General features: G+C 41.0%; 1 protein-coding gene across 6 annotated transcripts; it reads right to left on the minus strand.

Moving 5' to 3' along the window:
* Positions 1-271: 271 nt before the first annotated feature.
* Positions 272-138,028, minus strand: LOC140476967 (DNA topoisomerase 1-like). 6 transcript variants are annotated; one of them, XM_072570009.1, is made up of 25 exons: positions 137,884-138,027; positions 137,721-137,760; positions 110,142-110,298; positions 109,529-109,628; positions 104,939-104,985; positions 97,584-97,692; positions 93,724-93,779; positions 84,730-84,831; positions 81,734-81,823; positions 80,403-80,492; positions 63,843-63,900; positions 53,425-53,591; positions 47,005-47,120; positions 36,436-36,557; positions 32,238-32,360; positions 24,238-24,425; positions 22,689-22,833; positions 18,587-18,730; positions 12,408-12,593; positions 7,987-8,055; positions 7,777-7,891; positions 5,749-5,876; positions 3,812-3,906; positions 2,650-2,799; positions 272-2,287 (listed from the first exon to the last, which is right to left on the minus strand). In XM_072570009.1, the coding sequence occupies exons 1-25, from the start codon at positions 137,917-137,919 to the stop codon at positions 2,185-2,187; spliced, it is 2,736 nt and encodes a 911-aa protein (XP_072426110.1). In that variant the 5' UTR covers positions 137,920-138,027; the 3' UTR covers positions 272-2,184. The 6 variants fall into 6 exon arrangements, with proteins under 6 accessions (XP_072426110.1, XP_072426109.1, XP_072426111.1 ...); XM_072570008.1 differs by having other exon boundaries at positions 104,939-104,988; XM_072570010.1 differs by lacking the exon at positions 81,734-81,823 and having other exon boundaries at positions 104,939-104,988.
* Positions 138,029-288,358: the final 150,330 nt, after the last annotated feature.

Below are 288,358 nucleotides of genomic sequence, written 5' to 3' on the forward strand. Positions count from 1 at the left end.
TTCTTGTAATATATGGACTATTACACTGAACATCTAGGCTTAAGGGATTTGCTCAAGATTCATGAGGCCTTTATTAATAGGTTTTTAAAAAGGACTTGCACAGTGCTATTAAGATTTTAATTTACATAAATTCAGATTCAGAACTCAATGCAAAGGCAGAAAGCAAGCAAGTTTGGTGCAGAATTAATTGAATTAAAATTAAGTAACCAGGAAAGTGGGTGCAATTAAATGCAAGTATATCAAAAAAAAGAGCACACTTATTCTGTGAACATTGAAATAAACAAGTATAATACGGATCTTTGTTTTAGGATATACAATAAATAAACCAATGCAGAAGTCATAAATTGGATGTTGAACTATGTAGTCAAAACAATTGTCAGAGAAGATAGTAATCAAACTTTTTCATACACTTTCCAGATGACATCTCGAATATAGCATCCAGTCCCGAATGAATTAAGATGAATCGAATGGGTTTCCTCATCCAAATTATCCAATGATCATTAATCTGCATTATTTTAATATTTGTGGTGATATATTGAAAACATTTGGTTGAAGCAGAATTAAACATTCTGAATTTATTTGTAGCTGGTCTGCCCTTTCAAGTCTGCCAGAACAGATTTTGATAGTTCAATTAATAGATACTACATCTCATTGCCCTTCTTTAATTGTCTGCAATGGACCCAGGACCCAAAATCCGATTTTATCCTCCTTGGATAAACTGAGCTCATTTGTGGTATGCTGGACAGAATACACATCATTCTCTTAAAGCAAGGTTGGTCAAATCACACCTAACAAACTCTCCACACAACTATTTCTTGGAGGCTCTGTATTGGATTTTTTTTTATTAATTCCAAGGTGGAACATTTGTCGTGTAAGCAAATATTACACTGCCACATTACAAGTTAGTAAAAGTAAATTCAAATAAGGGACACAAATTACAAAAGAGAACAGATTGTAAATATTCCCTTTTTGCTTGTATAGTATTGTGACCATGATGAGAAGGTTAAGAGGTCAAGGTTTGAGATTCATTTAGCTGCTTGCTGGTTTCTTTTTCTGTGGGTCTGGTATTTTTCTAGCACTTAGTTCTTCAGATTTATTTGATACTGTTGGTGTTGGGAAGAAGAATACACTTATCAGAAAACCTTATTCTTGAAACTAGATTTAGTGTAAGGAGAGACTTTCAATATTGTCTTTAGACTGTCGCCTTTCCAGTTGGTCTTTAAACTCGTTATTTCTTCCAGTCCAGCATAGGGTAAGATTTTGAGTACATGATTTTCTTTAAAAAAGTAATTTCCTCAGATATTTTCAAGCAACGTTTCTTCTTGTTTTAAGTGACTTTATTACACATTACATATATAATGCCATATATAAGCATAATATTTTTATATTATAATCTACAATTAATTTGCTTCCCTTGGTTTTCTTTTTAGGCCTAAAAATATAGGGATTGCTTGACCCCAATCCTAGACTATACTAATCTACAAACAGGAGGGCTAGATGCTTGAGTTTTCTAACTTTCTTTCAGGGTATAGTTTCCATTCAATTGTTTTTGTTTTGTTCTACGCTTTTCTCCAGAATAGCTTGAGCTAGACTGAGATGCTACATTCTGTTTTATGTTGTGCAATATTCATACACAATTGCGATGGTTGTGTACTTTTCATGTAACCATCATCTCTTCGGAGCTTCACAAAGTCTTGCATTCCAATTCAGACCACACAAAGGTCAGCCCCTTTAAGTTACCATTTGCACATGGCCATAACTACACAAAACAAGGGTCATGCATTTAAAACAAACTGCCCGTAACTTCCAAAACAAATGTTTAGAGGGAACTTGCAGGTTAACATGAACGTCTTTTAGATTATAGCAAGGTGCACTAAGGCACCATTTAATTGCATGCTTTCTCTTAAGAGACTCATCACTTCCCAATATGCACTTATCAAAGCATGCTGCGATACAGCACTATTAAGCCAAAACTTTTACTTTCATTAAGCATTACATATTTCAAAACTTTCATCTTAATTTTTTCAAATTAACATTTTCCATCAACTGTGCAACAAAGCCACTGAAAAAAAAAACATTTTAACATATTGAAAGAAACAAATTCAATGAACAGTGTTCAAGTACAGAATTTTTTTTCCACTCCCTGAGATACTGTGCACTTATTTTTCAATAAGCACTTTTTCTTTAGAATTCAAAATTTTCATCAGTCATATCAATGGCCCAGGCAAATTTCTCTCGCTGTGTCTTGTTGTAGATCTTCTCAATAGGAACATGCCATTTCTTGCACCTTCAAAGACAAGAAATGTAAAGGGATATGCACATTGTAGAATTGCTGGATAAATCCAATCATTTCATAAATCAGGAAAGACAATACAAATATTTAATCTTGGAATTAGGGCTAATTGGTTTAGTTAAATTCCCGTCCAGGTAACATGAAAGATCAGGACTTAAGTACTGATGTTTGGAAGATAAAGAAAATGAAAAATAAAATGTTGTCTCTATAGCTAACTGCTTGACACACAAGTATCGTGCCTGAGTAACTTAATTTCTTCTAGTTTAGATTATGCAGGACATCTAATTACATCAATCCAACACTCAAACAGGTTTCAGGTAGTACGGCATGTCAAAAGCTGGCTAGTTCTTACTGACCAAGCAACAGTGATTCTGGGATCAAGATAGTTGAGTTTGGAAGTGCCCAATGCAATCTGCTTGTTCTCCTCTCTGTCAGTTGCTTGAACTTCCAATTTCATTAGTTGTTCTTCCATCCTCTGTAAAAGTTTTTTCTTCTTCTCTACCATTCTGTTTAAAGATGATTCATTTGAGTCATTTTAGAACAGGACATGTTAAACAAGTGTTACTTTTATTCCTAGCTTCCTTGGCTCAACAGCATAAGCAAATCATCCAATTTTTTTTTAAGAAATAATAGCAAACTTAAGATATCTCACTTTCAACTAAACCTTCACCTCTGTTTTATCACCTCCATCGCAATACATTTACTTTCTTAACTGATGCTAGGATACAATTCATAACTTCATCTCATCGTCAATACTGATCCACACAAGGATAGGTGACGGCCTAGTGGTATTATCACTGGATTCCTAGTCCAGAGGCTCAGCTACTGTTTCTGGGACTCCGGTTTGAATCCTGTCATGGCAGAGTCTAATGATGACTATGAATCCATTATTAATTGTCAGAAAAACCAATCAGGTTCACTAATGTTATTTAAGGAAGGAAATTTGCCATCCTTATCTGGTCTGGCTTATGAGACTTCAAACCCACAGCACTGTGGTTGACTCTCAAACTTCCCTCTGGACCATCAGGGATGTGTAATAAATACTGACCTAGCCAGTGATGTCCTCATCCAGTGAATAAAATACAAAACATGGCTGGCATCCATTTGCGTTTTGCTTTGACTGGTTTTCACTCAAAATGTGAAGGAATCCAGACAATGGAGTATAATATTAGAAACAGAGCCAGGACATTCAGGGTAATGGTAGGAAACATTCTCTTATGGCAAGGGCAATGGAAATTTAGAACTATCTTGTGACAACAACTGAAAATGCCAAAACGGAGAAGAGGATTTTGTGCCAAGGAAGACGACTGTTGAGGGCCAGCTCCGTATTACATTTAACCAACTAAACAGTGTAAAACTTTAAAACAGATTAAGTGAATATATAAAAATAGACAATTACTTTCTGCCAGTTAAACTACAAAACAGAGATCAACACATTTTATTCTATCCGTTGGAGGCCACTACTTTAATAAGTGGTTATTTAATTAATCTGAGAGAGCATGTTCAAGAAATACTCACTGTTTTGATTTTTCATCTTTTTTAACTTTATGATCCACCTTGGCATTTTTTAGATCTTTTTTTGCCACTGCAAGTTGTTCCTTTTTGGCTTCAATCTATGAATAGGATAGTACGAACTACTTTTTAAAAATAAAATTGTTATTGTTCCATTTAGAGACCACCATTCCTATGAATAATTTGTGTGTTCATCTGTCAGACAGGGAATCTCCCTTTCTTCTTCCAGAGCAAGGTTTATCTATAGCTACTCACGCACTGAACATTTCCCAAGTGTGAGCCAAAACAGATATCAATTAAATCGGGTAAGTCTTCAGTAAGTCCTCATTAAATGCACTGGAAAGTAGTATGCGTCCGAATTCTAGCTAAGTGGCACTGAGATAGATTATGGTATCCATTGCTAATGCCAATGCTGAAGCTGGAAGAGAACGCGACTACAGTTCCACATTACAACGATAGATGGTATTGAATCTCTATCTTCTAGATATTTTCTAATCACCTGTTCGGAGATGGTGTGACACACCTTTAGAGCAGGTAGGTCTATAATCTGGGTCTCCAGACTCAGACGTAGGCATGCTACCATATACTGTATCAAATGTCATTAGTATTGCAATGGCTTTGGAAATACTCCGCTAATAAGTAAAGCATGTTTCAAATAATTTAACACTCATTCAGTACTATTTGTGTGGATTTTTAAATTTTTATTTCAAAACAATTATAGCTACATGAGAAGTTACAAATACCACAACATCCTAGCTACAATCTGTGGCAGGGCTATCTTAGAAGCTCTCAATTACTGCAGGAAAACATATTCTCTATTTTGTCACAGAATGTTGAAGAATTCATTCACTTAAAAATGCAGAGTTTATAACCCATGATACCATGTCAAAAAAATGAAGGAACAAGTCTGGTAAGGATTGTAGCTAGTGGTAAGTAAACTGTAAGTGGCTCCAAAGTTATAGCACAGTATCTTAAAGTGATTCAAAAGCATCCTGGTTAGCTTAAGAGATTACCCAATATACCAGCCACTGCAGCGGACAGCTGGAACTGACAACCGGAAGCGGCAGAGACAAACCACTATAAATGCCGGAGGAAACATCACAGAAGCACTTCACAGGAGGCTCCAAAGCACTGAGGATGTCACCTAGACAGGGGACGAAATGTCTGCAACACAAATTCCCAGCTCAGCGAACAGAACCACAACAACGAGCACCCAAGCTACAAATCTTCTCACAAACTTTGGATTACATAATTGAGATTTTAAAAACTAAGGATAATGGGCTGTTCACTATAGTGGAGACTTTGAATAAAAATTAACAAACCAGTAAGTTAGAAACTTGTAGAGAAGTTCAGTGAAATGTTTCCAGAAGTAAAAGATAATTGTGGAAGTAATGGAATCTTTCAACTAGACAATGGAAATGGGATTCAAATATATCGAGCAGCATGGTAGTTCAATGGTTAGCTTGGCTGCCTCAGTGCCAGGGACCTTGATTCCATCCCATCCTTGGGTGACTGTCTGTGTGGAGTTTGAATGTTCTCCTAGAGTCTGTGTGGGTTTCCTCCAGATGCTTTAGTTTCCTCCCACAATCCAAAGATGTTCAGGTTAGGTGGATTGGCCATTATAAATCATCCATTGCGTCTAGCAAGTGCATGCTAGGTGGATTGGCCATGTGAAATGCGGGTAAAAGGGATAGCATAGAGAGGTAGCTCTGGGTGGATGCTCTTCAAAGGGTTGGTGTGCGATTCTATTACCTGAATACCCTGTTTCCTTACTGTAAAGATTCTATAATTCCTCAAAACTTTCAAGATTAAGATATGGTGAGAAGTTGCACAGAAGCCAAGAAAAATGAATGACGCTGCACTAATGTCCTGGACTTATTTAACTGGCCCTATCTACAACAATGACAAACATGATTTTTTTTGTTATTTTGTTTAAAACTTACCTTGGCCTGAATATTTTTCATGGACTTCTCATACGTTTTCGGGGGTGTCCTCTGGTGGTTGCAAAGAATGGCCACTGCTCTGTTGGCTCGATTGTAAGACAGGATTTTTTCTGCGATACTTTCTTCAGCTGAAAAAGAAGCAAGCAAGCAAGCAACATCACTGGTCAATTAATTGCATCATTGTAAAGCTGCAAATTAAATATTTCTGGTAATATTTTGAAAAGAACAGCTGTCACATAGCTCTGCCATGTTGTTAAAAATCATGGGTTATTCAGTCATTTGAGCATTCAATTTCATCATGGCTGAATTGGGTCTCAATACCACCTATTCAACTTTTATCTTGCCTGATTCATTAGTCCAACAAAAATCTATTATCTGTCTTGAGAGCTTGAATTGTTTACAGCATCCAGTCTTTTGGTGGGAGGAAAATAAATGTTCCAGATTTACACTACACTTGGGGTATAAAGTGCTTCTCATTTCATTGCTTTAATTTTGCAATGTACTAAAAACTAGAACTTTCTTTGTGATGTTAATTAAAGGATCAATAGAAGCCACAACACAGGAGGTAAGTTTCCTGCTCTTTATTGAAGTAGTTCCTTTACATCGCCTGAAAGAACGAAGGCTCGGTTCAATGTTTCAATCAAAAGGTAGGGCTTCAGAGTGTAGCAGTCATTCAGTACTTCACTGGAATGTCAGCCAAAACCTTAGCACTCAAGCATTACAATAAGACATGGGACTATAACAACACTTCGCCATAGAGTTCTCACAGGTCTATCACACCAGAGTGAATAATTTGGAGCAAATGAAAGCTTTGGAAAAGGAACACCGGGCCTAAGGATTTTATTCTTTATATGACAATTTTAAAGAGAACTCACTCCTTCTGTGGACATTAACATAGCACTGCATGCCAAAAATGTTCACTTGCTTTTAGAACAGGTTATGTTTGTTGACACTGCAGTTTACAGTAGACCTGAGGTTTCAGTGGTGGTCATGGCACTGCCAGTGATAGAACAGTATTTTGGATGACTGCCAATTGTTGCCCCACTCCATACCTGCCTTAGTTAGTGCCCTGTCTGTCTGCCACTCATTGTCCCACCTGTCAACCCTCTCATCAGCCAGCACCCAAACCTTTGTCCTTTCAGAGTGAATGGGCACAGCAAGGGAGGTTTGCAAGTGGTGCAGCAAATGGGATGGCAGCATGGTGATGTCAGAAGCACACATTTTCTGTTCCAGTGTAGTGTCAGAAAATGCAGGCATGGATCTTTTGAGCAGTGACAATGACCACTGAACTGTTGTGCTTATAAATTCAATGATTTGCTACACAAGATTCTTGTGGGCATGATTTTCACAGAAATGTCCATTGCGGAACTCTATCAGAGAGGAGTTAGGGGAAGAACTAACATCACTGTGCTGCACTTGCTGCCATATGGTAAGCTTAAAGCTCCAGTTTTAACATTAGTGAAAGAGAGAAGCAGGTCAGGTTAGGGCAGGCACACGTCAGATGTTCAGATCAGGTTTGCAGTCCAGGTTTTGACCTTTGTAATATTTCATAGGTGACAACCCAGGTAAGTACTGCAGGTGTGTCTGAAGTCTTTGATTCCAGCTCAGACTCGGAGGCATTTACAGAGGGTCATAGATAACTTCCTAGGCAATTTGCATATATAGTGTCAGGATCTCTTAAAAGGTCCGTGTGTGCATCTCCAGTTACAAATCTAGTCTCAAGAGATCTGATCATTTGGCCAAAAATGTTTTACGTATAGATATATTGGGAATAATTCTCTTGACCTTAGAGATGCCATGGAATCTGCTACACCCATCAGAGCAGTCAAATGCGACTCACTTTAAAGTCCCACTTGAGAGAGGGCACTCCAACCATGCAGCACTGCCCCAGCACTGGACTGTCTTCTTGATTTTTGGGCTGAAGCCATGGAACTGAATTTAAAACCAGAACGTCCTGACTGAAGAGGTGAGAGCGATACCAACCCTTGTAAACAAAAACATTCACTGATAGGATAACTATTCACTTACGATCAGTCAATTCAGCCAATTGTTCTTGCAACGTGATGGAGGCATTGTATGTTCGAAACACTTTGGCAGTGAGCCCTTCCATCAACTCCTGAAGGTGTTTATTCAAATCAGAGGTCTAAAAGAAAATACATTACTTTAGCTATATTAAGGGATGATGAAATTGCATGTGTGTCAACCTCACTAATGTAAACACATCTAAATACAACATACATTCAATCTGTCAAACAGGTCATCTGTAGGATCCTTATTCTCCATGAACAATTTTAGATTCTTGAACACCTGGTAGAAAGAAATACAAAAAGTACATCACTCTGGAATTGTAAATGTTGTACAAATTTACAAATACAAGTAAATGAAAGAAATAAAGAACATTTTTGGGTGCCTCTCACAAATTCAGGGTGTCACAAACTGTTCACACACAATACCAAATATTCCTGAATTGTGTCATGATTATAATTCAGGAAATGTGGAGAACTAATTATACACCATTGCTGTGGGACAATGAGATGTATGGCCAAATAAATTTCCCTAATTAATATGGCTGAGGATTAGACGTTGGTCAAAACACAGAGCTCTTTTCCAAACATCCGATGGAATATTTTGTGCCCAGTTGAGGCAACAAACAGAATTTCAATTTTAACATCTCATCTCACTGTCACAACCCTAATAGTGCAAAATGTAGATATGGACTTGATTCTAAACTGTAGCTTGAACCCACAACCCACTGACCCAGAAGGGAGAATGTCAACTTAGCCATGGCTGACATTTTCAGGCACAGCTGTAGTACTCACTGGGCTATTCTGTAAACCAGCATGGACTTGATAAACTGAATAGCCACCTTCAATGCTGTAAATAACTTTAAAGTAGAAAGACAGTGTGATCATTACTATTTCATCATAATTCAGAATTAGTAACACACAAGTCAATTTAATCCTGCACTCCACTTTGCAGAAAATACCAGTCACTCCCGAGACTTTCGTGAAGTTCAATAAAAAGGCAAGTGAAAGTCCACCTGAAATACCACAAAGTGGTCAGAATAGATATTTTTCTCCCAAATTTGGGCGATAAATTTGGACAAATGAATTTAAATATGCTGGGTTTTTTTTTTACAGCAAGTTGTCCAGGTGTCAACCAGAAAGCAGTTTATAATAGACTTGTTATGTGCAATGAAATAGGACTAGTGATGTCAGAATAAGCACTCCGGGTACCAGTGACCACAATACATTTGAAATTTACACAATTTGAGGGAGAGTAAAGTGTGCCGAAGACTTGTACTTTAAACTTCAATAAAGGGCATGAAAGCAGAAGCAGATAGAGTGAACTGGCAAATTAAGTCAAGAGATGCGTTACTAGAAATGCAGCTGCAGACATTTAAAGGGATATTTCAGAACGCATAGAATAGCAAATTTACACTAAGTTCCAAGGACAGATCTTACAATCTGGGGTTAGCTAAAAAGTTTAAATCAAAACCAAATTTAAAAGTGGCAGGTCAGAAGGTTGAACATGATATAAAAAAAACACTAACAACAAAAAAATTAATTATGGAAAAATGAGTGTATGGGAGTAAGCTAGCTGGAATTATAGAACAAAAGTAAAGATTTCTATAGGTAAAAAGGTCAAGAATCACTTTGAAAATCTCAGGACCAACAGTCTTTCAGATGAAGAATGTTTTCTCAGATATAGTCCCCCATCAGTCCGTTTGAGTCCTTTGGAAAAAAAAATCTTTGCTTGGCCCAAACGGACCTGCAGACACCAGAGTTCGGGCCAGTGGGAAAACACTTTGCTTTTAGGCCCAATTCAGCCAAGAGAAGTTCTTTGCCAAACCGCCTGAAGTCAGTGAGTCTACAGGTCTGTTCGGGTCCACATTTGAAAATGACCTTCACTTGTTAGATCTTGCCGATTTTTAGACACGCAAAGACTACCTGAACTGTATTTTAAAACAAGTTAACAGAATGAACAGTGGTATATAGCGGAGACTGTGGAATTAATAGAAAACAAGGAGATGTCAGATGAATTGAACCAATATTTTGCATCGGATTTCACTAAGAAGAAATAAGTAACACGACAGAATCAATAAATAGAAGGGAGGGAGGAACTCAAGAAAATTAGAATTACTAGGGAAGCGGTAGACAGAATATTGTTAGAGCTGGAGCAGACAAGTCAATGGGTTCTGCTAGAATACACTCTAGGAGCTTAAAAGAAACAGCTGGGATAGTTTATACATTGGTGTTACTTTTTCTAAATTCTCTCAATTTAGGAAATACTTAATTAGAATGGAAAATAGTAACCTCTGTTTAAGAAGGGAGGGAGACAAAGCAAGAAACTACAGGCCCTCAGAGATGGAAGATATTAGAGACAACATGAATATATGAAATACAGGACTATAAAAGGAGGCCATTTGACCTTGCAAACATGTTCCACCATTCAAGAAAATCATGACAACTGTTTGTGATCTGAATTTTACATTCCCATTTATGCCCCGATAACCTTATTCACTTGCCTAACAAAAATCTAACTGCCTCCATTAAAAATATTCAATGACCCTGCCCTTTTAGGGCAGAGTGTTCTAAAATCATGACACTTTCATAGAAAAGGCTGATCAACTGTCCTAAAAGGGAAACCCATAATTTAAAAGGCATACTTTCCAGTATGAACTCACCCACAAGGGGAAATATCATTGCATGTCCAGCTTTCAAAACCTTTCAAAATCTTAAATCACCCACTTAAATTAAGTGACCCCTTACTCTACTTTGATGGAAACATTCCTAGCCTGTCCAGTCAAGTCACCCAAGAGAACTCATGTTCCAGGTATCAGTCCAGCAAACCTTCTCTGAACTGCCTCAGATGCATTTATTTTCTTTCTTTAAAAGAGACCAAACTACACAAGTATTTGGCTCACCAACGCCCTATATAATCAAAGCATAACATCTTTATGTGTCTAATTCCAATTATATTAAAGAATGGCATCCCATTAGCCTTATCCATTGCATGTGACTCATGCACTGGATCACACATCACTTTGTTCTTCAGACGTCTGAAGTCTTTCTCTGTTTGGTGGAGCATGCTAAAGGAGCAGAGTGGCCTACTCCTGCTCCTAATTTCTATATTCATTTTTTTTTTGAAAAGATAAATATTATTGAGTTACAGATGGAGGTACCCTATGGTAGAAGTAGTCAGTTGATGAACTAAGAGCACCTTACCCAATGGCTCAGGGGATTTAGCAAGGATAGAAAATATACTTTTATCTACAGTATAGCCTTGGGCATTTCCCTTCTGGGTGAGGAAGCAGGTCATGCTGCAATCAAGTCCCAACTCGCATGTTGACTTCTGGCTGCTGCTCATTCACTTAAGTGCTCAATCAGCATTTCCATTCCATTTTGCACTTCCATTTTGCAGATCACCTCTGAAGTCATTACAGATAACACTAGGATTCACGTACCCTAATTTGTGAATCACTATAGTCGAGCAACTAGCAGCATCACAGTGTTATAATCTAGGATGCGCTTTTGTTAATGCCTTATAGCAAGTTCATAATCTCATTTGCGATGTTTGGCAGAAGCTTGCAGCTGGAGTAGGTTAACTATTGTAGCATCAAGTCATGCAGATCTGGAAGGCCTTAAATTGACAACATGATTTAAACCTAACTAAATGCAAGTGGAACAAGAGAAGGAATTAAACAATAGCATTGCAATCCTCAAATTTGGAGGAGGAGCAAGAACACCACAATCCTGCAAATATCTTATAATAGTAATTTTCTAGTAACTGTATATGTAGGGTATATTTTGATTACACTTTCAAAAGGTTTAGATTATCACTTGATGCTTGGCAGTCTGGTTTTCATATTTCACTATGATCAAGGAACCTATGAGCAATTAGTGTCTCACTTAAATTAGTGTTTATTGAAATGTGTGGTCTGCTGGTACACCATCTGCAAATCTTAAATGCTCATCGATCCATGAAACTCAGCCAGATTTTAACCTTACCCACGTAAGGGCTAGGAGTTGATAATATCTGAGTTAGTATGAGTAAATTATAGTCTATTTAGCAATCTCATAGCAATCCACTCAATTCAATGCCACATAACCCATATGTTCTTTTAGAAATTTGCTCATAGAGTATGCACTCTGTAGGCTGGGCCAACATTTATTGCTATCCCTAATTTCCCTTGAATGGAGTGGCTTGTACATCTCGATGACTCAGGGAACAGTCAAGAATGTTTACACATTGCTATGGGTCAGGTTTCTTTCAGTAAAAGAACACTAGTAAACCAGCATTTTTGCGAGGATTCATAATGTCACCATTAGATTTGCTTTTTTAATTAAGTATTTTCACTGAATTCAAATTTCATCTGTCAAGGTGGAATCTAAACCAAGGTAGAATGTTCCCCAGAACATTCATCTGAACATCTGAATTACTAGTCTAGTAACATTAGCACTATGCCATTGCCTCTCCCATGCTTATCTGCATGGTTCAGTATTACAATTTGATACACTAATCACTCAAAGAATTTGTAGAGATTTTAAACAATCATATTTTGGGACTAAACAATCAGATTTAAGTAACTGACTTAAATCAGACTAAAGCAAGTTAATATGATGGATAATGTTATGTAGTGGAAATGAGCTCTGTACCTGTTTTTCCACTGGAACCTTATTATAATATCTGATTGAGTCCTTTCCAAGGAAGTCAAATTCTACCACACATTGCTGCCCATTATCATTTTCATTCAACTTAATGTGTTCAACACGGAGTGAGCAGCAACCAACTGTGTCAGCAGTCTCTCCTTCCTCCTTTTCATTCCCAGCTCTTAGTGCTAACTATAAAAGAACAGAAAAAATAAATTATTTAATTAAGGCACAATTTAAAACAACCATATACAGTTCAAATTTTCAAAGTATTGCAAATACATTGCCATTTAAAGGAATTTACAATAAAGGATGTACAGCATGGAAATTGACCCTTCGGTCCAACCAATCCATGCTGACCAGCTATCCCAACCCAATCTAGTCCCACCTGCCAGTACCCAGCCCATATCCCTCCAAACCCTTCCTATTCATATACCCCTATTCATATGCCCATCCAAATGCCTCTTAAACGTTGCATTAGTATGATGACTATAGCTTGAATTTTGCAGTTATAATGACTAAAAACTATATTCACCATAATTCCTATGAAGTACAGAGAGACCTCAGTCATTTGTAAATGTTCAGTTGAACAATTTAACCTCAAAAGATAGCAAAGAAAGATGACAACGTATGGATGACTCGAGCACTACATAATAGCCAGAATTAAGGAAGATAGTGCAGGGAAACTCCAGCAGATAAACTGGTGATCCAGGAGGGAGGCCTTGAGACATCTAGGGCACGTAGGAAGACCTGGACTAGCCAGGAAGATTGAATTTGAACAGGGTTGCTACAAATATACTTTGTAGATGGTTAATTAGGATTTGCAAAGAGTTCAAACTAATTTGGAAGAGCACCAAGACATAGCACCACAGAGGGACACGGTGCATAGAGAGCACAGGAAAAAAAAATGGGACAGCAGGTTAGCATGATGTTACAATGCACATTCATCAATATGAAGTGTTAAACTAAGGATGAGGAGCTATGGTGCAAGTTAATTATGGACAGATATTGGAAACATTTATGAATAGTTACAAATATCATAAAGCAGAATATGAGACACAAAAAGAATTGAAGGGAAGGTGGTGGTAGTATTGATTACATTTTAGTTCGACAGAGGAAAGTGAAAATGGCCATGTGGAAGAGATCTGATTTTAGTGATTTGAGATCAAGAACAGGTGGGCTACAAAAAATTCCAAGGGAAAATGATCAAGGGGAGACTTTTGAAGACAGTGTTAGCTTGTACATAGGCCAAATAAGATAGGGCATCAAAGGCTAGAGCTCCATAGAGTCAGATGTACAGCATGGAAATAGACCCTTCAGTCCAACCAATCCATGCTGACCAGATGTCCCAACCCAGTCTAGTCCCACCTGCCAGTACCCAGCCCATATCCCTCCAAACTCTTCCTATTCATATACCCATCCAAATGCCTTTTAAATGTTGCAATTGTCCCTGCCTCCACCACTTCCTCTGGCAGCTCATTCCATACACGTACCACCCTCTGCGTGAAAATTTTGCCCCTTGGGTCTCTTTTATATCTTTCCCCACTCACCCTAAATCTATGCCCTCTAGTTCTGGACTCCCTCACCCCAGGGAAAAGACTTTGCCTATAGATGACAAAGCATAGTGATATTAAAATAAAGCAGAACAGGAAACAAACATCAGCTAAAGAATACAGAGAAATGGGATGAAAAAGGCAACAAGAGCAAAGAGAATGAGAAAATATTAGGAAATCAAAAGGGGACCCCACAAATATTTAACAGCATAGAAAGGTAAAGATTAATAAAGATTTGGTGGGTCAATTTAGGTCAAAAACAAGAAATCTTTTGGAAGCAGTGGATGTAACAGAGAAAGAAGTAAATAAAAAGTTAAATTTCTTGTGGAGAGATCCACATGTACAACTATGGCATTAGGTTAACCTTGTTACCTGTTATGACACAGCAAGCCAAACTAAATCAGCCTCACTATCACAACATCGTGAATTTAAAATATTCAATGACACTGAAATTTGCCAGTTGTTCCTAATCAGAAATTATGACTAACAAATCTCAGAGACGAAGTTTAATAAAAACAAACCAAGCAGAGCAAAGCTGAACAGCAATATAGTCGATTTAAGGTGCATCATTACACCCAACCCCCTTTGTTTGTAAGCTCCACTCAATACCGAACAGAGTTAAGGGAAAATTTATAGAAAATAAAAGAATTGTAATTTGCCAGTTGGATAACAATTTCAACAATGAGTACCAGATTTTTATGGAATCATCGAACAATGTGTTGGGTTACAGGCACGTGGGATTGTACCTTGCTTTAACTCACCGGTCAATGCAAACACCTTCCAACAGGAATATTCACTGATTTCTTACAAATAGAGATTATTTTCTCAAAACATTTAACAATTCTTTAAATATAAAACTAGAGTAAATCTCAAACACAGCTTCCCAGTCCAGTAGCTTCCAAGCACACAGCCCTCTCCTCAAAGAACCCAGTCAAAACCAGTTCAATCTATGGTTTCTTGCTTCCTTTTCCAACATTCTCCATAGTTGGCTGGCTAGCATTGGTTTCTCCATGATTAACCAATGCAATATCCAGCCAACTGCCGGTTATTGATAAATTATCCGGACTACACTCCAGTGTTCTGAACGAGATAGCTAGGATATTGGAGGCATTGGTTGCACTCTATCAAGAGTCACAGGAGTCAGGGAGGGTCCTAGAGGATTGCAAAATAGTAATGTAACACCCCTGTTTAAGAAGAGAGGAAGGAAGGAAGACAATAAGAAATCCTAGGCCAATTAGCCTGATCTTGGTGATTAGGAAGATTTAAAAGCCCACTTTTAAAGATGAGATTGTGGAGTACTGGGAAATTTATGGTAAATAGGGCCAAGTCAGCATAGCTTCATCAAAGGAAGGTTGTGCCTCACAAATCTGTTAGAACTCTTTGAAAAGATAATGAGCAAGTTAGACAAAGGAGAGCCAGTGGATGGGATCCATTTGGATTTCCAGAAGCCTGTGACTAGATGCCCCACAGGAGGCTGCCTAATAAGATAAGAGCCAATGTGTTACAGGCAAAAACCTGTTATTGATATATGACTAGCTGACTGACAGAAGGCAGAGTGTGGAGGTAAAGAAGTCTTCAACAGGATAGCAGCTCGCGATGTGTGGGATTTTGCAAGGGTCAATGTTGGGACCGCAACTATTCACGCTTTCCATTAATGGTCTGGGTGAAGAAGGCACAGATAGTGTTGAGGCAGCAGAGAGGCTGCAAAACGATTTGGACAAGCTAGGAGAGTGGGCGAAAAAGTGACAAATGGAATATAAAGCGGGAAAATGTGAGCGGTACAAAGAATAGAGGTGTAGACTATTTTCCAAATTGGGAAAGGCTTTGAAAATCTGAGGCATAAGAAACTTTGGAGTTCTAATTCAGGATTCTCTTAAGGTGAACATGCATGTTCAACTGGCAGTTAGTAAGGAAGATGCAACGTTGGCATGCATTGAGAGACAGCTAGAAAACAAGAGCAGGAATGTTCTGCTGAGACTCAGGCTCTGATCAGACCATGTTTGAAATACTGTGAACAGTTTGGGGTCCCATATCGAAGGAAGGATATGGAGGAATTGGAAAGGGTCCAGAGAATGATTTACAAGAATGATCCTGGGGATGAAGGGCTTGTCATATAGAACATAGAAGTGATCAACACAAACGGGCCATTGAGTCTTGAGGTTCATGAAATTCTCAGTATCGTGAATGCTCCAGTGAGTCCACCCACCGCTCCGGCTCTCAAAAGTAGTTAGCCAAATGCTGCAGCTAGCACACGCAGACATAAGAAACATGGGTAGCATCCTTTATTTCCCCACATTGTGCAAGATGAGCACACCATGTGCCTGAGGTCATGACTTCTCTCTAGATTAAGCCAGTTACTCCTTTTAAGAGAACAGAACTTAATTCAATTAATCTAGGGGCCTTCTCTGTTCAAACACTTCTATTATAATTGAAAGTCCCTCACTTTATTTAAGCTAATGCATTATGTTTTAAAGATTGTATGAGAAACTCTGCAGGTATCACTTACCAATTGGCTGTTTTCATTGGGACCATCACACTTTCAGAATTGCTTGAACTAACACTGAGTGTGATGCTCAATCTTTCAGCTTTATCTAACTTCCTGTTTTCACCCAACTTCCAAGCACTCTCATTTAGCCAAGCAGCACTGATGTTCCCTCTCTTTTAAATGTCCCAAAAACAGTGTTTCTGAACTGGATCAAGCTAGCTGTTCAGTTAACTATTTTCACCGAAAAGTGAATCAGCTGACTCCTGTTTCAGAAATATGACAAACTACACCCAATAAAACAAAGCAGCTTTTAGTTACTAGATTAAAGAACTAATTTAGCTTGAAGATTAGCCCTGAAATTAAGTTTAATTACAAATTACCTTTTAAAACTCATTTGCGCCCAACTGTCAAGCAACACTCAGTGCACATGAGTAGTTGAGGACTCTAGGTCCGTACTCAATGGACAGGATACTTGACTGAAACTTACAGGAGACTGAGAAGCTTGCATACATTAGACGTAGAGAAGATGTTTCTACTAGCAGCAGAGACTAGGACCCAAGGACACAGCCTCAAGGTGGAGGAAGCACCGTTTAGAACTGAAGAGGAGACATTTCTTCAGACAGAGGGTGGTGACACTGTGGAACTCTGTCGCAGAAGGTTGTGGAGGCCAAATCATTCAGTGTATTTAAGGCAGAGATAGGTAGGTTCTTGATTTGTAAGGGGATCAAAAGATTGTGGGGAGAAAGTAGAAGAATGGGATTGAGAATAAATTAGCCATGCTCGAATGGCGGTGCAGATTAAATGGGTCCGAATGCCTAATTCTGCTCATATATCTGATGGTCACAACACTTCTTGCTGCCAAAAAGTCTGCAACATTCTTAGTTCAATAATTAACCGACAATTATCTTTCCCATAAACAAAGATCAGTTTGTTTGCCTTCTCCGCCTTTCAAAACAAGCTACTGTACCAAATTAGGTTCTCAACTTTAACTCACTACTTCAAACCAAAAAATGAGAACACTAAAGAAAAACATTGATTGCTTCAACAACTCAAAAATTCAAGTTAATCACAGCTATACAGCATGGAAATGGATTGATGTAGACCAGAATTTCTAAATAAGTCTAGTCCCATTTGCCACCATTTGGCCCATATTCCTCTAAACCCTTTCTTTTCAGATGTCAAAAAGTGTGGTGCTGGAAAAGCACAGCAGATCTGGCAGCATCCAAGGAGGAGAATCAACGTTTTGTGCATAATCCCTTCATCGTGAATCAAGGGCTTATGCCAAAAACACTGACACTCCTGCTTCTCGGATGCTGCCTGACCTGCTGTGCTTTTCCAGTGCCACACCTTTCGACTCTGATCTGCAGTGCTCACCTTTTCCTCCTTCCTTTCCATAATCCCATCCTGATGACTTTTAAATGTTGTAGTGAACATGATTTGCCTTTAGCAAACCTATGCCAATTCTCATTGATTAGCTGTGCCTTTCCAAAAAGACAATTATTTTATTCCAGATAATTATACTCATCAACATTCTCAGCCTTGATGTTGAGCAGGCAACCTTCCTCCTTTTCCCCTTTCTATGGTGCAAAATTAGCCAATCTCCTAGTTCTATGGCACTGCCCTGCATCCACACCACCTGGAATGGATGCCAGTATTAGCTAATAACTCTACAACTTCTAAGTTTACTTCTTTCAGGATGTATACCATCTAGACACAGTCACTTAGCAGTTTTTAGCAATGTTATTCTTCTTAGCAGGCTTTTTAAAAAAATCATTCACAGGATTTGGGCATTACTGGCTTGTCAAGCATTTATTGACCATCCCTAGTTATCCTTGAGAAGGACCTTTTGATTACTATCCCATCTATAGCTGCTTTCTTCTCTAAGTGCATCTTTGTGAAGACTGATGCCACATACTCAATTCTTCAACCAAGCCATTATGAGAAGATAGCCCCTTGGATACTCAGTAAGTCTCAACTTCCCCCTTGCTAATTACTTACTTGGCATTTTTGCGGAATTCAAGCCTACGTCCCCTAATCCAAAACACTAGTCTGTCTCTGGCTTACATTGTCATACTACACAATCCCTATCTCCCCTACATTAAACCAGCGTTAAATAAAAATACAATATAATAACAAAAGTATTGTACCTTGTCAATGAAATATAGTGCCACTGCTCGTTGCCGTGTTTTCATTTCCCTCGATTTCCAGTCTCTATGATACTGACTCCGGATTGCATCGATTTTGTCCTTTAGGCGCCGAGCAATTTCATACTTCTGCCAATCCTTCTCACCCTGTTAGTATTAATAGACGAAAATACAAAGTCAAATCTATTCATCAAATAATTGCTTGATATTCCAATTCATTGTATTTCAGAGTAAAAGTAAATGGGTTCAGAGCACCTCACCCTCAATAGGTGTTGTGGAACAAAACCAAACAGGAATTCAGATTCAATCTCAAATCGGTCTGGAAATAGCTAATCTAAGTCATAATTCTGTGAGAATTTACAAACTGGTGTCAGAATGTCTACGCCATACACAAGGGAGATAGTCATTTTTGAGGCTGTCCAAATATTCTTGCTTTAAAACATGCAGGTTTAAGGTATCATCCAGCTTAGATTTGATGCCCCTTGGTCAAAAGGCTCAAAAATAACTAAGACTCTCACAAAAAGTTTATTGCCTATAGAAATCAATAGCATTCTCTATCAATCATGAATCACTATCTATAGAAGATATTTGCAAGCAACTACTGTCCTCCAACTGTATGACTACATGTTAATTATGAGGGGAGCAAAGAATTGAAAACTTGAAGTAGAGAATAGAAGTGCAGTTTGAATTCACAAAAAAAAAATCAAGTAAATCAGGGCAGGATTTATACACTTAATGGTAAGGTCCTGGGGAGTGCTGCTGAAAAGAAATCTTGGAGCGCAGATTCATAGTTCCTTGAAAGTGGAGGAGCAGACAGATAGGATAGTGAAGGTCCATTTGTTATGCTTTCCTTTATTAGTCAGAGTATTGAGCACAGGAGTTGGGATGTTATCTTGCAGCTGTACAGGACATTGCTAGGCCACTTAAGGGATAACTGTGTGCAATTCTGGTCTCCCTCGTATAGGAAAGATGTTATGAAACTTGAAAGGGTTCAGAAAAAAATTATAAGGATGCTGCCAGGGTTGGAGGGAGAGGCTAAATAGGCAGGGCTGCTTTTCCTGGAGTGTCGGAGGCTGAGGGGAAAGATTTAAAAGGGATCAAACAGACAACTTTTTCATGCAGAGGGTGGTGCGTGTCTGGAATGAGCTGCCAGAGGAAGTGGTGGTGGCTGGTACAATGACAACATTTAAAAGGCATCTAGATGGGTATATGAATAGGAAGGGTTTAGAAGGACATGGGCTAAGTGCTGGTAAATGGGACTAATTTAGTTTAGGATATCTGGTCTGCATGGATGTATTGGACCAAAGGGTCTGTTTCCGTGCTGTGCATCACTATGAATCTGTGTGTCAAAGGATGGGAAGGAAAATGTGATTATCACAATTCTGCTGCTCCTAAACAGAAATTTTTTTTTTTCAACGAACACACTTGTGAAAAGAACATTTTTGTGTGAAAATCTGTGGCTAACAACTCCTTTAAGTTTTCAATGTCATTTCCAGTTGGACATTACATTGGGATGGTTCAATGAATTCAATTGTATTATCTAGACAATCAAAGGGAGACATTTAGAATTTGATTAACCATTGGTCAAAACAATGGGTTCTAAAAATGTATGAATTCAAAAATTCTGACAGAACAAAAAACATAAAAGGATCTTAATGCAATTAAATCATGTGCCTGATGAAACAACAAGTCATTTGAATGAACAAATCAGCCCTTTGTTTATGAAAAGATGTTAGAAAAGACAATTTGTACAGAATTCACAAAAGAATTGAGAGATATCAGAGGGGGTTCTTGGCCAACAGAAGAGCAAAAACGAAAGCTTTCAAGTACAAATCCAGACAACACTACTAATCTCGCGATGAAGAGACATTTCATGCCCTCAAAATCTGCTGACTCCAGTCATGTACATCAAAATTAGAGGAACCCTTCAGCATACTTTGCCAGTAAAAAAGATCAAGGCTAATCTGATTATTCCACATTACCACCTACTTGAGGAACAGTTTGCTCATCAACAATCAATCAACCTCCTCTGCCTCAAATATATTCAAGGAACCTGCTTTCAGTGCCTTGAGGAAGAGGATTCTAAAAGACTCTTATGAGGGGAAAAAAAAGTTTCATCTCTTAAACATGAGAAGTCTTATTTTAAAAGCTGGACTCCTACCTCCAGATTCTCTCAAGAGGAAACATCCTTTCCATATGCACCCTGTTAAGTCTCCTCAGGAATTTTCCATTTCAAACAATTTGCTTCTTACTCTACTGAACTCCACCAGATTCAGGACTGGGGAAATGACCTAGTGGTACTATCACTAGATGATTAATCCAGAGAAACACACGGCTTGGGTTCAAACCCACCATGTCAAATGGTGGAATTTGGATTCAATAGAAATCTGGAATTCAGAGTTTAATCATGGCCATAAGGATGTTGCCAATTGTCCAGAAAATCTATCTAATGTCCTTTTAGGGAAGGTAATTGTGCTGGTTCCTGGTCTGATTTACATGTGACTTCAGAACCAACAGTTAAATGGTTGACTCTTAACTTTCCTGTGGACAATTAGGGCTGGACATAAAAGATGGCCTAACCAGAGACATCCACATCCGACAAATTAAAAAATAACCTAGCTGGTCTACCCTTTCCTGATAGGCAGACCAAATCATTCCTGGGTATTTGTCTAGCAAACCTTTTCTGATCACCAAGATCCATGGTACTTTCATTTTATGTCTTCAGATATTGGTATACTCTTATTACAAAGCCCTTAAGAAGTTTTCTCTCCGATATTTATTTACCTCCTTAGCTTGAAAAACACCAAATACTGTTCCCATGGATGAGAAACATTAGTTAGAGAGACTGGAAAAGTTGGGATTGCTCTCAGTAGGGAGAGGTTAAGAGGAAGTATGATGCAACTTTTTAAAATCACAGCAGGCATTGATAGATGAGAAGAAGCTCTTCCTGCTCATAAGGAGGAATGAGAACAAAAAGGCATCAACTTAAAGTGATTTGCAAATGTAGCAAGCTTTAGATTAGATTACTTACAGTGTGGAAACAGGCTCTTCGGCCGAACAAGTCCACACCGACCCTCCGAAGAGCAACTCATCCAGACCCACTCCCCTACATTTACCCCTGCTCCTAACACTACAGGTAATTTAGCATGGCCAATTCACCTAACCTACACATTTTTGGACTGTGAGAGGAAACCAGAGCACTCGGAGGAAACCCACGCAGACACGGGGAGAATGTGCAAATTCCACTGAGGCGGGAATTGAACCCAGGTCTCTGGCGCTCTGAGGCAGCAGTGCGAACCACTGTGCTCCCGTGCCGTGTGAGGAAAAACATTTTCATTTGAGTGGTTTACATTTGAAATGCACTACCTGAAAAGTGTGGTGGAGGTAAAGTTAGTTGAGACTATTAACAGGGTATCATGTAATTATCTGTATAAAAACAATGTGCAAAGGTAGGTGGATAAAGCAGGAGAATGGCACCGTGTTGTAATGTTCATCGGAGAGCCAGTTCTGACACAATGAGCAGAATGGTCTCCTTCTGAACTGTACCAATTCCATATTACTATAATTTGCTCCTACGACTGTTCTTAAGAAGGCAACAGGGTTTTCTAAGCACTCCACAGCAAGATAAGTTCTCCCAAACTAGTTATTCTATTTTAGCCACTAACTCTACTCCATTTATCCATCATACTACAAATTCTCAATGTGCTCCCAAACTACAACATTAATTAACTAAACAGAAGTTGGGTTTTTAAAATTAATTTATAGGATGAGGGTGTCATTACCTAGGCTAGCATTTATTGTCCATCCCCAATTGCTCAGAGGGCAGTTAACAGGGAAGGATATTGCTGACAGTCTGGAATCACATGTAGACCAGACCAGATAAACATAGCAGGTTTCCTCCCTAAAGGACATTAGTAAGGCAGAAGAGTTTTTCCAACAAGCTACTAAATTTGTTTCTGAAAACCTGTGTGTCAGGAAGGCAAGATGAAAGTAAACCACTCTACTCACTTCTGGTCAAGAAAGAACAATTTAAAGAACAAGATAGTGTGATAAGTCTTGAGCCACATAACAGTAAGAAACTGACAGACATTAAGGGAATACAGACCTTAAGTTTTGAGCTTGGATTGAGCATGATATATTTAAGTAGCCCCTGAACATTTTCTGTCCATGATGCTAGCCAGGTTACTTTATTATCAAAACGTATTTCCTTCCAGTGGTGATTTTTTGGAGGTTCTGGAATATTGGAATCTCTGAATAAAATGAGATTATTTTATAACAACAGTCAAAAAAACAAATGTTGAACAAGTTAGACTAACTCAAACTAAATGTAAGCTAAGCCGCTCAATGAAAACTCAGCAAACCAGTTAGTAGGTGACAAGTAACCTCCTGCACTATATATTAAGGGTAGAAGGCCATTTGGCTCTGCTGCTCAATAAGATCATGGCTGATCTGACAGAGGTCTCAAATCCACTCTCTGTCCTCCATAACCCTTGAGTTTCAAAAATCAAACTCAGCCTTAAATAAATTCAGTAACATTCCCTTTGTTTCTCTCCACAGTAGAGAATTCCCCATGGCCGAAAAGAAATTCTTATGCAGAATGCAAATTTTAAAATTTACTTAAAACATATGCTGAGTTAAGATGTTTTAAGTTTACTGTAAATAATTGTTTAATACCTGTTGCTTTGATATAGAACTATAAAACCGTTATCTCAGGAGCACGGGTACACTATGTACGTAGTTACTGATTCCAACAACATATGTTATCACCAACCCAGCATTTAAGATATGGGTACCCAATCCTTTATCCAAAATCTTTGGGTCTATTGTTTTTCGGAAATCAGAATAAATGACACTTTCCCAGTGAAGTTTTATTTAAAAATCACCTAATAGGAGACGCACATGTGAATAGTATGAGAGCTGAGACACAATTGACGTCTGCCAGTACTGGGCTACGCCGCCATGTCACATCTGAGTGATGTGGTTCGAATGGGTATGGAGTGGGGTCATCTACTTGCACACCAAAATGTTGCTGCACACTTCACAAAAAAAGTTTTCGATTTTGGAACTTTTCAGATTTTCAATAAAGGATTGTGTACCTGTACTGGGAATCAGTCTGTTGAAACCTGCACTGAAATCCAGCTTCACACTGCCCAGTCACCCCACCTATCAGAAGCTTTTCAATTTGACCCCATATTCACCTCGACATTAAAGTGCAAAAATTAGACTGGATCCCACTCTTTATAATTAACATCTTGGGACCATATTGAGGTATCTTAGTACAAGGGAGAGAGAAAAAAAACAAGAAGAGAAGACTAGAGACTAGAAACGCTGTTATTACATCAAGCTGAGCTAAAAGTAAACCAGACTTAAGTGATGGAACCCAGTCCCAAAGTCTTACCAATTCCCAAAGTTTTTCTTTTAATCGTTATAAGCAAGTGACCAGGGTTTGCTTTTGCTTCATATAAAGCAAACACAGGAAGGTTCTTGATTACTGTCAAATATAAGCAGTTATCACAAGAAAAAAATCAAACTCAAAACTACTGGGAAAATTATTGGCATCATGGAAAAAGAAAATGTGACAGTTATGAGGCAACCTAAATCTCAGATTTGTTTGTTCTTGATATTTTATTTTAGACATCATGTACATTTCTTACCTGCTGCAATTGATAATGACATCTTCAGGCATGATCCTTTTCTTTAGTTTTCCCATCTTTGGATGGTCGCCACGTCCACGAAACAGACCTGGAGGCTCAATCTTGAAGTTTGCAATTTTCTCCCGATGTCCATCCATTACACAGTAGCCATATATCTCAGCGATTTCATCTTGCTCTACTTTTAGTTTCTGTAGGAAAAGACTGCATTTTTAACTGGATAGTTTGATATTATGACCTTTTGTCCCTGATCCCATGGGAATATAGATACACAGGCAGTGATGAGTTTCCATTATGCATGTAGGAGTCAAGACATCAAGTATTTCCAGAGTATTTGCACATGGGCATGCCCAGACTCATTAGCTATCCATTTCAAGTTAGGCAGTACTTACAGCAAAGACCCTAGATATTTTCCCCTTTTATAGTCCTGCTTTGGAGTAGATTAAGTCTCAGTGCTGGATTAGCAAGCATCAAATTTGTAAGCTGTTGTACTCTGTTGTAATTTTCTAATGAACATTTACATTTGAATTAATATAGCAATGACTTAATTTCTGCTTTCGCGCCTTCATTTGATGTATCATAAATTTGATCTGCTTTTCTTCATCAGCTTGGATAGAGTAAAAAAAACTGCAGATGCTGGAATCCAACGTAAACAGGCAGAAGGCTGGAAGAACAGCATGCAAGGCAGCATCATGACGCGAAGAAGTCAATGTTTTGGGTGTAACACCCGAAACATTGACTTCTTCACCTCATGATGCTGCCTGGTTTGCTGTGTTCTTCCAGCCTCCTGTCTGTCTATTTTCTTCATAAGCTGTCAGAGGTCTACAGCAGCTGTTCTTCTATAGAGTCTGCACCAGTCAGAAACAAATCATCTAATTATACTAATGCCATTTTCCAGCACTTGACCCATGCCTTGGTATCGGAAGTCTACATAAAATATTTCTTAGAAATTATGGAAGTCAATGTATATCACTCTTATGTATATCAGACAGTTCCAGATTTCCACCATGCTGAGGGAAGATTTTTCTCAAATCCCCTCCAAGACTCCTGCTCTTTACCTTAACCTATGCCGTCTGGTCATTGATTCCTCTTGCTGTCTACCCTATGGCCCATTATAATTTTATGCATTTCAATCACCCACTCAGTCATCCCTGTTCCAAGGAAAACAAGCTTGTTTTTCCAATACCTCTTCATAACTAAAACTATCCAGCCCAGGCAACATCTACTAAATTTCTGCAATCACATTCCTCCTATGATGTCAAATCCAGAAGCAGACACTCTAGCTATTGCCAAACCAACCTTCCTGCCTTTAAGTTCTACCCCTTTGGCTAATAATGACGACTGTTTCATTTGCTGCTGCATTGTTTTGGAACTTTGGAAAAAAACAAGTCAAAACAACAGCAGTCTTAAAAGGGAAAAGAACTGACAAAGGAAGCACATGGTGAGGTCAGTGCAGGACAGAGAGAAAGAAACTGACAACAGTGAACCTACTGCCTTTGCTATTTGAATTCATGTATCCCTGTACATCGGAGTGCGTTTGGGAAAATTAACAAACAGTGAAATTCACAACTGATCTTGGAGGAATGGTTGGGCGAAGTTCATAGCACACAATCGGAGAAGTTAATCATCGTTTTAAGTGTGGCCTACAGAGAATCTGCAGTAGTGAGTGGAGTGGGTCCTTTCTTGATTATGTGTTTTTGGAGATACGTCTCTTGATTAAACTTAAAATATAAGCCATAACTATTAATTTAACCTGGGGCAGTGTTTAGTGGAGGAATAAGACGGTGTTATTTTCTGGGTCTGTAGATTGTGAAGGAGCAAAAATGGCCTTTAGTACAGTGATATGTACTTCTTGTCAGATGTGGGAGTTTAAAGAGAGTTTAAGGGTTACTGTGGATTATATCTGCCATAAATGCTGATGGTTGCAAATCTTATCAGATCAAATGGATTGGTTAGAGAGATAGTTAGAAGCAATGAGGAATTTGCAACAACAGTACATGATGGATGGCAGTTATAAGAAGGTGGCGGGGGGGGGAGAAGAGTCTCAGATACAGTCATATAGAAGGGTTAACTCTAGGAAAGGTAAGAGGTAGGCAGCAGCCTTCTGTGGCTATACCCATTTCAAACAAGTATGCTGTTTTGGAAAATGTAAGGGACGATGGATTTTCGAGGAACGTTGCACGAACAGCCAAGTTTCTGGTATTGTGACTGGCTCTAAAGCAATGAGGGGTACGTCGGGTTCCAAGAGATCAATTGTGTTAGGGGACTCTTTAGTCCAAGGTACAGACAGACGTTTGTGGCCAGCAGCAAAAAAATCAGAATGGTGTTGCTTCCCTGGTGCCAGGATCAAGGATGTCTCGGAGAGGGTGCAGAATGTTATCAGGGGGAGAGGGGCCAGCAAGAGTTCATTGTCCACATTGGAACCAATGACATAGGAAGGGAAAAGGTTGAGATTCTGAAGGGAGATTACAGAGAGTTATGCAGCAATTCAAAAAGGAGGTCAGAGTGTAGTAATCTCTGGATTACTCCTGGTGCTACAAGCATGTGAGGGCAGGAATAGGAGGATAGAACAGTTGAATGCATGGCTGAGGAGCTGGTGTATGGGAGAAGGATTCACATTTTTGGACCATTGGAATCTCTTTTGGGGTAGAAGTGACCTGTACAAGAAAGACGGTTTGCACCTAAATTGGAAGGGGACTAATATACTAGCAGGAAGATATACTGGAGCTGCTCAGGATTTAAACTAGTAAGGTGGGACCCAGGGAGATAGTGAGGAAAGAGATCAACCTGAGACTGGTACAGTTGAGAACAGGTGAGTCAAACAGTCAGGGCAGACAGGGACTAGGTAGGACTAATAAATTAAACCGCATTTATTTCAATGCAAAGGGTCTAACAGGGAAGGCAGATGAACTCAGGGCACGGTTAGAAACATGGGACTGAGATATCATAGCAATTACAGAAACATGGCTCAAGGGTGGGCAGGATTGGCAGCGTAATGTTCCAGGATACAAATGCTATAGGAAGGATAGAAAGGGAGGCAAGAGAGGAGGGGGAGTGGCATTTTTGAAAGGGGATAGCATTATAGTTGTGCTGAGGGAGGATATTCCTGGAAATACATCCAGGGAAGTTATTTGGGTGGAACTGAGAAATAAGAAAGGGATGATCACCTTATTGGGATTGTATTATAGATCTCCTAATAGTCAGAGGGAAATTAAGAAACAAACTTGTAAGGAGATCTCAGCTATCTGTAAGAAGGGTGGTTATTGTAGGGGATTTTTTTACTTTCCGAACATAGACTGGGACTGCCATAGTGTTAAGGGTTTAGATGGAGAGGAATTTGTTAAGTGTGTATCAGAAAATGTTCTGATTCAGTATGAGAAATGTTCCTACTAGAGAAGGTGCAAAACTTGACCTAGTCTTGGGAAATAAGGCAGGGCAGGTGACTGAGGTGTCAGTGGGGGAGCACTTTAGGGCCAGCGACCATAATTCTATTAGTTTAAAATAGTGACGGAAAAGTTTAAGTTCTAAAATTGGCCATTCTCCAATTTAATGTTATTAGGCAAGAACTTTCTAAAGCTGATTGGGGGCAGATGTTCGCAGGTAAAGGGACAGCTAGAAAATGGGAAGCCTTCAGAAATGAGATAATGAGATTCCAGAGAAAGTATATTCCTGTTAGGGTGAAAGGAAAGGTTGGTAGGTATAGGGAATGCTGGATGACTAAAGAAATTGAGGGTTTGGTTAAGAAAACGAAGGAAGCATATGTAAGGTATAGACAGGATAGATCAAGTGGATCCTTAGAGGAGTATAAAGGCAGTAGGAGTATACTTAAGAGGGAAATCAGAAGGGCAAAAAGGGGACATGAAATAGCTTTGGCATAGAGTTAAGGAGCAGCCAAAGGGTTTTTACAAATACATTAAGGACAAAAGGATAACTAGGGAGAGTGTACCTGGCTAGGTAACATCATCAGTAGTGACCTCCAAGTGAAGCGATACCTCAGAAAACGAACAAGAAATGACATCACCACAAACCCCAGGAACGCCATCTGGGACAAACATATAAATAGAAAGCAGGAGACAACAGCTTCGTTTCACTTGGAGGTCGCCACTGATGATGTTACCTAGCCAGGTAATGAAACGTCTGGATATCAAACCTACAGCTCAGCGAGCAAAGCTACACGCTAAACTTCAACCCGAGTTACAAACCTTCACAAACCTTGCATAACTAGGGAGAGAATAGGGCCCCTCAAAGATCAGCAAGGCGGCCTTTGTGTGGAGCTGCAGAAAATGGGGGAGATACTAAACGAGTATTTTGCATCAGTATTTACTGTGGAAAAGGACATTGAAGATATAAAAGTAGTGAAATAAATGGTGACACCTTGCAAAATGTCCATATTACAGAGGAGGAAGTGCTGGATGTCTTGAAATGCATAAAGGTGGAGAAATCCCCAGGACCTGATCAGGTGTACCCTAGAACTCCGTGGGAAGCTAGAAAAGTGATTGCTGGGCCTCTTGCTGAGATATTTGTATCGTCGATAGTAACAGGTGAGGTGCTGGAAGGCTGGAGGTTGGCTAACATGGTGCCACTGTTAAAGAAGGGTGGTAAAGACAAGCCAGGGAATTATAGACCAGTGAGCCTGACCTTGGTGGTGGACAAGTTGTTGGAGGCAATCCTGAGGGACAGGATGTACATGTATTTGGAAAAGCAAAGACTGATTAGGGATAGTCAACATGGCTTTGTGCATGGAAAGTCATGTCTCAAACTTGATTGAGCTTTTTGAAGAAGTAACAGAGAAGATTGATGAGGGCAGAGCAGTAGATGTGATCTATATGGACTTCAGTAAGGCGATCAACAAGGTTCCCCATGGGAGACTGATTAGCAAGGTCAGATCGCACCTTCCAACCCATGATCCCTAAAATCTAGATGGTCAAAGGCAAGTGCAGCCAAAAAATCATCTGCATGCTCCACTTCAAGGCACAGACCATCTTGACTTGGAACTACAACTCTGTCACTACCACTGGGTCAATATCCTAGAACCCACTTTCTTACTATGTGTGTTCCAAAGCCCCAAGGGTCGTAGTTGCTCAAAAAGGCAGATCATCACCTTCATCATGATTATCGATGGGCAATAAATATGGTCCTATACCCACAACTATGAACGAAGAAATAAAATGGCACTTCCACTATCACAATGGGTTCCATTTGCTCTCGAGTGACAGCTTTAAGGTACACAATTCTGTGAAGAAATTTAGTCTTTTTTCAATTCTTTCATCAAACTCCACATCAGTAATAACCCAGCATAAATTGAAGTATTGCTTTCAGCTGAACAACAATTATGGTGATAAAATGATTCTTAGATATTGAGTGGTCGAAGTGCAAAAGCAGATATGTAGCTTGTCCCAGTAAACAATATTATAAATAGATCCCAGAAGAACATCCTAATGAATAGATCAGTAATATATTTTAATACTATAAGTCTGGTCTGGGCAAACACTCAGTGATGTTATTTCTACAACTGACAACACATACTATCAAGGCAAGGTATGGCTTCCAAGCTGATTTTTCTGGAAAAGATTTTAGCTCCTTCTGTGACAGGGGTGAATGGATGCTATGTAGGGCTATTTGGTTGTGACAATAACATCCTCCATTAGTTAAATTTGATTACATGAAGGCCCTAAATTCCAGTCGTTATTTTAAATAATTTCAGTCCTATTTTATGTAGCACCGTGATTATACAATGGCATAAAAACTTCTTGAAGTTTGTGTTGTTGAAGATGTCTCCTAGTTTACCAGTGAAGATTATTTTCCAAATGATGTAAAATAAAGACTGCTTGATGTCTGAACAAAGACCCGGTGTTTCAGTTGCCTGCCACTTCGAAACACTACCCTTTCCGTGGGCCAACACTCGTCTCTGGCTTGCTGCAGTGCTCTAATGAAGCTCAGCACAAGCTGGACAGATGACTCCTCATTTTCTGCTTGGGTACCCTGCAGCCTTCTGAATTTAATATAGTGTTCATCAACTTTAGGATTTGAGATCTCCCATGTCCTTATGACCCCTAGATGCCTTATTATCACAGTCTGGATCATACACAACCCATTGTTAGCCTCAAACAATCCCCACTAATAGCTATTCATCCTTCTAGCCAGATCATTATCCTTTGTATATCCAACTGTTCTTTGCTCTGTTTGGACTCTACCCCACCTATTGTTTCCTCCTTACCCCCTCTTCCAACCCTATCTTCGGTGTATAAATCAACATTTCCCTCGCTAACATCAGTCCTGAGGAAGGGTCACTTGTACAGAAATACTGACTTTGACTTCTCTTCAAAGATGCTGCCTATTGAGCTTTTCCATCAACTGCTTTTGGATTCTGTGTTAAACAAACAATTTGCAGAGTAACGATTTCTTTGATCTTCATCTCAAAGCAACTCCTAATAAACTGGTATGGCGTTTTGGCATTTCTTGTCCTAAACATTCCCTCAGTGAAATTCCTCTCAATGACATTGGCTAATAATATTTAACATTTATGTTGCATTTGTGATGTCAGCCGAAGCAAAGGAGAGAAGTGGGCTGTAAATATGGAAGCCTGACAGACTTTTAAAAACAAAGTCAGTTAGGTTAAAAAAAAATGGAAAGCAGTCTCCATCTCTAAATGGAATATTTCATTTGCTGAACAATGCACATTCTTCACCTGTTCTGCATTTTGCTTACTGAAGTGCAAGAGTTCATTACACAGATTGACAATAGGAAAAACTAATATGAGAAACTCCGATTTGGCAGCATGGCTGGAGAGAGAAAGAGCTAACATTCAGCCCATGACAACTCATCTTTAGAACTGAAAGGTGGGCTGGAAAATATGACAACTCCTCATCATAGTTCTTACCTTGTTAAGAGATGAGGTGATGGTGAAGTTGCCCAGAGAAAAAGATAAAAGGGAATGCCAACAGTAGTGAAAGAGGGATTGAGATGCAAAATGGTTGCTACTGGTTGTCAATAGTAGAAAATAATGGTAGTTACACTGAATTATGTTTCAGTGTTGCTGGGACAAAATCCTGGAAATCTCTCCCTTACAGCACTGTGGGTCTACCTACACAGTGGTTCAAGAAGGTAGCTCATTCCCACCTTCTCAAGGTTGTTTATGGATAGGCAATAATACCCACCTTCCACAAGTGAAAAAAAATCTTAGCAATAGAATATTAACCAGCTGTCGTCATATATTGACAAGGATGGACCATAGGTAGATTAGGAAGAAACATTTATTCGTTAAAATAATGGCTTGCACAATACCTGCTCTGAAATGGTGAACATTCCAGTTTTCAGAAGTAAGCTGCCCTTTGGGTCCTATAATGAATCAAACTGCTTCATCCCCAAGATGACTGTGGAATTAGGAATAAGTGTCTATACAAGCGCATAACAATGGAAGAGGCCATTTCACCCAATGCTGAATTCTGACAGAGCATTTCATGTAAGTCTTACCAACATACTTTGTCCCCTTGCCTCTATCTTAAGAGTTTTCTCACAACTGACCTTAGACTAACTAGTACTTGTTACTCATTTTCTCTTGCTCTCTCTTCCAGAGAAAAAAAGTGCTGCTAGTTTGATTTATTTCCAATTCCATGGCACAACTTCCACAAAAATAAAACTTTAGATTTTAAGATCTGGATGTTTTACCACTTTTGCCCTTTTTATTATTATTTGTTGTTTTTTTATAATTTCTGGTTTAATAACTAAGGTAGTGCTGAAGAATGGTGACCTTGTACACTTCACTTTACTCCTATTCTTGAGTACACGTGACAATAAAATCGAACTCAAATTTTAACAAAGGGTCAGGTTTGTGCTTAACGGTTATTGTGCATTGTTTGCTGGCATTCACGGTCTCTACTCTCAAACAAAGATTGATCATTTTGGTGAGGTGCTAGTACCTGCAAGATTATACTTTGGCATGCAATGACTCGAGGGACAAGAAGTTAATTTTAAAAAAACTTTTACGAAAAATGTTTTCTCACCTGTTTCTCCTCCTTGGGCAATGCTTTCTTGGCCTCTGCTTTTTCAGTGAAGTATTGATGCATTTGTGTGAAATCACATTTATCTAGGTCGGTAATTATTTTTTTCTCTTGCTCATTCATTTCCTGCAATCAAGTGGAAGGCCAAAACAGTAAATGACTTATGTTAACACAGAATTTATCTCTAAGAGTAGTTCACACACTTTTATTTTTGTTGGCAGCAGCAATCAAATCAAGCTGTACTTTGGTATCAAATCATTCTGTATATAGTGGTGCACAAAATTAAAACTGTCAGACAAAAAACAATCCAAATATTTTGACGACAATAATTTGGAAATCTCTCTCCATTCCTGTTGGAGAAGTAAAAGTTGACCAGGAGTCCATATTACCTTTTATTTTACACACTGGACCATGAGCCATAGGAGCAGAAAAAGGCTATTCAGCCCCTTGAGTCTGCTTTGATTTGATAATCCTCAAATCCACATTCCTGCCATTTCCCCTATAACTCTTTATTCCATTACTGATTAAAATCTCTCTCTCTCATCTGTGAATATACTTTACAAACTAACCTCAGCCATTCTCGATGTTAAAGAATTTCAGAGATTCACTATGCTCAGACAAGGAATTCCTCTCAGCTTGGTCTTAAATGTGCAATCCCTTTTTTTTGAGGTTTTGCCCTCTCCCAACCTTTCGTCACCTAACTAATCTCTTTGTCTTTTGTATCTTTTGTAAGGGGTGATCTGAGTCAGGAGATGATTTAGCTCTTTGAAATTATGCAATGTCACTGATTGCATAAGCAGGCAGCTTATTCTATAGTCTATTATTTGGTCAAAGGCAGAGCTAAATATGACCTAACACTATCTTTGCATAACATATATGCATCATTCCAGGTCCTCTATAGTCACACAGTAAAAACATATATTGTGTCACTACAGTCATTATCTGAATAATATATGACAATGGCTGATAGTTATCAAATTGCATAGTGGGATGTAATGCATCCAAATAACAGGTACTTAAATTAATCTAAACAAGCTATTTTGTTTTACCCACAGAGTAAATGGAGTGAAGAAAGCTTCAAACTAGTGATATTCAGTAATCCATTTACTTCCACTATTTACCTGCACAATCTTGATGCTTAATGCTCAGTTACATACAATAGCTAAAATGTCAGCTCAGCAGAATCCATATCAGATTATTGGAAAATTTATAAAAGCACCAAGCATGAAACTTGATGTATTAAAGTCAAACTGCATCACATCATTAGGTTGTGTAATAGATACCAACAGGAAGACTGGAAGTTTCAAAATTTCTTAAATAGCTGAGATGTAACATTCTAATACACAGAATCTGAGTTCATCACACCATAGGGATGACTGCTGTTCAGTTTGCATTAAAGGTTGCAGACTGAATTTCTGCAAAGTTGGGTGACTCAAGATCCCTTTAAAAATACAAGTGGGACCAGATTCTCATTCTCAACCCATTCCAGTTTCTCACAATTCTGATGGGCATGGATAAAGTTCAGCCATTCAAATATACCAATTCCACCCTTGACTTTACCATGGGCATGGGCAGTTTAAATGCTACATAATTTTAATGGAGTCGGGCTTCTTTCAGTAAGCAGACAAGGTGTGTGAATTCTCAGAAGGAAACAAAAGGAGGCATGAACCATGGTGGAAACCCAGTCTGAAATGAGGAATTCAAGACACAGTCAAATGCACAAAACAAAATTTGCTGGAAGAACTCAGCAGGTCGGTCAGCATTGGCACCTGTTATTAAGTTTAAAAAATGCCAGGCAGATGCTACAGGAATATCTCATTTTCCAGTTTGGCACTTTACAGTCTCTATGATTCAACATTTCTCAATTTTTCTTTCATCCAGCACTTGCCCCAGGCCATGTGTTGCTGACTTCGCTAAGCAAAGTAGACCTATTTTCTCCTTTTGTCACCCATTTTCACATTTCCATCTCTCGGTTTACCACTTTCTTTATCTTTTGTTTTGGACTTCTTTGTAAAACGGGCAGCAGATACAAGAGAACATCAAAACCTGCAAGCTGTGATCAGGACGTAAGAAATTTGCAAGGGATATAGATGGTTGAGTGAGTGGGCAAAAACTTGGCAGATGGGAGTTTAATATAGGAAAGAATGAGGTTATTCACTTTGGAAGACTTATTTAAATGGAAAGAAAGTGGTATTTCAAAAGTGCAACAGAGGCATTTAGGTGTGCTTGTGTGAAAGACAAAAGTTAGTATTTAAATGCAACACATAATTAAGGCGGCAGTTAGAATTTTGACTGATATTTCAAAGGGGTTGGAGTTTTAAAACAGAGAAATCTTATTGCAACTATAGAGGGTGTTGGTGAGGCTGCACCTGGAAATATTGTTCAGTAATGGTCCCTATGCTTAAAAATGAATATATTGGCCTTGAAAAAAAAACTAGGATGAAGAGATTGAAGGCTGAAAAGGTTCCTCTATATTTGTTAGAGTTTATAACAATTAAGAGTGAAGAGGGTGATTTTATTGAAACATACAAGATTCTGAGGGAGGTAATTTTACTTAATAATCTCATCAATCTCTATGGCCACCAAAACCTGACTCTGAATTTTCATTCTGCTCATCTCCCAGGAGAAAAATAGAATAGGTAGCAGCCTTTTTAAAGAGTCAGGTCTGCCAGATTAGGAAGTTTCCCAACACAACCTTCCTGCCTCTTCTACTTCTTTGCATAGATAAATTGGAATGAGAGAGAAATTCCAACATGGCAGATGGTGAAATCTGGAATTAAAATCTAACGCAAGTGACCACGGTTAATTGCTTCTCTATTTTGACAAAATATTATTCAACGAACAACTATCTCCTTAAATCTTCAATGACATCAACTTAATTAAATACAGCAATATCACTACTTGGTGGAGGAGAAAATCACTCATAACCTGAAGCCTCATCTGACCAGTCAACCCAACAAGGTTGTGCAGAATCAAACAACTATTTTCAGTGATTTCCCTCCTTGAATATTCAAAAAGCACCTCCACTATAATAGACTTGAACTTTATAGATATTAAATACACTCACTTAGATGGGTGCAGCTACCAACACCATTATAAAAACTATCCAGCACAAACCAGTTCATTTGACTGGTGCCCTTTCCACAGGGGGCAATATTCATACTCCACTACCAGCACTGCAATTCGTGTAGAGTAGATGCCAAAAAACAGGATGCACAATTCCTCAAGCTCAACTTGACAGAATTTCAAATCCTCAACCTTCAAGACCAAAACTGTCAAATCATTGGAATGAATCTACCTACAAGGTCCCTCCAATTTATATAGCATTCCCATCTTCATTACTAGATCAAAGGGATGTCTTACCATGAACAGAAGAACAGGAGCAGGCCATAACGTCCTTGAACTTGTTCTACTAGTCAGTGAGATCACAGCTGATCAGTGACCAAACTCCAGAAAACTACCTTTGTCTTATATTCTTTGAGGACTTGACCAATAAAAACCTTAAATTATTCATTTAAAACTCAGGTTATCTAAAATTGCCATCTGCAGAAGTGAATTCCAAATTTCTGCTATCCTTATCAATCATTTATTGGAGGAGGATGTGTAGTGACTCAAGAAGGCCTATTACTGCACTTACTCAAGTTAACTACATTTAGACAGTGAAAGCAGCTTACCAATCTTGTCCATAACCTAAGAATGAATGATTAAAAAAAAGTATAAGTACCGTTCACATTGTGGTTTATGCTGGACCAGCTTAGATTCAGTTCAGGGAGTGTAACAACATTTGCAGAAGTAACCATAGGGACAAAGCAAGATGTGTAAAGTCTGCTCTCAGTTTTCATTAAGGTTATAAACCTGCAGTTTTGATTTGCCTGCTCACTAATGCAACAGATTTACAGGACATTTTAAGTTTTAAATTTCACGTGCACTTTTTTTCCTAATGAATTACATTCTTGTTAAAACGTTGATATTCAAAGAAATGAATTGTCTCAAATCAAACCTATGTAAATCACTTCAGTCATTTTCAGTTGAACCTTAAAACACAGAAGTCAGTCTCTCTCCTTTCTTCTAATCTACAGTCTTTTAAAGTCCAAGCTTTGCAACACTTAATTAATAATTTGTCAGATAGTCATGGCCTTTGATTCTGCTCTTCAATTTTAGATTTTACCCTTTTTATATTTCTCAATGAAGAGAGACATACCTTCTTCCAGTCATGAAAAAAGTTTTGCCTGAAGACATCCTTTGTAGTGTACTCATGATCCAGCATCTTAGCATAGAAGGTAGCCACTTCTTCTGCTGCCAGGCTTAATTTCATAGGACTACCTACACAAACAAGCCATCAAATATAAAGAGGTAAAGAGGATCTAACAACAAACCAACAGTTACACAAGATTTGCAAATTTAAATCAAACGTTGGGCTGGCTTTGTACTTTCGTCAACTAAAAATTGAAAAGGAAAATAGTGGTTACTGTTTATAACTTTGCCAGTACAGCTGTACTACAAATTTAAGTTTTTATATAAAAATTACTAGAAATATTCAGAAAGTCCATCAGCAGCTGTGGTGGCACTGAAAGGGTCATCAATTGGAAACGCCAATCCCTTTTCTCTCTCTCCAAATGCTGAGCATTTTAAATATTTTCTATTTCTATCTCAGTTTTCTACTATCTACAATAGTCAGTTCTTAAAGGTAACTTCTCTTTTCAAAAGTTCTTATCTCCTTGTACAATTTAAGCTTTTTAACTATTGTCGTGGTTCTGTTCACCGAGCTGGGAATTTGTCTTGCAAACGTTTCGTCCCCTGTCTAGGTGACATCCTCAGTGCTTGGGAGCCTCCTGTGAAGCACTTCTGTGACGTTTCCTCCGGCATTTATAGTGGCCTGTCTCTGCCGCTTCCGGTTGTCAGTTCGAGCTGTCCGCTGCAGTGACCGGTATATTGGGTCCAGGTCGATGTGTTTGTTGATAGAGTCTGTGGGTGAGTGCCATGCCTCTAGGAATTCCCTGGCTGTTCTCTGTTTGGCTTGTCATATAATAGTAGTGTTGTCCCAGTCGAACTCATGTTGCTTGTCTTCTGCGTGTGGGGCTACTACAGCTAGCTGGTCGTGTCGTTTCGTGGCTAGTTGGCGTTCATGGATACGGATCGTTAGCTGTCTTCCTGTTTGTCCTGTGTAGTGTTTTGTACAGTCCTTGCATGGGATTGTGTACACTACATTGGTTTTGCACAAAACACTACACAGGACAAACAGGAAGACAGTGGTAGTAGAGTCAGAAACATTAGGGACATTTAAGAGACTCTTGGATAGGCACACTGATTATAGTAAAATGAAGGGTACGTAAGGTTAGTTTGATCTTAGAGTGGGATTAAAAAGGTTGGCACAACCTTGAGGGCCAAAGGGCCTGTACTATACTGCTCTATGTTCTAAAACTGAACACAATACTCCAAGTGCAGCCTCACCAACATCCTGTACAACTGCAACAAAACTTCCAACTTCCATACTCAATGTCCTGACTGATGAAGGCCAGTGTGCCAAAAGCCTTCTTTACTTCTCTGTCTACCTATGACTCCACTTTCAGAGAACCGTGTGCCTGTTCTACTACACTCCTTAAGGCTCTACCATTCACTATGAAACTCCTACATTGATTCGAATTTCCAAAATTCAAAACCTCACATTGCCAATCAGGTCTCTATCTATGGCAGTTCACTACTCCCAATCCCATGTGTCTAATTTTACTTGCTAATGTTTTTAATATGGGACCTTGTTGAAAGCCTGAAAGGCCATGTAAACAATATCCACTGGCTGTCCCTTATGAATTTTACTAATTAAATCTTCAAAACAATTCCATTTGTAAAGCATGATAGGTCTTTTGTAAATCAAACCTACGCTGAATGCCCAATTCTCACTGTTTGCCCAAGTGGTCCGTTATTAAATCTGTTATGGTCTGTATTTCCCCACTAACAATACGAGGCTAATAAGTCTGTACAATTTCCTATTTTCACCCCACCTCCTTGTTAAAGTAGTGTGGTTACATTACCTACCCTCCAACCCACAGAAACTGTTCTAGAGTCTATACAATCTTGAAAGGTGAGCCTCCAATTCATTCATTGTTTGTAGGATTTGTGGCCTTTTACCCCATCAATTTACACACACACACACACACACACACACACACACACCTTGGCATGTTTGCGATGTTAGGTGTCATCCCTTGTGAAAGCAGAGTCAAAATATGTATTTAATTGGTCTACAGTCTCTTTTCTCTATTATATATCTTCCCTCATTTCTAACTGTAAGAGACCTGCATTTGTCCTACCTAGTTATTTTTCTCTTCACATATCTACAGAAGTTTTTAAAATCAGTTTGTATATTCCTTGTATTGTTACGCTCATCTCCTTCTTCCCCTCCTCTTAAATCAGTTTGTCATCTTTTGCTGAAATCCAAACTGCTTCCGATTTTCAGGTTTGCTGCTTTTTTTTGCCTATTTGTACGCCCCTTTCTTAGATCTGATGCTATTCCTAATTTCTGTTAGTTATAGACAGACCACATTTCCCATTTTAATAATTGAAACCTTTTGTAATCGCAAGTTACTATCTATTGTGCATCTTACCAGCTCTCTACAAATATTCATGCACTTTTACTTAAGAAGAAAAATGACAGAGGATGTAACTCATTACTGGGCTTCAGGAACCTGAAGAAAAGAATCCCCTCCTATTCTAACATTTTAACCAACACATTCTATAGAGCCATAGAGGTGTACACTATGGAAACAGACCCTTCAGTCCAACTTGTCCATGCCGACCATATATCCTAACTTAATCTAGTCCCATTTACCACCATTTGGACCATATCCCTCTTAAACCCTTCCTATTCAGATACCCATCCAGATGCCTTTTAAATGTTGTAATTGCAACAGCCTCTACCACTTCCTTTGGCATCTCATTCCATGCGCACACAACCCTCTGCATGAAAGAGTTGCCCCTTAGGTCCCTTTAAATCTTACCCATCTCAGCCTAAACCTATGCCCTCTAGTTCTGGACTCCCACATTCCAGGGAAAAGACCTTATCTATTCATCCAATCCATACCCCTCATGATTTTATAAACCCCAAAAGGTTACTTGTCAGCTCTGAGATAGCTTAGGTTAGTCTAGTCCCATTTGCCAGCATTTGGCCCACACCCCTCTAAAGCCTTCCTACTCATATACCCATCCAGATGCCTTTTAAATGCTGTAACCGTACCAGCCTCCACCACTTCCTCTGGTAGCGTGAAAAAGTTGCTCCTCCGGTCTCTTTTAAATCTTTCCCCTTTCACCTTAAACCTATGCCCACTAGCTTTGGACTCCCTCATCCAGGAAAATAAAATCACTTTGGCTATTTATCCTATTCATACTGCTCATGATGTTATAAACCTCTATAAAGGTCATCCATCATCCTCAGATGCTCCAGGGAAAATAGCACCAGTCTATTCAGTCTCTTCCTATAGCTCAAACCCTCCAACCCTGGCATTCTCCTTGTAAATCTTTACTGAAGCCTTCCAAGTTTCACAACATCCTTCCTAGAGCAGGGAGACCAGAAGTGAATGCATTATTCCAAAATGGCCTAACCAATGTCTTGTACAGCCACAACATGACCTCCTGACTCTATACTCAATGCACTGACCAATAAAGACAAGCACACGAAACACTTCCTACAGTAGTCAAAGATGTGTGGGGTACTGGAAAAGCACCATAAGACCAAAAGACATAGGAGTGGAAGTAAGGCCATTCGGGCCATCGAGTCCACTCCGCCATTCGATCATGGCTGCTGGGCACTTCAACTCCACTTACCCGCATTCTCCCCGTAGCCCTTAATTCCCCGAGACAACAAGAATCTATCAATCTCTGCCTTGAAGACATTTAGCGTCCCGGCCTCCACTGCACTCTGCGGCAATGAATTCCACAGGCCCACCACTCTCTGGCTGAAGAAATGTCTCCGCATTTCTGTTCTGAATTTACCCCCTCTAATTCTAAGGCTGTGTCCACGGGTCCTAGTCTCCTCACCTAACGGAAACAATTTCCTAGCATCCACCCTTTCTAGGCCATGTATTATCTTGTACGTCTCTATTAAGTCTCCCCTTAATCTTCTAAACTCCAATGAATACAATCCCAAGATCCTCAACCGTTCCTCATATGTTAGGCCTACCATTCCAGGGATCATCCGTGTGAATCTCCGCTGGACACGTTCCAGTGCCAATATGTCCTTCCTGAGGTGTGGGGACCAAAACTGGACACAGTACTCCAAATGGGGTCTAACCAGAGCTTTATAAAGTCTCAGCAGCACAATGGTGTTTTTATATTCCAACCCTCTTGAGATAAGTGACAACATTGCATTCGCTTTCTTAATCACGGACTCAACCTGCATGTTGACCTTTAGAGAATCCTCGACTAGCACTCCCAGATCCCTTTGTACTTTGGCTTTATGAATTTTCTCACCGTTTAGAAAGTAGTCTGTGCTTTTATTCTTTTTGCCAAAGTGCAAGACCTCGCATTTATTCACGTTGAATTCAATCAGCCATTTCCTGGGCCACTCTCCCAAACTGTCTAGATCCTTCTGCAGCCTCCCCACTTCCTCAGTACTACCTGCCTGTCCACCTATCTCCATATCATCGGCAAACTTCGCTAGAATGCCCCCAGTCCCTTCATCAGATCATTAATATATAACGCGAACAGCTGTGGCCCCAACACTGAATCCTGCGGGACACCGCTCGTCACCAGCTGCCATTCTGAAAAAGAACCTTTTATCCCATCTCTTTGCCTTCTGTCAGACAGCCAACCCTCAATCCATCCCAGTAGCTCACCTCGAACACCATGGGCCCTCACCTTGCTCAGCAGCCTCCCGTGTGGCACCTTATCAAAGGCCTTTTGGAAGTCTAGACAGACCACATCCACTGGGTTTCCCTGGTCTAACCTGCTTGTCACCTCTTCAAAGAATACCAACAGGTTTGTCAGGCATGACCTCCCCTTAGTAAATCCATGTTGACTTGTTCTAATCAGACTCTGCTCTTCTAAGAATTTAGAAACCTCATCCTTAATGATGGATTCTAGAATTTTACCAACAACCGAGGTTAGGCTAATTGGCCTATAATTTTCTATCTTTTGTCTTGATCCTTTCTTGAACAATGGGGTTACAACAGCGATCTTCCAATCATCCGGGACTTTCCCGGACTCCAGTGACTCTTGAAAAGATCTCAACCAATGCCTCCGCTATTTCCTCAGCTACCTCTCTCAGAACTCTAGGATATATCCCATCGGGGCCAGGAGATTTATCAATTTTAAGACCTTTTAGCTTTTCTAGCACACTCTTTTGTAATGACAACCATACTCAACTCAGCCTCCTGACTCCCTTTAATTGTTGGGATATTACTCCTGTCTTCCACTGTGAAAACTGACGCAAAGTACGTGTTAAGTTCTTCTGCTATTTCCTTATCTCCCATCACTAGGCTTCCAGCATCAGTTTGAAATGGCCCAATGTCTACTTTTGTCTGTCGTTTGTTTCTTATGTATTGAAAGAAACTTTTACTATCGTTTCTAATATTACTGGCTAGCCTACCTTCATATTTGATCTTCTCCTTTCTTAATACTCTCTTTGTTATCCTCTGTTTGTTTTTGTAGCCTTCCCAATCTTCCGATTTCCCACTGCTCTTGGCCACTTTATAGGATCTCTCTTTTTCTTTCATACATTTCCTGACTTCCTTTGTCAGCCATGGCTGTCTAATCCCTCCCTGGACATTCTTTCTTTTCTTGGGGATGAACCTCTGTACAGTGTCCTTAATTATACCCACAAACTACTGCCATTTTTGCTCTACTATCTTCCCCGCTAGGCTCTGCTTCCAGTCTATTTTGTCAGTTCCTCTCTCATGCCCTCATAATTACCTTTATTTAACTGTAACACCATTACATCCGATTTTGCCTTCTCTCTTTCAAACTCCAGACTGAACTCTACCATATTATGATCGCTGCTTCCGAAGGGTTCCCTTACTTGAAGATCTTTTATAAAGTCTGGTTCATTGCAAAGCACTAGGTCCAGAATAGCCTGCTCCCTTGTGGGCTCCATGACAAGCTGTTCCAAAAAGCCATCCTGTAAGCATTCCATGAATTCCCTTTCTTTGGATCCACTGGCAACATTATTTATCCAGTCCACCTGCATATTGAAGTCTCCCATGATCACCGTGACCTTGCCTTTCTGACATGCCTTCTCTATTTCCCGGTACATGTTGTGTGCCTGCTCCTGACCACTGTTAGGAGGTCTGTACACAACTCCAATTATGGTTTTTTTGCCTTTGTGGTTCCTCAATTCCACCCACAGACTCCACATCATCTGACACTATGTTATTCAGTGCCATACATTTAATATTGTTCTTAACAAACAAGGCAACCCCACCCCTTCTGCCGACCTCCCTGTCTTTTCGATAAGTTGAAAATCCTTGGAGGTCTAACTGCCAGTCCTGACCCCCCTGTAACCAAGTCTCTGTGATGCCTACCACATCATAATCATTTACTATGATCTGTGCCATTAGTTCATCTACTTTGTTATGAATGCTACGCGCATTCAGGTAAAGCACCTTAATGCTAACTTTCTTATCATAAGAGATATTGGAAGTCATATGATGTCCTAAGTTATCCTTGCTTTTTTCTGCATTCCCAGTCTGCCTCAATTTTAAATCCGCCTGGACACATGCTATCCTGCTGCTTGTCTTTCCATTTAACGCCATACTCCCTGTTGCTTTCACTTTCTCTTCCCCCCAACTCAGAAGTTTAAAGTCCTACTGGCCACTCTATTTATCCTCTTCGCTAGAACATTGGTACCTGATCGGTTCAGGTGGAGACCGTCCCAACGGTACAGATCCCCCCTGTTCCAAAACTGATGCCAATGCCCCATGAAGTGGAATCCCTCTTTCCCACACCAATCCCTTAGCCACGTGTTTACTTGCCTAATTTTCTTGTCCCTATGCCAATTGGCACGTGGCTCGGGCAGTAATCTGGAGATTATGACCCTTGAGGACCTGTGCTTCAATTTCTTGTTTAGTGCCTCTATCCCCAAACAGGTCCTCCACCCTAGTCTTGCCTATGTCGTTAGTACCAACGTGGACCACAACAACTGGATCCTCCCATTCCCGCTCTAATATCCTTTCAAGCCGGTCGGAGATGTCCCGCACCCTGGCACCGAGCAGGCAACACAGCATGCGAGACTCCCGATCCGGCTTGCAAAGGATACTATCTGTACCCCTAATTATAGAATCCCCTATAACCACTACTTGTCTATTAACTCCCCCCTCTTGAATGGCCTTCTGCACCATGGTGCCTTGGTCAGTTGGCTCATCCTGTCCAGAGCCCTTTTCCTCATCCTAACAGGGAGCAAGAATCTCGTACCTGTTGGACAAGGTCAAGGGCTGAGGCTCCTGCACTCCTGAACTCAGGTTCCCCTTACCTGCCTCACTTACAGTCACACTGATGTGCACAGGTCAGGCAACATCCAAGGAGCAGGAAAGTTGATGTTTCTGGCATAAACCCTTAATCAGGGATTAGTTGGTGGGGTGGGGCAGTCAACAATGGGTCAGAGAGATAAATGGGAGGGGGTTTGGGCTGGGGTGGGGGGAAGGCAGCTTGTAAAGTGATAGGTAGATGAAGGTAGAGAATAATGGTGATAGGACCTTTACATGAAATGTCGATTTTTCTGCTCCTTGGATACTGCCTGACCGCTGTGCTTTTCCAGCACCACTCTAATCTAAATCCATGATAGTGTTAGGTCGGAACGAACGGTGGAGTGGATCAGTGGGAAGGAAGATTGACAGATAGAACCGAAGGCGGTGCAGAGTTGGAAGGTTGGATCTGGGATGAGGTGGCGGGAGGGGAGATAAGGAAACTGGGGATGTTGACACTGATGCTGTGTGGTTGGAGGGTCCCAAGGCAGAAGATGAGGCATTCCTCCTCCAGACATCATGTGGCCTTGGATTTAGTGGTGGAGGAGAACCTAGACTTGCACGTCCTTGGCAGAGTTGGAGTGTGGAAATGGGCGGCCGGAGGGTGGTGGGGATGTTGGGTATGTGCGCCCAAGAGATGTTCCCTGAACCTTTCCACAAGTTGGCGTCCTGTCTCCTCAATGTAGAGGAGATCACATCAGGAGCAACAGACACAGTAAATGAGGTGTTGAATGTGCAGGAATATCTCTGTCAGATGTGGAAGGATCTGTTGGGCCATTGTGAGGTGAGTGGGAAGTGTGGGCACAGATTTTACACCACTTGCCAGGGGCAGGAAGATGCAAGAAGTGCAGGGAGGGTTAGTGGGGCACATGAACGTAACAAGGGAGTGGCAGAGGAAATGGTCTCTGCAGAATGCTGATAGGGGTGGGGAGGGAAATTTATCTCTGGTGGTCGGGTCTGACTGTAGGTGGCAGAAATTGCGGAGGATGATGCATTGTGTCCAAAGATTGGTGGGATGGAAGGTGAGCTCTATTCTTGTTACAGTTGGAGGGGTGGGGGTTCAAGGGTGGAGGTGCAGGAAGTGGAGGAGATACGCTGGAGGGTATTGCAGAAGGAGGGGTTTAGGAAGGGGAAGAGGTGTCCGAGATGGTCCGGGTGAACTTGAGGTCAGGATGGAAGGTGTTTGTGAAGTTGGTAAACTGTTCAACCTCTTCATACAATTCATCAACATCACGAACACTTTCCACCCCATCCTCAAGTTCACCTGGACCATCTCAGATACGCACCTCCCCAATTCTATTTCTGACAACTGACTTAACACAGACATTCACTTCAAACCCACCAACTACCTGGACTACACCTTGTCCCAACATCACCTCCTGTAAAAATGCTATCCCTTACTTCCAATTCCCCAGTCTCCATTGCATTTGCTCTCAGGAGGAGTAATTCCATTCCAGAACATCCCAGATGGCTTCCTACTCTGATTTCCTCTCCCACATGATCAACGATGCCCTCCAACCACAAACCCCACCCCAGGTCCGCACCTTCCACCTCACCAATCTCTCAGGATGCCAACTTGCGGAACAGTTAAGTAAACATCTCTGGGACACACGCACTCAACAATCCCATTGTCGTGTGACTGACCACTTCAACACTCCCTCCCACTCTGCCAAGGACAAGCAAGTCCTGGTTCTCCTCCACTACCCAATCCAAGCCACCTGATGCCTGGAGGAGGAATGTCTCATCTTCCACCTTGGGACCCTCCAACCACATGGTACCAATGTTGATTTCATTAGTTTCCTCATCTCCCCTACCCCCGCTTATCCCAGATCCAACCCTCCAACTCAGCACTGCCCTCTTGAACTGTCCTACCTGCCCATCTTCCACTCCAATCTATCACCACTACCTTCATTTACCTATCACCTTCCAAGCTACCTTTACCCCACCTCCACCCTATTAACATTTGACTCTCAGTCCCCTTGTCCCCCCATGCAACCACCCCCAAATTCCTGAAGGGATTATACCCTAAACATAGACTCTCTTGCTCTCAGATGCTGCCTGACCTGCTGTGCTTTTCCAGTACCACACTCTTGACTCTGATCTCCAACATACAAGATGATCAGAGGATTAGATAGGGTGGACAGCGAGAGCTTTTTTCCCCACAGTTGGTGATGGCTAGCACGAGGGGACATAGCTTTAAACTGAGGGGATAGATATAGGACAGATGTCAGAGGCAGGTTTTTTACTTAGAGTAGTAAGGGCGTGCAACATTTAAAGGACATTTAAATGGTCATTGGATAAATATCTGAATGATAATGGAGAGTGTTGGGTAGATGGGCTTCAAATTGTTGTACCGACCTGAAGCAACAATCAAGTGAAACTATCGAGGGCTGAAGGGCCTGTTTGTCACTGTAATGGGTTAGTGGTGCTGGAAGAGCTCAGCAGTTCAGGCAGCATCCAACGAGCAGCGAAATCGACGTTTCGGGCAAAAGCCCTTCATCAGGAATAAAGGCAGTGAGCCTGAAGCATGGAGAGATAAGCTAGAGGAGGGTGGGGGTGCGGAGAGAGTAGCATGGCCCAACATTTCAACTCCCCCTCCCACTCTGCCAAGGACATGGAGGTCCTGGGCCTCCTTCACCGCCGCTCCCTCACCACCAGACGCCTGGAGGAAAAACGCCTTATCTTCCGCCTCGGAACACTTCAACCCCAGGGCATCATTGTGGACTTCAACAGCTTCCTCATTTCCCCTTCCCCCACCTCATCCTAGTTTCAAATTTCCAGCTCAGCACTGTCTCCTTGATTGTCCGGACTTGTCGGACCTGCCTGTCTCCTTTTCCACCTATCCACTCCACCCTCTCCTCCTTGACCTATCACCTTCATCTCCTCCCCCACTCACCCATTGTACTCTATGCTACTCTCTCCCCACCCCCACCCTCCTCTAGCTTATCTCTCCATGCTTCAGGCTCACTGCCTTTATTCCTGATGAAGGGCTTTTGCCCGAAACGTCAATTTCGCTGATCATTGGATGCTGCCTGAACTGCTGTGCTCTTCCAGCACCACTAATCCAGTATTTGCTTTCCAGCATCTGCAGTCATTGTTTTTACCTCTGTCACTGTGATGGTCTATCTGCAGTCCTCACTGCCTCCTTCACTATCCTGACTACCTGCGGCTACACTTAAGGAACAATGAACCTGCACTCAAGGTCTTAGAAATCTTTGTGGCCATAAATAATATTTGACATGGGAGAAATTGTCTTTTTTGTTGATAAATTCCAGAAACTATTGGTACATTGTAAAAACGGTATGAACATTGGTACTCACCATCGTAATAAAAATCAATACCATCAGGAAGTGGCTCATATTCAGGTGCAAACAGTGGACCGCTGTGTTCAAGAAACATCCATTTCACACCATCCTCATAGTGTTCTTCTTCCCACCTGATGGCATTGAAGGAAAGATAAAGTGCAGAAGAGAGCAATATCAATATTTGGCAATGACTGATACTTTCACAAAAAAAACTATTACTACACATTTCCTTCTTTAAATCAAAGATATCCTTCAAAGATAGTATTAGATAAGCAAAGATAGTTTTTTTGTTAACTTTTAGTTAGCAAGGAGGTCACAGGAAACAACAATTTTATGCTTGTAAAATTATGACATGATTACATGAGGATGATCAATCATTTGAACCTTATAAAATGTTGGATCTTATGTCGAACCCTTCCTCAGCCATTTTAGATTATCTCAAGCAATTCCTCTCCACGCGGTCAACAACTCAAACACCTGAAGTGGATCATTTACAATCTTCAGTGAAAAATGAGTCAACAGTTTGTGACTGCCTTTCATCCTCTCATTACCCTCTTCCTCCCTTCCCTTCCCTCCATCCACCTATTCCCTCTGCAGATGTATTCAACGTCAATTGAATTGAATGTGTTTTCAAATTCCCTTCTGAAAGTATGTTCTATACAATAACTCTATCCTTAGAAAATATTTATGGATCTTTTGCCAATTATCTTAAATATGCTCTCTTTGCTGACTAATTCTTCCGTGGAAACACTTTCTGTTTATGTATCCTTTTAAAAACCTCTATTTTAAGCACTTGAATTCAGAGAAAATCACAACTGTCCCACTGCTCGAGGCCATTCAGCCCATCCAAATGACTATAACATTTCATGCTATTCTCCTACTTTCTTCTTATAATCTTATACATTCTTCTTTGAAATAACTGCCTAACACCCTTCTGAATATCTTGTCTAAACTTGCTTCCACCACACACCATTGGAGCGCAGGCTACAGCATAACTTTGGCTCTGTGTAAAGGTTAGAATTAAAACTCTCAATCTCTATTTAAGAAGAAAAGACCATTCATCTCTAGTATTTTCTCAATTAAACATCTTTATTTGCAAGCCTGGAATACAACCTTCAATCATCAGTGCTCTGACCAGTTTTCTGGAGAATCCAATTTCAGTGGTTTGATAACTGATTTTGTAGAAAGTGGAATTTTTCTAATAGTTCCACAATGCCATTATAGCTGTTTTTGCTATTTGTAGCATTTAATTAAATCTCCAGTTTTTTTTAAACCTGGCTTTCAAATAAGGGAATGTTGAACACTACTTCTAAACATCTCTTTCCTGTCCATCCTACACCTAATTCCAGTCAACTAATCTCACATACAAGACATATAAATCCAGTGATAATATTACATTACTTCAAAGATGAAGAAAGAGAGGATTTGAGTTATCGAAAATGAAATAAACAAAATATTTTACACATGCAAATTAATAGTTCATCTTCCCTTGTGAAGGCACATTTCTCTTTTTATTAATTCCTACCTTATCAGCTTACTAAAAAAAAAAGGTTGCAGCCTACCTCTTTCCTGCAAACCGTACTCTCTGAGCAATAGGAAATGTGCATCTTAAAGTCCTAACAATTAAATTGCTGTGCTTAAAGTTTAAATTGCTAAAGACTATTTTTGTCACAGTAGCCACACATCTGAACATAACAAAACATGTTAGAGATTAGTTTGCTTAAAAATATGTGACACTGAAACACTCCTACAAGAAGAACTCGCTGCATTCATTTCTACTTCATTTGAACTTTGAACCTGACAACACTTCCTGTGGTGCTGCTACATTCCCCTTCCCACAGACAACAAATTTCTGTACATGGAAAATGATTCATATCAGCATAATCCTTACTTAGTTTGAATAAGATTTTCAATTTTTAATTTGTTAAAGCAAACAAAGGGAAAAGAAGATAAATATAACACAAAACAATTCTCATCTGTGACTGTGTCAAAGTAGGAAAAATACTTTTCAATTCAATGACAATTAAGTTAATTGAGCATTTTTATTCCTTTACAAATTAGCTCAGTTTCTTACCTAAAAATTAACTTGACAGAACACAAGATGAAAATGATAAATTTTTTTTTTTGAAGAACTGATATAAAAATCTGAATAAGGTAAAAACAATGACTGCAGATGCTGGAAACCAGATTCTGGATTAGTGGTGCTGGAAGAGCACAGCAGTTCAGGCAGCATCCAAGGAGCAGCGAAATCGACGTTTCGGGCAAAAGCCCTTCACCAGGAATAAAGGCAGAGAGCCTGAAGCGTGAGGAGGGTGGGGGTGGGGAGAAAGTAGCATAGAGTACAATAGGTGAGTGGGGGAGGGGGTAAAGGTGATAGGTCAGGGAGGAGAGGGTGGAGTGGATAGGTGGAAAAGGAGATAGGTAGGTAAGACAAGTCCGGACAAATTATGGGGACAGTGCTGAGCTGGAAGTTTGGAACTAGAGTGAAGTGGGGGAAGGGGAAATGAGGAAACTGTTGAAGTCCACATTGATGCCCGGGGTTGAAGTGTTCCGAGGCGGAAGATGAGGCATTCTTCCTCCAAGCATCTGGTGGTGAGGGAGCGGCGGTCAAGGAGGCCCAGGACCTCCATGTCCTTGGCAGAGGGGAGGGGGATTTGAAATGTTGGGCCACAGGCTGAATGGTTGATTGGTGCGGGTGTCCCGGAAATGTTCCCTGAAGCGCTCTGCTAGGAGGCACCCAGTCTCCCCAATGTAGAGGAGACCGCATTGGGAGCAACGGATACAATAAATGATTAGATGTGCAGGTAAAACTGATGGCTGTGAAGGCTCCTTTAGGACCTTGGATAGAGGTGAGGTAGGAGGTGTGGGCGCAGGTTTTACAGTTCTTGCGGTGGCAGGGGAAGGTGCCAGGATGGGAGGATGGGTCGTGGGGGGGGGGGGGGGGGGGGGCGTGGACCTGACCAGGTAGTCACGGTGGGAATGGTCTTTGCGGAAGGCGGAAAGGGGTGGGGAGGGAAATATATCCCTGCTGGTGGGGTCTTTTTGGAGGTGGCGGAAATGTTGGCGGATGATTTGGTTTATGCGAAGGTTGGTAGGGTGGAAGGTGAGCACCAGGGGGGTTCTGTCCTTGTTACGATTGGAGGGGTGGGGTCTGAAGGCGGAGGTGCGGGATGTGGACGAGATGCGTTAGAGGGCATCTTTAACCACGTGGGAAGGGAAATTGCGGTCTCTAAAGAAGGAGGCTATCTGGTGTGTTCTGTGGTGGAATTGGTGAGCAGATACGGCGGAGGAATTGGGAATACAGGATGGCATTTTTGCAAGAGGCATACGCAGGGTGTACAGACAAGGTTGTAATTCCTTCCCCCTCCCCACCCCGAGTTGGGGGGAGTCCAAAACTAGAGGGCATAGATTTAGGGTGAGAGGGGTAAGATTTAAAAGGAACCTAAGGGACAATTTTTTTCATGCAGAGGGTGGTACCTATATAGAATGAGCTGCCAGAGGAAGTGGTAGAGGCTGGTATACTTACAACATTCAAACGATATTTTGGGAGGTATACGAATAGGAAGTCTTTAGAAAGATATGGGTCAAGTGCTGACAAGTGGGACGAGACTAATTTTGGATATCTCGTTGGCATGGATGAGTTGGACCAAAAGGGCCTGTTTCCATGCTATACATCACTATGACTCTACGACAATGTTAAACTTGAATCAATGATGCCATTTTCAAACTAGAAACCATCTGATGGAATTTTGCAACATTGGAAGTGTCTGTTTCGATAAGTACTTACACCAAACCCTGACTGCCCCACAGGTGGATACAAGAGATCCCACAGCAGAATTGAAAACGAGCAGAGATTTTTTCCAATGCCCGGCACAATATTCATCCTGTAATATACAAATCTAAACTGATAAACCCCTCAACATTTGTTTAACCTACCTGTGGAATACTGCTGCATGCAAATTAGCTTGCTTTGCTTGGGTTTAAAACAGTAAGTGGCTAGAAAGTACTTTGGATCACCTTGACATCATAAAGTACTAAGACCCTCTTTAAAAGTAAAGGGTAAAAAGTTGTATGGGTGGCAGTGTGCCCACGGCAGGGACTGTCATGATTGCCAGGAGAAAATCAGAACCAAGGTCCACGTTAGTCTTGGGCTTTCAGAATACACAGTACAGAAGAGGCCCTTTGGCCCATCAGTTATGTGCTGTTAAAATATACTAAATCAAAACTAGTTCCACTTTCCAGCACATGTCTGTAGTCTTGAATGTTATGACTTAAAATGCTCATCCAAGTACTTTTTAAAGGCTTGAGGCTAGCTACCTCAACTACCCTCCAGGCAGACTACGATCACCTTCTGAGGTAAATTGCCCGTAGCCTTAGGCAAGGGGTATATGTAGATGTACATGTAGGGGTATGGGTGGGTTACGCTTCGGCGGGGCGGTGTGGACTTGTTGGGCTGAAGGGCCTGTTTCCACACTGTAAGTAATCTAATCTAATCTAATCTAATCTAAGAACTTTAAAATATATTTTAAAGTTGCTCTAAAACTTCTGCCTTTCAACTTAAGGGCCCCCTTGTTATTGACTTTAAACAAACGAAAACAGCTGCTTTCTATCTACCCTGATTATGACCTTCATCATCTACCATATCTTTATCAGATATCTCCAATTAACCTTCCGGTCTCAGAAAACAACTGAAGTTTATCCATCCAATCTCCATAACTGAGATGCTCCATCCCAGGTAATATCCTGGTGAATCTCCTCTGCATCCTCTCCAGTGAAATCACATGTTTTCTACAGGTGGTGGTCAGAACTGTACGTAGTATTTCAGCTGTGTCCGAACCAAAGTCCTGAACATCTCCAACACAAGTTGCTTTTTTTAATACTTCGTGCTACAACTGAAAAGAAAATGTCCCATACGCCTTCTTATTTACCCTACTAACCTGTCCTATCACTCTCAGGTATTTGTGGAAAAGCATCCCAAGATCTCTCTGTTCACATTGCGGCTGTACAGGACGTTGGTTAGGGCACTTTTGGAATATTGCATGCAATTCCAGTTTTCCTCCTAACGGAAGGATATTGTGAAACTTGAAAGGGTTCAGCAAAGTTTTACAAGGCTGTTACTACAATTGGAGGATTTGAGCTATAGAGAGGTTGAATAGACTAGGGCTGTTTTCCCTGCAGCGTTGGAGCTGAGGGGTGTCTTTATAGAGGTTTATAAAATCATGAGGGGCATGGAAAGGATAAATAGACAAGGTCTCTTCCATGGGGTAGGGGAGTCCAGAACTAGAGGGCATAGGTTTAAGGAGAAAGGGGAAAGATATAAAAGAAAACCGAAGGGTAACTTTTACAAACATAAAGTGGTGCGTGTGTGGAATGGGCTGCCAGAGGAAGGGATGGAGGCTAGTACAATTGCATCTGGATGGGTGTATGAATTGGAAGGGTTTGGAGGGATGTGGGCCAGATGCTGGCAGGTGGGACTAGATTGGATTGGGATACCTGGTCGTCCTGGATGAGTTGGACCAAAGGGTCTGTTTCCGTGCTGTATGTCTTTATGTATAGATGGGCACTAGAAAGCTCCTGTCAGAGAGTCATAGAGTACTCCCTGGTCTTGTAACTTCAACTAAATTGCATTATCTTGGTTTCAGGATTAAATTCCATCTGTCACTCATCTGACCAATCCACTTGAACTCACATTCACACTCCAGTAACCCAATGCCTTCTTTCTCACTGACATTTTTTATGTCATCTGCAAATGTTATTATACACCCACCCCCACACTCTTCAACATTCTCAACATTTATTTCACCTATGGAATACTGCTGCATGGAAATTAGCTTGCTCTTCTTAGGTTTTAAGAGTTAACTGGTGAGAAAGTACTTTGGATCACCTAGATGTTAAGGCGGCAGTAGGGTCTGAAATTAAGCCAGAGAGGTCAGCATCAAGTCACTCATGACCAATCCTTGACATCGATCCAGCTCCCTCATGAGCCAGCTCTGATAGAACAGGATGTCTGACACTTGTTCTGAGCTGTCAGCCAGGGCTCCCTGCAGGAGCAGTCTCCAAAGGTCAAAAGGTAAATTTTGCACCTATTTCCATATTTTATAAAATCAAAAATCTCATTAGCAAAGACAGATTAGAAGTCAGTTAGGAAATAGCAGGGAAGAGACAAAGGCTAGAAGATCTTATTCTCTCTCTACTTTTTCACCCCTTGCATTTTAGATTAGGAAAATTGGCTTATTGAAATTCAAATATTAAAAGTACTTTCTCAAAAGATTAAAAGGAGGCTCAGCTTTGTTTGTCAATTCCACTAATTTCCGAAGACTGCACATAGATATAGATGCACAAAAGGAGAAGTGATGACTTGATTAAAAATACTACAATTAAGAAAAATATTATTAAACGATCCTTATTCTCCATTCCTAAAGCTATTAACCTCACCATTTCCATTTTTCTGCATCTTTTTTCTTCTCTTCCTCCTCTTTCAATTGAGTCTTGCTTTTTCCCTCCTTCCCCAATTTCTGCTTTCCCTCCTTTTCTTTGATTGTGGTCTTCGATTTCTTCAGCTTCGCAGAGTTACTTGTTGTTGCCTTACACGCAGATGATGTCTGTTTGGAAATTAGACGTATAAAACGTTTCCTTGATTAAAAACATTGAATAATGTGTTAACATGCTCAACAACTAACGAGTAAGGGCAAAGATGTTGTTCATTTTAATTGGTTGCTATTTACAGAAAGTCGTCCAAGGACTGTTGCAGATATTTCCTTGCTGTTATCAGGAAAGATATTTAGTCTATTTTTGTTTTAAAAAAATATGGAAAGCAGATGTCAATCAGTAAAACTAATCTCAATTTCAAAAGCCTATTTCAAAAGGTAATTTATTCAATATTCACATATAGGGCCATTTGCGGCATAGTGGTAGTGCCCCTTTCCTTGGACCAGGGTACTCAGATTCAAGTCCGACCTGCAACAGAGGTTTGGATGGATATCGGTGAACAGGTTGATTAAGCCAGCTAGCGCTCGGCAGGAATTATTAAGAATGGTTTTGTTAGTACTGTGGCAAGCAATAAATAGATCTCCACCAAATTATTTTAGTTTTGATGTAGTAAATTAAAAAAAAGACAATAAGACACAAGAGTAGAAGTAGGAGAGATGAGGACTACAGATACTGGAGATCAGAGTCAAGATTAGAGTGGTGCTGGAAACGCACAGCAGGTCAGGCAGCATCCAAGGAGCAGGAAAATAGATGTTTCAGGCAGAAGCCCTTCATCAGGAATGCGACTGGGAGCCTCTGGAGTGGAGAAACAAAATGGGAGGTGGGGGGGGAGGTGGGGGGGGGGGGGGGGGGGGGGGGGGTGGGGTGGGGGGGAGGAAGAGATGGAGAGGGAAATGGGGTTGTGGAGAAGGTAGCCAAGAGTGTAATAGGTGGATGGAAGTAGGAGTGAAGGTGATTGATCGGAGAGAAGGGTGGAGTGGATAGGTGGGAAGGAAGATTGGCAGGTAGGACAGGTCATGAGGATGGTGCTGAACTAACAGGTTGGTACTGGGGTGGCCAGGAGGGAAATTGTGGAAACTGGTGAAATCCATATTGATGCCCTGGGGTTGAAGTGTTCTGGAGGCAGAAGAAAAGGCATTTTTCTTCCAGGCGTCAGGCAGTGAGGGAGTGGCGTTGGAGGCGGCCCAGGACCTGCATGTCCTCAGTACAGTAGGACCGGGAGTTGAAATGTCCGGCCATGGGGGTTCATTGGTGCAGGTGTCCCGGAGATGTTCCCTAAAGTGTTCTGCGAGAAGGCGTCCAGTCTTCCCAATGTAAAGGAGACTACATCGGGAGCAACAGATACAATAAATTACATTTGTGGAAGTGCAAGGAATAGGAGCAGAAGTAGGCAGTTTGGCTCATCAAGTCTGCTCCACAATTCAAGTAGACCTTGGTTGAACTGATAATCTTTAATTCCATTTTCCTGCCTCATGCCTTTTATGCATGTAGTTGGGTGTTGCTGCCCTTTCAAGGTAGCTGGTCAGGTAGCTGGGAGGGGTGGAGCTGGAGTCTCGACTAGGACCAGTTGTGAAAGTTTGAGCTTCATAAAGGAATTGTTTATGTTCAGATTTACAATTTACTTACCTGGCGCATAATTCCTGGTTACAAAAGAAACACCAACAGAACAATGCTTATACCTCTTCATTTCCTTACTGATTAAATATCTACTTACTTCAGCCTTAAATGTATTTAATGAACCAGAATCTCAACCATATGATAAGGTATGCCACAGTTTCACTAACTTCAAAAGAAATTTCTCATCTGTCGTAAATGGTAAACCCTCATTCTGGGATGTATGCCCTCTGGTTGAAGGCACACTCAGCACCTACCCTCTCAAGCACCAAAGAACTTGATATGTTTCAATACAATCTTCTTTTATTCTTCTAAACTCCAAAAGAGCACAAGTCCAACATACTCGCTCCTCACAAGAAAATCTCTCCATACCCTGTACCAATGAACTTTTTCTGGACTGCCTCCAATGCCAGGACATCTTTCTGAAGGTAAGGAGACCAAAACTGCATACGGTTTTGCAGACATGGTCAAATTAGTGCTTAGTCATTTTAGTAAGACTTCTATTTTAATACAAAAACAGAAATTGCTGGTACATAGCATGTCTGGCAGCATCTACAGAGAGAAAGCAAAGTTAACGTTGTGAGTCCACTGACATCTGCTCTGATGAAAGGTTGCTGAACTCAATGTTAGCTCTTTCTCTCCAGAGATCTGCTGAGCTTCTCCAGCAATTTCTATTTTTGTTTCAGAACTTGACCATTTGCAGTTCTTTGTTTTATTCTTCTATTTTGATACACCCATTACCTTTGAAATAAAGGCCAATATGCCATCTGCCTTCCCTATTACCTGCTGCACGATGTACCATATTTGTTATTTGCTAACAAGGACCTCCACTCCCCTCCCCCAAAAACCATGCTGCAGATTCTTTCGTCTTTCTCTATTTAAATAATATTGAGTTCCTCTATATTCTTCCTGTCAAAGTTCATAACTTATTATATTCTACTGACTGTTATTGTTCACTCACTTAATCGGTTTATACCACTCTGCAGACTTTGCGCCATCTTTCCAATATCCCTACACAGTAAAGAAAGATGCCATTTGGCCCATGGAGCCTCCACTGACCCTCCAAAGAGCATCCCAGCCAGACCCATGCCCCATTCTATCATTGTAACCCTGCATTTACCCTGCTAAATCCACCTAGCCGACATTCTTAGACAGTGAGTAATTTAACATGGCCAATCCAACCAACCTGTACATCTTTGGACTGGCAGGGAAAACTGGAGCACCAGGCAGAAATTCACACCGACATAGGGAGAATGCACAAACTCCACTCATACAGTCACTAGAGGCTGGAATCAAATCAGAGTCCCGAGCAGAGTGAGGCGGCAGTGATAACACAGCCACCATGCTGCATTCTCGCTTTCCTTCATACTTATTTTTCGATCACTTGCAAACTTTGCAATGGTACATTCTTTTCAGTATTCCAGACATCAATTATTGTGGTCCCAGCACTGATCTCTGTGGGACCCCAGTAATTACAGGTGGCTATCCTGAAAATGCCCCCCTCATCTCAACTCTGTCTTCAATTAAAAATCACACAACACTAGGTTATAGTCCAACAGGTTTAATTGGAAGCACTAGCTTTCGGAGCGTCGCTCCTTCATCACCTAGTTATAGTCTGATGTTGAGAGATTTTTAACTTTGTACACCCCAGTCCAACACCGGCATCTCCAAATCATGACTGTCTTCAATTAGTTAGCCTAGCAGGAGGATGGGATTGACCGATTTTTCTTGAGAGCCAACATTGACTTGATGAGCTAAATGGCCTCCTCTGTATTATAAGAAACCTCAAGAGTCCTCCCAGTCCCAGTGTGACATATCCATTTCTTTTGTCAGGATTCCTTGTTACAGAGGCACAACTTTACATGTCCCTGGTGCTCATACCATAAGTAATTGGAATATCTTTTGTTTTCTCTTCATTAATGACACTTCATGATTTTATGCAGCTGTCAAAACTCCTTTCCACCTTGCTTGCTCCAAAACATCAACTTCATTTCATTTTTCTTTTTTTTATTGGATGAGAATAATGCCAGTAAATTCAGCATCTATTGCCTGATCCAAAAATTGTTCTTAAACTAAGTAGCTTGCTTAGCCATTTCTGAGCGCAGTTAAGAGTTGACCACATGGCTGGGAGTTTGGAGTCACATGTCGTCCAACCAGATAACACTGGCAGATCGCCTACCCTAAAATGACATGAATGAACCAGTTTTTTTTGCAACAATCCACAATGGTTTCATGGTCACTGTTAGACTGGCTTTTAAATCCACATTTATCAGTAATATTTAAATGTTACACCAACTGTGGTGGGATTTGAATTCATGTCTCCAGAGCATTCATCTGTGTTTATTGGATTCTAATCAAATGGCAATAGTACTGCACCACAACCTACTAGATTAAATTCTAACAGCCCTGGAATCATGGAGAGTCTCATTCTTATACTTTTAAAAAGACCCTTACATCATCCTTCAAGTATGAAACCTGAACTAGGTAAAATATTCTAATTCTGCATAACCAGAACACTATGAATGTGATGTCCACAGAGACACTTATTTTAACAGTCTCTGTACTTCAGATTTAAGTCAAGAATTCACACAGGTAGCTTTATGGTTGAGGCACGAGATAAGGGGTTGAGGGAATTGTTAAAAGACACCTTTTCAGTGTGAATTCAACCTCAAGATCCAAGAAAAGGCAGTACATCAGCAAAAGCTGGCTCTAATATACTCAAACCCAAATGTTAGGTGCACTAAGTCTTTAATTTTAAAGATAATGCAACCATATTAAAAGGCACATTTTAAAAAGAATAAACCAAGTTAAAACATTTTCAAAATTACATACGTGCTTTGGAAAAAAGAAAATCCATAACACCAATTTTGCAATTAGTATTACAATATCCTTAAATTTTCTTCTCTGGCTTGAGTTGTTTGCCAATACCTATCACACTGACCTGCTAATGTAATGACATCAAAAAGCTGAATTTGATGCCTAATGGAGATCAAATGCAGATATGATCAAAGTCCCATCCTAGTAAATTTAGCAGAGTCATGAGTGTTTGCCAAAATTGGAGACGTCACCCATGGATTGGTCAAGTAACAAAGAATCAAACATAGCACCTAATGTGTTAGATTATTCTCAATCACCAGGCTTGGCCTGTTAAGAAGAATTAATGCCAGACCAGTGTCAGACAATCACATTCTCCCCATCTCTGCGTGGGTTTCCTCTGTGCACTCCAGTTTCCTCCCACAGTCCAAAGATGTGCAGGTCAGGTGAACTGGCCATGCTAAATTGCCCATATTGTTAGATGCATTAGTCAGAGGGGGTGGTTGCTCTTCGGAGGGTTGTTGTGGACTTGTTGGGCCAAAGGGCCTGTTTCCACACTGTAGGGAATCTAATCTAATTGCTAGGCAAAACAAAAACGTTATTGACCAGTCTTTGAAATTCAATGCATTGTCAACAACATCCCAGCTGAACATTCTGGGGAAATCGCCATTGACCAGAAATCTATCTCGAGTAACGAACAGATCACAGGCTAGGTGTTTGCCAAGACGAATTCAGCTCTTGACTTCCCAAAATATTCCCAACATTAAGGGCATAAGTCAAGATTGTGATTACATGTTTTCCATTAGTACAGCTCCAAACAATGCAAAGCACTTCAAAGAAATTTATTATTGGGTCCACTATTTTAAACCACCACCAATGGAATATAGTTGCATTAAAAAAAAAATCTCCTGCACCCACTCACCAAGGGTTCTTCAACAGTACTGTTGAAATCCTTAAGATCTAGCATCAAGAGTAACAAGGGGAGCACCACCACTCTCAAATACCCTTGCAAGAGGTACGTCATTCCTGAATACGTCATCAAGAAATCTGCCTGCTCTCTTTACACTATAACTGTCTCATTCATTTTGGGAAGGTTTACATCCTCGAATTACCTCAGTGAATCGTCCACATATTGCCTGCTGTTTGTTAGAGTCAGAATGGTGAAAGCATCTGTGTTGAGTAAGGAGTCCTGGTACTGTGACCACATGATAATGGAGTGCTGATAGTTTGTCAATCTTTCCAAAAGAAATTGGGATAGTCATAGTATAAAAGGGTTAGAGGGGGCAGGTTTCTTGAAATTTATTCGGGAGAGCTTTTGATATCAACATGCAAAAGAAATAAAACAGAAAAGTACAGCGATGAACCTAATTCTGAGTAACAAAGCCAAACGGTATTTAAGGCAGGCAGTGGGAGAGCATTTAGTGATAGTATGTTTAGACTTGTTATGGAAAAGGGAAAAATGATCCACAAAAAGAGATTTTGGCTTTGGGGAGGGAATGCTTATATAAGGCAGAATCTGGACAAAGCAGATTGAACAGATAATTCCAGGTAAATCTACAGAACAGTGGAGAGCATTCAAACAGATTTGGCAAGAGTACAGGCTAAACACATTCCTTTTAGGGTGAAATAATAGGAGAATCAGTCCAGAGAACCGTAGATGTCTAGAAACATTCGGGACTGGATGAAGAGGAAGAGAGGGGTTTTTAACAGGTACAAAAGGGAACAAATCAACAGAGGCTGTAGTGGAGAACAGTATAGAAAGTGTAGGGGAGAACTGAAGAGGAGAAACACCCCGAATGGCAGAACACTAGGAAGCTGAGAGGAACAGAGTGATCTTGGGTTGCTTGTCCACAGTTCCTTCATGGTAGAAAGGGCACTTTCGTAGTGTAGTTAAAAATATGCTCTCTAGTTTTGAACTTTTTAAGGTGGAAGGGGAAAGGTTTAAAAGGGATCTGAAGGGCAACTAGTTCGTATGTGGAATGAACTAATCAGAGGAAGTTTAGGTGCAGGTACACTTACAACATTTAAATGACATTTGTACAGGTACACAAATAGGGAAAACATTTAGAGGGACAGGGGCCAAAAGCAGATAAACTGGACTAGTTTAGTCTGGGAAACTTAGTTGGCATGGATTAGTTGGACTGAAGGGCCAGTTTCCATGTTGTATGACTCTATGACTTTACACTTTTCAGCAAAAGAATAAACCTACTTCAGTTCTTTGTAGAGGTAAGGGGTCTCTTTGGGTCAGATCCAGGGACAGCTTTGGAACAAGTAAAGTATACTTAAAATGTGTGTTAAACACTAAATAAACTAATTGGAAAAGCCAATACACATGATGTCCATGAAGCTATCAAGCTGCCATGGAATGTTTAATATTAAAAGATTGAAGGCAGGTGGGTGAGGTTTGGCATAAATTTTACTATTTGCAATAAAAGTTTAAAAGGAAATTATTGGATACAGGAATGTAGGTTGACATGGAGGGAGCTATGAGTTGGCATAGGATGAGATTTTGGGGGTTGAAGAGGTGTGACAGATGAAGGTTAGAGGATTCTTATATAAAGCATCATTCTTTGCAAGTCCTGAAGCATTGACAGTGGCACTTTATACAACCATGTCTGCATCCAGTAACCCCTGCTGCCTCCCTCTGTATTCTTTCCAAAGAGCGATGGACTTCACACACCCAGCCACATCACTAAAGAAAATCTGAACACACTGTGCAGTTGATCTTGAGTCAGATTTTTGGAGTCGGGAATTTAGCAAAATTCAGGTAGTAATCTTTAGATAAGAAATCAGTCATTTAGGACTGAGAATGGCAAACAGCTTTTTCATTTGAGCTGTCACTCTTTAAAATTCTATAATCTACATCTAATAGGATCATAGATATTTAGACAGTATTTTAAAGAAAGGACTTGCATTGTATAGGAACTTAGAACATTTTACAGCTAATGAGGTGGCATTTAGGAAGTGTGAGAAATACAGCAATCAATTTTCATACAACAATCCTTTCATAACGTTAAGGGATAAATATGACCAGCACAAAAGCAGCTAATGCCAGTCTTTTTCAAACTGTGCCATGGATCTTTTATCTGCACTTGACAGGACAGATAGTGTCGCTGTCACAGGACTGCATTAAATTGTCAGCTTTAATTTAAACACAAGTCTTAGAATACGACAAATCCACAATTTTCTGATTCCAAGATGATAAGTTACATTAAGTGAGTTAAGACTGCAATTGCTAAAGATTTTGAACTTAAAATTTTATCAAAAAATATCAAGCATCAAAATCATAGAGGCAAGTGGAACAAAAATTGAAGATCTTTATGATCTGAATTAATGGCAATACAGGCTCTAAAGGGCTGTAATCCTGCCCATTTGCTTGAGGATGACAAAAATGACTGGTGAAATAGGGAGTCACATAAACAGTGCAGTTTAAAATGTAAAAATATGAAGGCATATATATTGATAGGACAAATGAGAGGCAATGTATTTCAAACTAACAAAATGGAGAAAGAGACTTGAGTGTAGTTAAACAAGTCTTTGAAAGCAGATAACTTGAGAAGATGGTTTATTTTGTTACATTAGTAGGGCTTGAGTTCAAAAACAAGGAGGTTATGCTAAACCTTCAGTAAACACTGGTTATTCCTGAACGTTGAATTTAATTACAAGAAAATGTCAAATCTTTAGACAGGGAGCAGAAAATTTATAGAATTGTACTGGAGATGAGGGACTGAGGAGAAATCTAAAGCTGGCATAATTTTTCTTATAAAAGATCATCAAGGAGAGATTTGATAGTTGTTGAGAGATGTTCAAGAATATAAATGGTTCTGATAGAATAATGAAGTAAGTATTCTACATAGTAGATGGGTCAGGTGGGTGATGTGATCAAGGAACAAGTGGCATTAGTTTTAAATATACAGTCAGCAATGTGGTTGGGAAGGCATTGTCTGAAACAGTGGTAGAAACAGACATAGCAGTAACTTTCAAAAGAGGACTGGATAAATACATTGAAGGCCAAAAAAAAACTAATTAATTAATTAAATAGGTTGCTTTAAAAAAAAAGCTAGCATAGACACACTGGGCCAACTTGGTCCTGCATCATTCTATGCTTGGAGAAAGTAAGGACTGCAAATACTGGAGATGCTGCCTGAACTGCTGTGCTCTTCCAGCACCACTAATCCAGAATACTGGAGATCAGTCAAGAATGTGGTGCTGGGAAAGCGCAGCAGGTCAGGTAGCATCCACGGAGCAGGAGGGAGAGATAAATGGGAGAGATAAGTGGGAGAGGGGTGCGGGAGGTAGCTGAGAATGCAATAGGTAGATGAAGTGGGGGAGAAGGTGATAGGTCGGAGAGGAGGGTGGAGTGGATGGATGGGAAAGGTGATGGATAGGCCAAGAGGGCAGTGCCAATTTGGAGGCTTGGGACTGGGATAATATGGGTGTGGGTGTTGGGTTTGGCGGGGAGTGGGGGGGGGGGGGGGGAAGGAGTTAAGTGACAAAACTGGTGAAACTCACATTGATCCTGTGTGGTTGCAGGGTCCCCAGGCAGAAGATGTGGCGTTTTTCTGCCAGGTGTGAGGTTAAGGGTTTGGCAGTGGAGGCGGCCCAGGACCTACATGTACTTGGCAGAATGGAAGGGGAAGTTGAAATGGTTAGCCATGGGCAGTGGGGTTGGTTAGTGAGAGTGTCCCAGAGAAGTTCTCTGAAATGATCTGCAAGTTGGTGTCCAGTCTCCCCGCTGTAGAAGATACCACATCAGGTCAAAGGATACAGCAGCTGACATTGGTGGAGGTACAGATAAATTTCTGCTGGATGTGAAAGGATCCTTTGGGGCCTTGGAGAGAGGTGAGGGGGGGTGGGGGGGGGGGGGGGGGGGGGGGGAAAGAGGTGTGGGCACAGGTTTCGCACTTCCTGCGGTGGCAGGTGAAGGTGCCGGGAGTGGGGTGTGGGCTGGTGGGGGGCGGGGTATGGGGTATGTGGATCTTACGATGGAGTTATGGAGGGAATGGTCTAGAACACTGACAGGGGTGGGGAGTGAAATGTTCCGAGTGGTGGGGTCTGTTTGTAAGTGGCAGAAGGTGATGTGATGTATACAGAGGTCGTTGGGAAGGAAGGTGAGGACCAGAGGGGTTCTATCCTTGTTGCTGAAGGTTTCAGATTTGTAATGCATACTAGTTGTCCTGTTTAGGTCCAAATTGTGTTGGTTTGAATGTAGCCTTGAGCGCGGATATGCAGGTCTTTGGCCTCCTCCATTGCCTAACCCTTACCACCCGATGCCTGGAGGAAGAACACCTCATCTTCCACCTTGGAACCCTGCAACCACACGGGATCAATATGGATTTCACCGGTTTCTTCATTTCCTCTTCCCCAACATTATCCTAGTCCAGATCGACACCACCGTCTTGACGTGTCCATCATCTTTCCCATCCATCCACTCCACCCTCCTTTCTGATCCATCACCTCCTCCCCCACCTTTATCTACCTATCGCATTCTTAGTTCCCTTCCCTCCATTCCCTACCCCCCTCCCCTTTATTTCTCAGTTCCCCCAGCCCATTCCTGAAGGGCTTATCCTCGAAACGCTGGTTTTCCTGCTCAATGGATGCTGCCTGACCTGCTGTGCTTTTCCAGAGCACCACACTCTCGACTCATTCTATGTTAATTCTCCACTGAAGGCCAATGAATAAAAATCTAACTGCAGTAATCATTGGCATCAGCAATTTCAAAACATACCTATATGATGGTCATACAAGGGGAATCTTTACTGAGAAAGCCTTCGAGTACATAGGAATGGTCCGAGTAGATTAGCATCCCGGAAGTTGCATTGCATAATAATAATGGACCTGCTTGCTTAGCGATGAACAGAAATCAGACGAATGTAAAATTACATTTTTCTCAAATTACAACTATGAGTAGCAAGTAGAAACCTATGAGAACATACCTGAGGTAAATCATCTTCAGTTTTCTCTACTTTTGGTTTCTTGAGTTTTACATCGGAACTAATAGTAAAAAAGAGCAGAATAGACAGGTTTTCTAAAATTGCACATAAATAATTATCAGAATATTTAAGCAATATTGACTAATAATCTTGGAATCTATTCATATAGTGCACAGGCCTCTTAAATTTATTTTGCACAGTAGCACACATGTGTTTTGCTTTGCTGGTGTGGGAATGTCAAGGTTACTGTGGGATCAGATACTAACCTACATTGAAGGAACATGTTCTGAAGTATCAGCTTGTTTTGGTTGTGTTTTCTGAATATAAATATTTATAAGTTTGAACTCCACTCCAGGCTAACATTGCAACACTAAGACAGTGAGGTAGCCACATATGCCCTTGTCTGCCTTTCAGTTGCATGTTAAAGATTCTATGCCTCAACTTGAACGTGCAGTTTTAGCAGCTAGTCAATTTTGTCCACACAGACAACAGGACGCAAAACGATGAATTAGATATTTGTCACATTTGCAGATAGAAATATGATACAAACGCATATGACTGCAGCGTCACATTATGTTTCATCATTTTATTGTATTTAAAGTTACTGGGTCTGCATGAAGTACTTAGGGAGCTGAACAAAAGACAACAAAATATCTTTATAAAGAGGATATTGTGTAATCAAGTTATAATAAAAACAATTCTAAGGTCATGCAATAGTGTATTTGTCTAAAATCCCACTGAACCATGAGAACTAGATTCCTGGATTAACTAGAGTTGAAAGTAGACACCTCAAAATGGAAGTAAGGACAAGTGAGAATATTATCTTCAGTTTTGCTCTATGATCACAATGCAAAAGAGCATGTTAAAAAGGTTGAACTGATAAGGCCCCTAATTCAACTATATTGCTGACACTGATTGGGTTGATACAGAAAATGGTTAATTTTCTCAGCATGCCTGGAATTTGTAGATGGAAAAACTTGCATTTATATAGTCCTTTTAACAAAATAAAAAATGTGCCAGGGCACCTCAAACATTATAAAACAATTTTTAAAAAGTTACAGGAGATGATAAGGAAAATTAGATTACCAAAAATCGAAGAAGAATTCCTTTAAAAAAGGAGGAAAGAGAATTAGAAGAGGATGGAAAGAGTAAGGAAGGAATTCCAGAATTTAAGGTCTAAAGAATTGAATGCATGGTATCTTCTGTGGAGTGTTTACAATCAGAGATACACAGGAGGCCTGACCTTGAAGGGTTGTTGGAGGAGATTACAGCGTAGGGGAGGGATTAACCATTACAGATTTGGAAAACAAGGACGAGAATTTTAAAATCAAGATGCTGCATGACCATGTGCCAATGTAGACCAGTGATAAAAAGGCAATAATTGAACAGGGCTTGGCATGACTTATAAATGCAAATCTTTGGATCTCATGAAATTCATCATGGGTAGAATAGGGAACCAGCTCGGAACGCACTGGGTATAGTCTACTCTGCAGGCAATAAAGGAATGAAAGACAGTTTCAGCAGCAAATGAACGGAAACTGAGGTGATATTATGTTGATGTAAGTTGGTGGTCTTTGTGATGGTATGAATATAGGGGATTACTATACATATTCAAGTAATAACTCACCCTGCGCAAGAAACAAATCCAGACGTAAAACTCCAAAAGCCTTATTTTTCCCATATGACTTGAACATAACGACCCCTTATTTTTGATTTGAAATCCTTGCAGGTTTCATCGAAATATAGGAGTGGGCCATTTAATTCCTTGGGTATGCTCCACCGTTCAACATGATCATGGCTGATCATCCAACTTAGAACCAGGTTCCCACTTTCTCCTCAAACCCTTTGATCCCTTTTGCACTAAAAGCAATATCCGAATGCTTTCAAGGAGTTAATGTCTCAGCCTCAGCTGCTAACTGTGATCTTAAACTATTTAATATACCGGGTGTTAGGTTGTGAGCAGGATTGGTAGCAACAGCAGTGAGTCTTATTTGCAATTGCTTTTCTCCCATTCAAACATCTGAAATACCAGGAGATAATCTTGGATGGGTCCTCACTATTGAATTTGGAACCATGGCCAGCAGCCAAGGTCAGTGTCAGTAACTCCAAAAGACCCAAATTAGACCTTAATCCCCTGAACGAATTATTCAAAGATGTTCACCCCTTACTTTTTGCTTAAAGACATGGTATTAAAGAACATGGCTTTTACAAAAGTATATACGGTAAGTGTTACTAAAATTGCAAACAAGCTTTCGGACTAAGGCTGTTGCCAGAGAGGGGGATGAAATGGACAGCCAGGAAATTAAGTATAAAACAGGAAATCGAAAATATTAGCTTCAGGGTGCCTGTTTTATGCTCATTCAATACCGAAAGCCAGTAAAATAGTCCAATAGTTTAGGACCAGCAGAGAGGTAGACAATGGTGACATAGGGCATTTTGGGATGGCCAGGCATATAAACAGAAGTCTGAAAAATCAGCCTCCTAAGGTGTAACAGTCATTCTTTAGGATTTTTAGAAGCAAATCTTTAATTAGATTCCCTATAGTATGGAAACAGGCCATTTGGCCCAACAAGTCCACACTGACCTTCCAAAGAGAAACGCACCCACACCCATTCCCCTACCCTTTATTTACACCTGACTAATGCTCCTAACACTACAGGCAATTAAGCATGAACAATTCACCTGACCTGCACATCTTTGGATTGTGGGAGGAAACTGGAGCACCCGGAGGAAACCCAGGCAGATGTGGAAAGAATGTGCAAACTCCAAACTCAGTTAGCTGAGGTAGGAATCAAATCCGGGTCCCTAGCGCTGTGAGGCAGTGCTAACCACTGAGCCACCGTATTGATAGAGATAATTTTCCTGTCTGGTTAAGGACAGCAGACAGGCTCACAATTTGAGGCTTATTCAGAAGTCTTCAAAACAGAGAGGAGTTTTATCCCACAACAAATGGCAAGTAACTGAGAAAGTGCTTCATCATGGAGATACTAACATAAACATGTTTGAACAATTAAAAAAAATGATACGCAGACCATCCAGGCAGACAATGAGACCTGTAAGTTAGCCTGCAAAATTGATGCCTTAGTTATCCTGCTTCCACATGGTTAAACTGTACCCTCATCCATTGGGTTTTTGGACCAACTAGAAAACCAAGGCTCTTAACATGCCTAACTGATAACCCTCTTTGTAGTGGCAGGCAGCCCTACCACAAGACAAATAGAAGAAAATGTGCAGGGTCATGAGATCTGTAGGCTGTTCGGGCTGAGTGTGGGTCTACAGTTCAGTCCATTGTTGCCATGAAAAATCCATCCGCACATTTGTAAAGAACAGACGGCTGCTGTAATTGCAGCTCAACATTCTATATCAATGTAATAAAATCTGCCAAGAGCAATACAGGCTTACTAACTATCCCCAATTGTACTTCAGGTCCTAAATTCTTCAGATGCTCAATCTCAGACAGACATTTTCCACAGGGGTTTGCAGAGATGCAGTTAGCTCATTCTAAAATGCTCTTCATTATTACTGCTTTAATTGTATCGAATTTCCTTTCTTTCATTTAACTGTTGATTAAAGTATTTCTCTCTCAGTTCCTACATCACTGTGAAATAAAGCATGGAACTACGTTCTAAGCACCAAACTCTAAGCCGCTTCATCCAGTCTTGCCTCAGTTTCCTTGCAGTGCATGTTGTTCATTCTGGAAGACTATGGAGTAAATTGCCAGTGGAAACTGAAGTCACATTCTCAAGTGTGACATCATTCAACCTCATAAAGAGGGTTTGAATAAATCTTTAAAAATTCTCAGGGAAAAAAGTTGATACAGTACCAAATGATTGTAGTGCTGGGCTGACAATATGTGGGTTGCCATTAAAAAACTCATATCAAATTGTTAAAATGAAATCCAGAATCAAGTTCTGGGCAAAATAACTGCAAAAGCTATAACAAACTGTCAAGAGGAGCTTGAACTCGTGTCAAATAACTACTCATTGAATTTAATGAAAAAAGATCCCAAGGGCACTGAGGTTTTGTGTGCTTTTGTTACTCCAATGTGATAAGACAACAAAGATTCACAATAACTACAAGCTATCTAACACTTCACTTGGTTACATTTAAATATAAAATGACATTCATTAGGCCCCAATCTATTGTATAACTCTGCCACTATAAAGGCTTATGATAAAGCATCATATTGTAAGCAAGGCCACATGGAGGAACTGCACTTTTCTCACACTGTGGGTATTGAAGAGAGAGAGGAGAGGAGAAAGGAAAAAGAGTGGGGTAGGCAGTGTTATTTTTTAAAAATGTCATTCACAAGATGCAGCTTCACTAGCTGGGCCAGCATTTATTGTCCATTATTGTCCCTTGAGAAGGAAGTGGTATGCTGCCTTCTTGAATCATTGCACTTCATTCAGTGTATGGACACAGCAGTGATGTTAGGGAGGGAATTTCAGGATTTTAATCTGGAGATAAAAGGAACAGCAATACAAAGGATGGCGAGTAGCTTAGAGAGAATCTTGCAAGTTATGGTTTTCTTGTAGATCTGCTGCACTCTTCCATCTAAATGCTAGTGGTCATGGGATTAGAAAGAGCTGTCTAAGAAGCCTTAGTGAATTTCTGCAGAGTATCTTGTCTGTGTGCCAGTGGTGGAGGGTGTGAACATTTGTGGATGTAGGTATCAAGAGGGCTACTTTATCTTGGATAGTGTCAAACTTCTTCAGTGCTGTTAAAGTTGCATTCATCCAGGCAAGTGGGAGCACAATGCCTCATACTTAGGTTTTGTAGATGATGGACAGGCTTTGAAGAGTCAGAAAGTGCAGAATTCCTGGAACCTGACCGGTTCGCGTAGCCACAGCATTTACTTGGCTAGTTCAGTTCAGATCAGTTTCTAGTGAATGGTAATCCCCAGGATATTGATAATGGGGGATTCAGTGATGGTATGAATACCAATGTCAAAAGTTGAATGGTTAGACTCTTGTCTGTGATGGGCATTACTTGGCACTTATGCAGTGCAGATGCTATTTGCCACTTTTCAGTCCAAAGTTTAGATGTTGTTTAGAGCTTGTTGGGTTTGGAGATGGACAACTTTGGTACCTGCTGAATCATGAACATTGATGACTGCATAGTGAAAATCTCCACCTCTGAAATTACGATAAAGGAAACGTCATTGATGAAGTAGCTGAAGATAGTTGGGCGTAGGACATTACCTTAAGAAACTCATGGCTTTGATACTCTTTCCCTGGGCCAGGAGACCGGATTCAAGTCCCATCTGCTCCAGAGACACTTAACATATCTCAACAGGTTGATTAGAAAATATCTACCCTGAGGAACTCTGCTTTTGTGATGCAGTGGTAGGGTCTGTGTCTCTGGACCAAGAGGTAGGAGTTAAAGTTCCAAATATTTCAGACAGGTGTAATAACATCTCTGAACAGGCTGATTAGAAAACATCTACCTTGAAGAGCTCTTGCTCATCCATGAAAAACAAAGGTGATGCATTTGCAACAATCTATAACCAGAGATGTTGAGTAGATGATCCATTTCTACTTCTAACTGAGTTGCCAATATTTACTGGAGCAACAACCACAATCATCTTGCTTTGAAGCCACAAGGTCAAATGCAGCCATGATACTGCTCTCAGTTTCTCTCCAGAGATTTGCTTTTTTGTCCATGTTTGAATGAAAGCAGTAAGTGAACAGAATTAATTGAATATTGGCCATTTAACATTTTTGAGAAAACAGGAAAACGTGGAAATGAATCACTGAACGGCTCTGGCGGATGAAAATTTCAAATATTGTTGGTTCATCTTTTATACTCGCACGTTGGGCTTAGCATCACTGAACAGAAGAATACTCACAAAACCTTCTCCATAGGCTAGATATTTGCCTACTACAGTTCATGACAGTATATAGGACAATGGTATTTAGATGTATACTTATGATACCAGGGCACGAAAGGCTATGTGCCAAGTGATGGAAATGGAATTGGATTGGTTAGGTGGTTACTTTTGACCTTTCCCTATGCTGTTTACCTGACTTTATGACTGCAAAGCTTTGAGTTGACCCACTGATCATGGAATCACTTAACTGTCATACTGCTGTCTTACTAGCATGTATGTAGTTAGTTTCCAGTCAAATGAAGCAGCAAAACCTTACTTTCAGATACTGATGCTGCTCCCAATTGGATCAGGTCTGGTCATCTGGTGGTATGGAAATGGAAGAATGAGGGATCTGCCAGGACATAAGACTGCACACTAGTGTGGAATGCAGTTCTGTTGTTGTTGTTGATAGTCAACAGAAAGTTGGATGTTGAACGGATGTTAATTTTGAACTGCCAGACCCATTCTACTTCGCACAATGGTAGTGCCACTCTGGATACTGTCCTCAGTGAGAAGGTAAACTTAGCTTCCATAAAGACTAAGCATCCATCCCTACAAAACATCCATGGATGGACAGATTAATCTGTGACAGAAAGGTTGCGAAGTCAAGGTAAAGTAGTTCTTCAAATCATCTTGGTTGTCTCACCCCTTGTTACCATTCCAGTTAACAGGTCCATCCTTCAAGGCTCCCTCAGTAGTGATGCCACTTTTAGTACTGGATAGTGAAGATTTTGCAGCAGAGGACGGAGGGAGCTGGGCAGAAGTCAGGTCTGGGAAGGTTAGTGAGTGCTATTTAAGTAGACGTGTTTTTAAGTAGCAATAAAAAAAAGGCTCAAGGGAAATGTCTGGTGAGAAAGGTGAGTGTCTTTGGCTTACGCCACAGACTCAGGAGATTACACCACAGTTTGAAGAGTGTGAAGCTATGACTGCCAAGCCAATTCAGTGTGCTGCATGTACGATGTTGGAGGTCAGGGACACGGATGGTGTCGCTGGCTCCAATAGCTGTGTAAAGTGTGTACACATTTTGAAGGAGCATGTTGCAGCACTGAAGAAAGAATTAGATGACCTCAGGCTCATCCGAGAGAACGAGAATTTTCTGGACAGAACCTTCAGCGAGGACATTACACCAAGCATAGCAGAAGAGAAGGGACATGACTATGAGAAAGAAAGAGATGATTTAAGTACAAGAGACCCCGGGGGAAGTACCTCTCGTGAACAGGTTGGCTCTTTTGGAAACTGTCGAGACAGACCACACTGCCAAGCTGAGGCGCAGACAGGTTTGCCAATCAAACATTGGCGGAGGCAGACCTGAGGAGTCAGATATCATGCAGAGTAGTAGTAATAGGGGATTCCATAGTGAGAGGGACTAAAAGGGGTTTCTGTAGCAACAGGCGAGATTGGAGGATGGTGTGTTGCCTTCCTGGTGCCACGACCGACAGAGTGCAGGGAATCCCCATGGGCGAAGTTGAAGAGCCAGAGGTGGTGTGCATGTCAGCACAAATGACATTAGGAAGAAGAGGAGGGACATTCTACAGCGGGACTTCAGAGAACTCTGAAGGCGGCTGAAAGGCAGGACTTCCAGGGTGGTTATCTCCGGTTTGCTTCCAGTTCCTCAGGCTGGAGGGGGCAAGAACAAGGAGATAATGGACTTGAATGTGTGGCTGAGGAATTGGTGCAGGAAGCAAGGATGTAAAATCTTGGATCACTGGGGTATGTTTTGCGGTAAGGATAAATTATACAAGAGGGACAGGTTGCACCTTAATAGGTGGGGGACCATCATTCTGGCAGGCACGTTTGCCACTGCAACACAGGTGTGCTTAAACTAAGTAGTGGAAATTCAAGAAGTTAAAAGGGAAAGTGAGAATAAGAGATGTTAAGAAAGACAACAGAATCAACAGTGCAGAAAGCTCAAGATGGGATCATACAGTATGGTCAAGTGAAATTGAAATTGATTGGAAGGGTGAGGGGAGTAACAAATTAAAATATTATATATGAATACACGAAGCATAAGAAATAAGGTGGATGAGCTTGAGGCTCAGTTGGAAGTTGGCAGGTACGATGTTGTAGGGATAACTGAGACGTGGCTTCAAGTGGACAGGGCCAGGGAAATGAATATTCAAGGCTATATGTGCTATCAAAAGGTCAGCCTGATGGGCAGAGGGGTGGGGTGGCCCTGTTGGTGAAGAATGATATTCAGTCCCTTGCAAGGGTGGGGGGGGGGGGGGGGGGGGACATAGAATCAGGAGATGTAGAGTCAGTATGGATAGAGCTGAGAAATTCTAAGGATAGAAAGACCCTAATGGTCACTAGTCTACAAGCCCACTAGTCTGGATATAGGGTGTAAGTTGAATTAGGAGATGAAATTGGCCTGTCACAAAGTTATTGCTACAGTTTTTATGGGGGATTTCAACATGTTGGTAGACTGGGAGAATCAGGATGGTACTGGACCCCAAGAAAGGGAGTTTGTGGAGTGCCTCTGAGATGGATTCTTAGAAGAGCTTGTACCGGAGCCGACCAAGGAGGCAATTCTGGATCTGGTGTTGTGCAACAAACTGGATTTGATCAGGGATCTCAAAGTAAAGGAGCCATTAGGATGATTTGGAGATGTCAGTGTTGGACTGGGTGTACAAAGTTAAAAATCACACAACACCAGGTTATAGTCCAACAGGTTTAATTGGAAGCACGCTAGCTTTTGGAGCGCCACTCCATCAGGTGATAGTGGAGGACACAATTCTAAGGCACAGAATTTATCGCAAAAATTTACACAGTGTGATGTAACTGAAATTAAACATTGAAAAATACCTTGATTGTCTATTGAGTCTTTCATCTGTTAGAATAATATGATCGTTTCAGTTCTTTTATGTGTAAATCACAAAACCCTTTTTTTAAAAAAACATTGCATTCTCAGATTAGCTGTAACAATGAGTGTTAGCTAGACAATAGGAGGTAGTGACCATAATATGATAAGTTTTAATCTGCAATTTGAGAGGGAGAAGGAAGAATTGGTAATGTTGATATTGCAGTTGAACAAAGGGAACTATGGAGCGATGAGGGAGGAGCTGGCCAAAGTTCAATTGTTCAATACCCTAGCAGGGACAGCAGTGGAACAACAATGGCAGGTATTTCTCGATATAGTGCAGAATCAGTTCATTCCAAAAAGGAAGAAAGATCCTAAGGCCAGGCAGGGGCGACCATGACTGACAAGGGAAGTTAAGAACTGTACAAAGATAAAAGAGAAGTATAACATAGCAAAGATTTGCGGGAAGCCAGTGAACTGGGAAACTTTTAATGAACAACAGAGGATAACTAAAAAGGCAATACGTGAAGAAAAAGTGAGTATGAAGGCAAACTGGCCAGAAATATAAAGGAGGATAGTAAAAGCTTTTTTTAGGTATATGAAAAGAAAAAAAAATGGTTAAGACTAAAATTGGGCCCTTGAAGACAGAAGCAGGTGAATTTATTATGGGGAACAGGGAAATGGCAGAAAAGATGAATAGGTACCTTGGATCTGTCTTCACTGGAGAAGACACAAGCAATCTCCCAGATGTCATAGTGGCTGAAGTACCTAGGGTAATGGATGAATTGATGGAATGTACATTAGGCAGGAAATGGTGTTGGATAGACTGTTAGGTCTGAAGGCTGATAAGTCCCCGGAACCTGATGGTCTGCATCCCAGGGGACTTGAGGTGACACTACAAATCATGGATGCACTGGTAAACATTTTCCAATGTTCTATAGATTCTGGATCAGTTCATGCAGATTGGAGGGTGGCTAATGTTATCCCACTTTTCAAGAAAGGAGGGAAGAGAGAAAATGGAATTATAGACCGGTTAGCCTGATGTCAGTGGTGGAAAAGATGCTGGAGTCAATTATAAAAAATGAAATTACGACTCATTTGAATAGCATTAACAGGATAGGTCAGAGTCAACATGGATTCACGAAGAGGAAATCATGCTTGACTAACCTTCTAGAATTTTGAGGATGTAGCTGTAAAGATGGACAAGGGAGAGCCAGTGAAAGTAGTGTTCCTGGACTTTCAGAAAGCCTTTGATAAAGTCCCACATTGGAGATTAATGAGCAAAATTAGGGCACACGGTATTGGGGGCAAAATACTGACTTGGATGGAAAATTGGCTGGCTGACAGGAAGCAAAGAGTAGTGATAAACGGGTCCTTTTCGGAATGGCAGGCGGTGACTAGTGTGGACCACAGCGGTTTACAATATACATTAATGATATATGAAGGCATTACAAGTAACATTAGCAAATTTGCTGATGACACAAAGCTATATGGCAGGGTGAAATGTGAGGAAGATATTATGAGAATACAGGGTGACTTGATCAGGCTAGGTGAGTGGATGGATGCATGGCAGATGCATAAATGTGTGGTTATCCACTTTGGTGGCAAGAACAGGAAGGCAGATTACTACCTAAATAGAGTCAAATTAGGTAAAGGGGAAGTACAACGAGATCTAGGTTTTCTTGTACATTACTTAATGAAAGCAAGCATGCAGGTACAGCAGGCAGTGAAGAATGCTAATGGCATGCTGGCCTTCATAACAAGAGGAATTGAGTATAGGAGCAAAGAGGTCCTTTTGTAGCTGAAGAGACCGCATCTGGAGTAGTGTGTGCAGTTGTGGTCTCCAAATTTGAGGAAGGACATTCTGGCTGTTGAGGGAGTGCAGCATAGGTTCACGAGGTCAATTCCCAGAGTGGTGGGACTATATGTTGAAAGATTGGAGCGACTGGGCTTGTATACACTTGGGTTTAGAAGAATGAGAGGGGACCAAATTGAGACGCATAAAATTAAAGGATTGGACACTCTGGAGGCAGGAAGCATGTTTCTGCTGATGGGTGAGTCCAGAACCAGAGGACACAGTTTAAAAATATGGGGTAGGCTATCTAGAACAGAGTTGAGGAGAAACTTCTTCACCCAGACATTGGTGGATATATGGAATGCTCTGCCCCAGAAGGCAGTGGAGGCCAAGTCTCTGGATACTTTCAAGAAAAAGATGGATAGAGCTTTTAAAGATAGTGGAATCAAGGGTCTGGGAATAAGGTAAAAACAATGACTGCAGATGCTGGAAACCAGATTCTGGATTAGTGGTGCTGGAAGAGCACAGCCGTTCAGGCAGCATCCAAGTAGCTTCGAAATCGACGTTTCGGGCAAAAGCCCTTCATCAGGAATCAGGTTATGGGAATAACGCAGGAACAGGATACTGAGTGTGGATGATCAGCCATGATCATAATAAATGGTGGTGGTGGCTCAAAAGGGCCAAATAGCCTACTCCTGCACCTATTGACTACTGTCTATCCCCAGAGACTGCATTAGGCCATTGTTAATTTTAGGGTTTCTTCCCAGAGGTGTTCAATTCAGAGGCTATTACTGATTAATCATCGGGTAGACCGTAGCATGTGACAAACAACAGATTTCTTTGCTCATATACAATGTCATGATAATTCACCCATTTGGAATCAATGCTTATGACACTGAAGGCAATTTTATTCTTCTTTGGCATAATTTCTCTTAGATTTGTCCTGCTAGTGGAACAGTACATATCCAGTGATGGTGATGGAGGATATGGATCAGGCTGTTGTTTGGCTGATATGTGACAAAGCTTTTGAAATTTGCAAGCAAGGAAGACTTTGTAGGGTCTAATGGGCTGTATCTAGTATCCAAGTCAGCGCTGAATGATGTGTCTAGTGTCATTACCATGGATCATAGTCCCAGATCACCCATAGACAGATCGTGCCTCGCCTGATCCAAGTTAATTTATTTAGTGCATTCTCTGGTTACAAAATTAATTTTTCAAAATCTGAGGCCATGCCGATGGGTGGTCTCGCAAATATGTACCACTTGGACGAATCTCATTTTCCCTTTTGGTGGTCTCTGGAGGGTATTTTATATTTAGGTATTTTTATCACCCCAGTATTTGGTCAGCTGTACAAGGTCAATTTTGTGCATCTACTGGAAAGGATAAGGCAGGACCTTCAACATTGCAGGGTGGGGGGAAAATCTTCCAATTCCTTGGTAAAATAGCTCTAATTAAAATGAATGTCTTGCCCAGTCTCTTACACCCTATGAGAATGCTCCTGGTGATGCTGCTGAGGTAGGCACTGCGCAAATTATATGGTTGGCTTGTTTCTTTCATCTGGAATCATAGACGGCTCCTCATTAAGTTAAAGAAGCTACAGCTTCCACAAGGGGAAGGCTGGATTTTCCAGACTTTAGGAAGTATCAGCTGAGTTCTCTACTAAGCTACAAAGCGATTGGGTCTCGTCTGACCCGCAATCAATCTGGCTGGACATTGAAGCTTCTCTTATTTTTAGATAAGCTGAAAGTCATTATAGACCATTGTATTAAACACAATTAAAGCCTGGAAGATAATGCGCCAAAACAAGGGTAATTCACATAAAACCTCCCCTTATACTCCTATAATGGGGGCATGAGGTTTTCAACTGGGGCTCACAGATGCTACATTTAAATCCTGGAGGTCCAGGGTTATCTCCTGTTTAGAGCATCATGATGTCTTTTGAACAGCTGCACCAGAAATTTGGATTACTTAATGGAGACCTCTTTCAGTAAAAGATACTCCATAGGACTCCTATAGCACCGGAACGATGGGCAAAAATTAGGACAGGAGCATCTCTAATGTGTCCCAAATGTAAAATAGAGGTGGGCACTCTAACACACTGCTTATGGACATGTCATAAGATCCGCAAATACTGGGTCAGAGTAGCAAATGCTTTGACAGAAATCTTGGGAGCGGAAATTAGAGTAGATCCAGTATCTCTTCTCCTGGGCTTTTCGAGCTTGCCTTCCCTGGATGTGCACGGGAGGAAATTATTTTTGTACAAGGAAAAATAGCTTAGTAAACTGGGTAGCTGAGGGCCCTCTAGGACTTTCGAATTGGTATAGGTTGGTTATGGAATGTATTCCCCTTGACTTCCTTACAGATATGGCGCACCAAAGAACTGAATTATTCTATAAAATATGGCAGCCCTTCCTGAATTATATAGATACAGATATTTCGGCCATTTTGTCAAGGGCTTTCATCCAGTGTGGTAGCGGTTCTGGCTGGTCCGGGGGCCATTGGGGGAGGAATCCCGCATGAATACGGGTTTTATTATGACTTTATGTTAATTTGTTCCGAGCATGTACTTTATTATTTAGTTACTATGTTATTTTTTTTCTCTTGAGTAATGCAAGATATTTTATTATACGCTCTGGTTAGTTATAGGTTAGATTAGTAATTAGTTGAGTTTTGTTTTCTCCTTTTTTTAAAATCTCTTTTTGTCTGTTAGGTTTTGGTTATTGTTTACTTAATATTTACCTGTATATTAATGTTTGTATTTGTATGTATTATTTTGTAAGTTTGTAAAAACATGTTAAATTTTTCAATAAAAATATCTATTAAAATTAAAAAAAATAGCCAAAGGTTGACTGTGGACATGAATTCAGCAACTCTTTGGAATTGGAGACAGACAATCTAGAATGTCATACCTGATGAGGTTGCAAAGAATTTTCACAGGGAGAAAGTGCACTACAAATTTAACTTGCGAGGTCCTGGGGAGTATCTTAAATGATGGACATGATGTCATCTTTCTTTTAAAAGAAGTGCAATCATTGTGACAGACAGATTTGTGGTTTCCTCACTTTCAACATGGGATGTGGGTTAAAAGCAAGCTTCAACCCTAGTCTGTGCGCAATTGTGTTTTGATATCCAAGTGTGGACTAATATACTCAGAGGGTTACAGGTCAGAACAGCAATTTAGAAGTCCTCTGTACTGCAGGTTAAGCAAGGTAAAAGACTCAGAAGTATAGAAAATAGGAGTAGGCCTTTCAGTCCCGGAGCCTGCTCTACCATTCAAATAATATTAAGGCTGATGATCCAATTCAGTACCCTGTACCTGCTTTCTCCCCATACCCTTAGATCACAGTAGAACCAAGAATGATATCTCCTCCTTCCTTGAAAACAGTAAATGTTTGACCTCAACCACTTTCTGTGGCAGAGTATTCTACAGGTTCACCACAGGGGGTAATGAAATTTCTCCTGAATTCAGTCTTAAACAGCTTACCCCATTCCTTAGACTCTCTCCCACTCAGTGCTGTCAGTCAACTGCTTTCAAAAGGAATCAGGGTTAAAAAAAAGTTCTAAATCACCCTCAAAGCCAAGTATCTTGCAACTGACTATTACGTACAAATGATGCGGAGGTGCCAGTGTTGGACTGGATTGGACGAAGTCAGAAGTCATATGACACCAGGTTATAGTCCAACAGGTTTATTTGAAATCACAAGTTTTGGGAGATTATTTTTATTTCAAGATGTTTTAGTAAAATGAAATCTTCACCTAAGGAAGGAGCAGCGTTCCGAAAGCTTGTGATTTCAAATAAATCTATTGGACTATAACCTGGTGTCATGAGACTTCTGACTTTGTTAGCTACTAAAGTCAACACTGCCTGCAACATCATTTGGCAGCAATGTTCACCCATTCACTCTTCACAAATAATTCAGACTAATCTATACATCATTTTGTAGCCCCCCCTCCCTTACTTCTAAGTAGTAAATGTGTGTTGCACTCATGACTTCTCATGTTTGGTAATGAATAAACTCACTCTTTTTGTTAATTCATGAAGGCCTAGTTAAAATAGGTAATTTAAAATGGATCTCAGAGAAAGGTATCCACAAGGGCAGGGATCCTTTTAAAACTAAACTTGTTGTGATCAATCAAGTGACAGATCTTAACAGTTGGAGGTATCCATTTGGAACCACAAACTGTGGAACTTATCGGGAACTGGTCTGAAGACCGATTTTATTTTCAAGATATTTTCTTGTGATTTGGTAAAACAGAGTAACTTGCGATGCCATTGAGTCAATCACTTGTTCTGGATCTGGAATCACAAATAGGTCAGATTAGCCAGAAGATACTAGAAAGCCAGGTGGGTTTCTCCAGACAAGGTTAGAATGGTGCTGGAAAAACCCAGCAGCTTAGGTAGCATCCAAGGAGCAGAAAAATTGCCATTTCGGGCAAAAGCCCTTCAACAGGAATGAAGTCATTCCTGATGAAGGGTTTTTACCCTAAACATCGATTTTTCTGCTCCTCAGATGCTACCTGACCTATTGTGCTTTTCCAGCACCATTCAAACCTTGACTCTAATCTCCAGCATCTGCAATACCCACTTCTACCGGGTTTCTCCAGACAGCCCAGTAGTTGCATAATCATTATGACTGAAGAGGTCCTTAAATTTTCCAGCTGACGTTGCAATTGTTGATTACCTTCAGATTAGTAGTGCAAGATTCTGCACTAATCCAGTAACATAACCACACATTGCTATCAAACTTGTGTCCAAGAACGTAGGATCAATGTTCTGAATAAACACCAGGTTATTTACCTTCGTGCATAAAAGTGAAAGAAAGTTGAAGCAATTACTGCAAATCTATGGAACACAAAAGAATCCTTCTCATGGGAACTGTCAGTATAGCTGCCTCTTGGACAACTGAGGCAATAACTAGCATAGCCAATGTGTTCATGGAAACTGTCTGACTGAAAAGTCTTCCAGAAGGCATCTGGTAAGTTTCGTTAATAATCCTCAAGATAAAACTAAGTGCAGAAAATTGAGGTAACCTTGTGAATTGGTTCTGAAATTGGCTCAGAAGTTGCAACATTTTGAGATGACTAAGTTAGGATATAGTAAGTTGTGTGGATCAGAGTAGAAAGTTAAAAAGTGAGTGGGCAAAAAACTGTCAAGTGGAATTTAATGAGAGATCATCCACTTTGGAAAGGAGGAAGAGAAGTCACTCATTGTTAAGAAAATAAATTGGCGATAGGACAGATTTTTCTTGAAGTTAATTGGCAAGGGATCATAAAAAATGCATAGCTGCAAGAAATATCAGATTAGATGAATATGGATCTTCATCTCAAGAAGAAATGCTGTACTTATATTCAGGCATTCTCCTTGGTGCTGTTTTAAATTTTGAGCATTTGAGCATTAAACATTAAGATTCAAACAGAAAGTGAACAGTAACGACTAACCAAAATTATACAATGGTTTTAAGTTACAAGGCAGCTTGCATAAATATGGCTTGCATTCACTTTAGTTCAACAGGTGGAATGGTAATTTAGTGAAGATGGCTTTTAAAAAACTATTTCAACAAATTCATTGGATAGCTTGGGAAGAATTATTCTCGAGTGGGAGAATCCAGAGGGAGGAGGCATTACTTTAAGATTGCTTTAGGAAATAAAGACTAACTTGATGCAGAATGAGTGATGGAAATCTGGAACACCTTTCCTCTACATCCCAAAAGCCGCATAAATGCTGGATCAATTGAAATTCAAGACCAAGACCAGTGGAGCTTTTTTGAGGACAATATCAAGAGATATAAAGCTGGATTGCTAAAATATGGAGATACAGATCAACTATGATCTAATCAAATGGTGCAGCTGGTTCAAGTGGCTGAAACTTTTCCCAAGACAGCTTGATGGTCAAGAAAGAAAACGTCAAATAATCACATCTTGCTTCAAACATTTATAATGGATAAGATGGTTTACAAGGGAAGCAGCATTTTAAAATAGAAAAAAAAAGGAAACCAAAGAAACAACTGGGCTTTCAACAAATCTTTGATTATTGTGTGGCTCAATTAAATCCCAAATCAAACTTCAACTACCACTGCTATAAGACATCATTTATACACTTACTGGCCAGAACCTGTATTGCAGTGGACCCTTTTTGTTTTCTTATTTTCAACAGGAATCCCATTTCCATTCAAATCTTGATCTTCCTTCACCCTATGATAAACGGAACAAACTTCAGATTGGACAGGCTTTGATATTTATGTCACTGTCTCTCAACAATCTCATCTTGGTGTTCCCCCAGCTCTACCATAAACCTTTAAACTCCTACAAAAATCTATTATTTTGCAAGTTTAGTAAAAACAGAAAATGCTGAAAGCATCTGTAGAGAGTCATATTGAACTCAAAACATTAAGTTCATCGATTACATTAAACTGGGCAGGAGATAAAATGGATAATATGAATGTGTAGAAAGAAGTTGAAGTTCAGGTTAGTTAATTGAAACAATGCATCCTCATACAAGAGAATAATGGGCAATTAAGAAATGGCACTTCACTTGCTAGAGGATAAAGGAAAACATCTTAACAATGAAGTTAGATTTGAGATTTTCTGCATCCAAACAATGTTTAACAGCAATCAAGGAAATTAACAGGCAACTATCAGGATCTGGAGCGTACTGCCTGAGAATGTGGAGGAGGCAGATTCAATATGGCATTCAAAAATGGAAAAAGACCATTGTAAAGGAGGACATTTAAAGGAGGTATATAGGGGAATAGGTTAAAAATCATAACACCAGGTTATAGGCCAACAGGTTTATTTGGAATCAGTTGGACTATAACCTGATTTTGTGTGATTTTTTACTTTATCCACCCTAGTCCAACACCGGCACCTCCAAATCATGACTACAGGGGGATAGGTGGGAAACGACACTAAGCGCACAGTTCTTATACAGGGCTACACACTTACAAGCCAAATGGCTTCCTTTAACACTATAATGATTGTTTGACTCTATAAACATAATTATAATCTATTTTGCCAAAAGCAACAAAGATAAAATTCTGAAATCAGTGAATCAGTATTGTGCTCTGGCTAAGTTTCATCATGAATAATACGATAAAGATGACAACACCAATGGAAGTGGTGCACATAAAGATACAACTAATTGCTTGGAGGCAGAGATAGAAGAAAGTCTCTATAAACGGAGGAAAAAATTCAGTTGGGCCTATTTTCAGGGGCACTTAGTTTCACTAAGGCATGCATCACATTCATCTAAATTGGGTCAGTGTGCACACCAACAGAAAAATGTCCGAACTGCTGCATAATGGAGAGAGGAAGAGCAGAGAATGTGGCTACATCACAACCAAAAAAAAAACAGCAACCATATTTGTTTTAGATCATGCAAATGCAACCATCTCCTTTTGAAAAGTGCTGAAAAGCTGAGTTTCAAATTCACTCACCTTGTAGAAGGATCCTCATCCTTCTCTTTATCACCTTTTTCTAACTTCTTGCTTTCTTGATTTCCAGAAGTTTCACTGGTGATCTGTAGTCTACATATCACATTCAATTTAAGCCTTTTGTTATTTTAAAAGTAAATCATATTTTTATATGGATTATATTAGGGACATATCTAGCACAATGTCTTTGCAAAGCAATTTCCAACTACAGAGTACTTGCTCATTAGAGAAAGGAATGTCAGGACACTTCTCAATATTTTGGTAAACTAACTAGGTAGAATATGTCCATTCAATGGAATAAGGCAGAGAAGTGATAGGCAGGGTTGAAAATAGAACAAATTTGGGTTCTGTGCAAGACTTGTCCCACTTTCAATGATCAGTGAGACTACATCTATTGTGCTTATGTGCAGCAATAGAGATGGCAGGCAGCACTTTATAAAAGAAACCCAGATGGAAGTGCTGTCTTGTCCAAAGCTCGAGAAGCTCACTGCTCAATCAAAAGACCAGAGTTCTGTCTTTGAAGTGAAAACGTGTAGAGGTTTTAACAACAATTCTTCACGGCATATGAGCAACATCAGCTAGGCCAACCTTTATTGCTCACTCCCAGCTGCCCTGGAGAAGGAAGTGGTCATAATGAGCCATCTTCTCAAACCACTGCAGTCCATGTGATGCAGAAACACTTTCATTGATGTTACAAAGGAAACAAGCTTCACAATTTTGTCTCATAACAGTGAAGGAGCGAAGATATGAAGGTGTACAGGATTGGGGGTAGCATATGAACATGGATAAAGATCATGGTTAGTTGACAGGAAACAAACACTAGGAATAAGCAGCTCTCCATCTGTGCCTCTCCACCCAAGGTAGCAGGCAATAACTAGTGGAGTACTGCAAAGCTATGTGCTTGGACCCCAGCCATTCACAATATACCTGAATGTTTTAGAGGAAATAACTAAATGCAACATCTCGAAGTTTGCAAATAACAAAGCTGGTCGGAGGGTAAACTGTGAAAAGAATGCAGACATGCTTCAGCGTAATTTGGCTAAATTGAGTGAGTGTGCAAATGCAAGGTTGACAAAGTATATTGCGGGTAAATGTGAGGTTATCCACTTGGTCTGAGATCCTTTGGTCCAACATGGCCATGCTGACCAGATACCCGAGATAAATCTAGTCCTATTTACCAGCATTTGGCCATATTCCTCTGAAGCCTTCCTATTCATATACCCATTCAGATGCCTTTTAAATGTTGCAATTGTACCAGCCTCCACCACTTCCTCTGGCAGCTCATTCCATACACACACCACCCGGTGTTCTCCTCAGGTCCCTTTTAAATCTTTCCCTTCTCACCTTAAAGCGACGTCCTCTAGATTTTGCCTCCCTCACCCCCATGGATGTTTACATTATCCATGCCCCTCATGATTGAATAAACTTCTATAAAAGTCACTCCTCAGTGACTTGGACTCTCCAGGGAAAATAGCCTGTCCCTCATTCTCAACCCTCCAACCCTGGCAAAGCAATGAAGGCAAATGTTATGCGAGCCTTCATTACTATTTCACATGTTATAGATCTTCCATTCCTTTCTCCACAATAAACACTGCTGCAAAATACTAGTTTAGTATCTTCCCCCATCTCCTGCGGTTCCACACATAGGTGGTTCCTGCTGATTCGCTCCCTAGTTACCCTTTTGTCCTTCATGTATTTACAAAGTCGGTTTGGATTCTCCTTAACCTTATTTACCAAAGCTTTCATGTCTCCTTTTTGCCCTTCTGATTTCCCTTTTAATTATATTCCTACTGCCTTTATACTCTAAGAATTCACTTTAACTTGGCTGTCTATACCTGACATATGATTTTCTTGATCAAAAACTCAAGTTCTCCAGTCATCCAGCATTGCCTACAGCTACCAGCCTTGGTCTTTCACTAACAGGAGCATACGGTCTCTGGACTCTGGTTATCTCATTTTGGAAGGCTTCCCATTCTCGATGTGATCTGAATGGTAATATTGGGAAAGTGGAGGTGCAATGAAACTGGGCTGTCCTTGTACACGATTGCTGCACCTGCATACAGGCCTTCAGCAAAGCAATGAAGGCAAATGTTATGTTGGCCTTCATAATGAGCACAGCAGCAGATATTTCTTGCTAAAATTGTACAGGGCCTCAGATCACACTTGGAAGCTGGGTTCAGTTTTGGTCTCCTTCGGTGAAGATAGAGGTTTTGATTATGGAGGGAGTGCAGTAAAGGTTTACCAAGCTGAATCCTGGGATTGCAGGACCATTGTAGGAAGAGAGACTGGATCGTTTAGTATTATATTCATTGGGTTTTATAAGAATGAAGGACAAACACAAATCTATAAAATAGTATGGAATATATAACAGACGACAAAGAACAAAATGACTCACAAATATATCCTTAGCTCATAAAATAATGATTGCTATGCTTTCTGCATAGAAGAAGCATTGAAGAGACAAAACCTACAGCAAATCTGAAATTAGAAAAAAGATCAGAACTACAAAAGAAAGATATTTAACATTTGTATCATCTTTTCTGCACTTTAAAGAGAATGAACTTGTAGCATTTGTTGTTTAGATTATAATTGAATAAAAATTGATTGGTAGTATGAATATGGAGTTAGAGTCTAAAAGCTGCAGAACAGAGACGACCTTTGAATGATTGCTCCATTCTGTGCATTTCCCTGCTCTCAATTTCACTCCCACAGAGAAGTGAAGACTAGGAATCCCTCAAAGGGAAAAAGAATACGTCTGATGGAGAGTTTGACAGCAGTTGTACTCACCTGCTTTTAGATATAAGTCTAGTTTTCATTCTTTGCCACAGAAGAAAGAAACTAGGAAGGGAGACAGCTCAGAAGGCAGAAAAAGGCTCAAGAAATTATTTGACTAAATCTAAATGCTACAGACAAACATTATTTATCAATATTCTCTGCCGAACAGTAATCCTCATTACTAACAAAAATAAAACAGATAGTTTAAACACTTCTCATCTTACTCATCAGAATGCTCATCTTCCTTCTCTGGAAGTTCTTTGCTCATCAGTTTTTCAGTTGCCTCTCTAGAATCACTATCTGCTGATTTCAGCCCTTTATTTAGTCTAAAGTACAAGAAAAAAAAGGCATAGATCAAAAATCTTTCAATTAAACCGAGCAAAGTTTTTCACAAAACCGGCAGGCATACCAGTTAGATGGTAACATTTAAAACTGACAGCATTAGACCAGAGGAGACTATTTGGGATCTTCAAAAAAAGTGTTCCAGTTTAAGAGAAACGATGATTAACAAAATAAAAACCAGCCTTTATTAATAAGTATTCTATATTAACACAATACCTATTAACACAAACATCTACCTCGATTAGTAAATTCAGGTTACCCTTCAATGAGTACCATTTAAAAGTTCAAGAATTATATTTACCAGGTCAATAAGCAAATAACCCGCAAGCACTGATAAGTAAACACTGCTGTTTGCCATTTTTATAAACAATCTGGATGAGGGCATAGAAGGATAGATTAGTAAATTTGCAGATGACACTAAGGTCAGTACAGTTGTGGACAATACTGAAGGATGTGGTAGGTTACAGAGGGACATAGATAAGCTGCAGAGCTGGGCTGGGTAGTGGCAAATAGAGTTTAATGCAGATAAGTGTGGTGTGATTCACTTTGGAAGGAGCAACAGGAAAGCAGTGTACTGGGCTAATGGTAAGATTCTTGGTAGTGCAGGTGAGCAGAGATCTATGTCCCCGTTCATAGAGCCTTCAAAGTCGCCACCCACGTGGATAGGGCTATTAAGGCATACGATGTGTTAGCTTTTAGGAGTTGAGGGATCGTGTTTCAGAACCATGGGGTCCTCTGTTACGTCACAGGGTCAATCTCCTGCTTAATTTAAACCAGCAACACAGAAAAGATTTATCCTGGGCAGTAAAATTCAAGGGGCCAAGAACTATTTAAAGTAAAAATTAACAGCTTTAAAGTATAATAGAATGAATAACTAACAACTACTACAACTCCTTTCTCTAACCTTTTACCTTCTCCTTCTAGAACACTAGTCCGATTAAACTCCCAATTAAAATTTACTGAAAAATTCAAATTTCAAAACCAGCAGGTGATTGAATCTTCTCTATCTTCCTCTGTAGAGTTGCTCTCCTGGTTGGTGATGTTTTTCTCTGTGCAAACTCTTTCTCGAGACAGGTACCTCACAGAGTTCTGACTAGCAGCCTACATCTGTTGGTCTTTTGGCAGTTCTCCCCCAACTGTTCAATTTTCCCCCATCTTATACCCACAAAGCATTGGATTGCGTCATTGGGGGGCTTTTAAGATTGTCAATATACACAATTCAAACTTGACTGTAGTTTGGTATTTTTCAGGGTATAATTTAAATGGATTGGCCTAATTCGAATTTGTTTTGCCATCTCCAGGCAACCAGCTACCCTAGCTGTTGGACCAAAAGGTTACATTATATCTTGTTCAGAACACCTGGTGCCGACGGGTAGTTCTGCTAGCTTTTAACCTTCTTAAAATGGTACCGTACACCCACATCTTCATAACACCTTGAACGATCTTAATGAAAAGAACACATTATCGTAACGTCTTAGAGGTTGGTTGTGAAAATTCCTCCATGGCCTTCATCTTTGCATTCCATGGGGTCAACCTTCATGACCAATGTTATGCCCCAAGAACGTCACTGCTGCTTTCGCGATTTCAGTTTTATTTAAGTTTAATCACCAATTTGGCTTCTCAGTCGTTTGAAGAGCTCTGCCAACTATACCATGTGATCTTTCCAGGATTTACTAAAGATCACTACATCGTCCAAATAGACTGCGCAGTTTGTTGACCCAGCTACAACTCTGTTCATGAGTCTTTTGAATGTAGCAGAGGTGTTCTTCATTCCAAAAAGGGCATCACTTTAAACAGATATAGACCATTTGGGGTTATAAATGCAGAAATTTATTTTGTTGTCTCTGACAAAGGTACCTGCCAGTAACCGTATTAAGGACGCATCAAGTCCAACTTGGTAATATAACTGGCTTGTCCAACTTTCTAGGAATTGGATTAGTAATGGCGTTGACCTTCCGATAATCATCTCAGAATCGGTGAGCGCCGTCTAGTTTCAGAACTAAAACGATGGGTGAACTCCACTCACTCTGGCTTGATTCAATGATGTCCTTGTTGAGCATGGCCTCCACCTCCATCTGACCGGTCTTGTTTTGAAATGATTAAGCCGATAGGGGTCTTGTTTTTAATCAGAGCAGTATTTGCTACATCTACTTTGTGTACAATAACATTAGTTCTCCCCATCTGATCCTTACGTATGTTTTTATACTACAGTAAGAAATCTTTCAACTGCACTCTACACCCAAGACAGATAGCTTACTAGCTATCCCACTCCTCAAAGACATTCATTTTTCAATTTATGTTGAAGCACATCAAAATCCACATCACCTGGATTTGATTCCTCACTCTGCAGGGCATTAACTAACACCGGTTTCTCCAGTGCTTTCTCTCCAAGTGTAATACGGTTTCAACATGCTTACATGACATACCCAATAGCTTTTTTTCTATCTGGCATCTTTACTCGATAGTTCACCCGACTCAACTTTTTTAAATTTGATAGGGACCACTAAACCTGGCTTTGAAGGGATCTACCATCACTGGTTACAGTACTAACATATCAGTCTCAGCTTTTATCTGCTACTTGTTTCATTCTATACTGTGCCATCTTGAGGTGCTATTTAGCTAACTCACCTACTCGATTTAATCTCTTCCTCACCTCCAATACACAATGTAAGTGTGAGATTTCAGACTTTGTTCCTGTCAATGTTTCTTTAATTAATTTCAAAGGACCTCTCACTTCATGTCTGAATATTAACTTGAAGGGAGCATTTCTAATTGCAAGACAAAGGAATGGAATACCTTTATCCCAATCATTCGGGTAATTCTGACAGCATGTTCTCCCATGATCTTCAAGGTCTGATGCTACCCTTCTAAAGCTCCTTGGGATCCAGGATGATATGCACTGAAGTTAAAGTGTTGTATACCGAAGCGCTATAAGCTCATTAAACAGTCTAGCAGTAAAATTTGACCCTTGGTCCAACTGAATCTCTCTGGGTAGTCCATATCGTGTGAAGCAAGCTAATAATTCTTCTATTACCCTTTTTGCCTTGATACTCCGTAATAGAATTGCCTCTGGAAATCTGGTAGATACATCCATTATGGTTAACAAGTACTAGTTCCCTTTTCAGTTCTCCAGGGTGGGGGGATCCTCACAAGCAATTATAACCTGCGTGAAAGGTTCTTCACATGCAGGAATTGGCAACAAAGGTGCTGGTTTTATTACCACCTTTGGTTTAATTACCATTTGGCATGTATGACACAGTTGGCAAAAGTTAACCACATCCTTGACATTCCAAAATAAAAATGTTTTTGTATTTAGCCTGAGTCATTCGAACCCCTAAGTGACCTCCTACAGATAGTTCATGTGCTACCTGTAACACCTCCAGTTTGTACACTACCAGCAACACAACCTGGTGCACTTCAGCCCATCTTTCCTGTGCACTAACATACCGTGGAATAACCCTCTGGAATATCCTCTGCCCCCTTTTCAGATTACACACACACCCACACACCTAAAACTTCTGTCTGACCCTCTGCCTGTTCAGGTTTTTCCTGCACCATTACGTCAAACAGGGTGCCCGCTAACTGGACCTAAACTCCTTCATCTTTCTTTACTTTTCACTTTGTGCTGTGACTTATGATAGTGGGATCTGGTTACCACACAGTCTGGGAAAATACCAGGATATTTCTGTTTTTACTCTAGTTTCTTGGTCTTCCTTGGGCTTCCCCACAACAAGAGGTGTCACTCCCACCTTGGATCCTGCCAAATCATTCCCAAGAACAAATTGAATTCCTGGAACTGACACACTGTCAATCACTCCCATTGTAATTTCCCCAGCCTCGAGTTGGCACACCAACCTGACAAGGGAATGCTAAATTTCTCTCCATGTATCCCACAAATTACCACACTCAGGTAACAGATTAGAAAGAGTGCATATTCACTCATCCCTTACTATCAGCAACTGGTTAGATCCTGTATCTCTCAAAGTTCTAACTTTCCCGCCTGTTCTTTGAGTAAACTTTACCCAGAGAGGCAAATTCTTTAGAGGTCAGCTACTAACTCCATACCCAGTCCCTGTCCAGGCTGCGGACTCACCTGCAGCTCCTCGGCTTTTCTTGGGGTCTCCTTTACTACCTTCACTAATGCCACTGATTTAGCTTCTTTTAACCACATCTTTTCCAACAGTGCCTTTCTTTGACGACCAGCACTGTGACTTTACATGTCCCGCTTTCTGGCAGCAAAAGCACCTTTTCCCAGTGCCCTTATGAAACCAACAGCACTAATTGTTTGTGCCCCATTCCATTACAGTGAAAACACCTGAGGCCTTTCACCCCCTGTCCACCTTCTTGGGCTTCTTTTTTTAATCGTGTGGTAAACTCTTATCACTACACTGGTTTTGTAATGTAGGATCTCCCCTTCTCCCAACTTCTATCCCTCAAAATGAGATTCTGGCTGGGAGCTTGTGTTATGCACCAACTTGTACTCATCTACTAATTCTGCTGCCCTTCTCACTTCCTGAACTTTCGGTTCCTCCACAAATTCTTATCTCTGAAAGTGAGTTTTTAAACTCCTCCAGCAGAATAATCTCTCAGAGCCTCAAACGTCCTATCTATTTTTAAAGCATGCATACATCTATCAAAATGACTATGTTTAAGTCTTTCAAACTCAGCATGAGTCTGACCTGGGTCCTTTGTGTTTCTGAACTGCTGCCTGTGTGTTTCTGGTACTAATTTATAAGCACTTAAAATAGACTGTTCAACCTCTTCATAATCTCTTGACACCCTCATCTGACAGCGCAGCAAATACCTCACTAGCTTTGCCTACCAGTTTAGTCTGAACTAGCATTACCCATAAATCGTTGGACCACTCCATCTGCCTAACCAATTTTTCAAATGAAATAGTGAAGGCTTCAGCATCTTTCTCATCAAAATGTGGCAGAGTTTTGACATAATTATCTTCTCTTTTAATCTCCATCCTGTTAACTTGACTTTGCTGACTAAGTCACAACTTCTCAAGTTCAAATTCTCTTTTTGCTCAGCTAAGAACCTTCTCTCTCTCTCTCTCTAGATATAGGACAGATGTCAAAGGCAGTTTCTTTATTCAGTAGTAGGGGAATGGAACGCACAGCCTGCAACAGTTGTAGACTCGCCAACTTTACGGTTGTTTAAATAGTCATTGGATAGGGATATGGACAAGAATGGAATAGTGTCGGTTAGGTGGACTTCAGATTGGTTTCACAGGGTGGCGCAACATCAAGGACCAAAGGGCCTGTACTGTGCTATAATGTTTTATGTTCTATGAACAGGGTTCTCAATGTCAGTTCAAGACTGAAATAAGGGGACAGATTTCTATTTTATACTTAAGACAGTTTAGGAAAGAAATAATTTCCAAACTCCTGCTGCCCTGCAGTTCCAAATCTTCTGATCTCTAAGCCACTCAACTAAGGGCTACGTATTTTTAACAGTCTTGATTCAGAAATAGGAATATTGGCTAGAAGAGTTTCAACTGTACTTCATAATTAGATAGTCCATTAGCTATGAATAACCAAATAACTTGCAGGGATTGAGGCAGCAGCAGTCAAAAATTATATGCCATGGCAAATCCTAGATGCCTGCACCAAAGGCAGAGTGTTCCATACACCTTTATTGAGATGGGAGTTTAAGATTTGGACATTCTTCTTTCTTTAAGACCTGGATGTTTTTCTTTCCTTTCAGATCTGGTCACATTTTGGCTTGGTTTCATTTATTTCATATGTTCTTTTCAATTCTTGTTTTTGTAATTAAGATGGCACTGGGGAATTGTAACTGTAGTGATTGTAACAAGCTCAGCCAGGCGGATGTCAGAATATGAGTTTCTTGATTGGCTCAGATTAACAACCCCAATCGGGAGTCCTAACTGTCAGAAAAGAACAGGCATGTCAAACATCCTGTTCACTGAGGGAGCTGGATCAGTGTTAGTGTCAAGGACTTTCTACATGCAAATAAAGCATGTAACTTGATGACAGGATACTTGCTCCTGTGAAGTTATTTCAGTGGTGAAAAAAAACCCACGTTTTTCAAGAAATGAACTTGCCCAGAAAGTTTTCTTTGAATTGGGGTTAGCATTTCTGGCATCATACCATTTTTTGGGAAGCTTGACTCGTTTGATCCTGCCATCGAAAACGAGCTCTAGTATGTGTAAAGAAAACATTTTTTTTCAGTGGGTGAAATAGCATCAGGAACACCAATGCCGGGCACAAGACTCTGCTAAGTGAAAGACAGTTTACTTTGGGGATGAAGCTTGACGTAGAAACCACAGCCTGCATGGGTAAGAGGCATGGCTGATGCGAGGTCAAGTCCAGTGATGTGTAAGGTTCGGGTAGATGCAACAGTCCTAAACAAGCACATTTAAACCACATGAAAGCTGCAAACAAATGGTGAGGGAGTAAAGTGTATCTTGTACGTTGACAACTTGTCCGACTATGCTGGAACCTGTGGGTTCTCCAATTCTGTCAAGCATTGAAGATACCTTGGAATCAGGTGGACTTGGTGGACGTCACTACCTTGACAACCTTGCTGCCTTAAGAGGAGAATGAATTTCTTCTGAGATGCTCCAGGTGCAACAGGCAAACTACTGTGCATTAAATACTGTCTGTATCAGAGGTAAAGTTGGAGATATCAAGACATTTGCCCTAGGAGGAGCTAAAAAAAATGACTGGTCTATGCCCCTGGACTGAGAAGGGTATGAATATGGTGATTGTAACATGATCAGCCAGATGACCTCTAAATGCAAACTCCAAGGTTGGGGCTGTTTATCTGATCTATCAGAGAGCCCTGGCTGACCGGTAAGAATAGCAATGTCAGACATCTTGTTCACTCAGAGCTGGCTCTGAGGGAGCTGGACCAGTGTCAAAAACTATTCACACGTAAATAAAGGGTAACTTGGTGACAGGATTCCAGCCTCTGGAGATACTTAAGCAATTTTGTACACTTTTCACTTGAGTACATGTGACAATAAAATCGAATACTAAAATATAGGATAAGCCATATGAAACATAGTTAGAGTTGGCTAGAGTTTAGTTTGCAAATAAAGCAGCTTGAGATAGAAAGTTCAAATGTTTAACTTGAACTCTAAAGAGAAAGTGAAACCAGGGAAGTACGAAACACAAAAAGCTTGGGTGATTATACATTGAGTCTAGCAGTTAAGAAAAGGAAGTCCCATTTAGGATTTAGATTAACTCAAACACCTTCCTTTTGTTGCAAATTTATAGAAAGAGGAGACAGATTCTATCATGCTAAACATTTTAAGTGGTTAAAGGAAACAAACTTTAATGCTACTCAGCGTTCAGAAAAAGTAAGGAAAACTGTAAAGTGATGGAAGAACAATTCACATAACAGTTTACTGTTAGGGATGCCCATAACGGAACAAAAAATGGCTGGTAGCTGCTCAAGGCTAATGCACAGAACAAGGCTGATAGTAAGATTTCAAGGCTGCTGAATGTTCATAAAGACATAGATAATAACATTTATCATTTGATTAATATAGTAGAACAATAGTAGCTCTGTAAAACATAGATCATAACATTTGACTTTGAATAAGAACATCTCACCCTAATTAGTTGTTTAATCAATAGTTATGGACTCCAATTAGATATAGAAAAGCACCAAAGAAAAAAGATTCAAACCAGTTTCAGACAGTAAAAAGCAATCTCCTTTACTATCGCAGGGAGGAATAAATACAGTAATTAGCGGACATTGGAATCTGGACTGAACATTTTAAGACACAACAACTTATTATCGAAAGAATTCTAGCTTTAGGTGTAACCACATAACTTTGCTGAAAATGATCAAAAATCAATATTATTTTGAGAAGTTTAAAGGGTTCTGAAATAATAAGCAAGTATCCAATTAGTTGGTAGTTAACATGATTCAGCTGCCAAATGTTACTGACATTACTATACTTACATTACTTACTATAGCGTTCATAGTGGAAAGCCCCACGAAAGGAGGTAAGAGTCTGGAAGGACCAGGATTGGACCACAAGCCTCTTTGTTGTTTTGCTGAAGCAAACTTAAATTGTATAAGATGCTTTACTGGAGAACCAATTACAGATGAACAACTCTGCTCCAATGACCAATAGTGATCGGGGTGGGGTCGTGCGCACTTTAAGTATAAACTGTATAAGTAAGGACATTCTGAAGCTTGTGTGTGCCTTTTTTGTGTGCTGCAACTGGCCAGTAAATCACCATAAAAGGTCATCTGCCTTGTGTGCCTTTTTACTGTATGTTGTAAATTGCAATAAAGAACACCTGAATCTGCCCCATAACTCCAACTCTGAATGAAAATCTGAGAGCTAACACTTATCATTTAAGGTTTAGGTCTAGAAGGCAAAACTTCGTCAGACATTTGTGGAATTCAGTGGCAAGGAATGGGAAATGAACAAAATCCTTACATTTCCTTAAAGTTAAAGCAAATGCTTTGAAAATGGGAATGAAATAATCAGGATACATTTCAATGACAATCAAGCCAGAGTTAGTTGAGTGTCAGGTATCCAAGATCAAAGTAACAGCAAGTGTCATATCATAATTTGGAGTCTAATAAAGGATAACATTTCACACCCTGTCCCCAGTATTGGCCACATTCCCTTTCTAACTTCCTGTCCAATACTGTCACCAGTTTAGAGTTATACAGAGATTGTTGTCAAATTCGCTCGGGGTCAATCACATTTTACAAAGAAATAAGATATCCTCCATATACAAACAATCTACAAAATTCATTACTTAGACAGAGGTAAAAACAGTTATGAGATGATAAATACCAAAATATTAGAACATGAAAAATGAAAGCAAAAAAAATCCATGGAGTAAATACATCAAAAATCATTCTAGCCAAAATATTACCTGCTAAGACTACTTTCTTCCTTCTCTTGTCGTTTATTGGTGGTATTGACTTTTTCCTATGAAGAATAAGGTAATACTGAATAAAACTTGCATGCAAATATTGTACTCAGCATTGTAACATCTCACACTCTTCATTGTATCCATCTTCAAGTGTTGTAAATAATACTATGAAGGTGAGGGACAAGTTAGTTATGCTATGATAAATTGGGAAAATAAACCAAAAACTTAATGGTAGCGTCAATGGCTAGTACATAAATAAATAGTACATGGTCTACAAGAGATATAAAATTCTAAGGCATAAGCATCCAAATGGAAAGGTGAATCAACTGTGGTTAATGGCATAATTTCATAAATGCAATAGATCAGAGGAAGTAACTTGTAAGGAAGCTTGGGAAAAAAAATGTTCTTAACCTGAGGATTGGGAACAATTTGGAATCAAAGGGTAGATGTAAAGAAGGCAACTGATTACCACTTTCTGAAGGGCAACTAGAGATGGGTATTAAAAGATGGTTTAGCCAGCCCACATCCAAGAGTGTGAAGTTAATCACTTCGAATGAACATAAATAATTTATTCTGTTGTTAAAATGGAGAGGGGCTGGCAAGTGCAGGTGTGCAAATAGAATTGGGTAGCCATATTCATGAGATTAATCTCTGGGATGGTGACAATATCTTATTAGGAGAAATCTGTATTCCCCAGAGTAGTTACAGGTCGCAGTGCTTGGAGATGCAGCGAGAGATCTGGGTGTCTTCCTGCATGAATCACAGGAGATTAGTGTGCAGGTACAGAAAGTAATCAGGAACGCTTACAGAGTATTTTGGTTTATTGGAAGGGGAATTGAATGCAAGAGTGGGGAGTTATGCTTTAGTTATACAGAGCACTGGTGAGATTGCATCTGGAGTGCTGAATTTACAAAGGATGTTACTGTGTTTGAAGCAGTTCAGAAAAGGTTCACTCAACATACTGGAACAAGGAGACTGCATTAAGAGTAAAGGCCAGACAAGCCAGGGCTATATTCCCAGGAGTTTGAGTCAGAGGTGACAATTTTTAAAAAAAGGTCACTAGGGAACTTGATCAGGCGGATCTGGAAGGGAGTTTTTTTTTTAAATGGGGGAGTTTAGAAAGAGTCAGTTTAAAAATAAGACGTCATCCCTTTAAAATAGATGAGGATTTTTTTCCCCTCTCAGTGCTTTAGGAGCCTTTGGAATTCCTCTCCTCAAAGGCAGTGGATGTAGAACGTTTAACCAATTTTAAAGGCAGAATAGATAGAGTCTTGATTTCCAAAGAGATGAAAGATGATCAGAGGCTCGCAGGAATGTAGAGCCAAAATTAAAATCATATCAGCCACAATCTTATTGATAGGAGACCAGGCTTGAAGAGCCAAGTGGCCTACTCTTGTAGCCTTGATACTTTTTGTTGGCTAAATCAGAGTTCAATCATGTTTTTTGGAAAGATTTCCACACAGTGGCCAAACTAGTTTTCCCTTCTTATCTTGTCAAACTCATCATGTTAATTATATAATCTATTCCTACAGCTTCCCTCACATTTGATTCCAGTCCCAGAAAACTTGCCATTAGGGGATGTCCTGAAATTCACCATCATCACTGTGCTGCATTTTTAAAAAGCCCATTGTGCACTTAGACAAGTACGGTAATCTGGACCTACTTTGCACTATTTCTCATATCTGGCCCAGACGTGGCAGACAGGTGTACAATCCGCACCCTTCTGTGCAGGGAGGAATCTGGAGGTTTGCTGGACAGGTACAGAGATGTGACTTAGTCTTCCCAAAGGAGCAAGAATGGAGGCCACAACATCATACCACATCAGCTTGGTCAGAAGTTGTCACCTAGATTAAAGCAATCTTGGGCATTTGGAGGAATACACAGCAATATTGGAAAAACGTCAAAGACCTTCTCTGCTGTGCTAGCATTAAGTGTGACCAGTTTCTATCATCTTGAAAATTACTGTATAATGGGGCCACATGGTGGCTCAGTGGTCAGCACTGCTGCCTCGCAGCATCAGAGACCCAGGTTTGATTCCAGACTCAGATGACTGTGTAGAGTTTGCACATTCTCCCAGTGTCTGCATAGATTTCTTCCGGGTATTCCAGTTTCCCCCCACAGTCAAAAATGTGCAGGTCAGGTGAAATGGCCATGTTAAATTGTCCATAGTGTTAGATGCATTAGTCAGAAGGAAATTAGTCTGGGTGGGTTACTCTCCGGAGGGTTGGTGTGGACTTGTTGAGCCAAAGGGCCTGTTTTCACATTGTAGGGAATTTAATCTAGTGTTGGTTAATGGTTCACTAAAACCATAAATATGAGGTAGACGGAAAGTAAATTTGAACAGGAAACACTTTATTGTTTACCCTCGCAGCTCCACAGTCGGTCTTAGACTGCCCCTTTAGCTCCTGTTTCCGGGTCACCTTACCCACTCTAAAAAGGGACAACATACACCAAACTGCATACGGGCATGTATATGAAGGTATCTAGCTTCCATCATACTGCGAGCCCAATTGACAATCCTAAATTGATTGCACAAAACATTACATGAACATTCAGGATTATTAAGCAAATGTTCAATTGCAGAATCAGATTGAATGCTGGACAGAATGTTGAGTTTTGCAGCAGCTTGGTAATGAAAATAATCAGTTAACTGGTCCACCATCAGTTCACCTGCTAACAAATCAGCAATCTTTTCTTATACACATGAGTATTATTTTGCCTTTACAACTGTAATTCTTACAAAATGTTCTGAGAAGTGCAAGCCAAAAATCCACTACAAAATGTTTTTCTTTCAGAAAATAGATACATTATAAAGGAAAAATTACATAAATGTTGTAATAAAGTTAGGTGGGTTGACAAGACACGTCAGACCTCAGACTGAACTTTGGCTTGATATATCATTCTATTGGTTTTAACAAGATGGTGTCTCATGAAAACTAAGAACACAACTGTGGATTTTGTTTCAACATTAAAACATAAGTTTGTTATTCAAGAGAAAGGAAATTAAAACAAGAAAACCATGTGTTTAAAGCTTCCGAAACACAATAAATTATAATCCTGTTTAACAATTCTTTACCATACACGCACTAGAGTGAAATCCCTTCTCTTTCATACTATATGACTTAACTTAATTATAATTTCAATTCTTCAGTTTGAGAATCTGACAACCATAGACTCAGAGATCCACTGTACAGAAAAAGACTGTTTGGCCCATCGCATACATATGAATCGAAAACAACTATCTATTTTAATCCCAGCCACTCCTTGGAGCCTTCTTAAAGGTTAGACCTTCGCCATTTCAAAAGACTCCTTCAGGATATTAACAAAACAATTCTGGCCTGGAAATTTCAAATTACATAGAGGCAAACTATTCCCTAACATTTCTAAACTATGCCTGTTCCTCAGAAGAAACTGATTTACACACACTAAGGGTTGTGCAAAGACCAGCCACTAAATCGAAACACTTTTCTTTCCAAACTATGGGTATTTCCCCAATCAGAATACATCACATCTCTATCATTTAAACTGTTCACTTACAAGTCTCCGAACAAAAACAAAACCCGGCACTCTGGAAAATCTTTCATGTTGTTTCTTTTAATAAGAAAATTGCCATGGCTACAAAGATAGTTATAAGTGAATCATTAAACCCCTCACAGACAGACAAAAACCTACATGACCTCAGCTCAAATCCAAACTCAAAGTAAATCATATTAACATGTATCTAAAGCCCATTCCATATTACAAGAGTCACTCATACATTAGCTTGATTTCTGTTGCTATTCCTTTGTAACGGAGAGCCATGACATTTTTTTCCCAACTGAAAATAGCTACAAATGGTGTCTAAAACAGTGCATAATTACCCTTTCTTTGTGTTTCCTATCCTTATTTTTCTGCTTCCTGGCACAGAATTCTTTGAGCTGTTCATCCATGCCCATCAGCATGTCTTCAAAGGATTCCTGACATGTCGATCTGTAAAAAAAAATTGTGGTCCATAAAACTCATCAAGTACCAACTAACTGTTTTACATGGCCCTTTACTTTGCTAATTTCCAAAATGCAGTTCTATTACATCCTGTCATGAATGGTGATAGACAATTGAACACTTAAAAGGTGGCAGCTCCACAAATATCACAATCCTTAATGACGTAGGAGCTCAGCATATTAATGTAAAAGGCAGGCATTTTCATGACAATCTCATCCACTTTCCAAGATGTCCAGTATAATAAATGACACACTTCCTTCATTTCAATTCACTCTACCTGATAAAGACTAATTGTAGGATTTGGATTCTAGAGGAATTGAGTATAGGAGCAAAGAGGTCTTTCAGCAGCTGTACAGGGCCCTAGTGAGAGCACAACTGGAGTAGTATGTGCAGTTGTGGTCTCCAAATTTGAGGAAGGACATTCTGGCTATTGAGGGAGTGCAACATGGGTTCACAAGGTCAATTCCCAGAATGGCATTATCATATGTCAAAGATTGGAGCAACTGGGCTTGTATGCACTTGGGTTTAGAAGGATGAGAGGAGATCTGATTAAGACGTCAAAGATTATTACAGGATGTGATACTCTGGAGGCAGGAAGCATGTTTCTGCAGATGGGCGAGCCCAGAGCCAGACGACAAGTTTAAAAATAAGGGGTAGGCCATTTAGAACAAAGTTGAGGAGAAATTTCTTCACCCAGAGATTGGTGGGTATATGGAATGCCCTGCTCCAGAAGGCAGTGGAGGCCAAGTCTCTAGATACTTTCAAGAAAAAGTTGATAGAGCTCTTAAAGATAGTGAAATCAAGGGTTATGGGGATAAGGCAGGAACAGGATACTTATTGTGGATGATCAGCCATGATCATAATGAATGTTGGTGCTGGCTCGATGGGCTGAATGGCCTACTCCTGCACCCACTGTCATCATCATCTATGGTCAACATTCTAGCAATATTACTCAAGATGTGCTCCCAAACCAGTGCTCTGACCAAAACAAAAAATTTCAGGACAAATCAATTGCCAATTACTGCAGTAATAAACTAAACTTTAAAGTGTCTCTTTTGCATTGTATGATTCAATGAACTTTCTCCCTTTTAAATTATATGAATTATGGTATGAACCCATCAAGCAAAGAAATTTTTTTCCTGTTCAGCCTAGGTAACTCAGCCCTTTAGCTTACCCTGACATGTACATATCGACACAACATCGTGCTGTACTTTTCCACGTTCTATGCTCTAATATACGTATCAGCATGTCAGATCATCTGACTCTTTTGCCGATTACAGCTTTCTTTCATATCCTTTGATTGATTTAGCCTCAAGTACTATATTCAACTTCTTCTCAAAATCATACAATATTTTGGCCTTGATTGCAACCTCTGCTCATGAATTCTGCTGTATCATCACTCTCTAGGTGAAGAATTTTTTCCTCATTACAGTCATTAGGCTGTGACAGAGTTGTGCATAAAAGATTACTGTGCAAAACCTAAAGTGCATGGGATTGTGTTTTGGGGGGGTGGGAGTGGTCTGAAAGAAGTGTATTGAAATGGATAGAAAATTGGTTGGCAGAGAGGAAACAAAGTAGGAATTTTCAAGTTGGCAGGCAGTAACTAGTGCGATGTCACAGGGATCAGTGCTAGGACCCCTGCTGTTCACAGAGTATATTAATAAGTTGAATGAGGGAATAAAATGTAACATCTTAAAGTTTGAAGATGATACCAAGTTGGATGGGACGGTGAACTGCGACAAGGATGCAGAGGTCCTTCAGTATGATCCAGACAGGTTTGGTAGATGGGCAAATCAATGACAATTGCAGTATAATTTGGATAAATGGGAGCTCATTCACTTTGCAAGCAAAATCAAGGCAAATTACTACCTGAATGGCTGTAAATTGGGAGAGAGGAGTGTGCAGCAGGACCCGGTATCCTAGTGCACCAGTTGCTGAAGGTAGGCATGCAGGTGCAGCAGGCAGTAAAAGAAGGCAAATGGTATGTTGGCCTCCACTGTGAGAGGTTTTGAGTACCGGAGAGGGGATGTGTTGTTGCAATTTATACAGGGCCTTGGTGAGGTCACACCTAGAATATTGTGCACAATTTTGGTCTCCTTTTCTGGAGGAAGAATTCTCTTGCCCACAAGGTAATGCAGCGAAGATTTACCAGGCTGATTCCAGGGATGAGAGAACGTGAGGACTGCAGATGTTGGAGATCAGAGTCGAAAAGTATGGCACTGGAAAAGCACAGCAGGTCAGGCAGTATCAGAGGAGCAGGACAATTGACGTTTTGGCCATAAGCCCTTCATTGGGAATTCTGGGGATGGCAAGACTGACGTATGAGTAGAGATTGACTAGGTTAGGATTGTTTTCGCTGGAGTTCAGGCAAGTTGGAGGGTGGAAAATCTCAGAGACAAACTCTAACAGGACTAAGACAGTAGATGCAGGAAAGATGTTGGGTACATCCAGAACCAGGGGTCACAGTCTGAGGATTCAGGGTGGACTATTTAGGACGGAGATGAGGAGACATTTCTTCAACCAGAGTGGTGAGCCTGTGGAATTCATTACCACAGGAAGTAGTTGATACCAAAACATCGAATGTATTTAGCAGATAGCTAGATATAGCACTTGGGACAAATAGGATCAAAAGGTTATAGGAAGAAAGCAATATTAGGCTACTGCGTTCAACAATCAGCCATGATCGCAATTCATGGCGGAGCAGGCTTGTAGGGCTGATTGGCCTCCTCCTGCTCCCATGTTTTTATGTGACCTCTGGTTATAGGACCATCAGGAACATCCTTCCTTCATTTTGGCTGTCAAACTCAGATCTTTATAGATTTATAACAGATCCCCTCTCATCCTTCTGAACTCCTGCAAACTAGTCTCTAGCCGATTATCAATCCTCAGTCAGTGCCACCATTCCAGGACTTAGTCTAATAAACATTTGTTCCTTCTCTTTGGCAGAACATTCTTCCACTGATAAAAAAAGACCAAAATGCAATATTTTAGCTATAGCCTCACCAAGACCCTGTATAGTTATAGCAAGATGCCCCTGCTACTACCAAATGCCTTTTTCATGGCTTGTATCATCTGCACGCTTATGTTCAACAACTGGTGTGTGAGAACACCCAGATATCGTGGCACATTTCCCTCTCAATTTTACAGCTATTCACATAACAACTTGCCTTCATTTGTTGCTACCAAAGAAGATAATCTGACATTTGTTTACATAACACATCTGCCATGCATTTGACTTGTCCTTAAAGCAATAAGGGGGGTCTTCAAGAGATGAGGAACTGGGAATTTGCTATCACTGCCTGGAAGGGTGGTAAGCATAGGATCCCACCTTGAAGAATTATTTCTAAGTACATTTGCATAAGGAATACAAAGCTATGGTCCAAGTGCTGAAAAAAAAGCTACTTGGTTTCTTTTGATGGCTGCGGATTCAAGGGGCCAAAGGATACTTTTGTGCTGTCGATTTCTTTGACTAAATTAATTTTACTTTCAATACACTGACAACAAACAGGTTGACTTATTTGCCATAGAGACGGAACAAATGTTTATCAGACTAAGCCCTGGAATGTTGCCCATCAAACAGTTTCAAAAAAATCTCAAATAATTAAATGCACAGGCCAACTGGCATTTTACCAGAAACCACTAAAGGCACATGTTGCAAAATCTTCCCCAAATATCTAAAGATTACTACCTGGTATAATATGTAATGCCCAAGTACCAACCACTGGTGGCTTGGGGTCTTGTAGAGTACAACCACAATCCTTTGTGAGAGTCCACGAGGTTGTTCACTAGTCTTCGGTAGAGAAAGGATAACAAGCAAGTACAACTTGGTACAGGGAAAAATGGGACAATCTCAAGTGAACAAAGCAGGGGCCAATTCTTTATGAGCTGCTTTACTAGGAAGTGGGGTTGGAGCAAGGAATCAAATTTCAGAAGATGTAGTATATCAAAGAGTAAACACAAGGCAAAAGAGAAAAGTACTCATTCAGAAAATGATAAATATATTATAATTGGAATTGTTACAGAGTCCAAACCTAAGAGTACACCAACAGATAAAGTCAGAAGTCACAAAAAGAATAGAAAGATAAACCTAAAGAATCTGTATGTGAAGCATGTAGCATTCGTAATGAAACAGATTAATTAAAAGCATAAATAGAAGTATAATCTAAACAGCCACTACCGAGACATTGGGAACTGAAATCTTGAGAGGATGGAACTTAAGAAGAGGCTTGGAAAATGGTGGAGGGATGGCACCATCGGTTAAATGACAATATGCACACAATAGAAGGGGAAGACCCAAGTTCAGGAGACCAGAGTTAGAAACAGTTTGGAAAGAGATAAGAAATGTTAAGGGTAGAAGTCACTTGAGTGGTAAAGATCCTTGAAAACCCAGATTCTGTAACTGACAGTTGGGTTTATGATAAAGGAAGAAATCATAGGACCTTGTCAGAAAGGCAAGGTGTAGACAGGATGGATTTTAATCTTCATATGGAGGTGGCCCAGATGAAGGACTCAAAAGTGATTTCTAAGTTGTTTTAGAACAATAATGTCTGGAATTAAAGGAGGGAGTATTCTATAATAGACTTGATATTGTGCAACAAATAGAATTATTAAATAGGTGCTCATAGATGATAGTTAACATAGTTGAATTTTAAATTCACTTTGAAGGAGAGAGAGGAGTGGGGTTGAGTTTTTTTTTGAATAAAAAAGACAACAACACGGGCATGAAAACAGAGCTAGTTAAAAAATGATTTGGCACATTAGGTTGAAGGATTGCTCAACTTAGATGCAGCTGACAAAACAGTACAGCACAGCATTGCAACAGACCCTTTGGTCTATGGTATTGTGACAAACATGATACCCAGTTAAACTAATCCCTTTTGCCTGCCCATGGCTAGTATCCCTCCATTCCTTGCACATTCATGTGCTTTTCTAAAAGTCCTTTAAATGTCCCTATCATACCTGCCTCCACCACTACCCCTGACAGCATATTCCAGACTCTCACGATTCTAAAAAAACTTGCCCCTCCCATCTCCTTTGAACTTTCCCCCTCTCATCTTAAATGTATGTCCCCTAGTATTAAACATTTCAACTCAGAGATTCTGGCTGTCAATCCTATCTAAACAGCTCATAACTTTAAAGAATTCTATCAAGTCTCCAATCAGCCTCCGGTGCTCCAGAGTAAACAATCCATGTTTTTCTAGTCTCTCCTTATAGCTCATCCAGTCTAATCCATTTTGGTAAACCTCTTCTGCACCCTATCCAATGCCTCCACATTCTTTCTGGAAAGTGGCAACCAGAATGGAGTACAATACTCTAATTGGGGCCCAAACAAATTCTTATAATACTGCAGTACGTCATCCTGACTCTTGCATTGAGTTCTCCGACCAAAAAAAAAAGGCAAGCATGCCATATCTCAGTTATCTACCTACTATATTTCTACCTACACGTGTGGCCATTTTCAGGGAGCTACAGACTTAAACCCTAACAAATCGCTGTACATCATTACTATTCCGGCTCCTGCCATTAGTTATAGTTTTTCTTTACGCTTGATCTCCCAAACTGCAGAACCTCACACTTACTTGGATTAAACTCCATTTGCCATTCTTCTGCTCATACATGTCACTGATCGATATCTCACTGTATCCTTTGATAATTTTCTACACTATCCACAACTCCACAGAGTTATGCTGGGCAGACAATCTCAGAGCCTCACAATCCTCTCGAATACAATGGCTTACATGCAGGACTGCAGGTGTGTGCCTCTGTGTAACTCCTGACCGCCCACTCTCTCCTGCCTTGTGTTTGTGTTGTATAGAGCTATAGTCCATCAAGAAGGATGAGAGTTTGAGATGAGTCATTACTCAAGGCAGCAAAGGCCTGTAGCTCAAAGCTTCCTGTTCATGGATGACATTGCTGTGTTTTTGCTTAGGTCCACTGTCAGTCCACAGACTTGAGTATTTTCAACCAGTTTGAACTGGCCTCGGGTGCAATGATAAATTGAGGCAAGGGGTAGCTTATGTTCTTTGGTAACTAAACCGACCAATTTTTTATACTCTTCACCATTAGGACAGATTACCTGAACATTCAGAGGGACTAAGGTGTGCACATAACTTGGGAGGAGCATATGAGCAAGAGAAGGCAGAAACTGGACAGATGGAGAACTGCTTCCTCTGCATTGTGGTAAGAACTTGGATATCAGTTAGGAAATCCTCTGTTTATGGTGCAGGCCTGGCCTATTTCCTGAACTTGGGCAGCTGTAGTCACCTGAGCCATCTTCCACTTCATCTGGATGTTGAAGATGGACTGTCTTAAGGGACACCATGTGTAAAGTGCTGGATGTAGAGTGCATAGACCCTCATTATGCTACACCAAGTGCCACTAATTACTGAGGTTCTACCTGCCCTCGTTGTTAAGGATAGATTTGTCCTTGTTGCCGTAGAATGCTCCAAGTAATTAGATTGTATCACTCGTCCCTCACAGAAAAATTTGAGAAAGAAAACATCTGACAATAAGTCTAATCAGGCAGCTGTCATCACATAGCTTTGAGAAAAAGAGAGGGTTGATCTTGTTGGGTGTTGCTTGAGCAGACTGTCAAAGCCAGATTTTTCAAAAAAGCACCAAGACATCTCTTGGCTGGTATCACGAAGGGAAATCTTTCGGGTGTGCCTGGACTCTGTCGTGAGCAGGGAGCAAGACTATCACATCTCCTTCTAGAACATGCCTTTGCAAACGGAGTCTGAAGAGAGATGCATTGGTTCTTGCAGAGGTTCGGCCCTAGCAGCTGAGTGAAGCATGACTATGCTCTAGGTCTGCTCCCTGGGACGCACATCAAGACAAACAGATTGTGACTGGAAGACCATCAACTCAGTAAAAAGATACTCAAACACCAAAATAATCTGCTCACCTTTTCTCCCTTCCTGCCCCTCCACTCCACCATAGTCTTCAGCATAAATAACATCTTTTCTTATCTATTATCAGTTCTGAAGAAGTCACTGAATTCAAAACATTAACACTGTTTTCTTCCTGCAGATGCTTCTAGACATGCAGAGGTTCTCCAACAATTTGTTTTTGGTTCAGGTGTCAAACATCTAGAGTTTTGTTTTATTTTATTGCATTTGAGTCGATAGCTCTGAGCTGACAGAACAAAATGGGGTAAACAGCGTATTTTATGACACCAATTTGATTTTAAAATCAAACTTATTAACTCTAAAATATTACACAACGATTTACTTACCTCTTCCATAGGTTTTCTTTCACTTTCTTTCCTGTAGCATCATAGCTCTCCTGTAACAAATAGTAAGCTATATTGTTAATATTATACAGAGATTGAGAAATCATAAAACTCCAAGAAAATTGATCTTCAAAACCTAAAATATGAAGCAGCAGTGGAGACAGAGGGGCTGCAAAGGACAACATGGCATTAGGTGGGGAAAAAAAAAAAGAGTGGGGGTAAAGTGGAGGGGAGAGGAGCAAATGAACCTTTAACTGAAGGAATGGTGTATTGTAAAAAAAATTGTAATTGTAATGAACAAAGTCAATTTGATTATATCATAAGACTGAAAACTTTGTGATGAGAGTTGTTTCTGGGTTTTCACATCGCAAACAAAGGGGATTAAAAAGGTGTGGATGGACATCATCAAATAAGGCTAGATGGACTGAACTCAGAATGTAAAAGACCCATGTCCCATCGACAACCAAATAGTGGGAGTGAATTTGAGAAACAACTATGTGGCAAATTTCTGAGCACAAAAACAATAGTTGGGGTTTCAACTACCCAATATCAGCTGGTACAAAACAGTGAAAAATTCTTCACAAAATTCTTAAATATTCAAAATAATTTTTAGCTAGCATATAATCACTTAGTAAATTACAACACAATTCTAGATATAGGTTTAGGAAATGAAATAAAGCAGGCAGATTAAGTAGTGGATCACCATTTTAGAGATAGTTATCATAACACAGACCAATTTAGCATTATTATGGAAAAAGACAAAGATACAAGAGTAAATGTTCTAAATTGGAAGAAAGAAAATTCCAAAAATAAAGACAATCTGGCAAAGGGGTACTTGATATAGCTACTTGAAAAGAGGTCCAGTGGTAAATCAGTGGAAGGCATACAAAACAGGCGATTCTGTGTAAATGTGATTCCCAGAAAGAGGCTGGGATTTCCAAATTTAGACCCCTGGTTATCCAGCCATTAAACAGGACAAAACAAAAACAGAAAGAAAAGAGCTTATAACAATCTTTAAAAAAAACAGAATACTTTAGGAAGCTTCAACACTGTAGAAAGTATGGGGTGAAGTAAAAAAGGAAATTAAGAAAACAAGAAGCATTCACCATTCAATCGTTAGGCTAACTTTTAGTGCCAGCATTTAAAATTGTATCAAATTTCACCATTTGCCTTGACCATGTCCCTTATCACATTAGCTTTAAATTCTGGATCACCAGCCTATTTAACAATAAGCCAGCAGTGGCCGCCAGGAATGACCAACTTGAAGGTGGATGAATCGCAAGGACCAGAGGAACTACACAGTCAATAATTAAAAGGAAGCAAGGGAGAAAATAGCAGATGCTGAGGATCATTTTCTAATCCTCAATAAATATAGGGGAGGTACCAGAAAACTGAAAGTTTGTGAACATTGTACCATTATTCAAAAGTGGTTCAAGGAATAAGCCGAACAATGACAGGCTGCTCAGTCTAACTTTGATGACAGGCAAAGTACTAAAATTAATTGAGAGATAAGACTTATTGTTTCTTATTATTAATCCATATTTTTCAAGGGGTAGTCAGCTTTCTTTGATTAAGGGAAGAGCATTTCTTGCTTCTTCAAAGAATGTAATTATATTAGCTATGAAGAGGATTGGTGAGCTTAGAGCAATGGAGCTTTCCTATGTGGAATTTAGAAGATTCCACAAGGCAGTCTGGTCAGACAAAAGCACAAAGGACACAAGGGAATTTGGTGCATTGGATCCAAAATTGGCTTAATGATAGTAAACAAAGGGTAATTACTGATGCAAGTTTTTTTTAAAAATGGAAATTGGTTTGCAGTGGTGATGCACAAGATGAAACATTAATGGACCTTTTAATTAGATTAGATTACTTAGTGTGGAAACAGGCCCTTCGGTCCAACAAGTCCACACCGACCCGCCGAAGCGCAACCCACCCATACCCCTACATTTACCCCTTCACCTAACGCTATGGGCAATTTAGCGTGGCCAATTCACCTGACCTGCACATCTTTGGACTGTGGGAGGAAACCGGAGCACCCGGAAGAAACCCACGCAGGCACAGGGAGAATGTGCAAACTACAGTCGGGGACTGTGGTATACATTGATGTTTAGACTTGAACATGACAGGCACAATTAATGGCTTGGTTCAGTGGGGGGGTGGTGGTGGGAGGTTGTGGTAAATGGAATTCGATCTAGAGAAGTTGAATTTCAAGCAGCCAAAAATGTTATACACAAAAACTGGGAGGATTTTGAGAGGGGTAGAAGTTCTGAGACCTTGGGAGTGATCATCTACAGGTCAACATGATGGTAAAGAAGGCATATGGGATGATTTATTTCATTGGGCAAAGTGTAATACAGAAGCAGTATTGCAATGGTGGAACTATCCAAGACACTGGTTAGGCTGTCTGATCTGGTTACCATATTATAAGACTGATGTACTTATTCCAGGGGGAGACTATGAAAAAGGTTTGCAAGAATGCTTGAAAATTGCAACTGAGCAAAGATTAAGTAATTGTTTTCCTTAGAAAGAGGATGACTTAATTGTTGCATATAAAATAATTAGGGGATGGAATAGGGTGCATGGGATTGACCTGTTTTTTCAACAGAGGCACTTACCCAGGATCACAGATTTAAGATAATTGATAGGAAGATTAGAGAGGACATGGGGAAACGCTTTTTCACTCAGAGGATGGTGGTGGTCTGAAATTCACTATCCAGTTTGGTGATTGAAGCAAAAGCGTACAACTCATGAAAAGTAATCTAGATTTGCACTTGAATAGAACTATAATTTACAAGATCACAGACTGTGTGCTAGCAAATGGAATTATAATGAGCTGCTATAGATGGATAGTTTTTTTCTGTGCTTTCACTTTTTTGCAGTTTTAAAGTGTCTCAAGTAATTAATGATACTTGAAGTGCAATTGTTGTATTAGGGACAAAACTGAACTGTTCAGCTTTGAGCTCTTTGGTAAGTGGAAATTGTGTTTATGTTAGTGGCTTTTTGTGTATAATCTTGCCAGTTATCTTAAAATTCATGTTTGCCTTGCATCATGGCTTTAGATTTAATATAATGGTGATATTTACTGAGGATATTTTTAAATTCCTTTAATTTTGCTGCTGTGCAATTGAAGTATCAAATATGTTAACACAAAATAGAATGTATTACTACATGACTCCATCACCTAATAAATGAGAATGGAAAAAAAATTAAAAACCTTAAAGTAACCAAAGAGAAATCCTCAAGCGGAGCCATAAGCCGATAAGATGTCACAGCAAGTCACTCAGCAAATGGAGTCTGCTCCGCCATTCTTTGAGATCACTGCTGATCTGATAAGGTTTCCTCATAACTCCCAATTCCCTTACTCATTAAAAATCAGTGTACCTCAATCTTGAATGTATGAGATGATCTGGTCTTGTAAGCCGTTTGGAGTAAAGGATTTCACAAATCAATAACCAAGGAGTAAAATTTTCTCCGCATTTTTGTCTTAAATGGGGCAACACTTTACACAGATTCTGCCACCTGGTCCTAGACTGTTCAGAATGTGGGAAGCAACCTCTCCATGTCTAAATTGTAAGCCCCAAAAGAATCCAATTTATTTGAACTCCATTAAGTACATGCCCAATGAACTCAACCTGTCCTCGTAAGAAAATCCTTCTAATCCTAAAATCAACTTCTCTGGACTGCCTCTAATGCTAATATATTTTTCCTTAAAGGAGAAACAAATTGTTCATAGTATTCTACCTATGGCTGGACTAGTGCCTTGTCTAGTTTAAGCGAGACCTCATTTTTATGCTCTACTTCCTTTGAAATGAAGGGCAGTCAAATTGCCTTCCCTAATACTTACTGAACTTGTACACTAATCCATCTGAAGTCTTTCACCTCTATTCTCCCTGCCAAAGTGCTTTTATATTTTCCTCACATTATATTACACCTCCCAAAGCTTTGCCCACTCACTCAGTCAATATTCCTCTAGACTGTTGTCTTCCCAATTTGCCTTTCCACCTATTTTATGTCATCCACAAACTGTAAAATGGTTCATTCACTTCCATCACCCAAGACATGAAATCCTCCAGGTATGTGGGTGAGAACTAGAATTTTGATCTCTAAAGTATTTGAGAAATGCATTGCTATTCTTTGATTTTGATAACCAGATTAACTAATAAGTCTCAAGTTTTACATTTGCTCCACTAGCTGTAGAAAAACCTGCTATAAACATTGCACATGAACCACTTAAAAAAATTCTCTTTTATCCTGAGTTTGACTCAAACAACATTTCCAATGCTCTCCTAATTGCTCCTTACTGAGAAAGGGACCAAACACTATATATAGTTATAAGAGCTCAGCATTGATCTGCATTGTATATAGAATTGGCTGATCTCAGGCAGCTGAGAAGAAGTTTGATTGGAACAGAAAATCAAAGAAAAAGGCAGTTTGGATCCCACAAGAGGAAATTCAAAATAGGTTATGTAAAGTGAGAGGCAGACAGCTTCATAAAACTGCACAGCTACAAACAGCAGACGGTAAGGAAAAGAGGACAACATTGGGAAGCTGGGAAAATAAATGCCTACAAGCATAATTTCAGTAGCAATTTACCTTTTGTTCAATCTTTACTTCTTTGGTAATATGCATCTCCGAGTCGTCTCCCTTGTGCTTTTTTTCCAGGTTTTCTCCTACCAGATTATTCTTGCGTTTCCTATAAATGAAAAAGGAATGAGAAAGGAGAAAAGACAAATCATGTTTTCATCATCCGCAACCAAACAAGAAGCTTCAGCCATTGAACAATTAGACTGCCAAGCTCAAGAAGTACAAAAAAAAGTTGCTGGAAAAGCTGAGCAGGTCTGGCAGCATCTGTGAAGAGAAAATCAGTAACATTTCAGGTCCAGTGACACTTCCTCAGAATGGGTCACCAAACCTGAAACATTAACTCGGATTTCTCTTCACAGATGCCGCCAGACCTGCTCAGCTTTTCCAGCAACTTGTGTTTATTTCTGATTTACAGCAAATGCAGTTCTTTTTGTTTCAAGGTAGGTGGATCACTGGAACCGAAATGTTAACTGCTTTCAGTCTGCAGGTGCTGCCAGACATATTTGGAGTTTTCTCAGCAATTTCAGTTTCGGTTTTTGATTTCCAGCATCTGTAGTTCTTTGGGGCTTTTTTTGGTCTATTAAGTTCTTCACTGTGTTAATATGTTTCATTCAATTGTTACCTGTTACTTGGTTCTTTCTCACTCTTGGGCCAAGGTGGTGAATCATGTTTTGAACTTTTGTTTTTCTCATCATTGTTTTTTTCCTCCTTGTTTTCCTTTTTAGATTTTGAGACATTTTTCACCTTCTCCTCATCCTTTGAAATGGCATTGTTCAGTCCTGAAATAAAAGGATTAAAATAGATGAATGCTAAGTAAGCATGCACCATATACAAATGCAGAGTTGCTGGAAAAATAGGGAAATCTGGCATCAGTTGATTGGGCAATAATTCCAAATATTTCAAAGTAGGATGTTCTTGAAAGATTTTGAATCTAATACATTATACATGTACCCCACCATAAAAATTAAGCTTATTTAACACTTCCTTCTTCAAAATAAATTAGTTTACAAGACATTCAATGAGAAAAATTCAAAATATTCTTCACAGAAAAAGGGTACAAGCCAAAATAAAGGGGTAACCAGAAACTTGTTGAAGAGATAAAGCTTTAAAAAAAAGATCTTAAAAGTATTCTTACAAGGAGAAAAATGTGAAGTTGAGGAGTTTAGGGAGGAGATTAGACCTATTTGACTGAAGTCATAGTGACAATATCAGAGGGAAAAAGGAGATGTGGTATAAGCTAGAACCAGAGGTAAAAATATATTTTAAAAAAGAGATGAGAGAAGGAATTATGTATCTGCAGTAACTCTTTTCTGAAGTGCTTCCAATGCAAATACAAGTGTTCTGTAAGAGACCAAAACTATATACATCTCACCAGTGCCCTGCAAGGTGGAGCTTTTATACTCCTTAAAAAAGTCAACATTCCACTTAGCTAATTACTTGCTGCACCACCATGCAACTTTTTTGATTCATCTACAAGGAAATGTAAATCCTTTGATCTAACATTGATTTTCTAAATGTCCTATAACTACCTTCTTAAGGGATTCTACCATTTTTCCCAACGACAGATGTTAAATTAACTGGGCTATAGCTTTCAGCTATTTCAGTATTACATTTGTGGCTTTCCAGCACTGAAGGTACATTTGAAATTTACAATGCATCGACTATCTGTGCAGCCAATTCCTTTAAGACATCTAGGATGCAGGCTATCCGTCCAGACAACTTTAATCAGGCTTTAGTCAAATTAGTTTCCTTAATACTGTTCTCTAATGGTTCTTATAACTTTTTAAAAGTTGTGCTAATCAGGAGAAAGTTTGAACTTGCAGGGCACCTCAGATATATATAGTTTGTCTCTTATCGAACACATGTATTTGCACTGGAAGCAGTTCAGAAGAGAGTCACTACAGATACATAATTGTTTCTTATCTCATTTCTCGATATATTTTAAAACAAAACAAACAATTTTAAAATTCCATTATTATTGATTTCATTAGCTGGGTTCAAATAGCATGAAATGGTCTTTGTTAAAAAAAAGGACCAATGTTACTTAAAAAGGCCACTGTAATCAGCCTATGTATCTCTTCCACCAATGATCTCTTTCCTTTGATATTTTTCATTTCACCCAAAGAGGCTTGATTTTGATACTTTGGAACAAAATAATTACTCAACTATATTGGACTGGTGTTCGATTAATAAAACTATCTTTCTTTTCTTTGACTTCTGACTTGTCCACATCAGTCCAACAGTGGCACCTCTACATCATGGCTAATTTTACCTGAAGGGTTTGTAGACATAATGGTAAGGTTACTGAACTAATAATTCAAAACTCCAGAGACATAGGCTCAAATTCCAGATGGCAGATGGTGACATTTAAATGTGATAAAATCTAGAATTTATGCTAGCATAATTGTGATCATGTGATTGTTGTAAAAACACATCTGGTTCAATAATATCCTTTAGAATAATTTCAGGCCATTATTAGTCTAGCCTATGGGACAGGTCTCAACATTGGCACAGTTAAAGGACAGGGTTGTTGATGCCGAATCAAAGTCAATTGTTGTGTATTATTTCATTCATATGATCTTGATATAAGTGATTGGCTTTCCAAGCGGTTTCAGAAGGTGGCTGAGTGTCAAAATGTCAGCCAGACCAGGAAAGGGTGGTCCTTTAGGGTAGGAACTCAGTCATCCTGCAGAACATTAGCCGGTGTTTTGGATTACTAGTCTAGTGACAAAACCACTATCCTACTTCCTTCCTCTCAGGCTGATGAATCACCATACCACCATGCTGAACACCACTTGGAGTTGGCAAAGGGACTGAACGTGCTCTGGCAGGGGATATCCACCCAGATAGCCAAGTTCTAAAGGCTTGGTCTGCAACAGGTGGTGACAGAACTCAGAAGTATAAATCTTCTTGACCTTGTCCTCACCAATCTACCGGTCATGAATGCATCCGTGACAGTATTGGTAGGAATGACTACTACACAACTTTTGTAGAGACAAAGTCCTAAATTCATACTGATGATGCCCTCCACATATTGTTGCACTTAAGTGGAACAGACTACAACAAAAATTGGGCAACTCAAAACTCACCATAAATGAGCCTCTGTCAGTTAAAAGCAGCAGCAGAACCGTATACAACCACAATCTATAACAGGGAAAAAGTGAGGATATTCCTGATGAAGAGCTTATGCCCAAAACGTCAATTCTCCTGCTCCATGGATGCTGCCTGACCTGCTGTGCTTTTCCAGCACCACACTCTCGACCACAATCCATAACAGACATATTCCCCATTCTTCCATTTCCATAAAGTTGAGCGATCAACCCTTGTTCAAGAAACAGTGCAGCTGGGCATTCCAGGAGCAGCATCAAGGTGACTTAAAAATAAAAGTGCCAATCTTATGCAGCTACAAAGAACTACTTTCATATCAAACAACTGAAACAGCAGGCAACAGGGCGATGTTCCAACGTGATCGAAGCTTTGCAGTCCTGGTACATCCAGCTGTGAATGGCATGAGTGAACAAATAAATGACAGGAGGATCCTAGAACATTAGATTCCACAAGTACAAAAGAAATTATCTGTCCTGGCTTCCTCAGAGGACCCCCAGCATCAGAGATACCAGTCTTTAACCAATTCACCCCACAGGATATAAAAGGAATGAATGAAAGTGCTGGATACTGCGAAGGATATGGATCTGACAACATTCCAGCAATAATATTGACAGGCTCATGCTCCAGAAATAGCCAGAGTCCTAGCCAAGCAGTTTGAGTACAAAAATACTTATTCAACAATATGAAAAACTTCCATGTATGTATATACTAAAAGCAGGGAAAATCCAATCTGGCCAATTACTGCCCTATCAGTATTCTATCAAAGTAATAAAATGGATATTGTGATAATGCACTTGCAAAAAAAAACCTGCTTCTGGTCACTGTTTAGGTTGCACCATGGCCACTCAGCTTCCAAACTCATTACAGCCTTCATCCAATTATGAGCAATAATGAGGCGTTTAAGAGTGACTACCCTTGACAGCAATGCAGCATTTGACCAAGGGTGGCATAAAGGAGCCGCACCAAACCTGAAATCCAATGGGAAACAGGTTAAAAAAAGTCTCTGCTGGTTGTGGTCACAGTTAGCACATAGGAAGATGGCTGTGGTTGCTGGAAGCCACTTATCTTAACCACAAGACATTATGGGGGTCTCTCTCAGGATAGTGTGATAGGTTCAATTAACTTCAGTTGCTTCAAGCTCTTCTGTCATAAAAACCTGTTAGAAGTGGGGTGGTTAGCTGATGATTGCATAATGTTCAGCAGCAATCACCACTCTAGATACTAAAGCTGTTTGTTCACGTAGAGCAAGTTCTAGGCATCATCCAGGCTTGGAAATGATAAGTGGCAAATAGAATTTGCACCATGCAACTGCTGTGCAATGACAAAGTCCAACAGGACAGAATCTATCCACTGCATCTTGATATACAAAGCATTAATAGTGCAGGGTTCAGTAATATCAACACCTTGGGTGTTTAACAGACTAGTAACTGAAGTAGGTCAGCTATGTGTGTTCTGTGGCTACAAGGCCAGATCACAGGCTAGGAATTCTGTGGCAAGTAAACTTACCTCCCATCTTCCTCATGCCGGTTCACATCTGCAAGGTACAAGTCTACAATAGGATGGAAAACTCCACTTGCCTGGATAGATCTAGCTCTAACACCACAAAAGCTGGACACCATCCAGGACAAAGCACTTCACGTTACTGGCACCCAATCCACTTCCTTCACCACAAACACACACTGCTAGCAGTGCGTACCTTCTAACGTTGCACTGCAATAACTCAACAAGGCTCATCTGTCAGCATCTTTCAAACCTGCAATCTGTACCACCTATGGTGTCCCTCCAATGCATTGACTGCAGTAGTTAGAGGAATCAACACCATCACCTTATCCAGGGCAATTAGAGATGGAGAATAAATACTAGTCTAGTAAGCAACACCCACATTCCATAAAATAAATTTAAAATAATGCATTTTTGATTCAATAAACCAAGTTCCTGGCACGGTTTTAGTTTTGTTTTAAACATAGTTTTGTTCCTGTTTTCCAAATCTTAATTATATATTTTAAATAGTGTGATGTTCAATTTATGCATTTGCCAAAAGTCTTATACATTTCAATCTTGAATGAATTGCAAGTTTTTCTTATTTTATTAGATTTTTTTTTCCTCTTAAAATGTTTCACTTCCTCCAGTTCATGCTGATCTATAACAAAATCCCATGTATTGGCTTGGATTTTGTTTTGCAATATACATGTCTAACCAGAACAACTTCTCTTAAAGCTTACACCACTCACAGGATCACCTTCAGGTCACCTGAAGGTTTAGAGCTACACTATCTTAAAATTTCCTTTTCTAAACATTGATCACTATGTTAAATCACTTCCATCCTCTAGATTTAACAATGTCAGAATATCATAAACAACCATTGCAGTTCCACACTAAGTCAGTTTCCAGCATCTTATTTTAAATATGAGTATTTTTATTATAGCTCTGCAATTTCAAAGTTTATCCATTACGTGGCCTTTGACGAAGAACCAATTCTTGCCTGTTCTTTCCTTCTACTGCATGAAGTGTCTGGCTGAGGTCTCATTTTCCACCTATCAAATTATTTTCCACTTCTGCTTCAGGTTCACCTTGTGCTTAGACTATATTATAGAATTATTTCCAAATATTTGGAAATCGCCACACCACTTGTATATTTTCATCTATTTTGTTGAATTTTCCTCTCATCAGCAAGTAGGATATTTCATTGGCTCAAGATCTCTCATTTCTAGTTTTAAGGCTAACACTTAACATCAATTATTCATGCAGTTTAGGTATAATAGCTATCTACACATACCTCCAGTCTCCTCGTGGATTATTTCTCAATGATGCACTGTTCCAGTTTCATATCTACAGTTCTATATTTTGCCAATATTTTTCATAATACACATTGCTCTATTCTGAGAAAAGTACCAACCTTGGGGAGTTGAAAGTTACATTTTTATCTAGCTTAAGCACTACCAATGTTTTTTCCACCTTATACAAAGGATTTCCTATTTGCTCTTTTATTAATTCAAATCTCATGTCCCTACCTGCTAGAGTTCCTTCAGATGCTACTCTGCCCTCATCTCTAATTCCATTCTTCCAATCTCCACGTAAAACCAGAAGCTAGAGTAGAATTAGGCCACGGGGTGGCATGGTGGTTCAATGGTTAGCACTGCTGCACCAGGGACCATGGTTCAATTTTACCCTCACGAGACTGCGTAAACAAAAACAAACAAACCAAACAAACAAACCAATCTACTCATGTCTGTGTGGGTTTCGTCTGGGTGCTCCAGTTTCCTCCCACAGTCTGAAGAGGTGCAAGTTAGGTGGATTGGTTGTGCTAAATTGGATTCACAATGGGAAACATACGGTTATGGAGATAGGATTGGGAAGAGTCATGGTGGGATGCTCTTCAGAGGAACAATGTAGACTCAATGGTGTGCTTCCATGCTGTAGAGATTCTTTGATTTAGCCCATTAAGTGTACTCCACTGTTCAAAGATTGGCAGCACAGCAAGATGCTCCAGTTGGAGCTCATCCCTCCACCCATTTACTTTTTCTCCCTTCTCTCAGCCTTGGACACCAATCCCTGGCCTCTGACTCCCAGTTTTCAACCCGTGGGGGGAGAATCGTTGGCTTACAAATAGTGGCCAGAGCAGGAATGCCTGGGAGCAACAACCCAGGGCAAGAGTGTGGTGGTAGCCAGACCACATGCAGGCATCCTTGCGCTGATTTGCTGCAGTGAGCCCTTAGAGACACGGTGACGTTTGCGTTTTTAAACTTTGTTTCTTGTTTTCTGCCTATAGTAATACTGTGGGTAGCTGTTATGTAATTTTTTTATTTATTTCACTATTCTATAACTAAGGATTTTATCTTGGTATGCTGTACTAAAAGGGTGCCACACGTTTGTGACATTGCTACATGCAATTAGTCTGTAACTGAAGAAGCTATACTTCGGTATCTTTGGATCTAAGGTGGTGCTTAGATCAAAAGTGGCGACTTAGAAATTTTTCACTGTACTCGTTTGAGTAAGGGACAATAGAGCTAATTCAACATGCAACTCTTGTTATCACTATCAGATGGCTTACTTACCAAATCTTATGTTAGCCATTCAACCTCAAAAATTCACTGCAATCTTCCTGTCCAAACAGGTTCCTGTACCTTGCTGCCTTTCTTTAAACTTGCTTGGGCTGCCCATGGTATCAGATTTTCTATTTTACCGAGGTTAAAAACGAAAACACTATTTGTGTAACTGGCAGTTTCTTTTATTCCAGATGCTCCCTTGTGATCTTACAATGAACTGATACACCTACATTATTTTCTAAGCTTCCTTTCATTTTTATATTGCATAGCCTTGGATAGATTCCTAAGAAATTAGGACAGTAACAGAATATATATATCCCACTACAACTTCGACAAGATTTGTGGTTGATTTTGGATTTCAACTTAACTTTACAAACAGTTCTGTATTTCTCTTGATTTCAGAGAGAAAATCTCTCGAGTCACAGAGCTAGTGGGAGGGTTAACAGAGGGTGCTTCAGTGTGATTTGTACAAGTTGACTGTGTAGACAAATGCATGGAAAGTGCAGTATAGTAATAGACAAATCAGAGGTTCTCCAATTTTATAGCAAAAATAGGAGGCAGATGATCTGAATAGCAATAGATTGATAAAGAGGGAGGTACAATGAATGCCCTTGTGCACCCTTAAGAGGTGATTTCATAGAGACATATAGGATTCTTAAGGGGCTTGACATGGTAAATGCTAACAAGATATTCCGCCTCATGGGTGGGTCTAGGGCTAGACAGCATTGTTTCTATGTTAATTCTGCAACTAAGTCAAAATTTCAATCGTGTGCAGTAGACCATGATGTGTAGGAGCAGAAGGAGGTCATTCAGCCTATTGAGGCTACTCAGTAAATTAGTGAGGTAATGGCTGACTTGATAATCCTCAACTCCCTTATCCTGCACTTTTCCCCAGAACCCTTGATTTTTCTGACTGATTAAAACTCTGTCTCAGCTTTGAGTTTACTTAATCAGTGCAGGTTCATAGCTCCTTGAAAGTGGAGTCACAGGTAGATAGGATAGTAAAGAAGGCGTTTAGTATGCTTTCCTTTATTGGTCAGAGTATTGAGTACAGGAGTTGGGAGGTCATGTTGTGGCTGAACAGGACATCAGTTAAGCTAATCTTGAAATATTGCATGCAATTCTGGTCTCCTTCCTATCGGAAAGATGTTGTGAAACCTGAAAGAGTTCAGAAACGATTTACAAGGATGTTGCCAGGGTTGGAGAATTTGAGCTATAGGGAGAGGCTTAATAGGCTAGGGCTGTTTTCGCTGGGGTGTCAGAGGCTGAGGGGTGACCTTATAGAGGTTTACAAGACCATGAGGGGCATGGATAGGATAAATAGACAAAAAATCTTTTCCCTGGAGTGGGGGAGTCCAGAACTAGAGGGCATAGGTTTAGGGTGAGAGGGGAAAGATATAAAAGAGATCCAAGGGGCAACTTTGTCATGCAGAGGGTGGTGCATGTATGGAATGAGCTGCCAGAGGAAGTAGTGGAGGCTGGTATAATTACAACATTTAAAAGGCATTTGGATGGGTATACGAATAGGAAGGGTTTAGAGGGATGTGGGCCAGGTGCTGGCAAATGGGACTAGATTAAGTTGCAATATCTGGTCGGCCTGGATGAGTTAGACCAAAGTGTCTGTTTTTGTGCTGTCTATCTCTATGACTATGCACCAATTTAATCAGCTGGGGAGAAATTTCTTCTCAGTTGAAATTCTTTGGAACTCCTTGCTACGAACAGAGGTGGGAGCAGAGTCCTTTTGTATATTTAAGGCGGAGATAGATTCTTGATCAGAAGGAGAATCAAGGGTTACAGGGAAAGGACAAGAAAATGGACACGAGGAATGTCAGATCAGCCCTAATCCTATTGAATGGAAACCGGCTCATGGGATTGAATAGCCTACTCTATTTCTTTTGGTCTTACCTATTGCTAAAAGAAAGAATGCAGGTGCAGCAGGTGGTAAAGACAACAAGTGAAATGTTGACTTTCATAGCAAGAGGATTTGAATACATTGCAGGATGTCTTGATAAAATTGTACAGGGCTTTGGTAAGATTAATCCTTATCTTAGGATGGATGTTCTGGCTGTTGGAGGGAATGCAACAAAAGGTTCCTAGAATGGTACATTTGAAGATTGACTATAGTCCTAACCAATTTAGTCTATGGAATTTAGAAGGAGGTTATGCAAACTCAAAGCTATACATTTCTGACAGGATTAGACATGAAGATTCCTGATGAGAGTCCAGATCCAGGGGTCACAGTTTAAATGTATGGGGTAAGTCATTTAGGACTGAAATAAGGAGAGATTTCTTCACCCAGAACTGGTGAGCCTGTTGGATTCTCTGCCCAGAAAGCAGTGGAGGCCAAAACAGCGAATGTTTTCAAGGAATTTAGATACAGTTCTTATGACAAAAAGGATCTAAAAGGTACAGAGAACAGGGTACAGAGTTGTATGATCGGCCAAGTTCACATTGAACACTGAGCCGCCCCAAAGGGCTGATTTGCCTAGTCTAGTTCCTATTTCTTCTCCACATTTTGCATTTGATGTAGTATTTTTGAGTTGATATTAGTAGTCATACTGTGCTAGTATAAATATTTATGCAATTCCTCCTCCGTTTTCTCATTGTTACTTCCAAGATTTCATTCTCTTATGGAACTACGCTCAATATGGTCTCTCTTCCTTTTTCTATTATTAAAGATGCTCCTGCTGTCCATTTTTACATTACTTGCTTGTTTACCCTCAGTTTATTTCTCCCAGTTTACTTCTGTCATACTTTAAAATTTTCCGAATCCTCTGGTTTACTACTAACATTTGTCACACTGCATGTTTTTCTTTCAATATTTTTCTTTCAAATTCATACCATCCTTGTGTCTTTCTTGGCTAACCAAAATTAGTTTATCCCTTCCTTAGGATCCTTCTCCCTCAAAAGGGATATGATGGCTGAGTCAGGAACTACGTTCTTAAATGTCTGCCATTCACCCACAGTCTTTTCAGCTTTGCTGTTTTAATAGCCCACTCCAGCTATCTCAGCCCTCAGTCCTCTGTAATAAACTTAAACAAGAGTAATTAGTCATTTCCAACCCAAGTTTTAAACCCTCAACTGAATGCTAAATTCTATCATGACCCTTGGGGATATTCTACTCCAACATTTATTAAAACTGCCTCATTATCAGATCCAACTTGATCCTAGTTGGAGCCGCAACATATTAGCATCTTGTAGGTTGTATTTAATGTAGCTTACTATTCAATATTTTTCAGTACAATCTCCTTACTTGTTCTATCATTATTGTTGGTACAGCGGATGGTGACAATTGGATTGTTCCCTTCTAGTCCAAATTTCTCTCTTGCTCGGAAGAGCTGTCCTCAACTTTGACACCAAGATAACAGTCTTTGGAAGTCAAGCACACAGCTGGAGAAAACAGTATTCATCCCCTCAGATCTCTTGTCTGTTACCACTAATGCATACCTAGGGCCTCCCCCAACTTGAATGATTCCCTGTGCCACAGAGTTTATGGCCCATTCACTAATCCTTTCCATTGTCCTTGCTCTCAGCCACATGGCTTGTTAGAAGCTCATAAATGCTGGACAGTTTTCCCTCGCTGTTAGAAGTTCTGATGAAGAATCTTAACTCTGCTTTCTGCCCACAGATGGTGCCAGACCTGCTGAATTTCATTCAGAATGTGCGCTTTTGGCTCAGATCTCCAGCTTCCGCAGTTCACTTTAAAGGATAACACTTGTTTGATCAAAATGGTATATGAGGCACAGTGGGGTAAACAGCAGAGATGGATCAGATGTAATTTGTTAATAGCCTTCTTCTCCCCTCCAAAAACACTTTTCAGGAGGGCTAAAATCACTATTCAATGTGAGGTTAAGAAGTAGATCAGGGATCAGTCACTAAGAAACCTTAATACAACTGTTCAAAAAGAGGATAACTATCCAGTGGATAGAGTTATACCTTGCCCATCATGTGAAGATTCTGATTGCAGGAGGTCAATCATCTTGCTGCAGGGGTTTCCTTAGCTCAACTATTTTCAGCTACTTCTTCATGGCTTTTCAACTATGAATACGTCAGAAACATGCTGTCTGTTGTTCATTGCTATTCATCTCCACTTGCAATTTCTTAGATCCTAAAGGTTGTCTACATTTGCTGGCAACAAGGAATACACAAAACTAGACTTTTCTCACTTTAAAAGACCATTTCCAAACACAGTACCTAGCCATTTTCCCTTCGCATCGAATGGCAATACCACCAAAGTCACTACTAATATTCAGTATTCGCTATTAGTCATAATTTCAAATATTCAAGTCATATAAATTCTGTGGCTTCGAGAGCAAATCAGAGACTTCATATTCTGAGAAACAAGGCTCACTTCCCGGTTTCCCAAGGGCTTTCTACCATCCATAAGGTTTGACTTAGAACAAAGCAATCCTTTTGAACAAAAAAGTTTAAAATCACAACACTAGGATTATAGTCCTACAGATTTATTTGGAAGCACTAGCTTCCTCTATCACCTGCTAGCCAAAACACTCATACTCTCCGTCACAGTGTCTTAGAAAGCAGATGTAAGTGACGACTAATACTTTAAGTTTCCTTTTAAGTCATGTACTATCCAAACTTTTACACTTCAACATTAGATTACATTACAGTGTTGAAACAGGCCCTTCAGCCCAACAAGTCCACACCGACCCTCTGAAGTGTAACCCACCCATACCCCTACATTTACCCCTTACCTAACACTACGGGCAATTTAGCATGGCCAATTCACTTGACCTGCACATCTTTGGACTGTGGGAGGAAACCCACATAGACACTGGGAGAATGTGCAAACTCCACACAGTCAGTCGCCTGAGGCAGGAATTGAACCCAGGTCTCTGGCGCTGAGAGACAGCAGTGCTAACCACTGTGCCACCCATGAACATTCCTTCATCAATATATGGTCTCAAAATTGTGGGACTCACTTCATAGCAGTACAAGTGCATTCACAATGCCAGCTATAGTAGCATTCAAGGTTCGGTACCAAAGAGGTAAATAGAATAAAATCCCTATAATTGTGGAAACAGGCCCTTTGGCTCAACAAGTCCACATCAACCCTCCAAAGAGGGCCTCACCCAAACCCATTCCCCATTATATTGCATTTACCCCAGAGTAATGTACCTAACCTTCACATTCCTGAACACTATGGGTAATTTATCATGGCCAATTCACTTAACCTGCACATCTTTGGAGCAACCAGAGGAAACCCATGCAGAAACAGGGAGAATGTGCAAACTCCACACAGTCACCCGAGGCCAGAATTGAACTTGGGTCCCTGCCGCTGTGAGGCAGCAGTACTAACCACTGAGCAACCATGCTGCCCTAAATGGTTTTAAACACATTTATCTATCCTGTTCATGTATCCCTTCAATCACGTTTCCTCTATTGATCTGTCTGACCTGTTCTTGGAGATTCTGCCCTGCCATTAGCCCAGGGTGTGAATTCCACAATCTCACAGCTTTGAGAAGAAATTTCCATGGTCCACTATCCTAAACATCTACATTAGCTCATTTCTGTGGTCCTTCACTTTCAATCGATCAACTACTGGGACGACACAGTTGGCTTCTGCATATCCCTTTCAGTCCTTGAATCGTCTAGGGCAGTGCATGACAATGTTATTGGGCTAAGAATCCAAAGGCCCAGACTATGCCCGAGAGAAATGAATTCAAATCCAACCCATCATGGCAGCTGGTGGAATCGAAATTCAATAATCTATCTGGAAATTTATCCCCCTAATGGTGACCAGGAAACGACCCTTGATCATGGTAAAAATAAATCTGACCCACTAATATTTCTTAGGGATGCAAACCTACTATACTTATCTAGTTTGGGCCATATCTGACTTCAAACCGCATAGCAATGTGGCAGCCTCTTAATTGCCCGCTAAAATTATGTGCCAAGCCTATCAGTTCAAGAGCAATTAGGGATGAGTAAAATACGCTGGTCTTACATCCCATAAGACAAAACAAAAGTATCATGCCATGATCTTCATTGTTCTAATTTATTTAACATTTCTGGTGTATTCCCAAAGTTTTTCTGATTTTAAAAAAGCCAAACGATGGTCAAAAGACTTTATATACCAAATAGTAATTGTTAGAAAAATATGCTTGTCACATTTAAAATAATCTTAAGGGCCGATAAGAAAGCAATAATAAATAGTATAGTTTACTCAGCCGGCATTACCTTGTAACCTTTTTGAATTTAACAGTAGACTGCATTGCTTAAAAGCTTTCCTTACCTGAATATATTCAGTCCAGTGTCACTATGGCACCCAGGGACAGTGTTAAAGTGTTGAATGTGTTGCATGCCCACACTGGGTTCAAGGAGGTATACCAGATCCTTAGCACAAGGAGGAAAAAAATGACCCAAAATGAAACCCCAGATCCTGCAGAGTCTTTGATGCAAGCCAATCTTACCAATGATACTCATATATAAAGAATTAAATGATAAAATTCTCAACTGGATACACATTACAGTAGAGAAAATGCTGGAAAATCTCAGCAGGTCCGGAAGCATCTGTAAGGAGAGAAAAGAGTTGACGTTTCGAGTCTAACTGACCCTTTGTCAAAGCTGTTAAGACTCGAAACATCAAATCTTTTCTCTCCTTACAGATGCTGACGGACCTGCTGAGATTTTCCAGCATTTTCTCTTTTGGTTTCAGATTCCAGCATCCGCAGTAACTTGCTTTTATCCACATTACAGTAGAGTTTTGATCAGTTAGCCTCAAGTCAGCTTAGTTGTTCATATTTGTGGTTCAGGTAACCCTACAGGGGTTTCATTATAATGGTGCTCCTTTTTATGATACCTTTTGATTGGCAACACGTGACACAACTAGAAGTTAGGTTGTTGAAGTACATAGTACCTCATGGACATCTAGTTTTGGGTAATCTATGTTACATTATGGTGGACAATGTCTTCACATGAACTATTCACACTTCAAATGTTACTGCAGTCAGAGAATCTGCAAATTGTTTGGCTAGAATAAAATTATGCAAATTGTTTCACGACGTTGATCCACTCACCACCACCCAAGTGGAAGTGATGGCCTGGTGATATTATCACTGGACTGTAAATCCACAAATTGAGGTAATGTTCTTGGGACCAGAGTTAGAATCCTGCCATGGCAAATGATGAAATTTGAATTTAATAAAAATATGGAATCAAGAGTCAAATGATGACCATGAATCCAGAGTCAACTGTCCGAAAAACCCATCTAGCCCACTAATGTCCTTTAGGGACAAACTGCCATCCTTACATGGTCTGGCCTACATGTGACACCAGACCCACAGCAGTGGGGTTGACTCTTAACTCACCTTTGGGTGATTTGAGATGGCAAATAAATACTGGCCTAGCCAGTGACACCCTCATCCCGTGAATTTAAAAAAAACCTTGAGACAGAACCAGTCTGGCTGTTCAATCCAAATTGGATTATTCAGTATCCACTGAACAACCAACATCAATTATAGTTGATGTTGGGAAATACCAATAGGGTCTTAAGTGCTGAACAACCAAATTCCTTATTTGGAGTAAATCTTGTAACTTCCTTCCCTTAGGATTTCCTTCAAGTAATGATCAACGCGAGTACAGATTTCTTTTTTCTGATTGAACATATAGGGCAACTGGAACATTGATAATAATTTAGCTGAAGATATGGGACTTAAAACAGTGCAGAATGCTTTGAGTGCAATGTTAAGCTGACTACATGTCTGCGTTTAAATGGATATTATTTTGGATTTGACGTAAAATAGAGGCATATGGATACAACTAAGTTGAGTGAAAGTAACTGTTGAAATGTCAGAATAATAATTATAAGTAAATAAAATCAGAAAATAAATGTAAGTGCATCAATTCTGAGAAAACATATCGCTAGAGTCATGTGTTTAAGGAAACTTATAGATATTTTATCTGTGAACACTGCATATGTTTAGTTTGACAATTAGACTGAACTCAAGGCCATTACTTTAACTTCAAAACAGGGGGCAAAATCAGAAGGGTCAGGCTTCTGGACACATGCAGAGTGCCAGCGGCAGGAAGGCAGATTCAGGGGGAACAGCATGGTGGCTCACTGGTTAGCACTGCTACCTCATAGCACCAGGGACCCAGGTTCATTCCAGTCTTGTGTGACTGCCTGTAAGGAGCTTGTACATTCTCCCAGTGTCTGGGTGAATTTCCTCCGGGTGCTCCGGTTTCCACCAAAAAACAGATTAGATGGATTGGCCACGCTAAACTGCCCATAGCTCCCAGGGACGTGTAGGATAGGTGGATTAACCATTGGAAATGCAGGGTAACAGGGACCAGGTAGGTGGAGGCACATCAGGATAGGATGCTCTTTGGAGAGTTGGTGTGGACTTGTTGAGTCAAATAGCCTGTTTTTCCACACTGGAGGGATCCTATTCTATTCTGGTTCAAAAAACTTTTAATTAAGGGGAACACAGTCACCACAGCAGAAGTAATTTTTAAACTGTGAAACAGATATACTGACAGACAATACATGTGTCCCAACAACATAAAATATGGTATGGACTCTAAGGAATTTGGGAACAGTCCCCAGTGGAGAGAAAACTGGGAAGAGTTAGTTAATTAAAAGGTTGAGTTAAATTAGGAGTAAAATTTCTCTGGAATTGAGGACCTGAGTGTTTGAAACTTTGGCCCAGATTTTGTGACGATCAGACAGATATATGACATATCCTGCGTAGATGGGTGGAGTGCATTGTAACGGTTTAGAAACCCAGTATAGAAGATTCTGAATGAATTGGTTGGGCAGTTGAAGATTCCAAAAGACTATTCAGCAATGGTTTGAACCCTCCACTTAAATTGGAAAATTGCAAGGATTCTAGTTAAGCAAGCAGTTATTCTGGAAAGGGTTAGACAATTAAATAGGTAGACCAAGTTCTGCATTATTCAACTCACCAACATACCAAACCCATACCTCCCCAAAGCCTTGACCTGACACTGTTAGGACATGACATACTTGTCATCTGATTCAACTTCCATTTCCAATCTATTCTAATAGGGTAGAGAATCCTATCCTATTGCTCTACATTTCCCCAGACTAATGCATCTAACCTACAGATCCCTAATACTATGGGCAATTTAGCATGGCCAGTTCACCTAATTTGCACATCTTTGGATTGTGAGAGGAAACCAGAGCACCCGGAGGAAACCCACACAGACACAGGGAGAACATGCAAGTCCACACAAATAGTCACATAAGGAATCAAACTGGAATCCCTGCTGCTGGAAGGCAGCAGCGCGAACCACTGAGCCATTGTGCCAGGCAAATCAGGGCAGGGCTTATACATGGTAGGAATGTTTCTGATCAAAGAGACCTTGTGGTATGGTACACAGTTCATTGAAGGTGAAAATCATAGACAGTGTAGTGAAGGTGTGTTTGGTACTCTCGCTTTCATTCGTCAGGAAATTGAGAAGGAGTTGAGATATCAAGTTGCAGCAGTATAGGACATTGGTTCAGCTACTTTTGGAAAACCATTTAATTCTGGTCTCCTACCTATTGGAAGGATGTTGTGAACCTTGGAAGTGTACAGAACAGATTTACAAGGACGTTGCCAGGGTTGAAGGTTTTAAACTATAGGGAGAAGCTGAATAGGCTGGGCTATTTTCGCTGGAGCAGAGGTTGAGGGGGGTGACCTTACAGAGGTTTATAAAGTCATGAGGGGTGTGGTTAGGGTGAATTGCCAAAGTCTTTTTCCCAGAGTAGGGAGTCCAAAATTAAAGGGCATGGGTTTAAGGTGAGAGGGTAAAGATTTAAAAGGGGCCAAAGGGGCAACCTTTTCAATGTAGAGGATGGTGCTTGTATGGAAGCATCAGAATGATATGTGAATAGGAAGGACTTAGAGGGATGTGGGCCACATGCTGGCAAATGGGACTAGATTAATTTAGAATATTGGGTCAGCATAGTTGAGTTGGACCAAAGGGTCTCTTTCCATAACGTACACCTCTACGACTCTAAGAACTCATAGTATTAGATGCAATATATTGGCATGGATAGGGGATTGGCACTAACTATGGAAGACAGAGTTGAAATAAGGGAGACATTTTCTATGACTAGTGGTGTGCCACAGGAATCAATGTGAGCAATTCAAAAATACATTTAGTTGACGAATGCGAATGACCTATAGCCAAGAATGCAATTGGCACAAAAGTAGGTGAGGATGACAGACAATGTCTGTACACAGATATAGAAAGGTTAACCAAGTGGTCAAAAGTTTAGTAAACGGAATACAAAAGGTGGAGAAATATACTGTCATATACTTGGCAACAAGACGACTGGCTGAACATTACTTCATTGGACAAAGACTACAAATCTATGGAGGAATTATTTGGGAGTATTCGTCCAAGAATCACAAAAAGTTAGCATCCATTTGCAACAGGCAATATGAGAAGCAAATGTTGGTCTTTATTTAAAGAGAGCAAAGAGTATAAAAGTACGAAGGCTTTCCTAAAACTAGACAAGGTACTAGTCAGATCACACCTGGAATACTGAAAAATTTTGGATCCTTGGTGAAGAAAAATATGCATTAACACAGTAGGCACTCCGAAGAAGGTTTACCACATTGATACCTGGTATGGAGGGACCATCTTATGAGGAGAAGTTAAGTAGATTGCATTTGTACTCATTCGAATATGGAAAGCAACTTAATTAAAAAATAAATATTCTTGGGGACTTAACAGCATAGATGCAGAAAGTCTGTTTCCCTCATAGGAGTCTAAGATGAGAGCTATCATCTCAGAATAAGGGCTTGCCCATTTAAGACAGACAGAGATCATTTTCTCCCCTTGGAGGGTTGAGAATCAATGGAATTCTTCAATGGATAGGGCTGCTGAGGCTGGGTCATTACAAATATTCAACACTGAGACAGATTTCTAAGCAGTAAGGGAATAAAAGGTTATGAGAAAAGTCAGGAAATAGAGTTGACGATTATCAGCTCAGCCATGATCTCATTGAATGGCAGATCAGACTTAGTGGCTCAATGGCTTACTTCTGCTCCTATGTCTTACAATCTTAAGAAACCTGGGTTTCAAAAGGTAAAAGCAATAGTTCCTTGAACTAACATTCCTTAAATTAATGTATGTAAGCTTGACGAAATATTTTGGATACTCTTCATACCATATGATGAAAATACAGAAAGAACTATGAGTCAGCAACTTACGTGAAATGGTGATACATATCCTCGAGCCAAGTAGAAGTCACTAATATTATAGTTTAGTATGAATCACCACATTCATAAGACTTTTTTTAAAAAAAACAAGCGTGCAATTATCCAAAATTAATTGAAATGTATTACTTCAATGATGCAATATACCATATTTTCCAAATAACTGCTCAACAATTTCATTTTTAAATACTTCGAATAATTCACTTACTCCCCTGAATTTTTCATATTTCAGTAGAAGCAAAGAGATTACTGCAGTCAACGATATAAAAATGGTGATTATGCCACCACCTTAGATTGATAATTTATATAAAGAATATTTACAACTGAGTTTCAATATGTAATTCTCAGATAACCAGATTGTTCTGTATTTAGTTAAAAATCACATAATACCAGGTTATAGTCAAACAGATTTAATTGGAAACACACTAGCTTTCGGAGCATCACTCCCTCATCAGGTGATAGTTGTGTATTTAAGGATTGCAACTGATCAACAGACAGGTGTTCATTTCAGTAAAAACAATGACTGCAGATGCTGGAAACCAGATTCTGGATTAGTGGTGCTGGAAGAGCACAGCAGTTCAAGCAGCATCCAAGTAGCTTCAAAATTGACGTTTCGGGCAAAAGCCCTTCATCAGGAATAAAGGCAATGAGCCTGAAGCGTGGAGAGATAAGCTAGAGGAGGGTGGGGTGGGGAGAAAGTAGCATAGAGTACAATGGGTGAGTGGGGGAGGGGATGAAAGTGATAGGTCAAGGAGGAGAGGGTGGAGTGGATAGGTGGAAAAGAAGATAGGCAGGTAGGACAAGTCCAGACAAATTATGGGGACAGTTACTGAGCTGGAAGTTTAGAACTAGGGTGAGGTGGGGGAAAGGGGAAATGAGGAAACTGCGGTGTTCATTTCAGTCAGTTACAAACTATTTTTTATGACTACAGTGAGGGAGGATGGAGGAAAACAAATTTAGAAAAGACAGCAAGAATCGGTTTTGTAAAATTAGGCTCAAAGAATACTGGAAAAAATTAACAGTTAGGTCCCAAGAGGAATAAAGTGGTCAGAGAGCGTGTCTTTAGCAGGTCAATATGATGAGCATCATGTGGCTGAAAGGTTTTCTCACAAGTACATAAAATATAGGAGCATTTGGCCCACCGAGTCTGCACTGCCATTCGATCATGGCTGATATGCTGTTCACCTCCACTTTCCTGCCTTCTCCCCACATCCCATCAACCCATTACCAATTAAAAATCTAACTACTCCTTAAATTTACTTAACCATCCACCACATTTTGGAGTAGTGAAATCCACAGATTCATAACCCTTTGCTAGAAGTAGTTTTTCCTTAACTCTGTTTTAAATTTGCTTCCCTTTATCCTAAGGCTATGACCTCTCAGCCTAGAATGCCTGACTAGATGAAGCATCTGCTCCATACTTTTATTATCTTGAGTACCTCAATTTGATCCCCCCTAATTCTACTAAATTCCAGGAAAGTGAAGTTAAGGATTATCAGATTAGGATTAAATCATAAAACTGTTTCTCCTCCTCTGCAGTCCACATTGCTGGCTAGCAAAAACACAAAGAAAATCAAACATGTAAAGTTGCTCCTCATTGGTACAAAGTCTCTCCATTGATCAAGTTTTCAACTGTGTTGCCTCATTGTGACATACAGAAACTTGGCCTATCATGGTATTAAAGTTTCATAGGTTAGAGATTTGGCCTCCAAACTTCCAGGGTACTGGCCAATGCATGTGGATCTGCCCTGGGATACATGGACCATACAAACGTATGGAAAAATAGTTTTCCAACCTAGTGCATACCTTTGGAACATTACAGTGTGTCCAGAAACAGGTTCACAAGGTTGACTCTGGGTTTGGAAGGATTTTCCAATGGAGAAGTTGAATTGGTTGCATTTGCACTCATTGCAGTTTAGAAAGTCCTTATTGAAATATACAATTTTTCAGGGGGTTGGCACAGTAAACATGGAGAAGTTGTTTCCCTTGTGGTAGGATCTAAGATCATTGTGCATGATCAGACTAAAGGGATGCTCATTTAAGACAATGAGGAGGAGGAATTTTGATTCTCAAAAAAGGTAATGAATCTGTAGAATCCTTTTCTGTAGAGGCTGTTTAGACTAGGTTGCTAGATAAAGTCCAACAGGATCAGCCTTTGGAGAAAAAGGCAGGGAAGTGGAGTTAAGGATTATCAGGTCAGCATTAATCATACTGAACGGCAGATCAGTCCAAATGAGTCTAATGGCTTACTGCAATCTTATGGACTAAGGGAGTAAACCCTGGTAAAATATCTGAATAGAATCCAAAGAAGACAGGTATTTCCTGAAATTCCTGCAGACAAGCTGATACTGAATGTTGTGCTTTACACTCCTTTAGCCTTATCTGGAGAAGTCAATAAGGTACCCTGAAATTCAGGCAACCTTGGAACCCCCTAAATTTTAGTTGGGATTCTACCCTGAAGAGGTCACTCCCAGTTTCCCAACTCAAGAAACAACAGTTGAGTGATAAACCAAATCTGACTAGCATGGAGAGCAGTACAGGCTGTCTCAATGGAGGGCTAATCAGATCACAGCAGCTAGATACCACCCACCGAAAGTCAGGCAGCCCCAACAAGTATGGTGCTCATCTACCAAAACCCATCTGCTTCAATGGATCTTTAGAATCTCTGAACAACAAGTGGATGGAATACATCACAACAGGCAAATCAATTCAACAGTAAAACAAAGATGTACTCTGGCAAGCTTGAAAACCAAGATTTATGCACAGCACTGATTAATAACTTTCAGGCAGCTGGTCAAAATGCCTCAAATAATTGATGTTCAGCCTATCAATTTCCATGATAAAGAAGTCAGAAGATGCATAGATACAACAGATTAAGCTACAGTAGAGAACCAAAATCAAACATTACGTGTTTATCTTATGGGAAGAGTTGAAGAAAAGCAGGAGTAAGGTTCTGGTTTGAATGCAAGGAATTTACTACTTTCTATGATAGAATTCCAACTATTTCTCTCTTCACCATCTCCCACACACTGCACAAAAAAAGAATATTCAGACAGAATGGTTTCTCTCCATCTGGCTCAAACTAAATAGGCCCAGTTAACCTAGCAAGTATCTATGCTACAACACTGTCCTCCATAATGCAAGCAGAATGCTGACACAGATCATCTTTGACTCTTGTCTCAAATACCATAACCTGGGAATGCTAAACAATTTACTTGGCTTTGATAATACCATGGGATTTGTAAATCTAACACTTTCAGAACAAACCATATCAGCAAATATACTGGAGATATTCAAGATCAAGTAATGACAGCAATCTGATTATTACCAGACAGGACTCTAAATAACATTCATGATACATGGAACCACCATAATACTGACTGTCATACACATTCATTTCCCAGTGTGCACTATAGTGAAGATGCAAACTTTTGAAAGTTTTTCATTCAAAAGCATGAAGAAACATTTGAGATGGAGTAGATAAAACAGGGTCATGTTCTAGCACAGATTCTCTAGTGGTATATTCTTCTTTTGCTGCTGTCATGTATTTTCAGGTCATCTACTGTGCACCAGAACTAATGGCAATATATTTCATCACTGACACATGCACACTAATATCCCGTTCTGATGATCATCTGCAGTAGATGGAGAAACTTTCAAACCTGTAACGTGGGGTTTAATAATCAACATCATGAAAACAAATGTCCCAGTTCCTATGCTGCCATACTATAGTTTATCCGCACAAATAAGGCAATATTGGAAGTTACTGATAACTTCACATATTTAGGCTCTGCAATCACAAGCCAACTGCCATTTCATGCTGAAATCAATCCTCGCATGCAAAAGCTGCAGCTGAGAAGTCCAAGCTGAGTGAATCCATAAAGCTCATAAGAGCTGAGTAGGACATGCAAGTCCACTCCACCTTTTAATGAGCCATGGCTAATCAGAATCCTCAACTCCACTTTCTTGCCTTTACCAATAACCCTTGATTCCTTTACTGATTAAAAATCTGACTAACTTAGAAGTGAATATACTTCAAAGCTCGGCCTTTACAGCCTCTGCACTAAAAAAAAACAAAACTCACAGATTCATTGCCTTGAGAAAACAAAAATTATAGTTCAACTAATTGGAGACACTGTACACAGTGGTCATGCCCTCTCGTCCAAATCTCTCCCACAATGGAAATCAACCACTTTTCATGCATCCTGTCAAGTTCACCAAGAATCTTGTATGTTTCAATAATGTTATTTCCCATTGTTCTAAGCTACAATGAGCAAAAGCCCAACCTATGCAATCTCTTCTGATAAGAAAATCCCCTCCCATATGTTCCCATAGTAAGCCTTATCTCTGGAAAGCAAAACTATTCATAGTATTTATTCTAGTACTGTTTGACTGATGCACATTACAGTTTTAAAAATACCTCCCTATCTCTACTTTTATACTTAATTTCCTTTGTAACAAAGGCCAACACTCCAATTGCCTTCTCTTTTAACCAATGAACTTGGATGCTACCGTTTTGTGATTTGTGCACAAGGCTTCTCAAATCCCTAAAGATTGTAGCTTTCTGCAGTCTTTCCCCATTCAAATAATATTCAGCTCAGTTGTTCCAAAGATCTTCATTTCTCATTTTTCCCACATGATTCTGTATGCTAAGTTTTTGCCCATTAACTTAATCTCTATGGGTTCTACATCATCTTCCCTACTTGCATTCCCATCTATTTTTACATCATCCACAAACTTGGTAGCATACATTCAATTCATTAACGGTGTGGGGAAAAAAAATATTCATTATGCATTTCTGAAGCCTGAATCCTTAACACACTCCTTTCTAGTGGAGAGATGTTGACAATACATTCTAGGCAGTAGAAAAATCTGAACAACTGGCACCTTTGCTGTCGGAGAAAGATATTCCGATTTTTTTGGCGAAATGCAGAGTGGAATTTAACCAGAGGTGCTCGGACATGCTAATTACATCAGTAGACACTCAATACTAAAGCTACTATGCCAATGACATATATTCAGATAACGGATTCTGATCCAAAGACCTAGAGGTGAATTGAGCACTAGTTCAGTACCTCAATAGTGTCCACACTTCCGTATAAGACATAGGAGTGGAAGTAAGGCCATTCGGCTCATCGAGTCCACTCCGCCATTTAATCATGGCTGATGGGCACTTCAACTCCACTTACCCGCATTCTCCCCGTAGCCCTTAATTCCTTGTGACATCAAGAATTTATCAATCTCTGCCTTGAAGACATTTAGCATCCGGCCTCTACTGCACTCCGTGGCAATGAATTCCTCAGGCCCACCACATTCTGGCTGAAGAAATGTCTCCGCATTTCTGTTCTGAATTGACCCTCTCTAATTTTAAGGCTGGGCCCACAGGTCCTAGTCTCCCTGCCTAATGGAAACAATTTCTTAGCGTCCACCCTTTCCAAGCCATGTATTATCTTGTAAGTTTCTATTAGATCTCCCCTTAACCTTCTAAACTCCAATGAGTACAATCCCAGGATCCTCAGCCGTTCCTCGTATGTTAGACCTACCATTCCAGGGATCATCCGTGTGAATCTCCGCTGGATACGCTCCAGTGCCAGTATGTCCCTCCTGAGGTGTGGGGACCAAAACTGGACACAGTACTCCAAATTGAGCCTAACCAGAGCTTTATAAAGTCTCAGTAGCACATCGCTGCTTTTATATTCCAACCCTCTTGAGACAAATGACAACACTGCATTCGCTTTCTTAATCATGGATTCAACCGGCATGTTTACCTTTACAGAATCCTCGACTAGCACTTCCAGATCCCTTTGTACTTTGGCTTTATGAATTTTCTCACCATTTAGAAAGTAGTCCATGCTTGTATTCTTTTTTCCAAAGTGCAAGACCTCGCATTTGCTCACATTGAACTTCATCAGCCATTTTCTGGACCACTCTCCCAAACTATCTAGATCCTTCTGCAGCCTCCCCACTTCCTCAGTACTACCTGCCTGTCCACCTAGCTTCGTATCATCAGCAAACTTCGCTAGAATGCCCCCAGAGCATTCACTCGTGAGATAGGAGGATGGCAGACACTGACACCCGACCTCTGTAGGAAACGCATTAGAAATGGTCAGAATAAAAAATGACTCAACCAACTGAAAAGATGGTCCAGAGGCAACTGGTCCAGAACAGAGAAAAGAGCTCAGTGAATCATGCACATTCTCAGCCCACTGTCTTCCTCAGCTGCACAATCAGGCAAAGACAGCCAAACCAGAGCTGGGGTCTTCAGCCACACAAAGCAAGGTTTAACAGTTGACTACCATGGTGTAACCATTGTCGTATAGAACAGAATGCTGCCATCACCTCAGTGAAGGAAGGCTTCATTGTGATCTTCACTGGAAAAAACTTGTAGGTATTGCCTTTTAAAAAAAATTCACATGGGATGTGAAAGACAGCTGGTACAATGCATTATATTTTTAATTTTGGAGAACAAACAGAGCTCAAATATTCGTTAACCAAACTTCAGAAAATACATTGACAGTCCCTCAAGACTTTGAAAATGATAGCTCTGTAGGTTGAGGACAAGATTATAGATTGGATCAGATGGTTCATAGAAACGCAAAAAAATTAGCAAGTATAATTAAACAAACAATTTTTAAGATCAGTGTAAGGATCCTGAAGTTTATTGTATTCATTGCTGATCTTAAAAGTGGTACTGTGAGTACAATGTCAGTTAGCACACAAGATTAATGAGGCAATAGGGTTTAAAAACGTTTTCTCGAAAATGATTTACTTACCTATAAGCCCCTTGAAATATGAAATGTATGTTTTACAAAAGAACGTGATTGTACATTTGAAGGTTATACAAATACAACACAAGTGTAATACTACAGGCATTTAAGAAAATCAATGAAGAGGAAGGGCCAGTCAGCTCATCTTGGCCACCACCTAAAACTTCACAAGTCACACTTTCTTGCTCTCAATTAGTTACCATAGCACACCACTAAATTCATTACATTGAAAAACATTCAGCCAATATGGCCTTGGCCAAATTAAGATTTTATTTTTAATTCCTTCATGGAACATGGATGTCGTCACCTGGCCAGCTTTGTCACTGATTGGCCAACACTATTAGGATGAGTGGTTATAGAGGTCTTCCTTAGAAGTACAAGCCAGAGAAAATTTGAACTTTATGCATAAAGCTAAGGTAGATTAACCATTGATTTAGTGAAACCATTATACAAACACAAACAGATTAAGTTAGAACATAGAATTTATTCAGTACAGGTACTTGCCTTCAAATTTTTCCCATTTAACATGCATTGCTGAGGTATACAGTAAATAGATCATTATTACTAACATGCAAAGGCCTGAAATACATCAGGATTTTTTTCTGATGCTCTTCCATTGTTTCTTGAGGTTGGTAATTTATTCTGAGATACAGTTCCACAGGTACCAACCATGCTTCAATATATCATCCGAACAACAATTCTTCACAGCTAGATGAGTGTTGGCAGTCTTGACCATCTTAACTCAAGGTGATCAACCTTCAGCAGATATTTATTTACACACATTTCGCGGTGGTTTAAAAAAAAGTTACCAGCGTACATACCTTATACAGCATCTCTTCAACAATTTCAGACAAGCTGAGCTATCTAAATATTTGAATTGGATTGCTCAAACAATTCAACTGTGTTTGCATGCCTAAGATACTTACACTGATTTCAGACTAAAAATTGTGATTTGTTGATCTCTGTTGAACCAGAAAAAAAATTTAGAAGAATTTTAAAAATGTTAAAAAATGTAGCAATGAATCAATATCATCAAGGACAGCCAGATTATAGGCCCCAGTAAAAGCAGACAAGTGACATATTTTGAGAATATACTGAAAGGTACCCAAAATTAACACTAAAATGAGACAAGTATTTGAGATTCGTACTTGACCAAGCTGAATGAAACGAAGAGAAATGATACTATATTACCTTTTTGCCTTCTTGTTTCCTTGCAATAAAACTCACCTGCAATCTTTTGCAATAAAAGCTCATGGGAAAAAAAAATTAAAAAAGTGTTGCAACCAATATGAAAATCTTGGGATTTGGTAGTCAACAATTATTGTAGATTGCTTCTACGTAGTGAATGAAAGTCACCAAAAATACTTAGCCTTAGTATTTTTGTGCCAAAAGTGCAAAATACAATTTGATTTGTTTTAATGAAAAGGGTATTAATTCAATTTCTTGTACATACACACAGCTATTTCTCAGTGCTTCAGAAAGGAAATGACCGGATACTGTTTGGTATACTAATACTGCAACAGTCTCAAAATTACCTCTTTTTGTAACAGTGCTCCATCTTCAAACCATAACTGCAAGGGTCAATGGCTTACATCATTATTAATCTTGATCAATATAATGTTGTAGAAAGAATGAACATATCACACATTGAAAAAGATAGGTGATTAAAATACTGTATTCCATTTCAATTTCTAAATGAAAATTGCATTCAGACTTCCATTTCAACCTGATCCTATGGATAACTATTGTGTAGAGTCTTATACCTACAAGTTACATTATAATCAAGATGGATATTTCCAATTTTATGCTTTATCACTGTTGGAAAGCTCAGCAATATCATTTCAAGGATCTTTCTTTGTAGTACAGGTACCTTTGATAAAGTGCCTCTACAGGGTTAAAGAAACTTCAATCTACACAGCATGAAAAATGAAGGTTTTTTTTAATATAAAGCTTTGGTGACGCGACAACTAGAGTATAACATCCAGTCCTGATAGCACTTCAGGAAGGGTGTGGAGGCATTTGAAGAGAGTGCAGTGGGAATACACAAAACTCCTCCAATCATACAGGATTTTACCCACAAGATAGGATTGGAAGAACAGCAATGCAAACTACCAAGTCTGATAATATCCGTGGGGACAGAAACAGAGTTAACATATCAAACTTAGTCCCAGATAAGAGTCATATGGGCTCAAATTATTTCTGTTGCCAGACCTGCTGAGTTTCCCCAGAATTTCCTGTTTCTATTTCAGATCTCCTGTAGCCACAGCACTTTTCCCTTATTTCATTGAAGAAAATAGAGTTGTAAGAGCAAAAAGAGGTACAGTACACAAGTTTATGACAGGTTTAGTTCGATAAGATGGTCTAAGCTAAACTGCTCCGATTAATGACATATACAGATTTGAATTTTGCACACGTAGTGGAGATATCACACACATTACTGCCAAGAAAATTAGTCAAAGCAGTGGCAATGGATTACTTCCAAAGGAAATTCACAGGCGAGGAAAGAAGAAAATAATGAAAGTGGAAATGATAACAGAAATGAAGCTTGCACTGGATGGGCCAAATGGTCTCCTTTTAGCCCTTATGATTCTGGGCAGGGGAGAGAGGTGGAGTAAGGAATTTCAGAGTTTTGGAGGAAGGGAGAGAAAGGAAGGAAAGTGAGGTAAGGGAGAAAGAAAAGTGAGGTGGTGGCGAAGGGGAAAGGTTGAATGGATTCTAGATCAAAGTGGTGCTGGAAAAAGCACAGCAGTTCAGGCAGCATCTGAGGAGCAGGAAAATCAACGTTTCGGGCAAAAGCCCTTCATCAGGAATATAGAGGCCTTTTACCAGAGTTGGCTAGAATAAAGCTCCCACAAGTTGGGGGGGTTCGTCAGGTAGCGCGCGCACGGGTGAAGGTCAGCGCGCGCGCCCCAGTTGTCGCTTTCGGCGAAAGGAGCGGGCGAACTGGGGAAGAGGAGGACGGTGCAAACATGAAGAGAAAGAAAAGGATGAGGGCCGGGGTGAGCTTGTGGCGGCCTCCTTCGCCCCCGCCCCTCAAAACAAGAACTGGAGGCATCAGTATCGCCGAGATAAATGTCTGTCTACTCACCACTCGAGGAGGAGCCTGACACCTGAGGTAAACTCTCCCCCTGCGGCAAAGACACACAGTTGTCAAACTTTAAAACTATATTATGGATATAAACGAATATCTGAAATACAAAGGGGACGGGAAAATGCTGCAGAATGTTCATCTTTAGTTTAACCTCACTCACCTCTGATGAAGTTAAAGTCACGGCTCCGTTCATCATATTGAATGATAACAAAAGCCGTTAATTTGATTTTTAAATTGAAGCCAAACCGTCGGCTGTTTGCTTTCGCTCCCTCTCTTATAACCTGCACTAAGTGCCGGATGGTGCTTACTGCGCATGCTCCCAGCTCCCCCTCCGGTATCATCACTGTGCGCAAAGTTTGTATAGCAACGTGGTTTATTCTTTTTCTGTGAGCTGGTAGACGAGGACGTTTATTGCTTGGCCCTCGTTGTCCTTGGTTTAGTGCAATGTATCCTTGCTATAATCAAAAATTTGGTAGTGTATTCACATTTTATGATGTTGGTCACCATTGTTTTAATGATGGATTTCTGACACCTAGCAAAGGCTCAAAACTATTCTCAGTTTTCTGATGGTTAACTTTTGACCCCCTCCCCGCTTTGAATTGGATTCCTTTTGGTAGCCTCATGGTATAAAATTCGTCTGAAATACTGAACTCGCTAACCGAGAGATGAGGATGAGATTCTTAGAACAGACAATTGCAAACATCAGGAATTATTCACCTCTGGGATAGATGAAGCAGAGACTATTGTACTTTATATATAATATCTGTGAAAGATAATTGTGAAATTTGTCTCAAATACTTTAGCAAAGAGCTATGATACAGCTGTGACAGGGTGGATAGACTGCTGTAACTGATTCTAAATCAATCACAAACTCAGGCAGCTTGTTAAAAATGTTCAATAGTGAAATTTCAGAAAATGTTTTGACAGTTCATGTCTACATGTGCTGTTCTTGTTTTTAATCTTTTAAAAGAACTATTTGCCACCTAATCAGGATTGTTATATACATTTACTAATATAGACTTGTAAATAACAGACAAATCTTAACATCTTTATATTGTTTAAGGTTTGTTGATAAATTTATTTCAACTAATGAATGATTTTGGTACACAAGCCTTAGTGAATTTATAACATTACTTATATTTAAGTTAATAAAATAATCTCAACAGCAATATAAAATTTGAAAAATTATTGTTCTGAATTAAATGCGCTTTTAAAAAACATCTCTGTCCGAAGGCAGGTCTTTACCAATTATTCCCCTAACCACTGCAAATTACCATGACTTCTTACTAGTTGGGTGGAGAAGAAGATCTTCAGTCTATTATGTTTGAAGCAAGGATCAAATCCTGTGCAGTTGGTATTAACTTAATCAGCACACTGGCATCTAGTCAATTGAGGTCCTCCTCAGGCTTCACACATCGTATATAGTAATGTTGCAATATAATCAGTGGTCTTACAATTATTAGTATGCTATTCAATATCACTGATATCCTAATAAATATAAAACAGAAAGTACTGGCGAAACACAGTAGATCTGGCAGCATCCGTGGAAAGAGAAACAGAGTTAACATTTCGAGTCCTATGTGACTCTTGTTTGGAATTCTAATGATGTGGAGGTACGGTGTTGGACTGGGGTGGACAAAGTTGAAAATGACACAACACCAAGTTATAGTCCTATTGGACTATAACCTGGCGTTGTGTGATTTTTAAGTTTGGAATTTTAAGTACTTCTAATATAATTTGATTTCATTAAAATAAACAACTGCAGATGCTGATGGAATTCTAACTAATACTAATAATTAAATTAAAATAAAGAAATGCAGATGCTGAAGATCTGAAATGAAAACAAGAATTACTAGAGAATCTCAGCAGATCTGGCAGCACCTGTGGAGGGAAAGCAAGTCAATGTTTTGAGTCCAGTGACACTTCTTCAGAACAAATTAATTGATTGCTGCCAACAGTCATGATACCTGTTTCAAGTTCAATAACAAATGCCTATTTCTGTTGTAAGTCATATATCTTTCTGAAAATGAAGTTATCCAAATGTATTTCATAAAAATATTTAAATAGCAATGCATTATTCCCAATTGCTTTCCCAATAATTATCCCTAAAGCAACAAAACATAAACAGATTATCTAGTAATTATCGCATTGTTGTTTGAAGCGACTTTCTGTGCACATATTTGCAGTTATGTTACCTAAATGCAAGTCTTTATTTTACAAAGACAGAATGAAGAATGAGACTATTTTCTCTCATTGTACTGAATGAACACAAGGTGACTGACACGAAGCCTTGGCTTTTTATGACACTATCTCATCATGGATGATAGCAGTTGGCTAACTGACCGGCAAGCAACATCAGGACATTTAGCAGTATGGCAGCAATGGAAGGATGAATGCTGTCATCTTGATAAAGGTCAGCAGTTTTGTGTCTTGTACAGCCGCTCCCCAGGCTGGTACAGCTCAGCAATTTGAGCAACGTGATGGAGAAGAAATGTTTGGACAGATATGGCATTCTGCTAGTTCTCTGAACACTGGTAAACTTGCATGAGAGCAAACTAAAGTTGAATGAGAGTGGTCTGAGTTGAGGCAGCCAAATTGATCTCGTATAGCTTTAGTTTGGGCTTCTACCAATATATTAGCTTCTGCCTCCCTGCAGTGGAAGCTGAGACTTTGGCCACCTGATGCGCTATCGCGGTTGGGATTGTAAATGTTCTACTGCAGTTCACCTCCAATTCTAGGCTGAAGAAATGGGCTCCATCCTCTGCAAAGTCACTTCCATAGTTCTCTATACTCCTTGATGTTTCTTGTAGGCACTCTTCTGTGTCTGCCAATTTATCAAGCACTTCAGTGTGCATACCCAGTGGTTGTTTGGTCGTAGCCTGTGTAAGGAACCACAGAATTTTCCTTTCTGCAGTAAAAACTGGAATAAAAGTTGGACTTACATATGATTAAAAGTTTGTGAATCTGGAATTCATTATCCCAAAGTGTGGTGGATGCTGGGACAGTGAGTAAATTTAAGGAGGAGTTAGGCAGATTTTAAATTTTTAATGGGTTTAAGGGATATAGAGAGAAGGCAGGAAAATGGCGGTGAGGAGCATATCAGTCATGATGGAATGGTGGTGCAGACTTGATGAACTAAATGGCCTAATTCTACTCCTACATCTTATGAACTTATGAAATAGCAACAGAGTTTTGAGATTTGAAAAAATCAAGTGATTTGATTTATTACTGTTATGTTTACCAAGGTACAGTGAAAAATGTTATCTTATGTTGTTTACAGGCACTTCGTACTATACAAGCAAATCAAAGTAACAGAACAGAATGCATGTTTTCAACTGTGAAAGACTTTTTTTTTCAAAGCAGTCAGATTGTTAATTTGAGACAAAGTGGCACAGAAGTATTGAGTTAAGGAAAGACTGCTTACACAATCCTTCAATTGGTTGAATTACAGTTTGTTACAGATCTGTAAGTGCACGGCAGCCAGAGACCGTCAGCGTTGGTAAACAGAAAACATTTCTCTCTCATTTCTCCCAAAAGGTCTGAAAAGAAGAAAAAACCAAGAAACGTAAAAAAAATTCTAATATCAGAAAAGATCTTAGTCCACCAGATCAACCATCACTTTAGAGACAGCAACTTATCATCATGCTAAAGGCAAAAGTAACTGTGAGAGACAGTTTAAACCTCCCTTGAGATCTGGAAGTTTGATCCTGAGAATATTATTCTTTTCATGTTGATATTTTCCTACCCATTCCTACCCGGTGGAATTGCCTGCCAGATTAGTTGAAATATTGGCAAAGCATCTGGGACTAGTAGAAAGGCAAGGGACACTGGGCATACCAATTGGTGAATCACTTGATTTAGCAAAGGTTCAATTATGGTTAAAGCAGTGTGAAAATGATAAAGAATTGAGCCAGTTTGAGATAGAAAAGGAATTTAAGAAACAGAAGGTGGAGATGTCAAAGTTTGAATTTCAATTCCAGAAAGAAGAGATGGAGAAAGAACTAACATTTCAGGAGAGAATATGATGAAGGAAAAGGAAACCAAATGGAGAGATAAAGGGAATACAATCTTAAAATGATGCAGTTAGATAAGTAACTTCAGATGCTATAGTCAGAATCTAAACGCTTGTCACATAAATAGTCTTTGTCAAAAGGAAAGGTAGCTCCATTTTTCTTCAACTGACTATATTAAAAGCTTCAGGAATAGCTCAACTTCTTTCACCAAAGAACAACACCGTTTTCCTTCAGATAATGTAACAAAAGCTAAAATGTGAATAAACAGGATAAGTGAGAAATATATCCCAGTTCTGTTGTACAAAGTACTTAAAAATTTGACTTGTCTGGAACAATGGTAGTTTTTAAAAAATAAGGTAAAAACAATGACTGCAGATGCTGAAAATCAAATACTGGATTAGAGGTGCTGGAAGAGCACAGCAGTTCAGGCAGCATCCAACGAGCAGCGAAATCAACGTTTCGGGCTATTCCTGATGAAGGGCTTTTGCCCGAAACGTTGATTTCGCTGCTCGTTGGATGCTGCCTGAACTTCTGTGCTCTTCCAGCACCTCTAATCCAGTTTTTAAAAAATGCCCATGGAGTTACTCCTAGATAATTTGGTTGGAGTGAAAGTTATAATTTTGCCGGTAATCACAGAAGATCCAAGTGAAGTTAAAGGACTGTATTGTTTCAACATATGTTGTGAGCAAAGAAATAGCTAAACAAAAGTCACAAACAGATGTCAGAGTAGGCAAAACTTTCTTTAAGAATGGCATGATTCAAAAGGTGATTTTCATGCCTTTGCCAACTGAAGCTAAGAAAACAGATCCAGAGTTAATAAAGTTAACACTGTTAGATCACACTTAAAGTTGGACTGAGGGAGAAATGAAGTATTATTGTATTAGAATGGGAGTTCTGATAAGGAAGTGGAGTCACCCTCATAGAGCTGTGGATGAGCAAAGACTACTTGTTCGTAAGATCACACCACTGTCTTGAATCATGAGATATTGCAAGTAGCATAGGAAATTCTTAGAATATGTAGGAATATGGAAAACTCAGACATTTTCCCTAGTCAAGACTTCATAATGACATAGTGCAGTTCTGTAACTTATGCAATGCGTGTCAAGTAATGGGAAAACCTAAACATGTAATAAACAGGCACATTTAATATCCATATCAGTTTCTGAAGAATTATTCAGTCAAATATTAATAGATTGTCTAGGGCTATTATGAAAAAAGCAGGACACTAATACATCTTTACAATTATGGATATGACAATACAATTCCCAGAAATTGTACCTTTAATGGCAATTACGACGAAAGTAGAAACTTTAACTTAGTTAGTCTTGACTTGTTATGGATGACTAATTAAAATACAATCAGATCCAGGTTCTAACTTTAGGTCTGAAATGTTTCAGGCCAAAAAAAGCAATTTGATATAAACTAGTTGAAGTCCACTGCCTATCACCTGCAAACAGGAAGGTTTGATGAAATTCTACTTTAAAAAAAAATTGAAATGAATTGTCACAAATGCTCATAGGACTGGGGCAAAGGATTAGATTTCTTAGTATTTGCTATCAGAGATTCCTGAAATTAATCTGCTGGGTTTAGACCATTCAAATTGATCTGTGGTTGTGAGGTAAGAGGTCTGTTAAAATGAATCGAGGGCAAGTTTTTAAGGCAAAAAATGAATTCTCAATGTTGAATTATATGCCAATATTTCTAGAAACACTGACTTTGAAAACTCTTCAGGCACTGATGAGCCGATTAATATTTCAAATAGGAAACAAATTGTTAATGTTATACCTTTACAATGTGAACCTCTGAAAGTGTGATTCATTGATCAACACAAGGTAATTAGGAGGTTTAGTAAAGAATCTGGTAGACACTCCTGATTATAGGAGGATGAAGCAGATATGTCACTCAAATATGTTAAAGCAGTAGCATTGTTGGGAGGAGGATAAGGAAGAGCAAGTATATCAGATGGTAAGAGTAGTGGAGGGTATCAGGGAGAGGAAGATAGAAGGATAGTTTAGAAAACAAGCATCCTCCAATTCACTAGCTTGTACTGTACTTAAATACTGAAACAGACAATATATTTTCATGCTTCGAGGAATGTACTGGGGAGATCTAATAAGATTATTTACAAAACATAAGGATATTTCTAGAGATGCAGCTGGATGTATTGTTACAACCATGCCCCAGGTAAGATTCTCCAATTTGTAATGATTCCAGGCAGGATATCCTAAACTATTAACTTGCCAGCTGAGTCTCTTCCTCTTTAATCGATTCAAGGTAGCACTGACACAGGGCGTCTCTTTTTGAGATTTCTACAGCAGATCTTACTCTCACATTTCTTATAATTATTCTGCATTTTTAAACTTCACCTTCTTTGCAGCCATAACTTTGTGTTTCTTGCTCTGTTCTCTAACCTTATGATATTTGCACAGTCTGATCTGCACGTATTGCACCCAAAACAAAATTTTTCACCATACCTAGATAGATGTGACAATAATACAACAAATAATATCAACCATCTCCTCATTTATTTGCAGCAAGGCTAATCTAAAAAGTATTCCTTTTCTTGTATACCTTTTTCCAGACCATACAAACTTAACCAGGACTTTTTGATGTAACAGAGTGAGTTTATTAATTATTACACATAAGAAATATATTAAAACACCGCACATACATCGATTAGAAATAAGAGGCAAGTCCAAAAAGATAATAGTTAAAAAATAAAGTTATATAGATCAAACTCTGAATCATTCACAAAGAGCAGTTAGCTGAACATGGTGGGCATTGTGGAGGTAACTGGTAGCATTTATGTAGGTAGTTGAAGAGTTGATTTCAAGATCCTTAGTTTCGCAAATTGCTTGAAATTCAGTAGTTGTGATTCTTTTTGATGCTGATTAAATTCCAGCACTGAGAGTGACAGAGTTATTTTGTTGTCTTGTTTCCTTTGGTGTGGTTTGCAGAACTCAGGCATGGTCTTTACCTGAAACACAAGGGTGATTAAGGGGTAGTTCCTCAACTGTGACCTTTACAGTATCTAACGATCGATGTTTAGTTCCACGAACACATTCCAGTAGAGTTGGAAATTTAGAGAGAATATCACAAAATGTGTCTGCAGTTTGGCACCTAATCTGCAGGACGTGGTTTGCTGTTAAGCCAGGGGTCATCAGTAGCCCCTCATTTTTATTTGTAGTCAGACAAGCTCACAGTGAAATCTTTTTTGACTTGCCTCTTCCTCCCTTTTGAAGTGGAGGTACTAGTGCTGGACTGGGGTGGACAAAGTTAAAAAACACACACCAGGTTATAGTCCAACAGGTTTATTTGAAAATATAAGCTTTCGCAGTATAGCTTCTTCATCAGGTAGCTAGTGGAGCAAGACAAAAGGACACAATTTTTATGATGAAAGATCAAAGTGATGTATTAAACAAACCTAGATTGCTGTTAAGTCTTTAATCACTTAGAATGGGAATGCAGGTTTCAATTGATTGATGTGTAAATCCCAGAATTTCTTTCAAGGCACAGATCTGAGATAAGTTAAAGTTTTCAGTATCTGTCCCTTCTAGAAAGAGATTGTGCTGTTTCCTCCTCCATTTCTATGACCTCTTATTGCTCACTGATGTTAAATGTGATGTTAAATCCAAAATGTTATATCTAGGTGAGTGTTTGAATAAGGCAAAATAGCATGAGGGTGAGTGAATAAGATGGATGAATGGTCTATCAGAAGATACCATGTTGCTCATTGGATGTTTTGTACTGAGCACCTCTGAGCAAAGTGTAAGAAACAGTGCATAAGTTTAATTTATAGTCTAGAGGCTTAATTGTTTACATGCATTTTGTAAGATTTTACAACCCTTGAAATATAGATGGAGATTAGTTGTTCAATGCATTAATGTATGTGCACCAACAAAGTGTAGCAGGAGTATTAAACTCAAGCAGGAAATTCTGCAAGACTGTTGGAAACTGAGTTTAGGGAACACGAGTTTGCTCTGAAGTTAAAGTAATAGTGAGTTTAGTTTGTAGATTGATTTAGGTGTCTCAGAAAGAGATACCAGCTGAAGAAAGAGCATCTTGTGATGCATAGACATTTGCCAGAAGGAAACAATTACAACTGTGAAAGTTGAGCAAAACGACCATGGTGTGAAACAAGTGATACGTTTTCTTTGGGGTTTTAGTGTTTGTAAAGATTTTTCTAGGATAAAGGGAATAGTAAGTTTAAATCCTTATCTGTGTTTGTCGTACAACTTTTCCAAAATTTTTTTCTCATACAATATAGCTCATGTTCTTCTTGATTAACAAACATTTTATTCCATATCTTAAAAGTACATTAGTGGATTTATGTCCCATAAATGATCTCCACAGCTGAATAAAAACAAAGTTAGAATCTATCAAATAAGTTCAGGATTGAAATTGATCAAACATTTTAAAATTAAAAACCTGTGAATCCTTCGAGAAACAAGTATGTGAAGGTACTGGCATAGGACTATGAGTTGCTGTGAAGTATATTACAGGGTTTGAAATTTTCAAATGGTTTTTGCTGTTGCTCAGACTTTTCTGGGACTAAAAAAATGTAACAATGACTTGTTTGAAATCTTGGACTAATGTTAAACTGAAAGAGTGGGCAAATTGAAGGTAGAAATAAATGCAGGATCTTGTAAAGGTAATATGGTTAAGGTGATACCCAGCATTTAGAACTAAAATGAAGCAAACTTTAAATTGATGTGTCACAGCTAGAAGTAGCTAAGGTTCTGGTGTATAGAAAATAACTTAAATTGGAGGAATAAAAAAAAGTGAAAAGAAATGTTAATTAGTAAGAGAGCAGGAAGGAAACACAAGAACAAAAAAACTGGATTTTAAAAAGGGAGAAGTAAGAAAAGGAAAGTGAAATGGAAAGCTCAACTGGGAAGAAAGGCAAAAGAAAATGAAAGACAAATGGACATGTGAAATATTGAAATCCACAGAAAGGAAAATCGGACAATGGACTTAGCTAAAGAAAAAAAATTTAAGAAAGGGGAGATAGTAGTTCAGAGGATGATTCTGATTCCACTGAGAAATTATTTAACTAAAAGTGTTCATTTAGTGCATCAATTTACAGAGGATAGAATTGAATGATAACTGAAAAGTTGAAGTGGCCAAAAAATGTTTGAACCTTAACATTACATAGTGTTCTGATAGTTATAGCTATGAATGTATATACCAGTCTGTGCACAGCAGTGTGCAGATTATAAAAGATTATAAAAGATTGTGAAAGGGCAATGCTCCATCTTATAAGCTTGTCTCTGAATTAAAATGTAGAACTATAAAAAGAACCTAATCAGACATCAGTTGAATTTGTGAAAGAAATTAAATGTTATGGGATGAGTGCTTTCAATCACTGAAGTTAGAGAAAAAAAGGGCATACATGGGAAATCATGATTATGAACGAGTTCCAAATAGTATTTTGATTATCATTAAGGCCTGGACAAGGATCCTCAAATTGTTTCAGTTCCAATTGGAATGCAATAAATAGTTAGATTCCTGGGTGAGGAGGGATAAACAGGTTCTATGTCTTTTTTCTGTCTGATCATTTGGTTGCAAAAGTCAAATTAAAAATTCCTTCCTTCCTTGATATCTTCACCCCTGACCAAAATGAAAAATATGTTTGAAAAGGACACAATTTAACCAGGCTTTCCTGAATTAATATAGAATGAAGATTACTCATTATTAACACAAAACAAATTAGTAACACAACACAAATACAGACCGATTAGAAGTTGAATAGAGTCCAAAAATATAACATTTTACAAAAGAGACACATGGATCAGTCTCAGATTTGTTTGAGAAAAGTGTATAGTTGAAAATTATGGCCACTGTAACTTTACAGCCATTTTTAATAGACATTAACAGGAGTAATTTTTTGATTCTTGTTATTGTAGGCTGATTGAAGTTTCTTTGTCTTAATTTCTTTTAAAAACTAGCTTGTTGTCCTTGGAGTGAGAGAGTCTTCCTTTTGCCTGGCTGCTGGCTAGCTAACTTCTAGCACTCAGCATGAGAAGCAGGTCTTTAGCTGGTAGGGATAACTATTGAATAATTCTTCAACTTTGTTAATGCTTGAACCTGGTATGGTATACACAAGAAATTTCAGTCCCACTCCAGAGAGTTGAAACTGGCTCTTTAACCTACTGTATGTTCTTCAAAGGGAAAACGCAAAATGTATTTATACTTTAGGACATAACCTGTCGGAGGTGAATTGCTATTGAGTAGAAAGTTGTCAACCTATGTAATCACGAGATCACAATGAGAAATTCCCATTGCTCCGTGTGTTTTTTAACACTAGTTATTTTATCTATGTAGTATTCCTCTTTCAGAAAAAAACATTTCTATAATTTATAGCCATCTCTGAATATTTCCATTAATCTGGAAGAACAAATCTAGGCTTGTTTTGTGAGGACAGTGCAGGAGAGAGAGAGAGAGAGAACCTGCACAGTTACTGCCTTTGCTGTTTTTGAATTCATGTGTCACTGGACATCGGAGTGCATCTGGGAAAATTAACAAACAGTGAATTTCACAACTAATCTTGGAGGAACCGGTTTGGGCAAAATTCACAACACAGAATCAGCTAAGTTAATTGTTGTTTTAAGTCTGTCCAAGAGAAAGGCTGTATTAGTGAGTTCAGTGGGTTTTTTCCTTGACTATATGTTTTTGGAGATAAGTCTCTTGATTAAACTTAAAATATAAGCCATAACTATTAATTTAACCTGGTGCAGTGTTTTGTAGAGGAATAAAACTGTGTTATTTTCTGGGTCTGTAGATTGTGAAGGAACAAAAATGGCCTTTGCAGTGATATGTACTTCTTGTCAGATGTGGGAGTTTAAAGAGAGTTTAAGGGTTACTGCGGATTATATCTGCCATAAATGCTGTTGGATGCGAATCTTATCAGATCGAATGGATCGGTTGGAGAGACAGACAGAAGTGATGAGGAATTTGCAACAGCAACAGTACGTGATGGATGGCAGTTATAGGAAGGGGGGAAAGTCTCAGATTCAGTCACATAGATGGGTTAACTCCAGGAAGGGTAAGAGAGGTCGGCCCACCTAGGGCAGGAGTCTTTTGTGGATATACCCATTTCAAGCAGGTATGCTGTTTTGGAAAATGTAGGGGGTGATGGATTCTCAGGGGAATGTAGCACAAACAGCCAAGTTTCTGGTATTGAAACTGGCTCTAATGCAATGAGGGGTGTGACGGCATCTAAGAGATCAATTGTATTAGGAGATTCTGGAGTCCGAGGTACAGACAGATGTTTCTGTGGCCAGCAGAGAAAAAGCAGAATGGTGTGTTGTTTCCCTGGTGCCAGGATCAAGTATGTCTCAGAGAGAGTGCAGAATGTTCTCACGGGGGAGAGGGGCCAGCAAGAGGTCATTGTCCACATTGGAACCAACGATATCGGAAGGGAAAAGGTTGAGATTCTGAAGAGAGATTACAGAGGGTTAGGCAGAAATTTAAAAAGGAGGTCCTCAAGGATGGCAATATCAGGATTACTCCCAGTGCTATGAGCTAGTGAGGGCAGAAATAGGAGGATAGAGCAGATGTGTTGAGGAATTGGTGTATGGGAGAAGGATTCACATTTTTATATCATTGGAATCTCTTTTGGGGTAGAAGTGACCAGTACAAGAAGGACGGCTTGCACCTAAATTGGAAGGGGACTAATATACTGGCAGGGAGATTTGCAAGGACTGCTTGGGAGGATTTAAACTAGTATGGGGGGTGGGGGTGGGGGGAGGGGCGTGGGACCCAGGGAGATAGTGAGGAAAGAGATCAATCTGAGACTGGTACAGTTGAGAACAGAAGTGAATCAAAGTCAGGGCAGGCAGGGACAAGATAGGACTAATAAATTAAACTGCATTTATTTTAATGCAAGGGGCCTAACATGGAAGGAAGATGAACTCAGGGCATGGATAGGAACATGGAACTGGGATATCACAGCAATTACAGAAGCATGGCTCAGGGATGGGCAGGACTGGCAGCTTAATATGCCAGGATACAAATGCTACAGAACGGATAGAAAGGGAGGCAAGAGAGGAGGGGGAGTGGCATTGTTTGATAAGGGATAGCATTACAGCTGTGCTGAGGGAGGACATTCCCGGAAATACATCCAGGGAAGTTATTTGGGTGGAACTGAGAAATAATAAAGGGATGATCACCTTATTGGGATTGCATTATAGACTCCTCAGTAGTCAGAGGGAAATTGAGAAACAAACTTGTGAGGAGATCTCAGCTATCTGTAAGAACAATACGGTAGTTATGGTAGGGGATTTTAACTTTCCAAACATTGACTGGGACTGCCATAGTGTTAAAGGTTTAGATGGAGAGGAATTTCTTAAGTACGTACAAGACAATTTTCTGATTCAGTATGTGAATGTACCTACTAGAGAAGGTGCAAAACTTGACCTACTCTTGGGAAATAAGGCAGGACAGGTGACTGGGGTGTCAGTGGGGGAGCACTTTGGGGCCAGTGACCATAATTCTATTTGTTTTAAAATCGTGATGGAAAAGGATAGACCAGATCTAAAAGTTGAAGTTCTAAATTGGAGAAAGGCCAATTTTGACGATATTAGGCAAGAACTTTTGAAAGCTCATTGGAAGCAGATGTTCGCAAGTAAAGGGACGGCTGGAAAATGGGAAGCCTTCAGAAATGAGATAACAAGAATCCAGAGAAAGTATATTCCTGTCAGGGTGAAAGGGAAGGCTGGTAGGTATAGGGAATGCTGGATGACTAGAAAAATTGAGGGTTTGGTTAAGTAAAACAAGGAAGCATATTTCAGGTATAGACAGGATAGATCGAGTGAATCCTTAGAGGAATATAAAGGAAGTAGGAGTATACTTAAGAGGGAAGTCAGGAGGGCAAAAAGCGGACATGAGATAGCATTGACAAATAGAATTAAGGAGAATCCAAAGGGTTTTTACAAATATATTAAGGACAAAAGGATAACTAGGGAGATAATAGGGCCCCTCAAAGATCAGCAAGGCAGCCTTTGTGTGGAGCCACAGAAAATAGGGGAGATACTAAATGAATATTTTGCATCAGTATTTACTGTGGAAAAGGATATGGAAGATATAGACTGTGCTGGATGTCTTGAAACGGTTAAAGATAGATAAATGGGCGGCACGGTGGCACAATGGTTAGCACTGCTGCCTCATAGCGCCAGAGACCCGGGTTCAATTCCCGCCTCAGGCGACTCTCTGTGTGGAGTTTGCACATTCTCCCCGTGTCTGCGTGGGTTTCCTCCGGGTGCTCCGGTTTCCTCCCACAATCCAAAAATGTGCAGGTTAGGTGAATTGGCCATGCTAAATTGTCCGTAGTGTTAGGTGAAGGGGTAAATGTAGGAGTATGGGTCTGGGTGGTATACGCTTCGGCGGGTCGGTGTGGACTTGTTGGGCCGAAGGGCCTGTTTCCACACTGTAAGTAATCTAAAAAAAATCTAAAAAAAATCCCCACGACCTGATCAGGTGTAACCGAGAACTCTGTGGGAAGCTAGAAAAGTGATTGCTGGGCCTTTTGCTGAGATATTTGAATGATCAATATTCACAGATGAAGTGGTGGAAGACTGGAGGTTGGCAAACATGGTGCCACTGTTTAAGAAGGGTGGTAAGGACAAGCCAGGGAACTATAGTCCAGTGAGCCTAACCTCAGCGGTGGGCAAGTTGTTGGAGGGAATCCTGAGGGACAGGATGTACATGTACTTGGAAAGGCAAGGACTGATTAGGGATCGTCAACATGGCTTTGTGTGTGGGAAATCATATCTCACAAATTTAATTGAGTTTTTTGAAGAAGTAACAAAGAAGATCTTTGAGGGCAGAGCAGTAGATGTGATCTATATGGACTTCAGTAAGATGTTCGACAAGTTTCCTCATGGGACACTAATTAGCAAGGTTAGATCTCATGGAATACAGGGAGAACTAGCCATTTGGATACAGAACTGGCTCAAAAGTAGAAGACAGAGGGTGGTGGTGGAGGGTTGTTTTTCAGACTGGAGGCCTGTGACCAGTGGAGTGCCACAAGGATTGGTGCTGGGCCCTCTATTTTTGTCATTTACATAAATGATTTGGATGTGAGCATAAGAGGTACAGTTAGTAAGTTTGCAGATGACACCAAAATTGGAGGTGTAGTGGACAGCGAAGAGGGTTACCTCAGATTACAACAGGATCTGGACCAGATGGGCCAATGGGCTGAGAAATGGCAGATGGAGTTTAATTCAGATAAATGCGAGGTGTTGCATTTTGGGAAAGCAAATCTTAGCAGGACTTATACACTTAATGGTAAGATCCTAGGCAGTGTTGCTGAATAGAGAGGCCTTGGAGTGCAGATTCATAGCTCCTTGAAAGTGGAGTCGCAGTTAGACAGGATAGTGAAGAAGACATTTGGTATGCTTTCCTTTATTGGTCAGAGTATTGAGTACAGGAGTTGGGAGGTCATGTTGCGGCTGTCCAGGACATTGGTTAGGCCACTGTTGGAATATTGCATGCAGTTCAGGTCTCCTTCCTATCGGAAAGATGTTGTGAAACTTGAAAGGGTTCAGAAAAGATTTACGAGGATGTTGCCAGGGTTGGAGGATTTGAGCTATAGGGAGAGGTTGAACAGGCTGGGGCTGTTCTTCCTGGGGCGTCGGAGGCTGAGGGGGGACCTTATAGAGGTTTACAAAATTATGAGGGGCATGGATAGGATAAATGGACAAAGTCTTTTCCCTGGGATCGGGGAGTCCAGAGCTAGAGGGCATAGGTTTAGGGTGAGAGGGGAAAGATATAAAAGAGACCTAAGGGGCAACTTTTTCATGCAGAGGGTGGTGCGTGTATGGAATGAGCTGCCAGAGGATGTGGTGGAGGCTGGTACAATTGCAATATTTAAGGGGCATTTGGATGGGTATATGAATAGGAATTGTTTGGAGGAATATGGCCGGGTGCTGGCAGGTGGGACTAGATTGGGTTGGGATATCTGGTCGGCATGGACAGGTTGGACCGAAGGTTCTATTTCCATGCTGTACATCTCTATGCTCAGTGACACAGACTATATGTCTAAAGTACATCAATTTTCCTATAGGTGGCAATGTAAGATAAGTGTTCACCTGCAACAGTATAACTGAAAAATGCAGCTACTGAGAAAGTGGTTAGACATTAGTTGTAATGTGTTTTTTCACTGCATTTCTTTCTTTAGCGTTGTGAATTTCCAATCAGATATGTTGCAGAGTGAATGAGAGGGAAACATGGGTGTGGGCTTCAGCCTAGGCTAGACAAACTGTTCCTTGAACCCTCAGCAAATTCAGTCCAATGTATATTCATTTTTCTTTACTGTCATTTTGGCCTGTTTAATTTCATGTGTCTGGCAGTTTGGAGAGGACATTTCTTTAAACTCTGTTTCCTCATTAAAGGATAAATCCTAAATCAGAAATGGTACAGAATGAGCTCATTCAACTAATATTATGATAAGCTAATAACTTCAGATCAATACAAATTAATGGGAACATAGCATAAAAAGGCAATTCTGGAGACTTTATGATGCTGTATCCACATTTTATGATTTACAAAGGCAAATATCTTGAACAATCAGTAACTTAGGAAACAATTCTTTGGGTTTCTTTTTGTAACACAGGTAATTGTGAATTTTTTTTGTATGTAATAAAATCATGAACACCTTTTTTCAGAACAGAGGAGGTCTTCACTAATATAATTCATAGAATCAGAATGGTTACAGCCTATTCGAAAGCTGTTTGGCCCACTGAGTCCATGAATAAAGTCAGTTTGCTTATCTTCTGAAGGTGAAAGTGAGGACTGCAGATGCTGGAGATCAGAGTTGAGAGTGTGGTGCTGGAAAAGCACAGCAGGTCAGGCAGCATCCGAAGAGCAGGAGAATCGACGTTTTGGGTAAGAGCCCTTCATCAGGATAAAGACCCCACTATCATCCTCACAGGGAGCAAGAGTCTCAGAACTGTTAGACAAGCTCAAGTGATGTGTTTCTTTGATCCTGGATCCCTCTACTTGCCTCTCTTCATAGTCACACCCTCCTGTTTCTGACCACTGACCGAATTCGAAGTAGTTAATCTAAGGGGTGTGACTGCCTCCTGAAACACTGTCCAGGTAACTCTGCCCCTCCCTGGTGTGTTGCAGTATTCAAAGCTCAGACTCCAACTCATCAGTTCTGAGCTAGAGTTCCTCAAGCAACCAACACTTGCTGCAGAAGTTATTCTGAATTGCATTGGATCCAACAGCTCTCTCATCATTCATCATCTGGCCCTGCATTTCTATTTTATTTGCTTAGTTCTTAATTAGATTTATAAAACTGTTATACTGGTCTTTTAGGTTGTAACCTGTAAATAATTCCCCTATTTACTTTGAATCTGAAAGTAACTTATGAATAGTCAAATTAGTAGCTATTACTAACCAATGAAGAGAGATTGAACAAATATTGCTTAAAGTCTCTGGAATTTGGTAGAATGAGAGCAGATCTAATTGAGCTATATAAGGTGTTGAAGGGGATTGACAAAGACCACAAGTTATATGGACAGGAGTAAACTCTTTCATTCCTTAAGCCTGCTCCATTATTCAATATGATCATGGCTGATCTGACACTCCTCAATTTCATTTTCCAGGCGTCTCACTATAATCCTTCATCTTTTCCCTCATGTTTTAAGAAATTACAGTATTGGAAATTTTTCAGTTTTTACTATGTCATTCTGATGCTGTAAAAATGAATTCAAGGGTACAGAAAATACAGAGAGGAACAATTTTAACTATGTTCACAAATTGCCATAAAAATCACATGTATAAATTTGGGTTCTGCTGTTCTTATAATTAAGATTTCCTGCCCAGTCTGAAATACAGAATACTCACATTCACTCTTCTTTTAAATGGAGAAAACTGTAACTATGCTAACGAAATCATAGAGTTTGGTGAAGGCATCACTCAATTTAGGAGGTGAGAATATTTAAGGATAGGATCAGAAAAAGGACAAAGTGATTTGAATATGAATTTCCTCAATCTTTTATATTGAAAATTAGCATTGTTTAATAGTAATTGGCAGACCTTTTGAAAATTTCGTGGTCAGTGTGTTTACTTTGGAAACCAATAGAATTTATGGTACTCAGAGGGTCTGAGAACTGTCCAGAAATGTTGAGTTCTGATTTTAAAAAATCATCCTGAACCATTAACTGTATTACTCCCTTCACAGTTGCTCCTAGATCTGCTGAACATTTCCATCATTTTCTGTCTTCATTAGTTTACGACAGCTTGTGTGACAATCGATAGAGGGCAGTAACATTCCATTATGAAAGTATCTCACAAAAGTTCAATGTCAGGAATGTGGCAATACAGGAGACAAAGACAAATTATGCAATCCAAATGGAATAACTTGTATGTAAAAGAACAGGTAATGACATTGAGTGACAGACTGAAAGACAGAGAAATAAGAGATAGTAAGTATGAGAATGAGAGAGAGAGCTAGAAGGACACATAAATTGATAGGGAGAAATTGGAAGACAGAGAGAGAGTGGTCGCTAAGCTGAGACTGAGAATTAAGGCAAACATAGATAAACAAAGGTTAAGACCTTTGGTCTGCAGGTTGTTAACTAGACAAATGATCCAACATCTGCATCAAGACTCTGAAACTCCAGGGGCAAGGACTTCCATGGGAATTGCGTAGGATGTTTGAACTTTTGATGGGCAATTCCTCTGCTCTGTGAATCACACCACAAGCGTGTCTGACATTGAACTAGACGGTTACAGGATTGCATTGTGGGGGGTGGCATTAAATTCCAGTTATAGTACAAGTGTCTGAGATGAATTGATACAGGCAGATGTAATAATCATACAGAGATGCAAGGGAGGTTTAGAATCTGAGAGTGACAGATAAACTGTTAAAGAACACTAACTACCTGATGAAGGAGCAGCGCTCAGAAAGCTAGTACTTCCAAATAAACCTGTTGGACTATATCCTAGTGTTGTGTGATTTTTAACCTTGTTCACCCTGGTCCAACACTGGCACCTCCTCATAAAGGACAGAGACAGAGATGTGGGTTGGAAAAGGAAGGGAAGACTAAACTAAAACAAAGCCAGTGCAATGGATGGAAGAAACAATGGAAGCTACTTAGAGAAATAGATGGAGAAAGTCATAAAGAGAAATGAAAGAGTGAGGTGTAGCTGTAAACAGAACATAGACAATGAAACGTGTTGGAGTCATAGAGTACAAAAAGAACAGTATAGTTGATATGACTGGACAAGATTTAAGAAACAAAGCGAGAGTAAAAGAAAAAGCTTGACAGAATAGGCGAGATATAGATCAAAGACAGAAGAACAAAGAGGAACACTTTTTTTTTAAAAATGATGAAAAGGTTGTCAGACCAAGATAAAAGCAGTTAGTGTTAGCGAGCCAGAATGGCTCTGGCAGTGAATTTTCCACTTTGCATAAAGATTATTTGAAACAATGACAGGACTATTTGTTTTCCATATGAAATTTCCGATTTGGTTCTTTTTACCATTTCCTACTCATTTTCTACTCTGATTTCCTGAAAGTTTTGACGATTGAATGGTGGAATTCCAACTACTCTTCACAACCTTATTCGGTGGCAGTTTTCTAAAGTGTGCATTTTTGCAATGAATATCAGGAGGGAGGTTATTTGGCCATAGGTGAAGGGAGGCATTAGAGCTGAGCCAGTTACTAGCCACCCCAAGTATGATAATTAAAAGCAGGAATTTTGTTTTCCTAATCTGTTAGTGCTGTGTCCTCATCACCACATTAGATGACATTAAATTTGGCATTAAAAAGTAATTGCTTCAATAAGATGTTTTCGTAGAACCCTGTACACATGCGTTTTCTGCACTTTCAGATTGTGACAAAATTATTGGAGTCATCTAAGATGAGGGAACTCCCGAGGGCACCCTCTCAGAACCACCAGTGCCTGTATGTCTGACTGTTTTACTGACAGAATTATTGCTCTCGTCTTTTTTCCAGTTTCTGCTAAGTACTTCAGTACATATACAAAAACTAATAAGTAGCAGAGGAATTTTACATTAATGTGTTAAATAATGTCACTACCTATCATTTTTAAGATTAGAAGAGCAGCGTCTTGCGTATTTAAGCAAGAATGCAGGAGAATTAAGTTGGAAGCTGAAACAAAATAACATTGGAGGTTAGAAGCATTTTTAAGAGACAATAAAGAAAGAAACATGTGATACAGTACAAGATCTAGATAATAGTGGCTGCATAAAGAGGTCAAAAATAACCTACAGGCCATTTCAAATAAACATTTCAAAAGAATTATGAACTAATCTAGCTAATTGTAGCTACCCCTAAACTGAGGAGGTTAAACAAAGGTCAATTCTAACTATTGTAAATTTCAGGCTTTATGAGCAATTAGCATATTTTACTTAGCATACTGGTACATTTTAAAATAATGAGCACATGCTGAATGCAATACTTTTGCGCAGAGTCAGAGATCTCCTACTGCATTATTTTCATAGAGTCCAAAAATATGCTGTTCAGTAAAGATATGAATGCCAGACCATGTAATATGGAATGTGGATTGTGGCATTTTGATGCTCAAACATTTAACTGTCATTAAGCAAGCATAACTTAGATCAATTGAATGTAATTATTGTTTAGACAAGAAACTTTCCATTTAAGAATATGCTTGCTAGGTTGCAGATACAAATCAACCAGATTGGTAGTTAAGCATCAATAACAAAATGTGACATCTGGAATAGGATATCCCAATGCATGCCTTTTAATGAGATTATTATACATAAGATGTTAAGATGGGGGTAGTTGATATAGATTATATGGATTTCAGCAAAGCCTTTGACAATGTCCCACATGAGAGACTGGTCGAGAAAATAACAGAATGTGGAATACAGGGTAACTTGGCAGGTTGGATCCAAAATTGACTTAGTAGAGATAGAGAGTGGTGGTTGAAGGTTGTTTGCATCCAACGACCTACTGCAGGAATCAGTGCTGAGTCCCGTATTGTTTGTGATATACATGAACGGTATAGCAGAAAATGTGGCGGGATGAAAAGTACATTTGCAATAACAAAGATTGGCCAGGTGGTCGACAGTGAGGAAGAAGGTCTTACGTTTCAGGAGAATATAGGTGAATTGGTCAGATTGGCCTGTGAGTGAAAGATGGAATGTAACTTTGAAAAGTGTGAGCAGATGCCCCTTGGAAGAAATAAGTGGACAAGGGAGTACTCAATGAATGGCAGGATACTAGGAAGCTCAGAGGAAAGGGGGATCTTCGAATGCTTAAACATTCCCTGAAGGCAGCAAGACAGCTTAATCTGTTAAGAAGGCATATGGGACACTTGTCTTTGTTGTGAAAAATCATACAACGCCAGGTTATAATCCAACAGGTTTATTTGGAAGTTCAAGCTTTTGGAACGCTGCTGCTTCGTCAGGTAGCTAGTAGAGCAGGATCATAGAACACAGAATTCATAGATCCTGTTGCACTAGCTACCTGACGAAGGAGCAGTGCTCAAAAAGCTAGTGCTTCCAAACAAACCTGTTGGACTATAACCTAGTGTTGTGTGATTTTTACCTTTGTCCACCCCAGTTCAACACCGGCACCTCCACATGTTTATTAGTTGTGGCATAGATTATAAAAACAGAGGAATTATGTTGCAGCTGCACTAAACTCGGGTTTTTTTTCACACCTGGAGTACTGTGTGCAGTTCTTGCTACTGCAGTTTAGGAATGATATGATTACAATGGAGGGGTGCAGAGGAGATTTACAGTGTCTTACCTGGGATGGAGTATTTAAGCAATGAAGAGAAGTTGATCAGGGTGAATCAATAGTGATTGTCTCCTTCAGTCGAAGGGTGAATAACAAGGGGGCATAATTTTCAGGTGAAATGCAGATGGTTTAGAAAGAATTTGAAATTTTGTATTCACGCAGTGGGTGGTGGGAATCTGGAATGCACTGGCTGGAAGGGGAGGTAGGAAGCCTCACAAATTTTATGAAGCACTTGGGTGAGAACCTAAAATGTCATAATGTTCAAAGCCATATGTCAAGTGTTGACTTAGAGTAGTTTTGTCATTGCAGACTTTGGACGAAATGGTCTCTTCTCTACAGTATGATTCTAAGATAGAAAGACATATAGAGATAAATAGAAACAAAATAGATTTTTAAAAAAGGGACAAAGAAAGAAGTATAGGAGAAAGAGAGGGGGAATTAGAGAGAGAGAAAGGGAGAAAGAAACAAAAAATATGAGATACAGGGGTAACCAATGATCAACACAAGGGATTATGCAAGCATTAGTTTAGGATAGTGAAATGAGGACTGCAAAGATGGGAAGCAGCAGAAAGTCAGTTACTTCACAAGAACTTTGTTTGAATTTTTTCTTCATCCGTTCCTTCTCCCTCGATACAATTCAGCCTTCTTGTCAGCTTACGGCTTTTAGTGTACCTACTGTGTAGTTATTTGGGCTAAGAACCTTAACAGGTGCCAGGCTCTTTGACTGTAAGTGAAAGAAAGGATGGCAGCTAAGCCCAAAAATCATCTGGCTCTGTATGATAAGGTTGTATATTTTCCTGATGCAGGGCTTTTGCCCGAAACATCGATTTTCCTGCTCCTCGGATGCTGCCTGACCTGCTGTGTTTTTCCAGCATCACTCTAATCTTGACTATTTTATGTTTCAGAGCTGTGTAGCCATAACACAAGATTCTGTGTATGGAACAGGCTTTACTCGCATTATCTTGAAATGTTTATTACATCAGATATCCGACTTTCTACAATGTTGTTTATTTTTCTGAGTCTACCCAAGCACAATGAGCATAGATCAGTTACCAGACTCTTATAATCAAACATTGTACAATTAGGCACTACATACAGCACAGTGGCTCAGTAGTTAGCATTGCTGCGTCACAACGCCAAGGATCAAGGTGCCATTTCACCCTTGGGCAACTGTGTGGTGTTTGCACATTCTCCTTGCATTTCCAGGTACTCCAGTTTCCTCCCACAATCCAAAGATATGCAGGATAGGTGGAGTAGCCATGCTAAATTGCTCATAGCGTCCAAAGTTGTGCTGGCTAGGTGGATTTACCATTGGAAACGCAGGGTTGTAGGGATAGACTAGAGGGGTGGAATGCTCCTGGTGGGTTGGTGTGGATTTGATGGGCCGAATAGTCTTGTTTCCATTGCAGGGATTCTATGATTCTATTCTATGATATAAGTTTATATTTCTAGCAGTATGTGTGAGGTAGCAATCCGATCAAGAATCCTGACCAGTTTTTAAACTCCATAATCTGGAGCTGCTAGGATCTATTGTAGTTTCTATACATATCAGTTCATTACTTTTTATACATAGATCATAGAATTCCTACAATGCAGAAAGAGGCCATTTGACCCATCAAGTCTGCACAGACCCTCAGAAGAGCATCTCACCTTCTCCCTTGCATTTACCATGGCTAATCCAGCTAGCCTGCACATTTTTGCACTGTGGGATGAAATTCGAGCACCTGGCTGAAATGAATGAAGACAAGAGGAGAAAGTACAAGTTCCACACAGTCACCGAAAGCTGGAATCAAACCCAGATCCCTGGTGCTGTAAGTTAGCAGTGCAAGCCATTGTGACACTCTAAATTATTGACCAGAGAATTGGTAGCATATCGTGTTTAGAAAAGTTAGCATAATAGTTATGTTGCTGCTGAATAATCAAAAAGGATTTATAATCCAGGTACATTAATTTCAATACTACTATCACATTGGATATAGTATTTGTAAGAGCAATTAATTGTAAGGAATTATTAATTGGTCGCTCATGACAATAGGCAGTCTGGCCTGTACTTGACTTTAGACCAACAACACTTTGATTAACACTTATCTGTCTCTGAAATGACCTTTTCAGCTGCTCAGTTAAAGGTATGGAAAGTTGATTTTTTTTTTAAATTAGCCTTGCTAATGATGCACATATTCTGAAAATGAATTACAAAAAAATAGTTGATTACGGACAATGCATAAGTCATTAGATGTGAACTAATTTGTTCCTATTAAGAATTGAGAGAGCTGAATTTTTCTACATGTAATGTTATTTTTATTGATTTCTATAAGCCTATAATTTAGTAATGATCAATAAATTCTTAGTCACCTTTTGCAATTCGTTAAGCATGGTTCCATACCTTTTAATGTTATTTGCACCATACAAAGTAATCATTGAGTGTGGGGAGCATATCGATCTCAACTTATTACATTTGAAAACTGCATGAATTAAAAACAACTGAATAGGGAAGAGATTTAGATATAGCTTTGCTTGCTGAGCTGGAAGGTTCATTTTCAGATGTTTCATCACCATACTAGGTAACATCTTCAGTGGCTTCCAGACGAAGCGTTGCTGATGATTCTGGCTTTCTATTTATATGTTTGGATTTCTTTGGGTTGGTGATGTCACTTCCTGTTCTTTTTCTCAGTGACTTGGACCTAATTTACCACCCAATGTGTTTGTTGATAGAGTTCCGGTCGGAATTCCGTGCTTCTAGGAATTGTCATGCATGTCTCTGTTTGGCTTTTCCTAGGATAGATATGTTGTCCCAGTTGAAATGGTGTCCTTCCTCATCTGTATGTAAGGATATTAGTGAGAGAGGGTCATGCCGTTTTATGGCTAGTTGATGTTCATGTATCCTGGTGGCTAGTTTTCTGTCTGTTTGTCCAATGTAGTGTTACAGTCCTTGTAAATGACATTAGTTTTGCTTGTTGTCTGTATAGCGTCATTCAAGTTCATTAGCTGCTGTTTTCGTGTGTTGCTGGGTTTGTGGGCTACCATGATGCCAAGGGGTCTGAGCAGTCTGGCAGTCATTTCTGAGATGTCTTTGATATAGGGGAGAGTGGTTAAGGTTCCTGGGTGTGTTTTGTCTGCTTGTTTGGATTTGTTGCTGAGAAATCTGGGGACTGTGTTCTTTGGGTACCCGTTCTTTTTGAATACTCTGTATAAGTGATTTTCCTCTGCTCTGTTTAGATTCTCTGTGCTGCAGTGTGTGTGTTGGCTCGTTGGAATAATGTTCTGATGCAGCTTCGTTTGTGGATATTGGGGTGATTGCTTCTGTAGTTCAATATTTGATCCGTATGTGTTGTTTTCCTATAGACTATGGTTTGAAGTTCCCCATTAGCTGTTCGCTGTACTGTGACATCTAGGAATGACAGCTTGTTGTTGTTTTCCTCCTCTTTAGTGACTTTTATGCCAGTAAGGGTATTATTGATGGTCTTGAAGGTTTAGTGATGACAAAGGTGTGATGGCCAATCTATAAGTTGGTGTTACAGGTAGCGAGACTATGGGTCTGAGGTGGGCTCCTGGTTTCTGAATTTTGGGTAATCTGCAGAAGCGTGGTGTGTTGGATCCGTTTGGTTTCATTTTTTGGAAGTTGGTCTTATTTATTTCCCCAGATTTCTGAAGTTTTTGAGTAGGGCTGTGATTCAGTTCTCTAGTTGTGGGGATGGGTCTATCGCCACTTGTTGGTAAGTGTTGGTATCTGTAAGTATTGCGTTCACTTTTTCAATGTAGTTTGTTTGGTTTAAAATGACTGTCAAGTGTCCTTTGTCTGCAGGTAGGATAACAATGTTGTTATTTTTAGTCGTTCTCGTACTTTCCTTTCTTGTGTATTCGGTGTGTTTCCTTCCTTTTTTCTGTTTAATGTTGGTGCGACTACCTGTCTGAATGGCCAAGGAGCTACACAAAAGTTTAAAACACTTAGAAGAAGATTTACACCACTCCATCCACTCCACCTGAGAAGTCCTGAAGTCTACCAAAGACACCAAGATAAATGAGGATAAAATAATAGTCTCCTTTGATGTAACTGCCCTGTTCACATCAATCAACATCAACCTGGCCAAGGAAGCACTGACTACACTATGAGAAGACATATACACCAAACACCACTAACTTCATCAGCAAAGACAGTATCGTTAAGATAGTCGACCTGTGCCTTACCACCCACTTCACCTTCAACAACTAAACCTACAGACAAACCAGCAGAACATCATGGGATCTCCTATATCAGGGTTCTTAGAAGAGACAGTAATGCAGAGACTCGAACAATTAGCTCTGCCAACCATTCAACCCACACTTTGGGTCCACTATGTGGATGACACCTTTGTCATCACTAAATGAAACGAATTAGAGGAAGCCTTCAAGATCATCAAGACCTCTTACTGGCATAAAATTCACTAAAGAGGAGGAAAACAACAATAAACTGCCATTTCTATATGTCACAGTAGAGCAAACAGACAATGGGGAATTTCAAACCAATATCTACAGGAGAACAACATATACGGACCAAATATTGAACTACAGAAGCAATCACCCTAACACCCACAAACAAAGCTGCATCAGAACATTATTCCAATGAGCCAACACACACTGCAGCACAGACGATCTAAGCAGAGCAGAGGAAAATCACCTATACACTGTATTCAAAAAGAACAGGTACCCAATGAACACAGACAACAAATTTCTCAACAACAAACCCAAACAAGCAGCCAAACCACATTCAGAAACCCTAACCACTCTCTTCTGAGACATCTCAGAAAAGACTGCCAGACTGCTCAAACCCCTTGGCATCATGGTAGACCACAAACCCACCCACACACTAAAACAGCAGCGAATGAACTTGAAAGACCCTCTACAGACAACAAGCAAAACTAGTATCATTTACAGAATACCGTGCAAGGACTGTAACAAACACTACATTGGACAAACAGGCCACCAGGATACATGAATATCAACTAGCCTCAAAACGACATGACCTTCTCTCACTAATATCATTACATACAGATGAGGAAGGACACCACTTCGACTGAGACAACACATCCATCCCAGGACAAGCCAAATAGAGACACGCACGAGAATTCCTAGAAGCATGGCATTCCAACCAGAACTCTATCAACAAACACATTGCCTTGGACCCAATTTACCACCCACTGAGAAAAAGAACCGGAAATGATGTCACCATAAGAAATGACATCACCAACCCAAAGAAACCCAAACATATAAGTAGAAAGCAGGAATCATCAGTAACTCTTTGTCTGGAGGTCACCGAAGATGTTCCCTAGTATGTTGACAAAACGTCTGAAAATGAACCTTCCTGCTCAGCAAGCAAACTTACATCCAGAACCTCAACCTGAGCTACAAATCTTTTCAAAACTTGCTCGGAAAGAGATTTACCTGGCAATATCCTTAATTATTGGTAGGATGTGTCCTACCTGTCTTTGCTTCCTTTTTCAATCTAAAACTGAAGTGCAAGCTAAAGATTAAGGGCATGGTTTATTATTAGAGAGCAAAACCATTTGGAGTTTCATCTTAGGGAAGTCAGGTGATAATTGACGTGTAATACACAGAAACACTTGTTCACTTTTTCATCTGCTCTTTGTAAGAAGAAAGTAATGAGACAAAGGGAGCTCTTTCTCTGAAACCAGCATTACTAACCAAAACCATCTGCTCTGTCTCTACATATTTTTAAGTTTAAAATTTCCTGACTTCTTTCTTACACCCAGTGTTACTTGTTGTATGTTCCAAAGGTTCTAACAGTTTTCCAGTGCCTTGCACACTAAGCTCATTTTCGTGTGTTCTCCTTAGTAATGAATCTCTCCACATCTTTCCTTACATAGCTATGCATCTATTTTCCAAGTGATTATATAGTACCTTGAAATATGCTATAACATTAATAGTTTTACATAAGTGCAAATTATGTGCTGGTGGCATCAAAGATTTTCTCGATCCTAACCTCATCTTCATTCCACTTTTCAGCTGGAGTGGATGTTTTTAAAAAGTATCATCATGTAAAACTAGCTATTTGACTAACTTCTACTCATGTTCTATTTTTGTCGTCCTTATTAAATATTGCTTTTTATGTTCTCTCTAATGTCTAACCTTTCAACTGTCTTTGCATAATTATGTGCACTTTCTTTAAATTTGAATTTTTTTTATCATTTCTAATCAACCACATATGGTCGATCAGTCCCTTAAAAGTTTTTCTACTCATTGGAATATATGTATTCTGTGTATTCTTAAATATCCCCTTCCTGATGTGCTAGACTGCCAGTAGTTCATAAATGAGAAGTCACGCTGTTTAAATGCCTGCAGTTGGCTGCACACGTATTTGCTCGAGACTAAACTGGCATCCAGAAACTTCTACGTGCTGTAGCTGTGACACGTCACCTGTCCTGTCATCCTTATTGTTTTCTAATTAACTAATGAGGTTTTTAAATATATTTTATTAACCCTACTCTACCACCAGTAAAATACGTGTTGGAGGAAAACACCACATCAGACTCTAAGCCTCTTGTTGTAATTGAAACTAAGATATGCAGTTGATTTCTTTGACAATAGAATTTCTTTTAACTTTTTCAATTTTATCCCTCTCTGCCACCCAGTGTCACAATTGTCGATTTAGATCTGTTTAGACAACTAATAGCCACAACCTACCTCCCTTAACCTTAAATAAGGACATTAAACCTTAACAATGTGATTAACCAGATATTGATGCAGGTGTCTTTGGCCAAGGATGTCAGAGGAAAGATGTCAAGCTTCTTCAGAAACGCTCAAAGTGTACCTTGCAAATTGATTGAAAGGATTTGACTAGGGAGATGAATTTGTGATGTCTGGTCCAAAGAACCTTGCGACAGTGCCACAAACATTTCACTGTCCTCATAAGAATGCATTGAATGCACTTTCAAATGATCCACCTCCTACTCTGTCCATCATCAAACTCTCAGACTGCTCAAGTCTCCATAGTCCCATTGCTCACCCATCAAAAATCAGACTCGTGCCTTAAATTCAAATGGTCTGTGTCTCTCACTCAAAATGCTGCTTATTTCTCACTGTTGCAGTTTACATTTATTTCCAGCAATTCAATTATGGAAAACACACAGTTTAATAGATTGGATCAAGGATGTTATGGTCACAATTAACAGAAGAGACCAGCAGTCGAATACAGTCACCCTGCATCTCTTTGAGTCACTTTAGTGGAAACAGTGCTGTGCGTTATTGGACCAGAAGTGTTTGAGGCTGTTGAATTTAATATCACCACAACTATACTGTCTGCTCATATGCTGCTGAAACTCTCATTTATGCTTTTGTAACTTTAAGACTTAACTTATTCAATGTCCTCCTGATTCCCCTCCCATATTTGACTCTTCATAAATTTCAGGCCTGCTTGTACACATCAACTTAATTTAAGCTGTTACCACGGTGTTTGTGACCTACTTTGGCTCCCAGTCGAGCAATGCCTCAATTTTAATACAACTGTTCTTTTTTTCAATTCCCTTCACAACTTCATTTTTCACTATAGCTGTAATATTTTACAGTGAATATTATTTAAATTGAGAAAGACTGCAGAAAACTCCAGAACAGAGGGATTTGGGAATCCTTGTTTATGAATCACTAAAAGCTAACATCCGCATTCAGTGGGTTATAGGGAAGGCAAATGGAATGTTATAGAATCATAGAGCACGGAAACAGACCTTTAGGTCCAACCAGTCCATGCCAACCATAATCCCTAATTAAACTGGTCTCACCTGTCTGGGCTTGGCTCATATCCCTCCAAACGTTTCCTATTCACATACTTATCCAAATGTCTTTTAAACATTATAACTGTATTCACATCTACCACTTCCCCTGGAAGTTCATTCCACACATGAGCCACTCACTATGTTTAAAAAAAAAAGTTGTCCCTGATGTCTTTTTTAAGTCTTTCTCCTCTCACCTTAAAAATATGCTCCCTAGTTTTGAAATACCCACCCTTTGGAAAAGACCCTCTCACCCTAAAAATATGCTCCCTAGTTTTTAAATACCCACCCTTTGGAAAAGACTCTTGTCATCCACATAATCTGTACCCCTCATTATTTTATAAACCACTTTAAGGTACCCCTCAGCATCCTATACTGCAGAGAGAGAAAAGTCCCAGCTTATCCAGCCTTGCCTTATAACTCAAACCCTCCATTCCTGGTAAATCTTTCCTTAACCCTCGCTAATTTAATAATGTCCTTCCAATAACAAGGCAACAGAAATGGGACACTACTACAGAAGAGGCCTACCAAAGTCTTGTGCAACCTCAACATAGTGTCCCAACTCCTATACTCTGAGCAAGCATGCTAAATGACTTCTTGACCACCCTGTCAACATGTGATGCAACTTCAAAGAATTATGTACCTGAACCCCTAGGTCTCTTTGTTCTACAACACTACCTAAGGGTCAATATTAGAGTGGTGCTGGAAAAGCACAGCAGGTCAGGCAGCATCCGAGGAGCAGGAAAATCGATGTTTCAGGCAGGAGCCCTTCATCAGGAATCGATTTCCAGCACCACTTTAATCTTGTCTCTAATCTCCAACATCTGCAGATCTCACTTTTGCCTAACACTACCTAAGACCCTACTTTTAATTGTGTAATCATGATCTTGATTGTTTTACCAAAATGTAATTCCTTGCATTTATCCAAATTAAACTCCATCTGCCATTCCATTAACCCAATTGATCAAGATCTCTTTGAAATCTTAGATAACCTACTTCACGGCCCACTATGCCATCAATTTTGGTATTGTCTGCAAACTTACTAAACATGTCTTCTATATGCACTTCTAACTCATTTAGATAAATTACACACAAAAGTAGATTTAGCACCGAATCCTGTGGAACACCGCTGGTAACAGGCCTCCAGTCCGCAAAACAAGCTTTCAACCATCACTTTGTCTCCTGCTGTTTAGCCACTTTTGTAAACAATTTGCAAGCTCATCCTGAATCCCATGTGATCTAACTTACTAATTAGTCTACCATATGAAATGTTGACCTTTATGTCAAAGGGATTGGAATATAAATGTAGGGAGTTTTTGCTAAAATTATACAAGGCACTAGTCAGACCACAGCTGGAACACTAGCAACAGTATAGACTCATTATTTAAAGAAAGATATATTGGCATTAAGGCAGTCCAGAGAAGGTTAACTTTGTTGATATGGTATGAAGGGACTGTCTTACGAGCTTAATCTTGGGTAGATTAGGCCTGTACTGATTGGAACTTAGAAGGATGATAGGTGATCTGCTTGAAACACACACGATTCTTAGGGATCGTAACAGGCTAGATGTGAAAAGATTGTTTCCCCTTCGAAGAGCATATGATCAGAGGGCGTAATCTCCGAATAAGGGATCACCATTGAAGATGGAGCTGAGGAGGAGTTTCTTCTCTGGGTAGTAAATCTCTGGAACTCTTTACCATAGAGCACTTTCGGGGCTGGGCCATTAATATATTCAAGGCTGGGACAGACAGATTTTAAATCAGTAAGGGAATTTGTTGGAATAGGTAGGAAAATGGAGTCCAGAATTATCAGATCAGCTATGATGTCACTGAATGGCAGAGGTTTATAAAATCATGAGGGGTATAGATTATGTGAATGACAGGTATCTTTTCCCTGGACTGGGGAATTTCAAATCCTGATAGGTTGAATTGTCTGAAATTGCAAGCCGAAGCTGTCCTCCTTTTTCATGAGTCACTGTGAATCGTAGTTGCAGCCTTCATTTGGTATGGAGGCAATACATTCTTGAACTCAAATATGCTACGTTAAGTTGTGTTACAATGAGTGTTCATGGTCCCACTCCTATTCAGTGAGTTCCTGATCATTTTTTAGATTACTTACAGATTACTTAGTGTGGAAACAGGCCCATCGGCTCAACAAGTCCACACCGTGCCGCCCATGGTTAGAATTAGTGAAAAGGCGTATGAATAAAGGATAGTCATCTCCTGACAAAGAGGCAGTGGAAATCTGATGGGGCACTAAAGATGAATCTCTAAGTATTCGTTCAGAAATGATACTGGCAGAGCTCTTGGAGCAAGTCACCTGTTCTCTTTACCTAGTAGATTACTCACAGTGTGGACACAGGCCCCACGGCCCAACAAGTCCACACCAACCCGCTGAAGCGCAACCCACCCAGACCCATTCCCCCACACTACCCCTTCACCTAACACTACGGGCAATTTAGCATGGTCAATTCACCTAATCTGCACATTTTTGAATTGTGGAAGGAAACCGGAGCACCCGAAGGAAACCCATGCAGATATGGGGAGAATTGAACCCGGGTCTCTGGTGCTGTGAGGCAACAGTGCTCACACTAGACATAAAAAGTTAAAGAAATAAAGTAATCATAGACTTTATTGATGTTTTTTCAAGTCACTGTTTACTGGCTGACAGGAGAATTGACAGATGATTAGACAAAAAAACCCATTGACCTTAAATCTCATTCCATCCTTCACAAAATGCACAGGAAGAAGTCCATGCTTCCTAAGTGCACTTTAAGACTACTGTCCTTAATCATTACTGTAAAGTGTACCAATACTATGAGATCTACCTAGCTGTAGATCAATGCTAAAAAATTTAGTCTATTCACTGTAGTCCTTTAAGTCAATGGGGATAGGGCAATATACAACTTGTCATCAATGCCCCCCATAAAGATCAAGCACTTGACAAAAGTGGTTAATTTGAACATTGTTTCTTTGGATTCAGTCTTTTTTTTGGTCAATGTTCAAAAAGTTGTTGTGGCATTTTGATTTTTGTAGGTAAGGGATGGGAGCTTATATTGTTTTTCAGCAATTAAAATGATTGTTGTAACTTGATGTTCATAATGCAAATAGAAAGGCCTTAAGAACAAGACAAAAAACAAATAAGACTCATCCACAGCACTTCAGCTCATCTGGGTGTGTTAACAATTGTATACCGTGTTCTGGTAGTGGTCAGATAAAATACACTGAAAGCCAGCGTCCGTTTGTTCACATGCCTTTTTGCCTTATTTCAAAAACCACCCTGTACTGACATTTGTTTCCTATTCTATCCTGCGACTAATTTCTGTGATAGTGATACATTTTCACGTTGTTGCAGTCATGGTGATATTTATAATATTTATTAACATTAATTTGATAACATTGATAATTTTATAAGCAGTAGATTCAGATGGAAGCTAATAAAAAACAAAATTTGCAGATTCAGATAGAATTTGTTTGGAAGGTGTGTTTTCAAAATATGGAGCAACTTAGCCATGCTGAGTGGATCAGTCATCATCTTTTGCCAGAAGTCTTTGCTAGAAACACAATGACTACTTTTTAGGATTAATCAACATATTTTAGATAATTAGATCTACAGACAATGACTGTCCAGTATATTGAAATTAGACATTTTTAAAACAACTATATTTTGCAGCACTGTGGGGCCTTTAAGGCAGGTGCTCAGGGGAGGGGGTAAGGTGATGGTGCATTAATATGGTTTCACCATGGTTTGTTATGCTGTTACAATAGCTTGATATGTAGTTCTATGTATCTCCAAAGGTTAATGTCCACAGATGCACTCTGAGAGGCTTTTCCTCTTTTATTAGAACTAGCTTCTTCTTGGTCTCTAGCAGCCCTAGTTTGTCCTTGTGCTAATTGAGGTTCTCTTACTCTTATATTTACAGGTTACTGAATATAGCTGTCCAGTGCCTGCATCCTTGTCTTTACATGTTTCTCTCTGATCTAACCTTCAGTACTCTATGTTGCTCTGCTATGTCAGAGTAACATCATCATTATGGTGCCGTTCTTTGCACACACATCTCTCTCCACATTCTGAGCAGGGTTGTTATGATAAATGATAAATTTATCAACCCTGGCTTTTTAGACAATTGGACACCACTTGGCCATTCATATAATGCAATCAGATCTGATCCTTTGAACCTGCTCCACAATATCAAACATTGAAAAGAGCTGAACCTCACAACAAGCACCACAAACAACAAACCCATGTAGAAAAGAGTCCATCTTGAACTAATTCACATAACTTCTAATTTCACTTCCAAATTTAAAAATAGCAAAAGTCTTCAGGTAAATAAGCACCAACCCATTCACCATTCAAGGAGGCACTACTAACAGTACAAAATACACTTAGCAACTGATTGGTAAATATACTCTCATTTTACATTGAAACTAAACACACATGTTCAACATGGAGCAAATAATAGGAGAGAAAAATACTTCTGATGCTGAAAGCAGAACAAAAAAGAAATTCTTGAAGGCACCTCTCAAGTTTTTCCTTGAGGACTACATTTTGATTTTCTGTTGCACCTTTGGTTTTCAGGTGATTTTTATTTTATTGTCACAAACTCCTTTGTTAGTTGGTGCAGTTGTATAGTAATATCCTTATCTTGTTTGTGTCTTATGAGGTATTTCGACTCCCAATAGATAGATAGATAGATTCAACAGTATCCTTAGTAGTTGTCACTCTTCCATTAAATATAAACAGCATAAAAGGAAAGCAGATTCCTTACACCACAGTATTGATTTTTCTTTCAGGAAACAGATGTAAGTTAGCAACAAAACTTTTTTTTTTCAAAATAGCTAATGCACTTCTACACATAAAAATACATCATCTGACATGCACCTTCCACAGACTGGTGAGATCACACCTAATGAATTTCCATTGTGAATGCACAAAGCTGAAAAATTTTAATGAGATAATGAATTTGCTGATCTTGTGGTGGAAAGGTTGAAGACATTGCTGGAGGAATGGGAGCTCTTGGGGTTTGGGGTTAGCTACTTTGATCCAGAGGGTAGATGTGAAAGTAAGTTGCTCCTGAATTGCTCCAAGCTCTTGCCTTGAAAATTACTTGGGTTCTTCGTTGTTCAGGAGATCTGACTGCTGCAATTAAATTTAAAAGCTGAATGGTAATAATGCTAACAAGTTTATTAGCATATTTAGAGTCATGCACTACTTCCTGGCGGTGTTGATATTTCTAGTATTTTGTAGAGTGAAATTAGATTGGAAGTGAGTTTGGGTTGTAAAACAGAATCTGATTTTCTAATCACACACTGAATCCAACCAGCCTTTTTTTTCAGTTAAAAATCAATCCAATATGCCAAAACATATGAAGAAAACAAATTGCTCTTAAAATTCAGGTCAAATCATTAAAGATTCACACAAATCATTAACATTGGGAAATGCTTTGCTCCAAAAACATTCTGCCCAATAATTTCGAAAAGTAAACCCTGAAAGTAGATTGGAGGTGGGTTTGGGTTGCAGAATGTAGAATAATTTATGTTTATTAAAACTTGTGTGAAGTTCTTGAAAGATAGAATGAATTGGCAAGAAACTGGAATTAATATCTGCCAAAAACAACAAAGTATCAGGATAGCTTTGAATGAAGTAAAATAGCTGTATATATCCTGGAATCCACTGGCTTATATATTTTTTTTAAAAACTTTTTAGATTTTAGAAAAACCAGGCATATCATTTTGGAAGTATGGTCTAGTCCAAGACTAGATAGTTGGAAACTCCAGTTGTCACTCTATTCAGTCCCTAATACCAAGCTCCAAGAATGTCGTCTAACGGGAAAATGGTCTTCCTTGGCTTAAACTGATGTGAATGGTTCTGTCTTTTTCTCTGTGGAGTCAAGGAGATGGATGATTCATATCTAAGCTGTTGGCTGCTTTCTTTGTGCTTTGGCTTAATGTGTTGTCAGTCAGCTTCTGTACGAGAGGCTTTCAGTATGGGTCACCAACCCCTACCTCCTTACAAACCACTAACAATTCATCATTGTCTCATTGCTAATCCCACTCTATGCTGATGGTGAGTAATAGTAAAAACAACCAGTTGGTGGAAGCAGAGATGAGGAAACTGGCATATGACCAAATTAGCTGCTCTGACAATAACTATTCACATTTGTTGAATTTCTTCATTTCAACTTCCAGATATTTCACAAGTTAGCTTATCTCTGTAATGCTTTCTTATTGAGGATGATGTTGTTTTAAGATCTGTTGTGTAAACTTTCTCTTTTTTTGAAAACATTAAATGCATTTAGACTGGAGTGTTTTGCTTCTATTGCATCATTCTTTGGGAAAGAGCTGACACTTAACTCCATTCTGGCATTTTATGTCTAATGTATACCTTAGCCAGAATGCCTTTACAAGTGCAACATGCACTGGGTGAAACGGAAGAAAGCCTTCTGCTCTTGTACTAAAAGCTTTTACAAATCTTAAGATCTGACCTGCAGAGGCATAGCATGTTTGAAAAGAAAGGGAGCACCTTGCATCTATTTCGGTATCAACACTCCCTACATGTTCACAGTGAGAAACTGAAACAATTAGTTTCTCTGCTGCAAAGTATTTTTTATGTATTTAAACTTGTTTATTTGAATAAGTACAGTTAACATTGGGAATAGGGATAAGTTCACTACTGTCAAATATTTTACAGCCCATTGGACCCCCTGTTTCTGGGCACCTTATCATCCCCTTGTGCACTCCAATATTTAACCCTCCTCTTCATGTTGTTTGGTTACCCAGAATGACAACTATAGTCCCAGTGGTGTTAGGCTGTTTTATATGACTTTAGAAAAAAAAATGCTTTTGTATACAATGCCCATATTCATAAAGATCTTAAAAAGCTCCTGTTTCAGTAGGTGTACTTTACACACAACGCATTGTCAGGCAAATAGATACAATTTGATTGTTCGTACTATCCAACTATCTCCACTCCTTTGTATCTTCCCTATTCAATTTCAGGATAGCAACAGGAACAAAAAGACAGAAACCTCACAACAAGCACCATAAACAACATTCCATGTACGATAAGAATATCTTGAACTAAGTGAAATATTTATTGCTTAATGATTCCTGTTTCACTTCCCAGTTTGTAAATAGCAAAAACCTTCTGGCAAATTTGCAACAGCTTATTTATCTGCAGTAATGTGCTATTTATATCCACATAAGTCGGGTTTAATACACTTTGCAATTGAGTGGTTAACATTTTCTTATTTTACATTGAAACTGTGCTCACTAGCCCCGTGGAATTCCTTTCATTAGATTCCAGCCCCATCTTACAGGCATGTTCCCACCCTACAAGCACGTTCCCATCCCTGAAAGGCTGCAGTGCGTTCAGACATGTATTGGCAATCTGGTATTGCCCAGGGCTGACACTCCTTCACAGTTACGATCCATTCTCTCATCCTAGTCACTGTGTAACCTCCAGGGCATGCACTCGACTGGTCCTTAGCCACATCCCATCTAAAAACATTCTTTAATCAATCTTATTGTGTCCCCAGCACTTACTGTAGACCAGCATCTTGTCTTTGTCCAGTAGCAGAGCATCACAAATAGGCAAGCAATCAGGCAATTCAAATAATGAGGTTTTATTAATAGCTGGCTAAAAAGGAACACAAACAAGAACAATCAAGGCTGAAGTTCACCCCACAATGCAGACCAAATGCTGGTATCATGACCAAATTCACTTTAACATTCCATGATGGTCCACAGCACCTAATTCCTATCTAATGGAACAGAGTATCAATAAGCTCCTACTGATAGTATCCGATACTGCTGAGCTGTGTTATGCACAAGTAGAGCTGCCTCCTCCCCACTGCCCTAGGTTTACTACTGTTCCTCAGCTCCTCAGCATCAATAACATCACCTCATTGGTTACTCCAGTTATTCAGAGCACTTAAAGCCAAATTGGCACAGCAAACTGCCCAGACTGATCCAGGCAGTGGAAGTGCATGGTCAACAGCCCAATACTCTGCTATACCTTACCACTTGCTGAAACGTAGGGCAGCATTGGATCTGTGCTCCTCATGAGTTGGGTATTGTACAATGCTAAACTGAAACATGGATGCAGTGGTTAATCTTTGCCTTCCCAGTAACCAGCTTGAAAGGCAGCTGGACTCTCAAATGCACCAGATACATGAGAGTGCTCCAGGATTTAGGAGACATGGGACCTGATCAGTTAGTGGGCACACGCCTCCAGGACATGTAAAGGTGATGACAAATTAATATTTGTTGAGTAGAGCTCCTGCCTGTTGATGAATTCCACAACATTGTGATTTGGCCCTCCCAGTGCCATGTGTTGATGGCATCCTACACTTAGACGATACTAGGTATATTCCCAAGTCCTCCTGCCTGGGCTGAAGAAATGAACCAGTGATCTTGGACAGATAACGTTGATCACTGTCTTGGTGTAATTGTGGATACACAACTGGGAGATCTATTACAGGTCACCCATTGCTCCCTGGAAGGAGTCAAACATGGAAGTTTAACCAGCTGCCACCTTCTTGCCACCGAAGGAGAATGACCTTCCCCTCCTGTAGATCTCAGGTCCCACTCCAGGATCCACATAGTTCCGAGGCAGTATCCTGGAATGTTCAAAGCCTATGTTGCACTGCACTTTACAAATCTACAGAAAAAGCAGTCTGAGACCCCAGCAGATGTCTCACATCCTCTGGGCCCTGCGGCTTTGACCTCTCACAAGCTGGGTTCTCCTCATCCTCTATGGCAGTCTGTATTTGCTCTTGGACGTGCCATCGGCCTTTGTCCTCCTACATCTACCTTCAACTTCTAAGGAAGGCAACCACAGTTATCAATATCCCACCACCATCTGAGCACAGGACTCTTGATGGAAATGAGCTTCATTGGGAAGTGTGAACCAGATTCTTAGATCTCAGACCAGTCAGTTGTGCAATATCCTGCTGGTTAGGGCTGAGCACACCTCCATACGGTGAAGCAAGCAGCACCCCAAAAATGAGGGCCTTTTCTCCGTTATTCATTCAACTTCACCTGCACTAACTTGATGAAGGTGCCATGGCACCTGAGGGACCAGTATATTGCATCAATATGACATGCTATTTACCCTATCCATGCCCCTCACGATTTTACAAACTTCTGTAAGGTCACCCCATATCCTCTGACACTCCAGCCTATTCGGCCTCTCCCTATAGCTCAAACTGTCCAATCCTGGCAACTTCCTTGTAAATCTTTTCTGAACCCTTTCAAGTCTCACAACATCCTTCCTATAGCAGAGAGACCAGAATTGCGCACACTGTTCCAAACTAATGTCCTATATGGCCGCAACATGACCTCCCAACTCGTATACTTAACGCACAGAGCAAAAATGACAATTGTACCAAATGCCTTCATTATCCTGTCTACCAGCGACTTTACTTTCAAGAAACTGTACTCAACGGTTTCTAGGATCTCTATTATTAACTGTATAAATCCTGCCCTGATTTGCTGAACCAAAACGCAGATATTCATGCTTTAAAATTATTAAACTCAATATTGAGTCCTGAATGCTCTAAGTCCCAAATGGAAGGTGGAATGTTGTTCCTTGCATTAAGGCTCACTGGAGTACTGCTGCAGACCTGAGACAGAATATGGTGGTGTGAAGTAGCAAGCAACTGGAAGCTTGGGATCAATTTACAGACAGAAAGTAGGTGTTCTGCAAAGTGGTCATCCAGTCTACATTTCGTCTCTCAATGGAGAGGAAAACCACATTGTGAGCACCAAATACAGAAGACTGGATTGAATGAGGTGTCGGTAAACCATTGCTTCATTGGAAAGTGTGCTTTGGGTAGTGAGGAAGGAGAATGTAGATGGGCAAGGATTGCACCTTCTGAGGTTGCGTGGGAAGGAGCTGTGGGAGTACTGGGAAATGTTGAGAGTGGAGGAAGAGTGGACCAGGATAAAATGGACAGAGTGGTCCTTGTTTAATGCTGACAAAGGAGGAAGATATATGTCTGGTGATGGTCTCCTTCTGGAGATGGTGGAAATTGCAGTCATGATCTTTTGTATGCGGATGCAGGTGGGGTGGAAAGTGAAGACGCTATCATTGTTGGAAGGAAGAGAAAGGGTGAAAGGAGAGGTGCAGAAAATGGGTTGGACACAACTGAGGGCTCTGTTGAGGAAAATGGTGGACATTTCTGACTGCCTCCCTATTGAAGATGGCGTCATTTGAATTAATTCAGTGGAGATTGAGAAACTGAATTGAATTAGTTTTATTGTCACATACTCAAATGAATGTGACAAGTTTTCTAAGGCTCCACTTAAACAGTGTCATTTTAGATACAAAGGTCCCTAGATATGGCTTATGTTACAGTTACACAAACATTAGTTACATAAACTGGGAGAAGGAAATGGATTCTTTGCAGGAACCAGGATATGAGGATGTATCTAGGAGAAAGTGAGGACTGCAGATGCTGGAGATCAGAGTTGAGAGTGTGCTGCTGGAAAAAGTCAGGCAACATCCAAGGAACAGGAGAATCGATCTTTTGGGCATAGGCCCTCTGAGGGTATATCATCAAAATAACTGTGGGATAATTATATTTGTTATGCATATCAATGACCAGCCTATTCCCAAAAATGGAAACAGAGATGTCAAAGAAGGGAGGCGAGTAGTCAGAGATAGACCAGCTGAAGGCGAGAAAGATAGAAATTGGAAGCAACATTGATAAATTGATCTAATTTCAAAAACAGGGAAACCGCACCAATGATATCATGGATGTAGCGGAGAAATACTTGCAGAGAGTGAGCTAAGTAGGACTGGAACAAAGAATGTTCCATGTATACCATAAAGAGACAGGCATAACTGGGGCTTTTGCAGATATCAAAGGCCATAATCATTCAACTTCCCATTCAGTACACCTGCTACTAGACTTACATAACAGATCATGAAACAATGGTGTAATTCTCCCACAGCACCCTTGGAACTTGCATGATTAATGGTTCACCATTGGCCAGCGTTGGCATCTTTTTAAGTTATTGTTGGTAATGTCGATATTATCAAGATGCCGGTGTTCAATTTGCAAGTATCAGTGGTGCAGTGCAAATTGACTTTGAGCAGTATATGATCCCTAAGCATCTTCACTCTGCATGCATTCCTGATGGACCAATGATTCCAAATTAAACGTAGCTAGAGTTTGCAAATAACTGCTTCATATATTTGATCTTCAGTAACCTTATATCCAGAAAATGTGGACTTCATGCTTTTGCCCATCAAACGACATTGATTTCACCCACCCTGAGCCTTGTTGTAGCCATTTTCTGGTAGCACTTTGCATCTAAAGAACAACAAGTGATGGCAGAGAATGCAACTTGTTGTGCACACAAACAGAATAGGGCTTCACCTAGTCACTAGGGACACTTCACCACCCCTGATCTTTCATGTTTTTGTTAACTTGCATTATCCAACAGCAGCATTCTTACCATTGTCCTCATGTAGAGACCCACTATATTGACTTTTACCTCTACTGTTCATCCTTGTCCCTGAACCCCAGCATTAAAACTTAATGATGTGTGGGTCCCCCTCTCCCGTAGCCTATCATGCCCTCCAATATTGTTCCACATTCCTCGCATACACTTGGTGGGATTGCCCCTCAATCCCCATCATCATCCTTAACCCCACCTTTTGGCAGTGATCCCTTTGCTACCCTTAAAGACCCCCTTCATTAACAAATGTCAAACAGACCCCCAGAACTGTATTTTCCCCAGGTCTCTGACTGACTTTGATCAGCATGCTTCAAACATGACTGACCAGATCTGTGAATGTTAAGTGTGAAGATGCAGGATTTCACCACTGCTTCTGATGGTCCTCCAAGACTAACCATTACTCACTTCACAGACAGTAGTCTGAAAGATTCCCAGATCATGAGCAACTCATTTGGATGAATGACTCGAGCCAAATCCTTCCAATGTTTGTGGACTGTGCCAGTGTCTCTCAGTACCACAACACCCTGACCAACTTTGGCCCACAGCTGGCACATGTTGTAGATATTAGATTGACACCTCAGTGCACTGTAAGTCAAGACACTCCCTTTCACCCATTCCCACCCCAAGATAATCCCTACTGACGAGCAAACTGTCTGTGTATCTGTGCTTAAGAGCACCTCAATACAGTACTAATAGATTTTGACTCTGGCTTAATCTCAAAGCTTTTGTTTCTAAAAGCTGTTCCTTTTCTCAAGGATGCTGTGTCCTTGATTTTTTTCAATGGATTTGTAAAACAGTCCGGGCTCTGATTCGGTTGGTTTGGTACAGAGATGAAAGGGTTTACTAAGAGGCCTTTTTGTTTATATGTAAACAGATGGCACTTTAGGCCACAGCTTAGATGTTTTAGAAGTAACCTGTATAATGAAAGGGGAGTGGTTAGTCCTAAAAGCTGAAGTCTTGTTTGAGTTCAGTTTAGCAGTGGGCTGTGTGGAAACAGGCTGCTAGACTCTCTCTCCTTCTGCCCTTCTAACTTTGACTTATAAGCCTTTGTTTCATTTTTTACTGTATGTTTAAGGGGTTTGTTTATTGAGACTGTTGCATATTTTTTGGAACAGCATAATTAAGTCTAGTTTGGATAGACTGAGTTCTGTGGGTATTCTATGTTCTTTCTGTTTTATTCCGTAATTTTGTGAATGAAGTTTTGTCTGTTTTTAAAACCTGGTAGTCAAGCTAGCTAACTTACTCTGGGTAATTTTCACTGTACACTTACCGAAACAAATAGCAAAGTTACAGTCTGGGGCACCTGTTTAAGAATATTTGAGTGGTCTGGCCTAGACCATTACACTGATCACTAAAATCCTTCCAAGGTTGGCATGGCAAGGGATGGATATTGTAAGCATGCAGGTATGTGCTAAGTAATCAAGCATTAAGAGAGCAAATGAACAATCCTGAGATGCCGCCTAGTCCAATCTGCCCTCCTTGTGAGGTATCCCCGTTACAGCCTTTCAATGCTAGTTGCTGGTGTACATTGCATAGTAGGTCTGACCTTCCTACATGGCCTGCATTTGGATTATAGAGGTGTCGTAATGATTGTGAGGGATTAACAAATGCCAGATGCCAATGTCCATGGGTAAGGGTGCATGTAGTTAATACCTATGGATCACGTCCTGAGATACTAAGGAGGATTTATGGAGCAAGTGGTGAGCTGAAGTCACCAGGTACCTGCTGTGATTTGAAAATGTGTTGCTAGAAAAGCGCAGCAGGTCAGGCAGCATCCAAGGAGCAGGAGAATCGACGTTTCGGGCAAGAGCCCTTCTTCAGGAATGAGGAAAGTTCATCTCCACCGCATCTCCTCCACTTCCCGCTCCTCTGACCTTGAGCCCCGCCCCTCCAATCGCCACCAGGACAGAACCCCACTGGTCCTCACCTACCAACCCACCAACCACTATATACAGCGTATCATCTGTCGTCATTTCCGCCACCTCCAAACGTACCCCACCACCAGGGATATATTTCCCTCCCCTCCCCTATCAGGGTTCCGAAAAGACCACTCCCTCCGTGACTCCCTCATCAGGTCCACACCCCCACCAACCCAACCTCCACTCCCGGCACCTTCCCCTGCAATCGCAAGAAATGCAAAACTTGCGCCCACACCTCTCCCCTTACTTCCCTCCAAGGCCCCAAAATATCCACCACAAATTCATCTGCACCTCCACACACATCATTTATTGCATCCGATGTGGCCTCCTCTATATTGGGGAGACAGGCTGCCTACTTGCGGAACGTTTCAGAGAACACCTCTGGGACACCTGGACCAACCAACCCAACCACCCCGTGGCTCAACACTTCAACTCCCCCTCCCACTCCACCAAGGACATGCAGTCCTTGGACTCCTCCATCGCCAGACCATAGCAACACGACGGTTGGAGGCAGAGCGCCTCATCTTCCACCAAGGAACCCTCCAACCACAAGGGATGAACTCAGATTTCTCCAGTTTCCTCATTTCCCCTCCCCCCACCTTGTCTCAGTCAAATCCCTCAAACTCAGCACGTCCTTCCTAACCTGCAATCTTCTTCCTTACCTCTTCGCCCCACCCCCACTCCGACCTATCACCCTCAACTTAACCTCCTTCCACCTATCGCATTTCCAACGCCCCTTCCCCAAGTCCCTCCTCCCTACCTTTTATCTTAGCCTGCTGGACACACTTTCTTCATTCCTGAAGAAGGGCTCATGCCCGAAACGTCGATTCTGCTGCTCCTCGGATACTGCCTGACCTGCTGCGCTTTTCTAGCAACACATTTTCAGCTCTGATCTCCAGCATCTGCAGTCCTGATTTATACCTGCTGTGATTTCTCAAGTCTAATTTGTTCAGCATGTATGGTAAAATAAGATGATTTGTCAATTAACAATGTACTGAACAAATTATTAATTGGCATCCCACCACTGCCTAGTGAGAAAATCATCACGCTGCTTATCAAAAGCATAAAAGATATAGTGAGGGGCACTTGATATCTAGATAGAGCTCACTAGACTTATCGCCTGATTCTGCCACAAATCTTGCCAAAGCTGAAGTCCCTTGGGCCGTTATATAATTTTGCCAAATTGTTCTGAAAGAATTAGTGTTGAAGCTGCATTAGCTTCACCCAATCTGTTGTCACACCATATGTGGTTGGCAAAACAGTCAGTCTGGAATGACTTTGATGGAGACTGTTGTGACGTGTCTGATTTCCTGATAGGAAAATTGTGCTTAACCAGTTAATGTTAATAGTAATTACTCAATTATGCAATAAACTGTACCTTGTTATGTAATAGTGACACTTCTTGTTAAGACTCTGTAGTGATTTATTCTCTACAACTGTTAACAGGCAGGCCATTAATGAACTACCACAGCCAGTAGCTACTCGTTGTTGGTAATGACAGCCCAACATAATATGGTGAGCAACATTGTGGATTTGAATTACATTTGACCCTGATAAAAAGAAAATTGTAAATAAAACTGACTTTACCCTTTTAGAAAATTACTACTTTAAGAAAACAAAAAGCATTTAGCAGTTAAAACTCTAAAGCTAACAGTCAACTGAACTTTTGGGAATAGCAAGGTGAAAATAACACTTCAAAAGAAGACATTTACCTCAGAGCTGGTAAAAGGCACAATTTTGTTGGCTGGGAATATAGTCAAAACCATATTCAGGACTGAGAGGATAGGGCGTGGTGGCATGTGAGTGCTGAACCTTGAAGGAAGTGGTACAAAAGTGAGTCAGGAAAAGTAATCGAGTGAAATGGGAGCTTTCACCCCTTAATATGAGAATTGCTACCATTCCTAATAGGCTCCAAGAGACATAGCTGGAAAGGACAGAAAAGTAATTTATACTAAGGCTGTAATGTTGGAAAGGCTTAAGACTTTATTTAAGGCCTTTGAAAAACACATTTAAAAGATTGAAGAAATTTTGAACTATTTTGAGATTTTTAGACCAGGACACTAAAGTGATTTCAGTAGCAAGATTTGTGAAGGCCACGGTCAAAGAACTTTGCTTTAGAAAATGCGTGAAGGGAGGTACTTCTAGCATTAGACTATGAAAGCTGAAAAAACTAATGCATTTTACCTGGAACAAAGTTGGAAAGCATTCACATTGACTGCAAAACATGAGAAAGCCATTCAGAGTCCAGAGTCACACTACTGATAGTTAAAAATAGTGGGAGACACCCCAAAAGGCAATACAGAGGTACAGTATTGCTAGCCAACAGGATTTGGAACTAAATAAAGTACCACAGTATAGCATTGCTAGCCAACAGAATTTAAGCCTTTATTTGAAGAATATCAAACATTATTGCTGTGTAACAGAGTTTGTATACAGAGTTTACACATTTTAATAAAACAATTTAAAACAGCATTGGTTTAATTCAAGAATACAAGCTTGAAGACAGAATACAAGCAGCATTGAGTGAGTATTGACTTAAAACAACTTTAAAGGAATAAATACAAATGAACTAATTACTAAAAAATAGAATAATGGTTCCAAAAGCATTGAGAGGTTGGCTAAACAGAAACATAGGTTTTCTTAATGTACTTCAAAATTAAATACTAATCCAAAACTGATCAAGTTAAAATATTATTGCATTCCACAGGTTAAATCCTAAATACTAAGAGTGAATATTGATGTTGTGAAACAACAGTGCTTCACTGGCACAGACAATGGCAAAAACAACTAGGATAAAAGAATGCTACAGCTGTATAAATGTAGATCACTTCCAAAGAATGTGCAGAATAAGGACACAGTTTCAGAGTAACAATAAGTCAGATCTTACAATACAATAAGGTTGGATTTCCTCCTTAATAAAAATTTCATGATCCATGGAAGGGGAAGGGGAAGATCCAACTAACTCAACTTTCACAGAGCTTATTTATATGACTGGACATTATGTTTAATTTAAGTTTGACATTGGAGCAAGTGTATCAACGGAAGTTACAATCTACACAATTGAGGCTACAGCATGTAAGGGGAATCATTCTCAGCATTAATGATCTGCTATAAATAATGCGACAACATAGAGTCACAGAGATGTACAGCACGGAAACAGACCCTTTGGTCTAACTCGTCCATGCCGATCAGATATCCCAACTCAATCTCGTCTCACCTGCCAGCACCTGGCACATTATATCTCCAAACTCTTCTTATTCCTATACCCATCCAGATGCCTTTTAAACTTGCAATTGTACTAGCCTCCACGACTTTCTCTGGCAGCTCATTCCATACACGTACCACCCTCTGCATGAAAAAGTTGCCCCTTGGGTCCATTCTTTCCTCCTCACCCTAAACCTATACTGTCTGGTTCTGGACTCCCCACCCCAGAGAAAAGACTTTGTCAATTCATCCCATCAATTCCCCTCATGATTTTATAAGCCTCTAAAAGGTCACCTCTCAGTCTGTGACGCTCCAGGAAAAATAGTCCCAACCTATTCAATGTCTCCCTGTAGCTCAAATCCTCCAACGCTGGCAATATCGTTGTAAATCTTTTCTGAACCCTTTCAAGTTTCACAACATCCTTCCGAGATGAAGGAGACCAGAATTGCACACAATATTCCAACAGTGGACTAACCAATGTCCTGTACAGTCGAAACATGACCTCCCAACTCCTATACTCAATACTCTAACCAATATAGGAAAGCATACCAAACACCTTCTTCACTATCCTGTCTATCTGCGGCTCCACTTTCAAGGAGCTATGAACCTGCACTCCAAGGTCTCTTTGTTCAGCAACACTCCGTAGGACCTTACCATTAAGTGTTAAGTCCTGCTAAGATTTGCTTTCCCAAAATGCAGCACCTCGCATTTATCTGAATTGAACTCTGTCTGCCATTCCTCAGCCCATTGGCCCATCTGATCAAGATCCTGTTGTAATCTGAGGTAACCTTCTTCGCTGTCCACTACACCTCCAATTTTGGTGTCATCTGCAAACTTGCCAACTATACTTCTTATGTTCACATCCAAATCATAAAAAGTATCAGATAGTAAATAATGCATAAATAATCAAGAAACCCTTCTGTCAAGTAGGGAGGTGTGTTTGACATTTTAAAGACTTTTAGGGCCAAAGAACTGGAACTGTATTGGACTGAAAGTTCCTTTGAACGTAGATACACTAAATTATTCAAGGAATTAGGCATATATGCAATACCAAATACAGTATCATGTTAAGGAAGAATGCTGAATAATTATGTCTGCGCAAGATGACACCACATGTCTTTTATTCAATGCAGCCTAGCTTGGAGAAATGACCAGAAAAGGTTCCATTTACCTGGTGACCAAATGGATAAAATGGTACAAAATGAGAAAATGCTGGAAAAACTCACCAGGTCCAGCAGCATTTGTAGAGGAAAGAAAAGAGTTAACATTTTGATCCCAGAGACCCTTTAACAGAACTGAAAGTAGCTGGAAAGGCATAATATCTGTTATGAAGAAAGGGGAATGGGATGGTCGTGGGAATTAAAAGAGGAATGGATATCCCACTGTATCATTTGATAATCCTCCTCACTGTCTACAACTCCACTAATTTGGTGTCATCTGCAAACTTAGTAATCAGACCACCTCCATTTTTCACCAGATCATTTATATATGTGACAAACAACAAAGTACTGATCCCTGCAGAACGCTACTAGTTACTGATCTCCATTCCAGAAAGCATGCTTGCACTTCTATTTTCTATCTTCCATGACCTAGTTAGTTCTGTAACCATTTACCCAACAAACCCTGAATCCCATGAGGCTCTACCTTTAGTACCAGCCTCCCATGAGGGACCATATCAAATGCCTCACTAAAGTCCAGGTGCATTGACCAATTATAGTTCAACACAACAGTTGTGAGGGATATCCATCCTATGTTGCAAATTCCTCATGACTTCTAACTGTCTCTCCAACCGATCCATTCGATCTAATAAGATTCGCACCCAACAGCATTTATGGCAGATATAATCCGCAGTAAACCTTAAACTCTCTTTAAACTCCCACATCTGACAAGAAGAACATATCACTACAAAGGCCATTTTTGCTCCTTCACAATCTACAGACCCAGAAAATGTTTGTTAATTTCACAACTAATTTTGGAGGAACCTATTTGGGCGAAGTTCACAACACAGAATCAGATAAGTTAATCATTGTTTTAAGTCTGTCCAATAGAAAGGCTGCAGTAGTGAGTACAGTGTGTTCTTTCTTGATTATATGTTTTTGGAATAAGTCTCTTGATTAAACTTAAAATATAAGCTATAACTATTAATTTAACCTGGTGCAGCGTTTTGTAGAGGAATAAGACGGTGTTATTTTCTGGGTCTGTAGATTGTGAAGGAACAAAATTGGCCTTTGCAGTGATATGTACTTCTTGTCAGATGTGAGAGTTTAAGGGTTACTGCGGATTATATCTGCCATAAATGCTGTTGGATGCGAATCTTATCTTAAACTAGTAAGGTAAGGACCCAGGGAGATAGTGAGGAAAGAGATCAATCTGAGACTGGTACAGTTGAGAACAGAAGTGAATCAAACAGTCAGGGCAGACAGGGACAAGGTAGGACTAATAAATTAAACTGCATTTATTTCAATGCAAGGGGCCTAACAGGGAAGGAAGATGAACTCAGGGCATGGTTAGCAACATAGCAATTACAGAAACATGGCTCAGGGATGGGCAGCACTGGCAGCTTAATGTTCCAGGATACAAATGCTACAGGAAGGATAGAAAGGGAGGCAAGAGAGAAGGGGGAGTGGCATTTTTGATAAGGGATAGCATTACAGCTGTCCTGAGGGAGGATATTCCCAGAAATACATCCAGGGAAGTTATTTGGGTGGAACTGAGAAAAAAGAAAGGTATGATCACCTTATTGGGACCCCCTAATTGTCAGAAGGAATTGAGAAACAAACTTGTCAAGAGATGACATCTATCTGTATGAATAATAGGGTAGTTATGGTAGGGGATTTTAACTTTCCAAACATCGACTGGGACTGCCATAGTGTTAAAGGTTTAGATGGAGAGGAATTTCTTAAGTACGTACAAGTCAATTTTCTGATTCAGTATGTGAATGTACCTACTAGAGAATGTGCAAAACTTGACCTACTCGTGGGAAATAAGGCAGGGCAGGTGACTGAGGTGTCAGTGGGGGAGCACTTTGGGGCCAGCGACCATAATTCTATTCATTTTAGACTAGTAATGGAAAAGGAGAGACCAGATCTAACGTATGAAGTTCTAAATTGGAGAAAGGCCAATTTTGACGGTATTAGGCAAGAACTTTCGCAAGCTGGTTGGGGGCAGATGTTCGCAGATAAAGGGACGGCTAGAAAATGGTAAGCTTTCAGAAATGAGATAACGAGAATCCAAAGAAAATATATTCCTGTCAGGGTGAAAGGAAAGGCTAGTAGGTATACGGAATGCTGGATGACTAAAGAAATTGAGGGTTTGGTTAAGAAAAAGAAGGAAGCATATGTCAGGTATAGACAGGATTAATCGAGTGGATCCTTAGAGGAGTATAAAGGAAGTAGGAGTATACTTAAGAGGGAAATCAGGAGGGCAAAAAAGGGACATGAGATAGCTTTGGCAAACAGAATTAAGGAGAATCCAAAAGGTTTTTACAAATATATTAAGAACAGAAGGGTAACTAGGGAGAGAATAGGGCCCCTCAAAGATCAGCAAGGCGGCATTTGTGTGGAGCCGCAGAAAATGGGGGAGATACTAAATGAATATTTTGCAACAGTATTTACTGTGGAAAAGGATATGGAAGATATAGACTGTAGGGAAATAGATGGTGACATCTTGCAAAATGTCCAGATTACAGAGGAGGAAGTGCTGGATGTCTTGAAACGGTTAAAGGTGGATAAATCCCAAGGACCTGATCAGGTGTACCCGAGAACTCTGTGGGAAGCTAAAGAAGTGATTGCTGGGCCTCTTGCTGAGATATTTGTATCATCGATAGTCGCAGGTGAGGTGCTGGAAGACTGGAGGTTGGTAACGTGGTGCCACTGTTTAAGAAGAGTGGTAATGACAAACCAGGGAACTATAGACCGATCAGACTGACCTTGATGATGGGTAAGTTGTTGGAGGGACTCCTGAGGGACAGGATGTACATGTATTTGGAAAGGCAAGGACTGATTAGGGATAGTCAACATGGCTTTGTGCGTGGGAAATCATGTCTCACAAACTTGATTGAGTTTTTTAAAGAAGCAACAAAGAAGATTGATGAGGGCAGAGCAGTAGATGCGATCTATGTGGACTTCAGTAAGGCGTTCGACAATGTTCCCCATGGGAGAACGATTAGCAAGGTTAGATATCATGGAATACAGGGAGAACCAGCCATTTGGATACAGAACTGGCTCAAAGGTAGAAGACAGAGTGGTGGTGGAGGGTTGTTTTTCAGACTGGAGGCCTGTGACCAGTGGAGTGTGACAAGGATCGGTGCTGGGCCCTCTACCTTTTGTCATTTACATAAATGACTTGGATGCGAGCATAAGAGGTACAGTGAGTAAGTTTGCAGATGACACCAAAATTGGAGGTGTAGTGGACAGCGAAGAGGGTTACCTCAGATTACAGCAGGATCTTGACCAAATGGGCCAATGGGCTGAGAAGTGGCAGATGGAGTTTAATTCAGATAAATGCGAGGTGCTGCATTTTGGGAAAGCAAATCTTAGCAGGACTTATACACTTAATAGTAAGGTCCTAAGGAGTGTTGCTGAACAGAGGGACCTTGGACTGCAGGTTCATAGCTCCTTGAAAGTGAAGTCACAGGGAGATAGGATAGTGAAGAAGGCGTTTGGTACGCTTTCATTTATTGGTGAGAATATTGAGTACATGTTGGTCATGTTGCGGCTGTTCAGGATATTGGTTAGGCCACTGTTGGAATATTGCATGCAATTCTGGTCTCCTTCCTATCGGAAAAATGTTGTGAAACTTGAAAGGGTTCAGAAAAGATTTACAAGGATGTTGCCAGGGTTGGAGGATTTGAGCTATAGGGAGAGGCTGAACAGGCTGGGGCTGTTTTCCCTGGAGCGTCGGAGGCTGAGGTGTAACGTTATAGAGGTTTACAAAATTATAAGGGGCATGGATAGGATAACTGGACAAAGTTTTTTCCCTGGGATTGGGGAGTCCAGAACTAGAGAGCATAGGTTTAGGGTGAGAGGGGAAAGATATAAAAGAGACCTAAGGGGCAACATTTTTACACAGAGGGTAGTACATGTATGGAATGAACTGCCAGAGGAAGTGGTGGAGGTACAATTGCAACATTTAAGAGGCATTTGGATGGGTATATGAATAGGAAGGATTTGGAGCGATATGGACCGGGTGCTGGTAGGTAGGACTAGATTAGGTTGGGATATCTGGACTGAAGGGTCTGTTTTCATGCTGTACATCTCTATGGCTCTATGACTATAGTCCACAGGAGTTTCACCAATTCATTGAAAGGACAATTTTTACCACACTCAGTGCCAATAGTGCATTTTGGCAGATACCATTAGAGAGGTAGTCAAAGGTGCTCACATTTATTATAGAAACCATAAGTGCTGCAGAAATTCAGCAGCCTGGCAACATCTGTGGAGAGAGACTGACTATTATCAACTCAAAATGTTACTTTGTTTTTCAGTTTGGTGGTCAGGGATCTCGAAGGTTATGAGGATCTCATAGCTGACTGTGAAACTTGTGCTTTTCACAAGTCTTAACCTAGAAAGCAGCTAATTCCATCGTACAACAGGAGTAATTTGGAACTGACCATGTTCAACAAACTATCTTATTGCCATCAACTATATTTCCTCCTGAATAAAGATAGCAAAGTGATATACAACCTCCACAGAAACAGTTGTGAGGATCTTGCATAAAATGTTTGCTACATGTGGCATCCCAAACAATGAACCATAGTATCAGCAAGCTTCCAGATATTTCTAGATTTGAGCACATAACTGGTTTGGCAGAGAGCCATAGCTAATTGTGAGTCCAGTCAGTCAAATTTCTTTTGAAGAAAAGTGTGATTTTTACAACCTTCTTAAATTATTGGTCAGTCCCATTCCACCTGATGAAGGAGCAGCACTCCAAAAGCTTGTGCTTCCTATTAAACCTGTTGGACTATAACCTAGTGTTGTATGATTTTTAACTTTATACACCCCAGTCCAACATCCGCATCTCCAAATCAGTCCCACTCCAGTTAGACTTGTTGCTATCAGATTGATGATCGTTCAAGTCCCTAATCTGTCAAAGAGGTACCTCAGGTCTGTAACCATGGGACAATACAAATGTTTGTTTAAAACAAAGAACAGTCTTATCAGGCACAGTAGGATAATCTCTATGCTTCTCATCAGTATGCATGACAGCTGCCACAATTGGCCCTGGACGGCATATATTGATTAGGGTTCTGAATTGGAATTGTACAGTCGTTCATGAATCAGTGGACCAGGAGTAATCAAATATTTTCTCTACTGCTGAGAGAGTGGTATGGAGTAACTGCAAAAATCTTGTACAGGATATGACATACCCACATTGGGCACGTTTTTGGCAGTGGACATGTAAAATAGGTTTCTTTTCCCCCAGCTCCCTTCCAAACTACTCTTCTCTCCCTGATCTGCTTACAGCATCTCCCCTCAATTCCCTTGCTGTATTTCTCACTACAAGTTATTTACCCTCCACTGCCATTTCAGCTTCCTTCAGCCCCACAACCCTAAAAGCTTTGTCAAAATGAGTAGAGACTTTGTCTGTGTGGGGATTTTGGTCAAAGTGAGAATTTGGTGCAAAGAACAAGGATGGTTTAACTAAGGTCTTCTGCAAAACGTAATCGCTCCAGGAGAGGATAACTGTGTACCAAGAGAACTACTTTCAGTGAGATCAGCGGTCAATTGATAGTACAGACCACAGCAAGAGGGCAGAGGAAGCAGATAATTGGTAAACGACATTGGTGAATATTTTAGTCTTTAAAGTAAAAGTAAGATCTTAAGTTTATCTTTAAGTCTCTCTTTTTCTTCTCGTTTTTCTTAGAAATAGCATGTAATGTATAAGATTGGCACTAGTGATTTTTAAAATTTAAATATATGACAATAAAATGTAAAGACCAGGGAATCTAGAGTAATTCGTTATTGAATTAAATCACATGATAGTGATGGCAGGACAGGTGAAGTGTTGCTGCTGCAGCATGGGGGAGCTGCTGATCATCAAAGAGATCCAGAACGAACACGGTACTAAATGGTTGGAACTTGAGGAACTTTAAATATGAGTTGAGCTTGGATCCAAGCTGCAGGTATTGCACCCTATCAGGGAATGGGTAAGTTACTTTGACATTTATCACTATGTGCACAGCAGGTCAGGCAGCATCCGCGGAGCAGGAAAATCGACATTTCGGGCAAAAGCCCTTCATCAGAAATGAGGCAAGAGCCTCCGGGTTGGAGAGATAAATGGGAGAATGGTAGGGCTGTGGAGAAGGTAGCCAAGAGCACAATAAGTGGATGGAGGTGGGGATGAAGGTGATAAGCCAGAAAGGAGGGTGGAGCAGATAGGTGGGAAGGAAGATTAGCAGGTAGGACAGGTCATGAGGACGGTGCTAAGCTGGCAGGTTGGAACTGGAGTAAGGTGGGGGAGGGGAAATGAGGAAACTGGTGAAGTCCACATTGATATCCTGGGATTGAAGTGTTCCAAGGCAGAAGATGAGGCGTTCTTCCTCCAGGAAGGCGGTGAAGGAGTGGCAGTGGAGGAGGCCCAGGATCTGCATATCCTTGGCAGAGTGGGAATGGGAGTTGAAATGTTCAGCCACGGGCAGGTGGGGTTAATTTGTGCAGGTGTCCTGGAAATGTTCCCTAAAGTGCTCTGCGAGAAGGCGTACAGTCTCCCCAGTGTAAGGGACACCGCATCGGGAGCAACGGATGTTATAAATGACATTGGTGGATGTGCAGGTGAAATGTTGATGGATGTGGAAGGCTCCTTTGAGGCCTTGGATGGAGGTGAGGGGGAGATGTGGGCACACGATTTGTAATTCCTGCGGTGGCAGGGGAAGGTGCCAGGAGGGGAGGGTGGGTTGTTGGGGGTCATGGACCTGACCAGGTAGTCACTGAGGGAACGGTCTTTGCAGAAAGCAGAAAAGAGTGGGAAGGGAAATATATCCCTGAAGATGGAGTCTGTTTGGGTGTGGCAGAAATGTCGGCGGATGATGCAGTTTGATAGGGTGGAAGGTGAAGACCAGAAGGGTTCTGTCCTTTTTGCGTTTGGAGAGGTGGGGTTTGAGGGTGGAGGTGCAGGAAATGGATGAGATGCGTTGGAGAGCATCTTCAACCACATGTGAAGGGAAATTACAGTCTTTAAAGAAGGAGGTCATCTGGTGTGTTCAGTGGTGGAACTGGTCCTCCTGGGAGCAGATACTGTGGAGGTAGAGGAATTGGGAATATGGTATGGCATTTTTGCAGGAGGTAGGGTGGGAAGAAGTGTAATCCAGGTAGCTGTGGGAGTCAGTGGGTTTGTAAAAAACATCAGTGTTGAGTCGGTCGTCATTGACGGAGATGGAGAGGTGCAGGAAGGGGAGGGAGGTGTCAGAGATGGTCCAGGTAAATTTAAGATCGGGGTGGAATGTGTTGGCGAAGTTGATGAACTGCTCAACCTCCTCGCGGAAGCATGCGGTGGTGCCGATGCAGTCATCAATATTGCAGAGGAAGAGGTGGGGAGTGGTGCAGGTGTAACTATGGAAGATGGACTGTTCTACGTAGCCAACATAGAGACAGGCATAGCTGGGGCCCATGCGGGTGCCCATAGCTATCTCTTGGCTACCTTCTCCCTAGCCCCACCCCCTACCATTTATCTCTCTACCTCAGAGGCTCCTGCCTCATTCCTGATGAAGGGCTTTTGCCCGAAAAGTCGATTCTCCTGCTCCTCGGATGCTGCCTGACCTGCTGTACCTTTCCAGCACCACTCTAATCTAGACTCTGATCTTCAGCATCTGCTGTCCTCTCTTTCGCCTATTTACCAGAATGTGTCACCCCTCAGATTCAGTAATTCAAATTTGGTCTGTAATGAAAGACAGGAGTGTGGGACTGCAAGTGAAGAATCCAGGGAGTTGTTTGAGGAGCCAAAACCTTTGTAATTTTTGAAGAAATTATGAGGTTCTCACATGTTGTCTAGAAGAGAGTGGGACTGTTGGGAGGATGAACAAGCTGATTATGGCACCATTGTATAGGTAGACTATTCAAACTGGGGCAGGAAATAGAAACATGGTTAAAGTAGCGGATGGTATAATTAAGGAGTACTATGGCAGGGTTTCTCTTGTATGTCTTGGATATATTCACTGCCACTAATCCATCTTCTTGACAATCAAAGAAGTTTTATTGCATGGTACTTAATAACTAGTTACATTATGTCTGATTCTTCTGACGCTTTACACCAGTTTCAGAATTTCCAGTTTTCAGGCTCCAGCCACTTCTTCTTCACTGTGGATGTGAAATCCCTTTACATGTCTATCTTCTGTCAGGATAGTCTCAGGGCTCCCCACTTTTTCCTGAAACAAAGGCCTGAACCGTCCCCATCCACCACAAGCCCCTTCCACCTGGCTGTGCTTCTCCTCACCCTGAACAACTTTTCCTTTAATTCCTCTCATTTTGTTCAGGTTGAGGGGTAGCCATAGGTTTACACATGTTATACCTGTCTCTTTATAGGTACATCTCTGTGTCCATTTCTGGGGATAGACTGATCACCAATATCCACTATAAACTTTAACTCCCACAGTTACCTGGACTCTACATCCTCACATCTTGCTTCCTATAAAGACTCTATTCCACTCTCCTAGTTGCTTCATCTACATCACAGTTATTCTGATGCAGCCAACTTTGACAAGTGAGCCTACGAAATGTCCACCTTTTTCCTCAGCTGAGAATTCCCCAGCATCATGGTTGACAGGGCTTTTAGCCGGGTTCGATCTGTTTCCTACACCTCAGCCCATGACCCCTCTCTTTCTCCTGCAACTGTGAAAAGGGATCCCTTGTCCTTAACTACCATCCCTCCAGCATCCACATCCAGGGCATCATTAGTCGTCATTTCTGCCACTTCCAGCAAGATACCACCACCAGACACGTATTCCCCTCCCTTATCAGCCTTCCGCAAGGACCATTTCCTCCAGAACACCCTGGTCCATTCTTCCTTCATTCCTAACACTCCCCACAGTCTCACGGCATCTTCTGCTGGAACTTCATACTTTCTAGTCGACAGCATTTGCTGCTCACAATGTGGTCTCTTCTCCGCTGGGGAAATGAAGCGTAGACTGGGTGACCGCTTTGCAGAACACTTGCATTCCATTTGCAAAAAGGTCCTGAACTTCCAGTTGCCTACCACTTCAACACACCACCCTATTCCCTGGCTAACATCTCTGTCTTAGGCAGGTTTCCAGCAAAGCTCAGCGCAAGTGCCTCATTTTCTGCTTGGGGACCCTGCAGCCTTCCAGACTCGCTGTTGAGTTCAAAAGCTTTTAGGGCTCTCCTATGACCTACCCCAATCCGACAACTCCGGCTTTGTTATCACATAGTCTGCTATTACACACCACCCATTGTTATCCATTAACAGTACCCATTAATAGCTATTCAGCTTCCTAACCAGATTGTCATTCACTCCTTTGACCGTCCAACAGTTCTTCTCTGTCTTTGGGGTCTATCCTACTGTTTACTCCTTAAGCCTTACCCCACCTATCTTCTGCATATAAACCAACATTTTCTGAGCTACCATCAGTTCTGAGGAAGGGTCACTCAACCTGAAATGTTAACTCTAATTTCTCTCCACAGATGCTGCAAGGCCTGTTGAGCGTAATTGCCTGCCAAACAGAATGAGCAGCAAGTAATAGACAGAGCTAAGCAATTTCACAAAAATAGATCAGATCTACGCTCTGAATTCCTGAAATGGCTAGTCGTAAATGGTGGCGGGCAATTAAACAACTCACTGGAGGATTTGGCTCCATAAATATCCCATCCTCGCAATGGGGAATGCAGCACCTCAGTGCAAAAAGTAACACTGAAGCAGTTTAACAATGTTCAGCCAGAAGTGCTAAGTGAATGATCCATCTCACTCTCCTTCAGAAGTCCCATAAGCATCACATAATGTCCATTGCCAGCATACGCAATTCACTCCACTTGATATGAAGAAATTGCTGGTGGCACTTGATACCTGCAAAGGCTATTATCCCTGACAACAGTCCAGCCCTAGAACTGAAGATTTGTGTTCCAGAACATAGTAGTATTAAACTGATTGATTGAATTCGAACTGCTGTGAAAACAACGCAGTATCTGTGTTACAGCTAAAATGTTACATCTTTCAATGTTCCAACACACTCTGTAACATCACAGGTTTTTGTCAGCTTTCACTCTCTCTTAAAGGTGCAGAACACACCTTCAACTTCATAACAAAGGATAGCAAATATATGGGAACCATAGCAAAACTGAAGTCAAGGGAAATAAAGGAAAGCTCTCCTGGTTGGAGTCATACCGAGTACAAAGGATGGTTATGATTGTTCATGTTCAATTATTTCAGCTCCAAGACAATACTGGAGAAGTTCCTCAAATTACTGTCCTAGGCCCAACCATCTTCAGCTTCTTCATCTGTAACTTTTCCTCCATCCTAAGACCCAAACTGAGGATTTTACTGATTATTGTGCCATGTTCAGTTGTAACTCATTTATTATTCCTCTGATGCAGAACCTATTCATATTCCTGTGCAGCTAGAGCTGTAAGTACTCAGTCTTAGGCTGATAAATAGCAAGTAAAATTTGTGTCTCGCAAATGCCAGGCAATGACAGTCTTCAGCAAGATAGAAATTAAACATCATCCTTTGACATTCAATGGCATTCCCATCTCTGAATCCCTCACTTGCAGCATTCTGGAGCTTAATATGAACCAGAAACTGACCTTGACTAGCCATATAGGTACTGTGGCCATAAGAGCAGTTTAGAGGCTAGGAATTCATTTTTTTATTCATTCATGGTATCTGAATATCTCTAGTTAGGCCAGCATTTAATGCCTAAAGGCAGTTAACAAATTAACCACTTTGTTGTGGAGCTGGTGTAACACATAGGCCAGACCAGGTAAGGATGGCTGATACCCTTCCCTAAAGGATGTTAGTGAACCAGATACATTTTTGCCACAATTATCAGTAACTACATCATCATGAATCCTTATTCAAAATTTTTATTTCATCAGCTGCTGTGGTGAGATTTGAACTTTGTTACTGGTCCAGTGACATAACCACAATCCCACCAGCTCCTTCATCTCTGACTATGTTGATTTCATTTAATATTTCACACTCTTTCACCCCAAATTGCAATATTTATGAAGTATTCATTAAGAATGATACCATGCCCTCTTACGTCCACAAAAAGATTACTTTTATGGCCCCTCATTTTAATCATTATTATTTATTAATTCTAATGTCTCCAGAGTATAATTTTGGAGGGTCTCTTGTATCTACCATCATACTCAACCCCCACCTGGCCCCGGAGATAAAGGATGTCTCATATTCTCAAATCTGAAAATCCTAGTTCTCACTTGCTCACATATTTAGTCTCTCTTTAATGCATTGCAGTCCAGATTGTCTTTTATTTTAGAAATTCATAGCACTTCCTGCAGCCACAATGTATTCATTCCCATTTAAGAGTTTCAAGTTGCTTTTAAGTACTTCTAGCCTCTCAACAATAGAGTTTCCTGCTGATGCACACCAACCAGTGAACAACACAGCTAACATTAGCTGCTGACATAGCAACTTCGAATTGCAGGCATTAAATGTGTATCGTAATGAATGGATGTCTCTTATTCCCTTAGAACTTGTGATTTAGCCAACATAATTCCCATAGATTATTCCTTTTATTTATGATATTATTTTCCTATATTTGGGCTTTTGGGTGAAGAATAGCCATTTTGGGTTGATGATACTTGTGCAAGAATATATGAGCACATCACTTTCTTCAGGAAACCAGGGACCTAAACTCACGAACTAAAACAGAATACATTGTGAAATAGTCTGCTAAGTCTGTGTTAAACAGAGGAAGTTTAGACTATCTCATTTTGTATTTCTCTCTCAAATAGTAGTGTTGAATATTTTTAACACAGGTACAAGATACAAAATATGAACAAAAGAACCCAGTATTGGTCAATTAAAAAATCAAAGCCAGCATCAACTACCACTGAATTTATTACTGACCCACAAAAAATACTAAACTGAGCCCAAGAATGAACTTATGTCTTAATTACAATGCGTTCAATCAGAATTGGATAGGACTGGGAGAAATGCCAATGCATATTGAGTCACTCTTGATATAGTGTTGGCAGAATAAATGAAATCACTGAAGATTAAACAATAGTTCTGATAACTGCTGAAAACAAACAAGTTTAAAAAGGACTTTTAAAAGAAAGCAGACAGACCAAGGTAGAGACCACATGGTCAGAGAAAGAAACCAACACTGCTGTCTGTAATAGAAAGTGTTTAGAGGGATATGGGCCAAATGCTGGAAAATGGGACTACATTAGGTTAGGATATCTGGTCAACATGGACAAGTTGGACTGAAGGAGAAAGTGAGGACTGCAGATGCTGGAGATCAGAGCTGAAAATGTGTTGCTGGAAAAGCGCAGCAAGTCAGGCAGCATCTAAGGAGCAGGAGAATCGATGTTTCGGGCATGAGCCCTTCTTCAGGAATGGGGAAAGTGTGCCAAGCAGGTTAAGATAAAAGGTAGGGAGGAGGGACTTGGGGGAGGGGCATTGGAAATGCGATAGGTGGAAGGAGGTTAAGGTGAGGTTGATAGGCCGGAGTGGGGGTGGGGGCGGAGAGGTCAGGAAGAAGATTGCAGGTTAGGAAGGTGGTGCTGAGTTCGAGGGTTGGGACTGAGACAAGGTGGGGGGAAAGGGAAATGAGGAAACTGGAGAAAACTGAGTTCATCCCTCCCCCTCCCACTCCACTAAGGACATCCATGTCCTTGGACTCCTCCATTGCCAGACCATAGCAACACGACGGATGGAGGAAGAGCGCCTCATCTTCCGCCTAGGAATAAAATCCACACCCGTGGCCCAACACTTCAACTCCCCCTCCCACTCCACCAAGGACATGCAGGTCCTTGGACTCCTCCATCGCCAGACCATAGCAACATGACGGATGGAGGAAGAGCGCCTCATCTTCCGCCTAGGAATACCTTGACACAGCTGAGGCTAAATGCCAGCTGCGGACACCTCCTCCTACTGCCCCCTTGAACATGACCCCACCTCCCACCACCAAACCATCATCTCCCAGACCATCCATAACCTCATCACCTCAGGGGATCTCCCATCCACCGTTTCCAACCTCATAGTCCCACAATCCCGCACCGCCTGTTTCTACCTTCTGCCCAAAATGCACAAACCTGACTGCCCCGGCCAACCCATTTTCTCAGCCTGCTCCTACCCCACCAAACTCATCTCTGCATACCTCGACACGGTCCTGTCCCCCTTAGTCCAAGAACTCCCCACCTACATTCAGGACACCACCCACACTCTCCACCTCCTCCATGATTTTCGCTTCCCTGGTCCCCAGTGCCTTATCTTCACCATGGACATCCAGTCCCTGTACACCTCCATCCCCCGTCACAAAGGACTCAAAGCCCTCCGCTTCTTCCTTTCCCGCCATACCGACCAGTACAGTTCTACTGACACCCTCCTTCAACTGACTGAACTGGTCCTCTCTCTGAACAACTTCTCTTTCCAATCCTCCCACTTCTTCCAAACCAAAGGAGTAGCCATGGGCACCCACATGGGCCCCAGCTATGCCTGCCTGTTCGTAGGATATGTGGAACAGTCCATCTTCTGCAGCTACACAGGCACCACCCCCATCTTTTCCTCTGCTACATCGATGACTGTATCGGCGCTGCCTCGTGCTCCCACGAGGAGGTTGAACAGTTCATCCACTTTACCAACACCTTCCACCCTGACCTCAAATTCACCTGGACCGTCTCAGACTCCTCCCTCCCCTTCCTAGACCTCTCCATTTCTATCTCGGGCAACCGAATCAACACAGCTACCTAGACTACGCCTCCTCCCACCCTGCCCCCTGTAAAAACGCCATCCCATGTTCCCAATTCCTTCGTCTCCGCCGCATCTGCTCCAAGGAGGACCAATTCCAATACTGAACAACCCAGGTGGCCTCCTTCTTCAAAGACTGCAATTTCCCCCCAGACGTGATCGACGATGCTCTCCACCGCATCTCCTCCGCTTCCCGCTCCTCCGCCCTTGAGCCCTGCCCCTCCAATCGCCACCAGGACAGAACCCCACTGGTCCTCACCTACCACCCCACCAACCTCCATATACAGCGTATCATCCGTCGTCATTTCCGCCACCTCCAAATGGACCCCACCACCAGCGATATATTTCCCTCCCCTCCCCTATCAGCGTTCTGAAAAGACCACTCCCTCCGTGACTCCCTTGTCAGGTCCACATCCCCCACCAACCCAACCTCCCCAACCTCCACTCCCGGCACCTTCCCCTGCAACTGCAAGAAATGCAAAACTTGCGTCCACACCTCCCCCCTTACTTCCCTCCAATGCCCTAATGGGTTCCTTCCATATCCGCCACAAATTCACCTGCATCTCCACACACATCATTTACTGCATCCTCTGCACCCGATGTGGCCTCCTCTGTATTGGGGAGACAGGCCACCTACTTGCGGAACGTTTCAGAGAACACCTCTGGGACACTCGGACCAACCAACCCAACCACCCTATGGCTCAACACTTCAACTCCCCCTCCCACTCCACCAAGGACCTGCAGGTCCTTGGACTCCTCCATCGCCAGACCATAGCAACACGACGGCTGGAGGAAGATCCACTCCCCCCACCTTGTCTCAGTCAAATCCCTCGAACTCAGCACCGCCTTCCTAACCTGCAATCTTCTTCCTGACCTCTCCGCCCCCACCCCCACTCTAGCCTATCACCCTCACCTTAACCTCCTTCCACCTATCGCATTTTCAACGCCCCTCCCCCAAGTCCTTCCTCTCTACCTTTTATCTTAGCCTGCTTGGCACACTTTCCCCATTCCTGAAGAAGGGCTCATGCCCGAAACATCGATTCTCCTGCTCCTTGGATGCTGCCTGACCTGCTGCGCTTTTCCAGCAACACATTTTCAGCAAGTTGGACTGAAGGGCTTGTTTTGGTGCTGTACATCTTTATGACTCTAAATGTTCTATAATAATGAAGTGTAAAGAGATTTGAGATGTATCTTTGAGCAGGAGTAGTGAGGTATAAAAGCAAATATTTATGAATTTGAGAAATATTAGTGCTGAGGAATAAATATTAAGGATCCAAGTTTGTTTATAAATGAAGTACAAAGTGTTCTGTAGACTTCCAAAACATTACATAGAATTTTATGCTGCTCCCAGGACCATGAAGCAAGTCAAGCAGGAAAGTTTAATTGTGAGAGAGACCAAAAATCAGTTTCCTCATCATGGAATTAAACTCAGGTATTTAAGTTCTTTGATATTTGAAGGGAGATTGAGCATATTGATGTCAACTACTGCGCAGTCCCTTACATGCATTTGCCATTTGTGTTCATTATCATGTAATTAGCTGCACCTTCAAATTAAGTTATCAGCAATCAGGAAATACATACAAGGAAGAAGAAATGGAGGGAGACTGCCAAAGCAGATGTTATATAAGATAATAGTTCTGAAGTAATTAATATTAATTTTACATTGGCTCCACCCAAATTACTAATTTTATCCACAGTTGAGGATGGAGACAAGAGTTGAAATCTTATAGAGATATGAATTGCTTCTGGTGAGATGTATGAAAGAATCAGGTGAAAAATGTGGTAATGTCCTCCTTAATGTTGAGACCAATTCACAGCATCTTTTATGCTTTCCACAAGTATGTATTGAGATTCTTGCTAAGCAGCAGCAAGTTGGCAATTGATGGGGATTAATGCTTGTCAAACAACTTGTTTATGGCACAAGTTCCTTTAGTTACCTTCTTCAACAGTTTAGGGCTAAAATTCTCTGTCCATTAAATTCTCCAGTATAGGTTTTTGCTCATGCTAATTTCCCTCAACTCCTCATATTCTCCCTAGTCACTTGGATCTCTAATTCAGAGAGAGACTTCTTGTTTTCTTCTCAGTGAAAACAAACACAAAATTTAGTTTCTCATTGCCTATTCTCCACTATAATTTCTCCTGACTCTGCCTGCCATGGATCCATGTTCATTTTAGCAAAATGTTTCTTTCTCATTTACCTTTAGAGGTGTTTACAGTGCATTTTATGCTAAATTGCATTCATAAACACTTTCTTATCAGGTTCGTGATTCTCTTTTGCACATTTTAAAATCTCCCAGTCCTTATTTACTATTATTTTTGGCATAGGTCTTTTCTTTAAATCTTATACAATCATTAAATTCAAGAAAGTTCAGGAAAGTGTAGAAAATCATCAAAAAAGCTGATGGAATATTCGTTTTTATGTTTACAGGACTGGAGTACATGGATGCAGAAGTTATGCTGTAGTTATACAAACCTCTGCAGATCTGGACAACATTCCTTAGAAAGGATATATTGGCCTCAGAGGGAGAACAATATAGGTTTACAAAATGATATCTGGACTTTAGGGGTTAAGTTACGAAGAGAGACTATATAGATTAGACCTATTTTCTCTAGAATTTAGAGGGTCAAGGGGTGATAAGATTGAATTCTTCAATATATTAACAGAAAATAACAAGGTTGATAAACTATTTCCACTGAATGAGGATTCAAGAATTTGGGGATTATAGTCTGAGTTAGAGCCAGACCATTCAGGAGAGAAGTTAGGAAGCACTTCTACACACAAATGGTGGTAGATGGATGGAACTCTCTTCCACAAATGGCAGTGGATGCAGGATCAGGTATTACTTATAATTCTTCGATTTTTGTTAAATAAAGGTATTAAGGGATATCGGCCAAAGGCAGGTACATACCATTAGGCCACAGATCAGCCATGATCTCATTGGAAGGTGGAACAGACTCAAGGGGCTGAACAGTCTATTCCTGTTCCTATGTTCCTTTGTCTGCCATGGTTGGCTGACCTTTTCAAGTTGTTGCTCTTTGAAACAAAATGCATATTTGCTGTATGTCACGGAATAGTTCTTTAAAGACTAGCCATGGTATATGTATAATTGTGTTTTTTAATATTTTTTTCCTAGTTCATCTCAGCCAATTTGTGCCTTTGCCTTCATAATTTCCCTCAGTCAAATTAGAACACACTAACTTCAGGCTGAATTACCTCAGTTTCAGACATAATGTAAAAACTTCATCATATTGTGCTCACTTACCTCTAAAGATTATTTTACAAGATTATTAATTTTCCCTTTTTCAGTACATTAAAGTAGATCTAAAATACCCTATCATCTAATTGTATCCTCAACACACTGTTCGAGAAACAATCCCAAACATACACCAGAAACTTGTCCTTACCAGCTTTATTGCTCAATTGGTTTGCCCAGTTTATATGCAGATTAAAGTCATTCATGATTACTGTGTTGCCCATACAAAGACTTCTCTTATCTTCTGATTTTTATCATGCCTCACAACCACTACTAATTAACTCCTACAATGCTTTGCCTAGTAGAAGACTGCAGTACACATGTACCATTCATGCAAACCAGCACTTTTCCTAACATCTCAACAACTGCTTCTGAATTTTGGGCCAGATTTTCCAAGGGGTGGCAATCTCGCATATAGTGCAATCTGACTTTTTTTTATGAAAGGAGAGATTTGCACACTTCAGATAGGCACTTCCAATTAAAATTCCTTCAGAGGTGTGGATCCATATTTCCTTTCTGACAGTTCCTTCATAGTTCACAACAAGCAGAAGAATGCAAGCCATGTACCATTTCACAGTAGTGAGCTGCCATTTTCTGAAATTTAAAGGTCCAGAATCACAGGTAGCCACTTTGACAGCTGTCGTCAAATAGTAATTCTGGATTAACTAATTAATAAGCTAAGTGCGAGATTAGAAACAAACAAAAGCAAGATTTCTGCAAGTTTGGTAGCATCTGTGGAGAGAAAAATATGAGGCTAGTGTGTCTGGAGGATATGAGATTGGGTGTCAAGTAAATTGGGTGCTGTGGATGGAGAGAGTAGGGGTAATGTGCCAATTATGAAGGGTAGTGGAGTGAGTTGTTGTGTCTGTTGGCAGAGAAAGTAGGTGGGTTGGTTGGTAGTTAGGTTCCGGGGGCTGTTGAGTCAGAGACAGATCAGATGTGAGTGAGTAAAGGACAACTATGTTCCAGGTGTGCAGTGGGGGAGAGCACAGTAGCACACCATGTCTTAAGAGGGGCCAGGGAAGCGGAGAACAAGTCTGAGCATATGAAGAGAGGGGCTGGCTGCAAAGTATCAGACTTTGACGTGGAATTTTTTGAAGGGTTCCAGATGCTGGGTATTTACATATTGGATATTTAAACTTTCTGGGCAATTACTACATGGTATAATGGGACTTCTGAATGGTTCTGTTGCACATATTTTAGAGACCCGACGAAGTCATACCAAACTCGACGTTAATTCTCTTTCTGTCTCCAGATCTGCTGAGTCTCTCCAGCATCTCTGTTCATTTCAGGTTTCCAGCATTCAAGTATCTTGCTTTTATATCTTTCAGGGTAGGAGGAAGTGAGGAGTGCAGATGCTGGAGATCAGAGCTGAAAAATGTGTTGCTGGCAAAGCGCAGCAGGATAGGCAGCATCCAAGGAGCAGGAGAATTGACGTTTCGGGCATATTCCTGAAGAATAGCTTTTGCCCAAAATGTTGATTCTCCTGCTCCTTGGATGCTGCCTGACCTGCTGCACTTTTCCAGCAACATATCTTTCAGGGTATGTCTGGAGACCAGAAAATGTGGACCATGCAAGTACCTTATGTACTAGAAAAACACTTTGACAGAAGAGGTGCCGCAGTACTTATTATTAATGGAAATTGATCAAGAAACAATTAATTTCAGCTCAGAAAGCTGTGATAGTTAAGTATAAAAGTTTCTAATAAAATAGCAGGGGTTAATTTTTGAAGAGGAAGCCTGGAAACTCAAGAAAACTGAAGTCAAGTCCTCTACTAAATTTATAACAGACAAGCTGGACAACTTTGTTCAAGTATAACCTAGGACATTGTGGGTAGCTAGGTAAGAAATTTCAGGACCCCAAGCAGAGAGATTTGTATCATTTACAGCCACAGGTGAAGTGCTTGAGGACTCAAGCATGGCTAATTTGTGTCTTTATTTAAGAAACGCTGTAAGGAGAAGCCTGGGAACTACAGCCCAGTGAATCTGACATCAGGTAGATAGTTTATTGGAAGGGATTCTGAGAGATAGGATTTACATGCATTTGGAGTAGCAAAGACTGATTAGGGATCGTTATCCTGGCAATGGGCATGTGAAATTGTGCCTCACAAACTTGCTTGAGGTTTTTGAGGGGGTAACCAAAATATTTGATGAGAGCAGAGGCGTAGATGTGGTCTATATGGACTTCAGTAAAACCTTTGACAAGGTTCTACATGGTAGACTTATTAGTAACATTAGATCACATGGGATTCAGGGAGAGCTTGCCAATTAAATACAAAATTGGCTTGACAGTAAAGACAGAGGTTGGTGATGGAGGGTTGTTTTTCAGACTGGAGGCCTGTGATCAGCAATATTCCACAGGGATTGGTGCTGAGTCCATTGTTGTTTGTCATTTATATAAACAAATTGGATGTGGATTTAGATTATGTGGTTAGTAAGTTTGCGAATGACACCAATATTGTTGGCATAGTCAACAGAAGAAAGTTATCTCAGATTACAAAGTTAAAAATCACACAACACCAGGTTATAGTCCAACAGGTTTAATTGGAAGCACACTAGCTTTTGGAGCGACGCTCCTTCATCAGTTGATAGTGGAGGGCTCGATCGTAATATAGAATTTATAGCAAAAATATACAGTGTGATATAACTGAAATTATACATTGAAAAATTGATTGTCTGTTAAGCCTTTCATCTGTTAGAATACAGTGATAGTTTCACTTCTTTCATGTGTAAATCACAAAACCTTTTTTTTAAGTTGCATTCTCAGGTTAGCTGTTAACAGTGGTGATAGCTGGACAACATGTTGAAGGTGTTGGCCCCCTGTGTTCTCTGTCTATGCCATGATGTTTAGATTGATTCTAATCTAAAAAGTGAGATAACAGAGTTTTACATGAATGCATGCAGTTTTTGAGCAAAGTACAATGTAACTCTGCAAGTCCAAATTCACCCCACAAAATATATGTGTGCATGTGGGTCTTTGTCTGTCTGTGTGTGTCTGTCTGTCTGGGGTGGAGGTTGTGAGTTTGAGAAAGTGTGTGTGTGTGTGTGTGTGTGTAGTGAGTGCAGAGTGTCTTAAGTCTGTGAGGGGGTACATGTGTGAGTGTGGGAGTGTGTGTGTCTATAAGGGTGTGTGTGGGTGTCTGTGTGCGTGTCTATGTGTACGTGTGTGTGTGTGTGTGTGTGTGTGTGTGTGTGATCACCTGTAATGTGACATGAACCCAAGGTCCCAGTTGAGGCCCTCCCTATGGGTACCGAACTTAGCTATCAGCCTCTGCTCGGCCACTTTTCTCTGCTGCCTGTCCCGAAGTCCACTTTGGAGGATGGTCACCCGAAGGTCTGAGGCTGAATATCCTGGACCACTGAAGTGTTCCCCAAATGGGAGGGAACCCTCCTGTCTGTTGATTGTTGTGCGGTGCCCATTCATCCGTTATCGTAGCCTTTGCTCGGTTTCCCCAATGTACCATGCCTCTGGGCATCCTTGCCTGCAACGTATAAGATAGACAACGTTGGCTGAGTCTCATGAGTACCTGCCATGTACAAGGTGGGAGGTGTTCCCATGCGTAATAGTGGTATCTATGTCCACAATCTGACACGTCTTGCAGCCTCCACTGTGACAGGGTTGTATGGAGTTGTCCTGAGAGCCGGGCAGTTTGCTACAAACAATGATCTGTTTGAGGTTTGGCGGTTGTTTAAAGCCAAGTAGTGGAGGTGTGGGGAAGGTCTTTGTGAGGTGCTTATCCTCATTAATAATGTGTTGCAGGTCACGAAGAACATGGCGTAATTTTTCAGCCCCTGGGAAGTACTGAACAACTAAGGGTACCCTGTCAGTTGCAGCATGTGTCTGTCTCCTAAGGAGGTCATTATGGTTCCTTGCTGTGGCAAGTCGGAACTGGTGGTTGATGAGTTGAGCATCATACCCCATTCTTGTGAGGGCATCCTTGAGTACTTCCAGGTGTCTGCCATGTTCCTCCTCATCTGAGCAGATCCGGTGTATGCGTAGGGCTTGTCCATAGGAAATGGCTGTTTTAATATGTTTTGGGTGGAAGCTGGAGAAGTGTAGCATTGTGAGGTTGTCTGTGGGTTTGCAGTAGAGTGTGGTGCTGAGGTGTCCAAATCAGATTACAAAGGCATCTTAATCAAGAAAAGATTTACAAGGATGTTGCCAGGGTTAGAAGGTTTGAGCTATAGAGACAGGCTAAATAGAATGGGGATGTTTTCCCTGGAGTGCAGAGGTATAGAGATTTATAAAATCATGAGGGGCATGAATAGGGTAAATAGACAAAGTCTTTCCCCAAGGTGGGGGAGTCCAAAACTAGAGGACATAGGTTTAAAGTGAGAGGGAGAACATTTAAAAGGGATCTATGGGGCAACTTTTTTCACACAGAGGATGGTGTGTATATGCCAGAGGAAATGGTGGGGGCTGGTGTAATTGCAGCATTTAAAAGGCATCTGGATCGGTAAATGAATAGGAAGGGTTTAGAGGGATATGGGTCAAATGCTGGCAAATGTGACTAGAATTATTTAGGATATGTGTTCAGCATGGACGAGTTAGACAGAAACGTCTGTTTTTCGTACTGTATATCTCTATGACTCTAATTATGCCAATGGGCTGAGGAGTGGCAAATGGAGTTCAATTTGCGAAGTATTGCATTTTGGTAAAATGAACGAGGATAGGGCCCATACAGTTAATGGTAGGGCCCTGGGTAGTGTTGTCAAACAGAAAGACCTAAGGGTCCGGTACATCGTTCTTTGAAAATTGCGTCATAGGTAGAGTAGTTAAGAAGGCGTTCAGCACACTTACCTTCATTGCTCAGACCATTGCATATAGGAGTTGGGATGTCATGTTGTGGTTGTGTAGGATGTTGGTGAAGCCACTTTTGGAGCACCAAGTAAAGTTCTGGTCACCCTGCTGTAGGAAGGATATTATTAAATTAGAGAGGTACAGAAAAAATTACAAAGATGTAACTGGGACTGGGGAATTTGAGTTATAAGGAAAGGCTGGATCGACTGTCTTGATACGGATGTCTTGATGTCTTGAAATGGTTGAAAGTGGATAAATTCCCAGGACCTGATCAGGTATACACGAGAAGCTAGAGAGGTGATTGCTGGGCCTCTTGCTGAGATATTTGTATCATCGATAGTCACAGGTGAGGTGCCGGAAGACTGGAGGTTGGCAAACGTGGTGCCACCTTTTAAGAATGGTGGTAAAGACAAGCCAAGGAACTATAGACCGGTGAGCCTGTCCTCGGTGGAGGGAATCCTGAGGGACAGGATGTACATGTACTTGGAAAGGCAAGGACTGATTCGGGATAGTCAACATGGCTTTGTGCATGGGAAACCATGTCTCACAAACTTGATTGAGTTTTTTGAAGAAGTAACAAAGAAGATTTTTGAGGGTAGAGCAGTAGATGTGATCTATATGGACTTCAGTAAGGCGTTCGACAAGTTTCCCCATGGGAGACTGATTAGCAAAGTTATATCTCATGGAATACAGGGAGAACTAGCCATTTGGATACAGAACTGGCTCAAAGGTAGAAGACAGAGAGTGGTGGTGGAGCGTTGTTTTTCAGACTGGAGGCCTGTGACCAGTGGAGCGCCACAAGGATTGGTGCTGGGCCGTCTACTTTTTGTCATTTACATAAATGATTTGGATGCTAGCATAAGAGGTACAGTTAGTAAGTTTGCAGATGACACCAAAATTGGAGGTGTAGTGGACAGCGAAGAGGGTTACCTCAGATTACAACAGGATCTGGACCAGATGGGCCAATGGGCTGAGAAGTGGCAGATGGAGTTTAATTCAGATAAATGCAAATTGCTGCATTTTGGGAAAGCAAATCTTCACAGGACTTATACACTTAATGGTAAGGTCCTAGGGAGGGTGCTGAACAAAGAGACCTTGGAGTGCAGGTTCATAGCTCCTTCAAAGTGGAATCGCAGGTGGATAGGATAATGAAGAAGGCATTTGGTGTGCTTTCCTTTATTGGTCAGAGTATTGAGTACAGGAGTTGGGAGGTCATGTTGCGGCTGTACAGGATATTGGTTAGGCCACTGTTGGAATATTGCGTGCATATCTGGTCTCCTTCCTATCGGAAAGATGTTGTGAAACTTGAAAGGGTTCAGAAAAGATTTACAAGGATGTTGCCAGGGTTGGAGGATCTGAGCTACAGGGAGAAGCTGAACAGGCTGGGGCTGTTCTCCCTGGGGCGTCGGAGGCTGAGGGGTGACCTTATAGAGGTTTACAAAATTATGAAGGGCATGGATAGGATAAATGGACAAAGTCTTTTCCCTGGGATCGGGGAGTCCAGAGCTAGAGGGCATAGGTTTAGGGTGAGAGGGGAAAGATATAAAAGAGACCTAAGGGGCAACTTGTTCACGCAGAGGGTGGTGCGTGTATGGAATGAGCTGCCAGAGGATGTGGTGGAAGCTGATACAACTGCAACATTTAAGAGGCATTTGGATGGGTATATGAATAGGAAAGGTTTGGAGGGATATGGGCCGGGTACTGGCAGGTGGGACTAGATTGGGTTGGGATGTCTGGTTGGACGGGTTCAACCAAAGGGTCTGTTTTCATGCTGTACATCTCTATGACTCTATGACTGGGACAAAGGAGGCTGAGGGGTTACTTTATACAGGTTTATAAAATCATGGATTCATAGATGGGGTGACTAACAAAGGTCTTTTTCCTAGGATGGCAGAGTTCAAAACTATGGGGTAAATTTTTAAGGTGAGAGGAGAAAGATTTAAAAGAGACCTGAGGGGCAACGTTCTCACACAGATGTGGGTCATTTTTGGAATGAACTGCCAAAGGATGTGATACTGGACTAGAACAGGAATGGAGCAAATTAGGAATACTACAAATTTAGGGTCTATAGGAGGAAACTGAGTGGGAGAAAAATAAGCAATTGACAATGAGATGATAGCTCTGCTAGCTCTTCTTGTTAGTTCCTATTACCAGAGTACCAATTAAATTGGCAAGCATTGAATCTTTACCTTGTTTGAGTCCTAATTGTGTTAATGTAATGTAACTTTAAATCCCTGGGTCACAGGCAGGCATGCACAGACCTGCTCTTTCCCTCCCACTAATGTCCTGTTTTTCTGCTCTGTGCTGACACAGACTGACAGAGTGCGCTGAGAGGTTAGTGAGTAATTGACCTAGCTCCCTGCAAGCTGCCCTTGTAAACATATCAAATAATTGCTGTAATAGGAGGGAAATGACTTTGATCCATTTCTATAGACTCAGCATTAATTTACAAAACTACAAACCCAGATGCCATTAGGGAAGATTCTAGGTTAAAGACAAAGTATAATCAATTCTGCTCAGGAAGCATTTCCAAATTCCCTTAAATCTGATGCCAAACATTTAAACTGGCTTTACTAGCAATCCCACTTCCTTAGGATATAAGTAGACAAACTGCACAAATTTGCAGATTGTAAAATGTAGCCATGCCTCATGGGTCTGTTGGTTCCATTTTTTTTGTCCATTTCCATTTCATTTCTGATACTAAGGTGAAATTTAAAAAAAAACACAGGTTTGCAATCCAGAAAAATTAGTTGGCATATACCTGGGATTTAGATGGAACAGGACAACACTGAGGGGCTAGGCTTATGAGATCTTGCATGGGCAGTCCCTGTCATATATTTTTATAATGGTGCTGGAAATACTCAGTGTAGTGTTAAATGATTCAATTTTCTGCATATTGTTAATACTACTGTGCTTGATTGATTAGGCCTGGATGTGGATTCAGAGAAAGGTAAAGTAACTATTGATGCTACAAGAAACCAGAGCTGTAAGCATGGAGCAGACATTCAAAATCACTGTGAATAAAACTTAAAAACAAGTATCATATTTCAGTAAAATAAAGATAATACAAAATAATACAACAGAGATAATGAAGGGAAGTTTAGATTTGCATTACTTTCTTCACTGGGAGATCCACCTTTGCCATGGGATCGAGGCATTTCAAGAGTCAAGACATATCTGCTTACAGCCAACTTGGATGTTCTGCAGATAACCATGATATTGGCAGTTTAAATCAGTTCTGACTTATTTGCCTTGAAGAGATTACATAGAACACACCTTCAGAATCAGAGTTGCAACCACAGTTTGTCAATCAGTTTATGTGCAATTACTGGATTAGTGGTGCTGGAAGAGTACAGCAGTTCAGGCAGCATCCAACGAGCAGCGAAATCGATGTTTCGGGCAAAAGTCCTTCATGGCAATGCACAAAGATGCTTCAATTATCTTATCAACACATTGTGATCAGACACTTTTAAAACTGTGCCAAAATTATTAAGATGCACATTGATTCACAAAGGTAGATCAAGCTCGAGGTAAAAATAGTTGGTTCTTAAAATGTTACCATTTTGCAAACATATGTAGGCCAAATAAGTGGACTTTGTCAGTTCAACATGTGGACGATTGTCTTCCTGAGAGTGAAGAATGTATAACAATAATTTTTCATCACATTATAAGTTCATATATCATCCTTATTGGAAATGAGGGACTGCATCACCTGTGTCATGGCAGGACTGATAGGCCAACCATCATCTAATTCGGTCTACTATCTCCATCAGCCTGTCCTAAAAGAGGCAGTAGCAGCAAATGCACTACCATAGGAAATGTCGGTGGCCCTAAGTACTCTGCAGAGAAACCTGCTCAGTTAGTACCTCAAAGTCAAGCAGTGATGTTCACTAAACAGGAACCAAAGAATATCCAAAGTGTCTGGTCTGCTCTTAAATCCACCATTGTCAATACTTCTGAGAAGACTCGCAGTTTTACATCAGGAAATGTTAAGACTGGTTTGACATGAACAACTAAGGGATCCAGGAACTACAAAATCACAATTGCAAAATATCCCTAAATTACTATACAGAAGAGTTCATTAGAAACTTTAGCTTGTACATTCAGTTTAAGTAAAAAAAATTGTTAAACTATATCTTGCATGCCAGAGGAAACATTACCCTTGCATCGAGTCTGTCCAACCCTGTCAGAATTATATACATTTCAGTGAGATTCCTCTCATTCTTTTAAACTCCAGTGAATGCAGGCCCAGTCATATGAATTACTTCAAGTGGGACAAACCTGCCAACCTGTAAATCAGTCTAATGAACGTTTGCACACCTTCTGTGGCAAATATGTAATGTCTTAGGTAAGGAGACCAAATATGTATCCATACTTTTGATGTGATTTCACCAAGGCTGTGTACAACTACAATAAGAACCTTTTAGAATCATTGACTAAAATGGTGATAATGGAACTTATTGTAATGATTTTTGTGATTCAGTATACATCACTACAAAAGTAGTACATTGTCTTTTTTAAATTTAGCCTATTTTTCTAATCAACCTACTCAGAGATGTTATTACATACATTTGGAGCAGATGCGATTTGAACCATGACCTCCTGGTCTGGGGTAGAGACACTTGCACTCCACCATAAGAGGGCTTCCTGGTGATTGTGTCCCTGCAAAACGTCTTCATGATAGTGTAAGGACCAACTAACTTTAGCTGCTCTCTCAAGGACATTTCCTCCATTATAAGTTTAGAACAATTATACAATGCTGAGAGTTTACAACTCTCTATAGATATTGAGTCAGTCTGTTTATATATGCAGTTCGAACTGGAAAACATCCAGGCTTGAACTAATAAGTAGCAAGTAATGGTCATGTCACACGTGCCAGGTAATGATCATCTCTAACAAAAGAAAATCTTATCATCATCCTTTGCCATTTCATCTAATTACCATCATTGAGACCCCATTACCAAAAACTGGACCATCCATATTGCTACAATCTCAGTTGATGTTATTACTGGAGTAATAACAATTCCCCTCCCAATAAATGATACCTATTCTATTGGAGGATCAGCGAACAGTCACCTATAACTGATAATGGGCCAGATTTTCCAAGGACTCAAAGGGGTCTTCTTGTGGTGCAGTAGAAGTATCTCTACTGTTGAACCGAGAGTGTATTCATAGAATCTCCACAATGTGGAAGTATGCTATTTGGCCGATCAAGTCCACACTGATCTTCTTAAGACCATCCCACCCAGACCCACCCTCTTATCTAATCTCTGTAACCCTGCATATCCCATGGCTAATCCACCTAATTTACACATCCCTGGACATGTCCAATCCTCCTAATCTACATATCTTTGGACTGTGGGAGGAAACTGGAGCACCTGGATGAAACCCACACTGACACAGGGAGAATGTGCAAGCTCAACACAGAAAGTCACTCAACGGTAGAATCAAACCTGGGTCCCTGGTTCTGTGAGGCAGCAGTGCTAATTACTGAGAAGGGTTCATGTCCAACCTGCTCTAGAGATATGTAGTAATATCTTTAAATAGGTTGATCAGAAAAATAAGTCCAAGCAATGGAAGGGGACCTTGTGTGGCACGATGATAGTATTCTTGCCTTTGGACCAAAATCCCATCTCCTCCAGAGGCGTGTAACGGCATTTCTAAACAGGTAGATTAGAAAGGTAGTCCAAGGAGTGGAAATCTCATGCAAATTGACACACTGGCCCTTTTATGAAAGGAGGCTCAACATTTCTGACAAGAAATTCTGATCATGGCTCTCTCAGGAATGCGGAGCTGGGCTTCCTTTTAGATGTTGGTTCATAGCACAGAACTGTCAAAGGAAGGCAAACCGTGCCACCTTTCACAACAGTCGACTGCAATATTCTGCAATTTAAAGATCCCAACAGGCACTTTGACGTCTGCTGTCCAACTAAGGAAATACGGTGAGTGCGATGTTCGGGTTCTGGGAGTGTAGGGTGCCAGGTAAGTAATGTGCCAGTTGGATAGGATACTACCTAGGTTGAAGTAGGATGCCATCTATAGAGTTCCAGCTGGATAAGATGATAAATGGGTAGGATGACAAGTGGGAAGGGAATAGGGGGCCAGGGTACAAAGTTGCAAGGCATGTTGAACAGTGTTTATGACAGGTTGATGGGAGAAATCAAGTGCAGCAGAGAGGTTTGCTTTTGGGCCAGGGCTTTTGGATCTGGCAGCAGAGGGGTCAGGTTAGGAAAGATGGTAGAGGTAGATAGGAATTCAGATAGGGTTGAACCTGAATTATCAGGTTAGATGGGGTCAGGTCCAGTGAAGGATGTGGCGGTGTGTTGGATCAGGCCTGGTGGCTGAGGGAACAGGTTCAATCTGGCCTGGTAGATATCGATGCAGGAAGGGAAGGGGAGTAGTTGGCTTAGTAAGGTCTATTTCAAGAGATGTCGACTCAAGCCTGGTGGTGTTGGGAGTGGGTGTTTGGATTAGATCTGGCTGCAAAGGTTTATGTCAGATCAGTTCAGTGAGGAGGAGAGGGGACAGATCTCAAGGGTGGATTGGTAGGTGCTTGGCAGGTCAGGGTCTGTAGGATATAAGTAGCCTGGGGGATTTTCAGTTGGGGTTGTGTGAGGTAAGTATGGGGTCTCTTTAATAGTTACTCAGGAGTTACACCATGCATTTAATAATCTAGCTCCAGAGTAACTATTTACATAATTTCATCAAAATCCTCAGAGGTCTCCAAACTAAATAGGAATGAGATGCACATTTTTCAAAGATTGTTAAAGAATTTACTGCATTGTACTTGCATTATCACTGCATGCATTGAACTAATGCAAATACAATACACTTTGCAACACATAAAAGCATCGAGTCATAGCAAGGGAACCCCCACAAAATAAACTTTGATAGAATCTTAATGGTAAATTTTACCTTCCTCACTGTTGCCCATGCTTCATTCCTGGCTAGAACCTCATTTATCTTGTAAGAGTCTCTAGTATTTGGAACGTTTTAGGAAGCAGGCCCCACTAGTCTACCCACTCAAGGGAATTACATTGTAGAAAAGATACATTATCAGATTGTAAATTCAACTGTTTCACCACAATTTCATGCCCTAGCATAATGGGTACGTTACAAACCACACTATTCCATTGAAAACAAGTTACCTAACATTTGCTACTGACATTTACACAAGAATTAGGATCATATTAGGTCACCAAGGACATGGGTCATTATTAAAAATTATTACAAAGATCGTTACTAGTTCATCATTCACATTTAATTTCTAGAGAAATAAATTTGGTGCAATTATTACACTCCGCAGATTTTATTTGAAAAGGTTAGTAGCGGATGGAAAGATGGTTAGGTACAATAATTAAGGTATCTTGATCAGAATAGATTTATTGAACCACTTTGTGCAACATTAATTGCACAGGGACCATATTAGGAACTTAATTGAATCATTCTCAATTAGTGACCAGTACCATAGTCGTCTTGGCTACATGTCATTTTGTTCCGTTTCCTCTCACTCTGCTTTTTTAGTTGAGCAATATTTCTCTGCATCTCCATTTCTCTTCATGGTTATACTATTTTGTAGATTAAATGCACAACAATTTTCTACAGGCAGCACTGAAATAATTTGTTCTATTGTCAGTCAGGTTAGTTGGAGGAACAATGTTGGAGGAGACACTGAGGATACCTCCTGTCTTCTTTATTGAAGAACCACCAAGAGGACTTTGGTTTTATGTTCATCCCTGAGATGGCACCTGTGGCAATATAATGATACCGTTGCAGCACTGTAGTGTCAGGCTAGATTTTGCACTCAGGCCTCTGGAATAGAAATAAACCATGGGCATTTGATTCAAGTACTGCAAACAGAATCATATTTATGGTACTGATAAGGACAGCTCCATTTCACATTCACACAAGGCGGGAGAAAGTGAGGTCTGCCGATGCTGGAGATCAGAGTAAGAGTGTGGTGCTGGAAAAGCACAGCAGATTAGGCAGCATCCGAGGAGCAGGAAAATCGATGTTTTGGGCATAAGCCCTTCATCAGGAATGAGGTACGGCAGTTAGAAATGAAGAGGTCAAGGGTGGGTAATGGACCAGCACAGGGTGTCCAGATGGATGGGATGTGTTGAAGGTGGGAGGAAGGGTCCTCGGTGGGTGGGCGGGAGTCTTGGTTGAAAAAGTGAGCCCGGAGGTGGAGGTGGCAGAAGAAATGTTCAAGGTCGCAATGTGTGTCAAACTGATTAATCTGGGAGTGTAGAGGGATGAAGATGAAGCCATTGCTGAGGACTAAACATTCATCCTCAGTGAGGGGGAGGTCTGGGGAAATGGTAAACACACAACAGGGCTGGGAGCTAGGACCTTGGGTGGGGCTGGAGCTGGAGCTGGGTGTGGGGGCGGAGATAGTCACTTGAATGGGTGTGATTATAGGGTCAGGAGTGATGTCGCCAACAGAAGTGATGCTCACAAAGGGGGCGAAAGTGGGAACTACAGCAGTGTCATGGGGACGGAAGTGACCTCACGCACGACAATGACAGCATTGCAGTCTGGTTCTCGGTGAGTGATGTATCTGGTGCTGGAAATAACGTCAGTGTGGGAGTCATCCATGTCCAGGTGCGTGATGTCTTTAGGGGCGGAAGTGGCTGCGGCGGCAACTGTGGGAGCGGAAGAGATGTGTAGAGTAAGTTTTGCGTCTGTGCTGGAGGCAGTGAATCTAGCGGCAGTGGTAGATTCTGCGGCAGTAGGGACGGCAGTTGTCTTCCCGGCAGTTGCGGTGGTGGTTGGGTGAATGGTGATCTTGGAGGTGGTATGGTCGGCAGTGGCTGTGGTCCCTGCAGCAGCTGGGGCAGAAGTGACTTCATCGTTCACCTCAGCGGTTGTGGAAGAAGCAGCTGCATGGTTAATGGCGTCTGAGCAGTTCCAGAGGCCAGGAGATGTTTCTGAAATGTTCAAGGAAACCCGTGTGCTGAGGTAAGTACATGAGTTTGTTTAACATATGTTCTTTTGTGTCTGATATGGCAGAGAAAAACCTTTTGTTGAGCGCGTGAATTCTGAGGAAGTAGAAATGCAGAGGTCCGTTGCAGGTCTGGGAGAGAGTGACTCTGAGCTGGGGCAGGACCGACTGCAGGTAGAGTAGATGGCGGCGCATGGCTGCTAGTGTGGAGTGGAAGATCCAGGAAGAGAATTGTTGCTAAAAGTTTAGGATTTGTAGTGTGTATTGGGTATCCTGTCCAGGTCCAAACTGTGTTGGTCTGAATGTAGTCCGGAGTTCATGTGGGATCAGTCAGTTCCATAGGTAGGCACTGAGGAGGGAGATCTGGCTGCGGGAGCAAGGTTGCTTCAGGATATTTGCTGATGATACAAAGCTGGGTGGCAGGGTGAAATGTGATGAGGATGTTAGGAGATTACAGGGTGACCTGGACAAGTTAGGTGAGTGGTCAGATGCATGGCAGATGCAATTTAATGTGGATAAATGTATGGTGATTCACTTTGGTGGCAAGAACAGGAAGGCAGATTACTACCTAAATGGAATCAATTTAGGTAAAGGGGCAGTACAGAGAGATCTGGGTGTTCTTGTACACCAGTCAATGAAGGTAAGCATGCAGGTACAGCAGGTAGTGAAGAAGGCTAATAGCATGCTGGCCTTCATAACAAGAGGGATTGAGTATAGAAGCAAAGAGGTTCTTCTGCAGCTGTACAGGGCCCTGGTGAGACCACACCTCGAGTACTGTGTGCAGTTCTGGTCATCAAATTTGAGGAAAGACATTCTGGCTATTGAGGGAGTGCAGCAGGTTCACGAGGTCAATTCCTGGAATGACGGGATTACCTTACACTGAAAGACTGGAGCGACTGGGCTTGTATACCCTTGAGTTTAGAAGACTGAGAGGGGATCTGATTGAGACATATAAGATCATTAAAGGATTGGACACTCTGGCAGCAGGAAACATGTTTCCGCTGATGGGTGAGTGCCGAACCAGAGGACACAGCTTAAAAATACGGGGTAGACCATTTATGACAGAGATGAGGAGAAACTTCTTCATCCAGAGGGTGGTGGCTGTGTGGAATGCTCTGCCCCAGAGGGCAGTGGAGGCCCAGTCTCTGGATTCATTTAAGAAAGAGTTGGATAGAGCTCTCAAGAATAGTGGAATCAAGGGTTATGGAGATAAGGCAGGAACAGGATACTGATTAAGGATGATCAGCCATGATCATATTGAATGGTGGTGCAGGCTTGAAGGGCAGAATGGCCTACTCCTGCACCTATTGTCTATTGTCTATTGACGTGGCTGAAAAGCTTCAGGGCAGAGAAGATGACCTGGAGGGGTGCAGTTAGAGAGGGACTCACTAAGATCCTTGTGAAGTGAGGAGGAGAACTTCTTCTGGTAGGCATCCTTGGAGGAGGCTTCACAGTAAGGTTAAAATCAACTAGGAGAAAGTGAGGACTGCAGATGCTGGAGATCAGAGTCATTCCTGATGAAGGGCCTATGCCCGAAATGTCGATTTCCCCTGCTCCTCGGATGCTGCCTGATCTACTATGCTTTTCTAGCACTACACTTTTCACCCCCATATTCCCAAGGCAGCCATACAGTGAGAAGTTCTTCCACAACCTAACACACATGCATGGCTGAAACTGAAAGCATTTTTGGCGTTTCTAGGTATTATATTGAAGGATGATATAATCCTGCACTGGTTACATGTTAATGGGTGCAAGTATTGTCTGCTCCTGAAAGTCATAGGATTAATGTCATGATGTGATTAATCATCGGATGCTTATGACTGCAGTGGTTCATGACAAGACAAGGCCATAATTAGATCAGCCATAATCTTATTGAATGGCCAAGAAAGGTCAAATGGCTAACACCTGCCGGTTATGTTCCTGGTTCTATGTTGCTATATAAATAGAGAAGGACCATCTTCTGTTGTTGAAGCATATTGGCCTAGAACAGATAACACAGTTGTGTATCATATTTACTTTTGAAACAATTTCTGCAGATACTCAGCTTAATCTGTGTTACAGTTGTGTATGTTGGTTTAAGAGCAGGATGTGTGCATAATGCTTGTCTGTTTTGATAATTTTCGAATTCATTGTTCTCAGCCAATTACGGAATCTCAATGTTACTTAGAACAAGCAATACTTTCATATTTGAAGTGAAATTGTAGCTGCTCGAAAGACATTTACTGAAAAAAGAACAACATTAAAATTTTAAGTTATGTAAACAATTGAGTAAACATAAATAATCCAGAAGATACACATAAAAAAAACAGGAGAATGCCAATCGGCCTCACAGTCCTAGTACACTCTTTATAAGATCATGGACCTATAAAGGAGCCCTGTCCTGAGCTGCTGAGTGGGACATCACAGGAATGTCTTGAGTTGATTAGTCATTGAGCAGCTGCTGTTAGTGTCTGTGTTTCAACCCCAGAAATTTAGTAAAAATAGAGGCACAGGAGAGGGAACTGATTTGTCAGTAAAGGCAAAACTAATCTAAGGGTTGGAGTTAATAATACAAGAAAATCCATATTTTTGACTTAGCTTAAATTTTGAGTATGCAAAGGGTATGGCAAGGGAGCTTCGTCCTCCTCATTACACAACCTGTAGTATGTGGGAAGTCTTAAACAACTCTGCTCTGCTCAGCTTTAGCACTGGGTTTCAGAGCTTGAGCTCTGTGATGCATTTGTAAAACTGAGTTAAGTGGGTGGTACATTTTTAGAAGCGGCCATCCCATGGCTTCAGGAACTGTTGGCAGGGAACAAGTGGGTGACCACCAGTGAGAAGAAGGGATGGAGGCAGGTAGTCAGGAAGGTCTTAGCGTGCATCTAACTCTATGAGTCTGCAGAAGGAGGGTATAGTTGCATGATGACCAACACAGACACAATGGTCTGAAGAGCTTCTTTCCAAAATGTAAAATTCTGTGACTGATCTGATTCTAGCCTTAAATCCACTTTTATGCTTTTCCCCATAGATTTTATATTGACAAAGGAGTTAAAAATTATCTAAATTAGCTTTCAATATATTCTGTGACCCAATCTCCACTGCTCAGTTGTAAATTCTAAACACTAACAAACCTCTGAGAGAAGAATTTATTTCTCATCTCCTTAAAAAGGAGTCTCCTTCTTTTGAAGTGGTGACCTCTAGTTCTAGCTCCTCCCCACAAGAGAAACATCTTTTCAGCATTAAGCCTGTCAAGCTCCCTCAATGTTTTATGTTTTAATAAGGTCACCTTTTTCTCACTTTTAGAAATTCCAAAGAGTACAATCTCAACCTGCTCAACCTTTCCTCATAAGGCAAGCTTTTCATCCCAGGAATGAGACTAGTGAACTGTCTCCAAACTGCTTCCAATGCAAGTATGCCTTGCCTTAAGTTAGTCTCACCAACACTGAGTCATTGAATCCCTACAGTGCAGATAGAAGTCAGTTCAGCCCATTGAGTCTGCAAATCCTCTGGAGAACATCCCAATCAGGACCCAAAGTCCTTTCCCCCCCCCCATTTACCATGCCTAATTCCCAAGCCTTCACATTGCTGGACACTATGGGACAATAGGATGGCCAATTCACCTAACCTGCACATCTTTGGACTGTTGGAGGAACCAGAGTACCCAGTGGAAACCAACACAGACACAGGGAGAACATTCAAACTCCACACAGACATTTGTCTAAAGTTACAATCAAACTTGGGTTTCCGAGCATTGTGAAGCAGCAGTGTTTCCTACAGTGTTACCAGTGATCTGAAATTCAAGTACTCGGCCACTCAGGGCCCTCTCTTGAGCAACATTACTATACCTAGCTGGTAAAATTTAAAAAAAAGAAACTTTATAAAAGAAGCTAAATATTACAGTACAGTTTTCAACTACTTACATCTATACACCAAGAAAAGGAAAGACACAAAGTGGTTCTTGCTGTGCATACATGAAAAGCATGCACTTTAAATACAAGAAATAGCACTAAGACAGTTATGAGCTTCAGGGCCTGGGAGAGGGGAATACGTATGACTGGAGTCCAAGCTTTTTTTGTAGTCCTGGGCTCAGGGCAGGACCACCCTATCTCAGTGTGCGCAAAAACAAGTATGCAATACGGACTCCAGGAGAAAGTTCCAATTCTTAAGATCCTATTGATCTGCAGCCAGAGCTCAAGTCCCTGTGATCATTGGTTTGATACTCAACGATGCATTTTAAGTGATATGGTCAACATCAGGGGTTCAAGTTCTGCCTACTCCAGGGGTATGTAATAATATCTCTGACCAGGTTAGTTAGGAAAATAATTACAGCCTGCAAGTGTGAATGGGAGAAATATAGGTGAAGGGAAGAAAGAGAGCAGGTGTAAGACATGTAGCTGCAAGAATGGTGGGAGAGAGAGAGTGTAGAGACGTTTAGAGAGTGAGGGAGGCTACAAGTGGAGTGGGAGATGCCGGGAGATAACTATTCACCAGAGCACAGATCAAAGTTACCCATTTGTTTCAAGATTAATGGTTAAAAATGTTGAGGTAAATTTTGTTCAAAAGTCTGGAGAACAGAACAACTCTGGTCATTATAATTGTATAGAAATGGCCAAATGCTGTCAAATCAGTGCAGGAACTTGTTTTCATAACCATGCCTGCTTGTCTCCTCTACTCTTTCATTGGTAATTACTTCTAGTTTTGTTTATAATTGACATTGTTTGTTTTCTGTTAGTAATTGCTGATTACATTGTCCGGGGAATTGACCTGTTTGAGTTATTGAGTCCAACAATGTACAGGAGCTCAATTATCAGCCCGAGAGATTAACACAAAGCTCCAATGAGCTTGCTATTTACGTTGTGTATTGGACAACTCCCTCATGTTGGGCTTTGTTGCTGCTCTGTGTTAGTGTTACTCACTCTAGCTCTGAAGACCAGCATTCTTGGTTCTTTCAGTCTTGCTCACTTTTTTTGTCGAAAGCCAAAATTCGACGTTTGTAGGCCTTCCATTCACAATTGTATAATGGTATATTGTTTGTGAAATTATACAAATTAGATCTGAACTATCAATTCCACAATATGAAGGGAATTATACAGATCAGGGAGACGTAAAGAATTTTCTTAGTTCAGAGAATAGCTGGAGTATAGATGGCATTGTAATCTATCCATTGAGTACCGAATAATATTGTTGTGATTTTAAAAAAAGTATTAAATATCATGCTAGATATATGGATTTTCTTCCAAATAGGTATGTAACCATTTGGAAGGAAATGGACTTATCAGTGATAGCATGATTTTGTGCAGGGAAGGTCATGTCTTACAAACCTAATAGAATTATTTGAAGAGGTGACAAAGTTGATTGATGAGGGAAGGGGTGCAGTAAGGTATTTGATAAAGTTAGGCTGATGAAGAAGGTGAAGTCACATGGGGTCCAGGGTGTTCTAGCTGTTTGGATAGAAAACTGGTTGGGCAACAGGACACTAAGTTTGGTGGAGTAGCAGTTAGCAAAGGGGACTGTCAGAGAATACAGCAGAATATAGATAGAAGGGAGAGTTGGGCAGAAAAAAGGCAGATGGAGTTCAATCTGGACAAATGCAAGGTAATGCATTTTGGAAGATGCAATTCCAAAGCGAACTATGCAGTCAATAGAAAAGTCCTGGGGAAGATTGATGTACAGAGAGATCTGGGTTTCAGGTCCATTGTTCCCTGAAGGTAGCAATGCAGGTCAGTAGAGTGGTCAAGAAGGCACATAGCATGCTTTCCTTCATCAGATGGGAAATTGAGTACAAGAGTTGGCAGGTCATGTTACAGTTGTATAAGACTTTGGTTCAGCCACGTTTGGAATACTGCGTACAGTTCTGGTCGCCACATTACCAAAAGGATGTGGATGCCAAAAGGGTACAGAGGAGGTTCACCAGGATTTTGCTTGGTATGAGGAGAGGGTGAGTACACTAAGATTATTTTCATTGGAAAGGAGGAGGTTGAAGGGAGACTTGATTGAGGCCTACAAAATCATGAGAGGTGTAGACAGAATGGATAGCAAGAAATTTTTCCCAGAGTGGAGGACTCAATTACTAGGGGGCACAAGTTCGTGAAGAGAATGCAAATACACAGCACTGCTAACAAGATTTAGCTACGTGATCTCACACATGCAGCCACCAGCTCAGATATATTGCTGTGTGTAACTTGGAGGTCAGTATAGAGCTGGGATCAGCACCTGATAAGTAACTCGTATTGATTTGTCTACAACCAAGGCCATGGTTAACCGCAGAGGTGAGGAGGAATTTCTTCAGCCAGAGTGTGGTTAAGCTGTGAAACTCATTGCTGTGGACGGCTGTGGAGACCAGGTCATTGAATGTATTTAAGACAGATAGATAGGTTCTTACTTGGTAAGGGTGACCAAAGGTTATGGGGAGAAGGCAGAAGAACACGGTTGAGAAACATATCAGCCATGATCGAATGGGAGAGCAGACTCAATAGTCGAATGGTTTAATTCTGCATCTATATCTGATGGTCTTATGATCAGAGGGACATGGTGAAGGACATTTTTGCTGTAAAAGATCTAGATAAGGAGTTCAATGGGATGGCATGCATTGGGTTGCAGATTTGCATACATTCTGAGAAGTTAGGTTCATTGAATGGTCTACCAAGGACTGCTGTTATAAGCGGAGAGGGAATAGCCAGCAGTCCGGAGGTTAAGTGGAGCAAGATAGCCAATATATCTGGAAAAGGGATGATTGTTTGACTGGTGTGGGTGGTCAGCAGCTTGCGAGCTCAACCAGAACATGTGTGGAAGCCCCCTGCATTGATCTACTGCAGGCACTTTGTAGAAAAACTGTAATGTTTATCTTTTTAACTTTATTTCTTATTTTTCTAACTTATACTATGAATAAATGTACTGTAATCCTTTTGCTTATTTCTCCATTTTGTATCTAAGAGTTTTACCTAAGTACTTTGTACCTAAAATGGCACCATTGTACCTAAGAGGGTGATACTGTAAACCTTTCACTGTACTCCTGTACTTGAGTACATGTGACAATAAAGCAAATTCTAATTCTACTTGATTAGACCATTCACTATAGGGCAGTGTGCAATTGAGCCATATAAACTTGATTGTGTTCTTTGAGGAAGTGACAAAGATGATTGACGAGAGTAAGATGGTGGGTGTTTTCTACGTGACATTACCTAATCATTTAATAAGGTCCCTCATGGTAGGCTGGTCTAGAAGATTAAGTCACATGGAATCCATGGTGAATTGGCAAGTTGGGTACAAAATTGGCTAGGTCATAGAAGATAGAAGGAGTTATGGAGGGGTGATCTTCTGACTGGAGGTCTGTGACCACTGGTGTTCCACAAGGATCAGTGTTGCAAATTCTGTAGTTTGTAAAATATGCACATGATTTGGATGAAAATGGAGGTGGTCTGATTAATACTTTTGCAGACAACATGAAAACTGATGGAGTTGTGGATAGTGAGGGCGGTTATCAAAAGATACAGCAGGATATAGTTCACTTGGAAATTTGGGTGGAGAAATGGCAGATGGAGTTTAATCTGGACAGATATGAAGTGATGCATTTTCAGAGGTCAGGACAGTAAATGGCAGGATCTTTAGGAGAATTAATATACTGAGGGAGTTTGGGGTGCAAAGCTCTTTGAAAGAGGCAACATAAGTTGATAAGATGGTAAAGAAGGCATTTAGCATGCTTGCCTTAATTGTTTGGGGCATCGAACATAAAAGTTGGCAAGTCAGGTTGCAGCTGTATAAATCTTTAGTTAGGCCACAGTTGAAGCATTGTGTCCAGTTCTGGTTCCCACAGTCTAGAAAAGATGTAGAGGATTTGGAGAGGGTGCAAAAGAAATTTATTAGGGTGTTGTCTGGATTATATTGTATTAGTTGTTAGGAGATTGGACAAACTTGGATTATTTTCATTAAAGTGTCAGACATTGTAGGTCAACGTGATTGAAGTATGTAAAATTAAGAGCGGCCTGGATTGGTTGGATAGTCAGAACCCTTTTCCCAGGGTGGAAATGTCAAATACTAGGGGGCATAGGTTTAAAGGCAGAATTTTAAAGGCGATTGTGACAGAAGTTTTTTATACAGAAGGTGGTAGGTACTGTTCTGACAAGGAATGTTCTGACAAGGGATGTGGTCGAAGCAGATATGTTAGCAAAGTTTAAGAGGCATTTAGACAGATACAGGAATAGGCATGTGGTGGAAGGATATAGACCATGTGCAGACAGATGGGATTACTTTAGAATAGCATTGTGTTAGGCACAGATACAGTGAGCCAAAAGGCCTGTTTCTGTGCTGTAGTGTTCTATGTTCTGTGTTAATTAATTCTAGTGATATTATGGTCTTAGAGTTAGATCCTCTTTCATCAATTCCACTCTAACTGTCTCTCGCTTACCAGAATTGTTAGTTGGGAATGAGGTTAAACATCATTGTGCAGTTTTCTGACTCACACTCTTTTTGCAAAGCTCCACACTAGGAAAACAGAATCACTGATGAGTGCTCAAGTGTCTTTCTTTGTTTTCCTTAAATCAGGGCAAGCTGAAGGCTGAGGTTGGGAGGTGGCTTAATTGAAGCATTTAATAATGAAGGTCTTGGATAGAGTGGACAGGGAAAACTTGCTTCATGTAGCGGAGATGTTAGTTACTAGAGGCACAGATATAAGGAAATTTAAGAAATAAAAGAGACATGAAAAAAGGCCTTTTCATGCAGATGGTGATAGGTATCTGGTGGTTGAGGTGGAAACCTTCAGTCCATTAAAAAGGAGTTTAGATTTGCACTTTTAGCACTGTAACCTGCAAGGATGCAGACAGTGTGTCGGAAAATAAGATTATAGAATGGGTTTCTTGTTTATTCAGCCAGCACAGACACAATGGACTAAAAGATCTCTTTCCACACTATACCTTTTCTATGGTTCTATAGTTCCATGTCTGCTCCCAGGTGGTAGTGAGGAAGTCTACCTCCCTCCCAGTGATCAGGTGCTGTGTCTTACCACGGCTGACAATAAGGAAACTCCTGTGCAGAATCAACCCACGTAAAGCTGTTGGACCAGATAACATCACTGGCAGAGTGGTCAGAGGATGCTCTGACATATTGGCGGATGTTCTCACGGACACCTTCAACATCTCCCTGAGCTGCGCCATAGTTCTAACATGCTTCAAGGCTGCTACCATCATCCCCATGCTGAAGAAGTCTTCAGCATTCTGACTCGATGACCACTGCCCTGTTGCGCTAACACCCATCTTCATGAAGTGTCTTGAGAGGCTTGTGATGAGGCATATTAAGACCCTGCTGCCCCCCACCCCTCCCAACTGGACACCCTGCAGTTCAAGTTATCGTCCCACTGCTCTGCAGATGTTGCAATTTCCACAATCCTCCATGTGGCCCTTGCCCACCTGCAGAAGAAGGATGCGTATGTCAAATTACTGTTCATAGACTTCAATTCTGCATTTAACGCTATCATTCCTCAGCACTTGATTGGAAAGCTGAGTTTGCTGGGCCTAAATACCTCTCTTTGTAACTGGATTCTGCACTTCCTGACTGGGAGACCTCAGTCAGTCCGGATTGGGAATAGCATCTGCAACACCATCACACTGAGCACAGGGGCCTCCCAGGGCTGTGTGCTCAGTCTACTGCTGTTCACCCTGCTGACACACAACTATGTAGCAATGCACAGGTCGAATTACATCATCAAGTTCACTGATGACACGACTGTAGTGGGTCTCATCAGCAGGAATGACGAGTCAGCATACAGAGAGGAGGTGCAGCGGCTAACGGGTTGGTGCAGAGCCAAAAACCTGTTTCTGAATGTGGACAAAACGAAAGAGATGATTGTTGATTTCAGGAGGGTATGGAGCGACTGCACTCTGCTGGACATCGACACCTCCCCCATTGAGATCGTGAGGAGCACCAAATTTCTTATGCACTTTATGACACTCTTTGTATGATCTTGTAGTTTGTGCTATCCATGTTGCACCTTGGTCCTGGAAGAACGTTGTCTCGTTTCTTTACTCTATCAGTTGCAAATGGTAGAAACGACAAATAAAAGCTACTCTACTCCAGGTTTATTGTGAACCCCAGCACATTTAGTTGGGCCAAAATAACCAATTTTTGGTTAAATATATATTAATCTGTCATTTAACAAAAAAACTTCACAGATTGTTTCTTCGTTCGTTTATGGGATGTGGGCAGCATGGATAAACCATTTATTGTCCATTCCTACTGCCCTTAGATTGTAAGGTAATTATAGTGATGGTTATATCAGCAGAATGCCTTCCATTATTGGTACTCTGGTACACTGAACCATGAATAACTGATAACAAAATCTTACCTGAATCCTGGCTCTTAACCTTAACTCCTGACAGCAAACCACTGAACCTAATCCAGAACTCAAACTCTAATTGCTAATTTCTAATAACTTTTACACATGAACATATGAATTAAGACCAGGTATAAATTACTCAACCCGTGGCTTATCTGATTGTAGCTTTGAGTCTTCATTCCCATCTTTCCTTGATATTCTTGGAGTTCTTTGCTAAACAAGAATCTATGTAGCTCCATCTTAAAGATATTTGGAGTGCAGGTTCATAGTTCCTTGAAAGCGGATCACAAATAGATAGAATGGTGAGGAAGGCATTTGGTATGCTTTCCTTTATTGGTCAGAACATTGAGTATAGGAGTTGGGAGGTCATCTTGAGCCTGTACAGGACATTGGTTAGGCCACTTTTGGAATATGGTGTTCAATTCTGGTTTCTCTCCTTTTGGAAAGATGATGTAAAATTTGAAAAGGTTGAGAAGAGATTTACAAACATGTTGCCAGGTTGGATGGTTTGAGCTTCAGGGAGAAGCTGAATAGATGGAACTGTTTTCCCTGGAGCATCAGAGGCTGAGGGGCAACCTTATAGAGATTTATAAAATCATGAAGGGCATGGGTAGGGTAAATAGATGAGGTCTTTTCCCTGGTCAGGTCAAGTCCAGAACTAAAGGGCATAGGTTTAAGGTGAGAGGGGAAAGATTTAAGAGGAACAACTTTTCACATAGAAGGTGGTATGTGTACAATGCTGAGATCAAACCCCTCTGTTAACTAAAACCAAACACCCAGAAAAGCCTGCCTTTGCCTCACAATCTGTTAACGTGAGTGGCAGAGAACTCCTAATTTCCACTATATAAAGACAAAATAACAATTTATTTTCCAAAGTCAAATAGTGAACACTAAACAATGACTACTGACAAATCCAAACACCCCCTCGTCCCATTATTAACTACGTGCTGTCTGATCCCAACTCTATAAAAAACACTGTTCCAATAACGCACTTATTAAACATTATATTAACTTAATCTTGAGACCATACAGTCTTTGTCTTCTCTGCAGTCTTCAACCTTCTGTCTGCTGATCTCCTTGGATCGATTCCTTTCTTTTTACTGTGAGTGTAATTTACATGAAAAGGTATCTTTGAAAGAGAGTGTTTTCTAATTTTTTTTGAGAGCAACATTTAGATGGGCAGTTAGCTCTCTGGCTCTACATTAGTTGCTCAGCTGATCAGTGGCAATTGCTCTCTGACCAATTTTTAAAATGCCCACATTTTTATACCTCCCAACATCATGCTGTCTCATTGGTCTGATTTTGTTAAAATAATAGATTCAAACTTGATTGGGTTTTAGTATTCTGGCCATAATTTAAATTAATTGATTAAATTCAAAACAGCAACCAAAACTCAGGTATCCGTTTAACAGCCATTTGCTACATGTATCTATTTTGGAACAGCTTGTCTCCCAACCTTTCCATTTGGTCAACTGAGCCTGTATTTTAATTTTACTTCAAAATTCAGAAACACTTTTATTTAAAGTGAGCATACATGCTTTTGACTTTGTAACATCTCCCCACTTAAGAAAAAATAAACCATCATAATGAAAAGGTGACTTCATTTTTTTCTCTAATTCTTAATGCCATTACTATGAAATACACATGTCATTAATCTACATTATAATGTTCATATTAATTCTGCATATCTATATAACATTGGAACTGATATGGTCCAATCATACCGCTATCTTTTCTTTTAAATCCGCGATAACACATCTGCTATCACAATTTGAGGATGCACAAATTAATACAATAAATTAAAAGTCTGTAATGTAAGACTGCAATGAAATAGTCTTATATTTTTGTCTTTAAATCTCTCCAAAAACGTAAGAGGATTGTATTCCATGTACACAGCCATCTCCGACACATCGTTCATCACATAAATATTAAAATGTTGTAAGGCCAGTACCAAATTTAATAACTTTTTTTTGATAGTGGAGTATTTTCTCTGGTAGATGTTAAGTTTCTTTGAAAAGTAGCCAATTGGCCGTTCAATTCCATCATCGTCTTCCTGCATCAATACAGCTCCAACGCTATATTGCTAGCATCGATTGCAACTTTGAAGGGTTTCAAAAAATTAGGTGTAGCTAAAACTAGTGCGTTGGTTAATATGGCTTTTAAATTCTCAAATGCTTCTTGGCATTATTCTGTCCTGAATCAACTTTTTCTCAATTTGATAGGGGCTACTAAACCTGGCTTTGAAAAAATCTCCTACCACTGATAACAATATTAATATGTCATTCCCACAGGAAAACGTCCGAATTCTAGAGTTTTTATCTGCCTTCTGCTTCATCCTATGCTGTACCCTCTTCAGGCGCTGTTTAGCTAACTCACTTACCCAGTTTGCTCTCTCCCTCACCTCAGAGACATAATCCAAGTATGAGATCTCCAACTTCGGTCCTATCAATTTTTCTTAATTAGTTTCAAAAGCCGTGTCTGAATATTAACTAAAAGGGAGTAAACTGAGTAGATTCATTTGGGACATCTCTAATGGCAAATAATATGAATGGGATACCTTTATCCCAATCATTCAATTAATCCTGACAATACGCTCCTAACATGGTCTTCAGGGTCTGATGCCACCTTTCCAAGGCTCTCTGGGATTCAGGATGGTATGCAGTTGATTTAAAGTACTGCATGCCTTCGCTATCCAAGAGTTCCTTAAACAGCCTAGCTGTAAAATTAGACCCTTGGTCTCACTGCATCTCACTGGGTAGCCTATACCAAGTTAAAAAAGTTACCAACACTTCCATCATACATTTTGCCTTAACACTCCGTAATGGAATTGCCTCTGGAAATTTGATAGGCATATTCATTATGATTAACAATTACTGGTTCCCACTTCTAGTTTTTGGGAAAGGACCTTTACAATCAATCATAACCCGTGTGAAAGGTTCTTCAAATGGAGGAATTGGCAACAAAGGTGCAGGTTTTATTACTACCTACCATTTAGCATGTCTGACATGTAAAGCAAAATTTAACCACATTCTTATGTAGTCCAAGCCAATAGAAGTGCTGTTGTACATTTGCCTGAGTCTTCTTCACACCCAGATGACCTCCCACTGGTGATTCATGTGCTACCCATAATACCTCCTGTCTGTATGCTACTGGCAACACAATCTGATGGCTTTCCACCCATTTCTCCTCTGCATGAACCTGCTGTGGTCTCCATTTTCGTCTTAAGGTACTAATGCTTGGAATAAATTCTGATTCCTTTTCTGAGTCTGCATCAATATGTATATATCTTTTTTTGTCTCATCTTTCAGGACTAAATCCCTCTGGCTGACCCTGTATCTGTTCAGGATTTTCCTGTACCATTACATCAAACAGGGTGTCAGCTAACTGAACCTCAACAATCCGATCTTGTTACTATACATCTAGAAACACACCAGGGTATTTTTCTTTTAATTCCTCAGTTCCCTAATTTTCCTTTGGCTTTTCTACGACAAGGGGCCTCGTTCCCACCTTGGAACCTGCTTGGTCATTCCCAAGAACAAACTATATTTCTGAAATTGAAAGTCTGTCAATCACTCCACTGTTACTTCCCCGGTCTTGATTTTGCTTTCCAACCTGATCTTACACAGGGGAATGCTAAATATCTGAACATGTATTCCATAAATTATCACCCTCTCGGGTAACATGTCAGAAAGAGTGAAAATACTTTAACGTCTTACCATTAGAGACTGACCAGATCCCATGTCTCTTAAAATTATAACTTTTTTCTCTTCTCCCCCGTTCTACCTGAGTGAACTTTACCTACAAGAGGTAAAGTTTTCATAGCGATCAGGCACTAACTCAATACCCAGCCCTTGCATAGGATGTGCACTTTCCTGCAGCTCCTTGACTTTTCTTGGGGTTTCCTTTACTACTTTCACTAATCCCACTGGCTTCGCCTCTTTTACCACATATATTCCCACAGTGCCTTTCTTTATGACCAGCATTGTGACTTTACGTGTCTCACCTCATGTCAGTGAAGATACCTTTTCCCAGTGCCTTTCTTAAACTACTGGCACTGTGAATTAATGTGTCCCATTCCAGTACAGTGAAAATACCTGAGGTCTTTTGCCGCCTTTCCACTCTCTTGGTTTGTTTTCACCTGTGATAAACTATTCCCAGTGTGCAGTACTCTTTATTTTGTATTGAAGGATCTCCCCTTCTCAATCACGTTTAAATTTATTGTTTTGACAACATTGGACCAATGAGCCTGTACAGTATTGGGCATTATAAAAAAATGCAGATATTTAAAAAATTTGGTCAGAGACCAATTTCTAGCCCTCATGGGATGAAATTCTTGTCGCAAGCTAAGTTTCACCTTCTGCTTCAATGCATATTCATCTGCCATCTCTGCCACTCTTCTCACTTCTTGAACTTTCTATTAATCCATATAAGGTCTTATCATAACTGGAAGTGAGGTTTGAAACTCCTCCAGCAGAATAATGTCACTTAGAGCCTCATGTGTCTTGTCTATTTTTAAGGCATGTACGCAGCTTTCAAAATTACTGTTTAATTTTTTCAAACTCAGCATAAGTCTGACCTAGTACCTTCTTTATCTTTCTGAAATGCTATCTGTATGTTTCTGGTACCAATTCATAGGCACTGAAAATAGCCTATTTGACATCTGCAAAATCTCTTGATTCCTTACCTGACAATGCTACAAATGCTTCACTAGCCCTGCCTACCAGCTTGTTCTGAACTAGCATTACCTACAAGTTTTCTGGCCACCACACCTGCCTAGCCAATTTTTCAATTGAAATAAAAAAGACTTTGACATCTTTCTCATCAAAATGTGGCAATGTTTTAACATATTTCTGTACATCTTTATCTTCTCTCTTCATTTCCCACTTGATAACTTGACTTTCCTGACTAATTCACAACTTCTGAAATTCAAATTCTCTCTCTTTTTCCACAGCTAAGAGAACCTTCTCTCCCTTTCTCTTCACTCTCATTTTCTTCTCGCTCTCTCTCCCTTTTTGTTTGTTCACCTAAGAACCTTCTCTCCCTTTCTTTTTCTTCTAACACCTGTTGCCACATTTGCAACTTAAGTTTTTCTAACTCCACTGCACTTGTCTGTGTCTCTGATACACCTCTGTGCTTGACCAATGGTATCACAATTTCGGCTTTCCTTTTGTCCCTGGTTAAATCTAATTCTAACCTGTTTGCTAATTCTAAAATTATATCCTTCCTTTCTCTTTCTAAACTTTCTTGGCATACTGCGAGTATGTTTTACAAGAAAAGGTACGTTTAATAGAGAGTGCTTTCTAATTTCTTTGAGAGCAAGGTATTAGATGGGCAGTTAGCTCTCTGGCTCTACAGCAATTGCTCGGCTGACCGGTGGCAGTTGCTCTCTGCCTAAATTTTTTAAATACCCACATTTTTTATAATCCCAATATTGTACAGGCTCATTGGTCCAATGTTGTCAAAGCAATAAATTTAAACTTGATTGGGTTTTCATATTCTGGGCATAATTTAAACTAATTGATTAAATTTGAGTTGTTGTCAAAACAGCAACCAAAACTCAGGTATCCGTTTAACAGTTATTTTTACATGTACCAATTTTGGAACAGTTTGTCTCCCAGCCTTTCCATTTGGGCACTTTCTATTTACAGTGAGCGTACATGCTTTCAACTTTGTAACAAATGAGCTGCCACAGGAAATGGTGGAGGCTGGTACAATTCAACATCTTAAAACACATCTGGATAGGTATATAAACAGGAAGGGTTTAGAGGGATATGTTCCAAGTGCTGGCAAATGGAACTAGGTTAGTTTAGGATATCTGGTCGACATGGACAAGTTTGACTGATAGGTCCATTTCAGTGCTGTGCATCTCTAAGACTTTATTCAATGACCTCACCTCCACTGCTCTCTGTGGAATCTAGTTCCAAAAGTTCATGACACCAAGAAAAAAATCCTGCTTTCCATATTCAATGGAACATTTTCTTTAAATATCTCCCCTTGTTCAAGATTCATTCACATTATAGACATCCCTTCAACTTCTACTCTGTAAGATCATCTCTTATTCCTCTAAATCACAAAGGACAGGCTCAGACTGTTCAAATTCTTTCAAGGTAACTTCCACATTTCAGGTTTCCATTTGAGTAAACCTCTGAACTGCTTCTCATGCATTTACTGTCTATCCTTCCTTAAATTTGTACACTGTACTTCAGTGGTTGCAACAACATCCTATAAAGTAACAAAACATTTCTGTCTTTACATTCCATTTCCCTTGCAGTAAATGACAACACTCCATTTACCAACCGAATCACTTCTTGGACCTGCTTATTAACTTTGTGATTCACAAGTATACCCAGATCCGTCTGTGACTCAAAGCTTTGCAGTCTCTCTCTATTTAAATCCAATGCTGCTTTTCTATTCTTCATACTAAAGCAAACAACTTTAATCTTTCTTACATTATATTGCACCTGCCAAATCTTTGCCCATTTACTCAACCTATCAATATCATTTTGTAAACACCTTACATCCTCTTCACAACTTACTATTTTGGTGTTGTTGGCAACATTAGCAACCATACATTCAGTTCCTTCATTCAAATAATTGATATAAATCGTAAATAGTTGAGGCCTGGTATTGATCCCTGTGGCACTATGCTAATTAAAGCATGCCAACCTAAAAATGATGCATTTATGGCCGCCCCCTTTTTCCTGTTAGAAATCTTCAATCCTCATAACCAATATCCTGTATACCAGGAACATACATGCCCGTGTCAAATTTCTTCCAAAAATCTAAGTATATCACATCCATAGGTTCCCCTTTATGAAATATAAAGGGAGAAAAGTTGTGCTACTTTGTCCATATTTCTTCATACTTCCTCAAAATCTTTTCTAAGTTAGTCAAGTATGATTTAAACTTGTAAAAAAAAACATGTTGACTCTGCCTGAAAGCATTGATATTTTGTATCCATCCCATCCACCTTCCTTAATAGAAGAATCCAATACTTCCCAATAACATTTATTAAACTACCTGGCTTGTAGTTTCCTGCTTTCCTGCCTCCTCTTTCTTGAATAGCGGCATCACATTCACTACTTTCCTGTTTGAAGGAATATTTACAACTTTACCCTAACTTGAAGCACTAATATTAATGTCTAATCTTAGACTGTATGGTGGAGAGCTAGATGTGGTGTTGGGTGATTACTTAGAAAGTCGCCAAACTACATAATGAATCAGTATTGTGTCCTGTCACCACAGTTTTCACCGAAACTACAATACAAGAGACTATAGTAACAGATTAATGACTAGCAACTGGGTATCAGACCCCTGAAAAGTTTGCACCTCCCTTATCCCAAGAACATGGATTCTCTACAATTCCTCTTCCAGCTCAACACTGAACGTATTTGATTCAGTTTTACTGAAATTGCAACCTCCATTTGCCCATTTCATGTGTTGTTGTTCTATTGTATTGTTGCAATCTGTGCAATCAACCTGGGAACATAAATACTGCTGATTGCAATATAGTACTCGTCTGTTTCAATAGAAAATGACTTGAGGATGTAAATAGGGCATAACTCCTCACTCTGTGCCTGACCCTTCAACGCAGAGAAGTACACATGCATATTTTCATTATAAGTTAATTAATTTTTATCAATAGCCACTTTCATTTCTTGCTGCAAACAAATCCTGTTTTACTGCCTGCTTTCAAATTTGACTCTCGTCAGCATGTTTTTCCATGAGCTTTTTATTAAGCTGATTAATAAAAACGTTAGTCTGTGAGGTAATTACCAGATAATTGGCGATGACAAGGCATGCACCTCAGCGGAATAATTTGCCCTCTTGCTTGGTGCACTCTGGATTTGCATTAATTAAAAATATCCGGATGCCGACTGGGTTGTGCTGATAGAGTCCTGCGTAAATCACAGGGCTGCCAGTTTACACATGCAGTTCCCATAAGCAAACAAACAAAGACAAAACAACTGCTTTTCTCAGCTCATTAAATGCATTTTAAAACATATAGTTTCGGCACGGTGGCTGAAGCTGCAGATATGCCTGATATGAAAAGTCATGGGAATGGTATAAAACATAGTGCATATTTTGTGAGACAAGTAATCCAGAAGTCTGAGCTAATGATCTAGACACTTGGGACTAAATTTTTCCAAGAACATCAGCTCAAATCGGGAGTCCACCTGCTGGCTGGATTTTATGGGATACAGGGAGACAAAGTCATAGGTCTGTACGCCATCCAATTAAGCAGGTTTTGGATGCAGGTAGACATTGTGGTCTCTAGACCAGCAGGTCCATGTTCACATCCCACCTACTTTGAAGCTGTGTCATAACATGTCTGAACATGTTGATTGTTTAAACTATTTTTAATGTGACCTATTGCAAGGAAGGCCAACAGCTCTCGCTGCATGATCAGTGGGTAATCCTGTGAAACCCAAGAAGCAGGATCTAGTATCAGGAGAGCAGCTGAGACATTATTAGGTTCTTGACAATTGGAGACATCGGTTCCAGGCATTTCACACTAAATGGTAAGACTATGATATGTAAAGCCTTGACGTTTTATTCCTTGAAATACAACAGTCTTCATTAACATTAATATGCTCACAGCATGCTATAGCCACTACCTTTCACTCACTGGGGTCTAAATACAGTGGGATGCCAGCAAACTTGTTCTTCTGCTGCATGAATCACCATTATTGCCTGTCGCAGTCACTAGTATGCTCTTGCTTCTGGCAAAAACATGGAGAAAAGGTCAGCTGCAATTTCCCCGGCATTATGTATCTACAACAATGTCCACCAAACTAGACTCAAGCAACTCTGCATTCAAATCTCCCACATGAAAATTGGGGCATTTTAAAATTCAGTTTATAACTGTAGAATCCAAAACAAATATCAATGTGGCTATGAAAAAAAGTCTTTCTTTTTAAAATAAGTGTCTACTAATGTCGTTTGTCAGAGGAAATCTGCTTTCCCTGCTCCATCTGACTCTATATTCAATAATGTGGTTGAATAGTCGTCTGAAATAAAATGAGTCATTCACTAGGTGAGGAGGAGCCTTCAGCAATGACGTGCAAGGCAGTAAAACAGAGACGCTTCATGTCAAAAGCTTGGAGGAAGCATCTGTTCAATGTCTGTTAGAGGTCTTCAAGTGCTATCATCCATGGGTTGGTTGTGCTGGTGCACCTACTAAGTTGCTCCAGTTTTATCACCAGCTTTTGATCTCTTCCATATCACCAGCAGTTATGGTAAAGCAAAATGGTCCTCAAAGTCATTGCAGGCCTTCTCAACAAGGGATGATTCGGGACTGCCTGAGCTGTCATATTTCTGCAGCATTCACCAATGTAGATGTCTTCACCTCAGCTAGTGCCTGAATCAACTATAGAAAGAGAACACTGGCTGGGAGAGACTGCCTTGCAAGTGAGCAGCAGCAAGAGGAGAGTGAAGTAGAGTCAGCTGTGGGCAAAGCCTGAATACAGCCATGCTCTGCTGAATGGAAATGGGCCGCAAGTGTCATAAATGCTAAGTGTCCCTCTGGAGCAGCAGAGGCAGTTGGATTCTTAAATGTTAGAAATCTGTGAGGTATTACAGAGCTGTGGGAAGGCAATGGAGGGGTCATTATATCAGGTGTCTTTGATCATGGCTCATTTTTAGTGATTGAACTCCTCTATTGTGAAAATTCTTGACAAGGACCATCTGCAGCACCAGTTTGGATGGGTGCAGAAACCATGCAAACTTGCACAGAAAAAATGAGACTCTTTGGATTGCTCAGTGTTGTTAAAGGTGCATTGATTTTGAAGTGGAAGCCAACTTTGTTCCAGTCTGTGGCTTTGTCCAATATGCAAGAGTGCTATGAATGCCTGTGACTATCAAAGGGAGCTAATGAGGGGACATCTTTCAGACCCTCTGATTCAGGGACCATCTATGATGCTAGGCTCTGTGACAGAGGCTGCCCTTGTAATGATGTAAGCAGCTTGCTGTACATTTCCACATCAAGAACAGAAGCCATGGGTTTTTCAGCCACATGCAGGTACAATAGAGTTGGCTGTCTTCACCTCTGCTCAGTCACAGGGGAGAACCATGTTGATTTTTGCACTTGATGGGTTACTGATGTGTGGTTGTCTCTTTGCTTTATCATTGAGATAAAAAAAATCATTATCACAAGTTAAATCAATCAGATTTGTGTATTTTAATGCTCTCGTGGAGAGAGGTGAAATGAAGGTTATGTCAGCTGGGTTAAGCTTGTAGCAGTTGCATGGCTGTGATGTTGAGCAATGGTAGCTCTGAAGTATCCAATTTCAAAATCTTTTTTGGGTTAATAGAACTTTTCAGATGTGTATATGCTTATGAAGTTTTATCTCTGGAAGATTAAATGCAGAATTATCAGTCTTGACCTGGGAGACACTTATGTCAAGTATCATTGACCTGAGACACACTAAAGTGAAGTGTTGTTGAATCAGCATAGCCCTTGTTGCCAAGGGACATTGGAGAATAGGATGGAGGACAAGGAATAGACCATTCGGTATTTGAGCCCACTCCACCATTCACTGAGTACAAGAATTATCAGATTCTGGTTTATTCTCCACCGTCAAACCCATCTGCCTTGGGATCGCCTCGGCAGACTTCTCTTGGCACTGGATTCCCATTAAGCATCGTGTTTGTTCTCCTCTTCCTCGATCTTTTTTCAATTCCTCAATGTTGTCCTTGAGATGAGTAAAGTATTATGTCCTCCTCTTAATGAGCTCTGACGTCTTTTTTGTCTTTTCATTTGTGCAAAGTGTAGCAGAGACACACTGACTGGTTCTACGTATTTTCCTTTCCATACACAATTCCCTTCCGAACGCTTCAGTGGAACCTGCCGTCACCACGTTTCAAAGCAATACATTCCAGATCCTAACCATTAACTGTGGGACAAACTCTTCTATTGGTACTTTTGCCAATTACCTTAAACTTGTGCCTTGAATTTTCCTTATCTACACTGTCCAGGCCTCTCATATAATTTTGAACATTTCTCTCAAATCTCCTCTTCAGCAGGGAAAACAGTCCTTACTTCTCCAATCTATCTACATGTCTGAAGTGAGGGAAATACTGAGGGAAATAAGGATAGAAATTGGAGAGGACCAGGTCATAATCTTCCAATTCTCCACAACCAACATATCAGATCTAAACTCCACAGTCCTGCCAAAGGGTTATATTGTCGTTTTTTTTCAGGAGGTCATAAAAACACAGGTTCTGGAAAGTCTAAGCTTGTATGAGTTTTAGGGCCAATTTGGTTATAGCTAACAGATATTGCCTCAGGCAAAAGGTGTTCAAATTTTAAAAAATACTTATTCAATGAAAGGGGAGTGGCCAGTTCTCCCAGCTCTGCTTCTCTCTGGTTTGATATGGTTTTTGGTGGCCTGGCTATTCACTGAAAGCAAGCAGGCAGTTTAAAAACTGCTGGACCCAAAGAAGCAGGTCCATGCTGATCCTGCTCTCTCTCTGACATCTCTTCTGTAAGACCCTGTGTTTGATTTTATCTTTTGTGCCAAGGGATGTTTATGGAGGTTGTTGCTAGTATTTGGAAAAACATCATTAAGTTGGGATGATCTGTTAGGTTTTCAGATAGTTTGCGTTATTCAGTATTTTGGTCTCTTTTGTTTGTGTTTCATTTGGTAATCTTGTAAATAACTTCTGTTTTGTTTAAAATTAAGTAGTTTAACAGCTGCATCTCTCTTGGAATATCCATTGTACGCCTGCTTAAAACAACTAGCAAAGCTAGGGTCTGGGCTACTTGAAATATTTTGAGGGGGTCTGGCCTGGTCCATAACACTAGTCATGAGTGAATAATTAAGGGACTCACTGGGGGAGGAAACTCCACAAATATCCCTAGCGTCAATGATGGGGGCACCCAGTACATCAGTGCAAAAGATAAATCTGAAACATTTGTAACAATCTTTAGCCAGAATTACTGAGCTAGTGTTCCATCATAGCTTCCTCCAGAGGCCCTGATCATTACAGATGCCAATCATAGAAACATAGAAAACAGGAGTAGAAGTAGGCCATTTGGCTGTTAAAGACTGATCATCCAACTCAGTACCCTATTCCTGCTTTCTCCTCGTACCCTTTAATTCCTTTAGCCCTATAAACTCTATTTAACTCCTTCATAGGATCATGTAGTACAGAAGAAACCACTCAGCCATTGAGTCTGCACTGACAGAAAACTACTCTTTAAGTTTATACTAGTCCCATTTTCCAACACTTGGGCCAGAGCTTTGAAAATATTGTGGCAGAAAGTTCTAAATGCTCACCACTCTGGGACTCTAAACCCTAAATGACCTACCCTGTGTGCTCAGAGTGTAACCACTGGTTTCAGATCCCTCTAGTCATTGGGAATATACTTTCTGCATTTACCTTGTCTAGTCCCATTAGAATTATATTGGTTTCACCCCTTATTCTATTAAACTTAAGCAAATATAATCCTAACCGATCCAGTACAGTACAGTTACAACACTACCAGTAATCTGCCTGCTAATATGGAAAATTACCCAGGTATATCCTGTACACAAAAAGCAGAACAAATCAAACCCAACCACTAACCGCCTCAACCCTCTATTCTTGATCACCAGTGTAGTGATGGATGCTGTCATCAATAGTGCTATCAAGTAGCGCCTACTCTACAATAAATTACTCACTGACACCCAGTTTGAGTCTGACTGGGCTACTCAGCTCCTGACCTGATTATAGACCTCACTATAGTTCAAACATGGATAAAAGAGCTGAATTCCAGAGGTTGAGGTTCATCCCAAACAGGTTTTCTCAGGCATGCATGACAAGACAAACATCAAGTTGCCTGGAGGATCATCAATTCAGAGAAGAACACTCTTATATTTGTGTAAAACTTGCTGGTCTTTCAGTGCTAGGAGTTGTCCTTGACCAAGTATTGCAGAGTGGTTCATTCCAAAGTGCAGGACTACATGCTGAGAAATGCACTGACATTTGGAGAAGCCACCACATACCCACAATGGAAAAAAGTCACTGTCTAACATCAGCTTGGAGTTTTGGATCTCTAGTACAATAACATTGGCATAATATCGCAGCTTCTCCTTTTGTAATTCACCAACTAATTTGAGATATTTTCTGCTTCTTTATTTGAGAGTGAGGACTGTAAGATGGATGAGCTAACTGACTATGACACATTGTACAGGAAGCCATTTAAATGCAGAACAAATAGAAATGTAGTCATAATAAGGGATAATATTTTGAGGGGGTTAGCTTTAGATTTGTGAAGTCAGGAGTATGAGACCCAAAGGCCAAGTTGCCTACCCTATGCCAGGGTTCAGGATACGTGCTTAAGGCTGGACAGGAGCTTGAACTAGAAAGGGAAAAAGCCAGTTTTTATGGTCCAAATAAATATCAGAGACAAACGTAGGATAAAGAAATGGATTCTACTTTGATAGTATGTCGAGCTAGACATTGAATGGAAGATCAGAATCTAAAGGGTAATAATTATTGGTACGTGACTCATGTAATAGGAGTGGCATGGTGGCTCAGTGGTTAGCACAATTGCCTGACAGTGCTAGGCTCCTGGGTTTGATTCCATGACTGTCTGTGTGGAGTTTGCACATTCTCCATGTAGGCTTCCTCTTGATGCTCTGGTTTCCTCCCACAGTCCAATGATATGCAGGTTACATGGATTGGCCAATCTATATAGCTCATAGTGCCCAGGGATGTGAAGGCCAGGTGGATTAGCCATGGGAAAAGTAGGGTTACAGGCATAGAATAGCTGGATGGCATTGGTTGGGATGCTCTTTGGAAGGTCAATGTTGACTTGATGCGCCAAATGGCCTGTTTCCATACTAAAAATATTCGTTTTTAGAGGCAGCCACTGTGACTCAGTAGTTAACACTGCTGCCTCACAGCATCAGGGACCCAGGTTCGATTCCACCCTTGGGCAGCTGTTTGTGTGGAATTTGCACATTCTCGTTCTGTTTGCATGGGTGTCCTCTGGGTGCATCGGTTTGCTCCCACAGTCCAAAGTTTTGCAATTTAAGTGAATTGGCCATGCTAAGTTGCCTGCACTCTCCAGGGATGTTTAGGCTATTTGGATTTGCCATGGAGATGCAGGGTTATAAGGTAGGGCAGTAGGTGGCATGTTCTTTGGAGGGACGGTGTGGATTCAACGGGTCGAATGGCCTGCTTCTTCACTGCAGGGATTCTGTGATTCTCTGATAATAATGCAATACCTGGTTATTGAACTGAATACATGATTCAAAGACTGATGTGGCAGAAGTAGGTTCTTTTGTGTGGGGCACTGGTATCATTACTGGTGGATGTGTCGGATGGTCTGCATCTAAATTATGCTGGGTCCATGGTTCCAGCAAGTGGTATAACTAAGGAAGTCAGACAGCTTTAAAATAAACAATGGGGTTAGGATCAAAATTTGGGCATATACAGCAAATCAAGGATTGATTTAAGGCAGGAGAGCAAATGCAATAATGTGAGATCTGAAGTTCATATATGGCAGGAAAAGACAATAATAGTGCACCAGTAATCAAGATTAGATGTTACAAAGATAATAAAAGGATAAACCTAAAGGCTGTGTATCTGAAAGCTTGTATTAAACCATAAAATAATCATGGGTGATTTCAATCCAAACATAGCCTGGAAAAATCAGATTGACAGTGGTAGCCTGGATGAGGAATTCATAGAAAGTATCTTGAAAGCATTCTTCAAAAACATTTTGGAAACAACTAGAATTAGGTTACACTCACCTTGGCATTGTGTAATGTGACAGAATTAATTATTAATCCAAGTAAAGACTTCACTAGGTTGAAATGACCATAGGGCAAAAGTAAAGACTGCAGATGCTGGCGATCAGAGTCAAGATTAGAGTGATGATTTGCGGGTGTTGGGCTAGGGTGTACATAGTTAAAAATCACACAACACCAGGTTATAGTCCAACAGGACTATAACAAACAATCCAGGTATTTTTCAATGTATAATTTCAGTTGCATCACACTGTAAACTTTTGCTATAAATTCTGTGTCTTACATTTGTGTACTCCACAACCACCTGATAAAGGAGCAGTGCTCTGAAAGCTCGTGCTTCCAATTAAACTTGTTGGACTATAACCTGGTGTTGTGTGATTTTTAAGATTAGCGTGCTGCTGGAAAAGCATAGCAGGTCAGGCAGCATCTGAGGATCAGGAAAATCGATGGTTTCAGCAAAAGCCCTTTATCAGGAATGCTGATGGTTTCCTATGAAGGGTTTTGCCCGAAACATCGATTTTCCTGCTCCTCGGATGCTGCCTGACCTGCTGTGCTTTACCAGCACCTCTCTAATCTTAGCAATGACCACAGAACAAGTGAAGTTTTGCATACAGTTTGGAAAGAGTGGGTCCAAGACTGGTATTTTAAACTTAAGTAAGGACAACTATTTGGCTATTAAAGCTGAGGTAGCTGAAGTGAGATTGGATACAATGCTAGTGGATAAATCAATAGGGAGGAAGTCGCAAACAATTAAGACAGTATTCCAGAATACCCAGAAGTATATTCTTACTATGAAGAAAATTTCTAAAGGGACGTCCCACCATTTGAGGTCAACCAAAGAAATTAAAGAAAACATCAAACTTAAGAAAAAGGCATATAAGTGTGCACAAATGAAAGGCAGGTTAGTTGCTTGCATAAAATGTAAAGAATGGCAATGGACTAAAAGATTAATCATGAGGAATGAATTAGAGTTTGAGAGGACAATAAAAACACATAGCAAGATATTCCACAGGTATTTAAAATGGAATAAAAAGCAGTGTTTATTGTCTAGAGGCCTTAGTCACAGAATAAGTGTACACTTATTAAAGACTGAAATGAGGAGGAATTTCTTCTCTCAGAGGTATATCTTTGGAACTCCTTATTACAGAGAGTTGTGTGGGTAGAATCCTTGTGTATATTGGAGGCTGAAATAGATAGATTCTTAATCAGTAGGGGAATCAGGGGTTACGAGAAAAGCGGACATGAGGAATATCAATCAGCTATGATCCTACTGAATATTGGAGCAGGCTCGGGAATCCAAATTTCTTTTGGTCTTATAGTCTAGAGAGCAAGAATAGAGAAGTAATAGTAGATAACAAAGAAATAACAGATGAAATGAATAAATATTTTCATCTGTTTTCACTGTAGAATATTGAAAAATATGCCTGTGATAGTTGTTAATCAGGAGGTAGAAGGAAAAGAGGAATTTGGTGAAATTACAATCGCTACAGAAGTAGTACTGTACAAACTGATGGAGTTGTGAGCTGACAAATCTCCAGGTCCTGATAGATTTCTTCTTAGGGTTTTAATGGAGGTAGCTAATGATGCTTTCATGTTAATTTTCTAAAATCTGTTTGATTCTAGAAAGATTCCATCAGTATGAAAATAGTGAATATAACTTCTCTATCAAAGAATTAATGGAGGCAAAAAGCAGGAAACTATAGGCCAGTTAGCTTGAAATCTAGTGTGGGGTTAGGGTTAAAATCAATGATTGAAGAGATAATTACTATTTACTTAGAAAACCCAAAGATTTCAGGAAGATTCAGCATGATTTTGTTAAAGAGAAATCATCTTTAACTGATTTATTGGAGTACCTTGAAGGAGTAACTCATTCTGTGAATAAGGAGATAGGCACATTACATTGCATTTCTACAAGGTATTTGATGATGTGCAAAATCAGAGGATTCGAGGGAAATAACAGCTCATAGTGCAGAGGTGACATATTGACTATGAATAGAAGATTGGCGAGCTGCAAGAAACAAGTCTTTCTCTCATTGGTAGAACATGAAGGGTCATGCCCAAAGCATCAACTTTCCTGTTCTTCTGATGCTGTGTGACCTGCTGTGCTTTTCCCAGATTGATATTGATAGGTTGAATGAGTGGGCCAAAGCCTGACAGTTGGAGTATAATGTGGAAAGCGTGAAGTTGTTCATTTTGGCAGACAGAATGAAAAACAATGAAGTATTACTTAAACAGTGAACATCTACAGAATTCCCAGATCATTCTATGCATTCTAGTGCATGAGTCACATTAAGTTAATATTTAGATACAGGAAGATATTTTGATGGGCAATGGCAGACTATCCTTCATTACGATATAAAAATTAGGATGTTACACTTAAATTATAAGGACATTGCTGCGACTGCATCCCAAATGTGGTATGCAGTTATGGTATTTTTATTTAAGGATGAAAATAAGTTGGTGATGGTTTACAGAAGGTCAATAAATTTGATACTTGGTGAGTAGGTTGTCTGAAGGGGAGACTTGACAGGCTGGGATGATTTCCAATGAAGTATAGAAGAGTGAGGGGTGACTTGTCTCAAGTGTACAAGAACTTGAATATTCTCTACAAGGTGGACATAAAGGGATGCTTTCTTGTGTACAAATCCAGAACTAGGTGGCACTTTTTAAGAAAAAATATGGGAAGCAATTTTTTTTTCCCTGAGGGTTGTGCAATTTTAGAATTCTGTCTCAAAAGGCAGTGGAGGCAGGCTCATTGAATATCTTTAAGATGAAGGTAAATAGATTCTCATTAGAGAAGGTAGATGAGAACATGGAATTCAAAACACAAACCAAGAAATGATGATCCTATTAAATAGAAGAGAGGGTTCAAGTGGCTGAAGACCTACTTCTGCTCTTAATCTGTCTACTTGTATAATCCAGCAATATTCAGTATTACTCATTACTCCGATATGCAGCAAGACCTAGACAGCATTCAAGCTTAGGCTGGTAGACAACATGTAACATTTATGCCACACAAGTGCTTGTCAATGAGCACCTCCAAAAAGCAAGAATCTAATCACTTCCTTTTGGTAATGACAACTGTTAGCGCGGATGAAATTATCTCAGTCCGAGCCCAGAGTGCGGTTCGACAATCGGTAACTTTATTGAAGTATTTAACGTCGGCGGAGACCAACCGAGGTCCTAATCTCGATCGCTCTACCGATTCCCGCGCGATGTTACAAGTTATATACTTCATGAGTCAGGATGTAGGAGATTGGGTATGAATGAGTGTGAATGGTGGCAGTCATGGCTGGAGTATGTGTGAATGTCAAGCTTCCTGCCGTCCTCGGAGAGTCGGCAGCATACACAAAAGGTGTGCTGTTTATCTTTATGTAAATGGGTCCGGGTGCTATCTGCTTGTCTCTCCGTGAGGGCTGGAGGATAGCACCCCGCTTTGTTACTTCCAAAGTGTCTGTTAGGTTCATCCTGTTTGTTTGGTGTTTGCCTTTTGTGTAGGACTGTTTTGCATGATCAGGTTATGGGTGTGTGTCAGTTGGAACCTTGACGAGATTATAAGGTGGGTTTCAATCTGTGAGTCATGACCATTGTCTGGAGTTATGACTAGTGTCTGGTCTGGTGTGTATTTAGATCTGTCTTTGGGCCCCCTTCTCCCGATCACGTGGTCAGGCTGACAGCTGCTGTCTTAAAATGAATACTGTTTGCTTTAAAATGGATACTGTTGGTTTTCCCGATGTTTCTTGCTCCACGGTAAACATGGGGCGGTTTATACCCACCTTCAGTCCCCCCTTTCGGCAAGGGGTTGGCCACGTCCACACCCCCGAAGCCGACATCTTAAAAGCTGCTACCCTGCCCGGTACATTCCGCCGGCCGTCATGCTGCAGTCATGGGGCCTTTGGATAGTCCCGGGAGATGGTTACATTAGTTCGAACCCTGTGAGCTTGTGGTGTCTGATTACTTGCCAGGAGTCTATGGCGTGGAGCATGGCCTTTCTGGCCTTTCATTTCTTATGTTGGCGGCATGAGTGACATGCCACCAGGAGCCAGGCCAGAGCTAGCAGTAACTGTACCCCCATGATGGCATGGGAGATGATTCTGACCCAGGGGTGTATGTTGACATTTAGGTCCCAGTTCCAAACCCTCTGGGCCCAGCCCTGGGTCTGCAGAGCTGTCTCTGCATCTTCCTCTAGGTCTTTGATATGGGCTTGTAATTGATGGTATAGTTTTACTGAGTGTCCCACCCAGGTCCTAAGTTCCCGCAAGACCTCAGCCAAATGTGGGATGGGGGCTTGTTCGGGTTCCTGGTACTCCCTAAGGGTGTTTCTGAATTTGTCGGCAGCCTGTATAGACTCGGGGTCCCGACGTCGGACCTCCGAGATATGGGCTTGTCCAATTGTCACTGAGCGCCTAGGGGTAAAGCAGAACTCGTGCTGGGGAATCGGGCATTGCAGTCCGTTGAACCAGAAAGACGTTTCAAGGGTAGAGACACAATATTGTCCCCTGCCACCATACCCCGCCCTAGTGAAGTGGGGGCCCGTGGGTTCGATCTCAAGGGTGCAGCCTGTGTACGGTTGAACCCGCATTCCGCTGTTTCACTCCGCTGTAAGGGGTGGGGGCAGATTGAGATTGCCCCTCGCTGAATGCAGCCTGCAAGCGGCACCCCGTACACAGCGCCGTCTCGTGTGTCGTGTGTCGTGTGCCAAAATATATTTGAGGGAGGCGTTTTCCTGTATTACTCCAATGTTTTCGATGTGGAACTGGGGAAATGGCCCAGACCCCGGGGTGACCACTGGAATCAGGAGGACCATCCCGACTCCCGTTGCCTCACTGACCTCACAGTCGGGAATCACCGGGTACACCCGGGTCATTCCCTTCAGGGTCTGGCTATCAAGCGGCCTGGAGCGTCCTGCGAGTGAGGCCAGTTTGGTGCTATCAATCCAGTCGGGCACCTCCCCCCTTTGTATCTGATCCAGGTTGTGTCGGATCTGGGCTACCATCCACAGGCCATACGCATGGCACAACTGCCCCTCCTGAATGTGAGCCGTGTTCTCCCTTTCCCGATCTATAAGGCGGTTGATGGTGTGGGCATGTGTCTCCAGGACTGCAATGTCGTCGAGCTGAATATGTGCTCCCTCTTCCCCCCAGAAATGCCTGTTCTGCCTGGTGTGTGAGGGATCTTGCTAACAGGTCTCTCATCACCCCTTTAAGCTGTTCGACTTTCTCGTTAAGGCACTGGATATCTAGGGAGTTTACCACGGATGTTCCTGTGTTGAGTCCTGTGAGGGCGTCACTGATAATGTCCCGTCTGCGTCGTTGTGTGTTGTGTATGTCGGTTCGATAGTGGGTTGCCCCCATGGCATCTATAGCCCTCTCTATCACCTCTGTTCCCATCATGGTGTATAGGCTGCGTACCTGTGCTGTGCAATATTCCGGTACCTGGATGCCCGATATATTGACCAGCACGGGCACGACCTCATGTCAGACATTATCATAAAGGACTTCCTCCTCCTCCCATAATACCAGTCCCCCCGCGGGCCCCGGCCTCAGAGAGGGGCACGGTAGTATCTCAGGAGTCGTGGTTGTTGGTGGTGTGGTAGGGGGGAGCGAGAAACACAAATATAGAGAAATCATGGCGACATTGGTCGGTTCATAGTAACTGCAAACAGACAGGTCCCGTATCGTGAATGCGTCGGAGGCCGGGGCTGAGGTGAGATCGTCTGGCATAATGCACATCGTTCCGAATATGCACCCCCCCCCCAGGTCCATAGCCTCTGCACGTCGTAGGCAGGTTGGTTGTGGGTCGCGCTCCGATGTGCAGAGTAAGCAGATTGTCTGTATGTCCGGGAGGACTTCCAGCCAGGCATTGAAAAATGTGTTGACCTCGTCAGGCTTATCCCTCGCAGGGATGCAGATGGCACTGGATGAGTTGAAGGCAACGCCATGACAGTAGAAGTTGTCTGGAGCTCCGGAGGAAGAGGGTATAAGTCCTATGGCGAAGAGGAGGATGTGGAGGACGGTGCACCGGTGGGACATGATCTGTGAAAGAAAAGAGAAAGGGAGAGAGAGAGACACCCTCGTCAGGGTGTATGATTAGTAAACGTACATGTGCGCCCCCCCCCCCACCTCTCCCAGACCGGTCCACCACCGTTGCTGTAAGGGGAGAAAGTGTTAAAATCCCATCAGGTGTGTCGGGGGAGTGCGGGTGAGTGGGGGGATAAGTCGGTGGTGGCTGCCAGTCAATTGGCTGGACCGATGTTCCGGCCACTCCACGCATCGGCCCTGCGTGGCTTGGCGCAGAGACCAGAGGAAGCCTGTGCTCCGGCCACTCCATACATTGGCCCCGTGTGGTTAGGGATGGGGCCCACAGTCTAAGTCTTTGTCGTCCGTCCAGTCGGGCCCTGGGGGAAAGGTTTAAGTTGGGACCAATGTTTCCACCTGCCCTTCCCCTTCATATCGATGCAGGCGCAGGTGTTGCTGGTGAGGATGATCTCGTGCGGCCCCAGCCACCGAGGGGCAAAGCCGGGCCGGTCGGGGGCGGCCCGGACCAGGACTTTGTCCCCAACGCCTGGGAGGGGCTGGGGAGGAGGTTGATGCTGCTGTTTCGTTTGGTCCCGGATGTCCTGTTGATCGCGGGCGGTCTGTCTGAGGGCCCGCAACTACGCGTCTAGCTGTCTGATGTAATGGGCCATCCTATCCCTAAGTGGGGCCATGTCCTCACCCCCTTCGATGACGGTCTCAGGTAGTCGCATGGCCCGTCATGAGTTCGAAGGGAGTGAGGCCAGTGAAACGGCCCGGGGTGGCTCTGAGGCGCATCAGAATGCAGGGCAGGACGTCCACCCAGCCCTGACCGGTCTCGGCGATCGCTTTCGCGATCGCCACTTTGAGGGTCCGGTTCATGCGTTCGACCATGCCCGAACTCTGGGGGTGGAAGGGGACATGGAAGCGCTGCCTGATACCCAGGAGGCGGCAGGCTAGTTTCATCGCGCGTCCCGTGAAATGTGTTCCCTGGTCTGAGTCAATCTGGAGGGGGACCCCCCATCGCGGAAAGATGTCGAATGCCAGGATTCTGGCCACAGTGGCTGATGTGCAGTCCCGTGTTGGGAAAGCCTCTACCCAGCGCGTGAAGTCATCGACTATGACAAGGCAGTACTTCTTGCCGCGGGGTCAGGGATCGCGCCCCTTGCCCACCAGTCCTCCCTTTCCTCGGGCTGAGCGCCATTCTGGACGTCCAGGACGTTAACGTCCCGGACTTCATTCACAGGCGCAGCGCGTACGGGGGGGGTAGAGGGGCACCTGCGGTGGCTTTGGCGGCCTGGTCGACCCAATAGTTCCCTAACTGTTCGGCGGTGGTGGCCCGCTGGTGCGCCTTGATTTTTACAACAGCCGCGAGCAGGGGAAGGCGCGCTGCCACCACTAAGTCACAGACTGTGTTCTCGTGTTTTTTCTGGCCGCCGCCGGCCGTGACGAAACCCTGGCGGCTCCAAGCTGTCATGTAGTCATGGACTACCCCAAAAGCGTACTGGCTGTTGGTGAAAATATTCACCCACATGCCCATCCCCATGCGGAGCGCTGCCGTGAGGGCGACCAGTTTCTCGACTTGGGCTGAGGAATCGCCGTCTAATGTCCCCTGTTCTCGGGTGGCCCCGGTGTCGTCGACCACTGCCCAACCCGTCCGGTAGGACCCCTCAACCAACCGGCGTGAGCCGTCAACGTATAGGACCAGGTCGGGGTCCGAGATAGGACTATCGGCAACGTAGTCCTCCTCAGCCGAATCCATGACGGCCTGGCAGTGGTGGGGTTCCCCTACAGTTATAATCCCGTCCGTTGGGTTCGTTCCCGTGTCCCTAACTATTCTAATGGATTGGTCCCGGGGGAGGTTGCCCTCCGGGCGTCAGAGACGGTTCAGAGGCATCCTGTATTCAGGAGCTCCACTATAGTGTGTCCGGTGTGCAGGATGATCTGACCGGACATGGTGACCGGCTCGCACACACGGACCGCCCACGCGGTGCAGTCAAGTGTGGCCACGCAGCGGTGCATCCCCCTCACGACCGGGGACTTCTTAGTAGAGTAGTACCCTATGGGCTTCATGCGGTCCCCGGAGAGTTGGGTGACCACGGCGCTATAGAACCCCCCTTCCAGGCTATAAAAGACATGAAAGGGCTTAGAGAGGTCGGGAAGGCACAGGGCCGGGCACTGAGGAGATGGGTTTTTATCTTGGAGTAGGCATCATCTTGCTCGGGGCCCCACTCCACCCTCTCTGCCCCGGGCCTACCCCCCTTTACGAGGCGCTGGATGGGCTCAGCGATGGTGGCGAAATGCGCTATGAAGACGCGGCAGTAGTTGAAAAGGCCCATAACGCGGCGGATTCCCCTGACCGTGTCCGGCCGTGGCATGTCGGCGATGGCCGACTTACGATCGGGAGGCAGGGTCTTGCTGCCCTGGCTAATGTCGTGGCCCAGGTATCGGACTGTGGCCAGGCCGATCTGGGCCTTTGTGGGGCTGATTTTAAAACCTGCCCGGGCGAGGGTGCACAGGACGGTGGTCAGGGCTCCCAGGTGGGAGTGCGCGTCCGTGGACGCGATCAGGAGGTCGTCTACGTACTGTAAGAGGGTCCTAGAGAAAGGGGATAGGTCGCATTCCTCGAGGGTCTGACTCATGACCCTGTGGAAAATGTTGGGGCTGTTGTGAAAGCCTTGTGGCAGCCGGGTCCAGGTGTATTGCCTGTCTCGCAGCGTGAAGGCAAACTTGTCCTGAGAGTCACAGTGCAGTGGGATGGACCAGAAGCCATTTGCCATGTCCAGGTAAAGATCTGGTGGGAAGGCTCTAGGCCGTTAAAGATGGTGGACGGGCTGGCAACAATGGGGTGCTCTTTAGGTGTGACCCGGTTGAGTGCCGTATAATCGATGGTGAGCTGATAGCTCCCATCCGGCTTACGGACTGGCCATATGGGGGAATTGGTGGTGGACACCGCGGGTCGCAAGACACCGCGGCTGGTGAGTTCGGCCTCAATGGTCTCCCTGGCGTGCAGCGCCTTGTTTGATTGGGTACTGTCGGTGCGAGGGGTGTATACAGGGCCGAGTATCCGCTCGGGAGGGGAACGGACAAGGCCGCAGTCCTGTTTGCTCGTGGCCCAGACCTCCGGGACCAACTGGCAGACTGTTCCGAAGGCGCCGTCTCCAGTCCAGTCCTGGGTGATAAGGACGCAGGGCACGAGTGCAGCGACCGATCTAGTGGGGACCCATCTACCCTCAAGTGCGCTCTTTTGGGATTTGCAGGACGTCCATAGGAGGCGCCGGTGGAACGCACCCACCACCGCTCCCAGTTCGCCCAGCAGGTCAATGCCCAGGATCGTCCCTTCTGAGTTCGGGCAAACCCAGAAGTGGACGGGGAGTAGAATGTCATCGATCTCCAGGAGGGTGGCCTCGCTACGCCGGGCCACAACCGAGCTTCCCCCAACCCCCGTGATGGAAATGGAGTGATGGGTGGAGGGGAGGTCGAGGTCGGTGAGGGAGACTCATGCCCCCGTATCTATCAAAATGTTGCATCGGCGGCCCCCAAGCGATGCAGAAACCCAGATTCAGGGGTCGGTTCCCTCGGCGGGGGCCGACGCTACTCAGTCCTTATGCCGGGCGAGTAGCTGTAAGAGCTCGAGCAGCTGCCTGCGACTGTCGGGGGGTGGGTGGGTGGGGAGGAGGGGGTAGGGGGAAGGCTTCGGGCTAGGGCTGCGGGGTTTGTGGGGTTTTTGCGGCCATGGGTCACCATTGGTTCCCTGCTTGGGGGTTCCCTGTTCGCTGGGGCGCGAGGGGCACCAACGGTGGGCATGCCGCGGTGGGGAATGGCCCCAGTGCTGACCCGGGTTGTCCCTGCACTGGCCGGGGCTGCCCCCTCCCAAGTCGGGGTCTCCGGGGCGTCAGAAGGAGAGCGGGCAGTTAAACCTGTGGTGACCCGTCTGTCTGCAGCGGTAGCAAACGTACGGCTTGGGTGTCGAAAGTGCTGCAACGGTGGCCGGTGCTTGGTTATCGAGGGACATGGCCCAATTCTCGAGCTCTGTGAAAGAGACGTAGGGTACCAGGCCTGTCTGGAGGACAGCCTGGTGTATGGGGCCTAACCCGTCCTTATATAGCTGGATAAATGCGGGGTTCTGCCTGTCAGCATCGGGGATCCCGCTATGCGCCTGAAAGGCCTCGAACTTACGGACCCCATATTCCTGAGCACCCTCGCCAGGTTTCTGGGTGATAGCCACAATGGCGTTTCAGTTGACCGGCGTGTGGCCAAGAGCCTTGCTGACATCGGCCTTAAAGTCTGCAAGGGCGGCCTCCTGCTTGCGATGGCTGTCACTGAGGTCGGCGCACCAGGACCCATTCTGGTGCACGGGTTGGAGCCTGGACCACAGGTTCTCCAGGAGTTTGGTCCGGACCACACCGGCCACATCCCTATTGTGGAGGTTGTGGCAGATCTGCATCTCCCAGGCCACTGCCAAAATTCAGCATTGTTGTGGCGGGGCTTAAGGGTGGCGAGCCTGTCCAGGAGTTTCATGGTATCACCCGGAGTTAAGGAGACGTATGTCATTTTAAGGCGGGGGTTGTGGGTTTGGGACGCTGGTCTCCCCCTCTCCCCACCCCCCGGGCGTATATTCAACTTTAACCGGGGCGGCGCGAGCTAGGCTTGCGTGTGATTCCCGGGGGCCTGTTTTGTCCACGAGCCCCTCCCAGTCCCGGGGGGGGACAGTGGGGCACTTGGAGGCTCAGATAATGTCGGTAGGATCGTACAGTTGGCAAGCGCCTGGGCTTCGAGATGTTCTGAGGCCTGTTTCTGCTTATCTTGCACGTATAGTTGGACCTTGCTAGCGAGCCTAACATGTGCCTGAAGCACAAGGATGCAGGCTTTCTCGTATCTATCCCTTTTCTGGCGGGCCCACCACTTCCGCTGGGCATCCAGCGGATCGGCGGGCCGCCAGCCCGATCGGAGCATAGCCTTGATGACCTTTTTATTCTCGTCGGCTATGAAACGAGTAAGGGAGCCTTCTGGCCCCCATTCTAAATCGCCGGCCGCACAGCCAGCCATGGTAGGTGGGGGGGGGGGGGGGGGGAAGAGATAACAAAGCTACCAGCGTAGGAGCGCAAGAGATGTAACTGGCGCTAACTTATTCACCTCCCAGTCGGGGAGCCCACTCCCTGGAATCTGACCCTAGCCCCCCGGGTCGACGAAGGCAGGTGTGGGTTAGGTACAAACGGGGTGCGTGTGTATACCCGATCGCGCGACCCCGGGTTACTGTGAGTCTCACTCTCACTGCCTAACGCCCAACGACTGTGCATGTCCCACGAACACCGGGCGTGATCCAGGGGCCTGTGTGCAAGGGGGGGGAATGGCGTGAGAGCAGACCACTTAAAAACAAAAATGAAATAAAAAGGGCGAGGCGCGGGCCTGTACCAGGGCGCGCAACCTAAAAAAACCCGTGAGTCTTTCTCTCACCGTCTGAAGTTCAGTGGCCGTGTGTACCCGCCGGCACCGGGCGTGAACCGGGGGTTGTGGCGGGGGGGGGGGGGTCGTGAACACAGACTTCTCCGCACTAATCCCACAGAGGCCACCACCCGGGACTGCAGAGGCAATGGGCGAAGCTTGGCCCAGAGGCTCCGCTCGTCGAGCTGGTTCGGAGGACTTCCCGTCTTGTCGCCCGCATAGGCCTTCCAGACCCTACCTCGGACTCAAGGAATGGCGCCAAAATGAAAAAACGGGCTCAACGTACAATGGGATCCCCTAAACTCCCACTGCAGAGGTTATCCAGGAAGGCTTTGTTTGTCGGTGTTTTACACAGGGGGTCAATCTGTTGGGGTCTCGTACCTAAAGTCATCGGTACAGGGAAATTCAGTCCATCAGTCACTAGAACACGTCAACAATAAATGACAGTAAACGAAAATCAAAACAGTCTCATGCACACCTTTACCAGTGCTTCGCGACCCCAATGGCCCACCCACGAAGGATCACTCACACAGGCGCACACACACACTTTTAAAGAGTACTCTATCGTTACCTAACTGCCGGACCCACTCTGTTCACAGGTTCAGATAACAGCCGGCAGCGGAGTCCCTTGCGGGGCTCTGGGGAACTTTTACGGGAGAGGTAAAAGAGTAAAGATACTCACCCAGAGCCTTCGCAGAGATCCAGCAGCCGTCGTTATCCCGGACGAGCCCCCAATTGTTAGCGCGGATGAAATGATCTCAGTCCGAGCCCAGAGTGTGGTTCGACAATCGGTAACTTTCTTGAAGTATTTAACGTCGGTGGAGACCAACCGAGGTCCTAATCTCGATCGCTCTCCCGTTTCCCGCGTGATGTTACAAGTTATATACTTCATGAGTCAGGATGTAGGAGATTGGGTATGAATGAGTGTGAATGGTGGCAGTCATGGCTGGAGTATGTGTGAATGTCAAGCTTCCTGCCGTCCTCGGAGAGTCGGCAGCATACACAAAAGGTGTGCTGTTTATCTTTATGTAAATGGGTCCGGGTGCTATCTGCTTGTCTCTCCGTGAGGGCTGGAGGCTAGCACCCCCCTTTGTTACTTTGTTAGGTTCATCCTGTTTGTTTGGTGTTTGCCTTTTGTGTAGGACTGTTTTGCATGATCAGGTTATGGGTGTGTGTCATTTGGAACCTTGACGAGATTATAAGGTGGGTTTCGATCTGTGAGTCATGACCATTGTCTGGAGTTATGACTAGTGTCTGGTCTGGTGTGTATTTAGATCTGTCTTTGGGCCCCCTTCTCCCGATCACGTGGTCAGGCTGACAGCTGCTGTCTTAAAATGAGTACTGTTTGCTTTAAAATGGATACTGCTGGCTTTCCCTATGTGGGCCTTGCTCCACGGTAAACACGGGGTGGTTTATACCCGTCTTCAACAACATTACTTGAACAGAATCACTCAGCGTCTAAAGCTTTATGGTTACCATGGATCAGAAATGTAAGTAGATCAACTATACAAATATTTTCAAAACTTTATCACCTAGGAGGACAGAGGCAGTAGAAGTATAGGGATGACAATACTCTCCCACCTTCACACTACCCTGACTTGGAACTGTATATCCATTCCTTTATTATTTCTGGATTAAATCCAGATTGCCTAAACCAGACAGATTGCAGCATTTCAAGAAAGTTGTTTACCACCATCCAAGGGTAATTAGTAATGGGCAACAATTGTTTACCTTGTTTGCAATGCTCCTATGACAGAAGAAAAGATCAGAAGCAACCATTTTGGTTTTCTTTTTATATAGCAAATCCAATCCAATTGCAGAATAAAATCACGTTTTAGTCCCTGTTGTATGTTTTGCAAGCCTGGGCATTTGGGAACAGCCAAAGGGATATGTTATTTAATACAAACCATCAGCTTTTTGGAGAGATGGCCCACATACCTAATATTGAAATTTACATACCGCATTACTCATTTGTATATTAAGCAGAATGCATTACGGCTTGATGGTACTATCCTATTACTGGTATATACCATTCATTACCGCTGCATAGCAGCAACATGAAACAACCAGCTTTACCTGTTGCTCAAACCTTACATGTCCGTGATAATTTGCGATATTTGGGCAATTTTCAGAACAAGAATGACAACCACTGGCTTATTCATGTTTTTGCACAAAAAGAATTAATTTTATCAGGGTAACCATGATATTATTAGATAGCTTTGATGTCTCCTATTGTCACATCAAGTTTGTATGGTAAACAAGTGGCTTGGGTCATGTTTGAGGTTGTTGTTAAAGTCAACCTTATAGAGTATGGAATATACATGTTGATCAGTGGTGAATTTATTTTTCAGCAATACCCAAGTTCTGATATGTTAAAAGTTTGCAGGCTCCCATTTTGCTATGCTTAAAAGATCCCAATTTATTTCAAACATTATTTTTCCATTTTTCAAAGAGTGAAAATATTCTAAGTTTGAAAAAGTCCAAAATGTTTAAACAAATGATTTGGCATTGTGTATTCCTTTATGAACAAACATCCACTGCCATTTTATTCTTGATGTATGTCAGCAACATTAACAAATCTTAACACAAAATCTTCCCACCATATAAATGTAATAGTTATCGTTTATTAATATTGTTTAATATTTATTAACATTTAGAATGATAATTTTAATAAAACCAGATTAGCGTAGGCATTTTCAAAGCACTTGAGATGGAATGTTGTGAGTCACCTACTAGTTTTTCCAGTAGAGTACAAGTATTCAGTGGAAGAAAACAAATACCACAAAGTCCATTGTGTAATTCTAATTCTGAGATGGCAGGATTGTCATATGAGGAAAGTTGAGTGGGTTTAACCTGTACTTATTTGCACTTAGAAGAATGGGAGGTTACCTTATTGAAGCAGATACAGTTCAGCAGAAGCTTTGACAGAGTAGTTGCTGAGAAAATGTCATGAGGAATATAGAACTAATGGGCATAGTCTCCCATTTAAGATGAAGGTGAGGAAGTATTTAATTCCTCAGACAATCTTTGATTTTTGGAATTCTCTATCTTGGAGAGCAGTGGAGGCTGTTTTTATGAACATACTCAAGGCTTGGTTAGATCTTTGATTGGCAGAGGAGTCTAGGATTATGATGGTCAAACAAGAAAGTAGATTTAAGACAACAGTCAGGCCAAACATCCTCTTGGTTAATGGCTGGGCAGGCTTGGGGAGCTAAGTGACCTCTTCCTGTTCCTACTTATTATGGTTTAACATAAATTATATTTATGTACATTTGTCTGGAATTGGTGCACCTCCAATAAGTGCATGATGCCCAAATATCTGCAAGTATGCATGTGACAACTTCAAATAGCTGGTCATAGGATCTGAAGGTGAAAACACTGGATGCCCACCAAATGTCTGGAGTCAATGAATAGTACAAAACAGGTGCTGTGTGTCACATGAGATTAAAGTGAGGGAGAAAACTGCTTGATATAAGAATGCCACCTTTTACAGATGGAATGTTTGGTTCAGGGGAAACATATGACACTGAGATGCCCACTTGGAAAAATAGAAGGAATATAAAACTGAAAGGAAATTATGAGAACTGTCTGATAGCAAAAGAAAAATGGAAATATTATTGTTAAATTCATGAAAATTCAAATGAAAAAGCTTTTTGATAGAAATATAGTAAGTGCTCAACAGCAAGAACATTAATCAAGTATACAACATTGTTAGAGAGCAATGAAATCAGGAACCGTACTACTTGGTTAATGTATTCACTCACAGTCCATCTTCAACATCAATATACTGTTGTTTGACAGTCCATGACAGGAGCGTGCATTATTTAAAAAGGCAACATCTGCTTATTACTCATATTAATGAGCTCTTTGACATTTAAATGTATGATATGTACGTTTTGATCCATTCCGGTAGGTATCTTAAACTGTACTACATGCATATATTATATATACATTTATCTATTATATCTCTAGCTACATTTTCCTTCCTGTCTAATATCTCAACTATCTTCCCATTTGTCCATCTATCATTTATTGAGATAGTCATCTATTCATATCTTGATCTATTTCTCATCCCTCCAACTCATCCACTCCATTGTTATCTCAATATTTTTCTCATTGTCTTTTTCTCTGTTGATTTCAAATGTATCTTTTTACCTACCTTCCAGTTCTACACAACAAATATTTTGATCATTAATACTTGATATTTTTGCCAGATAACTAAGTAAAGAAGGATAAAATAATCTTAGAAAAATGAGTATCACAGAGGGATCCGATGTCTTTGGATCAAGAAGATTTGATGTAGATGAGTGGAATATCTATGATAAAAATACAATGAATTAAAGGATGTTTATTTACATAATTCTGGCAATTGCTTTCTGAGTAATTTCAATAATGTGAATTGAGTTATTTCAATTTGAGCTTTGCTTAATCATAAGGCAATAAAGGAAGCAACTTATAAATAAAAAAGGCAAATCAATGTCCTGATTTGTAATTTTGTCTCAGAAGCCACGATGAGACAAATATCTGATTAGTTTTTGATACACTCTAGTTACTGTTACTGTTTATCTGTCTCTCATTTTTTTTCTTTCTGGTTCCCTGTTCTCTTCTTCAAGATCAGGTATACATTTCTACAGCATGTTCTGAGTTCTAGGCGCACTCTGTTAATGTAATCTCTAACCTTTATTTATAACTCATAAGTAAAATGTAATTTCCATGTTTTGTTAAATAAAGCAACGAAAGAATAACGGAACACTCCACTAATGCCCCAAAAGTGAAGTAAAAATGTAAGACATGGGAGCAAAGGTAGACTAGGAACTGGAGTCAAGACGAGAAAACCCGGGTCCTCGTGGCTGTGACCTCTCCATAAACTGTGTTCTTTGTTCATCTCACGGGCCAGCTGCTACTTCTGGGCTTGCCACCTTCTGGTCCTTCTCTATCTTACTTTGCCTTCTTAGGAAGGCAGACACAACCAGCAGAAGGGCCCAGGGCTCTCAGTGGAAATAACCTAAAATGGTAACAAAAGGATCAAAAGAATTTCTTAGATCTTAGAATGGCCACCAGTAGTTTACTTTGCAGAGAAAGGCTGAGCACATTTCACCATGGAGTTTAGGCATGCTGAACCCTGATTACTAAAGGGCATATCTCCATCATTCATCCACACTGAGACTCAATGTGTGCAACAAATTGGTGAAGATGCCACGCTAACTGAGTGACCACCTAATGTGTCATCGAGATGAGAGTACCTGCAGCATTCTGACACCGTTCTTGTCGCAGATTCACATCAAATCCTTAACTTCACACTGCATTCAGTACAAGCCAATGTCATATTTACAAGATAGATGAGAAATCATTGTGTGGCTCACACACGTCCTTTGGAAGTTATACAAATAATGGTTCCCCTTCAACCAGAATTAGCTTTTATTGCTTCTTACCTTAGCATTATTAAATTCCCAAGTTCAATTTACAAGTACCAAAGGTAGATCGCAAACTGCCTTTGACCAACATCTGATCCTGAAGCACCTTCATTCTGCATGTACAGCAAGTGGGTGATGAAGTAATTGCAAATTAAATTAAAGTAAATTGCATTGCATATGACTGCTTCATGTATTTATTGCTACCATGTCCTCGTGCCCAGCAAATATGGATCCCACATTTTCAGCATTAAATTGACACTTACTCTACTCACTTTGAGTGGAGTTTGCCTAGTCATTTTCTAGCAGCACTTAATATCTAGAGATCTCACGGAATGCTGCTTTTGTGGACAACATTAATACCAGAGCCCATTCGGTTGGCAGGTACCTCTCTGCAATCCACCCACACCACTCCCTCTGCATTCCCATGTCTGATTTTACCTTGCACTACCTCTATGGCCCATTTCCACATGTTCCCCATTTGGAGTCCCATCTCATTGTACTTTGCCTCCACTGTCTCCCAGCTCGCTGAAACTCAGCATTACACTTTAATGATGATCACCTTGCTCATCTGCACTCCCGTGTAAGGCATGCTGATGGTCACTACCAATAAACCCTGTTCCCATAGCCTATGTTGTTCCATATATCCCCTTACACTTTGAGTTTCCACCTTGTCCCCATCTCTGTAAATGCCACTGTTTACCCTCTCTTAATTGCCTACTTCTGACAGTGATTGACCTGCTGCAGCCTTAGCAAACTATCTATCCCCCATCCCAAAATATCCTGGTAGATTAACATTTGAATGCCCAGGCTGTGTTTATACTTGTCCTCCAATCAAACTGAATGAGTAGGCCCTACAAGTGACTGTCCTGACCTTTGATTGCTGAGTTTGGACCTTCTAGACTGAGGATATGTGATTCCCTGACTTCTTTAGCTAATCGTACAAGACTGACCACTGAACACCATCCAAATTGGACTGGGACAGATCCCATAACCATGAGAATCCCAAATGGCCAAGTGCCTGAACTGTGTGTGGACTGTGCCCAGAACTGACTTTACTGGAAACCTTTGACTAGCAGTAGCTCCTTTTGACTGAGGACTAGCCCCAACAAGTGTCTGACATGATTATTTGGTTGAATGAACATGCTGTCTGTTCATTGCACAGACAGCTCATACATACTTTTATCATTTTTCCAGAAAATGTTTTATTATGAAATTACGAATTAACCAAGCCATAATAAATCAATGCTGCATTTAAAATACCTTTAAACGTAATTTGTACATAACTTATTTTTCTAAGAAACCTTCATGAAATCATTCGATAAGAACATCATCTAGACTACATTTGCCAAGTTGATCTTTCTCATTCTATAAGAAGATTAAAGTCTCTTTGGTTATCACGTTGTCTTTGTTTTTAGATCCAATTACATCTAAAAATATTGTTTATGCTTTTTACCACAATTGCCAGTGGTTACCATTGGGCCAGCTCTTCATTACAGATTTTATTGAATTCAAAAACCACCATCTATCTTGGAAGGATCTGTGCCTCCCAGAATATTGCCTGGGGTTCTGGATTATGAGTCTACTATTACTATTGACATTACTGTTACTACACTGCCTGTCATGCTTAATACTCTGTTTGACAATATAACAATTCTGAGGGTATCTATAAATTGCGCCCGACAATGCTTTCTGACACTTGTTCTTCCAAATCTACACTCACTCTGAGTCAAGGAGTATTTTTACTAATGGCCTTATGTCCAATTGTACTATCATTTTCCATGTCTTTTTGAACTATTAAGTGCCTTGAAATATTTATTTCATAACCTTGGTCACTTTGGATTCTGTGATGACAGTTCTAAATATATCAAACTCATTTACCTTTGTCTTCTTATGACTGTTTTGTGAATTCACTGTTGTTTTAATAAACCTTATTTGTTGATGAACTATTACTGTTAAAATCTGTTATTTCTTATCCCATTCTGTCTTTATCCAAATCACTATTGCCTCAACATTTCTTTTTAGATTTTATACTTTCCCTTTATCTCACTTACAGCCCAAAGTTTAAAGCTTCGCTTACAGCCCGAGTTATATGATTTGGCAGGACACTGAACTGGTTTAAGTGGAGCCTATCCAACAGAATAGTGCCTCTTCCCTCAGTATTACTGTCAGTGCCCTATGAGTTGAAAGCCCTTCTTTCTACACCAATCTTTAAACCACATGTTTATTTTACCAATCTGCTTGGTCCTTTGCCAAATATTTGCCAGGCTCAGGTAACAAGCCAGAGAATCTTTGATCTGTGTGTACTATTTTGGATCATCAATTCTCAAACTGTCTCAGCAGAACATCGTTCATGGCTCTATCAATACAATTAGTTTCTACAAGAACTACGACAATGTCATCCTTTCCCTTCCACACAGCTCATTACAAGCATGAGGAGCTGCTTTTAACACTGGCATTAGGCAGGAGACACAATATTCAAGAGCCCTAGTTTTAGATGCCAGAGAGCAATATTTATTCTTCTCGGTACACTTTCATTATTGTATTTCATTTCAATACTCTCCTGATATAAAATGTCAAGTATGGCTTTGTCTCCATGAAATTCAATGCTAATTCTACTTTGGATATGATTCGGGGAGTACAGTACATTGCATGAGGTAAGATCACTCTTTGTGTATCTCCAGTAGCTAGATCAGAATGTCCCAGAGTCAGCTGGACTTCTAGCCAAAAATGGTGACAGTCTGACCCAAAAGACAGAAAGACAGAAAACAACTGAAAACAGAGAGCACTAATTGTCTGGAATTGACGCCCAAAATTATAGGGTCATTGAATACGACATTAAAAGCTCGTTGACATAACTTCACAGCTAGAAACAGCTGCCCAAGGAAAATTACTTATGATTGGTAGATAAAGGTGTCAACCCTTATAAGAATGCAGGCGATCAGGAAATGAGGTATCCCAGAAATGATAGACTATTTTCTAACATAGTCAATATTTACATTGCTTTGATTTTACTATCAGAACATCTGCTTGCTCTACGCAGGGCAAATGTTTCACATTAGAATTGTTTTGATTATGGATTTAAATATTGATTAAATATATAGATTTCCCCATTGATTGTGACTAAGTGTATTCATAAATCTTGGAGAATAATTAATAGTATTCTCTTGAACTGATTTTTGTTTTTGCCAGATTTCTTCCTCCCAGTCTTGATTGCTTTCTGTGCTTTCTTACTACAGAGAAAACCCTTCCCCTATTTCTGGATGTTAAAGCATAATACTTGATAAACCCTCATAATGATGTTATACAACCACAAAGATATCACAACTGGCCCTACACATGATATTGACATGTATTATTTCCTATAGGAGTTTCAGAAAGCTGAGCAGGAGATGGATCTCAAAGCAATTGCCTTCTTCTTAAACCTGGGATATTAAGATTTTTTAAAATTTGTACAGCTATCCAGGTCAACTGACAATGTATTATGATTAACCGCAACATTGTTCTGGTCTCAAAAATTTAGGTACTTATTAGAGGACCCATGTTTATCTCATATTTTATACAGAGAAATTCTCATTATGCGTTGTACATTTTGTAATTTCACAAAGGGTACTGGGAATCACTTTGACTGCTCCTCTAGGAAATGGCAACGTATGTGTTGTTTCAGTGTAAGTTTGCCTTTGCTTTACATAAGAGAAAAATATATCTCAAGCCTACTTAAACATAGAACAGGAGTCAATTTCAAAGTGGTGCCATTTTGTTCCTTTTAAAGAGTTTTAAAAAGAAGCAGATGACTGCAAACATTCTTGATTTTTAGTGGAAGATTGTTAATTGTGTAAGATTTTTTGACATGAGAGAAAACATTGAAGGCATTAACTTTTGACTTACATTCTAGTTTTGGAGGAGACCTGAGTGCTGTCAGAAAGAAATATATTTTCTATCCTGGAAAGGCATATAATAGTGGGAAAACACAGTTACCTTTGTGCAAACATTTAGCTTATGAAACTTCTACGCCACAATTTTTGGTTTAGAAACCTACAGATTATAAAAGAGACCGAGAAAGTCTAAGCTTTCAATTTTGTGGGTATACATGTAACAAGACTTCATAGTTCACAGGACAGAATTGAGGAGAAGTTAAACATAATGATTTGATATGGAGGGAAATTTTTTTTCTGGATTTGAATTGCTGTGAAATAATGGTGTTGAGAAATAGATAAGCCTTTGGTTTGATATGTGTTTAAAGATCTTTCAAACTATGTTCTTTTATTTCTTTTTATGTAATAAGCTTCTGTTTTATTGTTGAAGAAAATTTGCAGTCTTGTATGCCTGTGTTTTAGAGAATGACCAACACATTAGATTTTTAAAAAACATATAATCGAAAAGTCAGATTTCATTCTGGGATCTGACTTGTCCAGTAGTATAATCAGGGGATTGCAACAATGTCCTTTATGTAATTTTCTTCTCTTAATAAATTGTTATGCAGGACTGTTGGGATTCAAGAAGACAGCTCACTACCACCTTCTCAAGGGCAACTAGGCACTGGATATAAAGGTAAAAACAATGACTGCAGATGCTGAAAATCAAATACTGGATTAGTGGTGCTGGAAGAGCACAGCAGTTCAGGCAGCATCCAACGAGCAGCAGAATCAATGTTTCGGGCAAAAGCCCTTCATCAGGAATAAAGGCAGTGAGCCTGAAGCATGGAGAGATAAGCTAGAGGAGGGTGTGGGTGGGGAGAGAGTAGCATAGAGTACAATGGGTGAGTGGGGGAGGAGATGAAGGTGATAGGTCAAGGAGGAGAGGGTGGAGTGGATAGGTGGAAAAGAAGATAGGCAGGTTGGACAAGTCAAGGAGACAGTAACTGAGCTGGAAGTTTGAAACTAGGATGAGGTGGGGGAAGGGGAAATGAGGAAGCTGTTGAAGTCCACATTGATGCCCTGGGGTTGAAGTGAACTCTGGCCCAACCAGTGACACACACAGTCCCACAATTGAATTAAAAAATCTTTTGGTTTTACTGTTTGCTGAGCACTTGAAGAGTGGACAAATGAAACAGAGAGAAAATAGCAGTACAATAATGCCATTTGCTCCTTCAAACCTGCTCAACCATTCAATATGATTATGGCTGATCATCCACCTCAGTACCCCATTACTGTTTTCTCTCCAGAGTCCTTGATCCCTTTAGCTCTTAGAACTATATCTAACTTTCTTGAAAACATTCAGTATTTTGGCCTCAACTGCTTTTCTGTGGTGGAGAATTCCATAGGCCACCACTCTCTGAGGGTGAAGAAAGCTGTCTTCATCTCAGCCCTAAATGGCCCAACCCATATCCTCAAATCGTGACACCCGGTGTTAGACTGCCTGGTCACTGGGAATATCTTTCCAGCATTTACCCTGTCAGGTCATGATAGATTTTATAGGTTTCTATGAGACTCCTCCACATTCTTTTGAGCTCCAGTGAATATAGTTCCACTGATCCAATCTCTCCTCATACGTCAGCCCTACCGTCCCAGGAATTAGGTAAATCATCCCAGGTAAACCTTTGCTGCAGTTCTTCCATAGCCAGAACATTCTTCCCTCTGATAAGGGGAACAAAACTGTACATAGTCTTCCAGGTGTGATGTCACCAAGGCCCAGTACAATTGCAGCAAGGCATTCCTGCTCCTGTAGTCAGGGGAGACAATGACCTAGTGATATTATTGTTGGACTATTAATCCAAGACTCAGAGAATGAGCTGGGGATCTAGGTTCAAATCATAAGAACATAAGAACTAGGAGGAGGAATAGGCCATCTGGCCCTTCAAACCTGCTCCACCATTCAATGAGATCCTGACTGATCTTTTCGTGGTCTCAGATTCACTTACCTGCACTCTCACTGTATCCCTTAATTCCTTTATTGTTCAAAAAAACCTACCTTACTTTAAAAATGTTTACTGCAGTAGCGTCAACTACTTCACTGGGCAAGGAATTACATAGATTTACAATCCTCTGAGTGAAGAAGTTCCTTATCAATTCAGTCCTAAATCTGCTCACTCTAATCTTGAGGCTGTGACCTCTTATCCTAGTTTCACCTGCCAGTGGAAACTTCCTTTCTACTTCTGTCTTATCTATTCCCTTCATAATTTAATCTGTTTCTATAAGAGCCCCTGCATTTTTCTGAATTCCAATTAATATAATCCCAGTCTACTCAGTCTCTCCTCATAAGCCAACCCACCCGACTCCGGAATCAACCCAGTGAACCTCTGCTGCATTCCCTCTAATGACAGTACATCCTTCCTCAGGCAAAGAGACCAAAACTGCACACACTACTCCACGTGTGGCCTCACCAGCACCCTGTACAGCTGTAACACAACCTCTCTGCTTTTAAAGTTAATCCCTTTCGCAAGAAAGGACAAAATTCCTTGTTGTACCTGCTCGCCAACATTCTGTGATTAATGCACAAGGACACCCAGGTCCTTCTGTACAGCAGCATGATGCAACTTTTTACCATTCAAACTTTGGATGGCACGGTGGCTCAGTGGTTAGCACTGCTGCCTCACAGCGCCAGGGACCGGGTTTAATTCCAACCTCAGGTGACTGTCTGTGTGGAGTTTGCACATTCTCCCCGTGTCTGCATAGGTTTCCTCCGGGTGCTCCGGTTTCCTCCCACAATCCAAAATTTGCAGGTTAGGTGAACTAGCCCTGCTAAATTGCCCATAGTGTTAGGTGCATTTGTCAGGGGTAAATATGGGGAATGGGTCTGGATGGGTTACTTTTCAGAGGGTCAGTGTAAACTTGTTGGGCCGAAGGGCCTGTTTCCATACTGTAGGTAATCAAATCTAATAATGCTCTTTACTGTTACTCCTACCAAAATGGATGACTTCACATTTATTAACATTGTATTCCATCTACTAGACCTTTGCTACTCATTCAAAGTATCTATGTTCCTGAGCAAAGTTTTACGGTCCTCTGCACACTTTGCTCTGCCACTCATCTTAGTGTCATCTGCAAACTTTGACACATGTGGTCCCCACCTCCAAATCATCTATATGAATTGTGAATAATTGCAGTCCAACACTGATCCCTGAGGCACACCATTAGTCACTGATTGCCAGCCAGAATAGCACTAAATTATCCACACTCTACCTGTTAGTCAACTAATCCTCTATCTATGCTAATACTTTGCTCCTAACGCCATGCATCTTTATCCTACGTAGCAACCTCTTGTGCGGCACTTTGTTGAAGGCCTTTTTGAAATCTAGGTACAACACATCCACAGGGTCCCCGTTGTCCACCTTGCTCGTAATGTCTTCATAAAATTCCAAAAGATTTGTTAAGCGTGACCTGCCCTTCATGAACCCATGCTGTGTCTGCCCAGTGGGACAATTTCTATCGAGCTGCCTTGCTATTTCTTCCTTGATAATATACTCAAGCATTTTCCTCACTGCAAAGGTTAAGCTAACCAGTCTATAACTCTCCATCTTTTGTCTACCTCCCTTTTTAAACAGAGGCATCAAATTTGCTGTTTTCCAATCTGCTGGGACTACACCAGAGTCCAGCAAATTTTGGAAAATTACCACCAGTGCACTTGCTATTTTTCCTGTCATCTCATTTCATACCTGAGAGTGAATTCCATCAGGGCCAGGAAAGTTGTCTTTCCTTAGCTCCATTAGCTTGCCCAACTCGTCAATAACCATGATTGTTTCCAGATCCTCACCTACCTTCATCTCTTTATGAATTACTGGCATGCTATTAGTGTCCTCCACTGTAAAGACCGATACAAAAATACCTGTTCAATACCTCGGCCATTTCACCATATCCCATACCTAAATACTCCTTCTCACCCCCTTAAGGACCAATGTTTACTTTAGCCACTCCTTTTCATTTTATATATTTATAGAAACTTTTGCTATCTGGTTTTATATTCTGTGCTAGGTTTTTTCTCATGTTCTGTCTTACTTTTCTTTATAGCTCTTTTTGTGGCTTTCTGTTGCCTTTTAAAATGTTCCCAATTTTTAGTTTCATGCTGTTTTTGGCCACTTTGTATGTCTTCTCTTTCAGTTTGATAGCCTCCCTTATTTCCTGAGATACCCATGGCAGAATCCTGCCAGAGCAGATGGTAGAATTTGGATTCAATAAATATCTGGAATGAAGAGTCTAATGATGACCGTAATCCATTGTCGATTGTCGGAAAAACCCATCTGGTTCTGTAATGTCCTTTAGGGAAGGAAACTGCCATCCTTACCTGGACTAGCCTACATGTGACTACAGACCCACAGAAATATGGTTGACCCTTAACTTAGAGATGGGCAATAAATGTTGGCTTGGCCAGTGATACGCTCATCCCATGAATGAATAAAAAACTCTCTTACTATGAAGGCCAATGAGCCATTTTCGTTTTATGTTGCCTGCTGCATCTGCATGCTTACTTTCAGCTATTGGTGGACAGTGATACCTAGGTTTCATTCAACCTCACCCTTTCCCAATCTATCATCATTCAGGTAACAATCTATATTTCTGTTTTGCTACCAAGTGGATAACCTCACATTTGTTCACAGTATGCTGCTTCTGTCATGTTTTTGCCCACTCACTCAACTCGTTTACATCACACTGCAATATTTCTTCATCCTCCACAGCTCACCTTTCCACCCAGCTTTATGTAATCTGCAGATTTTGAGATATTTAGGTCCCTCATCTTAATCATTAATATATGCAGTGAACCTTTTATTATCTAGCACTTATGGGACCAGGAGTGTGTGGAATGATCAAATATTCCAGATAATTAAGAGGTCTATGTAATCAATGTAAAAACAACATTAATTAATAGAAACATAATGCAGAGGGTATATACATCACTGTTATACTTTGATTGTTTAGACTTTGCCTTAAGTAAAACTTACCTGGCAGAGAGCTTTCTTATTCACCCCTTCAACTAATTGCTTCAACAGCTTGGCATTTGAGGAAGAATTGACTTGAAATGGAATCAACTGTTAATATTTCGTGTGACCATTTGATTGAATAACAAGTAAATTTACTAAGCCTTCATTTATGACATTATAACTAAGCCTTATTCCTAAGCCTTCATTTATGACATTATAACTAGCTCAGTGATCCTCTAGGAACTGGCCACCTAATTGGCAACCTCCACTACCCTTTACTAATTTATCACCATCAGCACTGATAGAAATGGGTTTTGTTGAGCCAGACAGGAAACTGTGAGGGGATTTCAAATTGGAGGTACCCTCATTGGGCCACACAAGAGTGCAGAAGTAAACAAAATCTAAAGCTACAATTCCAGAGGGATGGATGGGAGAATAACTTTACGCACTTGGATGTGATGAATTTGTTGGCTTTTAGTGAGCCACCATTCTGCATCAGGGAGCTAATTTGCATTGTGTTAGCAATATTGTAAAATTGCACCTAACTGGAATCTTAGTATAGTTGGCAATCCACCTTGATGTGGAGTGGGCAGTAAATCCACTTCTTATCCAACCATTGAAAAACTTCCAAGGGGAAGGCATGTATCAGGAGTTAAGGAACCATCCTTGCACGTCTCCAAAGTCCAAGCAGCATTGAAAGTTAAGCCCATTAATTCTGTTTCTTCTGTTGATGAGTATTGCCTGACTTACTGAGTATTGCTTTATTCTATTTCTATTTTTTTTTTAATCCTTGACTTAAGTATACAGCTTCAAAAAACTTCAATGATCCTCAAATAAGAAAGGGAAGAATGGGCAAGTAGCCAAGATCACTCCCTTTTGAATTTTTGCTGTAAAGTGTAGCTGTGTGTTCATGAAATGAAGATGAATCCAAACTTTAAACAAAGGTGAGACTCCATATTAGTGAATTAGGTGAATTTGTAAATTAGGTTTTATTGTCATGTGTACTCAACTACAGGGATACGAGAGTACAGTGAAAAATGTACAAAGTTGCCATTCCCGGCGCCATCTTAGATACAAAGGTACCTAGGTACAAATCTTAGATATAAAGTAGAAAATTAAAGAAATAAAGTTGAAAGTTCACATTACAGTCCTTTTCAAGAACTTCACTATTGGCCTGGCTCTAAGCCCTTGCACCCTAACACAGAGACCAACACCAGCAGGAAGCAGTCAGCCAGCCTCAAGTTCCTTCGCCTCACGACCTGTTGCCATGTTGTCCCCACCGGCATCATTGTGTGGGATATAGGTAGTGTTACTTCTGCAATCGTAATTACTTATGCAAGGTAAATGCACTCACACCAGTGTATAATTGTTTCAACCAAGAGCTGAGTCAACAAGATTGAAAACTATGTGAAGGAAATATATAATGGTTTTTGTATTAGCTAAAATGTGCATACAAGAATGAAACGTGCCTGCAAACAATGGTAGATGTTACAGACAAATAGATAAGGTGCTGTGAGGATGTAGGTTAAGCTAGATATGCTTGTACAAGCAGTAGTTATAAGCATCTGTTTCCCACTTCTGCAAAAACAAAAAACAAACCCCAATTAAAAGGTCATAAGGTTAAATATGGTTGATGAATGGGAGGAAATGTAACAAGTAAGGGAAATAGATGGCAGTGAAGGAGGATATACACAACAATGGACCACAGCAGGATATGGTGAAATGGCCAAGTAAAACTTGTACTTTGTTATGCACAAGGCCAGATAAGGCACGAGATAAACAATGGTAATGGGCACCGGGTTTGAAGTAGTGAATCCTATATAAGATGTGTACTTGCTAAACTCTGCATGTCTATTTTAGGCACCACACTTGCAAGCGTATAATAAACATACTGATTCCTTCAGATCTTGTCTCAGACTGAAATTATTGAAGTGAGTGAGCTTTGTTTCTCAGAATTGCCACCATGAATCTGCACTGGATGGATCTCAGCAGTGCATCCACCACTGAAGCTGTTGGGTCCTGCACCGGGCACTAAGCCCAAACTCGCATCCCTCCTTACCACTGCCACTAGAAACACAAACTCAACTTCACAGACATGCTGGACACCATGCTGAGATCTTCACAGAAGGTAAGTATGAAAATAAAAACATGGAAAGAAGAAAAAAATGTAAAAGCAGACAAGCGCTAGGTAGGAGCCCACATGCTGCACTGCTACTCTGCCACCATCTCCCAGGTACATATGCTTTATATCTCAAAAATCAATGGGGGTAGGGTGTTTTCACCAGCTTGGCAATGGAACCTCAGGGGGTACAAATATCCAAGGCTGTTAATCTTTAAGTGTGTTCTACTCATGTGAGGGCTCAAAGTTGCAAAGATAAATGTGTGCTCCCAAGATTTTGCATTGAAAATTCCTTAATAGAATCTGTAGTCCATGTAGGTGATCACAATCATCCATTATGTCTCAATTATATGATAATTATTTCCTGGAAAAGATGCAGAGTATAAAAGGAAGGAGAAATATAAAGGTCAAAAGGGAGTTAAAAATTGGAGAGTGGGGGAGGACAGATGGAGACAATGGACCACAGCAGGATATGGTGAAATGGCCAAGTAAAACTTGTACTTTGTTATGCACAAGGCCGGATAAGACAGACAAATAAAGATAAGATTAGAGCATGGAAGACACTGGCACACAGAGGAAAGGCTAGTGTGATATATGCTAAGGCAGAGCCTGAAATATAGAGACTTTACAATGTAGAAGACATACACAGAGAAAATGTGAGTCACAGAGATTACTCTGACATTAATGAGCAAGTGTGTGATCAGTAATCAGACAGATAGGAAAAATACTTTCCATCAGCAATTTGCAAACTGTGAATGAACTAAAGACAAACCATTGCCACTCTGTGCATGATGCATTGGTGAATGGGGATTTGCTGGCTTCCCTCTCAGACAGAACCTATCCATCTTAGTCAGCAGCTGTTGCATGTTAGCAGTAATTGTTCAGATTCATCCCACTGCCTTTCCGATTCTACAATTTAATCTCTCATTCTGTGTTAGAACATCCATTCGCAGCCCTGGTTTGTCATTTTTTCATTGCTGTTTCTGCTGTGTGCTCTGTTGATATCTGTATTGACAGAAAGCCTGCATGCGAGTGATGAATGCAGCCTCAGTGCCTGAGGAAAGACAAGCAAAAGAAAAAGAATCTCAGTTATAGTTGACAGGCACAAGGGGCAGCAGCAGAGCCCCCAGTTAGGCCTGGATACCATGATGTATGTGAAAACAAGCTGTTAGCAATTTGTACTTAAGAAGTGAGTCATTTGTCAAGACAAAACGGAGGTGTCGTGTAACAATGCTTGCTGAGGAGCCAAGGTATTTAAAGAGCCTATGCAGTAAACAGTGGCTGGCTGCCTCAAGAATACGTAGATTTTAAATGGCTAGTAATATTTTTAAATGGCTAACCATAATATTGCAAGCATAAGCCTGAAACTGGGTTAAATTTCTTTGTCCAACTGATTACCTGGAGAATTTTCTTGCTTTTCATTCATTAACTTAATTTAATTTACACTACTGACTGAATCATAACTTCTATGAAGTCCTGTTTGCCCATCTAGATTAATGTTTGGATGAAGGGACTACCTGTATTGTAGCCAAGTTTATTGATGATACAAAGATTGGTAGGAAATCAAGCTATGATTTAGATTTAGATGTAAATTTTATTGTCATATGTACTCAAGTACAGGAACACGAGAATACAGTGAAAAGTGTACAAAGTTGCCAATCTCTGGCACCACCTTGGTATTGAAAAGACAGGATTAAAAACAGCAGCACAAGTAAAAGGACCAGCCAGAAGAAAAAGAAATGTCCAGGTCACTCCCTCATCTCAGTCATGAGTCCTCGCCGCCAGAAAAACAAAGCCACAAAGTCCATCCCTTAGGCTGCGAACACTCAGGTGTCCCGAGTCCCTGCACGCCGCTCCCACTGGAATGCCATTACCTCTACCATCAGGTACCTGGGCCCAGTCAAGTCCATCACTGCTGGAATTGTGTTGCCACCACCGATGTCACCTCCATGAGTCCATGTTGAGCCAATCTCGGAAATATAGCTACTGCTGAAGCTGCCAGGTACCGAACTGGGCTCAAACTCAGTTCTGGGCCTACCACGCCTTAGTTGCTGGTGCCTCATTCTGGCTTACGTTACTGTGGCTGCCGCCCTCCTGGGACTGCCATTTCAGCAAACGAACCGGTTGCTGTCAACTCTCCAGGAAAAGAACATCTCCCACCACTGCTGGCACTCCATGAAGGGGACTGATGCCATTGAGAAAGGAAAGAAAGGAAAGGAGAAAGAGCAAAAGTAAAAGAAAGAAAAAGGAAAAAGAAAGGCAGATGGAAGCGGATAAGATCTGTGCTCAGGACCTAGGCATGAATGCTGCAACACCATCATCTATGAGGAGAATATAAAGAATCTGCAAAGCTTGTCAATGAAAAAAAATTGGTATTTAGAGCATAATGTGGAAAAAGCAGAATGTGATTTAAATGGAAATAAATTTTAGAATAATGCAGAAGGATATGAATGTGCTTGTACGTGGATCACAGAAAATGCAGGTACACCATGTAATTATGAAGGCAACTGGAATGCTGGCCTTTATTGTAAGGGAAATGGTACTCAAAAGTAGGTAAATCTACTATAACAATGGAGGGCATTGATGAGACGACATTCAGGGTATAGTATACTCTTTGGTACTTAATGTCTACATTGGAATTAAGTTAGAGAAGAATTGGTTTGTCAGATACACTAGGATCATTTAACTGATCTTGGATAGGCACATAGAAGATAGGTTAGTCTGATCTTAGAGTAGGATAAAAGGTCGGCACAACATTGAGGGCAAAAGGGCCTGTAGTGTTCTCTGTTCTACACCAATTCTTGCAATTAGGTGTTTTTTTCTAATGTGGAAAGGTTAAGCAGTTTGGGCCTATCTTCTTTGAGCTTAGAAGAATTAGTGAGTGATGAACTTATTGAAATTGTAAAATCTTGAGGGACTTGACAGGGTAGATGCTGAGAAGCTATTTACTCTCATGAAGGAGCCTCCAATTAGCGATATAGTTTTAAAACAAGGCATCTTTCATTTAACTTGGAGGTAAAGAGAAATTTCTATTCTTTATCATTCATGTTTGGTATTCTCTTGCCCAATGAGCGGTTGAGGCTCAAGCCTTAAATGTATTCAAGGCTATGTACATGGATTTTTGATTGACAAGGGAGTCAAGAGTTGCAGGGAGGATCAGACAGGCAACTAGACTTAAGACTGCCATAAGAACAGCCAGTAAATCTAGATCTATACAAGAGCAAAGATTAACGCTTGAACAGCATAAAACACTCTTTCTTTAGCTATAGTACTGGGCATGGTTCTGGTCACTATTACAGCAAGTAAGGATACTAAGAGGAGTTTAATACGAAGAGTAGCAGAACAAATCTGAGGATGTTGTCAGAAATGAAAAATTTTAGGAATAAGAAAAGATTATTTTGAAATCCCTGACTTGACAAGAAATATGATGAATCATACTGCCTTGTCCTTGGCAGGAGTGGACTCAACTCATACTTTGCTCTTGCTCTATCTCACAATGAGATAGATTAATGCTTACACAGGATTATTCAGCTTGAATCTTAAAATAGGCTTCCTTGGCCTTTCATGCCATTACCACAGCAGACAATCCCAACTGAGTGCGAGCATGGGTCTTCCTCTTATTAATAATATCAGTACTGATTACAGGGAGCGAGCTGTCCTTCTGATTTCTTCCTATTCAGCGGTTCACCTAGTAGCAATCAATAGTAACAGCTCCAATAAACACAAAAAATGCTCGGGAAACTATGCAGAGCTGGCAGCATTTTATTTAGAGGAGGAAGAGTCATATCAGATTCAAAATGTTAACTATTTCTCTCTCCACAGATGCAGTCAGCTGAGCTGAGCTTGTTCATTATTTTCTGTGTTTGTTTCAGATTTCCAGCATCTGCAGTATTCTGCTTTTATAATAGTATCTTGTTCATTATTTTCTGTGTTTGTTTCAGATTTCCAGCATCTGCAGTATTCTGCTTTTATAATCGTATCAACCTTCACCCCTCTATCACAAATTCTCATAAGACATCCATGCAAAGCACAAATCTAAAAGTGGTTTCAACAATCATAGATGTAAGTGTTTATATAAGGGCTGAGTCAAGATAACATATTGCTCATTAGTAAAGAAATCTTGAACGCCTAGCTTAATAATGTTGAAACTCTACTTTGTCTCCTGAGTTTTACCAAATGCAGCAACAAGCATTTAACTTAAAACAGACGATTTATTTCTAAAATCTTAAGGAGTAAACATTATCAGCATGACAGTGAGCAAAGGTAGCATCAAAGAAGTAGGTTGTCGGTGGACTTTTAAAGGATAGATCAAAGGTCAAGGGAATAGGGTTTAAGGGAATAGGGTTTAAGGCAAACTGTCCTGCTATTCTACCAAGATGGTGCAAAGCCCTTGGCTGTCTGCAAGGTGTAGCTTATAAATAGCAGGCAGGGGACTGGACTAAATCCCAGAGGTGAAAGACCACTGTTGAGCCAATTACATCACCCACTCCCATTTCAAATCAATCTTGATTCAAATCAATGCAGCATAGTCAGGTATTTATCATCCACCAGGCTAAGACCAGTGCACATCAACCTGAATGCCTGCTAATCAGTCATGTAAAGCAGACTGCAATCATTGCTGATCTCAGCCAAACCAATACTCAGAGCTGAATGCATTCCAACATCTGTGTCAGCAAAACCTAGCACATAGTGTAAATTATATTTCAGCATTTGGGTCCAGTAAAATGAACAGAGAACCCGAACTGTATTTCAACCCTCAGGCCAATTACATTAACCTCTGATAAAACAACAAAATGCTGGAAATGCACAGCAAGTTGATCTGAAAGGGTTTACTTAGGTTAATGTTTCTTTGGATCATTCAAGCCCTTGATCCTGTTTGCTCCAACTCTCCTAGCTACATACCCATTCTTCCCAAATCTTATTACAGTATGGTGGAGAACTTCTTGTTTTCTCATGTCTCCAAATGTAATAGTTTCAGTAAATGTCAAATGAACTGCTGCTTCCATCATTACATCAAATGTGTCTTCCCTGAACTCCAGTTTCAGTTCATTCACAACGTCACTCCTTTGTGACTCTGTCTATTAACAGCTTCTGCCTTCATACTTTCCTTTGAAAACATTTATGCTTTAATATTTTCAGGGGGCCTCTTGTTGCACATTGGTAGTGTCCAACCTTAAAGCCTTGATGCCCAGGTTCAAATTCCACTTGCCTCAGGAGTGTGTTATGACGTGTCTGAGCAGGTTGATTAAAATATCTGTACCAGCTCAATGGAGATATCCTCTGTGGACCATGGGACAATCACTAGTTTCTTAATGTCTAAATAATGGAGCTGAAAGGCTGCACACAGAGACTTGTCAATTTTGCTGAATTACTTTCTTTTCCAAGAGAATCAGACCTCACCACCACCTACTTTCATGAATGCCTTGATGCTGAACTGCCCTCTCAGACTCAAGCTGCCTGGACGTTGCCTACCTCTCCTTGGCAGAATCTGATTTGACCAGCCCCTGACTGTTAATGGAGAAACAGTTAAAAGGTTGCCTCTCATGAAATGGCTGATGTTTTGCCAGCAAGTGTAGGCTTGAAATCCTCATTTGGATGGGGATTCTGAAGCCAGCCGTAAAATCTAACACAATCCGTTTAACAGTTCTAAGCAATAATGAGGGAGTAGAGCAATGGGAGTCCTTCTTGTAAGATTGATGACTTGTCAGATTGTTGCAAAATCTCTAATCCAGCAAAGCATCATGTTCAGAGAGTCAATGCCAACATGATGGAATGGATGATCTCTTAACTGTGTTGTAATAATTCTGTGATTCTGTCATCTTGAAACTAAGTTTTAATCTGGTTATGTATTTTGTTAGTTCTTATGGAGACCTTACTAGTTTCAAATGGCTATAATATTTACCTGCATAACTATATTAATATTTCAAAATTAGTTCAACGGATGTGAAGTGTTTTGATTATTGTGCCATAGAATAAAGCACACATAAATCTACATTCTTTTTAGATTTTCAGAATTTGTTCTTTTTCATGATGTTATTCATCTATTCCATTCAAACTTGTTGCAATGCCCTACTAACTGCTATTAGATGGGGTTCCAAGTGCTTGCAGAGCTTTACAAGTCTCTCACATGGCTATACTTGTTATTATGGCCATCATTTTTCAAGATCTGAACGAGGAAATGGTAGTCGACCATTCAGACTACTAAGTCTGCCAAGTTAGCCAAAGAAATATCTGGGACATTGAGAAAGGCCATGAAAGTTGCAGGGTTCACTCCAGATTGTATCATAGATTGACCATCGAAAAGGATACTGGAAAGTTGTAAGTAAGAATGATAAACTGGAGAAAGCTAACTTAAATGGAGTAAGAAAGAATCTGGGCTGAATGAATTGATGCCAGAAGTGGATAAGAGAAATGGTAACTGAACAATGAATTATCTCCAAAGAAGGAAGAGATTTGACACAGTCAAAACATAATCAAGATATACTCCCTCAAAACCTAAAGGTTGGATAAACTATTCCAGAGCTCCCTGATTACAAAAGAGATAAAAATTAGTACAAAAAAAGAAAATATATGTTCATGACTGATGGCAGGTAGAAAACGCAATTCAAAATCAGGCTGAATAAATGTAGAATAGGGCAGATTTGGGTAGCAAAGAAATTATGATTGAAAACCCTACAGGACGAATCACAGAAAATTTGCTTTTCACAGCAATCCCACATTCCCATCCCCAGACATTAGTGACATTATGACTCAGCAAAACTTATTAAAATGTCACTTATTAAAAATTCTTCACTTTTGTTGGCCTGACCATGAAACTCCCTCAAAGGCTGTTCCTTAATGACTACTCGTGTTCTGGAGGTCCTCCTCCTTTTGCTGGGGATATCTTAGGGAAATTGTAAGATGTAAAAATCCACAGTTTATCGGAAAGTATGTGAAGTACTCATTGGAAAATTGTGGATCACAGTGGAGAAAATTTGGTCAGGAATGATATGTATTTAAAATATTTCTTTTAAATCCCAAATGACTGTCTCAGTGGTCACAGAATTTTATCCATCTGGAAAAAGAATAAACCTTCCTTAGATTCTTGGAATTTGCATTCTAACACCTTTAACAGGCGTTACTCTAGCTTCTCAAAAACAGTGAGCTTTATTAAACTAGTTTGGCCATTGTTTTTATTTTCCTGAGCTCTAATTGTGTTTAATTTCACTGAGCAATTTGTTTGGGGTTTTTTGTTCATAGCTGTACCCATTAATTATTGACACATACCTTCTTCAGAAATTTCGGGGGGCTGGAGGGCTTGGAGGCCCCGGTCATGGCGGATGGAGGTGTAGAGGAACTGGATGTCTATGGTGAAGAAGAGCTTTTGAGGGCCAGGGAAACGAAGTCTTGGTGGAGGTGGAGGGTGAGGGTGATGTCCCGAACATATGTGGGGAGTTCCTGGACCAGAGGTGAATAGGACAATATCGAGGTATGTGGAGATGAATTCAGTGGGGCAGGAACAGGCTGAGACACTAGGTCGGCCAGGGTAGTTAGGCTTGTGAATCTTAGGTAGGAGGTAGAATCGGGTGATCCGGGCTTCCCGAGCTATGAGATTGGAGGCTGTGGGTGGGAGATACACAACCTCATCACCTGAGGGTATGTTCTGGGAGATGATGATTTGGTGATGGGGGTGTGAGGTCATGGTCGAGGGGGCGGTAGGAGGAGGTGTTTTCGAGTTGGCACCTGGCTTCAGCGGTGTCGAGATCAGTGTGGCAAACTACCACTACATACCCACCCCCTTTGTCCTCTGGTTTGATGGTGAGGTTGGGGTTGGAGCAGAGGGAGTGGAGGGCTGCGCATTGTGAGGGTGGGAGATTGGAGCAGGTGAGGGCGTTGGACAGGTTGAGCCAGTCAATGACCCAATGGCAGATGGAAATAAAGAGGTCAAGGGGGGTTAATGGGGTGTCTAGGGGGTGGGGAGTATTGGAGGTGGGCGAAGGGGTCCTTGGAAGGTAGGCAGATGTCTTGATTGAGACTTCACAACACATTTTGAATTCGTGAATGGAGGGGAATGAAAGTAAGGCCTTTGCTGAGGACTGATCATTCGTTCTCAGTGAGGGAGAGGTCTGGGGTGGGGGTGAAAACTCAACAGGGCTGGGAGCTAGGACCTGGTGTAGGGCAAGAGCTGGGAATGGGGGTGAAGACTGCAACTGGAGTGGACGTGGTAGTAGTGGAAATGGGGTGGAGTCATTTATGGAAGTGATGCTTACCCCAGGGTTCTGGGGCGGAGGTGGGGGGGGGGGGGGGCAAAGGTGGTGGCGGATCCACAGGGGGCATATTAGCAGTGTTCAGGTGACAGGCGTCAGTGGGGGCGGAAGTGTTTGAGACGATAGCAGCTATGGGGGAGAAGTGGCGGATTGCATAGCGTCAGTGATGACGTAGGGGACGGAAGTGGCAAAGCGTGTGGCATAGATGATGTATTTGGGGGTGGAAGTGACTGCGGCAGCAGCCACGAAGGGGGCAGAAGTCGTGGAACCTGTGGCATGGGTGATGTCAGAGGGAGTGGAAGTGGCTGCAGTAGCGGCAACAGAGAGGGCGCAAGTGTTGTTTCGGTTAGACTTTGCGTTGGTCTCAGGCAGCAGATCTTATAGCAGTTGCAGCGGCTGTTGTCTGGCCGGCAGACGTGGAAGTAGAATGATCAGCCGTGGCTGTCGGGTGGCGGGGATGGAGATGAAGTCATCGTTCGCCACGGTGAAGGTGGCTGGCATGGCTTCTTGGCTGATGGTGGCCAAGCAGTTCCGTGGTCAAGGGAATCTTCTGAAATGTTCAACAAATGCTGACTATTGAGGTGAGTACGTGAAAAGTTTGTTGTATTTACAGTTTTTGATGTCTGATATGCAATAGAAAAAGCATTTGTTAATTGTGTGAATTCTTCTGAGGATGTAATACAGTAGGGGACCATGTTGAGGGCTTATAGTCAGGACTATCCAGATAATTGGGATAAGGGAGTTCTGTTTGTGCTTGTTGCAATCAGAGGTGCACTAAATGAATCAACCAAATTCAGTCCATTTGAATTAGTTTTTTGGGCATGAAGTGAGAGAACCATTAAAACTGATTAAGAAGAAGTTAGTAAGTCAAAATTCAGAGACCGCGTATTTAGAATTGTGTGTCAAATTTTAGAGACCAATTAAATATAGCTGGTGAGTTGGTTGGACAGCATTTAAAAGTATCACAGCATGCAATAAAACAGGAAGCGAACAAGAAATCAAAAATTCTCAATTTTGCTATCAGGGATAAGGTATTTGTGTTACTTCCCGTGATAGATGAACCTTTAAAAGCAAAGTTTAGTGGACCTTATCAAACTAAAAGGAAATTGAGTCAGGTGAACTACTTGATAGGGACTCCAGAGAGAAAGAAATCTCACAGAGTGTGTCATGTGAATATGCTCGAAAGGTATTTTGACAGGGAACGAAAGCAAGAGGAGAAGGTGTTAATGATTACAACACAGAAGGAAGAACCAAGTTCAGAGGATTCTGAATTGGACGTTCCTCAAATTAAATTGGACAATGAGGAAGTTATCAAAAATAGGGATAAGTTATTGAATTACCTTCCTGAGAAAAATTGAAATGACCTGAAAGAGTTACTATTATCACATGGAAAGGTATGTGGAAATAAACTGGGAAGTACTACCCTAATGGGACATGATGTAGATATATGTTCTGATTAAGCAACATCCTAATGGGCATAACCCTTTAAAGTTGGCACAGGTTCAGATAGAGATAGAATGCATGCTCCAAGATGGCATAATCAAAGTGAGTTACAGTGTCTGGAGCTCACCCATAGTCATGGCGCCAAAGCCAGATAGTACCCAAAGGTTATGTGTGGACTATCACAAAGTCAATGCTGTTACAAAAACTGAGGCATATCCAATTCCGTGGTTGGAAAACTGTTGAAAAGGTGGGACAGCAACTTACATTTCTAAGTTGGACTCAGAGGCTACTGGCAGGAAGCCCTGTCAGAAAGAGCAAAGGCAATTTTGGCTTTCGTAATGCCAAATGGACTGTATTAGTTTACAGTCATGCTATTTGGTATAAAAACACTCTGGCCACATTTCAGAGACTAACCAATAAGGTCATTGCCAGATTACCCAACTGTGTGGTGTACATTGATGACCTAATGATTTTTAGTCACTAATGAAGGAACATTTACAACGTTTATCGGACTTGTTCGATTGACTTCGGAAGGCAGGCTTAGTGATAAAAACGAGATAAAAACAATGACTGCAGATGCTGGAAACCAGATTCTGGATTAGTGGTGCTGGAAGAGCACAGCAGTTCAGGCAGCATCAGGCTTAGTGATAAACATAGCTAAAAGTGAATTTGCCAAAGCCCAAGTCACCTTCCTGAGCCATGTTATTGGACACTGGCAAATGGCCCCACGGGATACAGAAATGCAAATAATTGGGGAATTTCCCATACTATCAACAAAAAGAACAGTACTACGGTTCCTGGGATTAAGTGGATTTTATCAAAAGTTTGTGCCGAATTCTAGTGTGGCTGTTCCACTCACTGAATTGCTAAAGAAAGGCAAGAAGTTTTAGTGGACAGCGGACTGTCAGAAGGCATTTGACAGCCTGAAATCTATGTTAACCACTGCCTATATTAGCTGCTATATTAGCCATACCTGATTAAGCAAAGCCTTTCAAGGTGGTTATCAATGCGAGTGATGTGGGTGTTGGTGGTGTACTCCTCAGGAAGGTGATTAGGCAGAATATTCAATAATCGAAAAAGAGACATTGAGCTTGGTGTTGGTATTACAAGTCTTAATATTTAAGTCTTAATATTACTATTAATGCATCTGAGATAATAGTATACACTGATCAGAACCCATTGAAGTTTCTGGAGAAATTTAAAGACAAAAACGTCAGACTGTTTAGAGGGAGCCTGTTGTTACAGCTATTCAATTTGAGAATTGTGCATGTGGCAGGATGAGAAAATATGATTGCCGACGCATTGTCGAGACTTGAAAGAGAAACAGAGGTGTTTGGTAGTGGGAGAACCACAGACTGAATCCGAATGTAGTTGTGCATGTTTCCATATTTATAATCAGTGAATGTATGTATGTGTTTCAGGGTACCAACTACTATTTCTTGGGGTTTTGAAAAATGAAGCCAACTTTGGATATTGATGGTTCATTTTCTTTTAAGTGGGGGGAGGTGTCTTTTTACAAGATTACTACGCCCTTAAGTTTTTTCCCAGAGGGGGCGTAATTGACCAGGCTCCAACTAGGCTATGTTTGAAAGTTTTATTGGATTCTTATTGTTTACTCCTATCAGATAATGCCTCCAGCCTAAGACTGTATAATCAGTATAATCAAAGGAATGTGTGGGGAGGGGAGAGGGGGAGAGACTCAGGATCAAGTTATGGGGGAGTGTTATGGGGGAGTGTGGGTAAGGAGGAGAATTGGGGATATATAAAAGATGTTCACATTGAATTAGGTAAGAGAGATGACCAGGTGAGAGGAGGAGGTAGGCAGAGAGTGGGTTAAGAGAGATGTGGATAAGGAGGGTTTGGAGAAATATAGATAAGGATGGTTCGGAGAGACCTCGTCTCTCTCCCCCCCCCCCCCCCCCCCCCCCCCCCCCCCGCCCAGGGCGGGCTGCTTCCTGGCAAGGAGAAGGAAAAGTCCGGTTTGAAACCTCTGTTGCCTTGCGGTCAGACCCACATTTGGAAAAGGCTTCAGGGGTAAACCTCAAGGAAAGTTCGGGGCATGGGCTCCAAAGACAATGCTTCCTTACCTACAACCTCATTCTGGCAGCTCCTGCGATGGTGCTGGTACCAAACTGTAATGGCTCTGCTGTTCCTTTGGATTAGTCAGTGTCGCGGAGAAGTGGGATGTGATTCATGGGCAACAGCTTGTTCCCCATACCACACCACCTAGGCTTGCATCCTACCACCACCGTACCTGGAGAGGACACTCCAGCTTTGCCCACAGTGTCGACACAACATGGGGTCAGCAGATACAGGTTTTAAGTCTTTGCTAGATTGGCATAGAGTACAACACCATTGCTCCCAATGGTGGAAGGGATTTTTGGTCCCATTGGACAGCTATCGCCTGCCTCAAACTGGGCAGTCCCCAGCCAGTAAAGTGCTGTCCCGCCACAATCTGCTATCCCCATTGGGTGCATCTGGAATAGGAATTATCCGAACAGCAGATTGCAATCACCGCACCAAGTAACTAAAGAAACAATAAAAGAGATCAGCTCTAAAACTGGGAAGCTGGAACATCTGGGCAATGATGACTAGCATCTCAGAAAACCTCCAGGACATCAGCAACTCCAGGAAATCAGCTGTCACAAATAACGAGCTCAAAAGACTCAACATGGACATAGACACCCTCCAGGAAACAAGGCTAGCAGAGGCAGGCTTACTGAAAGAGAAGGACTACATGTTTTACTGGCTAGGGAACGTCTCTGATGAGCCCAGAGAGCACGGAGTCGGCTCCGCAGTAAAGAGCATCCTGATGAACACAGTAGAACCAAGCAGCAAAGGTTCAGAGCGACTCATGACTCTGCCTCAACAGCAGCTCAGGCCCAGTCACCTTTGTCAGCATGTATGCCCAGACACTGTCCTCCATGCCAGACACAAAGGATGAGTTCTATGACGATCTCGCTCCCCTCATTAGCAGCATCCCTAGGAAGGAACAGCTTGTTCTTCTGGGTTTAGATTAGAGTGGTGCTGGAAAAGCCAGCAGGTCAGGCAGCATCCGAGGAGCAGGAAAATCGACATTTCGGGCAAAAGCCCTTTATCAGGTATTCCTGATGAGGGGCTTTTTCCAGAAACGTCGATTTTCCTGCTCCTCGGATGCTGCCTGACCTGCTGTGCTTTTCCAGCACCACTCTGATCTAAACTCTGGTTTCCAGCATCTGCAGTCCTCACATTTGCCTTGTTTTTCTGGGTGACTTCAACACAAGAGTGGGTAAAGACCACAACTCGTGACCCTTCTGCCTTGGGCATTTTGGTGTGGGCAAAATGAATGAGAATGGACAGCAACTGCTCAAGCTGTGCACTCACCATGATTTGTGCATCACTAACTGATGTTTCCAGACAAAGCCTCAGCACAATGTTTCCTGGAGGCACCCACACCGCCATCAAACACGTTCTCCGCACACGCTTTTACCATAGTGTGGACTATGACACAGACCATTCCTTAATGTATTGCAAGATGAGGCTGCAACGTAAGAGATTCCATCTCACTAAGCAACAGGGGAACCCTCGCATCAATGTCAGTGAGATGTCCCAGACAGACTTTGTGCAACAGTTCTCAGAGGCTTTCGAGAGAGAACTCAGTGCCTCATGACACGGAGTCTCCGCCACAGAGAAGTGGGAAACCTTACATGATACTATGCACCGCACATCCCTTGCTATCTTTGGGAAGAAGACCTGCAAAACACACGACTGGTTTGAGGCTTAGGCAACTGAGATGACCCCTGTTGTTGAAGCCAAGCGTGTTGCCCTAGCTGAGTACAAGTGGTCAACTAGCAGGAAGAACCTGCAGATTCTCAGGGCTGCCAGGAATAAGTTCAGCAGAGACACTGCCAGGCATTGCGCTGAGTACTGGACACAGCTAAGTGAGGAAATTTAGACGGCTGCTAAAACGGCGATGATTAGGGAAATGTACAAAGACATCAAGAAGTCACTAGGACCAGTCTAGAGCAAGACAGCTGTCCTCAAATCCTCCACTGGGGAAGTAATCACAGACAAAGGCAAGCAGATGGAGAGGTGGGTTGAACACTACTCTGATCTCTACTCCAGAGAGTAACCCGTGTTTACTTCAGCACTTGATGCCATCACATGCTTGCCAACCATTGATGAACTAGATACAGAGCTATCAGAAGAGCTCAGCAAGGCTATTGACAGCCTGGCCTCAGGTAAGACCCCAGGTAGAGATGGAATTGCTCCTGATCTGATAAAGTGATGCAAGATTTGCTTACTGCTCCCATTGCATCAAGTCCTCTGTCAGTACTGGCAAGAAGGAGCTGTACCACAGGCCATGAGGGATGTCAAGATCATTGCCCTCTATAAAAACACGGGCAAGAGAAGCAACCACAATAACTACAGAAGCATTTCTTTCCTTAACACTGTCGGCAAAGCCTTTGTCGAGTCAACTTGACTCGCCTGCAGAAACTGGCAGAGCATGTATAGCAGAGTCACAGTGTGGCTTCTGAGCTAAAAAGTCAACAGTAGACATTATCTTCTCCCTTCGCCAACTGCAGAGAACCGAAAATGCCCCTTTATGTCACTTTCATCGACCTCAGCAAGGCGTTTAACCTGGTCAGCAGAAATGGCCTTTTCAAGGTTCTCCTGAATATCAACTGTCCACCGAAACTGCTAACGTGATTGAATCCTTCCACAGTAGCATGAAGGGGACAGTGCAATTCAACGGCAGCTGTTCTGAGCCCTTCAACATCCGCAGTGACATCAAACAAGGCTGTGTCCTCAGTCCCACACTCTTCGGGATTTTTTTCGCTGAGCTCCTGAAACAGGCCTTTGGCACTGCAATGGAAGGGATTTGCCTATGCACTAGATCAGATGGCAGGCTCTTCAACTTGGCCCGCCTTAGAGTCAAGAGGAGAGTACCCGTGGCACTCATGCTGTTTGCCGATGATGCTGCAGTTACAACACACACCAAGAAGGAACTCCAGTTACTGATAGATTACCTCTCTCACACTTGCAAGCATTTTGGGCTGACTATCAGTTGGAAGAAGACAAGCATCCTGTGACAGGACATAGAGGCACCACCGGTCATCATCATCGACAGCTATGAACTCACTGTCATCCATCAGTTTACTTACCTTGGTTCTATCATCACTTAAAACCTCTGCTCGGACACAGACATCAACAAGAGGGTCAGGAGAGCAGCCTCAACTCTTGTTCGCCTCATGACTCAAGTATGGACAAATCCCAAGCTGACAGTGAAGACAAAAATGTCAATCTACAAAGCCTGCATCATAAGCACACCGCTGTATGGCAGTGAAACGTGGACTACATATGACAGAAAGGAGAGAAGACTGAACATCTTCCACTTGAGGAGTATCCACCGTATCCTGGGCATATCCTGGCAAGACAGAGTATCCAATACAGTGGTCCTACCTCACGCTGGCCTTCCCAGCATATACAATCTGCTCAGGCAGCGGAGACTGTGCTGGCTGGGCCACGTCCACCACCTGGAGGATGGCTGCATCCCAAAGGATATCCTCTACAGAGAGCTTGCATCTGGGAAGAGGCCCACTGGGTGTCCTAAGCTGAGCTACAAGAACGTCTGCATGAGGGACATGAAGGCGCTTAATATTGTTACGGAGTCCTGGGAAAGGCTTACAGTTGACTGCACGAGCTGGAGAAGCACCCTGAACCAACACCTCAAAACAGGGGAAAAGAAGCTGATGGCTGCTGCAGCAGACAAGCGGGCACCAAGGAAGGAGTGCAGCAGCTTGAGCAGATCAGCAACCACATACCAGATGTGATCTCTGCGACCGGGACTGTCACTCCAGCATTGGTGTTTTCAGTCACAAGCAACATTGCTTCAGGGAAGCAGAAAGCCAGAACAACGAGGATGCACCCCATGGTCTGCCATGACTGAAAGGGGCCTCACTCATAATCAAAGGGGAATGGCCAGCGAGCTGTGTAGCTAACCTTCATTTAGATTAGAGTTAGTTGCAGCAGGGAATGTGTGAAAAAGGCTGCTGAACTCTCTCTTCTGGATTCATAAACTGTAAGCTGTCTGTTTCATTTTTACTCTTTGTGCTAAGGACTGTGTTTATTTGGATTTTCAGAATTGTATCATTAAGTCGGGGTAATCTTTCGGGTTGGATAGGATAAACTATCCGGTATTCTATTTTCTGTTCTTTGTATTTCATTCCGTAATTTGTAAATAAATTCTGTTTGTTTAAAACTTGGCAGTCAGTCTAGCTGATTCACTCCGGGAATATCCACTTATCTAAAACAAATAGCAAAGTTACAGTCTGGGCTGCCTGCTTAAAAAATGTTTTGAGGGGTAGGGCCTGGTCCATAACATTAGGAATGTGGTCTTAAAATCTTTATTCATTTTCAACATTGCTTGGATAGTTCTGACTTTCCTTCCAGCTAACGCATTAGACTGGGGACACCTTACGGAAATTGTACGCAAAGTGTGTGAAGTAGTCAGTGGCAAATTGTGGATCATAATGGAGACAGTCTGGTCAGGAATTTAAAATATTTGTTTTAAACGCCAAATGGTATCTCAGTGATCACTGAATTTTATCCACCCGGATAAAGAATAATTAACAATTAAACAGAATTTTTCATTAAACATGGATAGATTCATCCCTAGATATTTCCACTGTTTGGATGAGAATTGTGATGAGATAAGAGGCTCCTTTTGTTCTGGTCTGCGCCTTTCATACACATGGGAAATAATTTTAAATATAAATATAGTCATCGAGTCATATAGCACTGAAACCGAACCTTCGGTCCAACTCATCCATGCCAACCAGATTTCCCAAACTAAACTAATCCCATTTGCCTGTGTTTGGCCCATATCCCTCACAAACGTTCCTATTCGTGTACCTGTCCAAATGTCTTTTAAATGTTGTAATTGTACCTGCACCTACCACTTCCTCTGGAAGTTCTTTCCATTTACAACACCATGCTCTATGTGAAAAAGCTGCTTCTCAGGTCCCCTTTAAATCTTTCTCCTCTTGTCTTAAACCAATGCCCTCTAGTTTTGAACTCCCACACCCTAGGGAAAAGACCTTTGCTATTCATCTTATCTGTGCCCTTCATGATTTTACAAACCTCTGTAAGATCACACCTTAACCTAACATGCTCCTATCGTGCTCGGATGCTGCCTGACCTGCTGTGCTTTTCCAGCACAACACTAATCTAAACTCTGATTTCCAGCATCTGCAGTCCTCACTTTTGCCTAATCTACCTCCTCTCAGTGTCAGACAATGTTTAAGGTACATAGTAAACCAGCCTACCATGCTCATCTGGCTGTTCTTGAAAAAGTGTCTGGATTAGTGGTGCTGGAAGAGCACAGCAGTTCAGGCAGCATCCAAGTAGCTTCGAAATCGACGTTTCGGGCCAAAGCCCTTCAGCCTGAACTGCTGTGCTCTTCCAGCACCACTAATCCAGAATCTGGTTTCCAGCATCTGAAGTCATTGTTTTTGCCTTGTTCTTGAAAAAGGACAGCCTTGTAGATGATATATCTGCTGAAACTGTAGGTGGTACTCAGATAATGTGCTAAGATATCTGGTGAAATCAGTAATTCTTTGATGCTTTGAAATGTCTGGTCCTGATATGCATCTCAACACCATTCATGAGGTTTCTTTAATAATTATCTTAGGGGCTCAGTAACTTGTACTGAGTTCAGCAGAATTTGTGCCAACTGATAAACCATTCCAAGAATCAATGAAGATCTTGGATGGAAGGAGGAATTGGGAATGCACTAATGGCCCTTCTCTTTATTGAATCTTTTATTATGCCCTTGCCACTAACAATGTGCCCGAGGAACTTTCAATTTAGTGTCAGGCCTTCTTCCCAGGGCATAACTGTAACCAAATTGCAAAAATAAAATTGCTCAGTACTGCCATTAGCTGTAATCATAACATTTTTTGGGAAAAATTCTTTGCTAGACTAGACATTTCTTTATTAAATTGTGCAATCATTGAAATCTTTAATTTATTTCAATAATTTCTTCATTCCTTGTTCCCAGAGTATTAAACTGGCTTAATTCCAATCTCCCAAGTCACTAATTACTAACCCAGCCCATCCTCCAGCTAATATAAAAACATAGAATATAGAAACAGGAGCAGACATTTGGCTCTTTGAGCCTACTCCATTCGATAATATGATCATGGCTGATCATCCAACTCTGTGCTGTTCCTGCTTTTGCCCCTTTTGTCACTTATAGTACTGTATCTATCATCTCCTTGAAAACATTAAATGTTCTGACATCAACTGCTTTCTGTGACAAAGAGTTCCAAAGTTCACCATTGTCTGGGTAAAGAAATGTTTTCTCATCTCAGTCCTAAGTGGCCTAGTCCATATCCTTGGACTATGATCCCTGATTCAGGACTTGCTGTCCTTCCAGCATTTACCCTGTCAAGTCCTTCTATAAATTTATAGAATCATGAGTCTTAGAGATGTACAGCACGGAAACAGACCCTTCAGTCCAACTCATCCATGCTGACCAGATTTTCCAATCCAATTTAGACCTACCTGCCAGCACCTGGCCCATATCCCTCCAAACCCTTCCTATTTGTATACCCATCCAGATGCCTTTTAAAATGTTGCAATTGTACTAGCCTCCAGCACTTCCTCTGGCAGCTCATTCCATACCCGTACCACTCTGAGCCCCTTATGTCTCTTTTATATCTTTCCCCTCTCACCCTAAACCTATGTCCTCTAGTTCTGGACTCCCCCACCCCAGGGAAAAGACTTTGTCTATTTATCCTATCCATGCCCCTCATGATTTTATAAACCTCTATAAGGTCAATCCTCAGCCTCTGACGCTCCAGGGAAATCAGCCGCAGCCTATTCAGCTCTCCCTATAGTTCAAATTCTCCAAACCTGGCAACATCCTTGTAAATCTTTTCTGAACACTTTCATACTTCACAACATCTTTCCGATAGGAAGGAGACCAGAATTGCACGCAATATTCCAACAGTGGCCTAACCAATGTCCTGTACACCTGCAACATTACCTCCCAATTCCCGTACTCAATACTCTGATTAATAAAGGAAAGCATACCAAACGCCTTCTTCACTATCAAGAATATATGAACCTGCACTCCAAGGTCTCTTTGTTCAGCAACACTCCCTAGGACCTTACCATTAAGTGTACAAGTCCTGCTAAGATTTACTTTCCCAAAATGCAGCACTTCACATTTATCTAAATTAAACGCCATCTGCCACTTCTCAGCCCATTGGCCCATCTGATCAAGATCCCGTTGAAATCTGAGGTAACCTTCTTTGCTGTCCACTACATCTCCAATTTTGGTGTCATCAACAAACTTACTAACTAGACCTCGTATGCTCGCATCCAAGTCATTTATATAAATGATGAAAAGTAGCAGACCCAGCACTGATCCTTGTGGCACTCCACTGGTCACAGGCCTCCAGTCTGAAAAACAACCCTCCACCACCACCCTCTGTCTTCTACCTTTGAGCCAGTTCTATATCCAAATGGCGGGTTCTCCCTATATTCCAAGAGCTCTAACCTTGCTAACCAGTCTCCCATGGGGAACCTTGTCGAATGCCTTACTGAATTCCATATAGATCACACCTACTGTTCTGTCCTCATCAATTCTCTTTGTTACTTCTTCAAAAAACTCAATCAAGTTTGTGAGACATGATGTCCCATGCATAAAGCCATGTTGACTATCCCTGGGTAAAGAAATGTTTTCTCATCTCAGTCCTAAATGGCCTAGCCCATATCCTTGGACTATAATCCCTGATTCAGGACTTGCTGTCATCAGGAACATTCTTCCAGCATTTACCCTGTCAAGTCCTTCTATAAATTTATAGAATCATGAGTCCTAGAGATGTACAGCACGGAAACAGACCCTTCAGTCCAACTCATCCATGCCAACCAGATTTTCCAATCCAATTTAGACCTACCTGCCAGCACCTGGCCCATATCCCTCCAAACACTTTTCCAACATATTTTTCAGCTCTGATCTCCAGCATCTGCAGTCCTCACTTTCTCCTATCCCTAATCAGTCCTTGTCTTTCCAAATACATGTAAATCCTGTCCCTCAGGATTCCCTCCAACAACTTGCCCACCACTGACATCAGGCTCACTGGTCTATAGTTCCCTGGCTTGTCCTTACCACCTTTCTTAAACAGGGGCACCAGGTTAGCCAACTTCCAGCCCTCCGGCACCTCACCTATGACTATCGATAATACAAATTTCTATGATACAGTTTTCTATGAGAACCACAGTGAATATAATCAGGTCTCTCTTCATATGCTGCCACCACAACGGTCATTCTGGTAAACCGTAATTGCACCCTCTCCATAACCAAAACATCCTTCCTCCGATAAGAAGAGCAAAACTGCACACAATACTCCAGGTGGTGATCTCACCAAGGCCCATATATTTATAGCAGGACATCCCTGCTCCTGTACTCAAATCCTCTCATTATGAAGGCCAACATAATATTTGCCTTCTCACTGCCTGCTGCACCTGCATGCTTACTTTGCATGTAATCTGCTGATTACTTTATTTGCTACAAGTGTCTGAGGGGCACTATAGAGTCATCTTCTTACTTCAAACTATGTATTTTTTCAGATTGTGTTCCCCATGAAATTCAGTTTGAGTTTAAGCTTCTCCCTAATTCCGCGCAATGAATAATGGAAGTTGGCTTTTTTTTAACTTCTTGCAGTGCACTTAACCCTTTATATTGGTTTTGCCTTAGTGGCCAGCAAATCATACCAGGTCAAGACTGCAACTACTGAGCGTGGATGGCTCATGTCCCTTTAGTTTTTTTGGTCATGCGAAACTGGGTGAGTCAGATTCCTATCTGTGTTTGTCATTCGTGTGTCCATTTTCAGTTTGTGTCTTCAGATAGGTCGTGTATTGGTTAGGTTTTTCCATCTACTTGCTCTATAGCTTTCTCTTCTTATCAGACCTTGGAAGTTTGTCAGTCTTATGGTAATCAGCCTTATTACCATTTCATTTACAACATTTTCCACAGTTTAAATATTAATCCTTAACATTATAAGGAATATTATAAAA

This window comes from Chiloscyllium punctatum, chromosome 5, assembly GCF_047496795.1.
Source record: "Chiloscyllium punctatum isolate Juve2018m chromosome 5, sChiPun1.3, whole genome shotgun sequence".
NCBI lineage: Eukaryota > Metazoa > Chordata > Chondrichthyes > Orectolobiformes > Hemiscylliidae > Chiloscyllium > Chiloscyllium punctatum.

Excerpts from the sequence above, each read along its gene's own strand:
- LOC140476967 (XM_072570008.1), bottom strand. The coding sequence starts at position 137,919 with ATGATGAACGGAGCCGTGACTTTAACTTCATCAGAG. Across the intron at positions 97,693-104,938 it reads AAAGAAAACCTATGGAAGAG|ATCGACATGTCAGGAATCCT; the intron begins GTAAGTAAATCG and ends TTTTTTTTACAG. Across the intron at positions 24,426-32,237 it reads TGCCCAAGGAGGAGAAACAG|AAACTAAAAGTAGAGCAAGA; the intron begins GTGAGAAAACAT and ends CTTTTCCTACAG.